The sequence below is a fragment of the Varanus komodoensis genome, unplaced genomic scaffold, assembly GCF_004798865.1.
Source record: "Varanus komodoensis strain SLA01 unplaced genomic scaffold, ASM479886v1 scaffold50, whole genome shotgun sequence".
Lineage (NCBI taxonomy): Eukaryota > Metazoa > Chordata > Lepidosauria > Squamata > Varanidae > Varanus > Varanus komodoensis.
The window spans coordinates 2,669,893-2,915,290 of NW_025336088.1; the positions used below are offsets into that span (position 1 = coordinate 2,669,893).

Here is a 245,398-nt window from a genome sequence, read left to right on the forward strand (position 1 = left end):
CTGTCTAAGCTTACATAAGAACACATCTAAAAGACATAAGATACTTTTTAGTGCTTCATTGATCACTTTTACTTCATTTTGCAGTACCAAATAAGCTTGCAAATAAAGTACTTGTAAGGCAGGATACTGTGCTGTAATTCTTACTTTACTGAACATATTCAACAGTATACTAAAGCACTGGAGCTTCTCAAATAATGTCCATCACGTAAGCCTTTCTCATTCTTAAAAGAAAACTGTAAGTTGTCCTATTTAAGAACGTCAATAAGGTGTACTCCACTAAATTTTGGGAGGGTTCCCATAATTTGCCACTCACTGGCCATATTCACACATCATGGCAACCACTCCTGGCAATAAGCAATTGTGGTATGGTTGTGAACAATCCTTGAGAGTAGACTGGCCTCACCAAAGATTGTTGGCTCTCTCCTCCCCATTCAGCTCTTCTTTTCCTCCACTGCATGCAGTCCCACACTGTGGATTATTTTCCTCTTACACCTTCTTTACCCAGAGACCATGAAAGCCAGCTGTCATCCTGACTTTCCTCATCCTAGTTCTGACAGCTATAAGCAGTCCCGTCAAAGTGTCACACAAAGTGTTATTTTATAATATTTTTGCTGTGAAGAGGCCTGTGATCTCTGCAGGCACAAATTCACAGTTTTGAGATCTGTAAAACCAGCATATGTGATAATATCTTCTAGTCAGAAAAACTTCCCAATAATCTTACAGAAACCTCTGGAAGAGCATGAGATTACAAATGAATTAATGGTATTCATTTACCAAAAAATTAAAACATTGCATGAATATACAACCTCATGTTACATAATTAAAAACTAATCCTTATTTACCTTTGGACTATAATGTATCTTAAATAGAAAATTATCTATAGAAAGATTTTTTTCCTCATAAAGCATTTGATTAAAAAACAAACTGAAATTTTAAAGAATCATTTAAATTTTTAAAAATCCAATTTATTATTATTTTATCTACCCTGAATAAAAGAAATAATTGCTCACAAGGACCCAGTAGGTGTCATTTACTCTCTCACACATTCAGGAGGTCAGCTTTCAGGTAAATTATGTAAATTAAAGTACAGCAATGTAAATTATTATTGTATCAATTTATATCCCACCTTCCTTCCTCTTGTGAAGAAATCAAGGTAGCAACGTGTGTTTTAAATCAAATCCACCCTGATACAAATTTCAAGAAAACAGAAGGGATAAAAAGGCAGGCGGAATCACACTATACATTAAAAACACTTATGGCTGAAATGAATTACAGGAGGAGAAGCTAAATAGTCAAATCAAGTACATCTGGGTCAAGTTATGAGAAGCAAAAAAAACTAGAGGTGCATAGTCACTAGCCTCTATTACTGTCCACCCTAGGAGAGGATGGGGACATTACTTTTGAAAAATAAATTGCCAGTGTTGCAAGGAAACATGATGTAGTCATTATGGGGGACTTCAAGTTCCCTGATATCTGCTGGGAGACATATTCAGCCAAACATGGGCCTTTCCTGCATCACTGATAACTTCCTCCAGCAGAAGGTGGAGGAAAGGATGAGAGGAACAGCTGCATTTGACTTAATACTTACCAACAGAGAAGTTCTAGTGAACAGAGTAGCAGCCACAGGTTCTCTGGGGGAAAGTGACAATGCCATTCTCAAATTCTCAATTATGAAGATGGCAAGTGTCAACTGTAGCCAAACATGTACCCTAGACTTCAACTTTAAGAAATTCAAATTAACGTTTAGTAAAATCCCCTGCCAACTCACTCTAAAGGGAAAATGAGCCCAAGAATGATGGGAAATCTTAAAAAAAGAAATTCTTAAAGCACAACAACAACTAATTCCAACAAAAAAGTGTAAAAGACAACAGAGAAAGCCCTCATGGCTACACAAAAAATTAAGAGACAACCTGAAAGCAAAAAAGGACATGTACAGGAAGTGGGAGGCTAGGCCACAAAAGAAGAGTATAAACAGACAGCAAAGCCTTGCAGGGACAGAGTCAGGAAAGCTAAAGTGGGGTATGATTTGAGGCTACTGAGGCTTGCTAAAAATAACAAAAATGCCTTCTTCACTTCTGTCCAAAACAAAAGACAAATGAAAGAGAGGGGAGTTCAACAATTAGCAAAAAGGTAACAGATGACAAGGAAAGGGCAGAGGTGCTTAATTCCTACTTTGGTTCAGTCTTCTTTCACAAGAGAAATTATGACCTACCCAAAAAGGAGGAAGTACAAAACAAAAGGGCAGGATGGCAGCCTAAGATCAACAGACAAATGGTCAAGGAGCACCTTGATGAACTTAATGTGTTCAAATTGCCAGGACCTGACAAGCTTCATCCTAGAGTCATAAAGGAAGTGGCAGAAGAACTCTGTGAACCCTATAATCTTCAAGAAATCTTGGAAAACAGATGACTGGAGAACAGTTGAAAAGGGAAAAAAGACTACCCGGGGAACTATAGACCAGTCAGTCTAACACCAATCTCTGGGAAAATACTGGAGCAAATTAGTAAAAAATCAGTCTGCACATAACTTGAAGAAAATGCAGTGATGATTGGAAGCCAACACAGATTTCCTAAGAATAAATTATACCAAACTAACCTTATCTCATTTTTTGACTAGGTAATCACCCAAATGGACAGCAGAAAGGCCATGAGAATTATCTACCCAGACTTTAGCAAAGCATTCAACCAAGTGCCCCATGACATCTTGATAAATTAGCAAAAGGTGGGTTTAACAGAACTATTAGGTGGATCCACAACTGGCTACAATATCAGTCTCAAAGAGTGCTCATCAATGGCACCTTCTCCACCTGGACAGAGGTAACAATTTGGGCGCCACAGAGCTCAGTCCTGGGACCAGTGTTCTTCAGCATCTTATTAATTATCTAAATGAGGAAGACTAGGGAATAATTAAATGTGCAAATGACACAAAACTGGGTGGAATAGCTAATACCCTAGAAGACAAAAATAAGATCAGGATGACCTAGACAAGCTAGAACACTGGGTGGAAACAACAGAATGAAATTCAACAGAGATAAATGCCAAGTTCTCTACCCTAGGGGGAAAAAACCCAAATGCATCAATACAAGATGGGGAATACTTGGCTCAACAACTCTGAAAAAGAAAGCGGTTGGAGTTATTGTAGACAACAAACTAAATATGAGCCAGCAATGCAATACAGCTGTGAGGACAAATGCTATTTTAGGATGTATAAATAGAAGCAGTGGTTCCCCTTTATTTTGCTCTAGTCAGAACTAATGTTCAGTTCTGGGTACCCAGATTTAAAAAGATGTAGAAAAACTGGAAAGGGTTAAGAAAAGGGCAACAAAGATGATCCAGGGTCTGGAAACTAAGCCCTATGATGAGCGGCTGAGGGAGCTGGGCATGTTTAGCTTGGAGAAGAGAAGACTACAAGAGGATATGATAGCACTCTACAAGTACCTCAAAAGTTATCACAAAGAGGAAGGAAAAGACCTCTTCTCACTCATTGCTCAGTGTAGGACATGGAACAATAAACTGCAGCACACCAGATTCAGGCTAGACATCAGGAAAAACTTCCCGTCAGGGCAATACAATAGTGGAACCAGTTGCCAAAAAAAGTTTATTGGGTTCTCCCATACTAGAGATATTCAAGGCAAAACTGGACAGTCACTTGAGTCTGATGTGACTTGGCATCCTGTGGGTTGGACCCAATGGCCTTCTTGCCTCTTCCAACATTACTATTCTATGAATCTCAGACAGAAGTAATAAATTTTAAAAAAATCTCTATTCTGGCAGGAAAAGGTACTCCAAGCACCCATCCATGGACATACAAAAATGGTCTCACACACTTTTGCACTATTATTTAGCCTCACATGGTTAAAGCGACTTGTAAATTTGTTTTAATATTCTACAGGACATAAGCATGAAACTATAAAATAGCCACCCCATTCTTATTTGTAATCATCTTCTACTAACATATTTCAAATAATAGGGGTTTTCCAAAAATACTTTAAATATGATTTTTTTCTGAGAACTTCTCCAACACATTCTGATGCTCTAAAGAGATAAGGAACTGATTTAGAATGCAATCCTATCAAGATGAGTGTGAACCTCTGAATTCCAAAGGCTCAATGCAGAGTAGGAGGAGCATCAACAGTGGTCCTCAACTTTCTACTCATCTTGCTACGCATTTCCACTAGTCACTCTCATTTCTAGGCATCTAGTAACCACATTTTGGAAGGCAAAGGAAAAGACTGAAATAGTCTCAAAATATTTCATATCCTGGCCTGGCTACTCCAGTTTCCTCCCCTGCTCCCAAAATGCTCTGTCTGACTCTTCTCCAAGTTGCTTTTCTGAGTTCAGACAGCAGCTGGCACAGTTGTTTCCATGCAGGCTGTAAGGGAAGGAGATCGGGACTCCAACTATTAGAGAATTAATTTTTCTGACCTTGCAGCTGGGATTCTGAATTATCTTACTGTTCCCCAGACAATGTCTAGGGTCACAGGATTGTTCCCTCCCACATTTAATAAACATCTAAATAAGTAAACTACATTGTTACATGATGCATAAATATAACTATTTTTCCAATAGTCAAATTAAACTGAAACATTGCAACCATTTCATGCAATTTATATGTTATAGTCAAACAAATAATCTTTATTGGAAAATGTCTCTATTAAGACATTTGTAAATATAACTCAACAGCATACACTTCTTTATAATGTTAAAGTATGAAGAAAACATCAAGGAACTGAAAAGTGTTACCATACCACTTTAAAAAAATAATAGCACATCCAATTTTCTAGGGGCAGACACTGAAAATGTTAATTACCACTTTGAACCTGCTCAATTTGGCTATTATTGTAACTACTTTTATTTCACAAAATGTTCTATTTCAATTGCTGCATACCTCCTCGATGGAGAAACAGCTCTGATAAGAATAGTTTGAAGAACAACCTGCCTGTATATGAATTGTGGAATTGTTCTCTTCAGAGGCTTTCAAGAAAAGCTGACAAACATCTCTATGGAACACTTCAAGTGTGAACACTTCTCCATAATAGCAAGGTTCACTGGGTGTACTTTTATTGTGCAAGACTACAGAGACTTACACAATAAAATCACAAACATTTTTATAAGGAAATGCTGACATTGCAGCAAAAATGTTGATGCTTACACAAGCTTGCTAACACTGGATAAAGCAGCACAAAAGAAGGAAGTCCAGCCTCCGCCATCCTTTCTATGTTCAAATTTGCTCTGTCCATTCCCAAAAATTAGGTTTCTTCCTTGCAGGGGCTATTTTAGTATTGTGTGTAACCAGAATGACTGATCCATGATACTTTGGTCAACTGGTCAATTACTGCTGATCAGCAGCCTGTTTGATTATGCTTAAATATTTCAAGATTGCCAGTATGGCAACTTACCTTCTTTCTCTATGGGGCTTTTAGGAAAGGCAAGAACAAGGAAAACTTGGCCCCTAATCAACTGCAAATCAGGCAACGTCTCAAAACTTAATCTTGTCTGCTTTAATTGCAGGCAGCTCCAAACAACAAATGGTCAATGGGAAAAAGCATTGCCCACTAGGTTGAATGTCAGACAGGGCTGTCATTAGGTGAACTTGGATCAGTCATACATCCTCAGGATAATTTAACTCAAGTTTTTCATGAAAATCAAACATGTACCTGGGAAAACTCTTTATGCTCCCTGAGCATCTTAGAAAAAGGACAGAGTAATATTTTTGTTTGTTTAAAAGCTAGTGACTAACTGAGGTCACATGACATGCTAGCATTTTGTCCAAATCAGCAATAGATTTGTCAGAGTGACTTAATTTCAGTTTATAAGCCACCCCGGCAACCTATGACTTACAGTTGGGTCTGTTTGACACAAGATGATGGTTTGGTGTGTTGTCTATACTCAGATGTCATGACCCATCATGGGTCAAACCATACTGCTACAGAGGGGCTTGACAAAAGTGGCAAAAAATCTTGCTTTCTGAAGCAACCCTGTACCACTTTGCAAAACCCCATTTTAAAGCACGTTTTTGAAAGATGCAAGTGCCTCAAACAGACCCTTTGCATCAGAATCTACAGGACGTTTGGGGGGTTTACCTGTGTCCATGGGCGACCCTCACTTTTACAAGCAAGGACAAACAATATACACATAAGTACCCTCTAAAAAAGTCAGAAGTTCCTGCACTGTGGTGTTTTGCGGCCACCGTCCAATTTCGCCTCCCTGTTCCAACAGCATCCTTAGAGGAGTTGTAATCCCCAGTTTTTCAACAGATTCTAAGGGGATAGAAAAATTGGGGGGATTGCCATTGACAAGAGTAAATGTGGTCTGATAGTTCACCTGAAATGTCAAGCTTCAAACCTCTGTTTCTGAAGTGGGATTTGTATGGTATTAGAAAGACCTGTTTTGAAAGGAAAGTGTACAAATATTCAGAGACCATGTACCTGCACACTGACCTGGCAAAACAAACAAAAAATTAAGGTCTTCCAAGTCCTATCAAACTCAAAGCAACTGCCAGGGAGAATCTCATTTAACTTAAAAACAGGACAGAACAAAACAGACAGAAATTTTTTATTCTGTATACTAAAGTATCAGTAGTCTTACATGAGATTTAAGTAAATCCATACCATGACTGCCTATCTACTTATGTACCCCTATATATTTTATGCACAGCAAGATATACTATTAAGATAGTTATGCACAGACTTCAACAAAGGCACCCAAAAATCCATATACTTATCCATTTGTAAATTACATCTAAAAACTTCTTTGAAAATCAGAAGTTTCAGTAAGTCCTTTACCCACTGTGTTACTGCAGGTGACAATTTACCTTCTAGTAAAGGGCATGGAAATCCATTTATGTTGGCCCTCTAGTCTTGCCCGATTCTGGCACCAGAAAGAGCACTAGGGAAACCTGATTCATTAAAAAAAATCAATCTAAGGGCCCTGTTGCAAAAGGGGAGAATGTATCACTTTTCGCAAATGAGGACCTCTTGGTATTTTGCATGTGCTGGGGGTGGGGGTGCTTACTTGCAGCCTAGGTGGGGATTGTACAGTGTAGGTACCTGTTGGATTTGGCCAGAACCACTCCAGGTTTCCCTGTGCTACCTGCCATTTGTGCCCATCTGGCACAGGTTAAAAAAAAGATGAATGCAATCATTTCTGCACATTATTGGGGTGACAAAAGGGTCATCATGGAGAGCCACTGCAAAGTATCACTGGGCACCTCAGAGAGACAGCTCATACCTGCCCAAATGGGGATTGCAATAGCGAAGAAAACAAATCTGAAAGATAAAGTCAAGCTGCTGTGTGCCTGAAATGGCCTGTGGTAGCAATGGGGAAGTATGTTATTCCTCCCACTGTGTCCCCTGGGATACTGAAGGGGAAAGGAGGAGGAAGTGGGCACCCCACCCACAATACAGCTGTTCATCTGTCAGGTATAGTTTGTGTAAGGTGGCTTGTTATGTTGTGCAAATCTTCCCAGTTTCACAACAGCTTGTTTTTGTAAATAAATGTATCAAATCACATTACAAATTCTATTGTTCTTATGTTATTTCAACTAACTAACATAATGCTGTATTAGCATCTATTTTGCAAGTTTTAATGGATGTTATGCCTTACCCTGCAAAAACTTCTGTTCCACATATATGGGATGCTATAACATCTCTGATAATGGCTTAAATCAGCTAATGACTGTAGACACAATGAACACTTCCTTCACCCAGATAATCTGGCAATGCTGAACAGCTTCCTCTTTCTGAGAAAAGGTTGTAATATGGGTAAGCACTGTACTGAAGAATCATTTAATATTTATATATTTTTACTTAACTCACTTCTTTGAATATAAAGCATTTAAAGAGAGCCAGTGTGGTGTAGTAATTAAGAGTGCAGGGCTGGGACGTGGGCGATCTAGGTTCAAGTCCCCACTCAGCCATGGAGCTCACTGGGTGACTCTGGGCCAGTCGTAGACTCTTAGCCTCTGGGTTGTTGTTGTGAAGATAAGACTGAGAGGATGAGAAATATGTAAGCCATGTTGAGTTCCTTGGAAGGAAAAAAAGGTGAGATATTAAATAGACAAATAAATCAATAAAGCTAGGTCAATGTGAATAGCTTTTCCATACCCTTACGGCAACAAGACAACTGCTATTATGGCACTGGAGGGGTAAATGGCCACCCTCAATAATCCTAAAGATCTTTTAACCTTTGAACAGGAGGTATTGAGACATCACCTACATAGGGATAAATAGAGATATTGCCTTGCCTCTGTTAAACTTATATTGACAATAATCTATTTCTTTACATATATGTACTACATAAGCATAAAGTTCCATATGTATTCATTGTAAATATAATTAAACTTTATGCAATGTAACTAGTTTTATTGCTTTCAAGTTTCAATTTTTGTGATTTTTTGAAAATAATAATAACATGTATAGAAAATGCATGCAATGTAAGGAAAGTGCATGCTGTTGACTTTCAACTTTTACAAGTATTTACAAGTATTTGAACAAAAATGTTTATATAATATTTAAAGCACACTACATTTTCTTCAAATATTTTGATCATATAATTGCTGAATTTTTGTCCCAATACATATGGGGAACCCAGTTTTAGTTTTGTTTACTAAACACAAATAGATCTAGAGTAGATCTCTCTAGGACATAATATTTTCTGATTCAAACAGAAAAAAAGGTCTAGGCTAGTTAACTTATTTTGGAATTGAAAATTTTCCAATTTGAAAATTTCCAGAAGATTCACATTATGCCTGACAACCTATTCTTTGGCTGCAACTTGCTTTCCCTATACTTTGATTACAATTATACAAGCATACAATACATTTTACTTCATAAATGAAATTGTAACAGTAAGCTTTTTCCCTACTCTCTTTAAAGCGTGAAGTATACAGAACTGTGTTAATCTAAGGATTGAATGTATTAATCAGACAACATGCATAACCATCCCTACAAATATTCAGTGCCAAAAATACCGTCAAAGTTCATTTTAAATAGCAATGTAATTTACTAGATTTTTTCACACTGAACAAAAAAACTGTAACCTTTGTTAATACCTGATAATTCTTTACACTGAATATTGCAACATTAATTTTAATTCATCATTGAGATGCAAAGTTAGAACAAAGTCTGAGATGAGCTGAAAACAGAGATGTAAAATTCTGAGAAATTTTGAAGTCATGAAAGAACATTTTTTTTCTGGCTGTTTAAATCATACATTTTAGGAATAATTGAAGTAGTAATATTGATTTAGCATTGTTTACAAATCCAAAGTAATTTTGTTGCTTTAAGTCAGCCTTCCTCTGATGCCCTCCACATATTTCAGACTTCAGCCTCAGACAGCATGGCCAATAGCCAGGAATGCTGGGCACTGTAGTTCAAAACATCCAGAGGATACCAGGCTCAAGAAGACTATCTTAGAAGCATAAAACAATTTTTATGTTCCTGAAGTTACACTGTGCACAAATTGGTTATTCATAACATTTTATTTTAAAACTTTTAAAATTTGTAATTACTGTCTGACAGAAGTATGTTTTTCAATTTAATATATCAAATGCAATAATAATATGAACAAAACAACTTATACAAAACATATTTTAGGTTTTGATTTTATGCACAATCATAGAGAATTTCAGCAAAAGATCTGACTTACCCTAGATGCCAGAAAAAGCAGAGTGAGCTAGAAGCAGTGGCAGCATCTATTCCCCTTTATAAGAAAGTTAAATTCCTGGATCTGTTCCAATTTGTGCAGTGGCGTTTAGGGAAGTTTAATTTGAAAGAAAATATATTCACCTGGGGAAGACTCAGCTTAGAAATAGTGAGCAAACTTAAGTACCTTTCAGTAATCTCAAACTCTTATTTGAAGAGTGATATTGTATTCACTTTTGTAAGTAATCTCAAACTCTTATTTGAAGAGTGATATTTTATTCACTTTTGTAAATAGTCTTCCTTAACATACGGTATATCACAGAAGTGAGTACACCACTCACATTTTGTAAATACTTTATTATATCTTTTCATGTGACAACCCTGAAGAAATGACACTCTGCTACAATGTAAAGTAGTGAGTATACAGCTTGTATAACCATGTAAATTTGTTGTCCCCTCAAAATAACTCAACACACAGTCATTAATGTCTAAACTGCTGGCAACAAAAGTGAGTACATCCCTAAGTGAAACTGTCCAAATTGGGCCCAAAGTGTCAATATTTTGTGTGGCCACCATTATTTTCCAGCACTGCCTTAACCCTCTTGGACATGGAGCTCACCAGAGCTTCACAGGTTGCCACTGGAGTCCTCTTCCACTCCTCCATGACGACATCACGGAGCTGGTGGATGTTAGAGACCTTGCGCTCCTCCACCTTCCGTTTCAGGATGCCCCACAGATGCTCGATAGGGTTTAGGTCTGGAGACATGCTTGGCCAGTCCATCACCTTTACCCTCAGCTTCTTTAGCAAGGCAGCGGTCGTCTTGGAGGTGTGTTTGGGGTCATTATCATGTTGGAATACTGCCCTGCGGCCCAGTCTCCGAAGGGAGGGGATCATGCTCTGCTTCAGTGTGTCACAGTACATGTTGGCATTCATGGTTCCCTCAATGAACTGTAGCTCCCCAGTGCTGCCCGCAGCACTCATACAGCCCCAGACCATGATACTCCCACCACCATGCTTGACTGTAGGCAAGACACACTCCTCACCTGGTTGTCGCCACACACGCTTGACACCATTTGAACCAAATAAGTTTATCTTGATCTCATCAGAACACAGGACATGGTTCCACTAATCCATGTCCTTAGTCTGCTTGTCTTCAGCAAACTGTTTGCGGGCTTTCTTGTGCATCATCTTTAGAAGAGGCTTCCTTTTGGGACAACAGCCTTGCAGACCAATTTGATGCAGTGTGCGGCATATGGTCTGAGCACTGACAGGCTGACCCACCACCCCTTTAACCCCTGCAGCAATACTGGCAGCACTCATATGTCTATTTCCCAAAGCCGGCCTCTGGATATGATGCTGAGCACGTGCACTCAACTTCTTTGGTCGACCATGGCAAGGCCTGTTCTGAGTGAAACCTGTCCCGTTAAACCACTGTATGGTCTTGGCCACCGTGCTGCAGCTCACTCTCAGGGTCTTGGCAATCTTCTTATAGCCTAGGCCATCTTTATGTAGAGCAACAATTCTTTTTTTCAGATCCTCAGAGAGTTCTTTGCCATGAGGTGCCATGTTGAACTTCCAGTGACCAGTACGAGAGAGTGAGAGTGATAACACCAAATTTAACACACCTGCTCTCCATTCACACCTGAGACCTGTAATACTAACAAGTCACATGACACTGGGGAGGAAAAATGGCTAATAATGCCCAATTTGGACAGTTTCACTTAGGGGTGTACTCACTTTTGTTGCCAGCGGTTTAGACAGTAATGGCTGTGTGTTGAGTTATTTTGAGGGGACAGCAAATTACACTGTTATACAAGCTGTATACTCACTACTTTACATTGTAACAAAGTGTCATTTCTTCAGGGTTGTCACATGAAAAGATTAAATATTTACAAAATGTGAGGGGTGTACTCACTTCTGTCTTTAGTGGTAGTATCAATCCCATGCATGTGCCCTAAGAACCTCTCTATTGGATGCAGGGGTTTTTTTCTAATAGCAGCAGTTTCAGAGTTTTATAGCTGAAGCAGCACTCTCTAATAATGAAGTTTAATTGAGAATTTTATGAAAAAGAGTAGCAATGAGTTTTATAGACCCAAGTCTCATTTTTTTAAAGAATCATAGGTGAGATAGCTCACATTCAGTTCCATTGGATCTGGTGACAATTGCAGCATAATTTACCACACTTTTTAATATGCGGGTTTCAGATTAGAACTATTTTGCTTACTGCAGCATCTAATCAAAACAAGCCCCCTAACACTGAACTTTGTAAAAGAAAACCCAAACAGTCAAGAATGCATGCTTTATAGTATAACATGGTGATTCTACTTGACAAGTTAGGAAACTGAGCATGACTGTTCTAACCCTAATGGAGTAACCCTAAATGCCTCAATAAAAGTTACACTAGACAAATAATTTTATTAAGAAATGGAAGAACAAACTACACCAAGGGGATTACAGAGAGGGTCAAAAACATTTCACCTGAATTCTTCATTGTTTCTGGACATTTTATATCTCTAAAGGTGCAGTCTTATGGATATTCAGACACAAAGACATCCTACAACTCCCAGTATTCCCTAGCCAGCATGGCAGGATGAAAAAAATTGGATGTTGTAGGACTTTTTCCTGTCTAAACATTTACATGATGCCCTTAGTCTTTCTGTAAAAGTCTTATTACAATGTTTTTAGATACAATCTCCAAAATGACATAATGATCTCAGTTTGAATCCAAGGCAAACCATTCAACATCACAGTAGTCCAGGTCTATGCCCCAACCACTGGTGCTGAAGAGGCTGAAGTTGACCAGTTCTATGAAGGCCTACAACACCTTCTAGAATTAACACCAAAAATGATGTCTTATCATCCTGGGGGATTGGAATGCTAAAGTAGGAAGCCAAAAGATAACCGGAATAACAGGCAAGTTTGGCCTTGGAGTACAAAATGAAGCGGGGCACAGGCTGGTAGAATTTTGTCAAGAGAATACGATGGTCATAGCAAACACTCTTTTCCAACAACCCAAGAGATGACTCTACACATGGACATCACCAGACAGTCAACACAGAAATCAGATTGACTATGTGCTCTGCAGCCAAAGATGGAGAAGCTCTATATAGGCAGTAAAAACTAGACCAGGAGCTGACTGTGGCTCAGATCATGAGCTTCTTGTTGCAAAATTTAGGCTTAAATTGAAGAAAGTAGGGAAAAGCACTAGGCTACTCAGGTATGACCTAAATCATATCCCTGATGAATACACAGTAGAGGTGACAAACAGATTTAAGGAATTAGATCTGATAGGCAGAGTGCCTGAAGAACTATGGACGGAGGTTCGCAACATTGTACAAGAGGTAGCAACTAAAACCATCCCAAAAAAGAAGAAGCAAAATGGCTGTCTGAGGAAGCTTTACAAATAGGTGAGGAAAGAAGGGAAGCAAAAGGCAAGGGAGAAAAGGAAAGATACACCCAATTGAATGCAGAATTCCAGAGAATAGCTAGAAGAGGTAAGAATGCCTTCTTAAATGAACAGTGCAAAGAAATAGAAGAAAACAATAGAATAGGGAGGACCAGAGATCTCTTCAAGAAAATTGGAGATATGAAGGGAACGTTTCATGCAAAGATGGGCATGATAAAGGACCAAAATGGCAGGGACCTCACAGAGGCAGAAGAGATTAAGAGGAGGTGGCAAGATTACGCAGAAGAACTAGACAAGAAAGAGCTTAACGTCCCTGATAACCATGATGGGGTGGTAACTGCCCTTGAGCCAGACATCCTGGAATGTGAAGTCAAATGGGCCTTAGGAAGTCTGAGCAACAACAAAGCTAGTGGAGGTGACCAGTATTTCAGCTGAGCAATTCAAAATCTTAAAAGACAATGCAGTAAAAGTGCTACACTCAATATGCCAGCAAATTTGGAAAACTCAACAGTGGCCACAGGATTGGAAAAGGTCAGTTTACATTCCGATCCCAAAGAAGGGCAATGCCAAAGAATGTTCAAACTACCACACCATTGCACTCATTTCACATGCTAGCAAAGTGATGCTCAAAATCCTACAAGCTAGGCTCCAGCAGTATGTGGATGAGAACTACCAGAAGTACAGGCAGAATTTCGAAGAGGGAGAGGAACTAGAGATCAAATTGCCAACATACGCTGGATTTATGATTGTAAGCCGCCCCGAGGCTCATGCGATGGGGCGGCATATAAGTTGAATAAATAAATAAATCATGGAGAAAGCTAGGGAGTTCCAGAAAAACATCTACTTCTGCTTCACTGACTATGCTAAAGCCTTTGATTGTGTGGATCACAACAAATCGTGGCAAGTTCTTAAAGGGATGGGAGTACCAGACCATCTTATTTGTCTCTTGAGAAACCTATATGCGGGTCAAGAAGCAACAGTGCAAACTGGACACGGAACCACTGATTGGTTCAAAATTGAGAAAGGAGTTCGGCAAGGCTGTATACCGTCTCCCTGCCTATTTAACTTATATGCAGAGCACATCATGAGAAAGGCGGGGCTAGATGAATCACCAGTTGGAATTAAGATTGCTGGGAGAAATATCAACAACCTCAGATATGCAGATGATACCACTCTCATGGCAGAAAGTGAAGAGGAACTAAAGAGCCTCTTGATGAAGGTGAAGGAGGAGAGTGCAAAAGTTGGCTTGAAACTCAACATTAAGAAAACTAAAATCATGGCATCCGGTCCTCTCACTTCCTGGCAAATAGATGGGGAAGAAATGGGGGTAGTGACAGATTTTATTTTCCTGGGCTCCAAGATCACTGCAGATGGGGACTGCAGCCAAGAAATTAAAAGACGCTTGCTCCTGGGGAGGAAAGCCATGGCAAATCTAGACAGCATACTAAAAAGCAGAGACGTCACCCTGCCAACAAAAGTGCATATAGTCAAGGCTATGGTTTTCCCAGTTGCAATGTCTGGCTGTGAAAGCTGGACCATAAGGAAGGCTGAGCGCCGAAGAATTGAGGCCTTTGAATTATGGTGCTGGAAGAGACTCCTGTGAGTCCCTTGGACCACAAGGCGATCAAACTGGTCAGTTCTAGAGGAGGTCACCCTGACTTCTCTTTAGAAGGCTATATACTGAAGATGAAACTCAAATACTTTGGCCACCTAATGAGAAGGAAGAGCCTGAAGCTGGGAACAACTGACGGCAAAAGGAGAAGGGGACGGCAGAGGATGAAGTGGCTAGATGGAGTCACTGAAGCAGTCGGTGTGAGCTTATGAGGACTCCGTGGGATGGTGGAGGAGAGGAAGGCCTGGAGGAATGTTGTTCATAGTGATGGGTTGGACATGACTTTGTGACTAACACCAACACCAACATCGTAATCACTAACCATGAAAAAAAATTATTTGATTTCATTAAGGTTTAAGTATCTGCATCAGTGTTTATATAATCAGTAAGGAATTTCTCTTCTCAGAGAATTTAGTGCAGTAACACAGCAAATCCATTATGCACTTCATAATAAAAAATAAATTTACCCCTGATATGCAGTAATAAATAGTGACAATGTTTAGATATTGAAGCAAGTATTCTCTTGAATTAGTGACAACATGTTTGATTCTCTTAGTTTGCTTGAAGAAATAAGTGAGATTCCTAATTCATGTCTGGAAGCCAACTATGCAGTCCCAAAGAAGAGCTGTACTTTTCCCATTAAAATGAGCTGTTTCACTCACTATGACACTTTGGTAATTCATTCAGCCAAGTATGGGTTGATTCCAGATCTACTTGGAATACACCTATTAAAATCAATGTCCTTTAAGTCAGTTATGATTGCAGTGGAACTACTCTAATAATGACATATTAGATCTAGATCCAAGTTAAAGTTAACTTTTTGCAACCTATAATTTCATTCATTTGTTTAGTTTTTTCATCAGTTATTATTTTACAAACAGAATGAATGGATTGGCTTTGGTTAATTTTCTCCATGTTTTGAAATGTGTCAGCAACTGTAGATTTTATTATTTCTATGTATGGAAGATAGGGAAGTTCTTACTTTGTTTTCAGGTTTGCCAAACTTAAAATCACTTTCATAAATGAACAAATAACTTTGACAAATAGAGTTATAAGAAGCCTGTTGCAATGAGCACTCAAACTAGTATGTGTCACTCCATTATCTATAATTGCCACTACTGAAACAGATGGCAACTACCATGCATCAAACGCTTAAATTGATAAGAAAATGATTTTTTAAATGGCAGACCTGAAAAAGTGATTTTCATTTAGATCAACTGGTTGGCACTGATCATGAATTGTTGTTGTTTTTTATTTTGCATGCTAAATATGATTTGCCAGTTGTGCCTGAACTGCTGATAATTCAGCAATTGTTAATATCTAAGTCTGGCCTTCCTGCTTTTATAGCATCAGCATCTCTCTCACTATTGGAAGCACTCACTGAGGTCAATCAAGCAAATCAGTCTAAGAGCCATCTCAATAAATATTTAGTCATGAATAAATATGATATACACAACCTTAGGAATCAGACAGGGAATAAGTCTTTCCCATTTTGCCTAATCATCACCTTGGTGTTGGTATTTGATGCATCCATGGATCTTAGGCTGCATCTTATTCAGCAAAAGCTTTTATTTTGTTTCCCTTGGACACTGCTTCTTATATGTTTGGCAATGCCCAACAGGAGCCATTTTTGGGGAGGTCAATATACTGATACATTGTGTACTGAAATACTCGTTAATATTTACTGATGTACATGCTGTTTTACATTATCTGTTTCCTTGGAAGTTAATGCAAAGTTTGCACAAATGGATTCTCCATGTACTTCTGACAGCTAAAAGATTGATACTACCACACTGTAAGGTTAAACACTTACCCCCAATACTTAACAATACTTTCAACATTAGAATGGGTGATGTAATGCCACCAGTGAAGGGGTACTTATTTGAATAATTGATCTACTTTTGTTGAAGTCTATGTATAGTTCTTTAAAACCTATATTTATATTCTCATATTCTCTCTCTCTCTCACACACACACTTCATAAATATCCACTGAAATCGATATATTTCAAATCTATATAGTGATATTTGCTCTTGTTGAAATTTTACAATAAATAAATGCAACTCTCCAAAGTAGCTAATTTTCTTCTTTTGCAGGTGTGTGGTTGTTATAAGCATAGTGTTTGAATATAATTGAATTGGCACTGAAATTCAGTATGCTCATATCCTAACTGCTGCCATCCCTGCTTGTGATGAAGCCATTCTCTCTCAGCCATTTTTCTAACACGTTCAGGGCTGCCATCCTTGTACTGAGCCCTGCAAACCTCACTATGAAGTATTCTGCATACTTCTCAAACTACTGCCATTGGATTTCTTGAGCAATAACATAGCGTGGTTGGTCAAATTTCAGAACTGATACTCAAAATTTTAATTCTATTTATATGCCATCTACTACCAAAGTCTCAAGGCAACTTACAATAGTGGGTTACAAGGCGACTTTTTTAACCTCATCCATTGACTGTTGGATCATTACCATGCAGCACATAGCCAGAGAGATACTGTGGCATAAAAAGCCCTTAACTGGAGTCAAGGAAATCATACCCCACTGTAAATCGAATACTGGATGTGGAATAAATTACTATGTTCAGTGACTGGATAATGTTCCTGCCATTAGCCTTACTAACACCAATAGAAGTCCCTAATAAATATTGTTGTGTATGATGTGATATTAGTTTGAGTGAATGAGACTGGCTCCAGGCTTACACTGCATATAAGATACATGCACGTACTCCAGATTAACTCCTTTAGAATAATTTCTACACTTTTCTTACAAATATTAATGAAGATCACAATCTCATCCTATATCCTTTCACCACTGCAGAAAGGTGAAGCTGAATTATGTACATAATTAATGATCAAAAAATTCCTTAGATTTATCCTCACTGGTTGTAAGCCTAAATTCAAGACTACCCTTGTTGTAATCCAATTATTCCTCCACTCCCTTGGGTCTCGGAGGTTTGGCTGTAGACAAAATCATCCCATGTGAAGTGTTCAAGCTTGTAATCCTATACACACCTATGTAAAGCCCTCATTGAACTCAATGGGATTATGAGGTGTATAGGATTGCACTGCAAGTTACCAACCAAAATCTAAAACCACACACAGTATAATTTTCTTAGCTACATTTCCAAGTATAGGAGTAACATTTGTATGTGCCAACAAAGTCCACACAATAGCCAAGTATGGCAACAGTGAAGACTATATTAGAAAATAAATAACACATACAAAGCAAATAACTTGAAAATATGTTGTGATTACCAGAAACTGGTATCATATCCTTTATCATTTGCATCTAATAATACTTAATTCACAGCCTGATCAGCCAACAAGCACACTTGCCCACAGGTACATGCCCCCCACATTTCTTGAAAGTATCCATTCTTCTGCTCCTATTATTATTATTATTATTATTATTATTATTATTATTATTATAACATTTCTATGCCGCCCCTTGCCGAAACCTCGGGGCGGCTTACAACATGATAAAATACATTGAAATACAATAGTACATAATAAATTACCATTAAATATAACAATACAAAAAATACATTGATTTACAAATACAAAATTAAAATTATCAGTATAAAATAAAAATATAGGAGGAGAAAGAGAAGGAAGAAGAAGTTGCCCAGGCCAGATCATATGTTTTAACAATTGAAATGATGTTTAAATAAAAAGGTCTTTACCTGGCGCCGAAAAACCAGTAACGACGGTGCCAGGCGGACCTCTTTGGGGAGTGAATTCCATAGGTTGGGCGCCACCGCAGAGAAAGCCCTCCTCCGGGTACTTACTCTCCTAATTTCTTTCATGGTGGGTTCCCGGAGAAGGGACTCTCCCGCAGATCTCAAAGGGCGGTCGGGCATATACGGACGTAAGCGCTCGTTCAGGTAGACAGGACCCAAGCCGTTTCTTGCTCACCACTGACTATATATGAGTTATAGGGTTAAGGAGTGCGTGGACATTTGTTCAAGTACAATATAGCTGCCCTCACTACTCCAGGGGTATAGAAACAATATGCCATGAATTAAATCTCAGACTGCAGTAAAATAAGCTCACTTGCCACATTGAAAAGAGAAAGAAGGTGGCCTAGTGAGCAATAATTTGCCTTGCTTACTTTTCTGAAGCCTACATTATTATTTTCTCCATAGGAACCACACCTTCAGGACAGACATTCTTAACATATGCTCTCATTCTGGTAAAGAGACCAACTAACTCATTCTTTAACAAAAGAGGGGGGTTGTAATTTCATTTTTACTATAATGACCTGACTTCCTGTTGTTTTTATATCTAGTTTTACATCAGCATGTTCAATATTATTACTAAAAATATAGTAGAGGCAAAATAAAAGGATGCCATTATAATTTTACAGAAATCAAACAGCTATTTCCTTCAGGTATTAATAGAAACAAAAAAGAAAATCTGGATGCATGTAAAAGGAGTTCAAGAAATGGCTGCAAACAAGTGAAACCTACAATTCAAAAAGAATCTTTAATCCTGCTGTACCTCAACAAAACTTTGATTCTTTTTTAATTGACCATCTTATGACTCCGTCCATAAGAGATCCCTTGGGCAAAACATGCGCACGCACACGGGGGGAGGGAGGGAGGGAGAGAGAGTTGGGGCACAGTCTTGATTTCATTGTCAAGGTTCCTATGAGAGGTGCAAATCTGAAAAACTTGGATATTTCTAGCAATAAGCTGACAGAATGCCAAGTGTTAACACTGCCTTAGGTACTTCAGAGGTCTCATAGCTAACTGGGCAGACAAACTCCTTATTCAAGAAGGGGAAAAGGAAATTATAAGGAATAAGCTGTATTCATTTATTATCTGGGAAAGTCATCCTTCCTGCCAAGAGTTCTATTCATACACTTAAGATACAATTCTTTCAAAGTAAGCATACATGTTACAGTCTTGGTTCACACAACCTGATACACCATAGTGGCATATAAACCATGGCTGTCTGAACCCAGCAATATGGTTTATTAACTACCCTGCCTGGGTTCAGACAACATGACAAGCCATCCCTACCATAGTCTATTGTGTTGCATGAACTCAGCCCTTGGATGCGTTAAGGCAACACTGTAAACTCAGGTTGGCTATATAGCCACCAGGGTTTAAAGATGCCAAGGGACAGAGCTGTACCCAGCTAATGACTGGGCACAGCAGGGGATCCTTAGGCATGGCTGCCACATTTTCCCTGTTCAGATCTCCAAATGATATCCTGAGGAGCACTGGGGCACTAAGGGAAACAGGATGATAGCTGTTGCAATGGCACTTTCAGCTGCTGCCACCAACTTCATGTTGGCAGCGCAGGATTGTTCAGGGCCTATATACTATCCCAAGGGAAGCAAGGGGGCTTACATAACATATTGAGCCATCACTTTGATCATACTAAGCATGTACCACTTTGATGGTTTAGCATGTCATGAAAAGCCAGTTATTTCAAATACTATGAAGTTCTTTCACATGCACATGTTGCTGTTAAATTCTGCCTCAAACACTTTGTATGCAAAGGAGAATCTCACAATCACACGTAGTCACACTATATCTTGTTAAGTTAAAATATTTATAAAATATATCAAACACACGATCCAGAAATAAAATACAATCTTGTCCATTATGTTGCTCATTTTGCAGCACTCCACACATGATCTATAGAAATTGTCACCACAGGTCTCCAAGTTCTGCTGCAATGACTAGTCTTTTATCTATTTCAGGGATCAGAAATATCTATTCCTGACCTTTCAAAGTTAATGCAAAGCAGACTGCAAGCAATCTTTCTATATAGCTTCTTTTATTCTCTCTCCTACATTTTGCAGAGATGTTTTCCTACTTTGAATGGGCATATTTGAGTGGAGTGTGGGTAAGTAAACCAATACCTTCAGCAAACACCAGTTTGTTAGAGTTACTGTTCTAGCAGACTGCTTGGTTTCAGAGTAAGCTCCAGCCCCACAAATACTGGCAATACCGAAACAGACTAGGATCATACAGCATGCTAAAGCCATGGAGGGGAGGCTTAGTGTGCCATCTTATTCCTTCCAGGCTTCAGAAGAAATGGCTTTTAATATACCCAAGGAGCCATGGCTTGTTTTAGGATTTAAAAAAAAAACCCTAAGTATCTTGACAGCAGCACCAGGAAGTGAGGCTAAGGGTGCAGGGGATCAGACAGCAACTTTGCCTTCCCTTTGCCAGCAGCACAATTGAGTGTGAGGGCTGGTGGAGGGATCACTTCCTCCAGCCACCTCCCAGGGAGACCAGGGAAAATTATCCACTTCCCCTCCACCAACCTTTGTCTCATTTTTTTTCCTCCTCGCTGGTCTCTAAGTTCATCCACAACACCTTCTTCTTCCCCTCTCAAGATGGCAGAGATCCCAATTTACACAGTCCGCACTCTGTGGTCTCTGAAGTACTCAATACTTTATGATCAGGTCACTATGAATTGCATTTAGTAAAAAAAGTCCTTCTAGGCAGGATATCATGTTTATTTTTGTGCATTATAAATACTGTAATCATTTATAATAGTCCATGGAAGTTAGCTTAATTTTTTTATTGAATTTAGTCTGGTTGAAATGTGATAGTAGCAGCCCATCCTCATGGAATACCATCATGGGATGTGCATGTGGCTCCCTTCCTGAGTTTTCAAATAGGCCTTAAAGACTTGACAGGTATCCTTTAAAACAAATGAATGCCCATTTGGATTTGACCTGGTTTTTACTGCTACTTTTATTTTAAATGTTTTATCTCGTTGCTTTAAGTTTATCTTGTAAACTACCTTGCAAAAGTCTTGCCTCAAAAGGTGGTATAAAATATCATACATAAATTCAAAGCTTCTGCATTAACATATTTGAAAACATTGTGAAGTATGGTAAGTTATTATACATTTCCATTACATTATGCAGGTTTTAAGAAACAAATTAAAGCCACACTGAAAACTGTTAATGTATCAGTTTCAGCATGCCTAAATAACTATACATATATATGTATTTTCCAGGGATAGTCACCTAAAAATGATAAATTAAAACTCTGATTTTAGATTTGACTAGTATTGTACATACCCATACTATGCTTATTCATTGTGTTACTAATTAATTTTATGATACAATGAATCATAAAAAGTGAAAAATTTCCAATGGAAGTAATATAGTTGTGAAAATCATTTCAGAATGTTTTCTTCCTCACATCACTGCGTCATTTATTTAGACAGCAAGAATTTGCATTACTATTACTACATAGCCTCCCTCTGCTTGGAAATTTACTGGCTTTCTTTTGTCTGATAATTAAAGGTACACATAACACATTAACAGAATTATTGAAACTGCCATAAACAGTTTTTATCTTCTTATAATATAAAGACACATTTTTCACAACTAGAATATGCATCTTTCCTCTTCCTCATGTATGCATAAGGAAAACACATACATGTTTGAATATACCAGATTCCCCATATACTTCAGGCACAACTTTTGGAAAAATACATTCAGTATTAAAGTTCACCAGCAGCAATTTTTTCAAATATATTCACCTTCTTATACAACTATAAAACTCATTTTTATCATTTGGTAGGAAACATTACTCAAAACAATTCAGATTTCCACTCAGATTTTTTTTCTTAATGACAGAGTAGAGAAGCAACCATGTCCAGAGGCATAGTTACTTCTGACGAAGGTGATTAGATTATCCTTCTCATTTCTAAGTTGCCCCTGGATCACAAAGCTTAGAAATTAACTTGGATAGTTTATTTCACTCTCACATGAAATCCCCACAAACAGAAGAGATGTTAACCATCTGATTGCTCTTATTTGTGTCATCCATATTGCCCCCCTGCTATCAATTCAGGAGAAGGGTATGACAGCTTTTACCACAAAGAATTAGAAGAAACCCTGGCTAGATAGGGTGTTTTTTTGTGGTTCCTGATCATGCTGACTATATGCCAAATTTTTTTTTGGAATACCTCACTGTTAAGGATAGGCTGAACATGCAGTTGGGTAGGCATGTCATAAGCGGAGCCGGGGGTCAGAGTAGATGGCCTGGGAAGCCCCTTCTGACTGGCTCTGTTTCCACGGTTCTATGTTTACCCTTTGCTTGCTTGTGCTTCTTCCAGTACCTCCATCCTACAGGCATCCTAGTGTTCAAAAATTTCCCCCCTTCCCAACTTCAGGATAAGAAGCAACAGCATCAGTGGACTATATCACTTGCATGTTCTGGAGGTAGGCACAATCACCAAAACATGGATCAGTTGTTCCCCTTATTTTTAAACACCTTGTTATGCATTCACCACACAATGAAGAGAAGTTCATTCTGTTCAAGCACGACAAGCCTGTAACACCCCTAACACACACTTACATTCGCTACTTTGAAATCAAAACTCCTAGATGTCGCTCACTCTGGAATCAATATATACACTTTATGACTTCATCTAGGACCCAAATACCAATGAGATTAATAAACAATTGGAATTAATACATACACAGAAGATGTGTGCCTTGGGCCTCTTTTCAAGAGGCAGGCTACCTATACTCATTGACACACAACTTCGTGAACTCTACATGCAACCTATACAACAGCACACCAACATTTAATCTATTTACAAACCTGAAGCTTTTGTGCTTTTCCTAGAACACAGAGAAACTATTCTTCTCGTTTCTATCAAAACATATATCCCACACAATGTTATTCTGTGCACATGTCATCTCTTTTTCTTCTTCTTCCCTAAACTGGGATGAACAGCTCCTACCAGATATTATACCCTTTCAACAGGAACTGTCAAGACACAGAGCCAATTCCATCAGTGAGTGGAGATACTTCATTGGTTACTGCATATCAGAAATGGGCAGATCTCAAGCTTTTGGGATCTAGTCGGTTTTTTTTTTTTTTAAATCAGAATCCTGAGTTCCACAAAGTAGGGGATGGTTTTAAAAATATTCACTTAGAATTAGTGAACTCTGAGCCCAAGAATTTGTTCTGAGTATCAGAACTGAGACGAGCTCACAGTACTTCCACACAAAAATTCACTCCTGGTTACCCCAAACTTTTTTTCATTTTATCAGTATGGAGGGGGATTTTTAATTTTGATTTAAAGAGAGTCAGAAACTCTTACTGATCTACTTCAAATCACCCAGAGACCTTCCATTTGCCCTCTCTTGCTCTAAACAGGTAGTAGTACCCAAAGCTCAGCCACAGCAGCAGCATTAAGATCAGGCCCACAAGACTCACACCGATAACCTAAGTATTTCCCCCTTTTTCAATGCATCACCCTTTTCCATTCACCTAATGTAATCTGCTAAGTCCTTCCCCCTCTTTCAAAAACAATTCAGGCATCAATGGGACATAGGTAACATGGGGAAAGTTTATCTCCCTTGTGTTTTATATTCAGAAGTCTCCACATTCCTATAATTTGTATTCCTCCCACCTCCAATCTAATCCCAACATGCTTCAGCAGCATCTCCTACAATGCCTTTTTCAATATTTCTACCACCATTCCAGTTACCTCCATAACTCAAGCCCTTCTGACTAGAACCTGTCCACACTGTTCATCTATCACCATCCTGTACACAATTCAGGAACAGTATTTTCAGATCAGGGTCACCCCTCCTCCATCTGCAATCTCCTCATACCATTCTGGTTAATTCCACCCCTTCATTTCTTCTCTCATTTTACCCTTTCCCTTCAAAATCTACACCCTGACCATAACTTAATAATGTAATATTTCTCCACTGGACGGAATTGTTCGGTGCAATCTAAGATATCCCCCATCCTGCGACTGCCACCAAACACACACTCATGATGCTCAGTCTCCTCTATTGGAAGTGACCCCTCACCTATCCAAAAACTGCCCCATCCTGGATCTTTCTCTCTCTCTTTCTCTCTCTCTGACATACACACACAGAGTCCTCAGTTCCTCATCATTTATGATCTATCCATCTCATTGCACCACCATCCTATTCCATTCCAGTTGAAAGTGCAGAGGGATAACATAACCCCCTCAACAACTTGATAACACTTCCTCGTATCTACTGCAGTCCTACTACGCGCGCACAAACATATAAAAGCCTCCTAATACGCTTCTCCTCTTCCGATTCACCTCCTCCCATCAAGAGAGAACCAAAACGAGATAACAAATCCCTGTCTCTACATAATCCTGCTACCTCGACCCACAACCAAAGCTAATTAATAATCATTTGCACACGCTCATACACACACACCACACGAGTCAAGTCTTTTCTCCATCAGCTACCTCAAAGGACTCACTATTCTAAAAGAATTGACATCTAGATACTGGTTTTGAGGGAAGGGAAGGGAAGGGAAGGGATCCCCTCCCATAATATGCTCCCGTATTCACCAGGGGAAAACAGACCCTCATACTTCCAGGTGTATGCGTGTGCCCCACTACAAAACAATTTCTTCTATCTACCCCCAACGATTTTGTAATTTAGAAAAACGTCTCCCTTCCCCCTCTCCCAACTCCTCCTCCTGGCAAGTTGTTTTCCTTAAGGGGGAGGGCAGAGAATTTCCTTCGACACTGTCTAGACATGCCCCATTTATAGTCCCCCCGCACAAAAACTCATTCAAGATCAAACGACAGCCCTTTCCCTTCAGATACTGGGGGCTGAGGTGGGGGGACAGAAGTCTCGTTCAGTTAAATCTAGCCCTCCCGTCTTTTGAAATTCATGGCGTCCACCCGCTCTCTCCACACACGCAACTCAATAAAGCATCTCCTTCTCCCCTCTCCATCCAAGCAAAACTTTAAGGAGGCGAAGTACAAACCGATGATTTGCTCACCTCAAACCGGCTCTTGGTGACCCCGTTCATTTCCCTCCTCATGGTGGAGGCCCGGCGGAGGGCGGCTAGGCTGAAACCAGGCCAAGCCAGGCCGAGCCGGGCCAGGCCGAAGCGGCCTGGCCCCCCACCTCCTTGGTGGTGCTGGCCGAGGCGGCGGCGGCGGCGGCTTCGGTCGGTCGCCTGCTTGGCCCGGCGTCTTCCCTTTCCACCGCGGGGGGGTACAGGGAGGAAGAGAGGTGAGGCACGAATGTGAGAACGGCGAGACGGTCTCCCTGTCCAGAATGCGATAAGCTGGAAAGGGGCTCTGTTTGTCGGTCAGCTGCAGCCCCCTCCCCGCACGCCAGACTCCGGAAGGGAGAAAAACGAGGAAAACCCGGCCTTCCTCAACTACAACTACTTCTTCAACCCAAAACAAAAACACTCCGCACCTGCCAGCAACAGCGCCGCTCATTGGACGACGGCCGCGCACACCGGAGGGGGGGCGAAAGAGCACAGGCGACGCGCGCCCCCGTAAGCACGGGCGCGCCTTCTTCGAGGACGAGGGAGAAGAGGCAAGAGGGTGCGGACGTGTTTTTTATTCTGGCCTTGGCAGCCGCAACCACAACCACAACCGCCTACCTTAATCCTAGGCAAGTTTCCGTGAAGGGCAGGGCAGAGGACTGTAGGCCGACTTTGTGCACATTTACTAGACAGTTCAGCCCCACTGAGTTCAATGGTGTTTGATGCAAACATACGGCACTTTACTCTGGTTTTGAAAAGCACACCACACTTTCCAGTAAAACTCCGCAGTGATGACGTGCAGCCAAGTGGACATAGGAATGTAGTTTTAAGTTTTCTCTTAGGGCACCATTAAACAAAGCTATTAATTCACCTAGAGCTGTTAGTTAACATACTGATGGATTTTAACCCTTCAACCATTGCTAAATTATTAAACAAAGATGTTTAAATTTCCCCTACCCTTATCCTGCCTTAGATATGAATCCCAGGGGTTTCCCTACCAGCAGGTTTACAAGGCCAGGTCCAATTACCTCCAACAGGCTCATCTCATACCATGTTTTCACACTATTCTTTAAGCTGGAAGATAACAAGCTTTCAAATTACACAGGATTATTCTTTAGATGTGACTGTTTTGTTTTATATACACAAATTATTTCAGTTTGTGTATATAAAGTTAAGTGTCTGCTTTACATCCCTGAACTCCAACTCTAGTCTACAACTAACCTGTTGACAGCTGTGAGCTACCATAGTGGCTAAGAGGGCTACATTCACTAGGATGGTTGTAGGAAAAGCACTATATATCAACAGAGCGTCCCCATCTGCCATACTCACCTTTCAAGGATTATCATATAGATTACTGATGTGGATGAACTGTACTAAATGCTTCAAGTGCACTGTATAAATGCCAAGTATTCTTATTGTTGTAAATTATTAAACAAAGCAATTTTGTTACTCTGCTACTAACTACTCAAAGCAAGGAATGTTTACAGTTTTTGCAGCAAAAAAGTTAATGCTTAAGTTTAATTAAGTTGGTATAAGAAATAGATTTTTTATACAAACATTTTCTCATCATCTTTGACTAATAGAAGCAAATTTTAACGTTGGCTTACAGCTCTAACTACTATCTGCTTTCAAAATAGCAGCACTTGGTGTAATATGGTGAAGTAACAAAATCCTCCAAATATGTAAGACAGTAATTTCAGTACTATTTCAACCACCAAATTTGCAGTTGAGAAATTAGGGCTTCTAAGCAAGTGGATAGATCTAGTTTTAGAAATAAAGCCCTAAATACTAAGCAAGTCAGTTGCCTTAATTTGAGGAAGAGAAACATTTCTCTCTTCCTGTAATTCCAACATGATCTCATATTCTCCATCCTATTCATTAAAGGACAACTAAGGCTGCAATTCTATATCCATTTCCCTGACAGCACGCTTCAGCACAGTTTATTTCTGAATAAATAGCTGCAGGGTTGTACCACAAGTTTTGCAGACATCTTGTGTTGAAGGGACAAAAGAGAGAGCGAGAGAGCGAGATCAGCCAAAACACCTTGGAATAGTGCGACAGCTTTTTAAGTTGTAAGAAAGCAGGTCTCAATGAAATTCTCATGACAGAGAAGTTCAAGTGACGATTCTGTCTGCATCGCCATAAAATCTATGGGCTCCAGAATGCCACTGTTTCATATTTCCATAGCGTGTAACAAACACGTAACCAAAAAAGAGGCGGAGAGAAAAGAGAGGCGGGCACAGCGAGCCATTCCACAAACTTAAAGCAGCGCTAACAAGGAACGGAGAACCATCCTATGGCCACGGTTTCAATCACACCAGGACCCCGAACGAACTCTACTCCTCTTCCCACCCTTTCCGGTAAAGGGACAACTGGAATCCCCCCTAGAATGCAAGCTTTTTCTTGTATGCTCGGATTTCCTATTCAGTTTCCGCTTGGAAAATCCTACGCCCAATCAACTTCCAACTCTCCGGAAGTACGGCTTGCGATGATGTTTAGGGCGGGGAATTTAAGCGTCAAGGGTATTTAAATTAAAGGAGCCCTACAAACCACGACTTCCTTTAAAAAGCCTTTACAAAGCCGTTGTGTGGTGGAAGGGTTTTTTTTGCCCCTTCAATTTTCTTTTCAAGATTTCTGTAATGCACAATGCCATGAACATATTTTTACTTCAACCTTATCTAGTCCACATGTTTTTTCTCTATGAGGACTTAAGTTGGTGTCATTTTCATCGCAAATCAAAGGCAGTATTTATCGCTTAGGTTTCTCTTTTGGAAAACACTTCTCTAGTACTCAAAATTGTAAGGTATTTACGGGGGAAAGGAACAAATGAAGCATGCGTCCTACAAGCAGTACCATTTAACTAAGGCATATAGATTTCATTAAGGACTTTATATTTCTAATACTAAATACTTCATGGCACCTTTTGTTTTTTCAAAGGTTTATCTCTACCTATTTATATAATCCAACATATCTTGGGGCTTCTAGGACTTAGAATATCGTGTCTTAACATATATTAGATCTTTTCTCACTCATCTCTCCACAGATTATCCGTAATTTCTCTGTTTTTGCTACATTCTGATTTTGTATGATTCACTTAACCCTGCATCTTCATTTTCCGGAAATAAAGTAGAACATTTCTTTGACTGTAGTAGGGGCACATACATATTTTTACCAAGGTCATTGTAAACATCTCTCTTTGAAGATGGATGACATCACCAGTGGTCAATATAAAATTTGACTTATTACAAATACAGAATCTGAGAACTCTAACACAAATGTAAACTTTTTTTTCATAAAGATTCATGAACAGTATCTGCATTAATATGGTTAACTAAGGAACTGGTGTAATTACCCATGGGAAATGATTGAAACAGCCCCCCTCAGTTATTCCTTTCAAAAGTTCACAGCGATTTGGCAAATGCAGGTGAATGGGTATGGGGCTAGATTTCACCTTCCAATTCGAGCATTGTGGGGAACCCAAGCATTGCCAAGGAAAATTCCGGGTTACGTATTCCGTTTAGGACTTCTCATGGATGTCAGGTCTCACTATTGCTCCAAATGAAGAGACTAAATCATAGAACTTACCCAATATTTCTCAGCAGTTGCATGTTGTAAGTTAACACAGAACTGGGCAAGTTGTCTTCCAAAGAACCCTATTACCCACTATTGCCTCCATGATACCCAGAAGTTTCGTATCAGTGATGGAAAAAGAGTATGAACTGTATTTGCATCATACTGTACTCGGGATTCTATTTCTTTTAACCACAAATAAGAGATTTCAAGAACACTGACGAAAAATGTAGCACTGAGAAAATCATGTAGCAGCTAAAGCAAAGACATGTAGTGATTAGGACACATCACATCTGCAGTAAGCCCTGGATTTTCACACAGGCACCCCCACAAATGGGGAAACTAGGAGTGTAATAAAAATTGAGCATACTACATTGATTGAAGTTGCAGATCAATAAACCTCCTGGAAATGCGACTGTGTAATTTTGTTATTAGTCAGCATCTACCAAAGTTAATACTAAATGAATATTCAACAGTTGTAGTGATAGGGTCAAACTTTCGGCCTTGTAATAGTTTTGAAATAAATATTTCAAAGGAGGATTCTCTTTCCTTCCTACAGAACTTTCTTCAGGCAGAAAATGGTTTAAGTGCAGTAACCGAGAAGAAGCAAAATTTTTTTACCAAACAGATTTATTGGCATGTAAAACCAACATGTGATTTGAAATACTTTCAAAAAATGCTAAGAACACATTACATTCCTCTGCTCACTCCACTGGTCACCAGAAGCAGCATTTCCACAGTTGTTCACAAAATAAGATTAAAGGACATACTATTTACATTAAGAGGAAAAAGCCAATCCTTTAATTATGAACAGCTCCAGCCAAAATTAAAAGGTTTGGTTGTTTCCCATTTCCCATTGTTTACTTTGTCTTTACAATACTGAAAGATGTAAAATATTGTGAACAATTAAATGCACTTTTAGAAATACACATGAGATCGTTTAACACAGAAGGGGATGGTGCGATACTGACATTTGTGTCCCAATTCTAACTGGTGAAACTTATTTTAATCGCTACCTTGCATCATTCCTGAGGGGATGGGGGACACCACTGCTCAGGGGAAATAATATTCATATTAAAAACAGTTTCTAAAACTTTACAACAGTCTGTTTAAATGACAGTTTTCAAAGTCATTTTTTCATTTCTTGGTATGACGGCAAGCTTTGGACCTGCATCAAACTCATTTGGCTCAATTCAAACTATATAAAAATTATCCAATAGGATACAATGTGTCCCATTCCCTCTTCCCCACCTTCCTCTGGGCACTCAATTACCTATAGGGAAGGAAGGGCATTTAATTCCTTCTAATTGTCTACCACAGAATTCCTTTGTACTGGGGTAGAACTGTTATGATCATTAGGGAACTCCTTCACAACTGGGTGCTGCTCATGTGCACTGTATTAAGTCTTTTTTAAGCCTGAAAAAGTGTTTTGCTTAACTCAGAAACCTGCTACTCAATCAAGTTGTCCATTTGTAAAGTATAACAGAAATAATTTTGCATGTTTGACTTTGGACCCCAAACCATTCAAAGGTCTAGTAGGATCATGGTGCAAGACCCAATATAATCCCTCATTTACTCTTTTAGAATATAAAATATAGAGTATCAGAGTGTAAGACCAACTGTATCCATGCTGTTCATAATCCTGCCAATACTTTCAACAATTCCATGCAAGTTGCAAAGGATAGCAACATTGATAAAAACTGTTTCATTATGAAAACACCATTCAGATGCTGCTAGGATACATCAAGGTTACGTAAGGCCTTGAACAGCCTTCCATTTTGAGAATTGCACACTGTTGTTTAGAACCCACATTCCCCAAACAAATACTATGGTAATTAAACAGATGACAAGCTGCTGAGGACTGGACCAATACAGAATTACATTCTATGATGTGGTTCCACTGTAAGGGGAGTCACAATTTAAAAAATACCTTGGTGTTTTATAGGCCCTGTGCACATTCCACAATCAGTCTCCTGCAATAAGAAAGACATGTCACTTGTTCTGAATTTATTTTTCATACCCTGGAAACATTTGAAGTGGGAATGTGAATCAGAGAAAGCCTGGACAGTTTTCTATGTTTCACCTCTCTTATATCTTCATTACTAAAGAGAATCCATGGTTGGACAAACCCAACATATACTAGCCTGTAAGGGTACTAACAATTAGGGATGCATGGTTAGCTACCAGATAGACTTAAAGCCAATGCTGTGCTTGTGGGTGACTGTATACTGTCTATGTCCAATCCAGACATTCTGATACACATACGAATCTCTATGTGATATGATGTCACCCTACTCTCTGGAATACTGGGTGATGTTTCATATAAAGATACATGAAAATGAGGCATCAGCTGTCAAACAGAGATCCATCTTTATACTGACTCAGGTCTATGATAAAGCAGAACAGGGTAAATGCTAAGGAGTAATTTTAATTCACTATGATAGCACTAGATACAGAAAGTATGTGGGTAAGTGAAAAGTTCTAGAATGTTTCCTTTAACCTGTAACAACATAGGAACTAGTGTGCACATTTTGCAAACAAAAACTTTAAAAAATGCATATACTCTAGGTTCTTCCTCAATTCAAGTGTAGCAGCTTCCCATATGATTCCAGTAATCTAGGAACCCTGAAGTCATGTGGGTAAATGAAGTAATCATCCCTCCTGGAAGCCAAACCAACATCATCCAAGAAAGCAGCTGCATTATGGGCTCCTCCTATGTGACTTTCAGAGCTTGTACATTTCTGGAGTGGTATGGAAAGAAGCTATCTTCTATCAAAGAGGGAATGGATGCTCACCCATAAGGCCAACATGCTGGACTGATTGAAGCAAAAGGGCCTAATTCCAACTTAAACTGCATTCTCTCCCAGGTAGGTTTTACCTAAATCCAAATTACAGGGGCTCAGAAATCCAAATTTTTACATGCAAGGGACACAAATCTTCCTCTCCTCTTCTCACCAAGATGAAGTCCTTTACTATCCAATTAAAACACAGAAGACATCCATGAAAGCCATCAGAGCTTTTGTGAGTATATTAAAAGAACTATTTTATAACATAAATATTAAGTCAAATGACTGTAAAGATATAACACATCTATACCAAAATACTATATCATCTGGATGAGGGACAAAAATGGCGTTATCTGTTGAACACACAGTTTCTCAGACTTTAGGAGATAGCAATCAGCACCTTAAGAAAGTGAAAGTTACCAGGCACTGATTTATTTCCATTAGCGATATTTTTAATGGAAATATTCTTCCTAACTATGAATAAAATCCAGCCAAGCTTTAATCTTAAATGCTAAAAATGTTAAAAAAATATGCACCAAAATGGAAAAGTTCCTAAAGACCACGGTGCAAGAGAAAAATCTGATTCTATTAAAACATGTAAAATGTTTAGCATATGCCTGAGTTTCAGTTCTATCTTACAAGAGAGTCTGGGGACAAATGGCAGGTCTACAACCTAGCAGTTTGGTACATCAATTCTTTGTGGTAAAGATTTGTATTAGATGGAAGCACCTATGTGTACTCATGTAAGCTTCCAAGAGCTTTAAAAATAAATTGCTTACTAAATTTCATCATGAGAGTTGTCCAAAATGAAAAGGTTTGGTTTTACTTGAACTCATTTTGGTGTTGTGAACATTCACAACTTTAAGAAAATTAAAAATGAAATATCTCTTGCGCCACAAATGTTCTCAATTTCTTATCAGGGCAACATCCATTAGATCATCATCTTCCCCCATCAGAAAATCAGGGCTGGGCCTGGCTGGCCTATCTGATGAAAGAATGGCACTGCTTGTCATAGACAGAGACTGTTCTGACGAGATGGGAGATTTAGACCAGCTTTCTGGCTTAATGCTGTGTGTTTTCTTTTTGTCCCTCTCTTTGTCACGATCCCTGTCCCGGTCTTTATCTTTCACTTTCTTCTTTTCCTTTTTGTGTTTCTTATGCTTTTCTGAGCTATATTCTGGAAGAGGCCTAATTCCATCATCGGAGCTAGGGCTGTTCTGATAGGATTTCTCTGCTATGGATGATCCTGATTCACTCTCACTGTCAATGTTTTGGGGGGTATATGCAGGAGACTTACTGTGGCTGGGAGAACAGCGCTCATGCTTTGGAGTGGATCCACTTATCAATGGTGAACCATAGCTTTTGGAAGACGTCATCTGAGGCCTTAAGCCATCCCCACCTCCTTCCCCAGGTTTTTGCAAGGTAACTTTGGCTTTAATGCTAGGAGAGCCACCGTCATGTTTGCTTATTATTATCTTAGCCACTCCAGTGCTTCCAACATTCTTTGAATCAGATGTCTTCTTGGAAGAGTCAGAGGAACCTCCTGAAACAGAAACTTTGGATTTCTCCTTATCAGTTCTTTCCCGTTTTCCCTGCAGTTCACCTCCAGACAAGTTATGTTTAGAAGACATGGAGTGACTCGAGGAACTGGAACTCTGAACCATCTGTCCGTCCATTGAGTCTTCTCCACCAGGACCACTGGTGACGACACCATGCTTGAGCTTGTCAATGACGGCAGTCAGAGATGGCTTTTTGTTGCGGCTTGGGGACTTGCCTTTGGAACTCCCGTGTTGATTTTGTGATGAAGACATGGAGGAGCTGCCTGAAGAAAAGGAAGATGAAGATCCCACTGAAGAATTTGAAGAAGTGGGTGGCTTCTGAGACATGGAACTGGAGGATCCCATCCCGGAAGAGGACTTCATGCTTGAGCTGGATCCTGTCCCAGACATGTGTGAGCCTCCAGAACCGGAACTAATAGGGGACTTTGCTTTAGACGACGGGGGAGTACCTGGAACGGGTTTCATCGGAGAGGCCAGCTTGTCAGAACCGCCCGAGGGTCTAGAATGAGAAGGAGAAATGTTTGGTTTACTCATGGAAGGGTTCATAAGCGATGAAGGCTTCCCTTGAGGTTTGATCTTGGTACCTCCAGAGCCGCTGCTGAGGCCGTGTTTTGTGATGGGGGAGGACCCAGGCTTGCCCACTGATTGGGTGGAGCTTTTGGACTGACCTGATCCAGAGCCGCCTTGGCCCGAGTAGAGGCTGCTGCTCATCTTGGAACCAGAAGACCCATCCGACTTGCTGCTCTTTATTTTGCTAGAGGTCGATGAGGAAGACGAAGAGGACGAGGATGATGATGACGATGATGAAGAAGAAGAGGAGGAATGACTGTGATGACCTTTGCTACTCAAAGAGGAGACTGAGCCGCTGCTTGTATACTGCCCATGAGAAGGTTTGCCAACAGTCACAGTTCCCTTGGGGATCTGGATGGTGATTTTGGGGATGGGAGGAGTAGCTACCCCTGGGGGTGTTTGAGACCTCCCTGAACTTCCAGGAGATTTTGAGCCACCTGTGCTTGCTGGTGGGGTGAAAGGCCTGGTGGATGAACTATGAGAGGGAGATTTGCCTTCTGGCTCCACCTTCCTTCTCTTCTGGACCTTTTCTTTACTCTTCCCATCACTGGATGGGGTGCGGCTGCGTTTTCCACCCTTGCCATCCAGCCCAGGACCTGTTAAAGAACTCCCGGATCCGTTACCCTCTTTGACCCGCTTCTGTGACTTCTCCTTCCCCATATCTCCTGTGCTCAGTAAAGGGCTCTGGCTTCCACTATGATGCTCCATAACATCAGAGGCTCCCAGAGCCTTGCTGGCAGCAGTGATAATACTAAAGTCAACTGTGTCCGCTTGGCTGCTTGCCTTGAACTTATTCTCCCCTCCATCTCCCCCCAGCACTTGCACGCCCAGAGTACTTATCGTTTGTGGTGTAAAGCCTTTGAAGTCATCCGCATCTCCACTTTGGCTGCTATCATCAAAATATTCTTCTCCAAAACCACTTTGACTCTGGCTGTTCAGGAGGTCAGGGTTGAAATCAACTCCATCGGGGAAAAACTGATTTGAAGAATCACTGTTTGGACTCACAGTGGCATCAGCAATCAGTTCAGCTGGATCTGTGTAAGGATTTTCACTGTTGTTTGACTGAAAGACATCAGGATCAAAGAGGGCGCTTTGGGAATGTCCTGAACTGGATGAGTCCCTTACTGGTGTTCCAATAGGAGGGCAATCTTCACTGGAGCTTGGCAGCTTGGACGCTTCCTCTGCTATGTCAGAAAGGATGTCTGTGACGTCAGGGCCAATGCTGTCTGAACTGGAGAGTCGGACCATCCTCTGAATACTGGGCTGGGCATGAGGTATAGACTGTGGATAGGTTGTAGGTGGAGTGCTGCATTGACTGGGAGCTGGAGTAATATGGGGAGTATCTAAAGTGTCAGCAGTCATATTGACATCAAAGATGGGATTCTGTGAATCAACGTCCATGGAGAACAGTTCTCTCTGGAAGTCATCTTCAGTTTGATGCTTGGGTTTGTCCACTAGGACACGTGATTTTTTCTTCTTTTGCTTGTTACCCCCTGGCCCCATTTCCATCCTTGGGGAGCCAGAAGATGAGTTCTGCCTTTCAAGTGGGCTGCTCCCATACAGAGTTGAGAAATCTTGAGCTGGATTATCCTTCAACAGGTTCATGAGCATGGGGTGGTTCTTGGTGTTGCTTGCGGGAGATGACACAGGAGGAGGTGTATGGTGTGGAGGAGTAGGACTAGAGCCAATGGTGGTCCCCACATTGCCTGTGATTTGTAGCAAGCTTGTAAGAATGGGGTTCTGAGACACTTTGCTGAAGTCCTCCCCATGGCCCACTGAATCATGCCGTTCTTTTAGGCCCATGCTCATAGTGAACAAGGTGGAAATGGGCCCCCCAGGAAAAGTGCTCGTTGGGGTGGTAGTGCCACTCATTGGGTTGTTGCCAGTGGTCATGCCATAACCTGGGCTGCTAGCGGGTGGGAGGTTCTTCTTTACCATGTCCTCAACTGTCTCAGCGATGAGGGACAAGGCCGGTGTGTCTGCTTGGATTGTCTCAGCCTTTCTCCGAATGGCTCTCATGGTCACAGGAATTGACATGCATCTATAAGACAATGTGCAGGAAAAGTTCATTTAGTGTCATCCTCACTGCCAGTAATTTTCCATAATTATGTTCAAAGTTCTGCTTATTATGAACAAATATAAACAGTGCTGATATCTATAAGTTTAGTCTATTTCTGTATCCCTCAACAGATTCTATGTAAATATGCTCTTGTGTTTCCTTCTAGAGAGAAGGATACAGGCATACTACTCTAGTAAAATTCCCCTGGTCTTTTTTTTTTCATGAGAATGTAATTCCTCAAGTTATAGAGTGAAAAAGTCTAGGATACATAGATGTAGGTGCTACTTGCCTTTTTAATATGACAATATGTATCCTCTAACAATGAAAAACAAATTCTAAACTCAGAATAGTTTCAAGCCATCTAGATACATTTGCATAAGCTATTCCTTTCACCTCTTTCTCCAGGCACAAAGAACAGAAAGCCTTTTTCAAGGCTACTATACAGACTGCATACTATTCTAGGGGATTGATTTCACCCTAGGTAAAGGTATGTATATACACCATTGCTGAAGAACATGTACACTTTAATGCATGGACAGGTATTGAGTGGTCATAACAAAATACAGTGAAATATAAATTGAAGCCATTATTCACCTAATATGGAGTACACACATTCTCTTTATGGAAGTGATCTGCAGAGCAGGCTTCTCCAACCTGGTGCCCTCCAGATATTTTGGACTAGAACTCCTGACCATTGGTCATGCTGACTTGGGCCAATAGGAGTTCATGTCTAAAACATCAGGAAGGTGTTAGGTTGGGGAAAGCTGTTAAAGAGGAAAAATCATGAATGAGTTGCCTTTGCATTGCTGGCTCGAATTCCCACTGTGTAAGGAAAGAAAGTTGTTTTTTTCTTTTCTTTTTATCTGTTTAAACAGCCCACAAAGGAAGAGGCTGAGCCTCTCTCTCCTTTGCTGAACAACAGCAAGCTGAGGAACAATGAATCATTTCCAAACATGCTGCCCTCAGACCTAATTCTTAGCCACAAGAAGCCTTTAAGAACAAGGCATACCTTCTAAGCAAGAACCGATAGGCAACCAGTATGTAGTTTCTCAAAGTGTGGCAACCTAACCCACTTTTAGAAGGACTGTTACTGGGAATAAGAAATGGGGAGAAAAACACAAATGGATGAACTTTCTGCAATACCACAAGTCTTGATTAGAATTATTGTTTTGGAAAGGTAACTGGAATTTAAAGATTTATTTCCGATTTCCATCCTGCCTTTTTCCTACAAAGGGCTCAAGGCAGCTTACATCTCCTCCTTCATCTTATCCCCACGACAACAACCCTGTGGGGTAGGTTGGGCTGAGAGTCTGTGACTGGCCCAAAGTCACCTAGTTGGCTCCATGGCCGAGCGGGGACTAGAACCCAGATCATCTGAGTCCCAGTCCCATGCTCTTAACCACTACAGCACACTGGATGGAAAGCAGAAACAGAGTTGATGCTGTCTGGAAGGAAAGATTCTACTGCAGTATGGAGTGATTAAGCCAAATTAAGGTTTCCACTGTTCCACAAAGACAGAGTAGAACTTCTAGGAGACACAGGTCCCTGTTACTAAGAAGAAGCGCTCTTTGTAGATCTTTACTGCTTTACTGTTCCTGCCAAGAAACATGGCATGAAAGTGGAAAAGGATAGGCTCATATGGTCATATATGGTAGGAGAAGCTAATCAGACTTTCCCCTGACCTTTTCCTCAGTACAACTTTCACTGAAGCACACTGCTCAATGATCAGGTTTATATTTAACCAGTCTCCAAAGATCAGTTTTTGTTCTGGCTTAAGAAGCACGACCTACCTTTGAACAACTTTAGCAATGAAATCATCTGTGCAGATGAGTGCATCAGAGAGCCCTTTATACAATTTGCAATTCACATGGGTAGAATCTTGCACATCCATTACCACTGAAAGACACAGAGGGTTTATTGGGAAGGTGATAAATTGAAAAATAAGGCCATTTTCATCACACACTTGTTTATGCACACATATTTCTGAAAACCCTTCTTGCAACTCACCACAAACTAAGGAGTCATTTACAGGATGCTGGAAGGACACACTGAAACAGGAGTCAGATAGGGGACAGACTTCAAATTGAAGGATTCCAGGAGAATCTGAAAAGACAAAAGAACTTGCTAATATAGAAGAGATATGCTTGCTATGGAAATCCATGCATCCAGAAATAATGTTCCTTCTGGACTGAAGGAAAAAAGTAATTCACACCTCAGGGGAATATATGAGAGACACAGAGAGAGACAGAGACATTCACAACATTCTTTGCAACTAAAATAGGATATCTGGAACATCTGGGATTAAAAGACAAAGCAGTTGGTTAGGGAATAGTTGGTATATTTCTGGGCTGTTGCTTACACAACCATAGGAATATTTATATTGCACTTTGAAAAAACTGGCCTTAATCAAAGCCAATTTGTAAACCGCCCCCCCCCCCCAACTGAATAGGAATCAGAGACTAGTGGATTTGGTTGCTTTAATGAATAGCCTACTTGAGTTGAGCTAGATAGAAATGCTGAAGAGCAAAACAGCAAACGCTAGGGCAGGGGTCGGCGACCCGCAGCTCCGGAGCCGCATGTGGCTCTTGAGCCCCTCTGCTGTGGCTCCGTCGCTCAAAACACATGCCGGCAGAGCCACTGATCTGCTCGAAGCTCCACTCAGGAACACAGAGCTAACTAGTTAAGTGAATCAGCTAGTTAAGTATATCGCTACATTCCTCTGCTAAACAAGCTTCCTGCAGGCTCTCATGTTACATGAAAGCTGCTGAATGAATTCTCTTTGTCCCAATGTAATAATCCGAAGAAAAGTTTCTGAAGAAAACTGAATGTTTAATGATACTGGGTAGATTCATTTGCTTTTACTGCTGACGAACTTATGGGGTTTGCTGTTTAATACATGCAGCCCTTTAGCACTGACTTTGACTCTTCAGGAAGCTGTTCTCCTATTCAAAATATATGAAAGGAGTCCTCCTACTAGTTTATAACGTAAGATTAAAAATAACAGTGTTTAGTGACTGAACAAGAGGTGCAGCTAAATCATAATGAAGATATACATAGCATTAAGGTAAAAAATGATATATGCAGTGTTATCTTCATTTTAGATGTCAAAAGGGTTTTGTGGTTCCCGGTGTTTTCTTTTGTATGTGAAATGTGTTCAAATGGCTCTTTGAGTGTTAAAGGTTGCCAACCCCTGCACTAGGGATACACTTCTAAGAACTATTTCATTGATTTCAATGGGACTGACTTCTCTTTGCAAGTTTTCTGGAAATGTTCTTTTCTTTGAGATTTTCAAATATGTCACAAGAACATGACCCTGCCTCCTCCCTAATCCAATGATCTTCCTGCCCTGCAGCATGGGACAAACTTGCACTCAGTTACCTGATTTATCTTGGTTGTCTTAATGACATGTATGTGTGTGTGCACAAACATTTTTTTTTCCTTTCACGCTTGTGAGGAACCAACATGAGATCAGAAATCTCTACCCAAGTTTGGTAATCTGGATTCCATCAGTTTTTGTTTTGTTTGCCTCTACTTGTCTGATCCAGCTCCCCTTGGACAAAATACAAAGAAACAATCTGCTCATGAAGACAAGGGTCCCCAGCCAGGACTTTGTTTGATCACAGCACCAGAACAGTTCCTGCTATTGAAAAGACCGACTTCATTTAAGTCAAATCTTTTCATACACTGAGAGGGGAATTGTCTGCAGGAACCCTGCAGTGTGGTTTAACCAAATCCCTGAACTTGATTTTACAGTCAATTAGAACAATAATATTCAGTCACGCACAAAATCAATCTGTAGTTCAGCAGCTAGTGTTGACTTCAGAAGTGGAAAACCCAAGTTCAAAATCATTAACTCAATTGACTTGGGCAAATTGTTCTATCTCAGTTAAGCCTACTACACAGTGTTGCTGCAAGGATAAAATGATAAACATCCATGTATGCCACTTAAGACTCCATGGAGGAAAAATGAGATAGAAATAATAAATGTGCATGCTTGACTGAAACATGGGTTTCTTTTATCATTCATTCATTCAACATATATTCCACATCACTTAGTCCAAGGACTCTTGAAGAGGATTACAAAGAAGTAACTAAGAATAATACACAATAAAAACATATATAGTAAGAATATACAACAACAATCTGTAATAAAATATGAATACAGCTGAGGAATCAGGTATGACTAGGTTAAAAAAGTATGTTTAAACAAAAGAACAATATACAACTATATACATTAAAACTGAGCAGTATAAAATCAATTATTAAAATGTCTGGAGAATAATTTTTGCCAGACACCAGAGAGATTATAATGAAGGTGCCATGCAAACTGCTCTTGGAAGGCCCTTCCACAGAAGGGGCATATCCACTGAGAAGGCCCCTCTTCAGAGGAGAGGAACTCGGAGAAGTTCACCTGGCACTGAGTTTATACTCTTTTTGGCGCCAGGTCAAAACCTTTTTATTTGTTATTTCAAAAACTAATATTTTAATGTTCAACAGTCGTTTTTTATTTAATGTAGTTAACTTATATTTCCTGGTTATTTGTTATTTATTATATTGATATGGTTGTTTTATTGAGTTTTTGTTTTAATGATTGTAAGCCGTCCTGAGATGCCATGCATAAGGGACGGCATATAAAAAGTTTTAAATAAATGAATAAATAAAATATGGGACTGGGCTGTATATGTTACAACAAGCACCTTAAATTGGACCCATAGCTCAACTGATAGCCAGTGCAAGTGACATAATATCAGGGTAATAAGGGAGCATGGACTTGCTCACACCAGCAGTCACACTACAAGGGTGGCCCCACATAGAATGCATTACAATAGTTGAGTTGATTGGTTACAACTGCATGTGTGACTGTGGCTAGGCTCTGCCTGTCCAGATAGGGTCACAGGTGGTAAATTAATTGTAGCTGAAAGAAGGCACTCCTAGTCATGGATCCTACCTGAGACTCAAGTGATAGTTTTGGGTCCAGGAATGCCCCCAAGCATCAGACATCGTCCTTCAGGGGGAGTGCCACTCCATCCAGGACAGGTTGAAAGCCCACCCTCTGGGCAAACAGAACATCCACCCACAACACCTCCCTCTTATCTGGATTAAGCATCAATTTATTGGTCCTCATTCAGTCTATTATCAAGCTCAGGCAATGATTCAGGACAGAAACCATCTCACCTGGGTTGGATGAAAACAAAATGTACAGCTGGGTGTACTGATGATGCCTCAGCCTGCACCTCTGAATGACATCTTCCAGAGGTTTAATGAAGCTATCACACAGTATGGGGGACAGTACTGAGCCCTGAGGACCCCTACTGCATAATAGCCATGGGGCAGAGCAACTGTCCCCCAGCACCACTTCCAGGGCATGGCAATGCAGGGCCCCCAACTCCAAGAAGGACACCCTGGTTGATGGTGTCGAAAGCTGCTGGCAGGAGAATCAACAGGGTCATAGTACCCCTGCCCCTTACCTGGCAAAGATCACCTCACAGGACTACCAAAGCAGTCTCCACCACAAACCCCAACCTAAAGCCTGACTAAAATGGATCAAGGGCTGATTTTATATGCTTTTATCTGATCTAGCACTTTTTTCTTAATTGGTCAACACATGTCACATCTACTAACTCAGATTTCCACGTTTCTCTAGAGTCAAACAATTTTACCATCCCTGTTCTACATGGATGGGTCTGAGAGAATACTGATTTGCTTAAGGCAAAAAGTGAATTAATGCTTAGAATTGCATTTAAACTGAGAACTTCCTGATTCATGGCATACACTTTTACTAGCTGTACTATAAAAACTATCCAGCATTTGATTGTGTGATACTGACCTAATTTTTCCAAGTTTATTTATGCTCGTAAAAGAAACTGCTTTGGTTTTCTCTAGAAGGGAACACAGTCTATTGATTTTTAATAAAATAAATATTACTTCTCTGGGTTGTGGACTTTGCCTTAGGGTTTGCCATCTTTTCCTTTATGTTTGCTTGTTTGGCTTCCTGAATACCAGTATGGGATCCTGGTAATTGGACATTTACAGGATATTTGAAATATGTTTGCTTATACTACCGTACACTTTGACAAAGTCAATAAAGATGCAGGCTGCAAGCCTTACCTATCTTACTGGATAACCATGCTAATTTCAGTAGGATTTATCTGGAATTAGCTTGAGGATTACAAATGAAGGCTCAACTGTATGCCTAGAATGGACAGTGTTACAAATTTACATGAGAGAATTCTTATTGCAGAGCTCCTCAAACTGTTATAATGAACCACCCCAAGTAAATACATCTGAGTCACTCTGCATTCAGCTAAGACAAAGCAAGCACTGGACCACATCCAGATTACAAAACCTTTGACTATAATGGCTTCTTCATGAGTAATAAAGCTAGTGTTTGGATCTGTATAGGTTTCATCAGGTAGATATGGAATGGCATATATCCATTAAAAGTTATTTTTGTAGTAGCATAACAGTTATTTCAAGAATTTGCTAATTTTCAGAAAGACAGGTGCACTAAGTGCAGCATGTTTGTAACTTTACTTTTGTAATCTCAGAAGAGTAACAAATATTTGAAGAAAGTATTCTGCCTGAATAATATATAAAAATAGATAGCTTTTTAAACTAATGACTATTTGGCCACATTAGACAGATCTGCAAATTAAAACCATTATCTACTTTTTGTCTTTTATGCTTTGTGATGATCATGTCAATAAATTGTTTGTAATGTCAAACTACAACACAGACCATTAGGACAAATATCTTCCAAAAACACTTCAGGAAATCTTCAGTGAACAGCACTCACCTTCTTTTAAGACTGTTCGCTTGACACAACTGCCTATCAGTGTATTGTAGGCTACCTGGTGCCGGATTATATTGAGGATGAGAGGTACTCGACTAGGGTGGTGAAAAGCAATTTTGCTAAGTAGAGCTCCTTGAAGGCTTCGTCCATCTGGCAAGGGGGCATCTTTGTTGAGGAAATAGCAGTGCTGCTGTCCTGGCAAAGCCTGACATGAAAAAAAACACACACAATCTTTATTACTAGTACAGCATGGATTATTACTACAAAAGAATGTGTAACAAGGAGATGCAAACTGCACCACTACTTAAAATATTCTGTATGCATTTGTCCATTGAAGGATGTGGGGCCCAGTAGTATGCTTTATGTTGCTTTGCAGATGCTTTGCATTATATTCTCCCCAGTTCCGGCAACTGGAGATGACAAGAGTTGTAGTCCAAAATATTTGCAAGACACTAGGCTAGAGAAAGTCTGCCTTAAGCTAAACTGCTCTGTTTGAAGCTCTGTTATATTACCTACTTAGTATAATGGCTAATTTCTTATACTGAGATTAAAAGAGAAAACTTTTTGCCATCTCATTTTTATTGGCACTTCTTTAAAAAATAGCTACTGTGGCATCTTAACCTGCCTCCTGAAAAGAGATACTAAGAAATATTAGTACATAAAGCCTCAAATCAAAAGTGTTCAAAAATAATATTTTGCTGTTCTGACCTATAGTTTTTTTTGCCAAGGGATCACCTCTTTCCATTGAAACCAAGGCCTTATCCAACCCTCATCTGGCAATGAAGAGAAATGGGATCATTACCCTCTGTGACAGAAAACTTTGAGTGTATAGTGCCTATTAGTTTGGAAGGGAAAATGAACCACCCTGACAGAGGGCAGCAGCTTCTGCATATTTACAGACTTTCTAACTAGCCAGAAGTAGACAAGTTTACAAACTGAAACCAAGATACATTTAAAAGAAGTGCAAATATGACCTCAAAGGGACTTGTGGAAATTCTATACTAAATGAGGTCAGTTGACAGGAGAAAGGAAACAGATTGAGGAGGATGGAACAGCAAGAAAGAAGAAGGGTTTGACGTATTCAAACCACTGCAACTTATTGTACATGTTCAGGGAGAAAAAAAAGATGTATGCCTTGAAATAAAAAAATATATATTTTTATATTAGTCAGGACAAAGGAAAGAAAAAAAATACACCTATTACCTTTTCTACCCTCCAAATAACTTTCCTTAAAAATGATAAGGTTCAGGGTTGGATGCAAACTTCAAACCTGAACTCTGTCACTATTTAACACAGCACAGAATAAGAAGTTGATTGGTATCAAAGAAGATGTCCTTTCCCTTTTTGATCCTCCTGTAACTCTTCTAGTCTGAGCAGTACTAAAAGGCTCCTATTCCAGTGTGGCTGAAGAGCACTCCTTTAAGCAGAGTTATTCCAAAATAAGGTAATGATTTCAACTTACTTGGAAGACATCCTAAGTACAAATTAAAATAAAAAGAATGGGCAGCTTTCAGTCCTGAACCAGTGAAGAAAAATGGGACGTGGGAATCTAACAGAACCAGAAGTCAGACAGCCTGTGTAAGGTGTACTTTCAAGCAAGCAGTCACAAGATTGCTGCCTAAAACTCTAGTTGAGAAAAAAGTGGGATATAAATCAAACAAATAAATAAAAGGGAAATGGTTTGCTAGCATGATTGTCTTCTCTAGTAAAAAGTGTAAGGATCCAAGGAAATGTGTATGATGAAGTTTTAAAAAAGCCCTCTTCTCCACACTATAGTAATATGGTGGTAGGGTTCTCAGGTTCAGGGCTAGAGCACAGCAGGAGCTAGGTATCTGAAAAATGGTAAGACAAAACAAGCAGGATTCTTAGAAAAACAACAAAACAATTCCAGGAAGGCTAGAGTCCTGAACAGAAGCATTCCTCTTAAGGGGTGGGAATATCTACAAGTGTCCCTAATTTCAGCCTATATATTTGGTCCATATTTTTCTGAAGTCTCAGTGATGGGTTTTTGTTCTAATTTATAGGTAATACAGGGAAATGGAAAATTTTCGATTGACATTCAATGCACGAATAAACACATTACAAAATACATTTTACGATGAAATGTATTGTACAGGATATGCAATTAATGATGGTAATCGATATTCATTTTATGTCTTGAAGAGAACATCATGAAGGTGCTGTCCATTTCTCTGTACACATTCTGACAGCCTGTTGTGGAAATTCTGTATTGCTCAATGTAACATGTCAAGAGGAATGTCAGCAATTTCCTCTTTAATCCTCCTTTTTAGTTCAGCAATGGTTGCAGGACGTGTGCAGTACCCTTGGCTTTTAAGATGTCCCCACAGAAAAAGAATCACAGACAGTGAGATCTGGGGAACTTGGAGGTCATGGAATGACTCCGTTCAACACTACTTGGGACTTTTTTAAGGCTGAACCCATTTCTTCAAAATTACACGCCCATGTTGTAATCGCATGAGCAGACAGGGCATGATCCTAACTGGTAATGATGCTGCAATTCCCTTTGCGCAAGTCACACTACCATCATTCTTATAAAAGGCTTTTACAGCAAACGCTCATTGCATACCACTCCACTGCTCCATTATAAATAATGGCAATGGGTTCTAAATGAGGTTGCACTGGTTCCAAATGTTCCAATTCCAATGTTGCCAATTCCTAGTTCCAAAATTTCCCGTTTCCCTGTGCCACCCAGCATAAGCCTAAGAAATTCTCTTAAAATAGGATTTCTACAGCTCGGTCCTACCATGTTTAATCAGCAATGATGGAGTAATATTTAGATGACACTGTCATATGATTTTCAATTAAATTATTGAATTAATTAGGATTTTAAAATTTTTAGCCGAGAATGCACCGGGGGTTTTTAAATGTCTTTTTAATTGTTATATTATTATTTATGTATGTTTTTATGTATTCTTTGTGAGCCGCCCTGAGGCTTTGTTGCGATGGGGGCGGCACAGAAATGTTTTAAATAAAAATAAATAAATAAATAAATAAATAAAATATGATTTTTCCAGCCTGCTGCAATTTGTGTTTTGATTTCCACTTGGTAACTTACCGCATAGAAGCGCATATTGTGATTCAATGGTCCAGGGACCTCCTCCTTGGATAGTTCAAACTGTGTGATGAGCTCATACAGGGGTACATATGCTGGAGGGGTATCAAACAATGGGATGCCTGAAGACAGAGAAATCATTATCACCCACCAGAGAAACTTGTTATTTTAAAAAAATATATAAAAAGTAACTATTAGCACACCCTTCATTTGGAACAGAGAGGGTTACAGTACTGGTTCCTATACAATACTGCAATCCTATAATTTCTCTGTGAGGAAGACGCTCACTGCACTTTGGAATTAGAAACTACTGATACTTAACAAACACATATTCCCATTTGGTAAGAGGATGCCAAAAATAAAGAAATTAATATAAAAGAACATTAAAATCACTCTGGTTCCATAGATCCCACACTGAACCGGTAAGACTTGGGACTCAAAAGCTGGATCACTCCTACATTTATGCTAGCAGGACTAGGTGAAATGCAAGCTTTTTCCTTTTTAAATTCTTCCCTGCTAGGCTTCCAGCCTATCAAACCAGCATAATACTGAAATAACCTAAGCAAAGCTTTGTGAGGCTGAAGTAAAAGAACCATAGTACTAAAGGTGATTAAGAAGGCTTGGGTAATCCAAGTTGTGTACCATGGAAAACCATATATTTCTCTATTCCCCAATTTGACATGCTATATACTTCCTGTACCTGCTTACTCTGCATAAAAAGGAAAGCCTGAAAAGAGTTGGGTTTTTTTTAACTCCAAAGGGAATTAAATAAGGCTTACAGAACAGAATCAACCAGGATTAATTTTAGGTGGTCAGAAGGGGCATGGAGAAAAAGGGAAAGGGACATACATTTGTTTGTTCATTCATTCTTTCAATTTGTAGGCCACTACAATAGCCTATATTTATGTCACCTCATTACAAAACTCTGCTCAAGCTTATTTTGATGTTTTACCCTTTTCCAGGCTGTATCATATATTTTCATGTGTATTCAGTAGTGAGGAGAATGAGATGCTTGCTTTGTTTTTAAAAAAACAGACAAAAAAGATTCTTGGGAACTAGTAGTATGGGGACACAGAAAACATCAACTGCTGTCCTATAGGTACGACACTAACATTCTCACCCGTGCCACCAAAACTCAAGCAGCCACTTATCTGACACCATGACTAACCTGTACAGTTCTGAAGTTTCTGAATGAAAGTCCGAGATACTGGAATAGGTCTTGGAAACTTTAAGAAAAAACAGGCTGGCAAATCAACACTGTTGGCACTAGTAACTGAAGAGAAAGAGGGTGTCCTGGAAGAGAAGGGATTGACAGCAGTATTATATCTGAGTTCACAAAATTCTTATATTTGGTATTCCAGAGTAGCCATTTTCACACTCTTTTTGGGGGATATCATTTGAGACACTAATTTTGAGCTGTAATACTGAACTACGGATTCAGAAATTTTGGAAAGTTCAATTTCCCATATGAAATGCTTACATACAGCAATCTTGCTCTGTGTGTCTAAACCAGATCTCAAGTTGATGGTCATATGAAGCAGGAATTTTGTAGAAGGACAATTAGAGAAATTCCTTGGGAAGGGTTGCTAGGCTCTGGATTAGCTAGCATCTAATGGTCAAGCACAGCAGGGATTCTCTGGCACTACCTATCCCTTCTCTTTGTTTAGTCCTTTCACCAGTATCTTGTGAACACGGCAAGCATTGATGAGACCTGCTGCAAACAGTACTTTCAGTGGCTGTCATCCACTTCCTTGCCCTGCAATCCTGCTGCAATCAGCAAAAGCTTGGTGGGGGAGGGAGAACCAGGAACAGGAGTGTATTAGTTGCCTTGTGCTGGGCTTCCAAGACCAATGTGAGGTGGTCCAGCCTACTGCTTGGCTGCGTTACTGCCTGACTAAGTGGTGCTGTGGCTGAGCAGTGGGAAAGCATCTCCTGCCACACAGAGCAACAGCAGGTAGAAATGCCCCCCACTATCCTATTTGGGTACTGCAAGAAGTGAGGGTGGTGCATTTCGTTAAGCCACCTCTGGAGGAACTTGAGCTCCACACACCCCTCCCCATGGCTGCAGGTATACTCAGCTAAGTCTCCCCACAAGGAAGCCTAACCAACCAGACCACCCTGCCCACAGCCACCACACTGAGAGTTCCCTTTCACAGGCACCATCCCACCTGGCAGCAGGAGGATGAGCCATTGTGTGCTAGACACCCCTTCTGAAGAGTTTGAGGGGTGGCACATGGCAGACCCCAAAGGCTTCTTCCTGCAATCCTGCTGATGCCAGTGGAGAGGGAAAGAAGAACTACTTGCAAGCAATCCTGTCCTCCCCTTGGCCCTGCAAAGAGCATGGAGGAAGACAATGTGCAATGTGCTGCTTGGACACTTTGCCAACAATCATGAGCTAGACCCCTTTTTCCTGCTCTGGCCAAGGGGCTCTCTAGCCTTTTGGCTTGCCCATGGCTTAACATTTTCTCTGGGTTTGTTCTGTCAGCATTTTGTTTGACAACGAGGTAAGCCATTGGGTTGGGGGGGGGTCTCTTAACCCCACCACAAGCAATGGGTTGTTGGGGTGGTCTAGGAGACATCCCTCAGGAAACAGGGGTGCTTCAGCTGACAAGCAAAGCTACACCCTTCCATTCCCACAAACCTTTGGTTGTATCTGACTGACTTATTCAGGTTGTTGATTTATTATTGTGAATTGCTGTAAGTGCTATGTGCTTGAGATAGGTAAGCTGCAAACTAATTACAAAGACTGCAGACAGTGAGTTGAAGGAAATTTTAACCCTGAAGCCCTGCCCAACTTCTGCAGTTTTACTGAACTCAGAAGCCTGTTGTTGCAAGCTGCAACAAAAAGCATAATTTGCATTTCAGCTTCACTGATTTCAGCTACATTGAAAAACACTGCTTTAACAAAGAATGGTGTATAGGAAGCTAAAGAAATCACGACAGAAAACTAAGTGTATTTTCAATCTCTGATATTAAGTATTAGTCTACTCCATTATTACAGACTTTCCCAATCCATTAGGCCCAGCCAGTAAGTCAGGAATCCTGAAAGCTGTAGTCCAAAATGTTGGAACAGTACTAGGAAGGGGAAGTTACCCTTTATTGTCCACAGGATGAGATCCCATAATCAAGGGGGCAATTGGAAGTTTGTTCATATTCAAGGTTCCTTCAATTGTAACACATACATTCATGCCCAGAGATCGAGGAACTGAAACAGGAAAGAGAGAGACAGAGTGTGAACATTTCAAAGAACGGTGGCTTCAACAAATCCACTTTAGAGCAATGAGTTATAAATTGTGTACTACACAGTTCATCAGCAGTGTTATTTACTGCCGTCCTAAAAATGGATGTATGAAGTATCTTCTTCAATGGAAGACAGTATCCTTGAATGAATTGTGCCTCTTACTTGCTCCAACAGACACAATACTATGCAAAGCAGACTCATCCACTTCATATCGTGTGGGAGAACATCCCCTTCACTCCACCATTCCAGTTCTGTCTGATGCCAAGGGAGCATGTATCAATAGAATTCTTTCAAAGTTAGCTCATATTTTTAGAGACTGAGGCTTCTTCCTTTCATACTTGGACTGGGCAAAGGCAAAAGCAGGCAGTATTGGGGGCCATTTTAACTCACCCTCTGACAAGCCACACTTACACTGGCTCCCTATGGAATTGCCCTTGGACCCTGGGGAGATGGCAAGTTGCAGTTTTTGACAAATACAAAGCCATTATTAGGTCAAATTTAACTTGTTCTCAAGCTAAATTTGACCTACTTACAGCTCCACAACTGTAAGCGACCGGCAGGGCATTTTTGCCACCAGTACAAATTTTGGTGCTGGTGGGTGCAAGGGTTATTGGTTCTGCACTGGTGGGGGCGGGGTGCAGGATGCAGCCCTGCATTACAGACAAGTGGGAAGTCAGAGTTTAGCAAGCGTAGGTGCTGTTCTCCCTTACAAAGTCCTGTTATATGATCTTAAAATTCAGCCACTTCTCTTTTGCTCATATTTTGTCTAGAATGTTGAGAGCAAGCTATGTGCAATGCACTTACATTCCATTTATGTAGCTTAAAGCAACTGCAGTTGTGGTGGAATCAACAGAAAGGGAATGAGTGCAGTGCAAAGGGGAGTGCTCAGAAAAAGGATAATACCTTGGTTCAATTTGCTACCTGGTTGTAAACCATTTAGTATTTGTTCCAAGGAACAGATAAATGTGCATGACTATTGTGAAGATATCTGCTGAAAGTCACCCCTTGCACATTCAGGCTAGAGGAGGGGTTCAAAAATGGATGTTATTTGGAAGACCAATTGCTGCACCTGTCCCACTTGATTGGGTAGTATCAGGGGCAGGGTTCTACCCTAAAACCCATTCCCTGACATTATCTATTTCTCTTTTCCCTGTGCTGAGAGACATAGGACCCTGTGCCTTTTCCACCACAGAGAAACAGATTTGGCTGGCATCTGTTGCTGTGGTTCCTAAAAGCACCATTCAGATTGGACACCCTCTTTCTTTATTGTGCCCATGAGCCATGCATGAAGGATCAGACTGACCGTGCACAGAAAAATGGTCCATCCATGCACTGGACAAATTCCCTTCTCTATGGTAAAAGGGAAGAATCCAGGTATCATGCAAAGTATCCTTTGGAGAATCATCAATGAAATACAAGATGGCACTGGGGATTCCATTGACAGGGTGGGTTGGAAGGGAGACTTCCCTGGGAACAATTTAGGTATCTAGTGAATTGAATTAGGCCCCACACACAGGAAATGTTACACACCTGGTCTAGATGAGCTTCAGGACAATTCAGACCCATGATACAGTAAACATGACTAATCAGGAAATTTGGGTGGGGTTAGAGAAAGTGTAAGGAGGGTGGGTTCTTACTCATTTTAGGTTTCTTTTCCATTTCTTTGTCTATTATTTGCACAGTAACCTGAATTCCACATACTTTGTGCCTATCGACTTTACTGCAATACAGCACATGTTCTGTAAAGAAACTCCTGCCTGAGACTCAAAAAGAAGCTTTGAAACAATCCAGGGTGTGTTTAAAGAACAGTTTTATAAGCACAAAAAGGGTTAGAAATAATTTGCAAGAAGAACATACCATTGTTCTCATTCAGAATGATGGGAGCTCCAGTACCTTCTTCAATCAAATCATAGGGTGAAACATAATACTTCAGATTCATCAAGTGACCTGGAAAAAGAAAATGTGTTAATGAAAAATGGTGCACAGTGTAGCTGGGAAGGGCAAAAATGGAAGGCTGTGCATTGGTTTAGATGCATTATTTGACTGATTGATTGACTGATTGATTGCATGTCTATACTGTTCAATAGCCAAAGCTCTCTGGACAGTTTACAACTCTTAAAACCATGAAGTATAACCTAAAATACATTATAAAAGTTTAAAAGTACAGTATAAATAGGAGTAAAAACCAAATCAAAGCCTAGCAAAAATACCAAGATTAAAATACAATAATGGCTTTAAAATGAAAACTGAAAGTTTTAAATGCCTGGGAAAACAGGAAAGTCTTCACCTAATATGAGAAAGAGCACAAAATAGCTACAAGGCAAACCTCTGTGGGAAGCACCTTCCACAACTGAAGCGCCACAACAGAAAAGGCCCTTTTCTTAGCAACCAACCACTTCACTTCCTTTGGATGCAAAGGTCTGCCAAGGACAAGCTCAGGGTCCAGGCAGGAACACATCGAATAAGGAAATCCTCCAAGTAACCTGGCCCCAAGCTGCTAAAGGCTCTGAATGCCAACACCCCAAGCTGAGCCCAAACATGCACTAGCAGCCAGTGCAGAGATACAAATACTGGTGTAATATTATCATGCTGGCCAGGCCCTATTAGCAATCCTATTGCCCTGTTCTACTAAGTCTCTGCATAGACTTCAAAAGTACATAATTGTGACACCTTTCATGAGAGAGTTCAGAGCTCTTGAGACACAGACTTGGATCACACTCACAACAGGCCACTCTGACTTAATTCACCCATTGCAGCTATTGTGCTAGGTACCTGCAGACATCATTTTTGTTTGTCACAATAATGTGAGCCTAGGCAGTAGGTGTTATTTGAGAGTTAAACAACCCTCCAAGAACCCAAGGCTTGTCTTAACTGCACACAACCTCTGCCACTTGGATTTGCATGACATGACAACCAGGCACCAAAATGGCATGCATGGGCAATGGCCCCAGCAGGTAAGCCATAGTCAGCTGCGGTATTCTGTAAACCAGGTCAAAAGAGTTCTTTGCACTCTGCCCTCCCCACAGTCTCCTTCTCATGACAATCCACACAGTTCCAAGTCTCCTTCCTCTGCTACTTGCAGAACAGAAACCCATCAGGTTTTACCCAATCAGTTAGCTGGCTTTCTGCCTTAAACTGTGTCCTGAGTGAATAATTCAATGTTATTTCAATTCAATAATTTAGAAGAGTAAGTGCTGTGAACCACATGCTTTTTCCTTATGGGGCTCTTCAAAATACATCACCATGGTATTATGACCTTTCTCTAAATAGCACATGTAGCATTCCTTTCACATTATTCTTACAGAAACCCAGGAGAAAATGACTTCCCTCATCAGTTCTAACATCCAAAGTTAACACATAAGCCAGAGTTCCATATTGGTTCTCAGTGAATAAGACCATCAATCAACTAGTACTAATTGATGGATGTCTGTTTTATCAGATGTGTCTTCAGAAAGTGATGTCTTGAACATGTCACCACAGTGGGGGCACACTGCTTTCTAGATGATTTGTTAGATTGGTATTTTTGTGTTCTTGTGATAGCCATATTTGTAGTTGCTTCTTTTTTCTTGCAGTTACATTACCTATAGCTGGGGTTCTTAATATGGTACCAACAGGCAGCAATTTGCCTGAGGACACTTCTCTTTGTACATGTCAGACTCCCTGATTCTTCTAGTTAAAAAAAAATTCTTTCTTTTCTTTAAAAACTGGGAAGCTAGCATGCTGCAAAACCAAGTGCTGGTTTCTAGTAATTTTCATTTCTAAAAATATCTTTGTGATCATTTCAGATATAAAAGTGGCGGATACTTGCAGTACAACATGTGTAAACTTACCATTTTTTCTGCAAGTTGGGTGTTGATGTGCAATATGGAGTATTACTTTAGGAGCGCTAGAGGGATGGGAAGAATAGAGGATGTTGTGTCTTTGCTAAGGGCATGTAACCTGGTGTGGGCATGTGAGGTCCTTTGCCAGTGTATGTTTCTCTGGGAATCACCAATATGCCTTCTGGGAAATGAGTATTTTGCTTTGCAGGATTAAATACATGACTAAGAATTTGGAGCACAGGTCCCATCCCTGCCATTTACTCAATTTCTTGGTCAAGTTAATTGTCTGTAGTTTCATCAATTTGCCTTCTAAGAAATAGGGATTGGAGCAGAAAACTGCAGGTTCAAAAGAGAGGTGTTTCTGGAGTTTGAGTTCAGATCCAATATAGTTTTGGAGTTCAGACTCAATTTTTGTCTTTTGCTTATATTAATGGACAAGGTACTTTTATTTTACTTATCAATTTATCTTCAAGTGAAGTAGGTGTTTTATGACTGGCCTTACTCCTGTGGCAGTCATTTTGTGAGAATGTCCACAGACACTCTAACAAAATTCAAAATGTACCCACCAATCCAAAAAGGTTAGGCAACCTTAGCCTATAAAAGAGATTCAGTTCTGTGTGTATTTTAAATCTTTCAGGAAAAAATGGATAATGCCATTACGTGGATAACTGCATTCAAGGATTTTCCCTTCATGCATACTCTTCTTCTTCAACAAGAGACCATTTCCTACCTCCACTTCTTGGGGTGAGATAACCCACAGTGCCATGCAGGATCTTATCCAAAGGGCTTGCATTGGTTGCTTGCCTACAAGCAGAAGGATTCGGAGACTTATAATAGCTGATGAAGAATTAAGATCAAAGAGTACTTCACTAGAAATCTTTTGGAGAGATTCTTAGGTTCAATTTGTCGCATAGCTAAATTTAAATCATTCATTTATAACATTAATAACACAATCTTATACATGTCTACTCATAAGTCAGTCCTATTAGGTTTAATGGGACCTACCCAAGCTAAGTGTGCATAGAACTGCAGTTGTAAATTTACCAAAGAGAAACCACTTTTTCTATTAAAATCTCACTTTTTAAAATCATTAAATCCATACTGATAGTGTGGATCATTAAATACAGACCTGTTCTTGGAATTTGGGAGACCTGGATTCTAGCCCTGTCTCTGCCCTCATCATAAATAAAATAAATAAATTCTCTCTGAATCTTTCCAAATACAAAGGATTTTTTCCCCTTTATAACCCAAATCCTTATATTTATCATTCATTTGTACATCTATTTAATAATCAAAATCCTTTATTTCTGTATAATATTTTAAGATGGAAGGGTGCAATATTTTCACCCTTCATTCTCATGAACACCTTAAAAGCTTGGTCAATAATTAATCACATTCACATTTCATTGTACTGGAGCCAAAATTGTATTACACCCTATCCAACAGTTTAGTGTTGTTATTTTGTATATATAACTTTGTGTTTTCAAGGTTATATACCACCTCAGCATTACCCAAAAACATCTAGCTGTACATACAAAACAAAATCACTGAACTGTTGAGTGGAGGGTAGTACAATAGATAAATACCACCATATGTGGCAGGAATGTGGACAAATACATAGCCTTTGGAGGGAAGCTTTTCAAGAGAAATACACATGAATCCATAAATGACATTACTGTCTATCATTAATGGAATGGCCCTAATGAACATTTAACAGGAACGGTGCAATTTATGGTATCTTGTCAACTATTAGCAAAGATGGATAGATCTGTCAATAGTTGTGTAGTTCCAATAGTCTTTGGAACAACTGTGTTATTTGTTCAGTTAACTTTTCAACTAAGATCTCAAAGATTTAACAAAAAGGAATCTGACATCTTCTATACAATTTTGTATGAATCTGTTAACAAACAAGGTTCATAGAGAAGATTAACAACATGTCATGGACAGATATGGAAAAATACATAGAGATAATAACTGAGTCTTAAATCCCTGCTGATCTTCTCTGGATAAATATGTTCTTAATATACTGAATCCCTTGTGATTTCTGCTAATTATAATTGGATGTTTAATATAATGCATGTCTTGCTAGCTAAAATGGTACACTCTTTTCAATATACTCATTGATTATAGTGAAAACATAGGAATGAAAACATCATCATACAATATTTCTGCTTACTACAACAGGAACATGTACGGCTCAATATGTCAAATTGTTCTTACCAGTACATTCCTGCCATCTTTGAAAGATCAAGTTCCAGTGATTGAAGCGCCAGGTACATTTTAGTTTTCAGTTTACTGAAGAGAGAGAGATTATCTGATATAAAAGAAAGATTTTATACGGAAAGATAAAAACTGCTACAGAAGGTAGCAATCCTACACATTTATCTGAAACAGGTTACTTCTGCGCAAACATACATAGGATTGCACTGTGAATCGACCTGATTGTCTAATTTGCATACTCTTCCAATATTTCAGTACAAGATCTTTACCAGCCTTATCATTCAACTGCTGACACACAAGGTATTTAATTTGAGATCCCTTATAATCTATGCAACTTTGTGACAAACAGATCCCCTTTCAAAAGGATGATGAAAATGCTCATAAGGCTGCTGGGCCTTTTTCACCAGGGTTAAGTCCTCCAGCCTCAATCCCATCTCCAGCTCAGAGGAAGGGAAGGTTTTGCTGCTCAGAGAATCATCATTCCCCAGGCCTCTTCAGACTAAAAGATGTGGCCTTGCCCAACTTGGAAGATCCACTTCTAGTGCAATTTTCACCACTCCAACAGTATGAGAGCCAATAGCAGCAAAACTGAGCAATGTCCCTTTAAGAACAGAGAGGTCTCAGAAAGATCAGACCTCAGCACTCTGCTGGAGCAACAGTATTTCTAATGCTCTAACTATGGATCTGCCTTGTTAACTACCTCTGCTGCTGACAGCTTCCCTTGAGCCTTAACAGGATAGGACAATGACTTACAAAACTGCACACTGGATCCAGTTATATCTGCAGAACTCAAAATCTCCAGTTGTATTTTTGTAAATAAAACTGATTTTAGCCTTGTGTGATCTTTCTAGTTTTGGTGACAGTTCTGGACTCATACCAAATTTGCCACTGCAGGTTTATCTTGGCTCCTCCTCCCAAAGCTGAGACATACCCAGGAACATTCCGTGATAATGGAAGAAAGGAAATGAGTGATGCAGGTAGCAAAGAGAGACGGGGCAGGTGAACATGCAGATTAATAGACTGTCAACCACTATACCCAAGGCTTTAACTCTTACACACTCCTTCTTTCCACATTCCAAAAAATTATATAACAGACTGCTTACTTGTCACCTGGCAGCTTATACAGATTGACAAGACCCTTAAGGTGCTTAGAAAATTCATTGAAGTTTCTCTCTCTAGGAAGGAAAAATATGCCAGTTTTAGATAATATGGAGCAATTACAGATGCAACGGACATTCACACTTTTATTAATCAAACAAAAGGGTGAGGGGAGTTTGGGTGTTACAAGATCTCAACTGGGGAGGAATATAAGCCTTGGCTACCTCTGTGATCATTGAATGGCTGGATGTTCTTCCTCAGAGCTTACTAACTTGGAAGGATCCCTTCCTACATGACTGTTACAGTTCCAAAACATGAATTTCTAATGCAAAAACCTTTCAGAAGAAAAACATTAACTGCAGAGTCTAGAAGGTTTGTTTGTTTGCTTGTTTATAGTTTCTATATCCTGCCCTTTACAGTGTCTCAGGGCAGTGTGTTGTGACACTCTATTCCTTTCACAGAAAGCAGGAATGGTGTATCAAGCATTGGTAACCCCCTACATGATTACAAAATGTTATACTCTGCTTTTTACTTTAGAGGCAGAAAAGTTAAATCTTCACTGCTTTTCTGCAGTAGATGAAAACAGTCAATTCATGCAATTTCATTGAAGTCTGAGATTTGAAAATATCCAGATGGGTCACAGTGACTTTCAGTAGGCCTTCAGTGACCAATGTTGCTGAACAGAGATTTGTACCTTGACCTGAAACAACAAATTCACAGCATCTAACCTATATGGGTCTATTAAAAAAGCATTAGAGATGATGGACACATACTAACATACTTAGATAGATAAATGGCAGAAAATAATGTAGTTGACTTTAAAGCTGGTGCGAGGAAGTGTTGAGAATGTGCCCTGGCTCAGTGGGGGACCCACAACATCTGAACCAAGCTCTACTTCAGCTTTTAGCAAGCATAATATAGTCTAATATAGCTGTAGGAAGTTGGCTGTCATGGGAATGTATAATTGCTCAACTTCTCAGCTAATTACAGGTGAAGGCAGAAGCAAGATCGCAAAGATTAAGTAGGAAACAAGTTATAGAGGTGATACAGGACTGTTTAAAGCATATTTCAGCTTGAAGCATCCACCCAAGGAGCCAGAACAGAAATGTTATTTTTCCAAATGCTGGCTGCTTATAGAAACATAGAGGGGAAAAGAAGCAAGTCAGAAGGGGCCTCCCAGGCCAACTAGTCTGACCCCTGGCTCCAGTCGGCTCCACTCATATCATCCCCAACATGGATCAGATTTGTTTGTTAATTACCACTCCCCTGTTTATAAGGTGAGACACCAGCATAAAAGCATTTGCTGGTAGCAATGTATTTAATTAACCAGAACTCTTCTTCCTTATTTACAATGGTCTTTGTTTACCAAATACTTTCTGCCTCAAGGCTTTAGTGCTTCCAGAGAATCTTGTAACCAAGAAACTGTCAACTTATGCTACACAAGGAATGTGTAACTTTGTCCAGTTCTCTACCAAGGTACAGACACTTTGATTTTACTGCCCATTACACTTTCCATCTGGACTTTCCATCAACTGGATTAATTAAGTGCCCAGGACTTATCATCCACTCAGGACTTTTATCTGTTGCCCTTGTAGCAGAATATAATGCTAGTATACTAAAAGACACTGACTTGTTTGTATGAACAAAGTATCTTCATTCTTCACTTCCATGAATGCATTCTGGTCTCGAATATTAGTGACATTTAAGACATATTAGTGACTTTAAGACACCAGTACAGTAGGTGTCAATGCAGTCTATGCTGCTGCCAGTATGCCTATATTTCCAGGTTTGTCTGATTTCAAGCCTATCTCCTGAACCAGAATTTGCTTGGGGTCCTTTTCAGTAGAAGCTCCAAGGGGTAAACCTCTCTGCTTCTCATAATTCAATTTTGTCTAGTTGATTCCTGAGTTCTGGAATTTGAAGCCCAGTGATACAAGTTCCTGAAATATGGAACACCTTCAATAAACTATGATTCTGCCTAGTCATGACTCATTCTTGCATCCTTAAACCCAAAACAAGCTTGGAGTTTTATGAAACTCTTTCTTTCTGGGCTGATTCCATCACCTAAGGCTCTTTGCCTACTTTATGCTTGTGTCCCTGCACTTACAATCCTGTTATGTAGCACTCCTTAAAAAGCAACTACTCCAAGAGCAGGGACTATGCCTGGCTATAACAATTTGTGACCCTGAGTTGTACTTGGACTTCTGTGCATGAGAACCTGCTTTGGGGAATGACTTTTTGCTTACAGCTCTAGCCATGATTCCTCATGAGCTGTGACCCTTAGCCAGTTTTTGAATCTTGTATTGTGGACCTGGCTCTCTAGATGTATTAATAAGCTAATAATGTGCTAGAATTTAAATCCCTAACTGTGATTATTTACTTTCTTCTGAAAAGCTCTTTAATCTAAACCAAGGGCCATTATCTCTCAAGCTTGCTGATTTATAACTAAGGTTAAGTGCTATGACTTCTAAAGTGTGATCGAATTCACCACTAAATAAAGCTAAATCATGAAACTATGTCTGCCCTACAGAGACTAACCTAGGCCCACTCAACAGTAAGCATGGAAGGGAGGGGGCAGAATGCAGCAGCTGAACTGAGGAAGTCTCAGGAGCAACGAGATCAATTTGTAAGAATCAATTAAAACCAAGTTTACTAACTGTAGCAATTACAACACTAAGCAAAAGATGTTAAAGCAGTTCAGGTCTGCTAGTAACAGTACTCCTTCTAGCTAATGGACAAATCAATTGAGTTAAGACAGTAGTACTGAAGAAATTACTGACCTGAGTAGGATCATGATATTTATATTGTTAAAATTATCTTTCTCTATCCCCAACATTCTGGGAGGCTTACAAAAATGTAACAATTTTTAATGTTTTCAAAGATCAACAGAACAACCCACACAATACTATATTAACATTCCAAGTTAGTAAGGCCCATTCTATAGCCACTCATGAACTCTGACAGAGCTTTTGCTGTGAAAGAGGAGGAAACAAGAGTCCTAGCTGGTAATGGTTTTCTGCCTGTCCAGGCTTGGCTTTTCCTCATCATTTTAACCATGAAGACAACTGACATAAATGAGAAAATATCATCTAAAGCAGAATAAACTCTTCATGAAACTGCTAAGCGGCCCATCAGTGGCTAGGATCACAGAATGTTCACCCTTACTGACTGGAGCTGCAGAGAAAGTACCCGGCAAGGTCTTACAAGAAACATATCCTGAACTTGCTCTAGGATTTGTTCTTAAATCATAATGATCAAATCTGTTCACATTCACAGGTAGGGAGGTCACTTGTTACAAGTGCATCTAAAAGTCTCTGCTCAGTTCTATTTCATTCCACCTTTGGCATCTTACCTACCTGTCAACAGTATTCTACTCTTCTTATCCCGTCTCACACAAAGTACACACACAAGGCATATGATCACTATTTCTAGACAAGGAAACTGCCACGATAATATGCATAAAAAATTTAGGAGGCCCATGTCAATGGCACACCTCCCACAGAACAGGGCAGCTCTCAGGTATTTATACCACAGCAAGAGAACTGCTTTGGCTGCGATTGTTATATACCATTATGAATAAGCCAGATCTGATTACGAGTAATTCATAAGAAATTAAGAAATGCAGAAAGAAGACAAACGCTTTTATTTCACCAAAAGCTTACTAGCTATGGAAAACCAGCCCAGTCTCTGAAATTCTCAGGATCAAAATGCTGTTAAGCAGTCCATTGAGCACAATGATTAAACTCATGTAATGTAAGGAATGTAAGGAAATGCAATGTGATAGAGAATATTTACTGTGTAGACATAGAGGTTTCAATGATCAGCTGTAATGCCAAGCCACGTTTTAGTGTTACCAAAAAAAAGAGCACTGTACCCAACTCATCCATGCCTTGTGTGCTTTGGTTCAATAAGTTAACTTAGTTTGCGCTCGCAATTAAACCAGCGAATAATGTTTTGTGTTTGATCTCAAAGGCAGGGTTGTAAACTCAAGCCTGGCTTACAATCCAGGTATTAAGGGCAAGTGCAAACTGCAGTTTGCCAATTCAGTTTTAATAAGGAACTGTCATTTGTACTACAAAGGAAGTAATTCATTGAAGTGGACTATATGATGAAAGGAGGCAGTTATTAAGGTAATTCATGTAGTACCGACAGGTGCAACCTATTAAAAATCATTTTTTTAGAAATGAAATGTGAAACAGCAAGCTTAAAGGACTACTTTTTACAGAGTGGCACAAGAACCCAGATAATATCTCCTGTTGAGAACAGGAAGAAGGAGGGAACAGAAGCTGAAACATCCTTGGACATCACCAACTTCTTCATTATTCTGGGTTTCAACCTATCATTAACAGCTCCTGAAAAGCACAACCATTGACAGCAAATCTACACTCCTGTTAAGTATAGCTTTTTTAGAGATCCCCAACCAGTTTGGCTCAGTGGGCACATCTGAGATTTGAAGCATATGCCATAGGCATATAGTTACAATATGGCCACCATGGGAGCTATCCATTCACAAAATGGCTGCCATGTCAGGCCAAACACTAATTTGACAGAAATGTCAAACTTGGGACAATAACTTTGTCCAAGTACTTGAACACAGGCAAAGACAGGGTCTGAACCCACTATAAACACACTTATTTGAACAGAGTGTTTTCTCTTTTAGAATTATACACCCTGAAACAAATCTACAGATTCTTTTATGGAAACTGTAAGCACACAAAGTCCACTCACATGCTATTCAGATCTCTTTTCTTTTTTGCAGGATCATTCCCAGCAACTCACTCACTCTCTCTCACACACATACCTACCTCTAATTTCTCTCCCCAACAGGGTCTTACTGAAAGTCCAGATCTTCCTCATCTTCTCCTCCCACCCACTGGGAACACCCCCAGCCCAGGACTGCCCAATTCCCCCTCACACTCTATTAGGCAACTCTCCCCAGCTTCCCTGCTGCCATCCACAAGTCTCCTACCATTCCAGGCAATGGTAATGGGGTCTGTCTCTCCCTTTTAGTAGGGGTGGCCTAGAACACTTTAAAACAAAGTACTCCAGCTACCCAACAGTGTTACTTCCCAAAAAAGTCTGTGTCCAAGCAAAGTGAGGGCAAGGCTAGTGCTTCACTTTAAAGTGTTCTTGGTTACCCAACCTTTTAAAAAAAATCATAGATATTTGTAGAACACCCCACGGTGCAGAGGTTTTCTCTGAGTGCTATGGTGACCGTGGGCCTATCCCTAGCATATATGATAGACTAGAAAGTCTAAACAAATCCAAACAATTGTATCTAAAATGCACAAGAGAGGTTATAGCAAACACAAGAATGGTTATCGATTGCTGGAAAACTATAGCCATGTAACAGAACTGTATGATAAAGGCAACATCAAAAAGCATTTATTACTTACCTTAGATGTTGCACCAGCTCTGGGCAACTCTAGAAGGGAACAAAAGAGAGATGTTTGTCTCAAATTCATTTGAAGCTGTTGAGATTATCAGGTACAACTGTGTGCAAGATATACTGCAAGTGGGGACAAGTTGTGGTTCTTCAGATGTTTTAGCATACAATGCCCCTGAGTCTTAACTAGCATAGCCAATGGTGAAGGAAGATAGAAGCTGTAGGCCAAAACATCTGAAGGGTCACAATTTGCCCACTTCTGCTGCAGCAGATGCTATCTTCATGCAGATATGAATAACTTCCTTCCCAAAACTTCCTCAATAGAATTCTTCAGGATATTTGGGCAATACAGCAGTTAGCTGACCACTTGTTTCCTTGTAACTAGAAAGATCAGCCAGGGACTGAACTATTAGACAACATGATGGAGTGATTCTGGAGATATCGAAAGCTAAATGCAAAGTGGGTAGATATATGGGCATGAAGGAAGGGGCAAGATCTGAGTAAACCCTTGGACACAGGGATCCATGACACATATTGCAACTGTCCTTGTACCCAGGGGTAGGGTGAACTATAAAAAAGCTTGTTTCTAGCCAAGGGAGATGGAAGGTTAGTGCAATTTACATACCACAGGGTTTTCTCCATGATGCGCCACCTTGACATCACACAGCTGTCCTGTAGGATCCAAGTGAACTTCCACATAGAACATGTCTGATGTTATGTAACATTCAGTACCATTTGCACTAAGGTGAGATCCAAGGCTTTTAAAAAGAGGGAAAGGATGCTCAGATTTGGAGGGAAAGAACAAAACTCAACCAGCAGCTCATTAATTCATCTGCATGTAGGTGTGGTGTGATGTGGTGCGGTGCGGTGGTTAGAGTGCTAGACTGGAGATCTGGGTTCTAGTTCCCACTCAGTCATGAAGCCATTGGAAGACTCTGGGCCAGTGATAAACTCTAAGCCTAACCTACTTCATAAGGTGGTTGTTATGGTAAAAGGGAGTGGAGAACTGTATAAGCTGCCTTGGGTTCCACATAAGAAGAAATAGGGCAGGATGTAAATGCAAAGTAACAGCATATCCTGGAGGCAAAAACTGGCAACAATGGGTTGGATTCAGAATAAGGTAGCACTTAGTTTCCACTGAAATCAGTAAAACTTAATTCATGACTAGCTGGTTCCACTGAAGTCAATGGAAACTAAATTAGTCTGGATTCAACTTGGTGTATTTATTACATGACCTCAGCCATTTTTCTCCTTTTCTTCATAAATACCATATACTATCACTGTTTGGCTTTTCCCTGCCCACCCAAGCTGTATCTACTCAAGCTGTGGAACTGATATAGAATCTAAGTTACTTAAATCCAAATCAAACATTTCATTTACTAGCATTGGCCATCATAATGCTTTAAAACAATTCAAAAAGTTTCAAAACAAGTAAAAACAATGTACAAAAGCATTCAAAAAAGGTGAGCTTATACTCCATAAGCTCTTACATTTAAGTTATAGGTCCGATGTGATGATCCAATTTATCCATGTTAGCTATGAGAACTGATATTAAGTAGGAAAACTACTTTCAGACTCACAGTTTCACACATATGTAACAGTTATACATCCATATATTTCAATAGGACTTGTTTTCCAAAGTAAACTTCCATTGTGTATACAAAATATCAATAATTTAATTAGCCCTTTGAGGGTTACATTGTCAGTCTGGTACCCATCAGAACTCCCAAGAGTTCATCTACTCTACCCCCAATCCAATATGCAGCGATGGAAGCCCCTTCACTGATCAATCAGTACAATCAGCACAACAAAACAAAGCAGCGCACGGCAGCTCCATCCCTGCCAATATGTTCCAAGAAGCCCAAGCAACTGAGTTAAACAAGATACTACACGGGAAGCAAGAGTGGCCACAAGACCACTAGAGAACCCTTAATACCTAGCTTAAACAACTTATTCCTTAGCGTCATGTCTGAAATTCAGTGCTTATATCCAGAGATTTGAGCACTTCCAACAGCAACTCAAACTGCCAGTGATATTAACATAATTCTTTCAAACTAAACAAATAGAAACATTTCTAATGGGACAAGAAAGACTCACCCATTTTGTCTAGCAATGGACTCCAAGCGATCTGTCATAGCAGGCAGAGATGTCACTAGAGGGAAGATCCAAGTTAATATGTAGCTTTATTTGGTGAGTTTAATGAAACTTTCTCTAAGGTATCTGTTCAGGCTGAGTTTGGTCTTAAAGGATTTACTTTACATTGATGCTTTATATTCAGTAACACTGGTGCTTACTATCTCTTTTATGGCTACTCACCCTGAAGCTTTAGGATAAGAAGGACTACACATGGAACTGCATCAGCCAATCTATGACTTCTTACTATTTCAGACTGAATGATTCTGCTGAGTGCTAGCAGCGGGTTTCTGTGTTTGAAAGTTGGTGGGTCCAATTACATAGAAGGCAGTACACAGCAGTGAGATCTGTTTTTAAACAGCAACAGGACTATGCAGGTGAATAATGGAAAATTTTTCTAATGGTCCATCTCTCACAGTTGTCTTAAGCCCTTCTCATCAGCCAAATTCTGCTGTTGTACCTGATAGCTGGCTATGTGAAAAACAGTTACAGAGGTGGAAAGTAGGAGAGTTTTGCATTCTTCAACTGTGTCTCTTGATAAAATTAGAAATTAAACCCTCCAGTTCCCAATACAGGGAACTGCCACAAAAGTACTCCTACATTTCCTGGTTTGTACAGATCATGTTTTCTCTTATAACTTCTTTTATATCTTTTATATTTTTATTTATTTTATATTGTTATTTTTGTATTGTATTTTATTGTGTTGTGAGCCGCCCCGAGGCTTCGGCAAGGGGCGGCATAGAAATGTTCTAATAATAATAATAATAATAATAATAATAATAATAATAATAATAATAAAAAAACAGTTTTCCTGGTTGGGTGGAGGAGAAGAGAGCACATGCAGCTCTTTCTGAGTCCCATAAACCAGTTGGTTACATCTGATCCAAGCCACTTTTTCATCAAAAAGCACCTGGAGCTAAAGTACCACTGTGCACTGAACCTCTTGGTCAAGAATTTAAAGGCTGGAAATAAGTTTCTATAGCTTCCTACGTGAGAGGGTTATAGGAAGATTCTTAACAGTAGTATTACTACTGCTCTCTTAAGAAGCACCACTTCCCACACATCACTAAAACCCAATCTGTTTAGCTTTCCCAAGTCAAAATGAATATGGTTCAACCAGGGATATTAAAAAATGAAGCATTCTGTTCACACCCTCAAGAGTGAACAAATGCAAACTAACACAATGAAAAAGAGATGGCTTTGGACGTCCTGATTAGAATAGTGATTTTTATTTGCTGAAGTTTTATCTGCCACCAGCCCACAACTCCTTGACATGTGGGAAAAGAAACTTAAGTGATACTGTGTCAACAATACAATATTTTTATTGTCTAATTTGTTATATTTGTATATTTTGTTCTTGTTGTGAGCCGCCCCGAGGCTCTGTTGCGATGGGGGCAGCATAAAAATGTTTTAAATAAATAAATACATAAATAAATAAAACTATGTACATGAACAGCTTACACCAGAATTCCAGAGTATGAATTTTCCGACTACAGCATAGTCAGGAAAACTAGCAAAATAACCTTTGAATAGGCTGGAAAATATCTATATCCATTAGCTTTCAAGAAGCAATGACTAACAGGCCCATCAACAGTTTGATAACTTGACTCATCCTACCCACTATGGCAAGGAGGCTGCCATGATCTGACAACGGATAGAAAATTTCTTCTAACACCAGTGCTGCTAAGCAGATGATCCCTGCCCATCTCAAACATGAGCAAAGGCCTTCCATTTGTTTCAGCTCTACAGATGCTATGGGGACACGCGTGGCGCAGCAAGTTATACTGTACAGCCACAGGGCTGTTGCTTGGAAGGTCGGCACTTCAAATCTGCACAATGGATGGGTGCCCACTGCTTTGTCCCAGCTCTTGCCTACCTAGCTATTTGAAAGCATACAAATGGGAGTAGATAAATAGGTACCACTTCAGTGGGAAAAGTAACAGTGTTCCATGCACCTCGGTGTTTAGTCATGCCGGCCACATGACCACAAAAGCATCTTCAGACCACGCTGCCTCTTCAGATTACAGAGATGAGCACTGCCCCAGAGTTGGGCATGGCTAGCACACATATGCAGAGAAACGTTTACCTTTACTTTACCTATGTATATGCTATACAGCTATACAGAAAAATCTTTGCCCTGCCTCCCTGTTTTCAAGCTGGAGAGGGAATAGTGTATTTATTTATTTGGAATTTTTGTATGCCGTCCCATTCGCATAAGCCTCAGGACGGCTTCCAACATCATAAATAAATACTCATACAAATAGATACATATAAAATCTGGATACATCCTGGCTGAATAATTTAAAACCAATACATAATGTCAACGATTATTAAAATATCGTTTAAATAAAAAGGTCTTGGCCTGGCACCGAAAAACAAATAACGACGGCACCAGGTGGACCTCTCTGGGGAACGCATTCGTTAAGTGGGGTGCCATAAGTGTAGGCATGGAAGTGTATCTCTGTACCTGCTAAGTGGCTGGAACTCTGATGGTAGCAGACACAGAAAACTAGCGTGCTTCTGCCACTCCTTCTGGGGGTAGGGGATGAGGAGGCACCTGTTTTTCCCTAGCCTTATGCTGTATTTCAAAGATGCAACACAAAATCCAGGACAAAATCCCACCTTTTCAGGAAAAGAACATCCTGGCATCACAAGATGTTGGTTGACTGCCAAGACAAAATTTATCATTCCCAACCCATCTCCCTCATGAGACTAGAGATGAAAATCTGCCCTTCACCTTCGCTCAGAAAGCGTGTGTGTTAAATGACCATATGATTCAATTTCTCCTAATGTCAAAGGTTGCAGAATTACCACCTCCCAGTCAAGATTGGCTGAAAGGTGGAAAAGGCCGGGACAGTGAACTACAGAGATGCAACAGGCAACCCCCCAAGTGAGAACACTGGTTCACTGGAAACCAGGGTGCCCAGTTTGAGAATTACTAGTTTGAATGTTGCATGTTTTAGGCAGCAGCTGAAAGAAGACCGTAAGTAATTTTCCCAAGCAGTCACTTAGTAGTTAAATGAGACATTACATGCATATAAGCAAACAATGTTCAGTGGATTGACTCAGTGGACCTTCTTTACATGGATCAAGGCCTGGCATCACATCTACTAATTGTGCCAGTACAATCATTTATAAAGGGAGAAAACTTCAGCAAACAGTCATACTTCTGAATAAACAGGCACAGAATTGCCCTTTAAGCCTGTTTCTAAATAAAGGCCTTTTGGGGTATCAGGAGCATCAATTCAATGTGCCCAATATATGCAAGTCATATTAATACAGTGATGACCCCAATACCAATTTCTGTTAGTTAGGGGTTGTTTTTAAAGTTCAACTTTTAGCTCCTATATTTATGAAGCAGCAACCAACCTTTTAAGGCTTTCTGCAAAGTTTCCAAGCAGCTGACAAGATTCTGATGACCTCCAGAGTTCATTACAACTCGTTTTTCCTGTGTTCAAAAGGGATGGGAGAGAAAAGGAAAAAAAAAATTTCATGCTGCATTTGACGATGTTGTAAGTGAAAAGGAATAGCTAAAAAAATTCCTAGAAGCTTCCACTTTGCTTTTCTTTCTCTGGAAAGCTAGGTACTATAAATATATTATCCTGTGCAGTATACAGATAGACCATGAGCATTGGTCATACCATTCAATTAATTTTAGAATTGTCCCAAGGAACAACAGCAAGTAATGGGAATAGTTCTTCGAATACAAGCATATTTTGACTACTGCTTTCTGTGTTTCTAGGATCTCTGAGGTTTCTTGAGAAAACAATTCATAATAGGTTCTGCTTTCCAGCAAGAGCTGTCTATTACTGCCAATGTTCAGTACATCTCCAAGGGAGTAACAAACATTCTCAATTCACTTGAGACAACAGCAAAACCAGGTGGGAGCAATAATCCTCTGCAAGTGCTCATTTCTTGGAAACAATGCACACAAAAAATGTTCCCTAAAGACAGAAAGTCTTAACCACCACCAGTTTAGAAGCAAGCTGTCAGAATGATTTTCTCAAATACTCCTGTCCAAAATCTACGGAATCCTTACCATAACTTGACGAACAAGCTTCATGGTTTCTGTCCAAGGTCTGCTGTTGGGATTAAATTTGACATGCAGTCTTTCCAGAAGGGAACTCATCTTATTCAGTTTCTCTGATTCTATGAAAGAAATATTAAATTAATACAACTGTGCAACAGCATTTTAAATCTAAGTTCAGAATAGCAAATTCATATTTCAGGTTTCTTACAAACTCCCCAAAGAACACTAGCTTGTATCAATGAGACACTCACTCCATTCATAGTGGTCCAACTAATTCTCTATTTTTTGCAAAAACTTCATACTTGGGTAGTCCGCATGTGGGTGCATTGTGACTACATTACAGCAGCTGAAACAATCCCCATATAATCACTAGGATCCTGTCATTTACAAGGTTGGAAAATATCCAGCTGTAGAAAAAAAAGTCATAGGTGCCAGCAGCAAATTTCAAGGTGGACAAACACCAACATATGTTCCTTTCCTTGTCATTTCTTTTAAAAAAAATTAGTACTGCCAAATTCATATCATTATATGAAGTTGCTTTATACTCATACTGTTGGCCCAACAAATCTAGTGCTGTCTACTAACAACTGCTTCCTATGAGCATGGGTACAGAAGTCTTTCACAGCTCTGCCAGAGACCTTTTTAATACAAAAGTTTCTATACTATGGTGGCCCTTCCCACCAGCAAACTTAAAAATTGCTCTTCACTATATACTCTGAAAAGGAACCAGTGACAGCTCTCTCTACCATACCTTGCACAAGCAACCCAGGGTAGTTGACTAGCCACTGCTGCGAGTCAGAATTAAGCACTAGAAGGACCTTCGAATTAATCCAGCAGCACAATTCTTACATTTTTCAGAAGCAATCTATAATTTCTCCCTCTAAGGTTTAAACACACATACAACCCTCCAAGCATTCTTCTTTCCATAAGTCTCATTCCCTCAGAGGATACAGAACTCTAAGACCACAATCCTAGATAAGTACAAGCTCTGTTGAGTACAATGAGACATTCTGCTGTGTAAACATACAAAGGGCAAAGATATGTAAACTGGTCCATGAAGTGGGGAGGGGAATGCAGAGTTTGTCAATACATTATTAGGATCAACCAAATGCCACAAAATAGTAAGCCAGCTTTTGAGTTTTCCAAAACTTTTAATAAGGCTGGATGTTAAGCAAAGCAGAAGGTTTGATGCTGAAATCAGAGAGCCTGCATCTAGTTCTAATCTTATGAAGGCACATAGAAGGAGTTAGCAGGCAATTTGATTAGGCTCTACTAAAGGACTATGCATGTTTCTGGAGTGCACCAACTAATTTCAAAAGAGCAGCAGTCTATGCATTATAGACTACAGTAAAGTCTTTAACTGTGGAGATCACAAGAAGCTATGGATGATCATGAAAGAAAGGGGTGTGTCTCAGCACTTGATTGTCCTGATGAGTAAACTGTATCCTGGACAAGAATATGGAAAAATAGAATGATTTTCTATAGACAAGAGCATCCAACAAGGGTGTATTTTATCTCCCCATTTGTTCAGTTATATGCTAAACAGAGCATAAATTAAAATGGATTAGGATCAGAAGAAGCAGAAGTGAAAATTGGTGGAATAATCAATAATTTAAGACATTCAGATGTGCCACATTACTGGCACAAACCACTAACAAACTGAAACAATTAATATATAAATAATAAAGTCCTGAAGAAGGTGAATGAAGAATATACAAAGGTCAACAATAAAGAAATTGAACTTGTGACAGATTTTTCATACCTTGGCTCAATCAACAATTCAAATGGAGACTATAGCCAATAAATATGAAGAGAATTGAGACTTGGATCGGCAGCAAGAGCCTCAAGAAAAGATAATCAAGTGCAAGGTCATTTCACCGGAGACCAAGAGAAAGATCATCCACCCTATTATATTCGTGATCATTGTATAGGCACAAAAGCTGGATAATAAGGAAAACTGGCAGAAAGAAAACTGTTGGATTTGAAACATGGTGCTGGAGAACTTTGTGAATACTCTGGACTGACAGAAAGACAAACAAGTGAGTCATGGATCAAATGAATTCAGAACTTTCCTTAAAAGCAAAAAATGACAAAACTGAAGCTACCATTATAAGTGGGCAAGGTTCACTGAAGAAGGCAATCATGCTACACTAAGTTGAAGGGAGAAAAACAAAATGAAGTCAAAATATGAGATGGATCAACTGGATAAAAGAAGCCACGGTCTTGAATCTACAAGCACTGAGCAAGGCAGTCAAGGCCAGGACATTTTGGATGGCATTCATTCATAGTGTTGCCAAAAGTTGGAGATGACTTGACAGCACATAACAGCAACCAAAAGAGTGGACACCTTCCCCATATAAATCTAGGGAAATGGATATGACTTAAGATTCCCACTGTAGTGCTTACCTCCCATTCTCATGCTCATTATTTGTAACTCCACACAATCTATCAGTCCCAGGTAAGAAGACGACACAATGATTCAGCAACACACCCTCCCAACTTTATTTGAGGGGGAGGCAATGGTCCACTCAAAAATTCCAAAAACTTTTCCAGAACCGTAATTACAAGGGACATAGCAAAATTCATAAATCTACAGACTCCCTGCCCGTAGCCTTCTAAAAATAGCAGACTAAGGAGATCTCACACACAAGCCGAGAGGACTGGGCACTGTAATACCGGCACTCATAGCATTGGCACCGTGAACGGGAAACCTTTCCAACCCCACCAACACTCAACTCACCCTCGGCGCCCCCCTGGGCCGCCTTCATCCCTGCAGAGGGCGGTAGGGTTGGAGAGGGCCCAGGCGGCCCCCTCCACTCTCCCTCATGAAGGAAGAATAACTGCCTCAGTCAGAGCCCTCTCTCGTTCTGAGGGAGCGGGACACAACCAACAAATATCCACAGCTTTTACTCCGCCACAACCGCCATCCCGCTCCCAACCGCACGAGACTTCCCCATTCTTCTCGCGGGATTCGAAAAATGTCAAGGGGCAAGGAGAATGAGAATCCCGTGAGGTAGCCAATCCAACAGCAGAAAAGTAGTACACTCTCGCGAGACTAGGATTCCCTTCCCTCTTAAAGGTGCCATGCTTTACGCTTCATAGGAACGGGAGGTTTATCACTTGTTTTAAATGTGGACGTCTTAACTTTTGTTTAAGGATAGAAATGGTAACAGTTTCCTCATGCTCACGTGGTGTTGCTATTGTTGTCAATAATGTGTTTATTAAGGGAAAAAAGGGGACAGCAGATTGTAAGTCTGCTTGTTCGTGTTATCAGTGGTTTTGTATGAATGACAAAGTGCTCAGAGCTGGTTTGTGACAAGCTTCAATAAAACGATGAAGAAGAAAAGCACAGAGATTTCCGGCCCTTTTTTATGATAGTAGCTTTCCCGTTCTGAAAATTTCCCAATAAAATTGGGGTTGTTCCTGTCTCTGTGTGGGCGTCCATCACAAAGTTTCGTTAAAGAGAAAGTCAGTTCCCGCGAGATTTTGAAGGCCACGATCTTGTGGACAAACTCGGAGAAAGAGAAATAAACCACCCCTTCTCTTCCCAGTCGCTTTCAGCGGCGGCGCCGCGAGACTTTGTCTATGTGTGAGCGCCTGCGCCTGCGCGCGAGGAATGGAGTGCGCGCGCACATGCGTGTTCTCGCGGTATTTGGAGAAACAGGAGCAGGTAGAGGAGTTGGGGTAAGGAAGCCCCGAGCGGTGGCAAAGGAAGCCACGGTGTCGGCGGACGGGAGGACGACGACGATCTTTTTTCATATTCTCGCGAGAGTTGGTCGCTAACCTTCTCCCCTCCTCACTTTTCTACCATCCTCTCCGTCGCCCCTCCCCCCCACCTGGAAGCGGCGCCGTTTCGCTCTGGGAAGTAGGTGGATAAGGATGGGGGTTCCGGTTGGGGGGCCCTGAAAAAGATTCAGGCTAGGGAAGGGACACCCTCCTCAGGAAGAACTCACTGGCCTTAGCCAAGGGCTCCTAAGGTTTTCGCACAGAGACAGGCCTTTGGGCGGGTGGAAGTGTTTACAGTTCCCCCCTCCTTCCTGAGGAACTTAAGAAGAGTTGGGGCAGTAAATTCAGTGCCCAGCTTTCTTATATAGAGACTAGGTCTTGGGTTAGTGGAACGGGCAGTCCTAATTCAAGGAAACCCCCTTTCTCAAATACGTGGGGGCTTTAGAAAGGAAGCGTTCATCTGTTTGAGAGAACCTTGCTTCAGAAAACGAAGTGAGTTGTGTCTCTTTCCAGAACCTTCTCCCCACCTTGGTGTGGGAAGTTCATTTACAAAACGGGGTAGAAATATATTGTTTCCTTAAACACTTAAATTGACACTCCTGCAGTGTTCATTTTTTGAAACTAGACATTAACTAAGGCCTAGAGTTAAAGAAAGGGTGGGTGGTTATTCAGAGGTGTAACAGCCTGCCTCTTTCATCCTACCCTTGAAGTCTGAAAGCAGGGGACATTCTGGCAAGAGTGACTCCCTTTTGAAAGGCTTGAGGTGGGCACTGTTCAGAGCCTGAGATCTGGCTCTGGTAATTTTTCTTGTAATATTCTAGACATCTTTATAGACAATTATAGAACAACGCCTTCATGCACATTTAAGAGAGAGGATTGGGTTGAATGTAGGAAAAAAGGCGAAAGGGAGAGCTGCCCTTCCATTGTGGGAAGAGGTGCCTTGAGGATTAGATTTTGGGGGTTTTGGAGAATTCCCCCCTCTTCTCAACCACAGTGGAGAAGGAATGCCAAACCCAGAGAGACATGGGGGCAAGAAGGATGTGGGAGGAGGGGGGTCCTTACATCAAGAAGCAATGTCCAGCAGTGGGAGCTCAAACAGCAAAGAGAGACACCGGCTTTCCAAGCATAAAAGACACAAGTCCAGGCATTCCAAAGACTCACCATTGGGGGTCCAAGAAGTAGGAGGTCCACTTGGCAGCATGATCAAGCCATTAGTGGAATATGATGACATCAGTTCTGATTCGGACACCTTCTCAGATGAAGCCATCCTCAAGCCAGAAAGGAGAGAAAATGATGAGAGAAAAGGGACATCAGAGAGGAGTGAACGGCTACATAGGCATCGTCATCATCAACACAAGCGAATCCGTGAGTTGATGAAAAGCAAGTTGCTGGACAAGGAGAAAAGAATGGACAGGAGCCAAGAGTCCTCAGGCAAATTAAGTTCCACTAAGGACAGGGTATCAGGGGCCTCCAAAAGGATGCATGAGGAAAATGATGACCATTCATCTAAGTCATTCAAGAGCAGTAATAAGGAGTCCCGGTCAGCCAAATTGCATAAGGACAAGTCCAGGAAAGAACGGGAGACAAAATCTGGCCACAAGGACCGCAGCAAAAGTCATCGGAAAAGGGATGCCCCCAAAAGCTACAAATCACTGGATAGTCCAAAGCGGAAATCTAGGAGTCCTCACCGCAAATGGTCAGATAGTCCTAAACAAGATGACAGCCCTTCAGGAGCATCCTATACTCAGGACTATGATATCAGCCCTCCACGCTCACACACATCCAGTAATTACGATTCCTACAAGAAAAGCCCTGGTGGGTCCTCACGAAGGCCATCAGTCAGCCCGCCATACAAGGAACCTGCTGCATACCAATCCAACATGCGTTCTCCTAGTCCTTATGGTAGAAGGCAGCGATCAGTCAGCCCATACAGTAGGAGGCGTTCATCCAGTTATGAGAGAGGAAGTGGATCGTACAGTGGAAGGTCCCCCAGCCCATTTAATCGAAGGCGTTCCAGCAGTCCTTTTATTTCTAAGCGATCGCTGAGTCGGAGTCCTGTATCCAGGTGCGTGGTCTTCATTAGTAAATCAGAAATATTTGATCTCAGTGGTACAGATTTTTTTTAATTAGATTTATATCCCACTGTCCTTCCTTTTCTTTTTTTTCCTTTAAAGAACTCTAAGTGACTTTGATCATTCACCACCTTCTGCTTAGTCTTATCCCCACAACAACAGTGCTCTGAAGCAGGTTGGGCTGAGAGTTTGTGAGTGGCCCAAAGTCAGTTGGCTCCATTGCTGAGCTGGGACTAGAACTCAGGTTGCCTGAGTCCCAGTTTGGTGCTCTTAACCAATATACCATACTGGCTCTCTAGATGTGACTAAAAGTGTTGATGTCCTAAAGTTGTCATTATCAGTGACCCTTCAGTTTAGATTAAAAATATTTAAGATACCTCATTTAGGATATAAAACCTCGCTTACTTTCATTGTAGTATTCCTTTGGCTTAGATCAATTCTATTCTTGCTTTATTGATTTAGGGATATTAGACTAAAATTCCAGTCATTCAGAGTCCATCATTGTAAGGTAGGCAGCCTGGTGCCCTCCAGATACTTTGGAATGCAACTTTCATAAGCATCAGCAAGTAGGTGTATGCCAAAAAATCTGGACGGCACTAGATTACTCACAACTGTGTTAAAATATAGTTTAGCATAGCAGAAACAAGGCACAGAATGCCTGGCTTGTGTGTTCTGCCATCTTCTGATATACCTGTAAAGAACAATTCAGAAGCTTTCATTTCTGGTGTTGATCAACTGCACTTGATCATATTGTCTGAAGCTGACACATTAGAAAAGTTTGCATGACTGAGAAAGGAAATTAAGCCACCTTTGCATTTTTCCCCAGCCTTCATCTGCTAGTTGCATATACAGGAATTACTGTAATTACTATATAGTTTGTTGTCTGAACCCAGTGAAGATGAGGGTCAGGCAGTTTTCAAGCCATCCCACAACCCTAGAACAAGCCATGGGTTCTATCTAGAGTAGCTTCTAAACTCACTCAACCCTCCCTCTTACCAGGTTGGGACAACACAGTAAATTGCATCCAGCAAAGGTAAGTATGGTAATTCAGTGGGATAGAAAAATAAGGCATAGTAGCTTATTTTCCTTCTCCAGTTATGTGAACCTGATCAGAAATTAAATCATTCTTAATTAACATTAACCATAATTTGTCAGGTTCAGATAACCACACTAATTTGATTAATTGAAATTGGAAGGAAATGCTTCAGAACTTCTCTTGATTATGCCAGAAAGGGAGTGGGGAACACAGGAGCCTAAGGTGGATCATTCCTGTCTTCCTAAACTATGCCTCCGTGCAACCATCCCTGACCTGGTGTTCTCCAGATGTTTTGGCAACTTAATACATACCTTTTATAAAACTACATTATATTGACTAAATAGGCAACCTTTATTTGTAGAGAAGTATTCCAACCTGATAGGAGTACTGAGCACAGTTCAGAGGAATGACACATTGAAATCAATAGCATTTAATATAAAATTAATATTGACGTCTCAGATTTTATTGTCCATAGTGCCTAATTCCATCAGGTTTGCATCTGTTACATGATTAACAAGTCACCTTGAATTGTGACTTTTATCAAAGTACCACTGGTTTCACTAGATAAAAATGAAATTCCTCTATATGTGTTACACACTGTGGTATCCCCATTATAACCTGAATATGAACTTGCGTGGGGAAATACTTTCGGCTGAGCAATGCAGGTCAGTGCCTCAGAAATCCCTTTTGATTACAGTTCATCATGTTTATGAACAATGTAAGTCAGGTATCCTAAATCTACTTAAATTTATCTTGTGGGCAGTGATTAATAATTATTGAGACTTAGGAGTTGAAAGAGGCCATAAATGTTGGTCATTCCTTGCTACTCCTTCATCAAAATGAATTGATGTGTTTTATCTTTCTCCTGTTCACCTTACTTAGAATGAGTTCTGACTTCATCAATAATTTGGCAACTGGTTATCAATTAATAATCTGAATGTGTGAAACAGCTGGTATTGGTCAGAGATCACTGTGGAGGCTAAGTTGACAAAAAGAAAAGACTGTTATCCATGACTGTTTTCCCACAGTTGCTGCTAGCATGTTGAATGTGCAAATTTGCCATTTGACTCTAATCTCTTTGTGTTCTGTTAAGTACCTACCACCCTGTGAATGCTAAACAAACATATAGTCATTATCTTGTCCCATGGCTGTTTGGGATATTTCCAGTACTCACATCTGCCTAGCCACAAACTCTGTGGATGGTTTTGGGCAAGTTTCTCTCTCTCTTTCAGCTGCCATTCCTATCTTTACAGTGGGAATATTGATAACTTTGGGAGAATGAATAAAATAATTAGTTTACAACATTTTGTGTCAAGGAACCATTTCAGAAATCATTATTACTGTCCAACATGCCTTTTACCTCGTCAAGTGTGACAGGGAAGAGTTGCCAGAGTTTCATGAGTTGAATTCATGGATCCTGTGATAAAGTGATATCAAGTTTGCATTTGCTGTGCTACCATGTGAAGTCTTCATCACTGAAAATTGCTTTTACAAATGAAGTAAACCAAATGCAGGACTGGTGATCCTTTAATGACTCACCAAGGAACAAGTGCTGACAGAAAACTCTATTTTGCATAGTGTCGTTTGCATTCTTCCAGTTGTTTTATCTTACAACTTCCCCTCAGCCATAGCATTGATAGTAGTGAAGGATGATGAGAAATGTAGGCCTGAACATCTGGAAGGCTGAAAGTTACCTATGATGGCATACAACATTTCTGAGTTTTAATGAAAAATAAACAGTAATATGAGCAGAATGCAAACATCACAGGGTATCTTAAGTGCTTTTAGGGAACTATGAACTACTGTGAAGATGACTGCTCAATTGAGCCATTGTAGTGAACTGGGTAGAGTTGGACAATAAGTGGACAATAAGAAGTATATATTCAAGTATATAAAGCTATGAAGGGGTATCCCATTCCTGTTTTTCATACTCTTGTTCACTTGGCTCTGCAAATAACTGCTGACTTTTTCTACCTCTTGAATTCCATTCATGATGCATGTGCTGTGTTCCACAGTTAAGGAAATCTTAACTTGATCCATTTCCCTGTCTTCTACTGAAATAGAATTTTAGTCCTCTTCTGTAAAAAGCAATTGGCCTTCTGCTTAAAAAATCCCCTGCAGTAGGGTTAAATAAGTACCATAAAGTGTATGGGAGCCAGTATCAAATGAGGTGTCTGTTTTGTAAAGTACTGATCCAATTATTAGGTGCCAGTGTCAGATTCCTAAGTAGGCAGATGTTGGTAAATTTCCCATTTTATGGCAGTTATATGAAGTTATATGGCAGTTACATGATTGTAGATAAGTACAAATCAAATGTGTTTCCCTGCGGGAGCATCCATCCACTGTGGAACCACAGCAAATGCAGGGGGATATATTAGACTACCTTCTTGGATTTCATGCAGTGTAAGTGAAGTCAGTTGTGCTTAGCCATCATCCCATCTGAAGTGTGCTCTGGAACATACCTATTACTGTGGCTGTGTCTTCCAGGGCATGATTGATAATATTAAACAGACTGTCTATTACCAGTCTATTCTGATAACTTTCTGTGGAACACAGTGTTAAAGATCACTGCTGGAGATGAAGTCTACATTTAGAAAATACAAATCAGATGCTATCTGTTGTCAAAAGTGCTTCTGCAAATAAAGAAAAAGATGTGGAGGCATTTAACTTTCAGTTCTTAATGTATGTTTTTGCTCAAACTACAAGGCAGGGACTTAAAGTGGTTTTGCAAACAGACTGAAAGAAATAACAAATCACCAGCTCTCTTATCTATCAAAGCTCCTATGCCTGGTTTGGCCAAAACTAACCTTACTCACCATGAACTACTGGGCAAGTGGTTTTTTCATATCTGACTTAGAACATCCTTGAGGGTGTCAGAAAATAAAGCCTTGGTGACTTACTATATTCATACAACATAACTCATTGTATGCTGTGAAGTGTGAGTTATTCATGGAATAACCCATAATACATCCAAGAGATAATCAGACTCATCATGGGTTCTTCCCTCTAAGTCCAGGATATTCCACAATAGAACCCTTGCATTCTCTCCTTGCTGTAATCACCACCATTAAATCTGCATTTGGCTGTGTCCAAAAAAATCAAACAAACCTTATTTGTCCTGTAAAAAATGTATTTTAAAAGGAAACCTGAGTTTTGACAGTTGTCCAAACTTAATGCTTCTGTAAATGGAGTATCTTGCAATTTTCCACTTTCCTGAGTACCTAGAGTTTCTGGAAAGAGTGGAAACGGTGGAGGACATTGAGAATAGTCAGGTAGAAACAAGCAAACAAAATCATGGGGGATCTTGCTGGGAAGGAGGTGATGCACATTGCTCCCATTTTGCCAACAAAAAAATCTCTTTGTGGCTTTGCTTGTGATTTGACCCCTTGCCATTTGACAACTGTCCAATGAGAAGTAAAGCGACAAATAATGTAGCATTCCTACAAGGCTGAGATAGTTCAAAGTTGCTTACCTGTGCACCTTCAAAGATCTGACAAAATTGAAAAAATGAGAACATTTGCACAAGTCTCAGGTACATGTTTTTTAAAATGTGGTGAAACAGACATAGATGCTCTAATGTGCCATTGCAGCACTTTGAAGGGGCTGTCACTTCAGAAATAATGAAAAACTATCTCCACAAAGGCTATGGAGATTACAAAAGTAGTTGAACTTGGTGTGGGAGAGACTGATTCAGTGACAGACCACTGGTGATGTGTCTGTCATTGGGAGAGTAGCTATCATTGGTGGTGGCCTGGACAAGCTCAGCAAAAGGGCTGTGCTGCTGCTATTGTATGACTTGTTTGTGTCTTCCCTGTACCCATGATAGAATCAGTCACCCACATTTGGACAGCAGAACTGTCCATCATGGATAAAACAACCCCAGAAACGAGCCATAAGCTGACAGGGGGGCTTGTTACCCTCAAAGAAACCATTCTGAAATAATTGATCTGGGTTTTCATGTTACAACAAACCGCTATGGCTAGTTACCCATGATGGGTTGCCATGTCCTGTGAACCTAGTTGTGATGTATAGGATGAATTGTTATTCCTGGGACTGCCAGTTATCAACACGGGATTGCATTCGGATTAGTGCCCCTGTCAAGGCACATTCAGAAAAGAGCCTGACCTTGCCCTGGCAACTGCCCATTTTTTTCTAAGAAAATCAGTCTTTATGTTTGCAGAATAAGAGCTGTAAGTAGTAACTCATCCTCAGAAACCCAACTAGCATTTCTGATGTCTGAAATAGTAGATATGCCTGTTATAGTTACTTATTGACAAATGAATCTGTACACAGATTAAATTTGGAGTGCCTGACCCAAAACTGAATTCAGTCCTGTTTACTAAACTGTATGATGTTTCTAAAACAGTGGCACACACTTGGTGGCTTCCTATAGTTTTCTTTTCTGCCTTTTGTTGTGTTTGCCCTCTTTCACAGCATTCTGATTCTTCTATAGCAGGGTGGATAAAAATGAATTTTTGTATCAAAAATTGATTTTTTATTTAAGTTGGAGTTTTAAAATTTAAATCAGATTTTTTGGTTTGGATTTTTTAAAAATAAAATGCTTTGAGAAAAATCTATGTAAAGATAGTTTTCTATTTATGATAAATTATAGTCCAGAAGTTATTCATCATGAAATAAGGATTAGTTTTTAATTATGCATCATAAGACATTCATGCAATGTTTTAATTTTTTGGTAAATGAATTCTATTAATCCATTCATAATCTCATGCTCTTCCAGAGGTTTCTGTAAGATTAATGGGCAGTTTTTCTATTTAGAAGGTATTATCACAGCTGCTTGATTTCACAAAATTCAAAACTGTGAATTTTTGTTTGCAGACATCACAGGCCTCTTCTTCACAGCAAAATGTTATAAAATAAACAGAGTTGAGGGAAAAAAATCCTTAATCCCATCGTTGCTTTGCAAATCTATGTACACAGAATCAAACCCTGTCCTCTTAAGTGCTTAATTTTAAAAAATCAATAGAAGATTTTTGGAAGTGGAATAGATCTGCACAAGAAGCTAAGTATGAAGAGGGAGGGGCAAGCAGTAAAAATGAAAATAAAACCTTTTGAGCTGAGTACTCTACAAGTCTTTGGATCTTTTTGTGTATAGCCTGAGATTTATCATAGTATTCTTTCCCTGGAAGAGAAAACCTATAAGGGCAGTAGGCTATAAAAGAAGACCCAGTTTGGGAATATTATAATGAAGTTCCTCTACCTACTGGTAAGATGGGCTTGTGTGCAAATTATGTATAAAACCATGATTTAAACCTCATCTTACTGACTAGTGATTTAAATCATGACTTGAATCAATTTAATTTAAATCAAATCCACCCTGTTATATAAGTTTGAGCTTAAAGTAAGTCAGCACTGCCCATCAGTTGATGATGATTATTTCATTTCTGTACCACCCCATAGCTGAAGCTCTTAATATAATAAATTCATTCTTAAACATTGAACAAACTAGGCATCTGCATTTGTGAGTCTCCGCAGCTATGCAGTCTTTCAGGAACAGATGCGGTGGTGGCAAAAAGTGTGCCTAACTTATCAAATTGTAAGTAATGAATCAAACAAAAGTTTTGCCAAAAGATTCAGGAGCTTACACTTCAAGCTACCTCTACTTCCCCTAACAACAACTTAGCCCTGGGAACTCAAACAGGAGAGCCTTCCTATGGATCTCCTATATACCAAGTCTTAGGTGAGTTATTAATGGCAGGTAATTCTATCACTCATTTGTAGCCTCTGAAAATATGTGACTGCATAATTATTTTCTGGACTTCGAATTTTGTGAGATTAACTTAATTTAGTTGATATTATTGCTAAACAATTATTTTGGATTGTAATGTTCCTGTTTTGGAATGATTGCATTGAAGTCAACTGACTTCTTGAGATCTGTCCCACATAAATGTTTTGCCTACTGGTGCTAGAACTGGGGTGGGCACCTGGCAACCAGTGGACATTACCTAGATGCAAAGCATGATTCATCTGACTCCATGGTACAGGGAAAGCTGAAGAGCAGCATGAGGCCCCTGGCTTGGATTTTGCCCATTCTCAAGGACCAGAAAATAACACAGACCATGCCTGGTGCAGCAGGTCTGAAAATCGCATGCCATTTAACAGCTAGGCAAGGAAACTTCTTGATGGTGAAAGAAGAGATACCTCAGAAACTTTTCTGTCATGATACAATGGCTGCAGGAACAGCTTAGGATAGGTGCCAGCTTAATTACAACAGGAAGCTGGGGAGCACTACTGATCCACTTATAGGTAGCTCTGCTCTTCAACTTCCCTCACAGCTATCCTTCTGATGTTCGTTTCAGAATTAATAGAAGGTCTCAGAATTAGCACAGAGGCCGCTGGTGCATACTCACCTTCAGTGCTGAGAGGATTTTTTTAGCCCAGGAAGATGCCTTGTTTCCAAAATGCAGGGTATAGGAATAAAATGATGACATGGCCTGGTACTTCTGGCCCCTAAGTAAATTGGTCAGAAGCCATTCACACCTTCAGCTGAAGAAGTTGGCCATCCTTGATTTAACAGATGGCTTAATGATGGTGTAATACTTTTCCAAAAAAAAGGCTTAGTATTACTGTGCATGGATAGAGGATGAGTGGGAGGTGTTCCAGGATATACACTCAGAAAATACTCACTTATTGAAGCAAATGAGGAAACCTGTTGTGAACTAACAGTATGTACTGCATATTTCTTCAGCTCTCAGAGCCAGAGTATTGCATTTTACATAAACATAACCAAAATCTTTTGGGATTTTGATTTTCTTGTTTTGTTTTGACAGAAAACCTGTGAAGTCACGAAGTAGAAGTCCTGCTTATTCAAGGCACTCATCTCATAACAAGAAGCAGAGATCTGGATCCCGCAGTCGCCATTCCAGTATCTCTCCTGCTCGCCTGCCACTGAACTCCAGCTTGGGAGCTGAACTGAGTAGGAAGAAAAAGGAGAGGGCAGCAGCTGCTGCTGCTGCTGCAGCAGCAAAGGTTGATGGGAAGGAAACCAAGGACTCGCCTAGCGTGTCATCAAAGAAAGAAAACAGCTTGCCTGACGTTAAAGAACCAGTGACAGAGGTCAAGAAGACGAAAATGGTTAAGCCTGAGAAGTGCCCTTCTGATGCTGAGACAGCAAATGTCCTACAGCACAATGCGGAGACAAAAAATGCTCCTGAGCCTGTAAAAACAAAGGCAGCAGAGAACTCTGAGAAGAAACTGCCTGTTTCAGTTAAAGACTCAAAAGCTATGGGAACAAAGGATATTAAACTTGTATCAAAGGAGGAAATTGTGACTCCAAAGGAAACAGAGACAGCTGAGCAAGAGGTCCCACCTCCTTTGCCCTCTGTTAAGTCACTACCTCCTCTGCCAACATCGTCACCACCTCCTCAGGCTCCTCCTCCTTTGCCTCCTTTGCCTCCTTCTCCAGTTGTACCCCCTCTGCCACCTACCCAGTCATCCACGATTCACTCCTCTGCTTTAGTTCCATCTTGTTTGCCATCCTCTGCCCACTCTAGGACATCTCTGACTACTCAGGCTAACTCTCAATCCACTGTGCAGTCATCCTTAAAGGTGCATGTTTCTGTGACAACCGCTGTTCATCATCTGAAAACTTCGACGTTGCCTCCACTTCCTTTTCCTCCCATTTTGCCTGGGGAAGATGATTTGGATAGGTAAGGGGCTATTTTACAAATGGCTGGAAATGTTATGGAGCAAGTTTGTTAAGAATCTGATGTACCTGCTTATTTTGCTGTTCCAATGCAAAATTTGGTATTTGCCATGTAATTTAGCATTTTGCAAACTCTAGAAGTAATTGAGAAAACCCCCACATATACTACAGTATAAATTAGGCCTCAGAGATGTGGAGTGCAGCTTTGAAATGTGTAGGGAGATTCCAAGGACATGAATCATGCAAGAAATGGGATGGACAGGATTGGCCATCCCTTGCATGAGATGTAGCTCCATGATAGAGGACCTTGAGCTGGAGAAAGCCTTAACCTAAAAGTATGACATCTGTTGTTGGTCAGGATAGTTGTGGATGTAAATGACATGGTGTGAGGCAACAGTAGTTTTCCTGTGCCTTGTACAGCTTGTTATACTTTGCACCAATAGAAAAACATCATGTTTTTGTGTTAACTTTGGTTCCTTGCTTATGGAACTTCATCTGTGTGGCTACCTCAATAGAAATGTCCAAAATTAGAAAGACATTTAAGAGGTGCACTGTTAAGTGTGCTGTTTAAGAAAATAGAGGTTTAAGAGTGCCTTGTGCTGCTGGGCTAATCTGTTTGTAACTCGTAGTTTGGCTCGTTTGCTTAAATCATCTGAATTGCTTTCTTAAGTTTTTTCTCCTTGGGCAGGCTATCATCCAGCATCTTGAACTGTAATTTGCTCCCAATTTGTTTTAACTAGCTATAATAGAATAAACCACAATTCACCAAGTTCAGTCATAATGGTAACATTCAGGGATGATTCTAAACAATAGCGTAGTGCTACATGAACAAGCTTCAGTCTTGCCCACTACCCTGTTTCCCCCATGACATGGCTGTAGAGGTCAGAAGCATCTGCGTTCAATTTCAGCTAATCATAGTGTCAAACACTGCTGTCTGAACAAGATCAGACTCTGTTAGTTAAAACCACAATTTATTCTGATCCATTTAAATAAACCAAAGTTTAACGGTAGTTCCCAGTTCAGACAAAACACTGTGGTTAGGTGAAAATTGAAAGAAATGCTTTTAGTCTTTTCCATATGCTGCATTGGAGGGGAGGGGGAGCAAAAGTGAAAGCAAGAAGCTTTCACACATATAAGCCCAGGGCTCAGAACAGCCTGATGATTTGTATGGGGTCAGAGCCTTTGCACTCATTCTCAAGATTTTAATCTTCATGTTTTTTCCCCTTTGCTCTCTTATTTTAGTCATTGTCAAAACATTCCTAAAGCTTTTCAAAGCATCTTGATATAAGTGAATCCAATTTAAGAATTGAATTAGCTCTGAACATAGAAATTGAGTTTCCTTTTGGTTCAGAAGCTGGATTTTTCTTTCTGTTTTGAGGACTGTGCACTGTGATGTCATGTGCATAGATGAGGTATAGCTTGCAGAGCACCCATTTTCTTCCCAGTCCAGCCACAAACCCTTGATAGAGTTGAAGAATTACTTGAAATAATGTATTACTAGATTCTATCCATATAGAGCACAAAGTAATTCTGCTCAGGGAAAATAGACCAATTTCTTCCAACTTGGAACAGTTTCAGTGCATGAGGTGGTAGGTAGTGGGGTGTGTGTGTGTTTTAATTTTTGGTAGGCTCTGTGGAAGAAAGATCAAGTCTTAGAAAAAAGGGAGGATAATGGGGTGAGGTTACTATACATGTTTAGTACTTGTGTGTAAGCAACTCTCCCACCTTTAGAGTTCTAGGTCTGGAACATAACAATGAAGTCAGCTACTTAAAACTTCTGTCCAAAAGAAGGGCCTTCTATCAACCTTATCAGCCTATGGAATTCACATCACCATTTTGATCAAACAGACTCTAGTGTATCACTGAAAGAGAGTCTGAAGGACAAATAGCTCTAGATGGTTCAGGCAAACAAGTCAAATTATAGACTACAAGGGAAGAAAATAACTTTAGAGTCTCTAGCCATTCTGGCTTCCAGAGAATTCCTGACCCCAAATATAGCAATTAGTTGGCCCAAAGTATGAGCAAGTAGGAGGTGCAGATCTGCAGTGTTAGTTTTCTGAACATGTGATACATGGAAATAGAGCAAGTCAGAAGGGGTCACCCAGGCCATCTTGTCGGACCCCCGTCTCTGCTCATGACATGCCTACCATGTGCATGTTGTTCATGCAAGATAATTCATAAATGCATGTGCATCCCACAGTGGCTGATAACTGAATATATGAAAAGCATTGTATAATTTGTCAGCTGAAAAATACAGAAAAAGGAGGAACTGTGGCAAAAGTAAGTGTACCAGAACTGAGGGAAGTGGGGAATAATATCTCACACTTGGTAATAAGATCCTCTTGATTTTAAGTGTTAAAACTAACATTTATTACTTTGTATACTGCCCAATATTCAAAGTCCTCTGGGTGCTTCACAACAATTTAAAACAAAAAGAATGCATAGGAATTCAGATAGCTAAAAGAACAGTATGTAAAAAACTAGAGTAAAATCTAGCAGCAGTACAGATATTTAAAATACAATAACAAATTTAAAACAATGTGAAACTAAAATTCCTGGAAGAGTTTCTGCAAAAATAAGGTCTTCACCTGGCACTCTTAGTAATGCAGTGTAAATGCTAGGCAAGCCTCCTGGGAAGATCATTCCATAGTCAGGTGCCACAACAGAAAAGACCCTCATCTGAGTAGCCACCCACCTGACTTCCTTTGGCAGGGTCTCCCACAGAAGGACCACTGAAAATAATCCTAGGGTCCAGGCAGATATATAAGGGAGGAGGTGATCCTTCAGATAACCTGATCCCAGGTTGGAATGTTAATACCAGCATGTTGAATCAGCTCCAGACATGAAATGGCAGCCAGTGTAGATTGTAAAGTACTGGTCTAATGTGATCACACCGGCCAGTCCCTAACTGCCTTGTTTTGGACCATTTCATGGACCATTTTCAAAAGCAGCCCCATGTATAACAGATCAGCTGATAGAAGGTTCTTTATGTCCACCAGTACTTCTACTGAAAGTCCAGGAGCACCTTCAGACTACAAACCTGATCCATAAGGTGGTGTGCAGCCTCCTCCAGAATTGGTTGGCTATCTCTTATCTGGGCAGGGAACCCATCTGCTAACAGTAACTCTGTCTTGTCACGATTGAGTCTCAGTTTATTGAATTATTTCAGTGTTCTCTAACCTTTTAACACTCCTTGAGTTTCCATCTACTCCAGAAGGGAGACAGTTTAAATTGCTTCATACACGCAATATTTCAGAACTCTTATTGATGTGATTACTGCATTTCCCTGGCAAAATCAATAGATTACTGGATATTTTATGTCCCAGGAATGTTCTTGTTTCCAGAAAGCAAATGGTAAGTGGCTGAAGCTTGGGAACATAATGCAGATGACAGAATACAATCATTTCAGGAGAGGACATTTGAGGTAGGGTCACTATCCCACACTACTTTTTGAGGGCTGACAAAGCTAGTAAATTGTCATTGCTCTGTTTGCAGGCTTTGAGATGCAAACAGTGGTCGATCACTCAAAATGATTCATTTTGCTGCTGTTTTTTCTGGTGCCTTAGTCCAAAAGAGATTATTCCTCCAAAACCTGTGAAGAAGGAGAAAGAGCAGAGACCACGACATTTGCTCACAGATCTTCCACTCCCTCCAGAACTTCCTGGTGGAGACCCTTCACCTCCAGAGTCTCCAGAACCAAAAGCGGCCACACCACCTCAGCAACCATTGAGAAAGAGACCAAAGTAAGTGTGGAATGCATCTGTTTGCATAGCAACAATTTCAGGATAAATTGTGGCCATTTGTGTTTGGCTAAGGTTGGAGGAGCTGAACGAAATCTGTCGTATAGCTGACCAAAGCTGAGTGACAGTAAAGTAGCCTGCCAGGTGAATGGCATTCAGTGGGAGGACATGAACGATAGTAAGAATTGTTCAAAGCACTTCACACTTATTCTGAGTCACTCTGCAGGGCTGTTGTTAAGGATAGCAATATAATTCTTATACTGTAGATGGAACTGACTGAGGCCAAGAATAACAATATAATATTTGGTGAATTCAGGGCAGGGACAAGATTTTAATAATGTGTCTATGCTAGTTATCTTGGGCTAACTGATAAATGCCTTTTAAAGCAGATAAACCTTTTTGTTTTAGCTAGTATTTGCAAGGCACTCTATAGTGGGTATGGATTTTTTTGAGTAATCTGAATTATAACATTAAATGTAATTGAAGCTCCTTCTTGATTTACTATCATCAGGACAAGACAATATATTCCTTCGGTACCACGCCTTTCATCCTCATAGGCTCATAAGGTGGTTTACAGTTACATACTGTCAAAAATACTGGAAAATAATAGAATGGAATAAAATCTTGGCATAGTATGCTAAACATCATAGTACCTTCATTGTATCTAAAAAGAACATAGAAACAGCATGAAGAGACAGAAATCAACTCATTGGAGACCTGGCAAAATTAAATAGTCTTACAGTAAAGCCAAAAGGGAGTTCATTCAGTGTAGCTTTCAAGAAAGAGCATTAAATAAGCAAAGTATCACTACTAAAAAGGCCTTGCTTTTAGTGGGGGCAGCCTCATTTTGGGATAAGGAGGGCACCTGTAGAAAGTCTCCACCAGATCCCTTAAGATGCAAAGGGAAACTGATACAGAAGGAGGAATCTCCTATCAACCTTCCCAGTTCGGTGCCCTCCAGCTGTTTTAGATCACAACTCTCAGCATTCCTAATCATTGGCCATGCTGGCTGAGGCTAATGGAAGTTGGAGTCTGGAGAAAACCAGGTTGTGGAAGCCTGCTGTATATAAATCATTGGGTATCCTGGACCTGACCAGGTAAGGCTTTAAAAGTTAAGCTTAATATGTTAAATTAAGCTTTAATTGATTAGATAGCAGCCAGTAAACATCTCACTAACTCTGGTTTCTCTGGTACCTGGTATCACGGATCATTGAAGGTGTGGGCATAGCTCAGTGGTAGAGCATCTTGTTTCTATGCAGACAGTCCCAGGATCTCTAGCTAGGGCTGGGGAAAAAACCCTGCCTGAAAACCTTGAGAGCCTCAGCCTGACTCTGTTGACAGTACTGAGTTAAATGGTCAATGGACTGATTCAGTGTAATGCATCTTCCTGTACTCTTCTGGCTGGTACTGGTAAATAACACTGTGCGTGAATTATAAATCTATAGTCGTGTTTAGATGGAAAAAAATGGGATATGAAAAAGGTTCACAAATGGGATCCGTTTCATAGCACAAGGTATCTTCAGGGGCCTTTTCTTCTTACATTGAAGATATATGAGCAGGAAAACTGCCCAGAGGAAGCAAATTGCACACATGAGGGCCCACTGTGGTGCAGATTGGTCAATCCACGTCAACATTTGGACTTTCTACAACTTTCACATTTCTCTTCCTAACTGTTCCCAGAATCTGTTGTCCTCGTTATGGTGAGAGGAGACAGACAGAAAGCGACTGGGGAAAGCGCTGTGTGGATAAATTTGACATCATTGGTATTATTGGTGAGGGGACTTATGGGCAAGTGTACAAAGCCAAGGACAAAGACACAGGTGGGTGTTCACTGTGCGTTATTATTCGTTTTTCTTCAGTAGCTTTTATCTTTAAGAAGCCCTACTATAAAATGTAGCAAATTGGCTTAGAAGAACTTCCAGAAATGTTGATTTGTATGGTTTTGTGCTAGGCATCTGTTCTCAAGTCTTTGTATTCTGTAAAATGTTCAAGATGATCCATGATACTCAACTTCAGGCTTTCTATTATAATAAGCTTTGTGAGGTATGTTACAACTGATACCCTAAAAATTTAAAAGGTACCTTATGGATCAGATCAAGGATGTATCCAGTCTAGTGCTCTGTTGCCAAGAGTGCCCATCAGATATTTCTGGGGAAATCTGAAAGTGGGGCCTTAAAGAAATTGCTGTGTCCTGTTTGTCCACAACATCTGTGCTATCTCTGTATATGGATGTTCCTTTTAGCTATTATGGCTGTTAACCATGGAAGGATCTCATCTCTTTTTAAAGCTGGTTATTTAATTTCTGCAGCAAATTAAATAAACTAGGCACTGGCTGTGTTTGTACAACATGAAGCCCCAGTGGCTTAGTCTGTTGTTTGAATTCAGGGCAATGCCCAGGTATTTTATAAACCACAGCTTATTTTAGGGTTTGCTTAAATACGGAGCCTAGACAGCACAACAAGCCAAGGTGAAATGAAAAGCCTACACAGCTGCTTGGCAAGAACAGCAGAAGGACTGGCCACTTTGGATAAGCAGCTAGTAGGCGACCACCAACCACCACAGAAGTGCTGTAGTACACAGTTAAGCAAAGGCTTTTCCCCTCCCTTCCCCACCATAATCATGAGCCTTTTTAGGCTTATCTTAACTTGACGACTTAAAAATACTGCTTTTGGTTTTGCTCCAGTAGTGTCTGTGGGATATATGGAGGAAGACCAAGGTAGGAAGTGGCTCCTGATGTGCTGGCCTTTGGGCAAAGTAGCTACTACATGAGGCTTATTAAGCCAGAAAGCTTAGTGTGTCACGCAAAGGCTCCCAGGTATAAAGAACCATTTCTTCTCCTCCTCCTCCTCCTCCTCCTCCTCCTCCTCCTTCTCCTTCTTCTTCTTTTTTGCTTTTTTCAGAATCTACCGTCAATCAGTGTCAATTAATGACCCCATATTTTGGGAAGGGTTTGTCCTTTTCCCAATGGCACACACTTTAGCCACTTGACTAATAGGGTAAATTTTGGCCAAGGGACAATGACATGTACCAAGTTATTCAGTGAATTTAGTGCTAAACAAAAATTTAAAACCAAGATAACAACATACTACTTTATCAGTTGTGCTGTACTAACTTTCAAAGCCTGTACAGTGGTCTGTGGTCATCCCTGGTTGGGTGGCATTGATCTAATCCCAGGCTATATACATACAATCCTATGAACAAACATGTTTGAGTTTCTTTTTTGTTTTCATTGAAGCCTAACGTGTATATAATTCAGGTGGCATGGCTTAACTTCTAAGGAGGTAATAGTTCTTGGGGTTATTTTACACTGTCAACAATCTTCTGGTTGCATTTGTTCATAAACATCTGTTACCATTGCCTTTCCCATTTCTCCCTCTCTCTATTATTCATCTCCTTTCTTCCTGCTCACTCAGTTGTTTGAATGTAGACTAAGTTTGCTTTTGCTTATGTTACATTATAGAGTTCCAAATGGGTGAGTTTGCATGACATGGCAGTTCACCTTGCAAAAAGCTCCACCATGTGGATTGTTCATGAAACAGCTGTCAGTACCTCCACCCCCTGCAAACACAACAACAACAACACCCCCCACACACACACACACGCACACACAAGGCAACTGGGTAGGAAAGAGTGGTTTGGTTCCCATTGGGGTCTCAAATCATATGTGATGCACTTGACACATCTTAGGATCTCTTGGCCTGATTGAGATTGCTGCGCAAGTATGAAAGCTACTTGATGAAGAGTTCTATTAAATGTGAAAAGTTCTGTGATCCAGAAAAAACTAATGTTGCTCTTATCAAATGTGCCACTGTACTGTACTGACCAAATATTCTGTGTGGTAATTTGGAGGAGGAGCATGCTTAAACAGACTGTTCTTTTCGTGGTTTCATTAAATTTCACATAGTTACTGGATTTTTAGGCGCTGTGATCTGTGTTTGATAGGTGAATTGGTGGCTCTTAAGAAAGTGCGACTAGACAATGAAAAGGAGGGTTTCCCCATCACAGCTATCCGTGAAATCAAGATCCTCCGGCAGTTGATTCACAGTAGTGTTGTCAACATGAAGGAAATTGTCACAGACAAGCAAGATGCACTGGATTTCAAAAAGGACAAAGGTACCCACTATCACAGAAGAATTTGCTCAGAAGTAAAATGTAAGGCCTGTGCTTCAGATCATGTAGCAGTGAACATTTTTTGCATACAAAAAGTTCCAGATAAAATATTGCTACCCAAAATAAATTATCTTAGCCAGGAGCACCAGAATGGCAGAGATTTATTTCTGCATGAAAACATGTTAGAAGTTTCCTCTGCATTTTGAGGGAGTGTCTCATGATATTTTGATATTTTTGTTTCATGCTGTTCTAGATCATCATCTACCAAGGTATCATAATCAACATGGTAAGATGAGAAATCCTGCTCTACTTAGAAAGGAAGAGCAGTTATTGGTTGGTTGGTTGGTTGGTTGGTTGATTTATCTATTGAATTTATAAACTACACTCAGTAGTCCCGTGCAGGACTCCCTGAGTGGTGTACAACCATGGTGGATGTGCTTCAGAACCTGGACAGCACTCCCATCTATTAAGGAGGTCAGAATGCTGAGGAATTCAGTATGATGATAATGATCTTGTGTAATTCCAAGAGAAGGGATAGGTTAGCACAGGGTCACAGTTCCCTCTGCCCCACTCACAACAATCTTGCTGGTGAATACTGGTCGGAAATAGGGAAAACAGGCTGAATTCTCCTTTTCCTTGGAGCAAAAGCTATAATACATTTCAATTTCCTACCTACGGCATGACCCATCTTGGAAATTAAATAGTGTTTAGACTGAAACATTTCCTCCTAGTGCTTGCTTGTTGAGCTCTTGTTGTTTTACACCCTCAAACATTTAACATTGTGTTTTTTCTCCTTCCAGGTGCCTTTTACCTTGTGTTTGAATATATGGACCATGACCTAATGGGATTGCTAGAATCTGGACTGGTGCATTTTTCAGAGGACCATATCAAATCTTTCATGAAGCAATTGATGGAGGGGCTGGAATACTGTCACAAAAAAAATTTTCTCCATAGAGATATCAAATGTTCCAACATCTTATTAAACAACAGGTAACTGCCTGAGTTTCTCTTACGCCATACCACTTTGACGTGTACTTTTGCATGGGAGACAAAAGTTTGATTTCTGTGAATTAAGGCCCATAACCTTAAGAAATGTCTCTTTTCTGCATTCTTCCCCATTTCCTGAAATCTGGGGGAGAAGCTCTGCTCTGTGTTCCACCCTTAAGCAAAACTGAAAGCAAGAACTGGAGCTAAACTGGATGTCCTTCAACAGGAACTTCATTTCCCTGATACTATTCCAAAAGCAAGAAAAATAGCTTTTTCTCCTCCCTTCCCTTTCCCTTTTTTCTGTTCTTTAATTGACCTATCTCAACTTTTTTGTTACAAATAGCACTGAAATGAATGAGTACAAATTCTCTTAGATAATTGACTGCTGGGCTTTTCTGCAAGGACAGTCTACAATTTGGCCCCCATAAATAGAGCCTGGTATTAAATACACAATGCAGGCTCATTACAAAATAAAGCTAGAGAAGAAGCAAAATAAGATCAGTGGCAGCAGTAGTAAACAAAGTACTCTGGTAAGTACATTGTTTCTCTAGCTTTATTTTGCTGATGGAGTAGCATTTAAGATTTCCCTGTTAAAGTCTGTGCAAACTAGTAATTTTAGTCTCTGATAAGGTTATTTGACATGTGTGTTCATCTTTTGATGAAATGATAGCATGTGTGCAACAGCAATTACAGGTAGGCAGATTCACATGACATTGACAACACAGCCTAGCAAACCAAAGTGGGTAGGTTGTTGTGTGAATAAGCAAAAGATCAGTCTCGCTGTAGGTTGCTTGCCCCCTCCCACCCCCCTTCTCCCTGTGGACATGTGGAAACGAGGCCAACTTGTCTCCTCCTCTATGCCACATTTAAAACTTGTTCTTATGAACATTCCAGTGCTAGGCTAAGGCTCATCTTTCTACCGAGATATTTGTGTGTGATTATTTGCCAGTGCAGCCAATTATTATTGCTGTTCATTGTATTGCTTTTAAGTTTGTTTGTTGTATTTTATTGTTTTAATATGATTAAGTGTCCTGGGAGGTTTCTGCATGAAGGGCAGGGTATAAACAGAACAAAATAAATGAACATGTCTCATAAATGAAAGCTTGTTCCCGTGTCTTGTAAAAGTTCTTAGGATTGGGACCAGATGCAGCAGCTACATCTCCACATCATTCTTCCTTAGGTTCCTTTACATGTTCTACTCTTTCAGCTGCTGTAGTGTTGTGTTTCCCCCTTACAGCAAAAACAAACAAAGAAAACAAGGATAGTGGGAAAAAGACATGGTGGTGGAATGGGGCAAGGGAGTATGACACTGCTCTGTTTCATTGACTGGGTGGGCACAGCATAACAATTCATCATGGGTGACAAGCCATGGTGCGTGTTGTTAGTACATCTCTTCCCCTGCCCCTTTTCCTTCTCCATATTTGGGCTAAATTGTAGAATCCCTGAACTTTACAAGTTACAAACAGCATTAAATCAAGGTAATGATCCCTTTGAGATAGAGGGATGGTGAAGTTGTGAAGGATTGAATCCAAACTGAAGCATCCCCTTCTTTCTCCCCTTTCAGAAAAGTTTTTACTCGCCCTCAGGATGGCTTCTGCTACCTAAGAGTAAGAGGGTGGGAATGTTGCACATGTCTTAATTGTGGGTCATTCGATTTTCATGTTGTCTCCTTCCAAGATCAAGGCACTCCCCTCAATCTTGTCTCTCCATGCTCTGAAATATCTTCTTCCTTTTCTCACTGGTTCTCCTTCTGGTTTTCATACCCTGAGTATCTTCACATTGTAACCTTGAAACTGCAAAGTCATTTGCCCACCTCTGCCCTCAGTCCATCTGGGGAGACTAACTTGAGAGAGCTGGACCCTCTCTGCAATGGGTTTTCACTGTTTTCTAGTGTGGAAGAAACTATTTCATATCTTAAGATCTGTACTTGAAATACTGGGAAAAACATTTCTGATTTAAATTTTGTTTTTTAAGTATTAGAGCCTATACCTGCAAGAGTTTAAATTGTAAGTGTGACTGTTTGCTACCTTTGTTAATTGCAATAACTTGTGTTCATTTATTGTTGCATATTTGTGCTTTTGTGAAAACCTTTCTTAATAAGAATTCACTGTCACTTTTTTGCAGTGGGCAGATCAAGTTGGCAGACTTTGGGCTTGCTCGACTCTACAGTTCAGAAGAAAGGTAAGATGTTTGGTGAGAAGAGGTTAGATGTGGATTTAGCTAAACTGCAGAGGGGCAGAACAAAGTGCCAGGAAGTAAAAATATAAAATTCTATTCCACATGTTTCATCCCTGTAGCATATATTTTGAGCCTTCTTGAGGGGCTGTAGAATACAATGCATTAGTTTTCATTTATCAACAAAGCATTTTGAAGTATCTTGTATGTGCTATTTCAGCTGTGCCTATATATTACATTTTAAGTGCAACCTCCAGAGAACTCTGAAAAACATTTATTTCAAAGATTCCTGGGGCTGGTGGCCTGATTAGCAAATTGTAGTTTATATACAGTCTCTTAGCTCTTCAAAGATGCAAGGGAACATCTTTATAATATTAGAAATGAAAAGAACAGGGCAGCCTCTTAGGCATTTTAGAATAAAATCACTCTAAGGTTTGGGGCATTACAGAAACACCACATGTATAACAAAATAACCTTGCTAAAAAGAGTTGATCTTAGGTATTAAAATTTTGATTCCTGTATATGATAGATATGTACACATTTCATGGTTGCACATATCTTTGTCAAAACCTCCTGTTATTTAGTCTTGCCAAATACCCTGTTTTAAAATAACTCCTTATGTTTGGCAGCTGTCAGAAGTAACTGCTCCTGTAAATGACACGAGCGTCACTTTTCCACTTTCCTTAGCACCTGGAAGGTGGAAAGGGCATAAAGAACTGTGACTCAGAGACCTTCTTGGAGCTTTGCTTTTCCCTGGCAATTTGCCATTTCACAGCTTATCATTGAAAGCAAAATAGTTTATTTGAAGACCTGCTTTGTCAATATCCCTAGATGATGCCTGCTTTGACAGCAGACACTCACCAGAGCATTGGTCAGGTGAGGCTTCACATTTCAGGTATTTGGAGTCATGCTCTTATGCAACTCCATATCATTGTCCAAAAAATTACTAAAAACATTTGCACACATTTCTCATGTAAAAATAAAGTTGACATACCAGTGACAGACACCCCAGTATGCTATTTGAACACTATGAAGGGGCTGTCTCTTCAGATACCAGCTAAAGGACTCTGTAAGAAAAAAAAGAGCAAGGAAAGCTGCAGTGAATGAAAAATGAGTTGCCAGTGGAATGAGGAAGAATGAGTCATTGATAGTCACTCCAAAATGCCATGGGCACTTGGTAAAGGAATTGTATTTGGTGGTACTTGGTCACTGCTTCTCATAATCCATGATAGGATTGATTATCCAGGTTAAAATGTCATTGCAATCTGGTTTGTGTTCAGCAATCCCTGAAACAAGTCATGTTAGGGAAAAACAAGCCATGCTATGGAAAGTATTGCAGGTTGGTGCAGCATGGCAGTTACCATGACTAGTTACCCACAATGGGTTGTCATGTTGTGTGAACCCAGTCAGAGGCATTTATGAGGCTGACTTCCAATACGCAAGTGTTCTTACCCACCTAAAGTGTTCTGAGATCTGTGTGTCATCTATCCCCTGCATAGCAGCTCACTCTTCAGTCTACATTAGATAGCTTTATCAACAGGGCGGATATTAGTGATATTTCAGGTATCAGGGTTGTTTCAGAATGATTTGATTTGGTAAAAATGCTGATTCTATTGAAATTATATTAAAATGCTTCTAACAGTGGTTTTCACAATATTATTGAATGTTGTTCCAGTAGCGATCATGTTTTTAATATTCTTAAATGTCACAAAGCAGGATGTTACTCAAAGAATAGCTAAGAGTCCTCATTCTTCTTATGAATGTGATCATTACCCCTACCCCTGGAAAGGAAGACTTGGGCAACTCTGGTTTTTAAAATAGTGATATTGTCCATCAGGGTGTGATTTTTGAAGGTCATATAGTGGACAGATTCAAGAATATGTTAATCTACAATATATTTTGAAATAAATGACTGACTGGAATCATATGAGGTTAACCCTAGAAGACTACTGGAATCTCCATGTAAGGGCCTAAGTTTCCCATAATTCACTGTGTTGCATATAACTCATAGTATTCTTTAAACGTTACATACTCCAGTATCCACATAAAGTGTTTTTTAAGCAGTATCAGAGACCAAATGGTATTCTCAGCATTGTTTGTGAAAGCAACTGTGACACAGTTTTGAATAAAATGTTAAGACTTTCCATTTTATAGATAGAGCATGTTTTATTATAGGGGAGAGATTTAAGGTATCCAATCCAAAACTACTACTCTCTTTTTCTCTAAGGCAGACACTGCCACCATGGGAAAATGGCTCTTGTAAAGTTCAGTTCTTATAGGCAGTCCCCAGGTTAGAAACAGATTACATTTCTGAGAAAACAAATCCACCTTAAGTTGAATTTGTATATAAGTTGGATCATGTTTAGTTGGCCCACCACATTTGTGGGAGCTAGGGGCACAGGACTCCTGTGAAAATGGAAAAAACACAACTATCGCTAGCCCTCTCCACCCAAACTCACAAGTGCCTTCTCTTTGCAGCAAGGAAATGCCAGAGAGATTTCCATCTCTGGATGTGTGGGGCAGAAAGACCTGCTTTGAAGGCCTCCTTCTCTACCCTCTTACTATTTCTCCCTGTGGTGATGCTTTGGAGGCCTTCCCTTGCTTCCTTTCACTCCCCCCCCCCTCTCTGTGCTGATGATGATTTCCAGCATTATTTTTTAAAAATTTAATAGGTTTTACGACAGTTAATTAGTAAGTATGGGTTGTTCATAATTTGGATGTTCACCGCTCGGGGACTGCTTGTATGCCTAAATTAAGGGAGCCTACTTAAATCCAAGATGGCAGGGTTTGGTGCTTTATCCTTGCATCAAAATTCATTTCATTTCACCATTGTGATTTCTGTATGTGTGTTCTTATTCTTCTCAGAAATGTCTGAAACCTAAGGTGCTACTTACATTGTTTTTTTTCCCTTAATTAGCCGTCCATATACTAATAAAGTCATTACATTATGGTATCGACCACCTGAATTGCTGCTAGGTGAAGAGCGTTACACACCAGCGATAGATGTCTGGAGCTGTGGGTGAGCCAGTACCTTCTATTCTTTCTGTCTTCTGATATGAGACTGTGGCTGCTAGCATCATGACTAAATGCTTCCCAGATGCTGTGCTTTTGAAGTAGCTCATGCCTTTGTGGGGGTTGTGTGCACTATCAACTAAAACCATTTTTTAAATATTTGGCCATATTATGATTGCTGAGTTGGCTCATGCATTTGGTGAAGATTAGATGACCATACTGTAAGCCAACTTGCACTGCAAGTGTGGCCACTAATTTGTGCAAGTCTCTGTATGTATAAAACTCCAAGTGGAGTGTTGGGTTTTTTTGCTATTTGATGTATCCTATTTTATTGTCCCTTTTAAAATTTGAGAGCCTGATCCCTTGTCACAGACATATTCTGTTCACTGTTTCCCTCTGCTGGAGCACTGAGGAATTCAGCTATACAGCTGTATGATCTTTATTTTCTGTCCTGCTCAGAGGTGGAAAATGCACCATACTTCTTTAGTAGGAATGAACTTCCTGGCTACTTCTCTTCACAGGCTATTAGGCTTTCTGAATATATTTATAATAGTCTCTTCCTTTGGGAGTGGTGAATTGTAACAGACTTAGCTATTCCACAAGTCAATCTCCCTTGGAAAAGGATGGAATTGTAGAATTTTTGCATGCAACTCTGGCTGGCCATCTCCCAGGGCATAGTTTTCTGTATCTTTAATGAGCCTCCCAAGCAACCAAAGAGAGTCCCCCCTGCTCCCCCACTGCTCAAATACTCCAATTTCTATGACTTGTTTAAATGTGTTTTTCCCCACTTTCCTTCCTAGCTGCATCCTTGGGGAATTATTTACAAAGAAGCCTATATTTCAAGCCAATCTTGAGTTGTCCCAGCTTGAATTAATAAGGTAAGTATTCTAAGTGTTATGGAGACAATGTGCAGAAAGCTGTTTGAGTGTTACTTGGCAATGCCAGAACTTGTTTTGAGGGGATGGAATTGCCCTAAAAGTTGGTGTGCAACTTTTTTGTGACTAAGACTTCAGGTAGTTCTGTGTCTGCATATCAGATCTTCGTAAGAACAGAAAATAGCTGCTGGTTACTCATTTTATTTATTTATTTAAAGCTTTTTAATACCGTCCCATCACAGATGTCTCAGGATGGTTTACAACAATATGGATGGTTGTTGTAAATGTCTCATAAAAGAAACATGAAAATATAAACAGAGGTGATCCTTTCAAACCAGTTGTCAAAAACAGAAGAAAAATCCTCCCTGGTTGCTCATTTAAATTGCCTCTAGATTAAAGATGGTAATTGCTGTGGGAAATGCCATCAGAGTAATTTAGGTCCCACAGATCCCTAGCTCAACATTTAGCATACTTTTTGAACTTGGGCCCCCAGTTTTTAAACCACTTGTAGTGACTTGGAAAATAGAGAGTTTGTGAACCTGGCTTCCCTATAATCTATCAGCTTTCTCTTCAAAACCCATGTGCACAGAATCCTTTCTACATAACCCATTCCTAGGTGCAAAAAGGAGCTATCGATTGGGGTAACAATCCAACACTGATACCATAGGACTAGAACATGGCAACTCATATTCCCTGTTAAAACCAAACAATCTGGGAAAGAGGCAGGAGTTTGAAACAGCTGTTGTTCAGTCTCTAGAGTTAGCATAGAAGTTTGTGCAGATGCAACACAAGGAATCTGCTGCCGGGAAGAAAGTCCTTCTGGCTTCGCTAATGGAAGGCTCTTCTTCCCTGGAACTTCATGAGGCCTGTGTGGGTTGGTGGAAGTTCTGCTGTGGCTTGAGAGCCCATTTGCTTTAGCCCTTTTGGATTCTTCATCTCTTGGTGTCTTCTGTTAGCTAATTTTAACTCTCAGAGAAATCAAGAGCAGAAGTTCATCACTGTTTGCTTGCAATGTGCACTGTGTTTGCAATTTACTGCAAGGGAAAGTATATCACTTCCATTTTGTACAGATGGGTGGGAATCCTCCCTGCTCTGAATGCCAAGAGGTAAGACGACCTCCCTCCTAGCAATGAAAGGCGTAACAGCCTTCTTTCTGTTGCAGTGCAAAGATACCTAATGGAAAGTTCACTTCTGTCAACTGAAATGGATTTTAATTCTGCTCTTTTTCACCCATGCCCTCACTGTTGCAGTTATTTATAAGAATGTTTGGGTTGTCTTAAAGTTCATTAAAGTAAATCTAGTATCACTCAAGAATGTTTAAATGCACTCTGAATGTTTTTTCTTTATGAGATGATGAATCCTTTTCTTAGCTCTGCTATATAACGCATCTTGGTTAAAAGTATGCAGTCATCATGGGAGTCCTTAAAATGTCAACGAAGCAGCCATTCTGTATGGTTAACTTAATCCGGTTTAGCAGTTGAGGGAATTTATACAAGCTGTTTCCTCTTGAAATACTTGATGTTTTGGCCTATTTTTATATAGATATGTCCTTCCTTGCTATGAGGCCCTGCCTGGTCAATCCAGGATTTCAGGCACCTTCACATAAATGATAGCATACAACCCATTCAACCTTACTATTTGGGAAGAGAATTGGAAGTGGCTTATCTTTGCTCAAACACCAGTCAGTGACTTCTAAGTCCATGTGGCTGGAAGACTAAATGTTTAAATTACATCATTTTAAAAGAAGTTTTATTTCATGTTGCAGTTTTTAACTTTTGTAAACTGCCAGTAACTCCTAGGAGATACAGTGATATAAAGATACTTTAAATAAATAATAATCTTCATACACTCTTTCTTTTGCTTCTCTTGCAGCCGTCTTTGTGGAAGCCCCTGTCCAGCTGTATGGCCAGATGTCATCAAATTACCTTACTTCAACACCATGAAACCGAAAAAGCAATACCGAAGACGCCTGCGGGAGGAGTTTTCCTTGTAAGTTTGTTTGAGCTATCTGGATGAAGGTTTAGCATGGTGTGCCTACCAATCCTTACATTTTGAAAATATCACAAAGCACAGGATCTAATCCTTAATCTCGTTACGCCAACCTTTTTGAGTGAGAAGAGACTGCAGGGCCCCAAGGAATGTTTGAGGAAGACAGCTGTCTCCACACACAAGAGGCCTCCCCCTTCCTCAAGTGTTATTACACAGAAGAGGTTTACAGGCTGTTTTCAATCACTGAAGACTGTAGGACTCAAAATAATGACTTAACAGGAAGCAAAATCTCCTAATGATCAGAGCAGTCAGACAATAGAATGAACTGCTTTGTGAGGTTGTGGACTCTTCATTGCTGGAATATTCAAGCAGAGGTTAGACAGTAATCTGTCAGGGTTACCTGCCCTGGGCAGGGAGTTGAACATGATGGCCTAAATGACCCCTTCCAACTCCTTGATTCTATGAGTCCTCTCAAGTCTGGGGATAGAAGCCAGCCTTAAACTATAAACTTGATACCAGTCTATATCCAGGAAGTTTTAGGAAGAATGGGCTCCAAATTTCCAGTTCGAAGTTAGCAGGAGCCCTGAACAGAAACATTCATTCAAAGTTAATACTGCATGTTTTTGTTATAGAGACTTTTGTGTCATTGCCAATGTTACTAGACTTACCATAATTTTCATTGACTTCTGCTGTGTCCTGAACTGAAAGGAAAGGCTACAATAAATGAAAGTGTTGGGTTCAAATAAGTACAAGTTTTGTCCAATTTTCCCAAACCTAATTCCTATATCAAATGCTAAGAATTTTGCTTCTTTTGTAATATGATAAAAGTGTGAGTGTGCATGTCATGATCATACCAACCCCTGAAAGTTAATGGAAGTCAGATCATCCAGAATGGCAGCAAGTTCAAAAGTCCAAGTACTATGAGTATACATGTGTTCTCCTTTCCCTTGTAAATAACTCTGGATGACAGGACATGCTTGGCTCAGCAAAGAAACAGGCAGGGCCATTCTGCTCTGCAGATGATTTATGGACGGCTTAATCCGGGAACTGTTTAGATCAGTGTTTCAAGGTTGGCTAATCCTGCCTTCAGTTAGGAGTGGTGCAGCTCAGATCATTGCTTATTATATGAATGTATGAAGATGGCATGAGTTAGACAACTGGTCTGCTCAGCCTAGAAATGTCTAACCTGACTGACAACAGCTCTACAGGCCCCTCACTTCTCTAGTGAACCTTTTAACCCTAAATGTTCAGGGTTAAATCCAGAGCAAAGGGATTCATTTTCTAGAAAGCATGCACAGGATTGTAGCCAGGTTTCCCCCATTCACATTTGTGCTTAGATATAAGAACACACTGGGTTGTGTTAGACAAGCCACTGTCTCAGTCTCATCCCCAATAGAAAAGTAATAATACTAGCCTACCATACAGAGTATGGTACAAGAGAATTATGATATAATTTATGCAAAATGCTTTCAGCATTTAGGAAAAGTACTGTGTAAAGTAACAGTGCTTCTTATCATAATCATAATGGGAACTGTGTGCATGTTTCATTTTCTCTCTTTCTTCCCAGCATTCCTTCTGCTGCTCTTGACCTGCTGGACCACATGCTGACCCTAGACCCCAGTAAACGATGCACAGCAGAGCAAGCCTTGCAGAGTGACTTCCTGAAAGATGTTGATGTTAGCAAAATGGACCCTCCAGAGTCAGTATCCCACTATTCTTCAAGAAAGGGAGCCTTGGGGACTAAAATGTAGTCTAGTCTTTTAAAGATGCCAGGATGGAGGGTTACTTGGATTTATAGCAAGAAAGCTCCAGGTACATAGGTTTATCTAATACAGACACTTGCATATCTTGAGTCAGGGAGGAAACATGGTAACATTAACAAATGATTCCAGAAGAATCAAACAAGTTAGATAAGCCACATATAACAGGGGAAGGCAACTCCATCCCAGGACTGGAAGCCAGTTTGAGGGAGGAAGTGAAGAACTGCATCTTTAATGCAGGTCAGCCCCATGAATGCTCCTTTTTTTTTTTTTTTTTTTGACATCTTCCCACAATACCTATAATGCAGAGGTAGGCAACTGCATAAGATCTGGGGGACATTTTTGCCCCCTGCTGGCATGGAAAACCACCTTTTCTAGTGTAACAAGCTAATTTGACCCTTTGGGCATTATGGAGTTGCTATGGACACTATAACACAAAATCCCTGTTTCTGGATTTTGCAGGTAGATTTTTCTTCACGCAGACTCTGTGCTGCCCACCCCTGCTTTAATGCAAGCAAGCTATACTAAGGCAGCCTTCCTCAACCTGGTGCTTTCCAGATGTTGGACCACAACTTCCAGTGCCCCTAACTGGGACTAATAGGAGTTATAGTCCAAAACACATGAGGACACTAGGATGTGGAATGTGGTACTTTAAGGATACTTGGTTCTTGTCTCTGCCTGCTCCATTTATGTGCAAAGAAAGCCAGTGAACACCAGTCTTTGCACACCTTAGCATACCTGTAATCGGCAATGCACCCAAGGTAATATAAGCCTTTGGCCCAGTTCACACAATACAAAAGTGGTTAATAAGTCATGGTAAGCCTAATCTTTGCATCAATCTTATTTGCAGGCATCCCCAAATTTTGTCTTAGCTTATTAGCCTGCTTATCCTGCTCCTCTTTTAAGCCCTCTGATATGCACAGAGGACTCATGGAATGGGTCTTTTTATCTTTTCTCTTGGGCTTTGGAGAAGGTAGAAGTAGCAGAGATCAGACTGCTTCTGCCTTTCTTTAAAAACCATCATTAAGTGTGAGAGCTACTTCAGCTCTGTTGACCATTGCTTTCAAATGGCTTTTACTCAGTATACTAAAAGACACTCCTTCACTCCCAGTTCTCTGTAGTTTTCTGGAAACTTAGGAAAGAGAGGGAATCTATGTGCTTGTCAACTGGGATGGGGATCACTGAATGGGAGGAACATCTCCATTAGCAGCTGATTTAAGAATTTGTGTTCTGACCTACTGCTATGACTTCATTACTCCATTCCCAGTAATGTCCATTTACTGTCTTTCCAGCCTCCCTCACTGGCAAGATTGCCATGAACTGTGGAGCAAGAAACGACGGAGGCAGCGGCAGAGTGGAATTGTGGTGGAAGAGCCTCCCTTGGCAAAGGTTTCTCGGAAGGAAACAGCCTCCATAACGAGCACAGATGCCATCAAGAATCACAGCAGCCCAATACAGCCACAGCCTGCCCAAATCAAAACACAAACTGGTACTGGAGACACATTTGGTCAGTGTATAATCTGGGATGATCTCTAAAGCTTTAGTTAGCTGAAACCTTATTACGTGGATTCTGTTTTGCTGGTTGTTCATTTTTATTGATTGTTTGGTTTTTGGGTAGGGGCTACTGAGTTAAGCTGTGTAAAGAAGAGATGATACAATACTCTAAAATGAAGTTCTCCAGAAAGAAACAGTGGCAAAAGGAGTGCAGCTGTTGCATCTTGGAATTAGAAAAACAGAAACTTGATGCAAGATCAGGATTGCAAGGAGTTGAAGCAGTGGCTAGAGGTGGATACAGTCACCTGCAGTGGTAGTAGGGCTGGTACCCAGTTAATCACTAATCTTTTTAATCAATCAGTTCAATCTATTTATTTAAATATATCTGCATATTACCAGAACCTCTATTTCAAAAAGCCAGCTGTGTCAAGGAGACTGTTTATTAAATTATAGACTACCATTCTTTAGAAAGAAAATCCATCTTTTAATATTTTCTCTTTCTATTCCCTATTACAGTGACACACTGGAAACAAAATAGCTATTAAAAATAAGCAGGTTTGCCTTGCTAGTTTAGTATTAGCCCTCATCAAATAATAAAATTTATATTGAAGAATCTGTTGAATAAAGCTTGAAGCTCTCTCTTAGAATTCAAACACTCTTAGTTCTTCAGCTATAAACAAACCATTGCTTCTCTGCCAAGACCTCATTACATTTGGGTACTGTGGGTAATCTGCCGTTTCCTTCATCTGTCTTGCAAGGCATATGCACATGACTCTCATCAAGTGCACTTTAGGTTTATTCAGGGAGGCAGGCCTGATTTCTGTACTGTTGCCCCATCTGTTGTTCTGGAAGGCTTCTATACTTGATCCTCTGCAGAGGAAATAGCTGATGGCATCTTGAGAAGTGATAAAGTTAGTCCTACCTGGGACCGCAACATTCTTTACAGATTCCCTCTTCACTTTAATTTTTTTCCCTCTTCATGCAGTTCAGAGGAAATGGTGCCACACCATGTTGGGTGTCAACTTCTAAGTAGGCAAAGCCTATGTACATACACGCTCAATTCCATAGAAGCTTACTGCTTTCCTTTCTCACATATCTACGTGGAAATCAGGAGGGCACCAGGGAAATAGCCCAGCCTCACTGCTTGTTAACCTTGTGGAACCCCCTTTCTGTATTTAACAGGGGATCTGTTTAGTTGTGTGTTTACTAAATGGAACTAAGCATGGCCTAGAGTTTGTGCAGCATAGCAAGAAAAGAAAGGCATCATCCAATTGCAGCTTTATTTATACAGCTTGTATACTAAACTACTAAAATCTCTGAATGGTAATGATGGTAAAGAAACAGTAAATATGGTAACAAAGAATAAATTTATTTATTTATTTATTTAAAACATTTCTATGCGGCCCCCATCGCAACAAAGCCTCGGGGCGGCTCACAACAAAATAAATAAAACAGTATGGCAAAGAGTGGGCAAATGTGTACATCATAAAAATCCATCTTGCCAATAACCTATACAGGATGAGCTGTTTGTGAAACAGCCCATGATGTATCTGACAGTTGATCAGCCTTCCAAGGGCAGTCTCCCCACTCCTTCCCTTTTGGTCTTCCTGTGGGTACCCTAGGGGACCCAGAGTCAAGGACCCATCTTGTCTGTCCTCCCAAGCATGATTGCAGACTTTTCTGTACTTTCTGCAGCTTTTTTCAACCCTTTTCTTTTTTCAAAGATTGCCTTTTGTGATCGCTAATTTGACAGCTAGTGACAGTCCTTTGAAAGTGCACAAGTGGCTCATTGAAGGGGCTACCACTGGCTTTTCACTCCTTTGAAAAAGATGCACCTCAAATGTGCACAATTAATTTTCTTGTACATGTTTGTACTTCTGCTGGCCCCAGATGGCATTTCTTGCCTGGGCAATGCGGTAGGGGATACATGCTGTCAAAGTGCACCAGGTGCTCCTATGGATATGCATCTAGATAGGATGTCAAGAGCTTTTGTATGACTTTGGTTCTTCTTGACAGCTGTCAGAAGAAACTAAAGCCTGGTGTGAGCTTTATTTGCAAAATGGGGATGACCAGTAGGTCACCTTCTTTACAGTGAGATCCTCAAGGGGGTTCTTTTTTTTAAAGATTAGATTAGGTTTTGGTTTTTTTTAATTAGAATAGTTCTTTTTTTCATCCAAGCCCTCTTTGCAGACCATCAGTCCAGGTTCACACAATATGACAACCACCCACTAATTCTGGACTCAGCTGTCCAAGTAGGAGTGGAATAATCAAAACAGAATTTTTGTTTTAACTGGCACTTTTGTAAGCTGTCCTGGGAACTTGTTAGAGTGGAGCATAGATCCCCAACATATAGTTTTTCCAAAAAGCTGTTCTACATATGGTTTTGCAAACCACTGAAGAGGTTCAGGAGACTCAACACGGTCACAATTCCACTAACTGTCTCCTGGTGTATTTATTTATTTCTACACCATCCGTCAGCCAAAAAGGCTGTCTGGACAGTTCATAACATTCGTGTGTCATCCATCAAGGTGACAAGGCAGAAGTAGCAAATGGTCTGAGGAACTCAGCCTACTAAAGTAACAGGTGGAAGCCGGAAATAGGCTCATCTTGTAGGCACTCAAAACTGGGTTGATTCTAGACAACCACTCTTCCTGTATCTGTACAGGAGCAAGGCCACTGCTCTGCACCTTTCTTTCTCATCTCCCCATGTAGATTCAAATCCATAAGGAAGGGTATCCAATGAGTTGCCAGGTTTTTGTGGTAATTTTCTCGTGTGTATTCTGAATACACATAGAAGGCTCACCCTGTTTCTATCCTTACATTGCCACGTCCCTAAGGAAAATTGTATTTGCTGATTTGAGAAATAATCTCTTTGTGGAAAAGGGAAACTTTTATCTGAAAGTATTTTGGGATGGGTGGGTACAGTTGCAAATGGACTGTCTTCTGCTATTTCATTCCTAAGGCCCTGTTACTGTTTTCTCTCCCTATTCCCCTGGTGGTCTTCTTTCTGCTTGCAGCAGGCCTTGGTGACATCACACAGCAGCTGAATCAAAGTGAGCTGGCTGTCCTGTTGAACTTGTTGCAGAGCCAGACAGACCTCAGTGTCCCACAAATGGCCCAGCTGCTCAACATCCATTCAAACCCTGAGATGCAGCAACAACTGGAGGCTCTCAACCAATCCATAAATGCACTCAGTGAAGCCACCACAACCACCACCACCACCACCACCACGCAACAGCCACAAGATTTTCAAAATGTGCCCAAAGAGGAGACAGCTGTTGAGGAGCCGCCACCGCCACCAGCAGCCCAGACATCTGAGGAGCAAGCCACGCCAGAAGCAGCCAGCACTCAGGGAGATATGCAGAACATACTGGCCGTTTTGCTGAGCCAGCTCATTAAAACCCAGGAACCTGCAACAAATGTGGAGGAGAACAATAGTGAGAAGAGCAGTGAGCTGCGTGGGGCACGGAAAACCCCCACTTTGCCTCAAGAGGAAACTTCAGGTAAATAATTGTGGCACACACCCCCTTGCTCCTAGGACTTAACGGGGGAAATGATGTGGGGCTTTCCGAGTGGTAAATAAAAAACACTTTGAATATTCTTTAACCAAGCCTGGTAGTCTTCTCTGAGTGTGTGTGAAATATAGCAAAAGCTATGAGTTCCTGAGAATGCTTGTTGTAAGTCCTTGAGCAAGTTGTGTACCTCATTTGTTAAAAGATAATAATCATAAATAATTCATGCAGTATTTTTCAGGATGTGCGATTATGAAGCCCTGTGCAAATTAAAATGGTTATCTAAATAAGAAGTAGTGGCAGGAAGTTGTACTAACAGTAGCAATAGAAATAAACATCATACAGAGTTGGTTCAAACATTCAGATAAACCCATGGTGCAGTCCTCCTTGGATTGTACTGCCTTAGAATGCGGATTGGGGATTGACTGTTGAAATGCTCTCCCTTGTCAAAACTTTCATGCACGTAGAAAGCTAGGCTAGAGCTGTTCTGGCCATGCTAACATTCATATATAGAGGGAATGCATTTTAAATAGGTTTCCCTACCACCATTCTGAAATACAGCTTTCATGGGATGATTGTAACATTTGTTTCTTCTGAATGTTTTAATCTGTTGTTTCTCATACCTCTGTGCTTGCCATACTGCATGCATTTTTAAAGTAGTACCTTACCTTCATTGTTTAAATGTTTTAAAATATGTTTTGCACATACAATGTAAAACTTACTTTGAGCTGATGATTAAGTTGGACAGAATGCATGGGCAGAGCTGCCTGGGGAACATGGGTTTAGAGGGAATCTACCCCACTGTGTGAGAACACAAGTTCTCCCACCAAAGTGTAGAGGCCTGTGCAAGAGGCACAACTGCCGCAATCCAGACTCAAGTGGAGTTGTATGGTTCCTACCCTAATAGTCAGGTGAAGGGAATCTCCTGTCTTTCTATTATTCATCTGTTATGGTGGCTTTGAATAAAAGCAGTTCTTTAAGATGAACAAGGGTTATAATCTCAAAACCTTACATGAATGGAAGTGAGCAACAAATGGCTTGGCCTCAGAACCATTCACATATCTCATTTTTATAATTCTGCCAGAAAGGCAGAGAACTTAATGAGGGATATGTATGTGAGTTTTGATTATGGGAAGGGCTCTGTGTATGTTCTGGATGGAAATTTCTATCTGGTACAGCATACCACATATAAGAATATTTACTTTCTTTTGTTTAAAGAGGAAATTTCTAGACTTTTCCTTTGCAAAAATAGGCTTGATAGTTCATTGGCAATGACTAGTGAAATCTCACATGCCAAAGGAGCGTCTCAGCAGTATTTGCAGTGGGTGGGGCTTCAGTACCCAAGCTATCTTTTTGCAACTCCCTATGACTAGCAGAAGTAGAATAGATTATACCAAAAAAAGCCTCTTTCATTTTCAGGTCACAGAATTTAGGCTACCTTGGTGCAGAATTTTTTGTTTTTGTTTATGTTTTTAAAAAGCTTGAGAGTACACACAGCCCTACTTATAATTCCTTACCTAGTAGCATTACTTTGGACCTTAGGAAGAGGTCCTTCAAGCCCTGCTATCTGAGATAATGTGGGACCTCTTCTATGTCCCCTGTTCATATGCCCGTGTTTGAAATGTTTTGATGTTTGTTCACATGTGCTTTTAAAATGGTGTTTAAAAGAAGTAACCATTCCACAGCCTGTCCTCACATTCTCCCACCAGAGAAGAGACCCCCTGAACCTCCCGGACCACCACCACCGCTGCCGCCACCACCACCCAATATGGCTGAGGAGAACATCTCCAACACAGCTCAGGAGTTGAACCCAGCTGTGACAGCCGCCCTCCTCCACCTTTTATCCCAGCAAGAGGCAGGGTCACTGAGCCACCCAAAGCATGAACCCCAAGTTGTGAGGCCCTCCTTGGATTACACCAGGTCACAAACCTCATCCAGGACTTATGGCACCGAGGGACCTGAAGGCTGCAGCTTTGATGTTGATGAACGGAATTCAAGCCAGACTTTAACGGAGACATCGCCCCAGGCCTTGGGGAAAAGTAGGACCTTTCTGGGCTCAACAAGTCACCTCGGGGAGTCAAGCAACTTCCAGGGCGCAGGATCAGTTCAATTCCCAGGGGACCAGGACCTCCGTTTCACCCGAGGCCCCTTGGGGATGCATTCTGCTGTTGAGCAATCCTTCATCAAAACCGAGGGAAGCAACAACACACTGGTACACTCAGAGGCCAAAATTCACAACTACAGTGAGGTGGGAGTGGCAAATGCTAGTTCTAGTGACACAGGAACAAGCCACACGTGGGGAAACACGGGCCAATCCACTGCTTATGGAAAAGCCTTTCGTGGGCAGAGTAGAGTACCTCCAAGAGGAGGAAGAGGAAGAGGGGTACCCTACTAAAATGACTGGAGAGAGGGGAATTGGTACTTTGTGGTGGTTTTTGCCTTCCTGTTTCCTTCTTGACCTTAGAGCAGCCAGTTTTCAGGGCAAACCACTGCCCATGTCCAACCATCACAAAAATGGTTTATTGTTGCTGTTTTCCCTCTTTCTGCTCACCAGACTGCTGCTGTCTCCCTCCCCCCGCAGTGGCTCTAGAATGAAGACCCTTAGCCTTCTCTTGACAGCTATCCATACCCAAAGATATGCTGATTTGGGTTTGATATGGCAAGTTTTCCTACACAGACATGGAGGGGAGGGGGAGAAGGAAAGAATCTTTAAACATAATAAATTGGAAATATAAATTGAATGTGTTTGCAAGCCTTGAGCCATTATTTCTGAGAGTGAGCCCACGGAAGATCTGGAAGAAGTGAATCAGTGCCCTGGTCTGTACATGCAGGAAAATGAGGAGGTATAATACTTCAGAGGGCAAATGAGGAGATCACTCATTTGGAATGTGTGCGCACACATATCCTGCAAGTAGAAAATACAGTATGTCCGGAGAGAGATTCAAGGCCAACACTCTCCCCAGTGTGCTAGTTTTCTCCTTGGAGGCAAGCTTTTACCCCTCTTTATAAAGAGGTAGCAATCAAAATGGGCAGCTGAGTTACCTGCAGTCTGGAGCAGAGAAGCTACTCTACCATCTCATTCTGCTGCATGTGTAGATCCAACCTCAGTATTGCGAAAGCATTAATGTTTTGTTTTTCTTTGCCTCCTTGAATTTCAAGATTTGTCAGATGGTGCCTACATGCCTTTTATACTGAATTAAGAGAACTTGGTTTGTGTTAAATAAGATTTGGAGTATTTTCCCCCTTCCCCTCCATAGCCACTATTTTCTTCACATGGAAAGATAGGATACTACATTCTTCCATGGGCCAACTGTCCTGTTTTACTGTGAAAGGCCATGCGCTGTCATACTCACCTTCCAAAAACCTTAGATGAACTGAGTTTCTGTAGTGTCCATCAGTCTGTTGGCTTTTGGATGGGTTTAGTTTTTTTTATTTTCTCTCTCAAGAATGGCGAGTGTCTCTTTTTTGTTGAAGTTCTTGAGGCCAAAGTTAATGGCGAAAATAAAATAAAAACCAAAAACTTTGTAATCCTTAAATTCTTGGGGGTAGAGGGTGTTTATGATTGACGCTGGGGAAACCCAAATAAGTTAGATTGTTTAACATTTCCAAAGGTTAACAAGTGATACTGTCTGTTGTGTGATTTCACTACTTTCAGTGTTAAAGATACTTTTTCAGCATTCCTTGCTGATTCTGCAATGAGGACCTTTTCACTTATTTTTGAATTGTATTAGCAGCTCACCCACACTGATTAATTTATATAATTTTATTTTTGTAAAAAGTAGATTTTTTACTAAGAGTAAGCCTGCTGGAGGCTGTAATTTGAACAGAGATGACAGAATACAGAAACTCAGAAGGGTGACTATAATTTCTCAGTAAAACATCATTACCACTTGCTTCTTTTAAAGTTGCTGTGTTTAAAGGGAGTAACATATCAGAAATTAGGGGGCAGAGGAAGTTCTAGTTCTGGCTTGAGGTCATTAAACATTTCTTGTTATTCTTACTGCTTTCATATTTATACAGAAGAAAAGCAACCTAGCTGGCAGCACGCTGTTGCTGAAGGCAGAAAATGGGCTATGCCTTAAAAGTTCAAGGCTTAAACACATTAGCAGGAAGCAGTTGAAGGAGGAGTTGTGTGGAGGTGGGGGTACTATTAGATATAACATGTACCACCTTGTATTTTTAAAAGGTATACACAACTTCTATTAAAAAAACAAGCCACTTCTATTCTGCAAAGTGTAGCAAGTTTGCAAAATTCCAAGTGTAAATTTTGTGTGTTGTTTTCTAAATTGATTCATCAGTTCATGCATAATATGCAAAAAATACTGTACATGCAGAGTATGGTAAATAAAAGGAGAGATTTTTCTAGGCATTTACTTAAACATTTCTTCTCCTCCCCCTGCCCCTTCTTCATTCTGCAGTCTTCTCAGCATCTTGGTTCTTGGCATTTTTAAGCTATCATGGTGTTGTGCTTGAACATACTTACTTTCCTCCACCCTCTCCATCTCCCTTTCTCTAAAGAAACAGAATTATTCTCATTCAGCCATGTGGCCATTAATTTTCTCTCTGCTGCTGTCATAAACCTGCTCACCTGAAGAAATCTGACCACCCCTCTTTATGCAGGGTCTTGCAGATTCTGACTAAAATCTCCTCCTCTTCCACAGTTTTTTCTACTGTCACTAGTCCCTATAGAATATTTTTCCTCCAAGGGAGGGCTTTCTTTTGGGGAACTTGCTTTAGGAGGATGCACTGAAGCATGAAGGTCTATTTCCTTCATCTCTGTTGTGGCATCTTTCCAACTTTTTCCCACCTATATGCACTCTTGTGCAAACCAGGTTTATGGAAAATATATTACACTTACTAGAATTTAACCAAAAAAAGATAACCTCTTGAAAAAAAGGAATCAAGGGTAGAGGGAGACTGTTCCTAACCCTTACCTTGGCTTCAGCATTCCCTGTAGCTGCATTACCAGTTTTCATACATGGTTGCTTTTTATTTTTTTTATTTTTAAGAACCATGTTGGTAGTTCTGAGTGGTGCTGCTCAATATTAAGCAACTAAAAATATTGAACAACTTCACCTTTCACACATTACTCCAGAGCCACAATTTCTGCATCTCATCTGCTCTTTTACTAGAAGATACTAGTTCACTTTCAACTGCTATACAACCTTTTAAGGTACTGCTGTGCCCATGGTTAGAGTCTTGATAGTCAAATGAGGCAAGAAGGGTCCTGAAAGGAACCAAAGGAGTGTAGAAGAGATGACAACCGTGTTTTTATCCAATCAACTACTGGAGGGAGTTAGAAACTTTACAATCCACATGTTATTGGACTGCCAGTTCCCATCAACCCCATATAGCATGGCCAATTATCAGGTTTTAGAAGTTGTAGTCCAGTAACATCTGGAGGTCTGCCATTTCCCTAGTCTGGGTCTAACCAGATGAAAAAATGAATACATAAATTATCTTGTGCCAAAGAAAGACAAATGGCAGATAGGTTGAGTAGCACAATTTTTTTGTTTCAGATCTTCAGAAGCATGAAGTGATGACTTGCATGTATAAAATATTATTTTAAGCAGCACAAATAAGACTTGAATTATTTGAATATTTTGCATGATTCTTTTCTTGGACTCAATCAGTGGACTCACAAACAAAAAGATTACTATGACAGACAACACAGGTAGATGTCATACATCAGGGATGAATCCTCATAGAATTTGTTTTTCCCAGTTTCTACTACCAGTTACCTGCTGATTTGGCAATGACGAACTGCAGGGTAAATTGCTACAAGTCTTTGCTTTCAGAGTCCTTCATTAAATGCTGGAAAATTCTGCTAATATACAGATACTAACCTTCAGATTATTTTAAAAGGATCATTTCTAGCCTCCATGAGTTAGAAAAATAAATCTGAAGCCTTCAGGCATTGTCTGAAGCAAAACATGGTACAGAAATGAAGGGGATGTTTGCTCTCCTATCCCAGAAGCTTTCAAGTTGCATTTTGGGAAGTGCCAAAGAAGCTTATTGGAGTTTTCTGAATGAGTTCAGTAACAGCAAATGAGTGTTCTCTTACTTGCCCATCACTTTCAGTCTTTGTGATTCAACACACAGTTTAAGTAGAATATTGGATTTGATCATGCAAAATAAGGGCAAAGCCCAACACACCTGGACAATACCCCACATTATTTTAAGTGTGCCTTGTAACATGCCTCAGACTTACCTGGAATATGCAGCAGGTTATTTATTATTTGTACTCTTGTGTTGCAAAGTATGCAATGGAAAAAAATCTCTGAAGATACAAACTCTGAAAGCCCTATGTCTCTCCCTTGTGAGATCCTGTTTTTATTGCTCTAATTATGTGCCTCTTTAACCCATAACTTACCTACACCATTTGTTCTACCATTACATTACTAGAAACACATTCAAAATTCTACAAAAGTATGGCTAGTAAAGCCAAGAGTAAAACATACAAACTGAGGCAGGGAGCAAGATGCAAAGGCTCTGATCTAGTTGAAATAATATGAGGAGTAGCCAGACAGTGCTGTAGCAGGAGTGTGTGAACTTGCTGTTAATATATTGTCCAGCATCCTGGTCACTCTTGAGCAGGACTGCATGTGTACTAAAATAGGAATTCTGCACCAAAGCAAGGTAAATTCAGATTGTTACAAATTAAACAGCTTGAACATATTTTGGCATAATTTATCCTGCAATAAATGTTTACAGTTGTACAGTTCTGATGCTAGTCATGGGGAAGGACAAGGCGATATGTAGGGCACTTGGTTCCTGTCAGCAACCATTAGAACATTTGTTCAGCAGCTTTTTGGGCTTCTGAAATGTTGCCAAGTATTGCCCTTTTCACACTTTAGTATAATTTTAAAAATTACAAAAGGAAGGTCAGGCAATTTTTTAAAAAATCCACAATGCCAGACAAGTAGTATATGCATTATTGTCTGAATTCCTATGTTCAGGAAGAATGCTGCATTTAAAGAAAGGCTGGTTGATTGTTTGCTGTATCTTAAATATGTATGTACTGTTAGCTCTGCCAGTGTCCAAGGCTTACAGGGTAATCCTATGCCTGTCTACCCAGAAGCCCCAAATGAGTTTAATAGAATTACAGCCTTGTAGTGCAATCCTATACATGTCTACTCAGAAGTAAGCCCCACTGAGTAAAATAGAGCTTACTTCCAGGTAAGTGAGTATAGGATTACAGCCTTAGTCAACTGTTTTTTTATTGCAGGAGGTTAGTGAGATTGTGATTAATACTTTAGCCACAGTTAATATCATGCAAACTAGCTCATGATATTCATTTCAGATTGTTCCATTTGAGTATCCAAGAATATTGAACAAATTAAAAATAATATAACCAATTGCATATATGATATTTCCCTAGAAGGTCTAGAAAATGTTATTTCATAAATGAAACCTGAGTTTCTCATGAAGCTGAATTCTGTGTCCAGGACCACATTTTGTGCTCTTGTGGAAGTTGTTCTTTGTTGGCTGGTGCCGCAGTTGTGGTGCAGCATTCTGTTGCCTCTATATTCAGGCATACTTCCTTAATGCAAATGAAGTACAAAGTGTGCTGTGTGTGCAAACACATACACTCACACATGCAAACACACACACCATAGCACATATGCTGTTTATATGTGAATGACCTCTGTATCGAAATGTTACATTTCTCCTTTTTTAAAACACAAGCTTATTCTGATTTTTAAAATTATTTTGTTTCATAAAAGCAAGCAGCATTTTAAGAAACAAAATAATCTTGTAAAATGTTGTAAACAATTAGCATATGTTTCATTCACTGAAGTTTTGGTACATAATCTTTTTTCTTGATGCAGAATTGAGAATGTGGCAGTAATGCATTACTTTTCCAAAGGTGTTCATGGCTCAATGTATCTTGGATATATAGATTTTAATTGTGTCATACTGCTCCTATAGGGAACCTCAGCTAAAAAACATGTTTGTAAAAACTGGCACTAAACAACAAAAAGTTCACATGTATTCCAAGTGGGTCTGTTTCTGATTCTTCAAAACAAAATTCAAATAGCTGAGAATTTTCTTCTTCCTTCATTTGGAGCATTTCATCCCTGCAAGAAGATTGTTCCTACATGATGCTGCTTCTCTGACTTTTCTGCATGGTTACTTGTGTGTGTGTAAAATATGTCTGTTCTCCTCCCACAGAACTGGAATGGTCTGCACCTCCATGATTGTAGACACTGATGGAAGTAGGAGCTGCTTTTGGGGCTAAATGGATATCTCTTGTATTCTGCACTATGCTACAGTGACATCTGGGGACACAATACATGCATTACACATTTTTAGAGCACCAGCCAAAGGGCAATGGGGAAAGCCATATGTTTTCATCCAGAGTGGAAGCCTTTTTAAAAACAACCTTCCCATTCAGCTCCCACACTCAGGTAACTAGCCACAAATGGATGGAAAGATATCTATGTCTCATTTTACATTTTTGTTAATAGTTTCCATAATGATAGTATTATTTTGAATACTCCCCAACTCTGTGTCTAGACTAGAATTTTAAAAGCACAGCATCCCCAACACCTGCCATCTCGCCTCTGAAAAGTGCATAAATCTTTCACCCACAGTAAGCTGTCCCACAAACCACACCTGATTTGTTCAATGGCAATGTCTTCCTTAGAGAACCTAAAGGAAAGACAAAAGATACACAACAGAGTACAAATTTGCAGGCTGGGCCTAAAGCATATTCTTTTTTTGCTCCATTTATAATTGCTATCTTTCTGATACAATTCTATTAACAATCCTATCCTCTGCCACTGTGCCTAAGACAGACCATGCAAAATAATTTGGCACTCACAGTAAAGTATGCATGTTAAACAGGTCTGCCATAACTTTTCTGGCCACTAAACTGGTTCGTACATGCATGCATAAGTTAGTGATGGCTGAATGTGAGTGAGCACTGACTGCATTGGCCAATATGAAAATTCTATCTGTGCTGTTTAGACTTGTTATTCATACATGAAAATCAATGGTCCAGCAGTCACCACATGATGGATTTCCCTGTGTGGATAAACTTAAGCTAAGTCAGTTTTCTTATTGTGAGTATTGAATTTTCAGGGATTTTGTTCATCCTCTGAAAATAGACTTCCATCACTGATATTTGAGGAGACGCATGTAATAATGATTTGAAAGTCTGACAACTTTCCAAGGTTCTAGAGAGGTTACAACTGATGCAATAAAAAGTGGTGTTAATTATTTTTATCTCTCTTTTTAATGTCTACTTTGCCATCATGGTTCCATAAAGCCCTCAGTATTTACCTAAGTGCTCAAAACAGTCAAGTGCTCTCAGTAAGCCTTATAAACCCCTCTGTAACTAAGGTAAGCCAGTGTTGTTATCCATGCACAGGTTTACCAGAAGATACGTTCGTGATCCGGAGACCTTAGAGCTAGAGGGTGGAAGTTAAGGGTGGTTTGGGTGCACTCAGTGGGCATGGGATGAAGCTAATGGCAAGTGCTTTTGAGACATACTGGAAAAAAATAGTCTGGTCCTTAGTTTTGGCAGCTTATGCTGTGATTTTATTTTTTTCCTTTGGAAACTTAGAAAAGAATGCTGAAATCCTAAAGCCACACCTCATGACCTGGCAATTCTATACCTCTGAGACAAATTTGGGATTTGAGGCTAGAAGTGTGATAAATGCCAGCAAGTTAGCTTTTGTTAAAATCAGAGCTGGAATCTGAACCAAGCTGATTGAATTGGTGGTGGGAATGGGGTGTGATTCAAACTCGTAGTCCATGTTTTGAAATGCTGCAGTACGTAAGCCTTCTACATATAGATTTTAAATGTGTGCTTTTTCTAATTGCAGATCAGCCCCTCTGATGTAGGCTCAGAGATACCTGATCTCAACATGTGACTCAGTGAGGATGCTATGTTCTACTCTTCAGCCAAAGAAAAACCAGGCTTGTAAGTAATTGACTTGGTATGTTGTACTGCAACATCTACAAGAAAGAGTGAGACGGGAAGGCCTCACATTTTATTGTTAATAGTGGCTATTGCCAGAAAATGAGGTTCGATTTTCATGTATATTGTCTACTCTTTCTGGCTTATTATTATTATTATGGTTGCTTACTGAAAGCTCATCTATCTGAGTCACTGTCCAAGCTGGGGAAAAACCTCCACTTGTCCCGCCTAGCTCAGTTTAACAGATCCACTGCCAACCTCCCCCACAAAAACCAAAGCCAGGGACTGCAGTACAAATAGCTTGAAATCACTCAAGCAGGTGAGGCAAGTCACACAAGGCATTTCCAATAAGATTAAACTGGTAAACAAGCCTCAGTTAGTGAAGGTAATAGAGCTGGTAATACACCCAGACTGCAAATCTCTGTTAGGATGAGCGCCACCTCCCTTAGCCCTCATCATGTCCTTCTTGGCATCAGGATGCAGTTTCATTTTATTGGCTCTTACCCAGTCCACTACAAATCCCAAGAATCTGGCAGAAGAAGGGGCTAAGCAGGACTATCAGTAAGCAGTAAGAGCCTGGACTTTCCTGCTGCTTCCAGAATCAGTAGCTTACTATGCAACTGGAATGTGTACCCCAGAACCTTTCTCTGACATTGCTATAGCTTTTGAGTGGCAATGCCACCATTTCCACATATGATAACAGAGAAACCTGAATGTGTACTGAGCTTATTCTCCCCAGCTAATGTAGCATAGTGACTAAGAACACAGTTCTAGGTGTCCTTAGCCCCCCACCAAAACAATAAGTCTGTGGGGAGTTCTGCAACCCCCAGCAGTCCTTACTCACCAATGAGGAAGTCCTTTGTACAGAACTTGTCACTGTCATAAACTTAGCCTTTGGCAGGCCATTATTCTCCTTACCTCACTATCAGTGTAAAAATATCTTGGAGAGCTAAGAACTAGCAGACTTTATCTATTTCAGAATGTTTATACTACCCTCTGATAAGCATTTTTAGGGCAGTTTACATCACTGTTGATGAAGAAAGCTATATAAATAAAGCAATAAAATACAGCAATCAGTAAAAAGCACAAAAATAACACTTTCAAAGATTTTTCATACATGTTGAAAGCTCAGTAAAAATTTTAAAGCCTGAAAAATAAAGAGATATTTTTTTTGCCTGGCACCAAAATGATATTGGAGAGGGCACTAGTGAGCATCCTTGAGAAGCAAATTCCATTGATGAAGTACCACAGTCAAGAAGGCTCCTCTCTCCCCAGTTTCCATTTGCCCTGCCCCAGATGATAGAAATACCTGGAGGATGGCCTCTGAAGATAATCTCAATGGTCAATTGGCAGAACAGACATTCCTTCAGATACCTGTTTCCTCAGTCATATGGAGCTCGAAAGGTAAGCACTCTGAATTGACTTTAAAAACAGATTGGAAGTTAGTGAAATGCTGTAACCATAAATGAAATGGGTTCCAATAACCAGTCCCAATTATTATTTTGTTTTATATAATATTTATACTACCCTCTGATCAGCATTTTCAAGGCAGTTTACATCAATGTTGACAAAGAAAGCTATATCAATAAAGCAATAAAATATTGCTGCCAAGTTACTAGCTGCAATTTTCAAGCAGTCTTTGAAAGCAACTACACCTAAAATGCGTAAGATATCCTAATCTGATAGCTACTAAAGGTCTGAATAGGGCTGTCCAGGAGGACTTGCAAGTAGTGAACAAACTTCAGCTAGTGAAGGTACATCAGGTCACTAATGTCTTCAGTGATCAGGCTGGATCTATGAGTATTCCCAGACTGCAAATCTGCTCCTCCGAGGAGAGTACAACACCATACAGGACAAGTTAGTAGCATCTCCCTTGATAAATGAACTGTGGAAAAGAAAAGCCCCTCAGTTAAATATGATCTGCTCTTGTTCCTCTCTGATTGCCTGGGCAGATGTTTTATCTTTGCCCTCTGACTGTTCAGTAATGGCTCATCCCCAGCTCTGAGATGCATTCTAGAAGACTCCTATTGTTCAGATACCTGGATTGTTTATTTTTTAGTAAATTGGCTAAGTGGTATTGCCTTGCCTACAGATGACCTCATCCAGGCCTTATGCATTGCACTATCAGGGTCCTGTGACCTAGCTGTTGGCTTAGGCAGAGATCTGCAGTTGATTGTGAAAGGGAGGCTTCTGTCTCTTGCACCTGAGTATGGTGGATTCAGTATAGTTTGGCTGAGGGCGCTCCTGCAGGGCAACCATAACATAAGTTTCCATACAACATATCCATGTTATCTTCAAAATTAGGCTTCAGTGTATTCATTATGAATTCATTCTGTGGTTTCATGTAAATGTTAAGAAGCACCTGGGACCACATGAAACAAATGTCATGGGGACAGTCAGTGTAATAATCCCTTAGTACTGCTTTGTGGGTGGTGGCATTACTTCTGTCCTAGTAGAACAGGAATACTGTGCAGCCAATTCCTAAACCAGATAATCTGTCTAGAAGGCTATTATGGTCCTGTTGTACCAAAAGCTTCCAAGAGGTCCAGAAAATTTTACAGGATTGTAGTTTTCCTGTCCTGCTTACATTGGTAATTCATCAAGGTGACAAAAGTAGTTTCAATGCCTGAAAACATACTGAAAGCATTCCAAATTAACTGGTCTCATTCAAGAGTGCCTGGAATTGTATGGCAACCATATGGTCAAGCACCTTGACCAAGAAAGGGTCATTTGCAACCAGCTGGTTGTCATAATCTTCTGAGACCAGGCTGGCCTTTTTTCCCAAGAGGTTTTTTTTTAATCCCTCTTAAGGGCCACCTGAACCCCCCCTTCTTGTAAAGAGACATTCCTAGCCTTCAGGGCCTTGCTGACCAGTCTCCTTATACTAGATGTGATAAGTTGAGACAGACAAGGGTCAAGCAAATGTGGCAATTTGCAATTTTTGCTTACAAATTGCTCCTTAAAACATAGGAGGGCAGGGAACTTTTCCTAAGTTTTGAAGACTCCACTTATATCTAACATCCCTCCCTCCCCCCACCCCAACCCTCACACACACACACACACACACACACACACACACCTCTGTCTGAAATTTGACTGACTTCATTCCTTCAGAAGGGGCAAATTTGTGCCCACAAATTTCATCAATTTCTGTCAAGAAATTAAAACATTATGGCATTCCCTTTAAAAAGAAAAAAAATCTTCAAGTTGTAAATCTGTTTAGCACCTGTGTGTGATTATTTTCCAGGTTTAATTCATCAGAAGAGGCTATTATACTGAAAAACTTCATGAGGTTCTGTCAGAATATAAAATCATTGTAGCCATTTGTTCATTGGCTCAGCTTAGACAGTGGGACAATATGCACTCTTCCACAGTGAATCCCTGCTTCAGACTTTGAGACAAAGTGGGTCTTGCCTGAAGTGGACCAAAGCAAAGCAACCTGTTTACCTGCAAGTGGGACCTGAGCTGCATCTTGTTTTTGGAGCATGCCTCTAAGTGAGAACCTTAAGCCTAGACTCTGAAATCCTCAAACTGTGCTACTGAGTGTCCTTGAAGTACTAAGTCACTCCTAACAAAGAAAGCATCCATTGTATGGAGGTTCAGGTCTCAGAGGACAGGAGCCTGGGCTTCTCAACAGCAATTCTGAGACCCAGATCATTGTAAAGATATCAACACTGAATTACAAAATTTGTAATTACTTAGGAGATGGTCAATACTTCAGTTTTCTTGGAAAGACAGTTTGAAAAAAAGTTAACATAAGAAGAGTCATGTTGGACCAAGCCAGGAAGCAGTGTGGTGGGCACCAATCCTGGCAACATTATTCCTCACAATTAATTTAATGGAATACTGCCAGATCGTTGGATGTCCAGCATGGTAGTGCCAACTATTAAGAAATGCGATCAAACAAGACCCCCAGAATTATTGCCGAATAAGCTTGCCTGATATCCCTGCCAAAATATATGGACAATTATATATTGTCAGACAGATTAGAACAATGGATAGGAAAAGAGCAGATTCTATCTCTAATGCAGGCTGGTTGTCCCAAGGAGCATAGCATGCTTTGTCTTATTTAAAAATATATAAATAGATCGCCTAAAAAGCTCTGTACTGCAATTTATAGATTTATCATCTGCTTTTGATTTCATCGACTGTCAGCATCCATGGAAAAATATCCTATAGGCAAGCTCAATAGGCAAGCAATAGGCTTATTCCTCATACAATGGCTTTATTTCAATATTGATATTAGAATCTGAATGGAGTCTAAGAGGAATCCAGCAGGTTTCCTCTTGGACTTCATACCTACAGCAAGGGGAGTCAAGGATGGTTACATTTTGGCACCTCTTTTATTTAATCTTTATATAAATGATATAACTTGGGGTTTTTCTTCCTCCTCACTCTCCCCCACTGCTGTTAGGGAACAGAAGATGTCAGTCCTGCTTTATCTAGATGAAATGGCTCTTGACTCCCCGACTCAAGCAGGTATGAGAAGACTGCTTACTAAATTTGGAACTTCTTGTAAGTAAGAAGGTTTCGCTATCAGTTACAGTAAGACTAAAGTGGTCATCTTTGTAAGAGGCAGAAACATCGTAAATGGACATTGGATGGGCACACTACAGAACAGCATTACTCATTTAAATACCTGGGGTTACACTTTTCTGAAAATGCTCTATGGCACACTCACCTGGTGGTAATTACATCATCAGTAGTTCATTCATTGGAACCCATAAAGAAGCTCTATTATACTGAAGGCTACCATCTAGTTGAACCAATGCTAAAAGTCTTTTTTACTGTACCTCCTGTATGGTAAAGCAATTTGAGAAAGTTCATACACATAAATCTATAACTGGAAAAAGCTGTCAGGGATGCCAGATCACTGTTTAGCAAATGAATGTTTTCTAGACCCACAGCAGGTAAGGTGGGTTGCAAACATGTAGAGGTTTGATCCTGAGTTATTCATTATCCCCAGCAATGACTGTACAGGATATATCTGTTTGGAAGATTCAGGATGTTATTTTTGCTGAAGATTTAGAAAGAGAACTCTGAATATATAAAGAACTGTAAGTCTGCTATTTGGGATGCTAAAATTAAATTAGATCATGAACAGGGTACTTATTGGGTGTTTTCACACAGCACAGTTTTCTTCTGATGCCCAAGAATATTTAGCTAGCAGATTCCTCAAAATGTCGGCAAAAGACTGCTTTTGTGTATGTGGACTGGGTAAAACTGAAGATGTGGTACATTGTATTTTATATTGCCTATTACATATATCACCTAGAGTTAAGTTTATGACCCCAACCTGGACTGTGTTAGAAGGTCTGTCTGATTACTTTAATATCAGATGGCTGCTAGCAGATACAAATATATTTTCACCTAAATTTTCACCTATTGCACTAGCAGTAATGAAAATTAGTGTAGCCTAAATGAATAACAACAGTGATAAAAATTAAGGGGAGTCTTGCTTGTCTGGCTCAATATTATATAAATATATACATTTTATTATTTATTTCACGGTTCATGCCTTGTATCTATAAATATGTTTTTATTTATCTGTTTATCTATCTATCTATCTATTTATTTATTTAGAGTATTTGTATGCTGTCCCATCGCATAGCCTCAGGACGGCTTACACAAATAAGAGAAATAAAATAAAACATAATACAAATGAAATCCAGATCCACCCTGGCTGCAGATTAAAACCTATATAGCTGATGTTAAATCTTTTAAAAATATTGTTGAAATAAAAAGGTCTTAGCCTGGCGCCGAAAAACAAATAACGACTGTGCCAGGCGGACCTCTCTGTCCATTGCCTACAAACAATAAATGGAAGAAAGGGTCCAACCAGTCTGTCACAAGCTACATTTCCCCCTGCACACTTCCAACAACAGTCCATTTTTTGGCAAAATCTCTTTATCTTCCAATGCACTTCCAATAAGCAGAACCAACAAAGAACGCCTCTCTGAGCATTCACAGGGCAGTTTGTTGCACTCATGTCGAAGCATCCTCCTATTGAGTACCCCAGGACCACTCCCTGTGGGATGGCCCTTTTGCAGACAGGCAAGCCTCCTTTCTGTCTGTTGTCTCTCTAGTTGGTTGGCCTGTCTCTCCTGACATCTGGGTCAAGAGTTGAACCAGGCTCAGCTGGCTGCAGGAGTTCTTCTCCCAGTCCCACTCTCACTCCATGCAGTTGGAAATCCTGACTATTCTCAGTGTCTGTCTGAACCCCTGTGAAGGGTGCCCTTGAGATAAACCCCTCTGCTTCTTGCAGCATCTGAGAATTCTGGTTCCCAGGCCTCGCCTCATTTGATGAGTCAAATCTTGGAACATGTGCCAAGAATAACTGTCCCTTTCATTCCCAACATAGTTCAGCATTCTGTTCATACAGTGGCCAGCTTCTCCAGCAATTGCTGAACACAGATATAATACCTCTGATGCTGGAGGTAGCATATAGCCATACGTGCTATGGACTAATAACCACTGATAGCTTTATCCTCCATGAATTTCTCCAATTCCCCTTTGAAAACTGTCCATATTGGTGGCCATCACAACATCTTGTGGAAGCAAATTTCATCTTTTTACTATATGCTGTGTGAAGTCTTTCCTGTTATCTGTACTGAATCTCCTACCAATGAGGTGCAATATGATCTCTAGTGCCTCTTCCTGTTCAGAATCCAGCTTGCATGTCTAGCAATTCATGCTGTATATAGTTTAATATTCTTGCAACACTCTGAGCATCATTTTGCTTGTATGGGAGATTAATACAATAGTTCAATGGTTGCTGCAGTCTTCTGCATCTCCTATCATGGAAATTGGAATGTTTTCTGTTTGTGAACCATTATTTTATTTTCTATATTGTTCCATACTGTTCCATACTTGCTTATATGCAACCATATTTGCCATTTTGAGGCCCATTCTCCTGGTTTGAAGAGATCGTTCTTGTACTCTTCCAATTAACTCCCTTTTTGTTTTAACTGCCGTATTTTAGCGTATTTATTTATTTTAAAATTTATATACCACCGCATTCCCATAGACTCTGGGCAGTTAGTTTGGTGTCATAAGCAAACTTCGCCACTTCATTGCTCACTCCTAAATCCAGATCATTTATGAATATATTGAATAGCTTTTGCCTCTATACAGATCCCAGTGGGATTCTGCTGTTACATCCCTCCACTGGGAGAACTTACTATTTATTTTTGCTTTCTGATCTTTAACAAGTTACTGGTCCATAAGAGGACCTCCCCTCTTATTTCTTGACTGCTCAGAAGTCTTTGGTGATGAACATCATCCAAAAGCTTATGGAAGTCCAAGGAAACAATGTCTAGCAGATCACCCCCGTCCACTTGTTTATTAAGAAGCTGAAAGAACTCTTTAGTGAGTCAGGACTTACCTTACAGAAGCCATGTTGATCCTTTTCAGCAATTCTTGTCCTATATTCTTACTAGTTTTAGCTTTAATAACACTTTCAATCAATTTACCTAAATTAGACCTTACACTAATCAGCCAGTAATTCCCCATATTTCTCCTAGATTCCTTTTTAAAAATTGGTGTTACATTGGCCATGCTACAGTCCTCTGGTACATGTTACATTTTTTTCTAAGAAGATAAGCAAGTTCATATTTGAGTTCTTTAAGATCTCTAGCATGGATACCTTGTAGGCCCAATGATTTATTAACTTTCACTTCTTCAGTAAGTTGAGAATTTCGTCTATTGTCACCACTATTTGCTTAGCTGCTTAGACTCTTCTTAAATATATCAGTTCAGGCACAGGTATCTTCCTGCATTTTCTGCAGAGAAGACAAATGAAAAGAATTCATTCAGTTTCTTGGCAATCTCCTTATCATCCCTTAGTATTCCTTCAACTCCGTTATTATCTAATGGTCCAAGTGACTTTCTAGTTGATTTCCTGCTTATAATATGTTTAAAAATTATTTATTATTGTCTTGATGTTAACAATATGCTCCTCCATTTATTTAGTCTCTCATTGTTTGTCCTTCCCTTGTGCAAGCTTGTGCTCCCCCCCACCCAAAAAAAAATTTGGACAAGACTTCCATTTTCTGAAGGAAGCCTTATTTCTCTTAATAATTTCCTTGACATGAATCCTTAACCATGCTGGTGACCTCTTGGTGCTACTTTTCCTAACCTGTGCTATACATACTACCAGAGTTTAGATTACTGTGATTTTGAATAATCTTCAAGCATTTTGAAGGGATTTAGGCCTCTTGACTCCCAACTTTTTCATTCCCTTTCTGCCAGTTCCCTCACTTTAGAAAAGTTTCCTCTTTTGAATTCAAGTGTGAGTATGTTGGATCTCTTTGGCAATCTTCCATCATATGTAATCTGTTAGAACTGTGCTTACTGTTTCTAACTGGTTGAACAACATTTATATCTCGTACCAGGTCCTGGGCAATTCCACCTAGAATTAAATCCGGGATGGCCTCCCCTACGGTTGGTTCCCTGATCAACTGTTCTAGAACACTGTCATTTAGGACACTGAGAAATTATTTTTTCTGTCAGAACTAGAAAATTCCATTATCCAATCAATGTGGGGTGGTTGAAGACCACATGTTAATACAACATGTTCTCATTTGGATGTTTCTGTTTTGCTGTTCAAGATCACCTGGAGTATTCTGTTGAGGACAACAACAAGTTCCTAGCACTAGATTAGTTTCATTGTCATCCCCAGTATTTCTGTGGAGGACTCAGCATCTTTTAGGTTTTCAGGTCTGATGGACTCTATGACCTCTTTGATATACAGAGCAACATCTCCTCCAGTATGCACTTCCTAGTCATTCCTATAGAGTTTATATCCACAGTTGACTATATCAGGGTTTCTCTTTTGAAACCAGGCAGTCTCACTCTCCTATTTTGGCTTGAAGGCGCCCAGATAAAAACAGCTATACAGATGTTTCTACTATGTGCAACTTCTGTTTTGTCAGCTAGGCTTCTTGGACTGTCTCATGGCTTATTGCTCATGGTGATTTCTACCCCATCTACATTTGAGCAATCAGAAACTTTTTCTTCTTTCTCCACTAGGGATATTTAACTTGAACAAGATGCTTCCCAGCTTTTGTTGGCATTCCCCAGGGTTTGCTGTAAAAGTTGCTCTAACACTTTCAGATGGTCATATATGTAGCACTCAGTGCAATACACTAGGTAGCCCCCATGCCCCTGCTTGACTATCCAGTTAGCTGTTAAATGATTAGTATCAGCCATCCCTCTGTCACTCATGATAAATTGTTTAAATTAGTTTTAAAACACCTGTTTGACCAAGGGAACAGTGTGAACAAACCCAATACAAAACTAAACTAACCCAACATCCCCCAAATGCCTTTCTTCTCCAACTTTGATATTAATGGAGGACAGTTAGACAGCCACCAGATGGCACTCTAACCAAAGTAGATTCGATCTCTGCCCACCCCCTCCCCTTGGCTGCCTCATTGCTTTAAAAACGGTGTGCACACACATGTATGTGTGCATGTCATATGCATGTGCAAGAGAGGAAGCAAGGGAGGGAGGAGGATGCACAATACTGAACTTGCTTGATCAGTAGTCTGATTCAGTAGAAGATATCTCTCTGTGAGTGACCTTAAGCCAGCCATTATCTCTCAGGCTCACTTCCCCATCGGTAGTATCTTGGACCAGCGTAACATGAAAGACAGACTTCTCCCTTATGCACATGTTCAATCTCTTACATTGGGAAGGGGAACTGCCTTTTTAGTTGGTATTGGACTCCCAACTCTCATTAGATGATGGTCAAGGATGGTGGTTGTTGTAGTACAACAGCATTTAGAGGCCCAGATATTTTCCACTCCTGAATTATTGATCACCCTGATGTGGCTATTGCTATAATGAAGAGAGAACTTTTTCTACAGTGATATCATGTTTGGATACCCTTTAATGGGTATCTACAGTGTTTTCTTTCCAGTGCTGTGTGAAGAAGAGGGTGGTTTTTTGGTGATGTTTTTGTCATGCTGCTATATTCATGTACTGTGAAATGGTTTTTATGATTTTTAAAGAATAATGACCACTGGTTTGGGCATTATTATCAGAAAAACAAAATATAAATATTTGAAATAAAATAGATACATGCAGATGACTGTCATATCTTACAGGGTTGTTGTAAAAATGATCACAATAATGCACTCTGAGCACTCCGAGCATGGTTGTGCAGTGAAAAGCAGGCCTTTGGATTTGGCCAGATGGTTGATCTGCTCTTGATGGAAATCACAACATTTCTTTTAGACACAAGGGGGCAGCACATGCCAATAAACCTTTGCATCATTTCAACAGGGATGACTGTTCTGGCATCTCTCTTTTGGGTCATCATGGCCTGTTAACCCCATCTCAGCTCTGTTTTGGTTTCATTTCCTTTTACCAGTTGCTGAAGAGACCTCTGCAGCCAAAGTAGTCAGCTGTATTAACACAAAGGAGGTTCTTGGGGCCTCAGTGCAGCAAAATGCACCATTCTTTGCTGAGTAGCTGAACATAATCCTGTAATAAAACCCAAAGCTGGTGCTAATGCTAATACATGCCATATACAAATAAAAAAATCCTCCCAATTTCACATCAAAGAAAATTAAAACCAACCACTAAAGCAACTTGCATTCTGTTCTCAGAAGTAAAGAACATTGTGATTTATGCAGATTGGCTACTAATTTACAGAATGTCATCCATGTACTTGGCACTGTATGAAGTTTCTTAAGCAATACAACAAAACAAAATAAAGTTGGTGCTGCCGAGGAGTTTGCAATGTACAACTAGCAGTGTGGGAGACAATGATGAGAGGGGAGGGAGAAAGCTAACAAGGGACGGATGTGAAGAAATTCGTTTAGATGTAAGTTGGGGACAAACTTTAAGGGATAGGACAAAGACATCATAGAAAAGACAGTCTTTGAGGAGGGATTTGAAAAAGAGAAAGAGTTGGTACCATATACCTGTCCAGGGAGGGCTCAACTTAAGAGCTCTGGTTTGCTTGATTAAGAAAAGGGCCAAGACAATCCTATACATGCCTACATTGAAGTAAGCCTTACAGAATTCAGTAGGACTTGTTCCTGGGTAAATGTGTAGGATTGCAGCCTAATCAGATATATAGTTAGGACAATTGAGTAGGAAGTAATGATTTTACCTCCTCTTGTAATACCAGAACTTGGGGATGATTGAGATATTGGCTGTAGGCTCAAGAGGGAGAAAAGAAAATATTTTTGCATATGGAATTTGCCACCACAAAGTGTGGCAATGATAGTAAATTAGCCATGTTTACTACTTTCCAGAGGACAGTTCTCTCTGTAAAGGCCTGTCAGTGGACTCTCCCCTATTTGAAGGCATCCTCTGCACAGCCCTCAGTCCATTTTGGAAGGTAAATAACCATAGGAAGTGCAGTCAGGGGCCTTAAAATTGCCTGTCAGCAAGTAGCATCTGTACAACAGAGCAGGAAGACCCATCATCTGATCATGCACCAGTGGGAAAGCTGCAGTATATATAAGCCCTAATACTGTCTTTTTTTCTGGGTCTTGCCGGACTTGGCTGTTCAAGCTTGCCTTGTCTCACCTACCCCAGGTCTGTCTGTCTTTTGATTTAACACCAAGCCCTCACCATCCTCATCCTCTTAAGTTCCCCCTTCTCTTCCCCAATTTCACCATCCCACCTTCCCTGCCAAGATGGCTTGATTAAAAAGCCGCTGCTTCTGGAATAGCTGCACAGCTGGTGATCCTGTCAGCACCCCTGAGCAGAAAGTCGCTGAAGATTAAAATCTCCAATTAGTTGGAATGTGAAGTCGGCAAGAAATGTGGCAGATTCCAAAACTGGGAACACCTTTGTGGAGCTCCTTCCACACAAGATTGGGAATAAATACACTTGCTGGGCAACAGCAAGACTTTCTGCTTTTGCATGCTATTTTGCTTCATACTTCCCTTTTTGATATCACTTTGCCCTGTGATTATTGTTAAATTTTGTTATCAAGTTTATCTCACATGCATAGCTTAACTTTCAGCCCGGGAATCTGCTTCGAATGCCAGAACATCAAAATGTTATTCATACAAATCATGCATTTGATTAAAACTTGACCATTAATTGTTTTTTGTTTTGTTATTTTTGCTACTTATCATATTCCATTAAAAACAGTTAAATTTACAAGCCTATGACTAACATTCAATTTCTTTGAGTTAAATCCAAAGTTAGTTCTACTTTGAATAATTGAAACAAATGGGATTTAAGAATGACTAACTTATGTCCCATTCATTTCAGTGAGTCAATTGAAAGTAGAACTAATGTTGGTTTCAATCCAATTTTCAATGCACAGTAATCTACAAGGACCAATAACACACATGGGGAGTCCTGTGTGGGACTTCTGAGTGTGGTTTCTAAACCCAATAAACAAACTATCAAGGACACAGACAAAATTTCATGGAATCAATGGGCTCGTATTTTCAAGGTATACATCCTATTGTTTTCAGTGTGGCTTGCAAAGAGGAAACCTGAAATATTATGAATAGGGCAGCTTTACCGAACCCTGTTCAGCCAAGGGCAGGACTAAAGGGCAGGACTAAGACATTTTGTCTGAGGCAAAGGGCAAGAACCCTACCCCCTTTTCACATACAGTGGCTGACAGGACTGGCAGCTGACTCAAACTTTAACACTGCAAGCAGGACAGTGTCTTTTGCTGCACCTGAGGGCAGCAAGCTTGCTTCCAAGGTGGCAGGCTACGTGGCAAACAGCACTCTTTCCTCCAACACTTTGCCCCCTCAGCATCTGCAGCCTGAGGCAACTAGTTCCTCCTGGCTTATCAGCCCCGGCTCCATCCGCTCCATCTAGGATTTAGCATGGATATGACCCCATGAATTCTATAAATGTCTGGCTACAACCTCGATAGTTGTTGTGGCTCTTCTGGATCACAGTAGAATATGGGGAATTGATTTAGACAAACCATGGTGAAACGGAATGTTATCCACATTAATGTTTCCCCCTTTACATCACAGTTGCCAAAGGATTGGGCTCTCTTAGATTGATGCCAGTAACAATGTCTCATGTAATGTCAACATGGTGAAATTCTGTTGATTATGTGTATTCGGCGAGTGTATCACAACAGAAAATGGATGTTGGTTGAGTAGTTCAGCTTCCAGTAATCCTGCATTGCGCCTTTCTACCCATCCAGCTATCAGTACGTTGGGGAAGTTTTTTAAGTTGGAGGAACAGCATGTGAAGAAAGGGTTAAGGCTCCCCTCCCTCAGCACCACAGCTGTTTTTAATGAATGAAAAGATCTTCTCAGGACCCATCATTGATGTCTTGTGCCAGGTCTCTGTTGGCCACTGAGGCTTGGGAGTCCAGGGGATTGAAGTAAAGCACGCAAAGTAGGTGGCGAATAGAAAGGCAGTAACAAAAGGGCACAGGCTAGCGTGCTTTAGAGACTGGGAGCAAAGAGAAATGGGAGTTCACTTCTTCATTTGAAATGAATAGCCAGATCTTTGCTTTCTTGGAAGTCTTCCCAATAGCCTTATTTAAATGGATCTGTTGTTCACTCAGCAAACTGTTTCTCTACTAGAGAATTGCCCCCCCCCCCCCCTTTTCAGGCTTACTACTTGGGAGAAGGAGAATATAAAAATGGGGCAGGCCGCAGCTGACGAAATATAATAATGCCAACCACCAGCTATGGAAATCAGTCTGCCATGTCTCTTGTGCATACACACACGCACACACACTACACCACCCGAACAGGCTGGCATGGTCTATGTTGGCACAGGTTCAGAGAACCCTCCTGTAGCCTCTCTCTGTGTCTCGTTCAAATCAAAGCACAGATGAGCCAATCGTAGCAGGACGAGGAGGGAGCTTGTGTGGCACGTCCTCACCTGCCATTTAATTGGATGTATTTTTAATTAATAGCACCTTGGGGACCAACGCGAGACACCGTCGGTCTTTGAATAGGGACTGGGGAGGAATTGGGGAACGTGCAAGGATTGGACCGCAGGGTGCGCTTAGCGGGCAAACACTGCCATCAATCAAGGGCCACTTTGGGCTGTTTGGATGGAACACAGCATGAAGGAAAATGGGTAGAGTGTGTGTGTGATGTGTGTGTAGGACAGGAAAGGAATCAAAGAGAATAATTTGCCCTTCCTGCTTCTAAAGACAAGCCCTGGCCAACTGGGAGAGACCTCTCGGGGCAAGGCATGAGTTCAAGATGTATGTTAGCAGCTTCTTTTTACTTTCAGCTGCAGTCAGATGGGAATCTTGTTTATTAGTAGTGAAGCTCCAGCACTTATTCTTTGAGAACTTGAGACGTGCAGGTAGCTGTACCTTCTCAGGTGAAGAATGTGTGTGGCACTAGAGAGGCTATGGTTGCTTTGCTCAATGGGTGGGTTGGGGGGATGGACATCCTATGCAGAGTTGTTCTGTTGCAAAAAAGTACCCTTTTAGTTGGGGGTGGAGACACACCAGGCATGATTCTTAGCAAAGTGTGAAGGCCCGCCATTGGAAATACTCAAGATTAAACGATAACAGTATATGTGAAGAGTGTTGTGTCTATAGCTACCCGTAAGTGTCTGAAGGCATATGATGCAACCCCATTACTGAAGCTAAGAAGAGTTGGGGCTGGTTAGTTCTTTGATGGGAAGTTTCCTGGGAATCCTATATTTTGCCTTGATTTTCATGATGGAAGAAAGTAAAACCATAATGTGAACCATCACCCTTTTGTAATAAATAAATAAATAAATGTCATTTGTTACACATAAGCCCTTATGGTTGTGTGTAGCAACTGTCACTCAATTTGTGGAATCAATAACTCACCCAGGAAGTTAGGAGCGGACAATCATTTGAGTGCCCACTGAGGTGCCTAAAATACCAACATTTCAAAGCAAAGGGAGGTCCTCTGGATGCCTTCATCTTGTTTTCTCATGAATTCCTCTGGGTCACATGTGTGGTTCAGTCATGTCCTTAGGAAATGAAGAGGGTAGGTGACAGCAGCCTGATGCTTTGCACTGCAGCATACACACTTTGTATGGTGCCCAGGATAGTTCTGCAACCTGCCAAATATGTCCACTACTCTAAGTCCTCTGTAAAAGATCAATGAAGGCCTCCAGCGAGACTGATGCAACTCCCTAGGAGCTCCCTAGCAGGGAAGAAAAAGAAGAGAGAAGCAAGTAGCAGAAAAAAAGAGTTTGGACCAGGCCCCATCCACCACCTTGCTCCCCACGTATTTCCCCCAAGGGAATGCAGCCCTAGACAACAACCACCCATCCTCCTATAGTGGCTCTTGAGAAATAATCACATTGCCAGCAACATGAGAGACAGTGGCCCTCTTCTCAATGGTATTCCTGCATCATAAATTCGCTCTTTAAACCCTTATATTGAAAACAGGGTTCACAGATGAAGTCATACATTCCAGTACTTGATTGTGTTGGTAATGTGATTGCAGGGGTGAATTAAATATCAGAGCTTGATATTTATCTGAAATCCAGTATGTATTTTTCCCTTAGCCTCATGCTGCTGGGAATGATTGAAGGCAAAAGGAGAAGGGGATGGCAGAGGTTGAGGTGGCTGGATGGGGTCACTGGAGAGGTGGGTGTGGGTTTGGGTGTACTCCAGGGGATGGAGGAGGACAGGAAAACTTGGAGGAATGTTGTCCATAGAGTCAGGCACAATTTTGTAGCTGATCAAAAGTGCTTTATAATTTGGCTAATGAAGAACAACATGATTCTGGTTTGTTCTGAAATGTCAGAATTCAAATTAGTGTTTCATTACTAAAATGTGGATTGGCATAACTAAAATCTACCTTAAAATCAGTCCCATTTCTTTTTTGCTCATCTCACACTGCCAGATGCTGAATATTATACATTGGTGAAGGACATACACTCTGCACAATCTCAGAGGTGCTATTTTCATCTGCTTCATAAGTAAAGCACTGCAACAAGTGATCATGTCTGGGTTCCCCACATTTCTTAGCTGCAAACTCAATGGGTCAGTCATGGACAAGACTTTCATCTTATGCTACTCTCAGGAAAATGGGAGTATTTGTACTTATCCATGAAAACAAGCTGAATATTGGAAAACAATCCACTTATCGTAAAGTTCACTTATACCATACATAGTACATAGCTGCATTATATTTTGTTACAGTAGTTTAACAGAATTTGCTTTAAGAGAATACCTGGTTCTCTTTAATTGTACGTGCTTATTTTTTGTTGCACCCTACTGCCAAGGTGAGACTTCATGAATAGTCTGACACCTATATGAAAAGCAAACCAGTTTGAAACTGCTTTAGCTGCCCTGACTCCTTTCAGACATCCCTCAGAATTGTCACTTTTGAGAGGTTGCTGGGAACTGAGTTAGTGATGCCTTTACAGGCCTGGGATTTCCCTAGCTGGGAATCATGATTAAATAGGCTTGAAAGTGGTTTGAATTGGTTTAACAGACATATCCTAAAATCTAGCCAACATTTGCCAAAGGTCTATGCAAGGTTCTGCTTCCTTGGGAGGATTGTGGCTGGCTGCTTAGCCCATCAGCAGCACTAGCCCAGAATGCTGCATCGGATGCACTGTCCCTTCAACTTCCAATTAAAAGAAAATGTTCCTGGCCTTTAGGAATGTGAAGATATGCATGTTCTAAAATCTTAGAAAACAGGATTTGCCAGGGACAGAGCTTCAGGGCAGAATTTAGGTTTTGTTGATGTAGAATCTGGATAGTGTGGATGCAGAATCTAAATTTAAAAGAAATGCAAAGGGAGCTAGTGCTGGGAACCCAAGAAAGACTCTCTTGCTTGGCTCCTCCTGATCTTGCTTTGTGGGACAGCAGTTCTTCAAAGAAAGTCTAATGAACACATACATGTACATGCATTTCTGCCACCCCCTATTTTTAATTCATAAATTCTTTGCTAGCCTTTGCTGTCGCTGCCTCCTCAGAAAAGGGAGGAAAAGCAAGGCCAGGCTCGAAGAAAAACCTCTGGAAATGAATGCACAGCTGGTGCTGTTCTCCTCCTGCTCAGCTGTACCAGCCCCCCTTTGCCTTCTGGCAAGTCCCCAGTTGGCGGTGGCAGGGAGGGGGAAGAAAGGAAGGAAAGGGAGGGAGGGCAGGTTCCTGCTGGTAAAGAAGATGGTCTCCGTGGTGATGCGTGAGGGCAGCTGCCCTACAGAAGGAGAGGGGTGGGAGCTGGAGAGCGGGGAGAGTCAGGTGCTTGTGGTTTTTAATGTAGGCCACTCATTAATATTTAGTGTCATTGGAGGACTGCAGGGAAAGTGTGAATGTGTTGCAGGGAGGTTTCGCCTCGCTTAGGGTGGCCTGCGCTCGGCCTCCTCTGCATTGGAATGTGTTTGCCCAGGCAAGGATTTTGCGGTGCCAGATGCTAGGCCTGAAGAAGCCTCTGGAGTATTCTTTGGCCTGGAGACTGTTGCACTGAGGGGAAAAAGTTGCCATAGCTACTCCCTAAGACTATTTTACCCCAACGCTGGGTGGCTATATGCCAGACCGTGCTTTCTAACGAGTGACATCCTGCCAAGCACAGACATCTTGTTGACAACTGACTAGGGGGGAAGGCTGAAACTGTTCCGGTGATTTATCATCCATTTTATCTGCAGACATGGCTCCAGGCTTTTGAGGGCCTTCGAGCCATTTGCCCTCACTGGGCCTCTTTCCCTCAGTGAGCCTATCGTCCAACCACCATATCAGCAGCTGCTACTGCTGCTCATTGTCTTTCTCATCCTCACTGCCACTTGCTTGCCTGACGGGGAGAGAAACGGTGAATATCCAGGCAGTGGCTCCGACTCTTCCCCACCACCATTGTCTGGGCTACAGTGAGAGATGGGGCCCAGTGATGGAGGGGAGAAGCAAGTCAAGAGGGCCCTTGTCCTTGACAGGTGCCCAACTCTCCATAACCTTGATGTTAACCCTGGGGAGAAATGTTACCACCTACTCATGTCATGGCAAGTCTGCAGATCAAGATGCTGTTAAAGACCAATGTGGAGAAAAGTTGTCAACTTCAAAGAACCAATCCAGAGCATGTTGTCTCCTGAAGAACATGGGTGCTCATAACCAGTTGAGGTGGCCAATGCTGAAGGCCAGCCAAGGTAGTTAAGCATCTGAGGGAGAAATTTCCACAAGCTCCTTGCCTGCTCTAGCACGTAAAAAAACAATAAACCCTGTAGCTCCTGGTTTTATATAGATAGGATGTTCCTAGATTTCTGTACAGCACCTGACATGCTCACTCCATTGATAGAGGCTATAAAAGACCACCAGCTCCCCACATGCATATGCACACTTACTATTGCTAAAGCATGACTGGGTTTAGATGACATGCCATGACTCAGTGTGGGTTATTTATCCAAAAATTAGAATTAGTATTAATACACCACATTTATATTCCACCTTTCTTCCTCTTGTGAAGAACCAAAGCAGCTTATATAGTCCTCTCCCTCTCCATTTTGTCTGCGTAACAACAAACCTGTGAGATGGGTCAAGCTGAGAGTGCATGGCCCAAAGTCACCCAGTGACCTTCATGGCTGAATGGGAACGAGAACCCAGATCTCCCAGCTCCTCAATCCAGCACTCTAACCTCTGCACCATACTGGCAATTTTATTTGTTTATTCATTTCATTTCAATCGTGTGCCACCCCATAACCTGAAGGTTCTCTTGCATATGCAGCAACTGCTGAGGGGTTGTTACATTGTGCAAACCCAGAGATTATGGGTTACTGAAGAGTTAAATGGCACGTGGAAAATATGAAGATCATTTAAGATTATATGACTGAGAGCTGCACATGACACAATAACCCCAAGCAGAGGGGGCACATTCAAAATCACTGCTGCACATATCTCACACAGTGAGGTGAGTTAAATAGCCCACAGTAGGTTGCCATGTGATGCAAACAGCCACGTAGTGTTAGCCAGGATATTTTAACTACCCATTCCTGGAATCAATCCTCAATGTCATAGATGAGAGGATGTGGAATTACACCAAAGGACAGGGACCTTGGACATTTGTAGAGAATATCACTTTCACTATTAATGTGTGCTTCATGTATTCAGAAAATGTAGGAATATGGTATATGGCATGAGGAAAGTATGCAACTGAACATAGCATAAAACTATATATGAATTTAGCATCCTTGCCTAATGTGTATGATAATATGGCCAATCCTACAATCCTTTCAACCCTTTTCTGAGATGGAAAGGTTATGGAGATCAGTTAACAGCTGTGTACTCCACCATGCATACAGTATTCCTAATTCTGATGTACTTGCCTAATTTATTGAAAATATTTTCATGGCACCCTTCACTACCACATCGCAAGGCAGCATATAAAGTCATTAAAACAACAGTTAAAATATAAAGATTAGACAGAAAAAAATCTTCTAAGCGTTAATCTTAAAATCAGCAAATGTCTGGGTTAAACCGATGAGTTTTTAACAGGTGCTGAGACACCATGAAGGATAGTGTACGTTGCACGCTGCAGTGGGAAGAAAATTGCAAAGACGAGGTGCCACAACAGAATAACTCCCTCCCCCATATTTGCCATCCAGTGTACATGTGCAGATGATGGGACAACCAAGAGGCCCCAATACATCTCTGTTAATAGTTAGCTGCTATGGGAGAAGACCCTTCCTCATGTACCCAGGTGATTTAGGGCCTTATATGTCAAGAACATCACCTTGAACCTGGCCTGATAATACATTAGCAGCCATTACAGGTCTTTCAAACAACTGTAACAAGTTCATGGTAGGCTGCCCCACTTAGCAGCCTAACTTCTGAAACCTGTGCTAGATGCAATTTCTGAACCACTCCCAAGGAAAGCTCCACATAGATAGCATTGTCATAGTCCAGAAATCAAGCCACCTCCAATGACAAACATGGTTCAAGGAGTACTCCTCAACCCAATTCTTCAGGTTTATAAACTAACCTGTCATGGGAGCTGCCCATCTGTCTCCTCAGCATTCAGTCTCAGCTTATTGTCTTTCATCCACTCCCACCAATTCTTCCAGCCATTGAGTTAACCAAACAGCCAGTGTGGCATAGTGGTCAGTGCTGGACTCAGGAGATCCGGGTTTTAGTCTCTGCTCAAGCCATGAAGTTCACTGGGTTATTTGGGCTGTTCACAGACTCTCAGCCTAATGCCACCTCACAGGGTTGTTGTGGTTGTTGTGAGGATAAAATGGAGATGAGGGTAAGCTATTTTGTGTTCCTTCCAAGGGGAAGAAAAGCAGAACAGTAGTGTAATGTAATCATCATAATAATGACCTCTCCCAACAGCTTCATATAGCATTAGGAATAAGATAGTACCTTTTAGCAGTGCACAATGCAAATACCAGGGGCATGAGTTGCTCAGTGCAATTCTTTGACATCAGCCCTGCAGGTCTGCATGGAACCATTGCTGTGTAGTGTCTCCTACTTCCATCTTGCAGAACTAGCCCATGAGGATATCATGGGTGATGGTATCATATTCATATTAGCTTGTCAACAAGGGGCAATCTCGGTTTATCCCCACACTTGTGGGATTTGGAGTCAAAGCCCTGCAACTGGGAAGTGCAGCTTCTAGTTACAATGAAAACACCTCTCCTTTAAAAGTTAAGCTACCAGGTTTAGAAGTTGCAGTTCAAAACAGGGAATAATATCTGTCCTAATCAGAAGGTCTGGAATATATATTAGGGGTGCATGACTGGTGGGGGTTAGGGTGGTAAAAGCTCAGAGATTGACAAGCAAGTAAAGAAGAAGAGGGGCAAAGCAGAATATGCTGGGCCACAGGGCATATGCAATAAACTGAATCAAGTGAAGAAGACCCGTGACTTGGCTCATTTGTGGAAGGTAACTCTAATTGGTACCCTTGACCAAGAAAGCTGCTCCTTTCCATTTTTGGGGGTGGGGGTGGGGGTGGGGGAAGTTTCAACTTTGGTACTTCAATGATCTCTGGATTATTTGTGGCCACAAGACAAAATACATACTTGAATGCAAGTATGCGATTATGCGCTGGCAAGTATGTGCTTATGATCCATAAGCAGGACAATCCATCCCTTGAGACTAGGGTGATGAGACAGGAAAGATTTCACTGGAAAAGGCAAATCTTGAAGAGGAATTTGAAGAAAATGGAAAGAATGATCAGGACCATGTTTAAGATACAAGACATCCAACCCCAGATACAGAAGACAAGAGTGAAACGAGGTATCAGTTAAGTACAAGGTACTGCTGGACTTGTGTGGGGCAAAGGAATGTAAAAATGGTACCTACAGAGATGACAGAGGCCTTGTACACATCTATCCCTAACTTTAACTCTTACCCTTACCTTAAACATCTATATATTGATCCATCTATCAATCAGTCATGATTTTTATCTGTGTTTCTATCTGTGCAATATAGAAACTGATACAAATAGACAGACAGACAGATACCAGAAAGCCTGGGATAAACCCAGACTATCTGGGTCAAACAGTGACAGCTGGCAGGGAGGCTGCCAAAGGGAAGGGCAGCTGCCATCCATCCGTGACCTGCAGTGTGTGTGTGTTGTGTATGGGAGGGAGAAAGAGAGAGATGGAGGTCTTCTGTTAGGAATACATTGCCACACTGGTAATGATTCCCACCAAATATTTATTTGTTCATCTCATATTCATCTATTGTGTTCAAGAATATTTCTCCCACACTAGCTTTTCTTGTAGTTACACTTGCTGCTTTACCCATTGCCTTTCTCCATTCTGTATGTAGTAAGCACCGGTTAAAAAATGCAGGCACATTTTGACAACACTTTTCTTATTACTGCTTAATATTTTTATATTATTTCTTAATTTTCACACTACTGTCAGTGCAAATGGTACTTTATGGAGTGTCAATAAATAAATAAATAAATAAATGAAGAATCCCTGCTCTCAAAGAACCCGCTATCTATATATTGGCAATGGGAAAGACAGTAGAAAGCAGGGAAAGGGGGGAAAAGAAGATAAGGAGAGGAATAAAGTTGGGCAATTACGGTTACCTTTACTTGGGCTTTGTTGTTAGGGGGTGATTAATCCTGCTGGAGGAAGGTCATTATCAGCTACAATTTTCAATCTCTTTTTGCCTTTCCCTGCAAATATTTGTGAAAAAGCTGTGAGTCAAAGGGCAAGAGCAACAGGCTCCTAGCCTGTAGCCTTGTGACTGTGACATCAGTGTGGTGAGCAGGCTGGGCAAATGGAATATGGCTGGTGAAGAGGAGTTGTTGATTTTTGCCTGTGGTACCTTGTCTGCCTGCTTTAGGAAAGACACAGATACCAACAGAGGTGAGCACTTTATAACTGTTTTATTCTTATCCCAGGAACCACCAGCAGTAAAGGGCATCAGCTTGGGGAATGGACGAGCAATTGTGGATTTCACTTGCTCCTTGTTGGCTGTTGCACTAGGGTTGATGCTCTCTGTTTTATAACGTTTTAACATAGACCTGGGAAACTCACTGAATAATCTACTGGCAGGAAGGGGGTCCACTATTGATATGGTCACAAGCAAGGGAAGGTGTGGCACTGGGTGATTAACAAGCCAGCTGAGGAGAAGAGAGGCTGGACACCTTATCCCGTTTTAATTTTTCCCCCAACCTGATGCTTCCTGGCTGCCTTACTAGCCCTCAGATCTGTTGCTGTTCCTGTTGAATGCCAGGTCAGTCTAAAGCAAAATCTCCTTCCAAGATTTAATTGTGGATTAGAGCGCTGACTTGGTGTGTGTTACTAAAACCTGGATGGGAAAAGTGGGAGGGGTTAGTCTCTCCTAGCTGTGCCCTCTTGGGTACTCAAGGCAACATCAACATTGACTTTAGGTGGGAAGCAGTTGCTGTGGTCCCTGCTCCATCTTGCATGTTTGAAGTGCCCATCTTGAAAGTTTGCACCTTGTGTTGGTAGAGAAAGATTAGGGATTCTGCTGTTGTATTACCCAGTACCTTTCAGGCTCCCTGTCCGAGCTGAAGGATATGGGCTTAGATTTAGTGTTGAAGACCCCTTAGAATGATGGTTCTAAGGGATTTCAACTTCCATGCTGAGGCTGTTAGATTCATGGTCACATAACAACCATGGGAATGGTTCATGAGGACTTCATGGTCACATAACAACCACAGGACTGTCACAGCATGCTATTGACCCAATACGTGTAAAAAGACACATACTTGGTTTGGCTTTCTTGATTGAACAGGATAATAGTTATCTAAAAGTGGAGGAATTAACATATATTCGATTGTCATGGTCAGATCACTTCCTATTGAGGTTTAGACTCTCTGTGACCTCTCCCTTCTGCAAGGGTGAGGGGCCTTAATAGTCTTTACTTTTAATAAATGGTCTACTTGTGAAGGCTCTGGGAGACTTTTTGATTAACTGGCTGATGTTCCTGTTGAAGAGCAGTTCCCTCTGTGCAATGCAACGAGGTCTTGGGCAGTAGACACAATTGTGCTCAAGTGCCCCCTCCATCTGAAGCAGAGTCTGGCCAGTGCCTTGCTATGCACCTGACTTGTGTGCAATGAGACAAGAAGGAAGATAACTGGAACACAAGTGTGGGAAAATCTGTGCCAAATCTGACCAAACACAAGCTGAAGTTCTGTGATGGTGAAGTTGGCCGAAAGGCCCACCACTATTGCATCTTCTCAGTGCGGATGTTTTCTGAGTGGTTCATGACCTGTTCCAATGTGGGTCAAGGGGAGAAATGGTGGAACCCTTGGTAGCATGCTGTGACAAGTTTTTGCGGCATTTTGAAGATAAAGTTGTCCAGCTCCATCATAAATTGGGCACCATGATTAATGCATTTCTCATAGTAGCATTGCCCAGAGCACCATCTGGTACAATTTCATTGAATGAGTTTCAGTTGTGGAGGCCTGAGGATACAGACAAGTGCTTGGCCAAGCCAGTTGACCACCTGTTTGCCTGACCCTTGCCCTTCATGGTTTATTACCTCTAGATAGGGACAGGCTGGGTCATAAACCCCTCTTTGAGAGAGGGAGTAGCAGCAGTCTCTTTAAAGGAGACATTATTTAGGCCATTTCTTAAAAAGCCTAGCCTGGACCCAGATGATGATAACAACTATAGGCCAACAGCCAATATTTCCTTCCGGGGAAAGGTGCTTAAGCAAGTGGTTGCTGCTCAAATCCAGGCTCTCTTGAAGGAAATTGATTATCTAGTTCCATTTCATTTTGAGCTTCAAGGCTGTTTTGAAATGGAAACTGCCTTGGTCACCCTGTTGGATCACCTCTGCTAGGGGAGGGACAGGAGGAGTGGAACCATATTGATTCTATTGGACCTCTCAGCAGCTTTCATTACCATTGACCATGGTACCCTTCTGATAGGATGTCTGGCTTGGGAGTTGGAGGAACTGCATTGCAGTGGTTCTGTTCCAATGTAGAAAAAGCTGGTGCCGGCAGCTCTGCCTTTGGGTTCCACAGAACTCAGTTTTATGCCCCAGGTTGTTCAACATCCACATGAAATTGCTGGGGAAGGTTATCTGGAGGTGTCAGCTGAAGCAGCATCAATATGCAGATGACACCCAGCTTTATTCCTCCTTTTCAACAAATACAGATGAGGGCATGGCTGTTCTGAATCAGTGCCTGGGCCAGGGATGAGGGCCAAGAAATTGAGATTCAATCCAGCCAAGATGGAAGTGCTGTTAGAAAGTGGTTCCTCTGGCCAGATGACTGATCAATCTGTTTTGGAGGGAATTACACTCCCCTGAAAGGAAGTGTTTTTGGTAGACTTGGTGAGATGGAAACTTTGGGATGATATACCAGCCACATCCTTATCTGGACAGAGATAGACTATAATTATTCATGTTCAGGTAACCTCTTGGCTGGATTACTACTGCAGTGTTTGCTATATGTGGGGCTGCCTTTGAAAATGGCCCAGAAACTTCAGTTAATTCACACTAGGGCAGCAAGGTTGCTAATAGGGACTGGCCAACATAAGCATATTAAGTCAGTACTTAATTAAGTCAGTACTACAACCTGCACAGGCTGCTAGTCCATGTTGGGGTTTGATTGAAACTTAATTTACAAAAACCATAAAGAGCTTGGGGCCAGGTTGCCTGGAGGATTATCTTGTCTCATATACACCTGTCCTCAGCAGTCCTTCTCAAAGAGCCCCTAATAAAGGAAATGAGATGGCTGGATACTAGGAAGAGGGCATTTGCTCTTGTGACACAATGGTTGCAAAATGGATTTCCCTGAGAGGTTTGCCTAGTACTTAAGTTATCCTGTTTCTGGTGCCAGGTGAAGGAATTTCAGTCTTTCAGACTCTTTCGTCTTAAATTCTTAATGTATTTTAAATCTTTGTATTGCTGCTAGGTTTCACTGTGGCTTTTACTTGTAGTTTACACTGAAGTTCTAATCTTTTATCATATTGGAGTCTGTAATTTTTGTGAACTACCCAGAGAACTTTGGCTTGTTGGACAATTTATAATGGAAATAAATAAATAAAGGTATCATAAAGAAGGTTCCTTTGGAGGAGGGCGAGGTATGAAGGAACTATGAGCTATGTCACCATATGTATGCATGCTCAGGGAGGGAGCTCTGGGCAGTGGGGACAGCAAAGAGAGAAAGGGCAGAGTTAAGACAGCAGGAGACCTTTGGACATTTGAAGATGGGTTGCAGGAACCAGAGGCTTCCTCATTATCACTGCAACCATTCTAATGAAGCTGGATAAGAGGCACCCAGAGGTGAGCTTTGTGCGCTAAGCTAGGAATGAAAGGGGCTGGTGAGGTAAGTATAGTCCCAGTGCTGGTGCCTTCTGCATCCTTGCATGGCCACCTTGAGAGCCATTTTTGGTGGAAAGGCAGGATCTAAAAGCAGTCAGTCAATAAAGAGCCACTGCTACACTGGCTGTGTATCCCTTGGTGCTCCCATGGTTGTCACTGTTTTTAAGTGGGAAAGGAAGGAGGCAGGTTTAGGTCATCTCAATATGCAGGCAGCACTGTTATGAATGGGTAGATGTACATATACATATAACCATCATCTGGGCACACACCCTTATCTGTGCATTTATTTTGGTCTAGTTTTCACCTATATTTAAACAAAGTGATGAGGCAGCTGACAAATTACTAGACTGGCACAATAGAACCATTTTAAGATATATGTATTTACTTGGTTACCTTTCGAAACCATAAAATGCAACATGGTAAAACACAATATAAAAGTTTAAAACTACAGTATGAATCCAAACTGAAAAAATAAAAACCAAAAGAAAACATAGCAGTGGTACAAGGGTAAAAACAAATTGTAAGATAAAAATGCCTGGTAAAATGTCTTCACTTGGCACCAACACACAAATCAGATACACAGCAAGCCTCTCTGAAGAGCTTAACAACCAGCATGCCATCATAGAAATGGCCCTCTTCTTAGTAACCACCCAAATCATGTGGTAGGAGCTCATAGAGAAGGCCCTCTGAAGATGATCTTAGGGTTTCCTTGAGTAATCTGCCCCCAAGTCCTTTAGAGCTTTTTAAGCATAGTTAAGCATAGAACTGGGGCAAGAAACTGACCAGAAGCAGGTCCAGATGGAAAAGTGCTGGCATAATACAATCATTGGCCAGTCCTGCTAACAATCTTGGTGCCTTATTTTGGACTAGCAGAATTTTTCAGGCCATTTTCAAAGGCAACTGCATATGTAACATATTGCAGTATTCTAGACAAAAGATTATCAGAACACAGATAACTACAGGTAGACTAGCTTTGTACAGATAGAATAACAGTTTATATACCAGTCTATGCTGGTAAAAGTACCTTGTGCCTCTGAGGTCACCTGTGCCTCTAGTGGCAATTCTAGACCTAAGAACATCCCCAAACCACAATCCTTACGAGTAGGTGCAACCTTCTAGAAAAGGTTGAGTAATTTTAGTGCTTTAGCAAATTAGCCAGTTATAGCAATCAATTAAAACACTTTGACCAATGAAAAGGTATCCCGAATTAATCAGTCAAGTTTCAAATTTCAAGTTTATATGGTTTAATACCTATAGGCCATGCAACACAATTTAAGAATTTAAAAACACATTTTGACAAAAATTTGCCACATCTACAATACAGTATTTACAAAAACTGCTCAGAAGTAATTAATCAGTCAAATTTTAAAAGAATTTCACATACTTTTTAACATGAGTGCATGCATTATTTTTAAAAAGCCAAATTCTACCTTCTCAGAAGTGCACATATGCATTGTTTTAAACAAATACTACTTTTTGAGAAGCTGTATCATGCAAATTTAACTGACACAGATAACCCACTCAAAGTTCAATCTATTTGTGTCTACTCAGAAGTAAATCACTTTTAATTAAATGAGGCTTCCTTATGGGTAATTTGGTGTAGGATTGCAGCCTAAAATGTATTTGAGGGGGAGAAAGTTCTGATTAAAACAACTCCTATATAGACATTTTATATACTTATCGAGAACCTCTTAAGTGTACTTTTTTCATAGAGATTCAAAGTGTAACTCCTCAGACCTGGCTTGGTGGTCAGCTCCAGCTGACTGGGGGCTCCAGTCCACCCCTCTGTGCTCCCTAATATGGCCCCACACCCTTTCTTCTAACCTCCAATAATTTGGTGATTTCCCAGCTTTGGTGCATTTTCTTCCACATTCAGTAACTTTGATTGTCTCTCCTAAGGCATTTAGTTATTGGCAGTAAGAGCTCTATCCCATATATTCTGGAATTTTTGGCTCCACCAGTTTTGCTGCTGGAATGTGATCCTCCAAAACATTCTTTGAAATGGAATTTGGCCCTTGATTTGAAAAAGTTTCTGTTTCCCATGATAAACAATGTGTTATAATTCAAATTAAGGGAATGATCCTATGGCCCCAGGACAGAATCTGGGGGGTGCATAACATAGCCCAGGTGCTGAGCTCGAACAACATCAAAGACAGCACTCCAGTTCTGGAGCTGGGAATCATGGCTGCACACCTCCATCTTTGCCCCTTGGCAACTGACACAGAAAGATCCCTGCCAGCTCTTTGTGGCCAGAAGAGTGGCATCAGAGAGGGCCAAAGGGAGTTGGGAAAGCCAGTTGCTGTTGGTGCACATTCTCAAGGGGGCCTGGCTGGACTTCAGAGGAGGAGGAAGAACAGGAGGAGGGCTCAGAATGTGGGCCATTTCCAGACATTGAGCTGAAAGAAATGGAGATGCTTCTCTCAAGGCCAAGCTCCCCAGATGGGCAGGCAGCTTCTGAGAATAAACAAGATGTACAGTTAGTGGGAGGGGGCTTGCAACTGGGGAGTTTCTCAGAGACAGGCAAGGTGGGTATGGCTCTCGACCCCATGATGCAATGTCAGCAGCAGAGGGGGCCCAATTAGAAAATTGCCGTACAGAGAGAGAGCGTGCTTATTTTTAGAGGGCCCCTCCCAAAAGGATCAGGCCCAGGCATGCTCATAAGGAAAGTTCTTGGAGACAAAGACTAGACTGGGTTCAGTGAACCACTCTGTGCATGCTCCAGAGATTCATTATGGGTGTTTTTGCTTCTGGAAAATGCTTTGGTCAATACAAGACATTTTGCAAGAATGTGCGAAGGGAGGAACCCCAGCTTACGATAATAGGGGCACTTCAGGGACAGGGAGTAGAGAAGACTGAGATGGTAAGGATATGAGGCATCCTGTAGCCACTCCAGCTTCCTTCCCTCTTCCTTCCCTCTTTGCCCACTCCAGCAAAAATCCAGAGTGGGAGGAACGGGCAGGCAAAGATTGTCTCTGCTGCTGTTCTCCTGCTGCTTAGTAAGTGTGAGCCTCAGCTCCAGCACTTCTCAATTGGACTATGCCCTAAACATTTTTCCTCTAAATACATAACCAGAGATTCATCACAGTCTTCTACTCACCTTCAGTTCCTTAGGCCTTATGCATTTTCTTCATTTAGTGAGTATACTGCATTTTCCCTTATCAAGATGTCCAAAAGAGACAAGAGCTGCTCAGATTTAGCACAGTAGAAATGTAGATAAGGACAGAAATCCTGAGTTACCCACATGCTGTTACCACTTGTGGCCCAAGAGTAGCTGTTCCCAGCACCCAAACAAAATCATTGTCAGTGTGAGGCTCAGATGGGTTTCCACAGGCAACTGGCTCCATCCAGAGTGCTGGTGTAACCTCCATGAAGGCTCCATTTCACAGGCCCATCAATCTAACCTTCTTCATGTAGGTCAACTGGAAACAGTGCTCACCCCTGCTGCAGATCATGAAGCAGCTCCCGTACTGTTTCTCCCTGAGCTTTGCGGACAACCCATGGACAGATTGTTTTCCTCCAGTGGGTTCCCTCCTCTATCAGTGGGCACTGTAAAGGAGTTACCTGGCTGTGGTGACAGCTGTCCATGGGGTGGCTAGGTCTAGCCACGCTTTTAATTCCTCCAAAGACCCCAGGAAATCTTTTTCAGTAGACTGGTATGCTGTGTGGCCCAAGCTATAGTGTATCAGTCCCTGATTACAGACTATTTCTCTCCTTCACTCCTCTTCGCCCTTAAGTAAAAGTAGGTAATGCCTGGATGTGGGGTTAGTTCAGCCTGGCCTCACAATCAATGTCTGTGTGCATGTGTGTGTTTGTGCTTGCCAATTTATTAGCGTTATTCCAACATTGTGATGCAGGAGGAGTAAGGGAAGCAGATGCTCCTTGGTTGTAGTCTTTATTGTTACCTAGAGACAAGCTACTGGCGTTTTCCCAGCCAACCCCCCCCCCCCCGATTCCCCTAACTCAGTTCCTTCTGCATTCTGCAAAAGGAAATTTATGGTATGCCCACACCATGTGTTTTAACTCCTTCCTTCTCAGATGGCAGAGAAGCAACAACCTCAGTATAATGTGTGTTGTGCCAGGGCTCCCTAGTGCTCAGCCTCGGAATCTATCTTTAATACCAGTGCTCTGAGATGAACATAGGCCTAGGAGCATGCACCAAGTGCCTTTCTCCTCATCTCTTAGAGACTGAAAGGAGCTGAGCATTCCACAGTTCCTGTTTTGGCCTTCAACCAGCCACTCTTTCTCAACCAGAGTCCTCCAATTTGCAGTTTGGGGATATAATTAGCCAGGAGGGGGAAAGCTAGCATTCCATGGCATGACAGCTGTTTTGCATGTAGAAAGGTCCAGGTTCAATCCTTAGCATCTTTAGCTAACAGATCTAAAATAGATCTGAGAGGAAGACCCTCTGCATGAGACCCTGAGCAGCTGTTGCCCTTTAAAGGGGCAGTGCTGGGTTAGATGGAGCAATGTCCCTGGAAAAGGCAGCAAGTTCTTGTGATTCTGGAATCTAGGGAGGAAGACTTCCATGTAAATATAAACCAGTCAATGGGAATGCAGTTGCAACACCAACCTGCATCACAATAGAAAGCAGTTCTTTCACTGGGGGGAAGAGAAAGTTCTGCTACTGAAATACCCCGCCTCTTTTGCAATAGCAACCTACACTGCAGTCCGAAAAGCAATGAGGGGGAATTAAGCAATCGCAACCTACACTGCACTAAAAGAAATGTTCTGATTAAAGGTTGCTCCCTTTCCGGCCAGCTTGATAATTTTAATAAGACAAAAGTGTGCTCTCCTTCCTTAAATAACTAATAGAATACTCTGCAAGCAGAAAGTATGGATGAACAATGAGTTGTAAACAGAATGCCCCTGTGCTTTGACATTTCAGAAAAACTGTATTCTAAACACAGTGGTGCAGTTTAGGCACTGGATTTATAGTATGGGGTCTGCCCACTCTTTAGATGGTAACCCTTTACTTAAAGCATAATTACTGAAAGCATAATAAGTTAACCCTGCTAATCTGGAGGATTTCTTCCGCATTCTGTTGAGTGGGGCCTTGGACATCTGCCCCCAAATCCTGTCCTTACTGACCTAAGGACAGCCACAGATGCATTACAGCCATGTCATAGCCACATTGATATGGTTTATGGCTCCCCAGCTTTCCTCTGGGGACCAGATGTCAATCTCTAAGGCTGTTCTTTTCAGCATGCCCCAAGTGACCTGGAAGCACCTGTGGACAGAGAGTGGGAGGAAGCAGATTTTCCTGATTTAACCAGGAAAAATGAGAAAGAGTATTTGGAGAGAGTGTGGGCAGCCAGCTAGAATGACTGCAGTTCAAGGAGTCAGCCAGTCCTGCCAGGGTCATACTGCTTCCCAGCTGGTGGACTCCTTGTGGAAATTGAGACACTGTGCAAGAATACTCTGGAACTTTGGCTTGGGTGGTGGTGGTGGTGATGGCCAGTACATCAGAAACAGCATGCAAAGATAAGCATGTGTGTGTCCTTTGAGCATGACTAGCTCTCCCAAGCAAATAGAGTGAGCCACAGAATCTGTTGTGGTTTCCACCGGGTTGTGGGGTGCACACTCAGTTTGCATAGGATATTTCCATCCTGGATATATTTCCTTTGACTACTTGGGATTTGTTTGTGCTGGCTTGGATTTTAAGGGTCTTGGGACATATCATGAATGCTGCTAGGGATGTATCACTGCCTATATGCTCGCTTAATGCATCCATGCAATACATTGTCTACTTGTATATAAGGAGTGACCAATTTGTGGTTCTCCTGGGCCCCATCCCTTGCTATTGCTATGCTAGCTTGGGCTGGTGGGAGTTGCACATAAAAATATTTGTAGGGCCACATGTTGCCCACCCTGCTTCTATACTTTAACATTGTGGCATAATAGAATGCAACATCTACTCCTTCAGCACTTCGGCCAACAGAGCTGATGTGCTTTTGCTTAAGATCTAGTAGACCCACAGATTTCCATCCACCCCATTTGCACAGATTGCATATGTACACATGCTATTTCCACCAGCCTTCCCCAGCTTGGAATCCCCTAGATATGCTGACAATGCTGTATGTTGAATATGGAGTTGTACCTCTGGAGGGCACCAGTCTGGGAAGGCTGCTTTGCACATTGTGTATAACGTGCCACAAGCAGGCAAGGTATCCTATCCTGGAAGTTTTTTACTTTGTGCAAACCCAACTGAATGTTTTTTTTAATTATTTAAATGAAATATTTAAAAACTCACTGATATTTCTCCAGTATAGCATACTAAAATCAGTAATTTCACATTATAGTTAAAACATGCTGAGATTCAAAGCCTTGGACACTTGTCTTTTTTCCTGGAGACTATATCCTAGCTGAATGGAGACATTGGTTGACAAGTTATTCAAGGGGAGAAATTAGTTCCCCCATCATATAATACCAAGGGACTTTCAGCCCAAGAGGCAAATTCCATATCGGAGAAGCTTTTGGGGGCTACATTCCAACAGTGGATGAGCTAAATTGCAAAAGAGCCCAAACACTAAGAATACTAGTGTATTTTAGCTCAACTCTGTTATTGGCAGCCTTAGAAGAAGCACTAGAACCCTTTAGAATCAGGCAGGGGACTGCCCAAAGCCTGGAAACCACCAAATGATCAGTGACAGGAGGAAAAGCATGGGACTGGAGGAGGGGTGGTGGTGGTGGTGGTGGTGGTGGTGATGATGATGATGTATTACTTTTCTGTACTTCCCGTAGCAGAAGCTCTCTGAGTAGTCCTCAACAGGATATAAAATATAATACATAAAACAGAATTTAGAACATTTTAAAAAATAATTAAAATACAATAAAAAGACCCAAGCAAGAAGAAAGGGAAAAGGCACCTCGATAAACCCATCAAGCTTCTGGATGACCAGAGAGACCTTTAAAGGCTGTCTTAACCTGGTGCTGAAAAGCTGGCAAATTTGGCGCCAGGTGGACCACAGCAGGGAGGTTGTTCCAGAGATGTGGGGCCACTGCAGAAGGTTCTGTGCCCCTCACATCCATACACACCATTTTAAAAATTCTGTTCATTTCAAAATGCAGCAGGATGCATGGATGACCATTTTGGACAAGATGCTGTAAGTATGCTTGCAATCAAAGGCAGGAGTAATACAGTTTCTTTTAGACTCTGCCCTGTGATCTCTCAAGCAAGTCTGTCAGTTGCTCCAGAGCTCCACTCCTAGGTGGATCATGGACTAGGCTGCACCAGTATTTGCCTTACTACTCCTGCCCCTCTTGATTCTGGAATCCCGATCACCAGAACGTAGCTGTTTGGAGTACTCTGTGCACCATTGCTTTATGTTATCAATGCACCAGCATTATCAGTTATCCCCCCCCCCATTTTCTTTCTTTCTTCCTCTCTTCTTCCCCCACCCTCTCTCAGCAAGTTTTTATGTGATTACAAGCACTGCATGGTAATTAGTGCTAAACTCATTTGCACAACTACAGTTAATTGGCTACAACAATTAATTAATGTGTTGGAAATTTGGCACCAGAATAAAAAAAAAGTTTTTTTTCATCAAACAAAAGACAGAAGTTAAAGAAGAGACAGACAGAAGGAAAGGCAAATTGAGTGCGCTTGGATCGCCCACACTGCCCCCCTAGAACAAAAAAGCAAGAATATCATAGTGTTGTTTGCAAACTACAGAGTCCTGCAAACTTTTGTTTGGTATTTGTCACCCTAAATTCTTTCTCTTTTATACCTTATCTTTTATTCCCCCACCCTTTTTAATTCCTTCATTTATTTTGTGTTTCCTTTTTTAAAAGATTTTTTTTACAACTTAAGCAAACTCATTTCACTGATAAAATATAGCATGACTAATGACTGGAGCATGTAGAAATCATTGGGAGAATGTCCTTGGAAGACGAATGCATTTTCAGCAGAATAATTAACTTAATTAACAAATTCACATGCATATTCATCAGGCTATTAATGTCTTCTCAGCTCAGCTTGATGAACATTGCGGTAATAACAATCTCATTTGCATACTGCATTCTACTGCTATCCAAAAAAAAAAAAAAAGTAACATACACAAACACACAGAAAGGAACATGCTTTCACCACCTTTCCCTCTCACCACCTTCCCATTGCAACATACACTGTATGTTTAGAATGAAGTTGGCCCATTTCAACATGGTTTGTGAAGATGGAACATGCATAACTAGCCAACCTATCTCATGTGTGTGAGTCGTGCGTGTGTGTGTGAACTTTCCTATGCCTGTCTCTCTCTATCTTTCCTATCTCTCCCCAGGGAAGCCTTGGCACGGGTTCCAACTTTTTCTTCACTCTTCCCCCTGCTGCCAAGCGGCGTCAACACAAAATTGCCATTTTCCCCAGCTCTCTACGGAGCAATCTTGAAAAGCAGTAAGGTGTGACGCCAAAGGACTGCCAACTCGGCAGCAGTGCCTGCGGAAAAACCGCAGAATGGAGGCAGAGAAATAGGATGGTGGTGGGTGCTGGGTTTTTTTCCTACTGGCGTGTGGAGGGCTTGGGAGGAGGGGTGGCGGGGGGGTTGAAAGAGAGAGAGGGAAAAAATAACGTAGCAGCTGTCGGCCTAATTCCACTAACACTCTGCTTGTGGTCATATTAGAAAAACAGATTATACTCCTTTGTGGCACTCATTTATTCCTGACATACGTTAACATTCTATATCTTAATTCTGCCCGCCTTTGGTCAGACCAGTGGACTTTGGGGCTGGTTTTCCATGAAGTGTATTGAACAGGCCAGGGAAGCAAAACAGAATATAGATTTTTCTTCCTCTGTCATAATACCAGAACTCAGGGTCACTCAATTACATTGATTGGCAATAGGGCCAGAAGAGACAAAGAGAAGTACTATATCACACAAAATGCAGTTCACATACAGAATACACTTTCACACGAGGTGGCGATGGCCTCTAGCTTAGATGGTTTTTTAAAAGGGTGAAAAATATATTAGCCAGGATAGCCAAGTGGCATCCCCACGTTTGGCTGCTGTGTGCCCCTGAATACCAGTTTCTGGGGGGCAAACAGCATGGGGGAAATACTGCCCTTCTGCCCTGCCTGTGGGCTTCCTGAAAGCACCTGTGTGGCCACTTTGGAAACAGGACGCTGAAATGATTCATCAGGACTTTCATTATGACCTTAACATAGGACGACAGTGTTTGCAAAATGTCGGTTTTGTACTTGTGCCTTTAAGAATGCAAGCTACCCGCTGCATCCCCTCCCCAATTTATGGTCCTAGGGCATGTTCTGTTATGCAGCCACCTTGCTGAAGCCAAACAGGTCTAGTTATGTGGAGTGCTTAGATGGAAGGCTATCCCACATCCTACATATGCAGCTCTGTATACCACTGTGGAAGGAAGGTGGCATATGCTGCACATATTATACGTGCCATGCCTACATGACTTAGGATGGATGCAGACCAAAAACTGCGTTCGCACAGAACATTTGGAAGTAAGCACAAATGCTTCAGTGGGGCTAGCAACTTCTGTGCTCAAATATTAGGGCATCTTGAGCAGAGTGCCTCTGAACATTTGCAGAATGCCATTGCCGCAAGGAAATAACGACTCTTATTCTCTCCCAAGGAAGGACCGCCATTCAAAGTGCCTTGTACGTGTTGAGCATGCTTCCCTTTTTGAGTGGAAGCAAATAAAGATATCAATAAAAGGACAAAGAGTTTTGTCCTGTGCAGAGGTCTGCCTACCACCCCCACTGCCTGCCTTCAAAAGGCAGGTCCTTTTTGTTTTTAAAAGAATAAATATAAACAAAGTATATAGTATAAGAAATTAAAAAGTACAAGGGATAACAATTAAGTGTCTAAACACGATCACCCCAAATTCATACACACACATCTGCCCCGCTGTTTGGCAGATGACCAAGACAGTGCAATTCAGGCAGGCTGGCAGCTCTACAGAATGCATGCCCATGCTTAATGAATTGAATACGCCGTAACATCCACTTTGTGCAATTGGTTGTCTTGGGGTAACAACCCCTGCACAGGCTTCCATCTATTTTTCTTTCTTTTTCCATTAAAGCATGGTTCATAATCAGAGATTGAAAGTGAGCTGAAACAAAGCTATTATGGGCACTTCCTTTGCCAGGTCTGGCTCATTTGGCCTCTCAATGGATGAGCCAGCTCTAAAGCAATCACCTCAGCCTTGATCTCCCACCCTCCAGGTTCCCCTGCTTCACTCTCTTCCTGACTGCTTTATCCATCCCCTGGGGCAGGTCTTCATCTTCCTTCTCCCTGTCGCTTCCTAAAGCATCTGAGGATGGTTCCTCTTGGCTCTGAACCAAGAGTCACTCCAAATTGAACCAGATGTTCCCTCTACCTCCTTTACAGCAACTCTCACTTCCCCTTCAGTGCACACTGCCTCCGCAGCCCCCTCCCTCTCCTGTCCTCCACCCTGCTGCATTTCTCATTCTGGGGTTGCAAACAAAATGGAAAAGAGAAATTCACAGATGCAACCAGACCACACGAGAATCTTGAGCCATATTGGACTTCTACCTTATTTTGCATGAGCTTCGGTTTCAACTGCATACAACATTTGCATAAGAAACATTCAGCAAGGCTACATTCTGCATGTATTCCTGTACATTTCCTTGTGCCTCTAAGCACAAAACATGACATGACAACAGCAATTCTAATATAATAACAATAACAACAACGACAATAATAATAGTAGTGTCACGAGTGCATGTGGCATTTCACAGAGGGCAAGAGGACAGGTTCCTGCTGCAAGGAGTTTACAATCAAAAATTTGACCCAAGAGACAAAGGAAGATGCAGTGGGGTAAACAGGGATGAAATATGGTATTGTTTCAGCTGCACATGCTTAGGCTGAGTTTCAGGAATTATAGCAGGGTATGAGAACTAAGGAATTGTTCCAAAGCCTTAATGGAAAAGGTGGCCTTTTAAGGAGAGATCTGAAGGAACAGAGAAGTGGCATCACACAGGTGTTCTGTAAGGCAAGGTCAACCCTACATGGCACCAAGGGAGAGGGGGTCTTTTGTGGAGCAGGAGAACTTCAGGTGGTGAGAGTGGGAGAGCTGGAGAAGTAGAGATCCTGGGCTGGTATGTGTCTGGATGTGGAGGCTTGAGGAAGGCAAGGGCATGGAGAACTTGGACAGAAAGGACCCAGAGCTTGTGCTGGGTCTGCAAGTGGACAGGAAGCCACGGTGGGAATTTCAGGAGGGGCTTCACATGATCAGAGTGAGGAAACAGTGAATGATGTTAGCAGCAGCATGCTGGAGAGACAGAAGGGAAGCATGATGAGACAGTGGGTAGGTTTGCATGGCATGATAAACCACCTTATCCTTGACATGCCCAGTGTAGGGTTGGTCTGGGTAGTGGGCCCATCAATCCTCCCACAGGGATGCCAGGAGACACTGAAGGAGCACTCAAGTGTCCCCATCCCCCTCCACCTTAGCTCCTTTCTCTCCTTAAAGTATATTTTCCTTTCTTCTTTGTTTTTGAAGATTGCAGAAGGCTGCTTTTGTAATACCTATTTTGGCAGCTATGAGCCATCCCTCTAAGATGCCCCAGTGCAATTTGCTTCAGTATGTGGGTAAAGTTGAGGAATGGGGAGGGGGTGTTGCCATGGTCTATTAAAATGTTGTCCCTCTAACTCTCCAGACTGTGTCCATCTGATTGGTAGTCTGGAGTGTCTCCATCTTGTGTTAACTCAGTAAGACAGATTGGGGATTTTTGGTATCCTGCCCCTAACCCTGTGCGGCAGGTCTCCATGTCTGAGCAAACAGAGGTTGTTTCAGAGATGAGGTGGTTTCAGGCCCACTGAAAGAGTTGGCAGCAAGGTTACTGCTAAAAACATGCACATCCCTGAGCTTATCTGGGACGGTGAAAATCTTAACAACTAGGCCAGAAGCAAATGTTCTTTTCATGAGCCAAGTCTTTGAACAAATGGTTGCAAACCAATTTAATGCTCTTAGATTATCTGGATCCATTTCGCTCAGGATTCAGATGAATTTTTGGCATGGAAACAACCTTGGTCCCCACCAGCTTGATACCACTAGCCCTCTCCTGCTGAGTAAGGACACAGAAAAGACTCATCTAGGAAGACTGTGACACATTTGCACAACATGACAAGTTACCCTGCCTGCTTATTATGGTTCCTGTTTGTGTTTTTTACCATGATCTACTTAAGGGACAATCAAGTTGTTTCTACTTTATCGTGGTTTCCATCTTCACTGCTCCTTGCTCCCATGGTTGGCAAGTATCCCATTAGCCTCTGTGCCTGGAATTCAGTCTCTGATTGCACCACTGCTTGTCTATGTTGCCTGCCTCTTACACACCAGTCCACACGTAGAGGCTGGATGGCTGAAGCGGCTTCTGCAGTTGCCACTCTTTCCATAGGACTCTGGGAGTTGATACCAGGACTGCAGAAACCATGATCTTTGGTTTAGACAAGCCAACAAGACATGCTGGTACAGAGAAGCTGTAGACTCCTACACTAATAAGCCGCTATTATTTCTCATAGTGGTTTCTAAAGACCAAATTTACTGTGATGAATTACCATGGCCAGGTTCACACATTACAGGCCACAGTGGTTTCTGTCACTGGATGGTTTGTCATGTTGTCTGAACCTTGTTGTGGACCCATTGCATGGTACTTTTAGTTTCCATGAAACCATGGAAAGAAACAAGGATCTTTTGTACAGTTTCTGCACTTCACCTTGGTTTTATCCAATCATCTGAACCCAGAAATGCAGTTGGGACAACAACTAGAGCCAAGGTTGAAAGCCTGTGATAAGCCCGATCAAAAATGGCATAGGTCTCCTCTGAAAGCTTATTCTGTAGGAATGAGGGCAGGGAAGAAATTGTACTTCTCAGTAATCACTGTGTGTGCCCTGTTGACTAATGGAGCTTTTTTTGGGTGCGCGGAGGCCTGTTACACTTTGGCTTGCAAAAAGAAGAGCTAGATCACTTAGTAGTCCACTGTGGTCAGTTTGTGCAACACTTTGCAGATTAAATTGATTGTATTTCTTCTGACTTGGATGCCATAGTTGATGCAGGTCTGGTGGATGTAGTGGTGGCTCTTGGTTGTCTAATTATAATGGGTATTTTTCCATGTGTACAGCCCAAGCAAGTGGGCAGGATCCTTGGAGAAGTGAGGCCTACCACTTGTGTGTTGAACCCTTGCCATTATTGGCTTAGAATGGCAGCCAAACAGGACTAGCAGGGCAGGTAAAGGTAGTGATACAGCAGGTCCTTTACAGCAGGTTATGGTTCTGTCTCACCTTAAAGGAGGCAATGGTAAGGCTTTTGTTAAAAAACAAACAAACAAACCCAAATTCTCCCTAAACCACATCATACTGGGAAATTTCCAGTTGGTTTCCAATATGTCTTTCTTGGGCATGGTGCTGCAGTGTGTGGTGGCTTCTCACCTTCAAGGATACCTGGTTGGGACAAATGATCTAGACTGGCTTCAGGTTATGGACTGAGGAGACTGCTTTGGTTGTCTTGGAGGATGCTCTACACTTGGATCAGAGAGGGGCACATGTCTCTATTAGTTTACTAGACCTTTGGGTGGCTTTCAGTACTGTTCTTTTGAGACATATGCCTGAGGTGGGACTGAGAGGCACTGTTACACAACGAGGGTGATCTCACTGTGTAATATCCCAGAAAGTTCAAGGGGAGTCAAAACGGTCACATTCCCCTGTCTCTCTTCTGATGTAGCTCATCATATGGAGAGACCACTGTATCTATTTGTTGCTTTATTTTATTTTGCCCCACCTTTCTCCCCAAAATGGAATTTGAGGCAGGTTATAGAATTAATTAAAATTGGTTAAAACAATACAATAAAATACAATACATTCGTGACTGTTGCAAGAGAACATTATTATTATTAATAACACTAACCCCCTTGCCCCAGTTACCGGCTAAGGCCTTCTTAAATGAAGCAATCCTTGTGGGCCCTCAGAAGGACAACAAAGCTGGAGCAAACTTAGCTTCCCTTGGAAGGGAGTTCCACAGTCTGGGAAGGGACACCTAAAAGGCCTTCTTGGGTTGCTGCCAAGCAGTCCTCTGGAGGTGGCCATCTCAAAATTAGGGCCTCTCCTGAAGATCTTAACACTCATGCAGGCTTGTATGGGAGAAGATGGTCTTTCAGGTAGCCTGGTCTCAAGCCATATAGGGCTTTATAAGTTAGAGCCAATACTTTGAATTCTTCCCAGAAACAGATTGGTAGCCAGTGGAGCTGCTGTAACAGTGGAGTCATGTGTTCCCTGTAACCAATTCTGGTCAACAGTCTGGCCACAGCTAAAGCTTCTGGGTCATTTTTTGAAGGTTGCTCCATATTCAGGGAATTACAGTAGGCCAAACCGGATATAACTAAGGCATGTGTGACCGGCCAGATCAGCTGTCTCTAGGCATGGGCACAGTAGGCACACTAGCCTCAGCTATGTCAACATACTTTTTACCACTGCCAAGACCTGGGCAGCCAGCTTCAGGGCCAAGACCAAGAGTACACCCAAACTGCAAAACCAGAGTCTTCAGAGGAGTGTAACCTCATCCAGCATAGGTTAAATCCCTATTACTTGATGAGCTTTTCAACTAAACCCCTGATTTATCTAGATTAAGCTTGTTTGTTTGCCCTTATCCAGTCCATTACCCTCATGAGGCACCACTTTGGAACCAGAACAGCTTTCTTGGATTTAGAGGGAAAAGAGAAAGGAAGTTCATTGTCAGCAGCATACTGGTGGCACCAGAATCCAAAACGCCGGACAATTTCTCAGAACAGTTTCATGTACATGTTAGATAGCAGCAAGTATAAGATGGAACCCTGAGAGGTATCACAAGCCAGCGACCACAGCATTAAATATGGCTGTTGATTCTCTTTGCTGTCTTGGCAGCTTGCAGTGCTATCTACCATTCCATCTTTCTGAGTAGACATACAGTGGGGGAGGCTGCACTGAGTGGCCTTGCTCTTATTTGGATGTTTGGCTCAAGAAACTATTGCTTGCTCAGCTCCATGGATTCTCCAATATGAGACTCCACTGAGACTGGCTTTGTCCCCCATGCAAATTAATGTCTACATGAAATGGCTGAGTGGGGGCATCAGGAGCTTTGGAGTTCATCATCATATTTCTCCTTTTTATCTCTACCAGGTCAGGCTGTGGATGTGCTAAATTGATGCCTGGGTGCAACAATGGACTGGATGAGGGCTGAAACGCCACTGAGTCAAGACAGAGATGGAATCCTATTATGTGCACCTTCATTACAAGAACTTCAATATGTAGCAATTCTGGTAGGTTGTAATTTTTTGTTGTTATTTATTTCATTTCTATATCACCCAGGAGAAAATGTTATCTTGGTGGTTTATGACAGTTCATGAAAACAAAACAGTAAAACAAGTCAGCCTTCTCCTCTCCAGACACAGCTAAATGATAAGAATATTATGCAAATCCCATAATCAAACTACATCATATGAACTCTGGACTACAGTGGCCACTTGAGGTGATTAAGAGCTGCCAAGGTGCCTAAAAGTTGAGGGGATGAACAGCAGCCTGGCCTCAGCCCTGCTTCAATCAACGTCAGCTCCATCACCTAAAAAATGACATTTTTGGGATGTTTTTTGCTCTGCTTTCAAATAATGCAGGCCTTCAAAGAGGCAATGTTTGCTATTTCTGGGGGGGAAATATCACTGGGTACTCTTTTTATATTTACTTAGCTTCCTAGAGAACTTTGTGTTATTGGAAAGCATTCAAATGCCATTAACACCCAATGAATACACATGGAAATATATATGAAGACACTCAACCACAGGTGTCTATATCACCTCTGACCTTATATTAATTGAATGATCTCAGGTTTGAATTTATAAGCTAGGACTGCTGTATCTTAATGCACTGGAAAAGGAGAATCACTGTATTTATTTGGTGAAGAAGTAACAACTATCACGTCTTTTTGGAAACCAAAATGGTACTTACTCAGTGGGCAACCCCTGTAGGAGTTTCTGGTTTTCATTTTCAGTGTGCCCACCAGAATCAAGCTGATTTTCTGGCACACTGGTTTGAGCTTATCAGTTGTTAGTTCGTCTGAAGCCTTGAAAATGTGTGTTACATTATCAAGCAATGTCTGGGCTTGATTCTGAGCTGCTGGGGCATCCTTATGTATGTTAGTATCAGAAACATATCATGTTTTGAATTGCAACTGAGTCACGATTTTATGCCTTACTTTTCAGGTTTCAATGCTGCCTTATTGACCACCAATTTGTATATCATATAAAGTACTGCAAGACAGAATGTCATACTATCTACCTTGCTAAAATGCCAGGATTTAATCATTAATATATTAGTAGCTGTCAGAATTGTACTGGACTGATACTGGGAAAATGGCAGGACTCCCATACCTACAGAATGGTTATTTCAACCTTTGTAAAATGTTCAAAAAATTCAAAAATAAGGTGAGCAAAGATATTCTTGTATTTTTGTGTTCTGTTTTTTGTCAGTGGGAAATGGCAAATGCTTATTGCTTTTTCAAACAATTGTATTGAATGCCTGATAATTATGTATTTAGTTTCTGAAATTATAATGAATAAAAGAAATTGAGATAAAAAAGAGATAGCCCTAGTTTTATGCTTCTTTGCCTTTGTTGTTTCTGAAATTCCTATGAGCAGCATGGCTGACCGACTGTTCTGCCTTTCAAAGCTCCTCTGCCTTTGTTTCATGATTGCATCATGTAATGTATTTACAAACTGCTAAACTGCACAGCCTTGCCAACTGGTATGTCTTTTAAGCTGCTGCATCATGCATTTTTTTTGAAACAAAGCTGCTTTGTTGCATGGCCTTGCCTGCTTTTATGCCTTTCAGTGCTCCTCTGCCTTTACAGAGTGTAGGTGTAGTTGACTTTGACCACAGTGGCCCATTGGCTCTGCCTCTGCCAGTAGCCCACTGTCTGCCCCACCAGCCACAGCAGGCACCAGCTGCCACGACTGTGAAAGAGTCTTGTAGCTAGGGCCAACATTTTTATACAGGCCAGATGAGAAAATCTGCAAAATGACAGCTAAAATGACAGTCTTGCCACGTCATAAAGAAAAGTCTAATGGGTTTTTAAGAAAATAAAATAATTTTTAAAAACTCTATGATTGTTAAGAGGTTTTGTAAATCTGTGGCCTACTATGGACCCGATAGCGGTCTGTAGTGGTATTTAGGAAAATGGGAGTTTTTTCACCCTCTAGGCTTCTTTCTTACACACAATGGGCCAAGTGGGTTTTGGCCCAAACATTCATAGACATGTTGAGTAAACAGTGCTTTTTAAATAGCATTTTATGGGGTCACTTTGACACCTACAGGCAGAATGGATCACAAGCTTGGTAAGAGAAAAGCATTTCTCCCCCACTAAACTGAGAAGGGGCTGAATACCACATGAGAATTTGTCATAGTTCAGCAGTACCCAGAGGTTTTATTATTTGTTTTCAATTATTTCAGGGTATCCCTGACCCCATCTGTTGACATAGGGTTAAAGTGGTGGGGCACTTTAATATAACTTTTACAAACAGTTTTGATGTATTTTATTTGCTTTCTGTTATTGCTGTTTAAGGGCAAAATCACAGGACTTTTTTTGCCTAAACCTGTCCAGGATTGAGCCTTAAGTCACTTTAAGAACCGACCAGTCCAGGCTTCTTCTCACACAGTGGCCAGTCGGCTGCCCATGGGAAATCCACAGGTGCAGCCTCTCCCTCCTCCTCAGCTGGGGTCCATAGGTACACCTCTGATGCTGCAGGCAGCTTATAGGACTAATCACCATGGATAGCCTTCTCCTCCATGAATTTGTCCAATCCTTTCTCAAAGCCATCCAAATTGTTGCCCATCACTACATCTTGTTGAAAATCCATATTTCAGCACATTTTATATTGGAAAGAACCATGTTCTTTTATTTGTCTGGAATCACCTATCAATCAGCTTCATGGGATGATCCCACTAGGTTCCACTCTTATGGGAGAGGAAGAGAATGTCTCGCTCTCCACTTTCTCCACACTGTATGAATTGTAAATCTCTGTCATGTCTCCCCTTACTTCTTTCTAAGCTAAGCAATCTCAGCTCTTGAAACCTTTCTGCATAGAGGAGATGCTCCTAGTCCCTTGATTATTTTAGTTGACCTTTTCTACACATTTTCTGGCATCCCTTTTAGCTACAGAGACCAGAATTGCAGACAATATTCTAGGTGTTGTTGCACCAGAGATTTGTATAAAGGCAGTACAATATTGGCAGTTTTATTTTCAGTTCCTTTCTTAATTATGCCTAAAATGGAGCCTGCCCTTTTCACAGTGGCCATGCTCTGGATGGACATTTCCATTGACCTGTCCATGCCAACCCCAAGATCTCTTTCTTGGTCAGTCACTGTTAGCTCAGATCCCATCCATTTATACTTGAAAGTGGAATTTATTTTTCATTTTTTACTTTTGGCCCTGATTATGTTAAGGAAAGACATCTGATAAATATATAGCTAATAAATAAAAAACAAGCTCCTACATAATACCCTAAATTTGACTTCCAGGACCTTTTAACTACACTTCCTGCCATCACTGATTGTGAGACCTGTCCTATGCATTGGCTCTTATCTGCTGCACTCTCTAACTATCAACTGATATCAAGATGGTTCTTAAATGTCTCCAACTGCAAGTATGCAGGCAAACCGCCACGCAGTCCATGTGCCTAGCAGAAAAACCAAGCAGAAAGGCCTGGCCAGTCCCTTCCCAAATCTGTTCCATGCAGGTGTGATGTTACACTGCCATCTTCCAAGTGTAACACATGGGGCTGCTGCACTAAGGCAAACAAATCTATTTGGGGCATGCCTTACATCATTATGTGGAAAGGCCCAGAAAGACCTCTGTGGGCAGCTTTGAGGGCGACATTCAATTGCGGGCAACTTTTCCAAGTGCATTTCCCATCGGGTCGCCAGCATTCCGCGTTCTCTGATTGTCCTGTGCTGAGACCTGTTGCTTAGCAACAATCAGTACATTCATCCTTAATAAATTGCTGGCACCGCTATGGCCAAGACTGCAGGGAAGGGAGGAGGATCTGATTTTGGAGCTTTTTTTACGGGAACACCATGTGGTTTGCAAAAAGCAGAAAGAAAGAAAAAAGATGCAATCTGTTGATGCAGCCTGGCCTAGGCTGAGTCAGCCCACAGCCTAGACTAGATCACCTCTTCACCAGCTTTGCTCAAGCAACTGGTTGTGTGATTCACAGAGGCTTGTGTGTGTGAAAGGCAAACCCAGCTACCACTTCTTCTGCAGTTTGTTCCAGGCAGTATGTGGAACTTCTGTGTAAAAGATGGGCCAAGCTGCTTTTAAGTATGATTATTTCAAATTATATACAATCAGCAATTTATTTTCAATACTTTCATAGACTGAGCAGCAAGTGATAGGAAATCACAACAGCATTACAAGCCTCTGCTAAGTCTCTGAACTGGAAACTCTGGCCACTGGTACCAGGTGTTGTACCCTTTTAGCCATCATGATCATTTGCCAGCCAAGGCTGCTGGCCTTCTTTAATCCACTCAGATTAAAGAAGACCAAGAAGAATATTAAATTACATTGATTCAATATTGTTATGTGAAATTATTGGCTGTGGCTAATTCTCCAAGTTCTTCCAAATAGCTCCCTAGTTTTGTACATATGGTAGAATTGCAGTTTGCTTTGCAGTGGAGGTGTGGAACATTTTTCAGTCTGAGGGCTGAAATCAATTTTGGGAAAGCTCTCAGGGTAATGTTCCAGTGGGGAGTGGGGCAGAATACAAAAGATGTGGGGCCAGGGGTAAAGGGCAGGTAAAATGAGAGCCAGTGTGATATAGTGGTTAAGTGTGCAGGGTTGGGACTCAGGAGATCTGGGTTATAGTCCCCACTCTGCCATGGAGCTCACTGGGTAATTTTGGGCCAGTCACAGACTCTTAGCCCAACCTACCTCACAGGGTTGTTGTTTGATTAGAAGCTTGAGAGGAGGAGTATTATGTAAGCTGCCTTGAGTTCCTTGAACATAAATTATTAATAATAATAATAATATCTAAACATAATATAATACTTGACTTAAAGCTCATACTGTAGGGAACTAAGCTTTAGGAGAGCCACTGCATCCTTTTGGAATATAGAGGATGGAATGAAAAAGCCAGGAACAGGAGGGGTAGTGGGGAGGGGAAAGGGTATGAGCCTCTGAAGGCTGGATTTGGCCTACCAGCCTGAGATTTTGCACTGTTCTAAGATAAAGGCAGAAGTTTTTGTTTTCTTCCACTTCCACACAAAGAACAGCATCCAAGCTCAGTACTCAACCCAGCTTGTTTCTAACTGTCACCCTAAACCATGGTTTGGGTTAGAGATGAGCAGCCTTTTTAAAGTAGCTGGAGAACCTTTCAGAGGCAGACCTGGCATGCGTGCTCATCTGAACTGGACCTCTATATTTGTAATTAGATCTCCCTTATTATGTTTGGATCTGTTCTGTCTGTAGACTCTTGTGTACTCTTTATTCTAGACAGTCTATTTCATTACAAAACAGATTTCCACTAAGCATTATAGTCCAGAGACCTCACAAAGGTCAAGAGACCTTATGTTGAAATCTCTTTTGTATCTTTTCACTCTCCTCATCTTTCTGTGAAATGGATGCAGTGGTCCAAATACTATTCAAGGGTAATGGTGTTTTGAATTTGTGCCCCAGTGGTGCTGTCAAAGCCCACTATGCAGAATGAGCAGGACGGTCTCCAGTCAGAGCAGGGTCGGCTTTACCACATTTTGAACCATTAAGTCCAGAGCCTAAGACTACCTTACTGTACCAGTGAGTACACCAACTGGCATTTTGATCCATGTATTCAGGGAACTTTCACACTTCCACATCACAGTATATTTTGCATGTTCCTCCCTGTTTAGAAAAACTGGCATGGGGAACAAGCTACTATTCACACTTGAAGCATGTCCTGTGTGGGTGTACCAGTGTTTGTTCCAGTATCTGAATCTGATGCCATTAATATGCAGGTAACACTCAATGCTGCCTTTCCTGACCACTGTTGATTATATCTGGTTGGTCATCTCTTTGGTCTGTTTCTTACGTCACAGTTTTCATCTGCTATTCTGATCATTGTTTTTAATTTGTTATTTTAGCCACATTAAGCGGTTCCATTGAATGATAAAGGTGGGTTATATACAAGTGTTCTTAAATACATAAACAATCAACAGAGTTAGCATAGCTACAAACAAAAGCCCCCTGGGAAATGAAAAACCAAAAGGCCCACATCCCAGCAGGGGCCCATTGACAAGAATTTGCAGAAGATCCTCCTGCTCCTCACCTTTCCCACCAGCTTGCTCACCTGCCTCTTGCTTTGGCTCAGGCAACGGTGGCGATGAAAAGAAGTACTGCCTACTGGCTCTCTGCTGGACAAGGAAGCAGGCAGTAGCAATGATGGGGAAGAATTCAGGAACAGAGGTGGAGCTACGGTGTGGCCCAGATCTTTCATTCAGAGCCCTGAATTTCTGGGAAGCCACCTGTCCCACCAACCTGTTGTTCATGAGCACTTGCTGAAATAAAGATCCCAGGGCTGTGATGATCCATGTTGCATCTGATCCCCCTGGGATAGCGGTCTTTTGGCTTACATGTGCTTCATGTCCTGCCACCTCCCACTCCACCTTGTAGCTTTCTGCCTGACAGTTTTTTTCTGAAATCATCCATACATCCCTTTTTACAAATGGGGTGTCCGAAGAGGCAGAGCCCTTTAAACACACACAGAGACTTTAGGGCACACATGGAAAAGGACAGGGAAATTTGTGCTTTTTCTTTTTTTGTCCTGTTGGACTGTGCCCTGGATCTTTTCAAAACCCAGCACCACCCTACTGAGAAGCAACAGCAGTTGGTGTCAGTGGTGGTGAACAGGCAGATTTGCCTGGGGTATGTGGATGGGAATCCGCAAAATTCTGTCTGAAATTATTTCCAAAAATTCAATACGGATCTTCTACTATTCTTCTAACTAGAACTGTGCCAGCCCTCCATACACATACGCACATGAAGATTTATGTAGGTGGGGATGTATTGATTTTTTTAAAAAATCAGCTTTAAAAGTCTACACACACACACAAAATTAGGTAACGATGGGCATAATATAAGAGCAGAGCTCACAACACAACTCATAACTTTCCTAGAAGTTTGCAAATGAAACCATTGCTGAGTACTGCTCTCCTCTCATCAAACCCCAGCTTTGCTGGCAAGATCCTGCCTTCCCCTTATGTAAGAATTCCCCATTACATTGGAACTGGGGATCTCCGGGTATATATTGACTGAGAAACCATCTAGCATCAGATGGTCCTTCCTGTCCGTGACTGAGGCAGCTGCCTGACCGTATTGCATTAACTTACATATACACTTAGTCATACATTCATCATCTCATATCAAAAAAGAAAACTTTAAACTAGTGTGGTACTATTCCTGGAATTAGGGGAGGGATGACCTCCCAAGAAGTTCCAGTCAATCAGTTCCATCAACTGCTAATGTCTGCTAAAATTTGAAAAGCCATCCCCTAACCCCTTCCTATTCAGAACAAAAAGTTATCTTTGCACTGAGTGTTTCCAAATGGGCCCCACTGCTTTAAAAACATTTATTTTAAGATTTCCGCAAAATTTTGCTTCTACTGTAGATGGTAGCTAGTTGTCAAGGGAATCTCATACCTTTAGACTTGGCATTCTAAAATTATTACTACAAAGTGTTAGTGATTTTTTATTTCTATTTTGGATTTGTTGTTCTAGCTTATGAATATACAATCCACCAAAAACTGTGCAGTAAGAGACTTTCATACGTGTGCCACAGTGGTGTCCTAGCTCACATATGGCATGGCTCAGATGAGTAAAGGCAGTCCTGGCCTCACCATTTGGCAGAGTAATATAGCTGCTTCATGCTGCAAAGCTGGGTTGCCACGAAAGGGCAGAAATTACAGGCATTTTGCTCCCTCCCTCATAATACTGGCACCCTTGAAGTGGATGGGTCAGAGATTTAGGAGAGATAAAAGGAAGGATTCTTCGCACTATGGATTACATTAAACTGCGGAATTCACGTCCAGAAGATGTGGTGGTGACCACCAGGCTGGTGGCTTCACAAGGGGACTGAGCTGTTTCATGGCAAGGTTAACAATGGCTGATGGCCACCTGCCACCTCTGGGGTCAGAGGCACTCTGCCTCTGCGCAGCAGTTGAGGAGTAGCTTGGGTAGGAAGATGCTGCTGCATCTGCGTCCTCCAAACGGGTTCCCCGCATGCAGCTGGCTGGATGCTCTGGGAACAGAAAGCGAGCCTACTTGGAGCCTCTTGGCCTTATCCAGCATGCCCTTATGTTCTTGGGGAGGGAGAAGTTGAAGAGGTTGTGGGATTTTCTTCCTCAGGTACCCAAAATAGCTTGGCTGGACTCCATGGACTCCGTGCACCTTGACTTGGGGTGGGGTTGGCTGCTGTCTTGGGCTGGTCTGGTGCGTGCACATTTGAGTGGGGGCTGCAAGGAAGAAGCAGCCATTTGCAATGTGTGAAGGCTTTTTGTGCATGAGAGGCAGGCAGGCAGGCAGGAAGAGGCCAGCCTCCGCCATTTTAGAATGTAGGACAAAAAAAAAATCAAACAACTATTTCCCCTTCCCATTAATTAACATGGGTCACAATCCAGTGGGAATTTCTCCTGTAGGAGCAAAATTAAATTGTGAGGGTCTTCTGCAATGAAGACTCCCCCCATGTCCCCCCAACTGCCTCACCCCGGCTCTTGGCCAAGCTCCCTCTGCAGAGCCCCGTGAACATGGAGCACAACCTGAAGGAAAGAAAAACAGGGAGGCGCGTGTTCCATGTATGCGAATGAGCAAAGAAGAGGCACACGAGGAATGGCCATGTGTGCATTCACTCATGCATGCGCACGTGTGAGTGAGAGATGAGAAGGAGAACGTGAGGGGATATATGGGAGTCTTGGATAGATAAAAATCTAAGTATGTTTCTCTGAGCTATTTACAAAGATGGTGGGGAAAAGGCGGAGGCACCCAGCTCTCAGCTTCAGAAGGTTTGCCTCAGGAAGTTTGCTGGGGGAAAGCATGCGTCTGAGCATGTTTACAGGGCTTTTCCTTCATCATGCACCAACGGTAGTGACACACACATACACTGTCCCCATGCCATGTTCCTATGCACAGGTGCACACTCTCCAGCCTCCATACATTTGTTACTATAAGTTATAAATTGAACTTGCTAGCACTGCTCCTACAATGAATATATTCACATACTGTCCATCCATCATACCGATGATTATTTATTTTGATGAGTGGCCTTATTTTAATGCTTTGATGGAACCTACCTTGGAAGGGTATTTGCCCTAAGAGACAGCCTGTAAATATTTTAAATGAACAAATCCATAAAATGGCATGCTTCCATGAAAGAGCAGGCCGCCACAGTTCTAGCTCTATGGAGAAAACTCTCATCTCACCTCAGAACCAAAATCAAAGATGCGTTCAGATCATGTAGAGAATGTGACTGTGTGCGTTTTTTAACTGCACAAGGGGGCATGTAGGTGAGAAAGGAAGGACATGCCCGCTCTCCCCTGTGTCTTACCTTCCTGTCATAGGCCTCCCTTTCCTCATACAACTTCCCTCCTTAACCAAACTCGAATACTGGAATATATTCCAGGGCGGCAGGGAGCCTAACACTTGCAAGGAGAGGGCAGAATCCCAGTTTTCATCCTACAAACTAAAAGAGCACTAGCGGAGCTCTACCCAGTTTTCTGGTACACATCTATTTGCACAATTGATTACACAGGCATGATGTACAATGACTTGCACAAGCTTAATATACAGCAGGTTGCACAACTGCAGCTGCATAACTGTCATTGTAGTCGGAGTCTCCTGTGGTCCATGGCTTGGAATCTCATTCCAAAGCCAGATACTGCCGAGAGCTTGCAGAAAGATAAGATGCAAGCCAGAGGAGGGTTGTGCCCGCTTCACCCACGTGCCCTTCATGCCCGTTCAAGCTGACCGCTTCCCCGTGAAACACACAAATCTGGCCCCATGATCTCTAGCTTAGCGCTTAGAAGATGCTTTAATCGTTGCTTCAGTTCACAGATACAGCTGCTGGAAATGGAGTGCACAAACACTGTGCCGACACGGCATATATGAACTGGCAGTTTCATAGCCCGGGTATGAAACTGCCATATATGAAGGGCAAGCATGTCAGTGATGGTCAAAAAAGTAAAGCAGAGGGGGAATCATGGCATTTTTGTGCCACTTCCTCCCATAGCATGAAGCTAATGCCCCCAGTCTTTTGGGTGGCTACGGGGTTTGTTGTGGTTGTTCAAAGAAGAGAGAGAAGCACTCCACACATGTTCAGAAAAGTCTCTTTACTTCAGCTAACATATAAACTTCGGCACTGAAAAGCTATTTGGCAGTGGAGGAGGTAGACTAGCTTAAATCTAGCCCTGAAGAATATGCTCAGCCAGCAGTACCTCTGAACATGCTGACTGCATTTGCTTCCCCATATCCCTGAAAAAAGGACACAGAAGTATCAACCCTAAGAAGGCTGAGTGTGGTAAATTCTTGCCACGTTCCTTGCCTGGGAGAGGAAAGAGGAGGTGTAACATGGGGGGGGGGGGGGCGGGGGGAAAGATACGATATTGTTGTTAGCATTTGACTGGGTCCCTTCTGTGCTTTGCAGTTCATTTAAAATTCCGATTTAAAAACCAAAAGAGGCTCTTTAAAATTTTCACATTAGCATGCCGTTTGTATGTTAGGCCAAGATGCTCGGGGATGCTTTTTGGCAGAAGTCGCCCTCTGACAGCTTTTGCCAGCAATAAAACAACACATGAATAAAAGAAAGTCAGGAGCTTTTTTAACAATTTCTTTCCCTCCCCAATATGCAGTAACAAGGGGGTGTGGGCTTGAGACTTGTGGATGGACTGAGGCCTGGCTGGAACTCTGCCTTGTGTGTGTGTATTGGGGGGGGGCAGGATGTGATCTCTTGTGCTGCTATGGAATGTCAGGGTTTTTTAATTGCAATTTTTGCAAGGGGGTAGTTGTTATTGAAGAGAGAATACTTTCCTCCTCTGCCTCCCCCGGCCTTCCCCCCTTCCTTTCCTCTCCCCCTTGGGGGATCTCTTCCTTCTTCATAAGGACAGATGTCTCTTTTGATGAGGACACGAGGATTTGGCTGGCTTCCTGGGCCAGCCCAACTTCATTAATGGGCTTTTGCGCAGCTCGGGAACAGGTGGGGTCGGAGAGTGAGCGTTCTCCAAAGGATGTCGCACCACATAAAATACGATGGTGCTGGCGGGTGGGTGGGAAGAGACTGGCAGACAGCGGGATAAAAATGAGATCCTGGGGGTGGGTGTTGGAGAAAGGTGTATCTCTCATTCTGACGCACATATAGGACCATTGTGCACAATCATTTTGCACAACCAATGCACACTACAATATGCATGACATCCCTCAGTGGCATGCTACGGGATTTTCCAGTTCGGTATTTTGTGCCTTGGAAAGGGAACAGGACTGAGTGTACTCTCTGCAACTTCCCCTTCACAATTCTGAGCCAAGGTAACACAAATTCTCTGACAAGAATACTGTATGAGTTATACAAATTTCCATAATACTGTATGATACATTCTGCACATTTAAATGATCTCACAATTAATTCTTGTGTCTCCTGATCATGGCAAAGGGTTCTAAAACCCCACCCTTCATGCATGGAAAAGAACCTTTCCTCTGGGTTCTGGAATTCTGCTAACCATCACCTATACAATTTCAAGCTTATATTTGCAACCACAATGATGGGGAAAGTTGCTTTTTGGAAGAGCAGAAAATTGCCTTGACTCGTGCCACGCACACAGCCATTCAGTGCCTCTGTATGCTGTGGCTATGAAATGCAATACGGTTGGTTGTCTTAACACTTTGAAAACCTGCTCTGTAGTATCTGTTAATGGCACAACCTTTGCAGTTGATGGCACAATCTTTCTCCCCAGTCTTGCACCTTTCTGTAAGCCTTTCCCAAACCTGAGTTCCCAGATGATGGTGGTTCCCAGAACCACCATCATGGAAGCTGTATCACAAGAATTCCTCAGCAGCCAAGGATGGGAAAGATCGCTGTACACCAGCTCCATTAACAAGCAAGATGGCACCACCGATACATTTGCCATTTTGTAATGCCATTGAATAAGAGGCATTGGAATGGATTTTGGTGCCACACTCTGAGCACTAAACTATCTATATTTCACATTTCAATATCAGCTCAGCCACTGTGCCTCTGGACCCTGTAAAGCACATGGCAATCTTGTCTGATGATTTAGACCTCAGAATGACACATCTTATGTACATCACAAAACTATGCTGCATATAAGCTTTGAAAACCAGCTCAACTCTCTCACCCACCTCCAAATGGGGAGGAGATACAGAACAGATTGCAATGATGAATCATCTGAAATAGGCTCCAAGGCGCTTCCCAGCTCTCTCACTCATGGACAAGACTACATAGACAACCCAAACTCTGTGCCAAGAGAGCTTGCATTCTGTGAGCTGTGTAAATTACACAAACTGAGTGCAGCCTGTCATTTTGTGTGCACTGTTATGCAAATCTTTCTTGATGTTACTTATTTATGTAAGCCTTTATTTAGTGCATTTATGTCCTACCTTTCTTCTATCATGGAACTCAAGGCAACATGAGCAGCTTTCCCAGGTCTCCCATCCTGGTTACTAACCAGACCTGCTTAGTTTGGCCAGACAGGTGCCACCAAAGTGCGTTGAAAAGATATGCATGGCACTGAATGCATTTCTAAAACTACTAGAAATCTTACTGAGCCACTGCTTTGGGGCCTGGGGTCAATGCACTTACTGAGCATTTATTCAGGGACTTCCATCATATCCAATGTAACTTTCTGAACATGTTCTTCAATCTTCTAATGTACACATAACTCTAGTTAAAATCAAATTAAAGCACAATGCATGAACTGATCCCACCGTTCTGCCATATGACCCTGTCTTTCCAATCTAGATCTCAGCCCAAATTAGGCTTTGCCAACTCCAGACTCTATGGCACTGGCCTGAGACTTTTTGCAGCTTGAGGCAGAACACAACCAGCATTCCTTTACTCAAAGCAAGATGCATCATACCAACCGCTGCTACCGGAGGCAGAAAATTCCACAAATGCCTCTTCCCTCCCCCGGCAGTAAAAATTCGTTAGCTAATTTAAGTGTACAATCCAGTGAACTCAGAGGATTAGGGGCTCCCATGCCCTGCAAAGCAGTAGATGGCCGAGTTTGGCCCTCTAACTGTAGTGCTCTGGAGTGGGAGGGATGGAGGCTGTGGCACTGCCAGGATGGATCCAGTCTTGGCAGTTGTCTCCTCCCCTCCCTGCCAGGTGGAAGGCCCCCTTAGCCCCTTCCCAGGGTCATTCATAGCAGCAGCTGGCACAGTCCTTTCTGGACTGGCCCTGAGGGAGGGTGCTCTGAGCACGGATCCCCAGCCCCCAGCTTGTGGCCTCTAGAGGCTGTCTTGGGGATGCAAGGTCCTTCTGCCCAATGCTGCCCTTTCAGGAAACCCCTAATCAAGCAGCTGCCTCTGTTTGCCTAATGCTGGGGCTGGCTTACCATTTGAGTAACCTGAAAGATTTGTAGCTGTGGGAAGTGTATCACTAAGAAGGGAGGACCTAAACACCCCCCACCACCCACCCACCCACACACACTCTGCTTTGTGTAACATTTGCATATGATAATTTATACACAGAGATGCAAATTCATGTCATTCATTCATTACATTTCTGTACAGCTCAATATCCAAAGCCCTCCAGGTGGTTTACCAAGCTTAAAATTTTAAAAAATACATATTTCCATAGGCAATGTACACAAAGACACACATCTAGCTAAACAATTTTGAACAATCAGAAAGAGAAATACAATACATCTCACCACACTATGGAAAACTGTCCAGGTGACCCGTGCACCTGCTTCTTTTTTTTCTGTTTGCATCCTGTCAATAGGCAACAGTTCCAATCTTTAAATTGAAGCTGGATGCAACAGTGTTTCATCTAGAGGACATTTTCAAGCAGAGGACAGCCCTGGAATCAGAAGGCTGCCCTCTAGAAAAGAAGCTTCCAGACTCCCTTATAAGGGTGGAAAAACTGCCTCTGAATCAAGAAAAGATGAGCTGTGCTCTCCTCCAAAGGGATGGCACTCTGCTGCAAACAAAGTGTGGAATTGTCGCCAGGATGCATGCACAAACTAATGCTCTGCAAGTGCAATGGGGTATCACCACATGGGACTGCCAGGATTTGGGCCTATGGTCCCGGTCCCATGCAGCTCTCCTGGGCATATGCCCTATTGCAGTTGCTTTCCAGTAAACATGCACACAGTGGAAGGATGATTGTCCAAAAGTGCTTCACATACCTTAGCATCTCTTCCTCAAGGTAGTAAGCAGTTTTTCCTCACATTTTACAGATGAAGGATAATAGTTAAGTTCAACCAGCTAGTCCGTGGCTGAAATTGGATACAGATAATGGCATTCCCAACGCACTTTGTGAACACTGCTTCTGGACAGGATGAGCACAATAACCACATGCATAAATGCTCCAGAAATATTGGCTTCATGACTTGCTGTATTTGAGTTCAAGCGACCTGTAGCAAAGATGCTTTCCAGGAGATGGCAATACCTGTCACGGCTTTCACAAGAATGTGGACTATTTCTGAGGACTGGATTGCTATGGAAGGCCCTGGAATCTAGGTTAGTGCCAGCAAGTTTATTTCTTTATTTCCATACTGCCCAACAGCCAAAGCTCTCCGAGTGATTCATAGTAATTGAATAAACTGAAATGCAATGCAACATACATTGTCCCAATACACCACATTTTAAAACAAGTTAACGGCTAAAGCAATTTCAAATCAAAGTAGACTAGTGAACAGCTGACGTACATGTCCCATTGAGCGATTCAATGCATGCAATAGAGGGCAGTCTTAAGTCAGCGCTGAAAAGATGATAAGGTTGGCTCCAGGTGGGCCTCTGTGGGGAGCTTATTCCAGAATTGAGGAGAGGGGTAGCACAGAGAAGGTGCATTCCCTTGTTGCCACCCTTCAAGCTTTCCCTGGATGGGACACTTGGAAGAAAGTTTCATAGTGTCCAGGTAGATCCAGTTCTGTTTTGATTACAATTATGATTATTCATTACATTTTATACTGTCCAATGACCTACCCTTTGGGAGCAGTTTACAAAAAGATTAAAGCCTTACAAATACAATATAAAATATTATTAAAGTCATTTACAAAATAATTTCAAACACTAAAGAATAAAAATCCTAGGACTGGTTAAAATCTTATCACGTGCTGTCAAATAACTGGAAATAGAGGAAAGTTTTAATCTGGCACTGAAAGGACGACAGTGTTGCTACTGGGCAAACCTCAGTGTAGAGTGTTCCACAACTGGGGTGGGAGGGGCACCAATGAGAAGAGATTCAGGCTCTAGTTCTTACACAGTTCACTGATTCATTCTAGGCCAGTCACTGGCTCTCACACTGACCTACCTTACAGAACTGTTGTGCGAAGAACATGGAAAGGAGGAGGAGGAGGATGGCTCTGTAAGTTGCCTTGTGCTTCTTGCAGGAAAAAAGGCAGACTTTTGAACAAAATGAAGTTGGCAGTGAGGATCTGCTTCAGAGAAGGCTGTACCCTCTGAGCCAGGCTTAAGGGTATGACCCATCCCTCTTACACACTCAGTGCGCCTCACATGAGGTGCTCCTGTAACCCTGTTGAGGATTCCTTTGGTGGAGACTCTCTCCTCTCATGTTCACCTTGTTAATGGCCTATGCATATCTCCTCAATGGTCACCTAGTGCTCCTGACTGGGCCACTCCTTGTCTGGTTTCATAGCTGAATCCATGTCCTTAAAGCACCTGCCAACTGAACTCCAGTGTCACCCAGGTGCAGTTGCCATGGTGCAAATACAGTTATTCATGTTCCACCAGCCTCCTCCTCCTCCTCCTCTTCATGCAAGCTTCAGGCCTAGCATCTCTGAGCCGTCTGGAAATGTTGGCACCAATTCCACTCCTCGCACTCCTGCAGGGAGCCGGCATGCATGGCAAGCCGCTGCTTCATTATGATGATTGATTCCTTCAGCCGCTCACACAGTGGGGCCCCAGCTACCAATGAAAATGGGGACACAGGAAAAAAGAGCAATCTCTGCAAAAGCTCCTTCTTGGTACCTTTGTGGATGTGCTTTCCGCAAGAGGGACTTGATTCGGCTTGGCTAAAGAGGTGGAATTTAAAGGACAGTATAGAAATCCAGAACTGGAGTCTGAGTTTTTCCCTTCCTCTTTTAGCCTCCGGTAAATCTGGGAACTTTCCTGACAACCCAGGTCAAGAAGGTCAAGGCCCCTGTTTGAATGGAATGAGCTAGAGCTCAGTAGAACACACTGATAATGTTCAGACTTGTCACCTCTGGGAAAACTTTTGCTATCAATATATCCACTGAGGAGCCGTCAGCCATCTGCCACAGAAATCCTAGAGGATTCTGGATGCACAGTTTGCGTGAAGCATGGTTCAGGCCTACTAACCTATTTCAAGGATAGGATGGCCATTTATGCATCTCCAGAAAAGAAGCCAAATAATGGACTGAAATTGCATAACATTTGTATATGCTAATTTGTATAAATAGATGAAGATTCAGAAAAAAGACTATTATTTAAATAGAAACACAGTAAATCTCATTATAGCAAGCAAGATTGATTGGATGATCTGTTCAGTCAGGTATCTAGCTGGTAACTACCGATAAGCAACTTTGGGGTTCCCACTTTTCCTTCTTAGGTTTCTTCAGAGCAAGCAGCCAATGCTCTCCTTCAAAATGAAATTGCTGGGGAAAACTGATAGTGGAGGGCAAGTTGTTTTCTGTGGAAGCTTGTTCACCATTGCTCATCTTCTTGTCCAGGAACCCCCAACGTTCTCTAGAATACAGTTTGAAAACACTGCAGCAGATGGCTGGAAAAAGGAAATAGAGTGAAATTATTTAAATGTAGCCCTGTGTACATGGAGTGGAAAAATGGATGACTATATAACCATTTTGTTGACCAAATGACTGAGTAAAATGGGAAAGGGAATGTATGAAGAGGGTGACAGATGGAATGAAGGGTGGATGAATAAACTGAGTAAGAAAGTTCTCTAATGGAGCTGCTGGCTCAGGACCTTATCCACAGAATGAAAGTGTCAGAAAGGAAGAAGACAACTCCAAATTATGTAGGATTTCACATGACTTCTAAGGATTGTAGTTCTGCAGTTACATGCAGGCTTCCCTCCCCAGCTGAAATGTAAACTTGTCTCAAGGCTTGTAGGAATAAGATTATACAATTATAATTATGAAACTACTAAAAAATCCATCCACAAGCGTCTTGAAGAAAATGCAGTGATTAATAAAAGCCAGAATGGATTTCTCAATAATAAATCCTGGCAGACTAATTTCATCTCACTTTTTGACTGGGTAACCTCCCAAATGGACTGAGAAAACACTCTATCATGACCTTAGCAAAGGTTTCAGCAAAGTGTCCTAGTGGAGCCTGATAAACAAACTAGCAAAAAGTGGACTAGATAGAACAACTATTAGATGGATCCAAAATTGGCTACAAAAATGGACTCAAAGAGTGCTCATCAACGGCACCTTCTCAGTCTGGAGGAAGGTAACAAGAGGGATGCCGCAAGGTAGTGTCCTGGGCCCAATGCTCCTCAACATCTTTATTAATGATCTAGATAAGGAAGTACAAGAAACAATACTCAGATCTGTAGACAATAAAAAACCGGGTGGAATAGCTAACACCCTGGAAGACAGAAAGAAGATCCAGGGTGATCTAAAGAAGCTTGAACGCTGGACTGAAAGCAATAGAATGAAATTCAGTAGGGATAAATGCTAAGTCCTCCACCTAGGAAAAAGAAACCGAATGCATTGATACAAGATGGGAATGCTTGGCTCAATTGTACTGCGAATGAGAAAGGCCTTGGAGTCATTGTAGACAGCAAGCTAAATATGAGCCAATAATGCAACATAGCTGCAAAAAGGGCAAATGCTATTTTGGGATGCATTAATAAAAGTATCACTTCTAAATCACAAGAAATACTATTCCCCCTGTAGTCAGACCTCATCTAGAATGCTGTGTCCAGTTCTGGGCACCAAAATTTAGGAAGGAGGCAGAAAAATTGAAAAGAATTCAGAGGAGGGCAACAAAAATGATCCAGGGTCTGGAAACAAAGCCCTATGAAGAGAGACTGAAAGAACGGTGTATGTTCAGCCTGGAGTAGAGAAGACTGAGGGGTGATATGATCTACAAGTACTTGAAAGGCTGTCATAAAGAGGAAGGACAAAATCTCTTGTTCATCCCAGAGTATAGGACATGAAATAACAAACTCAAGTTGCAGCAAACCAGATTCAGGTTAGATATATGGAAAAATTTCCTAAATAACTTTATCTAGCCTGTTCCTCTCCAAACGTTCTGAGCCCCCAGCATTCCTGAACGTTGGCCATGCTGGCTGGGGATTGATGAAAGCTGAAGAAAGCTGGAAGAGGGTTGGAGAAGGTTGCAGCACGCAAATGGAGATTATAGTCACAGACAGCAGATGCTGAGGTATGCAGAGCTGCAGTGAATTGCTGGAGGACAGTGGTGGGTACTGCTCAAACCGCCTGCTGCCCTCAGGTGTGATGGAGGATACGGTCCTGTTGCTTGAAGTCAGATGCAGGTGCCAATCTGAGTGGCTTCTGGGGGGTTGCCACCTTGCCCTTGCCTTAAGGTGTTAGTCCAGCCTAGAAAGAAAAGGAATAAGAAACAGCCGGAGGGATGAAATGCACCAAGCAATACATGATAAGTGAGGTTGTTATTTTAGAATGACTGTTCCTAGGTCAATGTGCTGTTACAGAATACAATCACGGCTAATGTGAAGCAATGGCAAAGTTCAATGAGCTTGACTGATGCCCTGTGTAAACTGAGGGGGCACCCAAACCTCTTCCCCCAGTCCTCCAATCTTCACACGGGGTTCCCCATTGGACAAAAGCAGTGAACGAGTTCTGTGTGGCTATGAATTTTGAAACCTCTGATCTAGAGAATGGGAGGTTGTGCTGAAAACAAATGCGGGATAGAGCCTAGCTGGACTGATGGACAGATGCAACATAATGAATGGATGGGATGTAGCTAGACCATGCAGGTGAGCAGGCATGTAGCCAAAGGGAATTAAAGCCTGTGCAGAAGGCAGAAATTTCACTTCTAGCAAATAAAATCCCTTCTCCCTGCTCATGTACCAACTTCTGTCTTTGCAGCAGATATCCAAGCCTTTTCCCTATCACCATGAGGACTAACAACATGGGTAGGCAGTTTTAAAGAAATATAAAACAAGTGCTGAGATAGAGGCTGGTGCTTTAGATTTGATGCAATAGGTTCGGTGCAATTTATTTCCAAACACGATTCAAAGTGGTGGCTTTAACTGATAAAACCCTGAACAGCTTGAGATAAAGGTACCTCAAGGGCACTTTACTCCTACAGGAAAATTAAGAACAGCCTCAGAGGTCCTGCTCCATGCCCTTCAACATCTTAAATTTGTTGGGTTGTAATGGTAAACCAGGACTGCAGATGGCGCAGTGGTTTAAACCTCTGTACTGCTGGGCTGGTTGACTGAAAGGTCGCCGGTTCGAATCTGCACAACGGGGTGAGCTCCCGTACTCTGTCCCAGCTCCTGCCAACCTTGCAGTTCGAAAGCATGCAAATGCAAGTAGATACAAAGGTACCACTTCGGTGGGCGGGTAACAGCATTCCATGCACTTCGGTGTTTAGTCATGCCGGCCACATAACCACGGAGACTGTCTATGGACAAACACTGGCTCCCTTGACTAGGAAAGGGAGATGAGCACCACCTCCTAGAGTCAGGCATGACTGGACTTAATGTCAAGGGGAAACCTTTACCTTTACCTTTAATGGTAAACCATAAAGCTGTGGCACTTTAACTGCGGAACTTCTTAGACAGATACCTGGTCTAAGATACCTGGATTGAATATCTTCATTCAGTTTTCAGCACCAGGCAACCCCCCCCCCCTTTTATTGTGCCCATGTCTTTCAAGTGTTGTTCTTTTCCCCCTTTTCCATTTCTTTCACTCTTCCTCTCCCATGAGATCTGATGTGGCAAGAGATTGGCTACCTGTTAGGGTATTTAAACGCTGGATCTACTGGTAGCTCATCTCTGGTTGATGTTACTGTTAAACAACAGAGAAGTCAGATCAGCAAAAATTTCTGACTCTCCTGTTGTTTAACAGTATTACTAGCAAAATGATACTTTACCCTACAACTTATACAGCTGAAATGAATAAAGTTTGGGGTAAAGATGGTTGGATTTGTGTTTATATTCAGTTGCAATACTAAAGATAGGATAGATTTCTGGGTTCATAATTTTTAAATGCTAAGTCTAGGTCTTTTACACCAGGGTCCAGTTAGTAGAAACTGGGGCTCTGGAAGGAAGGAAGGGAGGAAGGAAGGAAGGCCAGCCAGCCACAAGCTTGAAATTCTGCCCAACTCCATTTTAAGCTGTGTGCTTCCTGTGTCTGTTCATCTTGAATACTGGTAAATAAACTTAAGTGTCACAAAATTCCAATATGTCTCCTTACAAGAAAACCAAACTTGAATAATTATGCAATGTCATATCACTCAGAGACATGGGGTGAGCATAACAATAATTCTCTTTCATGCCGCTGGAGTCAAGGCTGAAGAGTGGCTAATAAAGCCTTTATTTTTAAAAAAATATATCCCAGTCTAGCCTACCACTAATTATTCTGTGAATGAAGTTCTTCTCTAGTCATGGCACTCACTGTAGGGCTTCTTATGTTTCATTACAGGCACCTTGACTGGTTTTTGGATCACAAGCCAGCAATAAATCTGTCCCTCACTATGGTTGGCATCTTCCTCCTTCCCCCAAATTGCATTACCTTGGTAGTTCCCCGCACATTCATAGCCTTCAAATCCTTCCTTGGTGTGCATGGAGGAATTGAAGGTTGCAAACACCCTCAGCAATTTCACCCATCTGGCCCTGTGCCCTACTCTGTCGCTGTGCTGCTTGCAGCCTGGCACAATCTATCTTTAAAAAGGAACAAAGCACTGGAACCCACGATCCACCAATCTCTTTGAAAGCTAGTCAGGGTTTCTTAATAAGTAAGGCAGAACTTTCATGATCTCAAGGTTATGTTTGTCCTTCAAAATATCATACTAGAGCAGGGGTCCCCAACCTGTTAGGGACCAGGCCGCACAGCAGGAGGCGAGCAGCGGGCGAGCAAGCAAAGTTTAATCTGTATTTGCAGCCATTTCCCAGCATTAGCATTGCCGCTGGGGAGTGGCTGCAAATACAGATGATCACTGGGGCCTTTTGGGTCTTGGGCCTTGAAGGAGTGGCAGCAGCTGCAGGGCCAGGTGGCAAACCGGGGAGGCACATGCCAGCAGCAAGGGAACCAGGAAGCAGGTAAGAGCTGGGCTCCAGCTCAGGGGGAGGCAGAGCAAGCGAGGTGCAAGGACACGGAGGCCCCGCGCCACCACTGCAAGGCCCTTTTGGGTCTTGGGCCTCTAGCATTGTGGCGAGTTGTATAATTATTTCACAATACATTACAATGTGGTAAAAGTAGAAATAAAGTGCACAATCAGTGTAATGTGCTTGCATCATCCGGACCCCCCCCCCCCCTCCCGTCTGTGGAAAAATTGTCTTCCACGTAACCAGTCCCTGGTGGTTGGGGATCGCTGCACTAGAGGCCTCCACATCTAGGACTGCACCCCAGAAGCCCCTCCAAGACCCCCATCAGCCACTTGGTGGTCGCTGGGAATGGCACAGTCCCTTAGTAGCCTGCAGTCTTCCTTCTGCACACCTGTCCCCTTTCCAGCTAATGGCAGGGCCCTGCATTTGCTGCTCTTGTACAGGCTCCCTTGAAGCTGCTGCATCCAAAATTTGGGTGTTACAAGCAGGGAACCTCGGGCTTCCACTGGAACCTGGACAAGCACATTCCCAAGGCCTGAGGCTACCCAGACCCACGAGCAAGCCCACTTCAGGCCCGGAAGAAAGCAGAGCTTCTGTGCTATATTGAGCTCTGTGATTGGCTGCCAGTATGGTGCCTCTCCATTGGCCAGGGCTCCTGTGATATGCTAGGGTATTTCCATCCTTGTTTGGTGAATGGACCAACATGCTCTGCCTGCTATAGTTCCAGTCTGGGGTCCCTGTTTCTGTCATGGCCAGCAGCAGGTGTCCTGGATTGGAAATATCCTTTCCATGCCTGGTTTCAAGTACAGCTGCCTTTGCCAAGGGTTTTGACCATCTCAATTCTTTCTTATATTTTGGGCATAGCAACTGCAACTTGCATATATATCTAGACATCTGTATCTGTGGATAGATACAGATATTGTGCATCAACATTATTTGGGGCTTTTTTTGGCCAGGGGAGGTAATTCCTCCTATTCTCTCCTCCCTCCATTTTGTCCCCTTCTTCTTGACAACAGTACATCTAAAAAAGCAACAACTACAGGTCAATTCCCTCTTTCTGACACAGACATTTGAAAAATCTTCAACATTATGTCAACAACGAAGTGTGCAGCTGCGGCTCAAGGCTGGCTGTCTCCAGTCCCAGCTCGGCTCAGGGAGCCGTAGCTCGCCAGCACAAGGGTTTCTCGCCCTGCCAGACTGAGTAATTAAAGCCTCTATCACAAGTCTATAAAGATGTGTTCTAGCAACAAGGCAGGGAAGAGGCAAACACTGAGGATGATCAGACACTGTTTTCTCATTTGGGGTTAAATTCTCAAGGTTAGGGCAAAGCAGCCTCAGTTTTGAATCTAAAACCCACACGTTAAAAAATATAGTTTAAAAATCACCCATGCCATAAAATAGGACTTGTCTTGTAGGACCAGTTTTGTTTTTTACTAGAACCGGGAAATTCTGGATCCAAGCCTGATGCCAAAGGCTTACACACAGCATTAATGAATTTGGAGCCCAGAAATGGTGCCTTGAGTACCAGAACAGCCTTTCCACACAAAATTCCATCCTTATCTACCCCAAGCTTTCTAAATTTTAGCAGTATAATGGGAGAGAATGGAGACATTTTATTTCATTAATTGCTGAGGTATTGGGAGTCAGAAATCCTCTCTGATCGATCACAAATCATCTAGAGATATACTCGTTGATCAACTTGCTGCCCTCATGGTCCATAAAACACTCATGAGGGCAGCAAGTAGAGGAAGAGAGTCTAGGAACTTCTCTAAAGCATGCCAGGGGTTTTAAGGGTGCACTTCCAGCTATTGTTTCAGCCAATGGTAGTTTAATCCCACATTTCAACAGTAAAGTAACTGCTTTCCTAGAAGCATTCTCCAATTGGGAACTCTCCAGATGTTTTAACTTACAGCTCCCACCATCCTTAACCCTTGACAACTGGTTGTGCCAGCTGGGGCTGATAGTATAGGGAAACATCTGGCATCCAGGTTAGGAAAGGAAGCTATGAGGCTTTGACTGTTGCTTCACGATGGAACAACCAACTGCTTCAGTTCTCTTCTTTGCCATTATGATGAGATGAGAAGGAATGCAATCACGAATGGCATAGGAAGGATTTTGCTTTCAAAAAAAGGTCACTCTACCCAACTATTTCTGTGCAGGAAGAACCTGAATGAATTGCATAGGTCCTTCAAATATTCCAGTGAAGCATCAGGAAACCTGTATGCTGCCTGAGAACTTTTTGTTAAAGGGCAGCATACCACTGATAAATAATCTTTCCAGTGGTAATGCTGAACGTTGGGCTGGTTGCAGACTTAAGGTGGAATCCTGTGCAAGTTTAGACAGGAAAAAGGCCTACAACTCCCATTATGTCCTAGCTAGGAGTTATAGGCCTCTTCCCCCAGAAACTTGCAGAGATAGTACCCTTCCTGGGAAAGAAAAGTGGAATTTCTTTCCTTTTCTTTGCATTATTATATGCTGCCCTGGCATGGAAACAGACAGACATGTTTTCCAAATACTAGTTTATGCATCCAGCAGATGCACAACTTCAGGCTGCGGGTGAGGATTTGACATATCACTGCAAAATCTAGCCAAGCTTTTCTTCCTTTTTTGCATGTGTATGGATTTTTAGATGAGGAAACATGCGAACATGGTATTCCCCCATCTACAGAATAGGCCCCAAACAGGAATGTGCTTGGAACTAGATTTTGCCAAATGGATCAAATAGATCTCTGGTTAATGAGTTATCTGTAAGGTGCTCATTCTCTGGAGGACAAATTTGTTCAGCTGAAAGCTTTTGAGCATTTTAACTTTTAATCTGTCAATTTAGATACATCATATCTCACTATTATATACCTGTGGAACAGAATTCATAAGTGTAGACATAAAACAGTGAAGAACTGTGTTATACAACCCTGGTGTTATCCAGTGGTGCTGTGAAAAGGGGAGGAGGAAGTTGCTTTTTATAATGGTTTTATTATGTTGATCTGAAGCTTGTGTTTTATTAGCACATTCCTGTAAAAAAGTGAAACTCCTTTTCAACTTATATCAAATGATATTTGCAGTGAGCTGTAATAGCTGGCTTGTCTCTTCTAGAATAATATTAAATCCTCAGGGTCCTTTAAAAAAATATATTAGAATCCCCCTAGTGGCCAATGAACCCAAGTGCAGGCACGTTTTGTCACGATCACAGGTACCGCCTTTCCCAAGTTACAGTAATCAGTTTTTTGAGTCTTTGCTCCACTGCCTTCAATAGCATCTTGTTCCATAAAAACAATAAAGCTAAAACACTGAGCAAACGAAGCTTCTTTTGGCAAGAGGATAACGGAGAGTGGGGAAATATTTACCTGCCTACATAGTTTGCTCTTGGCAAGCTATTATTAAAGAACAAGGAAATCATCCCCAGTAAAAAGTTGGGGATGATTTTAAACCAGAGTTGTCAGCTTCCTAAATGTTAGATGTCTTCTTAGATTGTCAGCCTGTGGGACAGGGACTGTCTTACCTTGTAATATCTGTTCAGGGTTTAAAATATTTCAGATTTTTGCAGGTGAACAACAAAACCCCACTACACCTTTAAAAGCAACTTGAGCTGCAAACATTAATCCTCTAGGGAGAGTTCTCTCTAAGGCATGAAGAGATTCACCTGTTGGTTTAACAGCTACACTTGCTGTTTAAAAGAGTAGCAGTAAGCAAGGGATTTCTTTTTCAGGCCAGTCAGCAACCTTTTTCCAGACTGATCTCTCTGGCACACAGAATCCGGGGAAGAGGTAGTTCTGGGGTGTGTATCTGAAAATAAGATATCCTGCCCTTTAGTTATACACAGGATGGCATGATCTTTATTTGAACTGAAGCCTCAGGCTCATCTTTTGGGTGTACCGGCCCTTAACCTGAATGGCCAGGTTTTGGTGCTGGCCACAGGTGCGTTTGTACAGTTGAGGCTGGTGCATTAATTGTATCCATTCCTAGAAATGTCTGATTTGGCCAGGGTCACAGCTGCCCTCTTCAGACACCTGTAATTCACTGTGTGGGGCTGCTCTCAAAAACGGGTCAGAAGCTTTGGTTGCAGCCAGACCCCTGACCAGGTCCAGTCACAAAAAGCATGTGACTCCCTTGTCACAACAGCTATACTGGCTACCAGCAGAATTCAAAGTACTGGTTATGACCTATAAGGCCTTAAGCAGTTTGTGACCAGACTTACCCAAAAGATTGCGTTTTCTCATATAAGCCTGCCCAGACCTTAAGGATACCCTAAAGAAGGGGCGGGGGTGGAGGTAGGGTGAAGAGGAATGCCTGATTTTGACTTGTAGTTGCGCAGTAACAGTGATCATAATATTTAAAATGAAATTAAGTTCCCAAGGAATGAGCAGGTCTTATTCCCAGTGCAGTGTGTTTGGAAATACTATGGTGTATCTTCATTACAATAGGTTCAATAACTTGCAATGGATCTAAGGTACTACAATGAGTTCTGTTTTGATCTTTCCGCACTTTTTCCAGACCAGTTGTTCTGGCATACAAAATCCAGCGGGGGAGAGGGTAGTTCTGAGGTGTGTATTTTAAAATAAAATATCCTACCCTTATATTATACACAGGATGGCTAAAACTTGTCCTGAACTCATAGCTAATTTTATTCATTGGCTACTCCAAGTTCTAATATTATGGGAAAGGGAGAAAAGGGCTTCTCTGTCCCCTGTGTTTAATTTTGTAAACCTCTATCACGCCTCTGTCATCTCCTCCCCCACCACAAAATAAAACCAAAAAACCCTAAAATGCCCCAAACCATTTAAACCTTTCTTGTGGAAAACTGCTACAGCCCCCTGTTAGGTTTAGGGTACAATCCCATTTTAGAGAACAAAAAGGTTCTGCTCCCACCATGGCATTTTAGGATAATCTCCTACTTTGGAATAATCGTCAATCACCAACTGGGCTGGATCCTGGTTTTTAACAAGAGCAAACTACAGTGAATGCTAGATCATTTTAAGCACTGGACTTGATGGTTTTACTGGGGTGAGGGTGCTCTTTAGTATTACTGCACTCACTTCACAAGGTGACAAGCCAGCCCTGTGCAACCGGGACCTTCCTGCTCATGCAGCTGAATGGGACCCTGGTTATCTGCTCCAAAGTCCTGCCCTGATAGCGCCACTCCCAGTCGCTGGAACCCCTGCCCAGCTTCCCCCTCCTTTGCAGCTTCTTTGCTTGCTATTGCCAGGATGCTCCAGTCTGTGCCCCACACGGAGCCTCTCCCCCTGTATGGTTGCAGTTATGGACTCTACTCAGCCCTGACCATGGAAGTTGGGCTGGGAAGTTGGTGGCAGATTCCTTCCAAAAACAGCTATGAGTGTGCACGAGCTTGAATGGCTTATGGCTGAAACAAAAAGCAGGTGGTTATAAATAAACAGGAGGGAGAGGGGCTATATGTGGAGTCTGTATTTTTAACATCCTAGTTGCAAAAGCAAACAGGTGCGCTTCAGGATTACCTGAGGGCCCTCCCCGCTGGCAGATCCCTGGGAGAATTCAGTGGACCGCTGTCGGTGCCCACACCCGAGGAATTAATGAATGGTTTCTGAGTCTGTGTAGAAAAGCAGCAGTGTGACCAGGGAACCACAACTATCCTAAAGGCTCTTGTGCCTCTGACAGCTGTGGGATGGGACGCAGTTAAATATGTGCTGAGGGGCTTTCCAGCTCAGAGATGCAGTGAGGGGCAAAGCTGCATCTGTTGGATTTCTTCCATATGTTCTGCTGCTGAGCCTCTAGCAGGAAGCAAGGTAGTGATCCCAGAGGTGGGTTTGAGGCAGGACTCTGGGGCAGAGGGCAGGACCGGCTCAGCAGAAGGAGCAGGAGTGTGCCCAAACGCGGAGAGGATGGCTGATCACATTCTGAAGTAATAGAAGTGGTACACATTGCCATTTGGGGGGCGGGGCATGCAAGACCATAAGGCCATTAAATCCGGAGCCAAAAATGTCCTAACTGCACCACTGAGCACTCTTGCCACTACCAGTGTGGAAAGGTGTGATGAAGAATAAAGAGGCTCATAAAATGGAAGTGAATATAAATAGATGGATGATTAGACAGGAAGGCAGTCCTTCAGGGTGCCTCTAAAAGCATGGGGGGGGGGGGCTGCCAGGGAAACAGAGGCCTGGAAACCCTGCACCTGTCAGCTGAGATAGGTGTGAGGAAGGCAGGGGGGCAAATCACAGGCAGTGCTATGGGGCAAAACTAGTCAGATGTCCCCATCCCCCTCAAGCAAGACTGCCTGCCTAACCTCTGTGTGGACTAGAAATCCAGAATGTAAACAAATAAAGACTAGTTTGTTCTTGCATGTGAGACAAAACTCTGCCCCCACCCCCAGTCATTCATGCATCTTTGCCCAGCCTGTGGTTTTTGTCTGGAGCTGCTGCTATGGCAGGTGCATCTCCTAATGGCCCTTTGCTGATCATATGTAGCAAGTCAGTCCCTGCCCCCCCCCCATTCTGTAGCCTATCAACTAATTAGGGTGGAGATTGGGCGGGGGGGGGGGAGAACTATAGGTTGCCAACAGCTGGCAGGTTTAGTAAATCAGGTAATCAGAATTGAGCCCTAAAATGCTAATAAATATTACATTCTTCCAGAGGGGTGTCCACATTAATCTAAGCATGGTGGGGTGAGAGGCAGGGGACAATGGAAAATCTTAAAGCCCTCCAGAAATTTTTGGACTGTATTTACCATCAAATCTATCCAGCATTGCCCGTGGTGAAGGATAATGGGGGTTGAGCAATAACAGCATCTGGGGTGGGGGGGGGGCACAAGTTGCTGCTCTCCTCTTTAAAGTCTAACATGAATTGTCGCAGTACACCTACCACAGTGGCATGCACTCACGTGGCACCATAGCTACCTTCTGTAGGGCCAAAACACTTTGTGGTTTTTGCTAGGTCCCCCTATACAAACCACCATCTGTAATTTTCCACATTCTGGCCTGACTCTGCCCCTGACCTGCCAGTTCCTGCAACCCTGAATAAAAGGGTGGTCCTTGAAAAAGTAGATGTGCTTTCCCCTTCCCTCCCCATTGGTCATTTCTATATACGGACCTCATCAACAAAGGAGTGAGGGGTGAGCTGGGACAAGCTCAACAATATCCTGCCTCTTGGCAAGTCCAGCGGCCAGCGGCAACTGCCTCCTTCTCTGTGCCACAGTCCACCTCAGGGCTAGCAAGTGGGGAAGGGGGCAGGCCGTAGTCTTCAGGGGGCCAGAAGTCCTCCCTGGGCCACTGACCCGTAGTATACAAAAGCAGGATCCCTGGTGATGAAGCTAAAAGGCCCAGCTTAGCGGGGGAAAGCCAGACTTCCCCCAGCGCATCCTGAGCCTTCCTGACATATGGTTCTAGCTGCCCCTCTTCAGTCATTTAGATTTCTTCTTCTCAGAGTTGCTGTTGCATTAACATTTGCCTTTAGGCGCCTCAGAGTTCAGATCAGCGGGCACCATAAGGCCTGCCTTTATTTATTTATTTTGCCACCCCAGACGCCCCCTCCTCAAGAAAAGGGGGAGGGGAAGGATGGCAAGGGAAAGGGAAACCGAGTGGGAGAGAGTTGTGTGCGTGTGTTTTGGTTGAGAACAAGGCACTTAAGCAGCAATCCGGTGTTGTGTTTAGACAGATAAAAGGCGCATCACTCCCAGCAGCGGTAGGCCTTTTTTCTGTCTAAACATGCATAGGATTGTGCCCTTCGCCTCAGAAGGGAGCTGAAGTGGGTGTGGAATACATGTTTAAGGACTGCAATACATCCTGCTCCCCATCTGTCAAAGATTCTTCTGCATAGTTCAGAAGGCACAGAGATACAGGATGAACTGGTCCCTTTGGAGGTAGAACGGCTGTGCCTTTTGTAGCCATTTCTGATTCCCCCTCCCCGCCACTGACTAGTTCTATTTTCATATGGTTTCACACATGCTACTTCACTGAGTAACAAAAAGGCTTTTTGGGGGACGGTAGCGTTTTGCACGGTCAGTTTCCTTTTGGGAAGAGCATGCTCAGATTTAATAGCATTTGCACAATGTCAGTTTGTTCACAAATCTGCACGCCCATAAGGAAGCATGTGAGCACCCAGACATACCCTGCTAATCTTCCAGTACAATCTGTTTCTCCAAAAGCAAACACCATGCTCTCAGAGTAACGGTTCCTTCTTGTCAGTCAGCTGCAACGGCACCCCATCCCTGACTTTAGTTTCCGTTGCTGATTGCATTTCAGCTGCCGGGTCTGTTTCTCTCGGCACTCACCTTACAGGCATAACTAGTAGCCATCGGCCACCAATACTCATGCAGCGCATGTCACTCATTTCCAAAATGAACTATATAAAAACCTTGTGGGTGGGGAAATCATTTTTACAAAGGAAGATGCTTGTAACAATTTGCTTACTGTTTGTGATGGGAAGGAAATGGTGGAGCTGCCTTTTAGGATCCAAATCCTTTGAAGGGGAGAAAGCAGCCGAGACTAGAGGGCCAAAGAAGGGGATCCAACCTTGTAAGCCTTCTAAGTGAGGGTACCAAAGGGCCTGCAGCAAGTGCTCCTCCAGTGTTAGAGAAGGGGAAGAGGGAACATGCTAGGCTACTGATGTGTCAGGAAAAGGCCTTCCTGTTCCCATGGCATACCTTGGAAAACCATACTGGAGTTGGAACTGGTGCTGGTGTCATTTATTTCCCACCAGCTGAAATCAGTGAAAGGGGAGCGGGTGGTTGGCTGCTTGCTTTAAAATGTTCCAGAAAAAAGGGAAAGGAAAAAGAAAATCACCCAAGGTCTTCCAAAAGTGGTTCTTCTGCCTCCAGTCCTTGCTTTCCTGCCCCATAGAACTGTGCTTGTTTATTTAGTGCACTTTCCTTCCATCATGGAATTGAAGGCAGTTTACATGGACATCCCAGGAAGTCTTCCATCCAGTCACTCACTAGACCCGCTTAGCTTCAGGAAAGTGACTGAATCATGACTGCAGATTATGTACTAGAACTTTGTGGTGGAACGAATAATGATTACAAGGGCAGCTTCCAGCAAAGGGCCACAAATTGTTAATGACTTAGTTTCTCCTATACTTTTCTCTGCATTGCAAGATGATATTTGAATGTTACATTTTAGAATATATTGAGCCATCTCTCGATGTCCTTCTCCTTATTACACCCCCCAGCAACTGCCCTCACTGCATTGCCAACTTTTAAAAAAGAAAGGTGATAAAAAGTTATTACCTTCTTTTTATTCATTGGAGGTTGTACTCTTCCCCTCTCCTATTCTGCTAGCCTTTAATCAGATTATTTTAAAGGACAGGAGAAACCGCAGCAAGATTATTTCCCATGGAATAAGGTGAAGCCCTTCCCATAATCTATTGATCTGAGCAAACAGGGATTTTCATGGTAATTGCCCTCTAACTTTCCTATTGGTGTCTGCAATAGTTTAGAATATAGCCCAACCCTGCATTGATTTAGAATATACATGGCTAATCTGATTCCCTAAGCTTATTTATCCATCCCTTCAGAGAATTCAACCGACTACCATAGCAAGGTAGGGTGTTTATATCTAGTCATTATGCATTGTTGGAGAGGACGTCATGCCCCTTTTGAAATAATGTTATTTCTTCCTATTTTTGCATTTCATTAATAAAGGTTGCCTCTTGACTCACAAACTTGCACTGAAAGGTGAGGCAGCAGTAGGAGGGAGAGGTCTTTGACAGCAAGGAGAAGAGGTTGCTTAAAGGATAGCTGGCATTGCTAGGTGATCTTGAGTTCCCACCTTATATTAATGCAATGTAATAAGAATAAGAATAATAGGAAACCTAAGAGGAAACACAGATTATTTGGAAATAGAGGTAAGTACCTCAAACATTGCAGAATTTGGTATTTGATGGTCCTGGACCTCAAGGAAGAAAAACCAGAATCCTATGCAAGGATGAAACAACCCATTTCTCAATTGTTTCTCCTTGTATAAGAGAGTGGAGGGCACAAGGTCAAGTAAAGGTCACAGGGACGCATTGATGAAGAGGCAAAGAGAAGTTAAAATGTGCATTTAAAAGGGTGGAGTGGGGGGAAATGGATGATAACGCAACATCACAATCTGTCAGCAAATGAGGAATGAAAATAATGCTGCGGAACGAACACACACAGCACATGGCACATACCATTTTTAAAGCCCTTTTGATGGGTGAAAAACACCAGCAGTAAAGTAGTTAAATTGAGACGCGCGGTGCACGCACGCACACACACGCACACACAAAGAGAGATGGAGAAAATGCAGAATGAGGTGGGGGAAGAAAGTTGGTCCCAATCCAAAGAGTTAATGTTGCGCACCATGATCGATTAGATGTCAGATGTGATTTCGAACCAATACAAGATGAATAGCATAATTTTCCTGCGCCCATTTTCCGACAGAATTAAGAATCCATTAGCTAACACAATTTTTTTGGCAACTTTAATAAAAAAGCGCCAATAGACATTTGCAGCAAATGCTCCCTGAGGTACCTTTGAAAGATGTGAATAACCTTTTATTCTCTGCCCCCACACACTCTTCCCCCCTCCTCCATCTTTCCTATTTGTAGCTGCTTTCTCAAAGAAATTGCCTGGTAGGGTTCTTCTCCCCCCGCCCCCGCCCCCAGTAGTGTATATCTGAATAATGCAGAGAGGGGAAGAGAACTGACCATCAAGACAATTGTCTTTGTTGTACAATCCTAAAATAGGGCAGAGGTGGCAAGAAGGGGTTTGCATTGTCCAGAGGGGTGGGAGGGAAAGACTCAGCAAAAAGAGGACTCCAAGCTGCCTGCAAGAGGAAGCTCCCTACACAGGAAATCTCCGAGGGTGATGCAGGGACAGCAGCTGAGTCCTCCTAGGCTTTCGGACAATTCCCACAACCTCCCAGGCTACTTAGCAATTTGCCCTCAAGGAGTATGAGTGGAAAGTGGCCCACTGGTGAAATTGGGCTCCTCAGGTTAGTGCCTTTGTTATGAGTCGATTTCTTTTCTTCCCTCTGCAGGTCTGCTGGAGAGCATCGGCTGCCTGGGATGCAGCGGTGACCTGGTGCTCCTGCACACCAGCCGCCCTCTCCCACCTCACTGGGGATGTGTGTGTGTGTGGCTTGAGAACCTCTCAGGGGGTTCCTTCAGCCTGGAAGAGGCAGCTTGTCTGGGCACAAGCACTCCCAATCTGCCTGCACGCTCACCGCTCACCGCAAAACAAGAATGACGTTACTGTCCCGGTAGGCAGGAGGGGATGCTGCAGTCCAGGCAGCTTTGCCTCTCAGTGTAGCCAGCCTTTGCTTGCCACTGTGGCAGGATTTTACCTGAGCCAAGGCTGGAAGATAGGGCCCCTAAGCATGCGCAGAGTACATTTCCTGCATAGCTAATACTCTGTGAGGAAGAAGGGCTCCTGGGCAAGAGGGAATGACCTTGAGATGGGCACACAGCCTGGCACTGAAAAGAGCTTCTGGGTTCGAACCAGTGGCCTGTGGCTGCATTTGGAAAAGGAGACACTTCTGCACAGGAAGATCAAAATGTTATTAGGAACTCAGGAACAGGTCTATTCAAGGGCCTTTTTGTATGAGGGAATTTATTAGCCAACTATCTGCTTGGCACAGGGGAGGGAATAGAACTTAGAATTATAAGGAGCAATGTGGTTTGTAAATAAGGCTCTGGGATTTTTTTCAATCAGTTGTGGCTGGTCTTAAACTGCAGGATAGATATGATGGAGCTGAATTTGGGGGGGGGGGTGGATTTCAAGCAAATTCTTCCAGCTTATTTTCCTAATTTCTCTCCTTTTTTGGCCTTCTCTCTCTCTCTCTCTCTCTTTTTTTAAATCCTACGGTAAGCTGCCAGTGCCACACAACAGCGGCAGCTGTGCGACAGCTAATGGTGTGTGCAAAGAACTCTGCATTCACAGCGTTTAGCACACCGCTGCCGACGAGCCAGGCTTTCCTGGCTTCCTTCAGGGGCATGTTCAAATGCAGTACACATCCGGTTCTGAGGACACTCTAGCGCAAGAGCACATTGCGACGGCAACGCACAGGAAGTGACTGCCATGGTTGGGACGGTTGTGAGCATGGCCTAGGATGAGCTAATTGTAGCAGGACCTTGCATGAAGCACGTGGCAGCTGAAGCACCGATTCTTTCCTCCCCTGATGCCAGGATCTAGAAGAAGGAGCTCTAGAGTTAGGACAGGCACGCATCCCTGAATCTCGGATCCTCCAAGAAGAACTGAGTGATCCCAAAGTCAGTCCAGTGCTGCTCAGCCTACTCACAAGCATCACGAGCTGCTGTATCCCTGCCACTGACTGCTTTGCCTGCCCACACTTCTACCTCCCCATCCCCCCCCCCCCCGCCACCCCCCTTGGCAATCCTTTCTACATTGCTCTCTCCAGCGGGTGCGGAACTGTTCTGGCATTTGATGCTGGCTGCCAGAGGACAATTGAAGCTCGACATGGATGGCAAGGTGATGCCAACCCAAAAGGATGTTGACTCTGCCCCCCCACCCACCCACTCACCTGAATCACTTTAAACCTTCTAATGATATGGCCCAAAGTAAAGCATGCAGCGTTTTAAGTAAACCATCCAAAGGTTCTTCCATTGTACTGACTGGCAGACGTTTCTTTTGAATGAGAATTTATGTTTGCGGATACAAACAAGGAGTATGTTACAAATCTGATGTTTCTTGTCTTTTCAAACCGTTTCTGATATCACTTCATTTTAGGGAGGCGATGACAAAGCTGGTAATGGCATGGAGGGCACTAAAATTGAGTTTAGATTGAGTGGAGGGCCACTAAATTTAGATTTAGAGCACCTTCCTGACAAAGACAGGCCAGAGTACTTGAGGCTTTTTAATTCAATAAGAAAGCGCAAACAGGAGCATATCTTAAATCACAGAGGTTTCACAGATGACACTTTGTATGGAGAGGAAAAGCCCTTTACTCCTGGCAAAAGGAAGATCTTTTTTTTCTTATTTGCGGCAGGCCTGCCATATGATGTTATGTGACTTAACAAAAATACAATTAGACAAAGTCTTGAAAGTTAACAGCAAGGCCACTCCTGAGTTCTTTTGTGGCTGTGTGTATGTGACCCTGGCGATGGCTTGTCCCTGTGGTACCTGACCCCTGTTTTCACAGGGGTAGCATTAGTCCTCGTAAATCCATAAGCCACCTAAGAGACAGCTGATTCCTGCTTTCCCTGGGCCTTTCCGTGACATCCATCCCCAGGGCTGGTGTGTTCAGGAGTATAGCTCTAGATTTCTGCCACAAAAAAGGATGAGAATTAGGATTATTTTCACAGATGCTTGGGGCAAAAAATGTGATTAGTTTGGCAGAAATTCATTTCCTTTTCTGGGGTGGGGGGAGGCAGCAGGATCATATTGTGTCCTGGACAAATCTGACCAGTTCTGATTTTAAATAGGCTTAATTGTTGTAATAATTAAGGGGGAAGCCAGGTTAATATAATTATTCAAAAGTTGTATGTGCCTCTCCTCTCTCTCAATTACTTTACAATTGGTGTGAGGGGCAGTTAAGAGAGCTGGCTGAAAGATTTATAGTCAAATAGAGTTTAATTAGGAGCGTGCAAAAGGACTGACTCCCCACTCACTTTCTCCCAGGGTAAATGCTACTCTCTTAGGTCTTGGCTTAGTGTCTATGACCTAGTTCTCACACAAGTGGTCAACCTGTGTTTGGGCTGTACTACATCAGTGGGCAGGTTGCAATTCACATGACTCAGGGTTCTTCCTTAAGAAGAATAAATTCATAAGCAGTAGGAAACAGGTAAAAATTATTTATCTAAATAAAATTAGATGTGCAGGAAGAGGTGCTGACCTCACTTCCTTGGCTGGCTTGTTTTTATTTTATTTTATTTTATTTTATTTATTTTATTTTATTTTATTTTATTATTTGTATGGAGGAGCATTCCATCAGATGAGCCTGAGGTCTGAAGCAATAAGAGCCCAGGTACTTTGCTGTGCAGTGAGTAGCAGCCAGGGCTGTACATGATGCAAAGGGTCCTTTAAAAAAAATAAACTTGCAAACAAGAGCAAAAGGCTTTGGGTTTGAGAGGAGCAGCAGTATTCGGGGAGAGGCTGGCGGTATGACTCCGCGCATGTGTGCTCACTCTCACACAGACACTCATGCTATTTCCCGTAATCAGAACTGCCTCGCCTCCTGCTCAAAATACCGTTTCTAGTCTTGTGGGAAGTGGGGCAGGTTGGACAAGAATGCTGTAGGTACAAGTTTTTCTTCTGCTGTGGATCTAGTACTGTGGGTCTAGTTTTTCTTCTGCTGTGGATCTAGTTCAAGTGAGTGAGTGAGCGGGTGAGTATGTGTGAGCATGAGAGAGACTGAGAGGGTCCACAAATGGCTGTGCACACTCTCTCCTAGCGAATTTGTGCCTGCCTTGGAGTGCATTGAAAACAAAACAGATCTCTCACCTCTCGTGCCTGTTCATTGCCAAGTTGCATATTGAGACAGTGCGAATTTAATTAAGGCGGGACTGAGTTGAAGTGTGGAATGGTCCTCTTCAAGATATGCCTGTCGGGGCTCGGGGAGAGCAAAAGCTTTGCACTGATGTGGTGCAGGTTGAGGCCGCTATCCCTGACCCTCCGGTTAAAGGATTGTTGTTTGCCTTCGCTATTGGTGCTGTTGTGGAATGGCATCACCACGCAGCCACCCTTCCCAGATCAGGCCTGCCGCTCCAGAATAGCGCCTGGCTTGTTTCTTTCTCCCAAGCTCAGCTTCAGGGCCGAATTACATCTTACTTGATCTGCATAGATTCCCTGGGCGTTCCCTGCTTCCCTACCACCACCTTTTAAACCAGCAGCCATGATGGTGTGGCAGGAGATCATTACAGGGATCGTGGGGCATAGACAGCGGGTTCACCCTTTCTTCCTGTGTTGTAGTCTTGTTGAGGTTGATCCCTCCCCCTGATGTCATTTGGCACACCTCATCGTGTTTTGAAAGAATCATCACCCCTGGGCTAGTTGCGGCCTTCTCCAGGCCTGAATCCATAGAAGTTGTTAGACTCTGCAGTCCCATCATCCCCACCCAGCATAGTCAGAGAGCATGCTGTACACTAAGAACCAAGCTAAGGAGAGGTGGCCTCCCAGTCAGCATCCACATTCCCTTGCCCATCCTCCTCGGCTGATACTATCTTCCTCTTTCCACACCAGATCCCATGGGGATGCCATCTCCTGCTGTGAGAGGAGGGCTGTTGTCATTGTCTTCTTCTTGCTTTGGCTTTGGGGATGCCCCCAATAAAGTCTACGTGATACCTTATAGGGTTTCAAAAACAAAAAACTAGATAGGTTCATGCCATCCAGCAAACTAAAATGAACAATGAATGAAAGTCAGGGAGGCAAGAAAGAAACAAGGACAGCATTAGGCTGGTTGACTCTTGCTGTTAAGATTTTTTGAGATGTGGGGAGGGCTTGGTTGCAAAGCCTGAAATCCGCTTCAGGGTAGAGGTGGAATGCAAAAGTTTGCGGCAGAGGCCAGCATTCTGGCCGTGCTGGGTAAGAAGCCTGCAGAGCTCCAGCACAAAAGCTTTATGTTCACAAAAACGCAAAACTAGAACAAACAAGCCGAACCTTCTGCCAGCTTCTGTTTCCTGGACAAGGCCTTTCTCTTATGCAGATATTGCCTCCTTGCTCTATTAAGATTATATCTGAGATCCATCTCCCCTCCACAGGGGGAATACAGCAGCAATGACAATAATTAATAAGTAATTAGTAAGTATTAAATGTTCAGGGTTGGGGTTGAAAGCTGAGCACTTGTGGCATCACAAGGAGTATCTGATGGGCAGGAGCCCATGACATTCCCACACCACCACATTCTGCCCCAACATTACACAAAAGATGCTCTTTGAAGGAATTCTCACATTCTGTCAGGTCTTCTGCTGGCTCTTTCTCTCTGAACTGTTGCTCAGCAGCTGTTCCAGCAGACTGTATGGAAAGAGACGAAAGAAAGCCCATTCTGTCATCCCTACTGAAAGACTACTGATTTTTCCCCCTTTTCTGTCCCGTCTCTTTTTCCTTGTGTGTTGTGTCTCTTTAGCTCTTAAGCTTGTGAGTAGGGACTATCCTGTTTTACTGATGCCATGTAAGGCATTCCGGGGATCTTTTGGGCTGAGGAGCAGATAAAAGTACATTATATAAATATATAAACAAACAAACAAACAAACAAACTGCTGGGAACTTGAGAGAAGTGCATGAGAAAAGAGAAGCAAGAGCATTTCCTTTACAAAATAAAATAATAAAAATGCAACACCAAAAACCCGTTAAAGCATATGGTCAGGCTGTGTGTTTGCTCAGTGGTCATTCTGTCCCATAGGATGAAAACTGGTTCTCTAGAGAGAATGAAAAAGTTCTATGAAAACTGGTTCTCCAGATAGTCAGAGTGATATAGTGGTTAAGAGAGTCTCTCAGCCCAACCTACCTCACAGGGTTGTTGTTGTGAGGATAAGATTAAGAACAGCAGGAGGAGAATGATGTAATCCACCTTGAGTTCTTTGACAGAAAAAAGGCAGGCTATAAAAATAATAAATAAGTAAGACTCTTTTCTGATGTCTTTTTCCTACAGTGTTTGTGTGATCAGACATACTGTAAGGAAAAGAAGTTGGGGAGCTATCAAATTTCACCCTGTTTTATTATAACCCCTGTCCTTCACCTCTGCTGCTCACTGTATCAGTGCGAGAATAATGCATGCAACTCCATTTTGATAGGACTTTTTATTGATTAATTAAAACCTGATCTGAGGTTCAAGCCAATCTTGCATTATTAGGGATTAGAACAGATGAGACCTTCATAAAGTCAGAGTGGCGACCAGCATCTGCCATACTAAGGCAAATCTGGTGTCTTTTGTGAACATCTGGCACACAGCTGGCCATTGCTTTATACGATGGGTGATACTTATTTAAATAGACCATGGACCAGAGCTGGTTCAGCTGACCTTTCTGGGCTGGATTGGAGGAAGTGAGCTGAATTTGCCTGGTTTGTTACCCCTTCACAGCTTATGTTCATGTCGCTTCTCCGTGGAGAAGCCGTTACCTGAGTCCTTTGCCTTGACCAAAGGCCCCGTAAATTTAAAATGGCAAGGATGAAGTGACCTAAGGGAGAGTGCCAGTCCTGTATTCCATGCACTCCGCAAGCGCTGGCTCACCCATCTGGGCCTGCCGGGCTTACTCCACTGTCGGTGCCCAGGACCTGAATGTGGAAAGCACCACATTCAAGTGACCACTGAGTGTGGACAGGAAACCTCTTGGAATCTGTGACATCTCATTTACACAGGCCTGTCATTGTACGATGTTGCTGCCCATCCGCTGAGGTACAGCCATGCTTGGACCAGCCAGAATTCAATCTGTGACGCTGTATTTGAGGTGAGTCGTGAGGAGGGGACGTAGTTTCCCTTCTCCCAGTGACCTGTCACAATGTGGAAGGGAAATTTGTTCTGCCTCTTCTTGCAGCGTGGCTAATGGATGAGCATCGTCGGTCTTGTACTGAGTTCATGGCAGCAAGACCTCTGACATGGGCTTAGCCGTTTTCTAAGGTGAAAGCGGAAATTTTCACTCTCCTCCTCCTCTTCTGTGTAAAAGAGAAATGAGGGCAGGGAACATCACAAGCCCAAGGATCACTAAAGTTCATTCCCAGTCATCTAAACCAGCTTCCTCCAAAGTGTTTCCTCCGAGATAGGTTGGACTACAACCCCCAGCATCCCCAGCCAGTAATTTTTTTCTGAATTACTTGTCCAGAATTACTTCCCCAATTCAGCTCTCTATGAACTTTAGGAAAGCCTTCATCTTCTCAGTATAAGACTGATGTTTTAACTACTATGACATATTAAAAGAAATCTTTCATATTTATCACAAATAAATATTGAACCATCAATATTGGCAAATACTTGAATATTGAGGGAACACTTACAGAATATTCAGTGTCAGATTTAACAGAGGAGAAAAGTTGTGTGGAGCTAATCTGTTTCACCTGCGTCTTTCAGGAAACTGGGCATAGCGTTATACTTCACCCATCCCATGAGGTCTAGAAACTTTAAATGAAAGTCAAAAGAGCCTGACTTGCAGGATAGCTTTCGCAGTTTATTGGCACATCTTCTGTGGAACTGTAGGCCTCCATGAATTCATTCAGAAGATTACCTGTGCAACCAAACCAATGAGAAAGTAGAAGTAAACATAAAGAGGGGTGCGGGGTGGGGACACTGAACCTGGTAAAACTGGCTCAGTCTGCCTGTGCGCAAGGGTGTGTATCCAGCGCACTCACATGGTTTTATTTTTCTGTGCTCTCAGTGCTTGATGAGATTGTTGCCGTATTAATGGGATTAAAGCTGAAATAACAGATGTTAACTCTGCAATGGAAGCTCCAGAGATACTCAGGGAGCTTAGAACAGGAAAGAGGTTTAGTCACCTCCTGGGCTTCAAGATGCACACACAAATGCACATGTGTGTACACACATGGGGGAGGGGGTGGGGAGAAGGGAGGGGAAATAAGCTCTTGATAGCAATCTGTGTCCCTTTGTAATTGAGGAAGGACGGGATGGGTGAGAAGTTGGAGATGGCTGGAGAAATCAGAAGGGATTGGAGGACCCAGCTCTTCAGGGACCAGCCATGCGTGGAAGGGCACATTTCACTTATTTCCTTAAAATATGTCATTCAAGTGGACACTGGTTACTTTTCTCTATGCATTCATAAAGTGACATGGTCCTAAACAGTCTACCTGCTCAGAGCAGGTGAAAGGTAGACCGAGGACAGCCTTGTGAGCTCTGTGAGGAACGCCACAGGGCTGGTAGGTTGTTTGCCAGGCAAATTTATTTATTTATTTGTTTATTCATTCAAAGCTTTTATGTCCTGCCTTTCACAGTGTCTCAGGGCGGTAATACAATAAAATAAATAAATAAGATACAGCATCCAGATAACAATATATAAAATCAATCTTAAAACAGTACTAACATTTAAAATAAAGGGAAAATAAAAAGGGTTTGGCTGGGCACAGAAATGAAAAAAAAGTTGGTGCCAGGCACACCTCTCTGAAGAGCCTATTCCATAGCCAGGGCACCACCACAGAGAAGGCCCTTCTCCAGGTCGCCACTCTTCCGATCTCTTTCAAAGAGGGCTCCCAAAGAAGGACCTCTACTCCAGATCTTAGAGGCTGGGCAGGTATATATGGAAGGAGGCACTCCTTCAAATATCCAGGTCCTAAGCCATTTAGGAATGCATAAGTCATCACTAGCACCTGAAATTGCTAGTGGACTTCAATTGGAAGCCACTGCAGATGGTACAGGACCAGTCATTATGTGTGTATATCTGCCGGCCCCTGCTAGCAACCTGACTGCTCTGTTCTGAACCAACTGAAGTATCCAGACCATCTTCAAGGGCAGCCCCAGGTAGAGCATTTTACAATAGTCCAATCTGGCAGAAGGCTGAGCAGGTGGGACGGGGGGCAGGATGGAAAGTGGGAGGAGGAGGAGGCCAAGATGCAGAGCAGGCAGTGGGGCTGGGCAGTGCAGCTGAGTTGCTAGGGAAGGAGGGACAGGAAGCTTGGTGGGGGGCAGCAGGGATGCAGAGGGGCGCAGTGCTTGTGCCATTCGGGCTGAGGAAGGCCCGGGCAGAGGCATCATGAGCACTGATTAACGAATGCCAGGGCAGGGGCCTAAGCTCATGCTTGGCATGCAGAAGGGTGCAGGTGATGCAGAAGGCCTCTTCTTAGCTGAGACCCTGCCCTGGACAAGTTGCATGGCCAACACAAAGCTGCACAGTACCGATGAAAAGTCTCCACTTGTGACAAGTGTATGGAGAGCAGGGCCACCTGCTGCAGGATCCCTGCCTGCAAGTATGCCTGTGGGCAAGCTGGATCTCTGCGTGCTCTGAAGCCACCTGGCGTGTTGCTCCCCCCCCATGGGTCTCTGCCCCCATCTGGGCTGGTTTTATTCGTGCTGCAACATTGCTCCAGAACAGACCGCTTCGTGTGTCCCACAGGAAGGAATGGCACCCGTGGATTTACATGGGAGAACCTAATCAGGCAGGGTGCCTAAACTGCCACCTGCCTCTGGTGACTCCAAGCTTTCAAGCTTTGTCTCCTCTTTGCTGTATCACAGGTTGCGGTGCTTTTATTTGGTCCCATAGAACTGAATGGGAGCCATTGTGATCTGGCTTGGTGTGCCACCTGTACAGCTTTGTCACTTCACCTGCTGTGTAGCCTCAGGACTTTATTTCCTGACAGGATACAAACATGCGATGGAACCGTGATGACTGGCTGTGAGTCCTCCCTCTCTTTCTCTTAAAGCCAGTATATTAGTAGGGTGCCTGTGGTGTTTTCCTTTCTACATGGTCCCCCTTTGTAGAATTCTTGTTGGGGAACTGAGGCCAGTTAGCATCAAGGACAGAGATAACCCTGAGCCCTTCCTTGGGGTCTCAGCTGCTGAGACCCAAGCCAGCCCCCATCTCTATAGAAGCATCCCAGGTTCTGACTCCTGGTTACCCTCAAGTGTGATGGAATGTCAGAACCGCATCCATGTATGTATTTTGGGTGTTAGCACGGAGGAATCTTCCAAAGCTTCTGAACTATAAGAGCGCATTAACTTTGATCCAGAACATTGCAAAGAACTGGGCCCATCAGTTCCCTCCAAGACCCATGCCAGGTTTTTCAGCTCTGTGTGTATGTTGCATTGGCCATGGTGTGGGTGTTTGAGTGGAAGGAAGTATGGATGAGTCAAACACTGCTTGATCTTTCATGACTGAGCCATTTAACATTCTTCTCTCTACTTCCCCCCTCTCCTGGTGCGCTTCCAAATGTCATTGGCCCCCATTGGGCACAAGCAGCCAAACCCCTTCCCACTCGAGGCTCTGAGTGCTGGCATGGAACCCCTTGGCTTTGCTCATCAAGTGAATTATTGGGAGTGGAAGGAAGGAGATGGCGAGCAAAGGAACACCGACTGAGTTGCATCCAGTTCGACTCACTGTAACTGCAATGGCTGCCTTCTGTTTCCAGAGCTGCTCTTTTACCCTTTGAAACATTTTAAAGTTTGCTTTCAAATAGCTATCATTGTTTTCCGGATCCACAACCAAAACGGGAGATGCTCCATGGATGTTTTATAGTACAATACGTGGTTTTGACACATGGTGGGTACAGGCAGGACTGGTCCTTGGTCTGCAGCCCAGGGGACCCTCAAATGACCATCCGGAGAGGAGGCAGGAGATGGCCAAGCAGGGAGCCAGACCAGTGCCCGCACTCATGCTGCTATGGGATGCCAGGGCCCACTGGAGCTTATGCTGCTTGCCAAGTATCCTTTCTTTCTTCTTATTTTTTAAAAACCGTGTAATTGCCAGGGAATGACTGGCTAGGCATATACATGCTTACAGAGGCCCATTTTCTTATCTTTGCTTTAAAAATATATTCTTATTTTCTACAAGTGAATAGTGCTTATTCCCATATAAATGTGTTTTGCATCAGAGCAATGGAGGTAATTTCTGGTTTATTCCCATAGCCATGATGACGCTATGATTTAAGTGAGTTTAGAATGCAACCCTGCACACACTCAGAGTATTTATTTATGCATCTATTTATTATCAAACTGCCTTGTGTTTTTTTCCTCCATGTTTCAGGGATGTGCAAGAGAAATGCACTGTAGCAGGGAGGCAATTATAGTGCAACACTTCTGGAGGGCACCAGTTTGGGAAAGGCTGGGATAAGGCAGCTCCATCTACAATGGTAAGCCTGGATTAAGCTGGCCACACCACAGAATCCAAGGCATTGTCTGCTGAACAGGGGTCATATATGGGATGGGTCTCCCATGCTTTAAAGCAAGGAAAGATCTAGGTCTAGAGGTAAATGGGAACAAAGGATTGCAGAGGGTTAAAAAGCAGAGGTGGCTGCACTGATGAACAAATCATTCAATTCCTTTTGGAATTAGACCCATCTGTTGAAACCCGTTGGGATCAGGAAGGCTTCCCCTCCTAGACACAGGGACTTGGTTGTTTCTATTAAATAGCAAATGGTAATATTTGCTAAGAAAATGTCTCTCATTCTGAGGACTGCAATGGGAGTGAGCTCTTATAAGAGCCCTAAAAGGAATTCCCTTTCTAAAGTGATCTGGGAGATGCCATCTTTGATTCTGTGTTAGAATCTGAGAATCTCATAGAAAAGGATACCTATCTGTCTGTTGTAGCCTTCCCCAAGCCTCCTGCATTGATCAGATTGTCTGGGAATGATGGGAGTTGCAGTTCAATGCATCTGGGAAGGGAGGGAGGAAGAGTGAGGGAGAATCCTAGTGCTTAAGGTGAAAGCAGTCTGATAATGCTGTCACTCTCCTTCATACAACTGCACATTTTCTCTCTCTCCTGTGTCACGTTCTGAAAAATAATGTCTCTGCAGATCTTCAACTTGGTTCACTTTTAACTAGGACAAAGCTGCTAATTGGCTAACACCCATGTCATTGCTAACACATCTTCACCCCTCAATTCCCTCCAAGTAGTTCTGAAAACTGTTCTTCATTGTTTGCATATAAGCAGATACATACACACAGAAAGAGACAGACACACAATATAGTAAAGGAGTAAGGTATATATACACAAACACACATGTGCCATTAGAAAAAGAAAAAGAAAGCCTACCTCAGTTTGCCAAAGTTTTCAGACCGCTGGACACATTTGGGAATTCGAGAACAGTTGCAGCACAAAATGCAATCAGAAGATTGCTGCTTTCACATGTTCCTGTCACATCTATGGAGAGCAGGCCGTGCCTCCTTTAGGAAACACTTTTGTCTCTTGTCTATTGGACTCCACAACATCCCTTTAAAAAGCGCTTGTCTAATTTGGTGAACTGTTGACAATGCAATACAAATATACATTTTTTGAATGTATGTTTTGGCAATGTGCAACAGTTGCTTCTCTTTTGCAAGGAAGGTATTATTGCACAGATAAATTGTATACTGGAATAATTTTTAAATATTCACTCATGTAGGTGCTCTTAAATTATTTACCTGCTTCATGGAAAATAACAAACGGTCATTCACTCTTTGCACCCTTTTGATAGCTAAACTTAAAAAACTAATACTACAGTGCTGGAAAGATAAATTCTCACCTCCTATAATGCATTGGAGTGAGGATCTTATAATGCCTCCACCATATGAACAAGCAGCATATAGACATCAACTTCAAATGGGTATATATTTGGATATTTGATCAGTTGTTGTTGTTGTTGTTGTTGTTGTTGTTGTTATTATTATTATTATTATTATTATTATTATTATTATTATTATTAGATTATGCTTCTATACCACCTGTAGCTGAAGCTCTCTGGGCAGTTCGCAACATTTAAGTCACTCACCCAGATTTTATCCAGACCTGACCCTGCTATGCTTCCATGCATCCCATACACAGCCACGTATGTGGGTTTTTTGTTCGCTTTAATGGGGAAATGCTGGGTGTTATCTGAGACGCCTGTTTGAGACCCGGAGCCTTCCTGAGCCTTGTCAGTGAGGGCTCATATGCCCCTTTGGTATGCTAAGCAATTTGCCAACCCAGAGGGCAAGTTGCTGACGTGTCTCCTGTTACACAAATCACAAAACTGCACTCACGGGCACCGTGACGGCTCTGTCTGCCTTCACACTTACAGAGCAACAAAGGAACAAAAAAGGGGTCCCTGCCCCATGAGCTTACAATTTAGATGGCTTGAGTCCCTTGCGGCTATTAGATCTCTAGTCGCTTTTTTAACTGCGCATTTGCACTTGCTTACTGCCTCTCTCGCCTACCACCTCCTTCTGACACACTCTAATTTGAACTCTGTAGGCTCTGCTTTGAACCCAGGTAAGACTAAGCAGTCTAGAACTGGGTTTATTCTAAGCACTGTTTTCAACTGCACAAGAATCCCCAAGGTATGAGCACCTCCCAGAATCGTTTCAAAGAAAAACACTTAAAAAGATGAACATTTGTATTCTTAACTGTATAAAAACTTAATTTCCGCCACACAGTTTTTCTTTACACTGGCATAAAATGTGTCCAGCAGCGCATTAGAATAAACCCTGCACTAGAGAAACTGGGGTTCATTCTAGATAATTAATGTTTTGATGACAATGGCAACTGCAACAAAATGCTACAGTGTATCCTCCTTTCTAAAAAGAGTCTTCCTGTTTAGAAGTCGAGCCAGCCATTCTCTCATTTTGTGTGCCACTGCCATTAACTGTTTTTCTACTTTGCTTTTTTCAAATGAAATGTGGAAAAGTTTGTGGCTACTGAGAATCCTTGGACTTTTTTGGTTATTTGTGGGGGGGGGGGGTTCTCCATGGTTGGTTTGTTTTTTGTACCTCTTTTTGCTCTTCAGGATTCCCCTCAAGCATATTTCTCATCTATCTCTGGCCGGCCTCACCAACTGAGTTCACTATTAGAGAAAGGCATGCCTTTCTAATTTTCAAGAGTTCGGAATTAATATTGAATTTGAGTCAGTGTCACTTTCTGTGGTCCCTGTGGGCATTTCAGCAGCAGCTTTGGATTCTGTTCCTCACTTCCTCCCTCCACTGTTATTATGCTGGGTTGCCCTGTTAAACATGTGCAATTGTGACCCCAAAGCTGAGCACAACTCGCAAATTCTTTATTGTGCCGTCGCCCTGCTTCTGCAGTCTCAGATAACAGCCCCATCATGCAGACCTTAAACTGACGCTGTTCTCTGAGCTCCCAGTATGAGCTTCAGCTTCAGCTTCCTTCTGCAGGAGTTCCAGAATTTAAAATACCAGTGATGCTGCAGATACAATACCTAGCTCAGGTGTGCACAAACATGCCCACCTTTTGCCACCAGCATAGAAAGGTGCCTTCTGGCTCTAAGGCTCTTTTGATCCCTTGGCTCACAGAGCTTCGGCCTACTGCTAAAGTTCACTACTGGTGCCCTAATCCTGACAGTCTTCCTTTTCCTGTGGACCAGGTATATTTAAAGGGACCTTTCCATTTTTAAGAGGATATAGATGTCCACTGTGGACCACCTTTGGTCCAGGTCCAGGTATAGGTGCAGGTACAGGTACAGGTACATATAGTGGATGTCAGGGAGGCAAGGTGGCTGAGGCCAACATACCTGTTGTCACAGTGGCATATGTGCAGGATAGGTGACAAACCCCTCTCACTAGCAACAGGTAAGAATGTGGATGGGCCAACCCCACAAAAAGGGACAACATCTCTAAATTGTTTCAGGCAGCTCAGGCTGCAAAGGAAAAGATCCAGTGTGGAGCAGTGGTGCTGGACTAGGACCTGGGAGAACCTGCTTCTACTCCCTACTTGGCTGTGAAACTCACCAGGTGATTTGGGCCAGTCACCGACTCTCAGCCTAACCTACCTCACAGGGCCGTTGTGAGGATCAAATGCAGAGGAGGTCCAGGTAGGCTGCCTTTGCTTCCTCCCAAGAAGGAAAACAGCAGACTGCACACAATAAATAATAACAATGGGAGGAAGCTACTGAGGTGGGAAAGGCAATTATATTTTTGGGAATGATTCCCTCCCCACGACATTCACACACATTGCCCTTTGCCCCTGACAGTTTCAGCTGATTCTGCCCATAGTGAAACTCTCCCGCATCCTCTTCCTGCCGCAGCCAGCGCGAGCACAAGGAGGATGCGTCAAGCAGCGAACCTGTCTCATCAATGTCAGCGTTCAATCAAAGCAGATGGGTTGCAGCTGTGAGTACCAGCATGACGACCAGCCTGCTTATAGTCGCTTGGGAGGGAGGGAGCGAGCGAGCGCAAGTATATGAGGGAGGGGCTGGGGGGAAGCTGTAGGAATGCAACGCTCCGAAAATCGGGGGAACTGTTGGCAACCCCAGGCCTGGACCGAACCTGCGCAAAGCTGCGAGTGGCTGTTGAGACGGATGGTGTCTTGGGATAAATGTGGGCTGGTGACAAGGGCTGGTAAGTCAGCGTTGGAAAAATGGAAACAAAACGGGCCTTTTCCACATGAAGTGCACAGAGCCCCACAAGGAACGGTGTGTGTGCCTCCCCCACAAAAGAGGCGGCTTTCTGAAGTGCAGAACACACCCAGGCCTTGGCGTGCTTGGGGATCTCCTTCCCTGTCTGCAGCCTGCCAAGGCTAGGGACAGAATCTGCAGATGCAGTTCCCCCCTGGGCAAAGGGCAGCCCTCCTTTTCTCCTCCTCCGTGGCCCACTTATGTTCTCAGACTATTTTCAGTCAGATCCTATGCAGGTCTGCTCAGAAATCAGCTCCTCTTCATTCAGAGGGGCTGCTCTTAAACAAACCTATGTAGGGCCGCTATCCTGCTGTCTCACACACTCTTGTGACAGCCCCCAGAAAGCGAGATGGTTTCTGTTGTCTTCCTCTTTTGATTTCCCACTGGCTGGGGGCAGTGGTTTGCCCAATGCCAGCTGCTGAAGGCTGCTCCCACCTTCCACAATAAACCTGGGTTTACTACTGGGTGTAACTAGAACCTGCTAACCGAGGCTCTCCGCTGAACATCCGTGTGGACTGCACATCCTTTCAAATACGGCTTTACTGTGTTCCAATTTATATTGTTATTCCGTATTCACTTATATGGTGCCATCTATGTGCAGGTCACTTGACCCATAAGAGGAATGACCAGAGGTGGTGTTAGGGTGAAGCCCACTAAGACTGGAGCCCCTGATCTCTGGGAGGCCCCCTGCCCACCCATGGGCACTTCCTGAAATAAAGGTAAAGCACCCTTGATGTTTTCTGCTGCACCTGATCCCCTTGAATTCGCTGGCTTTTTGCCCACATGCGCCTCACCGCCTGCTGCCCCCACTTGAATCTTTCTGCCTGAGGTTGCTCCCAGCCCTGCCCAGATCAAACGCCACCGCCTTCCCCATTTCTACGTCCCTTTGACAAATGGGGTGTCCTTAGGAGGCCGGGTGCTTTAAACACACACGCATCCATTTCTTTTGTCCTGGGGGCCTGAGCTCTGAATCTTTCTGGTACTTAGCACCAGCCCTGGGCATGACAGGTTCTACTGCAATGGGTTTGCAATGTAATATAGACACACAGAAACAAAAGAGGAGTAGGAGAAATGGAGACACAGCCAAGCAGGCAAAGAATATGCGAATATGTTTTAATTACATGTCCTTTGGTTTAGTAATGGTTAAGGCGATGCATAGCTAGTTGGAACTCTCAAGAAATCACAGCCAAGCCTGTGGGTGTGATTTGCCATTTTGAAGGTACATGTACAAAACATGCTTGGTAGCATATATTAGGGAATGGGGCAGGAAGGATTTCCTCAAAGGTTTTCAGCGACTCTCCCCTGGGGTTGCTAAGGGACCTTAGAAGAGCTGCAGGGGTAGCAGCGGCTCCACTGTCAACACCCCGGGCTGTGCGAAGGGTATTTTCCCTGCTCCTGTCCCCAGAGCCTCCAGAAACCACCAGTGCTTTTCCAGAAGGGTCCGGCTTTATTCTGTAGGAATGCTCATTTCTTGTCAGCCTCCTTGGACGTCCCTTGTCAGAAAGAAAGGCAGAACAGAAATGTGTCTGGTAACTGCATAAACAGAGTCTGAAGCATTTGGGGTCCACAGCTGAGCTGCAGTTGCATCTTCCAAGACCTCCTTGGTCCCAGACCAGCTCTCTCGTCAGCAGACCAAATATTCAAAGGACAGAGGTAATCTGTGGACCGTCTTCCTTATACAGGGCTCTTAGCCTGCCTGGCAATAGGAGGAGATCCCCTAAATATTTTGGTAGGGAAGAAAAAGACCTGTGTCACACCTCACCCCAAATGTCTAAAGAAGAATGGTAACTTGCTCTGAGCCACTGGATCTGAAAGGACGGAGGAGCTGACATTCACAATTGTTTGTTTATTCAAAGTAATTATAAGCTCCTTTTTCGGTCCAAGCCCTCAGAAGAAGCATGTTAGAAGATGCAATTAAAATTAGTAAGTTTTATGCTTACTAATAGGGAAAGTGGTGTCGATGGCACAAGTCATTCTCATTCTTGGGGAAAGGCTATAGTGAAGAGCTTCGTTTTCAAGTTTAGTTTTTTTGTTTTTTGTATTTTTAAGGCATGTATGAAAGTGACTAAGTATAAATCAACTGAAAGGGAGGTGAGTAGGAGTTAATTACATAATTATGGGGCCACTACAGAGAAGACTCTCTCTCTGATGTGTGCCTGACTTACCAATTTTATTGATGGGCCTCCAAAGCAAATCTGGCTGTATGGGCAGGAAGGTGGTACACCTGGTAATGCATCTGCACCAGGCATTAAGGGATAAGAACAAGACATTCCTTTGTCCACATTCCTCAGTGGTTCTGACAACAGCACTTTTTCCACTTCTTAAGTTTTCCCACACTGGAAGGCAGGCTAATGCCTTTTCTATATGGGGAAATATAGACCTCCTTTCAAATTTCCTTCAAATTCTTCAGTAAGTAGGTGAGTGTGGTTGTCAATCGGTCCAGTGTGTGGATAATGACACCCTTCACACTAAGCAAGATAAATAAATGAATTCCAGTTTTCATATGAATATATTTATGAAAGAACTAATCAGAGGGAAAGTAAGAAAAAAATGGTTAGCTGCTTTAAAATAAAAGCGATCATACTAAGACTTCCTTGCTGATAGCTGAAGAATAACTCTCCAAAGCTGCTTAACAGGTGAATGAAAGGAATATGATATACCTGAGTTTAGTCTGCCTTCTTCACCAGCTATTTGGAGACAAAAAAAAAAAAAAAGATTTTGCAGCTCACACATTTCTCAGGGGTTTGGTCAATTCCCAGAGAAGGAACTTCAAAGTGACTAGTCAATAATGTGGAAGGACCTGGCAATCCATCCTTCAGGTGATTTTTACAATCCCTTTCTTATATAAAGGGATTTTTTGGGGGGGGGGGGGAGATAGGAAGTAGGAGAATCAACCTGAGATGTGTAGAGATGTGAATCTGAGTATCTATATTGGCCGTGTTCTTTGTTCAGAGATATTTCCAGAAAGGTGGGGGCGGAGGAAGACTGGATTTGTTACACACCAACACTCCAAATTGGGTCCAGAAATGTACTGTTAGCAAATGCGACTGGTACAAAAATGGTGCTGCATGTTCTGAGTTTCTGGGCAACCACATGTTGTACCATCTGACATTTCTGAACTGTCTTCAAAGGCAGACCCGAAATTGCACACACGACGATTTCCCAGTCTCTCCCTTATGGCACACGGACCTTGGTGGTGTGGTAGGACATTCTGAAATGCAAGTGCTCATCATGGCAGTCCCCATAGCCAAGCGCCCAGGCAGAGTCAAAGAGTGTGGAGGGGAAGCGATCCACTGTGTTGATCTATAGCAACAAAGCAAATTAGTTTGCTTCTCAGCCAGAAGCAGGCCTTTTGTAAAGCTAATGAGTCTTAATTGCCTGTTCAAGGCCAAGCCAGCCCCATATACACTGCATCACAGCAGGGATATTCTGTTCATGGAAAACTTCAGCCACTGTCAACACAAAAAGCTGAGGTGGGTGGAAGATGACATCATTGTTTTTTTTATGCAAAAGGTCTGCCTGTTTTGAACCTGAGAGTTCTGGCAAGGGTTGAGTATGAGTTGTCCATGAAACTGCAAGTTGTTCTTGAAATGCAGGTTATTGTTTTGTCTGAACCCGGCCAAGATGACAAACCATGGTGAACAATCAACAGTTCACAACCTAGCAATCATCCGTGGACTCTCTTCATGGGTTGTTTGTGGTTAACTAGCCAGGGCTTGCTAGCACAGCTGGGTTGAGACAGCAGATTAATGCACAGCTTCGTAACAACCCATGGCTCAAGGAGAAGTCACACCCAGCCTCTGAGTGTGGGTAGCCATGTTGTCTTAATCCAGTCACTGATTGACCTATAAGATATGCTGAGTTCCTGCCCTGCTGCTCAGATGACAAACAAGGCAGTAACTGCAGAAGCCAAGTTCTGAACTAAAAACGATGCAACCAAAATAGATTATGTAAACATGACTCCATTTGTTTTGTGCTGTGCTGTTCTCTTGTTCACAAAATCCAGATTTTCATGATTGGCTTTGCTTTTTAGAAAAAGGTGGGTAGCATGGATAGAAAGAGGGAAGGAAAGAAAGGAGGGGGAACAGCTTTTGTGCAGAGACAGAGGCAGGAACAGTTTCAGATCTAGGCTTTGGAGTCTTAAAGAGGTTTAGAGGAAGGACACCTTCCAACCAGGTTCTGTTCCTCACACATCCCCCCTCACAGGTTTGGACATTTATCTCCCAGCCTCCTGATGGTCACATGGGGTCCTGTATATTACAGCCACAGTGCCTGGCAAAATGAAGCAGGGCCCATCCAATACCACCTGGCCCTGACTTACCAGGAGACGACCACCCCACCTGCCTCTTCATCCCACAGGCCTGTTTTGGATTTCACCTCTCTGAGCGTGTGACAAAGCAGGCATCCCAAGGATTGGCTACTGGCATTTCTGATGTATTAACCTATGCATTTTAACGTGTAGCCAACCATCACTTTGACAAGCCACGGATGGGCATGGAAACCCAAAAAGAAATGGTTCCATTCTAAATAGATGGTCTGTGCTGCCACATCACTCTGCTGTAGCACACAGCTACCAGACGCTAACCCCCTTCAAGTCTCTCTGCGCTCTCCAACTGCGCTCAGGCACGCTCACCTCCCTGTGCCTTGCGCGTGCAAAGCAGCCATCCAGAATCCAGCACTGCAGCCAGAGCCCTGGTGCGATTCAGCACTGTCTAAACTGCAGGGCTTCTTAGCTGCGCAGTTCGCATAGCTGGCTACAGGCAAGGCGCTAAAGGGTGAGATCAAACAGGATCTGCATGCACGTGTGACTCGGCCCTTGCGCTCCAGCAAGTATTCTGAGTGATGGAGATCCATGATCTGGGGTCGTTATGGCTAACCCTGTTTCGTGTCTAACCCTAAAACTTGTACTTCCATTAAGGTTTGAGTTTGAATAGTTTTCACTGTTTATGCTGTGGGTTTTTTTTTTATATATATTGTTTTGGTTTGTGAGCCACCCAAAATGGAACATTTGGCGGTCTTGACATCCAGCCAGAAGTTTCTGGAAGCCCATAAACAGGACATGCTGGGAGGCAGTGAGCAGCTACAGTTCACAGATACTCTTCCTTGGAATAGGGAGGTTCAATTTGTAGCAATAGCTGCCCGGTGGCCATGCCAGCTCTCGAGGCAATGAACTCTGCATGTTAAAAGCCATCCTCTCCTGCCAGCAGAGGGACGCATGGAGAGCAGGACCAGTCCTCTGGCTCTGAACAGGAGCCAGCTACACCAGGCTTCTCATTTCCTTGAAAGGAGCGTTTCCATCCACCTAGTCATTATCAGAACTATTATCTAAGCATAAAGCTGATGCCTGATTTTGCTTCCTCCCAACTCCCTTTTTTCCCTCTTTTGTATCACATCTTTTGGATGGTAAGACTGAGTGCAAGGACTACCTTATTTTATTGATCCAGTATCACTCTTTGGCTGAGAAGAAGGGTAAAAATGACTTGAACGAATAGATAATACATGCTGGAAAAAGAGACACCTCCCCTGGATTTCTGTGTGCCATCAGCCTCACGACTCTAGTTTTGTTTCCCCCCAGCCTTCTTGTTCTCTGCAGTCCTCTCTCTTTTATGACCCTCTGCTGTTGTCTTTCCGCCACCACCACAATGCCAGTTACTGTGTGCTTTTAAAGAAACAACAATAAAGGCCGTCCTCAGAATTGCTACTTTGTGGGGAGTGTTTTCAAACCCCACCGATCATTTCAGCGACTCCTGTGGGTCCTCTGCTGCCAGGCCAGGCATGCTTGTTTGAAGATTAGCCTGGCCTGGGGAGTAATCCGAATGGATCTTCCTGGGTTTAAACACCCCCAAAAGCAGCCTAGGAAGGGTTTGGGGTCTCTGTTTTAAGAACTGATGTTTCACCAGAGTCATGCGCACTTAGCAGAACAAGGAACAGGAAGGTTCTCTACTGCTGGTTTCCCAAATCTTGTAGTAACCAATGTAACACACCCAGGGTGGGATCCAGGATCAGACTGGATCAATCATGGGCTCAGCTCACAGAATGTGCTTCCTTCTGAGGTGGCTTCATCACAGCTCGCCCCACTTGGCTGGCTCTCCAACCCTTCCCCTTTTTCGAGGTGTGTGTGTGGGGGGAAGCTGGAAGGGTTGCCAGGTTCAGGAGCCTACTTCCATGAGCCCATTGGGTTCCTTGGATCCATCCCACTGCTAATTCAAAAAGGGAGAGCTGGTAAGAGCATTAAATTCAGAATTAACAAACTGCTGAACTGCACCTTTCTGTCCTCACCAGCGATGCACTGAGTGAATTCACAGCTGGGAGACATCTGAAGATGCAGCAGCAAAGGACCACCCCTATCAACACCCGTGAGACTGAGGGGCCCAGGCTGGCCTTCCTTTAGGATTTGCTCTTCCCATCCAGGTGTGTGCCGGAGTTCATCTTAGCAGCAGAAGCAGCAGCAAGCACAAAACCCACCAACACCACGCAGATGAACAGAAGGAGACAGCTTCTCCCCCCAGCCCCGCCTCCGCGGCTGCCTCCCCCCACCCCGAGCTGGGAGGGGCCTCCCTTCCAGAGCAGCTTCGAGAGAGCGGCTCAGGTGGGAGCCACCTGGCTCCCCGAAACACGCCTCCGCGAGTCTGGGAGGGCGCATCATGCCGTAGGTTTCGGTCCTCGGGCTTCCAAAGTGGCTAGATCTGTGTGTGTATTTGCGGGTTCAGATAAGCAGAGGAGTAGGGTTCCCAAGGAATTTCTTCCATAATCCAGGGAAGGTTTTGTCAGTCCTAGAGCAAGAGAAGTGCTTGTTACTCTGGAAGGCCGGGGAAGTGTCATGGAGCGAAGGGAAGGGAAGCAAAGCAAAGCAAAGCGAGGAGGACGGAGGCGGGGAGAAAGGATCCACCCGTTTCTGCCTTGATCTGAGCGCAGGGAGAAAGGTGCGGCAGAGCCACTGCTTATTGCAAATGGTGCTTTTGCTAGCGCTCCCCTTCGACCCGGCCCACCCAGTCAAAGATTGTTCTCAGGGCTAGTGACGTTGGAAGGAAGGAAGGAAGGAAGGAAGGTCTTCGCGGCGGCGTTCCAGCCTGTTCTGTCCGTCTGAAACGTGCTTCAGGCAGTAAAGAAATGAACTAGCGGGGAAGGCAGAGAGATACGTGTGCCCCGTCCCCACGACCTTCGCCATCCGCACGTACACAGCTTTTTTCCTGTGTCGATGCCCCTTCCCCATCTTTCCCCGTCGATGCCCACTCCCCACGTTCTTCTCCAATTCCCCTACGCAAAGCCTCTTTGTGGGAACTGCCTTCCACGCTTCCAGACGTGTCTGTCCCGGTGACACCCGAGAGCATTTCTGCTTTGGAAGGGAGAAACGATCTCATTGCCACGCCTTTCTCCACACAGTCTCTCTGGCACTGGGAAAGAAATCGCCCGGTTTTCTTGCTTAGTTTTCGGCTTAGCCAAAGAGAGACTTCTTAAAAAGTGGCTTTTCTTTAGCCCTAGACTTTGTTGTCATTCTGCTGGGCTTTAAGGTGAAAGAAGAAAAGCGAGAGAGGATGCTGAGTGAAAGATGAACTAGAAAAGGGGGGGAATGGAATGAAAAGAAGGAATTATGAATTGAAGTTAACGGCGGGGAATAAAATAAAAGGGTAAGAAAGAAGAGGAAATAGGAGAATAAGGGAGGGAGAAAGAAGGAAGTGAGCGTTGGAGAGAGAAAAGGGATTAATAGAAGGGGAAGGAAGGAAGGAGGAAGGAGAGCGAGAGAAAGGAAAGAACAAACTGTGGGCAGAGCGCAAGAGTGTCGCTTAATCGCTTTTGTTCCTTTCCGCTTCGGTGGCCTCGGGCGGACTTTCCCGTCTAACTCCCGCAGCCTCGGCTGGCAGGGCGAAGTGGCCCTCCCCGGCCAGGAAGTTTGGGCAGGAGCCTCTTGCGCCCCCGCGCTCCTCTTCCCCACCCCTGCGACCTTCGCGGCGCCTCCATCCCCAACGCGGGCGCCGCCGCCGGGCGCTTTCCACCCCCGGCTGCCTTTCCCGAGGCTGCAAAGCAACAGTCAGTAGATTTGGGGTGGGCGCGTGTGTGTTTAAGCCTTTATCCAAATTAAACTGGTAATAACAGGGGCACGGAGTAATTGATTCTGGCTTCCACCGCCAGGCTTGTCCTCTAACCTTTGCGCGACAGCCTGCCAAAATTGTTGCTCTGCCAGCTCGCGGGAAAACACGGATCTGCATCCTTAACTAGATCGCATTTACAAGTGGGGGGGGGGATCCAGGTCCCCCGGCACACACGCACAAAAGGGCTCGGGGATGAGCGGACGGGCGCGTTTCGAGATCGATCCGTTTGGACTGTGAATTGCCAGCGCAAATTCCGAAGCGGGCATTCACTACCTGGGTTTGTTCGCGAGCACTGGAAACTATCCCCCCTCCGAAACGCCCCCCCCTTCTTTCCCAGGGATGTTGACGAGGGAGGGATGTCGGCTTGTACAGTTCCAGGGTCTTTTTACCAAGAGCGCGATCTTATAGAGCGAACAGATGTCCTGGAATTTCAGATGCGCCCCCCCCCGCAGCCCTCCCCTCCCCCCTCCCCCCAGCTGGCACCGGGCACCGAATGGCACCAAGATCCCCCTGGAGCGAAGCTTCATATTCTTGGCTTTTAAAAAGACGGGGGGAAAAGAGGCTGGGGGAGAAGCGCGGAGGTGGGGAGGAAGCAACCTGCGATTTTGGCTGGCAAAAAGCGAGCGTGGCAAGCGGCAGATCCTCGCCTCTGCCCGGTCCCGCGCTACTTTGGGAAGGGGGAGACGGCCGGGGCGAGGGAGAAGCGGGCGGGAAAGGCGGCCCCGGCAGACGGGCGAAGGACGCGACTGTTGCGCAAATGACGCACCTCCGTTTCCTGGAGTTTTCCTACACACGAATGTACCTATGTGGCCAAAGAGCAAATCGTAAAGAATGCAGATAGCCGTGTGAGGGAATGTAAGCCCCCGTCCCCTCTCTCCATCTCCCCGTCTGTCCGTCTGCTGTCCCTGATTTCCGAGTGGGGAAGCGCCGGGCTGAAACCAGCATCGCGATGGCTACCTCTGCCTCGTTCCCCGCAGAAGCCGCCCGAGAGGACAGAGGGGCTGGGGCCGACGGGCTTCGTAAAGCATTCTGCACATGCCCGCAGACGCTCTCTCCTGCCGTGCTAGCCCTAGGGCCTCACACTGAAATGAGGGTTCGGGCCTGAGCCCTGGATGTCTCGGCGCCAAACTGAAATATGTACACGTGCGTGGATCCCGCTCTCGGGGGCGAAGTTCTCTTGCGCAAGCCTCGTCCTGGTCAGTTGGGTGGGTCCTGCGCAGCAGAACAACGTCCCGGCGTATTCTGCCGTCTCTGTCTCGCTATATATATAGATGGGGATATATATGGGGATTTTCTCTCTCTGATTCTGCGTGGTTAGATCCCTGGACGTTTTGTATGCGACCTTCTGCATGTCCACTCAGAAGTAAGTCCACGGAAGCTTAGTCTCAGGGGAGCGGGTACAGAATCGCAGCAGCCTATGTTTTTATTTCATTTCATTTCATTTTTATTGTGTTGTATTAATCGTCACTGCGGGTTTTACTGTTGCTGTCTAAAGAGCCCTCCAAGGGCTCCGATTCCCCGTCGAAGGAGGGTGCAGCCGCCTCCCTTCTCCTGCGGGCGAGCGCTCTTCCCCGGAGGTCCCGCCGGCCAGGTGGGGACCGAGCCCGCGGCGCCCTGTCCCCGAAGCGCGGAGAAGTTGGGGAGCGAAGCAGAGGGGTGGGGAAGGGCTGGCGGCGGCGACGCGCAGGCGGGCCAGGCCCCCGGCTCGCGCGCGCCTGTGTGAACACAAAGCCTGCCAAGCAGCTCGGCATTCCGAAGTACCCAGCATTTGTGCTCGGTGTATGCCAACCCTCCTTGGCAGGTTCAGATATTCCCCGCAACCCGCAGGCACAGATGTCCCTCCGTTAGCTCTTTGGATGGCGACTGTCCGGCTGGGGTGCGTGTGAGCCTGCGTGATATAATAAATGCCACCTCCTCCACGGAATCCTAGAGGAGCTTGGCCGGGGGTAAATCCCGCGGAAGTCAGCTGGGCGACCTTCCGAGCAGGACCGGGGGAAGCCCGCCACCCACGCCCGGCCTCCAGGCGCAGCCTGCGCCGCTGTCCTCCCAGATGCCCAACTGGGCATGGGGAGGTTTCCGCCCAGGTGACCGCCCGCGGTCGTGCGTGTTTTTGCAGCCTTCCGAAGGTCCCTGCCTCCCCTCGCCTGCCCTTTTCTGAGTCAGACGCCACAGCGAGACTCCACATAATTCGTACAGCGAGGCCCTCCTAGCTCAGCTGCTTCTCTTTCCTTTCAGTTTGCAATTTCCAGCAGCACAGCTCAAGTGGGCACCGATGTGGGGGCGTGTGTCCATTTGTAATTCCTGCCTCGGGCACCAAAACTCTTGGGCTTTCTTCACGTGCAAGAAGCAGAGCAAATGTGAATTTTTCATATTGGGACCCAATCCTGGAATGGGGAGGAGGACGCATTTCTCTTCAGAACAACCCTATGAGGTAGGCTGGGTTGAAATGTTGGCCCAAAGTCAGCCAGTGAGCTTCGTGGACAGCAGGAACTGGAACCCAGGTCCTTTCCCCGCCCCATGTTGGCTGGAGCGCATCCATTTCAGGAGGCCTTCTTGTCCATTTCAGGCGGTGGCTTTCTCCTTTGTCGGCCGGGAGGAGGGTAGGGAGAGGGAAGACGGTGGATGGAAAGCGAAAGGATCGATGGAAAAGATGCGTGGAATAGATCAGGCACAACAGAGGAGGAATAACCAGGTGAAGGAAAGAACAGAAAAAGTGGACTCTATAAGCAGCGGCTAGAGCCACCGTGAGTGAATCGGTGGGCAGACAAGTTGATGGAAGGCGGGAGGTGAACGATGGAATGAATGCTCCGACCGCGTTCATGTGAGCAAGACTGATGGGATCATGGATAGGTAAAGCAGGAAGAACTAATCGGTAGAATCAATTTACTATATATATATATATATATATATATATATATATATATATACACACACACACACACCCCTCCACTCCCATATATGTATATATATCCGTACATCCAGGGTGTGTGTTTCTGCCAAATAACACGTGCTGTGCACACGCACGCACACTCTGGATCTGGTGCATGGCAACATCCAGGCACATATACACGTGCTTGAATGGCTGCACACACTTTGCTCAAACTCTAGAAATGGTAAGAAGGGCTGCTACAGGATTAGTTTTATATTGCATCTTTTATTCCTCTCAGTACCCACCTCCAAAACAAATCAGTAAAAACGAGCAACTACGATTTGAATCCTATTTTCTTTTTCCTTCTTTCCTTCTCCTCCTCTTCCTCTCTTTCTCTCTCATTCTCTCTCTCTCTCTCTCTCTCTCCACCCCCCTCTCTTTTTAAACTGATATCTGCAGTTCTGGCAGAAATCTGTCTTTAATTTAGCTGTCCATATAAAAATCTACACTGTATAATAATGAACAGATGCCACGAAATTTAAACTGAGGCAAGGTCTCCTCCTCCTCTCCACACTCCCTCCCCCCACCCTTCTGCTTAGCCTGGCATTCGCTTGGCCACTGGGCAGGGGGGGGGGGCAAGGGGCCGTTTGGCAGGGACGTTTATGTTTTTAGCCTTTCTCTCTCCCCCTCCCCGCCTTTTCTCTGGTTCTGGAAAGGAAACAATCATAAATACAATGAAAAGGGGGAAATAGAAAAACAGCCCTTAGTTGTGGGGGTGCAGCTGTGTGCCATACAGGCGTCTTCTCACCTTCCTATAAACTTTCCGAGGCAACTCTTTTCAGGCGCAGATTTTATGTGCAATAAAGCAACGTGCGTGCAAAATCGAGAAGTCTGGGCAGGACTGGGTGCAGGAGGGAGGCGTCTGCTTGGCACAGTGACTGGCTTTATTAAAAAATTAGATTTCCTGGTTTGTAATTTGGCCTTCTTTCAAGACATTAGGGAAAGAGGTGGAAGGGAAGAAGGTATGATAGCCTCCCCGTCTCTCACCTTCCAGCTTGCTTTTGCAAACATGGAGAAGGGCGCAGCGCCTGTGGCACTCTGCTCAGAGCGAGCTTTTCCCCCTTTTCCCATTTCCTTTCCAGCCTAAGAAACCTGGGCGGAATTACCATACTTTATCTAATCAATATACCATGGTTTACATCTCACAGGAATGTCTCGCTCTCTGTATCCATAGATGCATTATTTTGAAATATAAAAAGGGTTCCATATAATGCTAATTCGAGCGTTCCTCTCTCCATTATTGATCTGCGCATAACACGTTCCTTCCTTTTTCTCGCCTGACACTTTGGACACATGAGCATTTGCTCTGGAAGTTTATCTGCCCCGCATGGCTCCTTGGCGAGGGGTGATGTCAACCAAAGTACAAGAGATCCACTGGGACGGGGCTATTGTCGGAGTTGTACTAGGAGTTGAGAACCATTGGAATCCTATTTGGAGTTGCTGCTTTCTTTTGTTTCCCAGCTTCCCCTTTTACCTTTAAAAATCCACTCCAAGAGAATGCAAATTATGGGGTGGCTGATGCCTTCTGAACGCGTGGAAAGGCACTTTAAACGGACTTGAAAGAAAAGTGCGATGTATAAACCCTTCTAAATATATTTTGGGGAATCACAGCCATCCCTCTCCAGAAGTGTCTTCATGTTGTGCTTTTGGCTCCCTAGAAGAGATCTCTGCACTTGGTGGCTGCAGTATATTTTTCTCAGGTCCAGGTGATATTTCTGTGTGTGCATGTGTTTTACTACTGTCTCTCTCTCTCTCTCTCTGTATGTGTGTGTGTTTGCCTTCCTTTAATATTGGGGGCCTTCCCCTTTAAAACTGCTCTAGAGTGAACAGATGTCCGACACTCAGTTGTAGCAAGCTAACCACTTCCCTTCAGTGGCCCTTGGCTGGCAGTTGGCACAGGCAACAGCCTGGCATCTAACTCCCCACAGAGAGCCTCTCTTTTACTACTGCGGAAATCAGGAAGCTGGCACTGCCAACCAGAAATATGCCAGCTAAGCTAGCTTTCTATATCGATAGAGCAGCTCTCCCCTTCTCCCCACATCTCCAAGTGTGTGCGCGTGCATGCGTGCAAATGCCAAGAGGAAATCCGGAAATTGTACCCTCATTTAGAGGGGCCGAAAAAGTGGCAGAGGAAAAATAAAGCAACGCTTCTGTAATGTGATTACACTGCAATGTGCTTTAAAAATAAAAGCACAGAAAATCTACCTATTTATCTGCAGTCCGTGCCTTTTTTCGGTCCTCTCCCGCCACGCAGCAGAAAACTTTCTCAGGTGAGTTTTGTTAGTACTGCAATTTGAATACCTTTTCTTTATAAGAAGCTCCCCTTCTCATAACAGTCGGGCTGAACTTACATTTCTTTTCAGATTTTTTTTAAAAATGAAAAATACTTAAAAACAAAGAAACTTAGGCAAATATGTTCCCTAGTCTTAGTGTAGTCCCAACTGCATCGGTAAACAACCTTGACTCTTGCAAGTGTGAAAGCCACTGAGGGATATTTTGACCATATATGTTCCGTTTTCTTTGCAAATACCATTTCTGCTGTGGAAGGTGATCCCTCCTCCCACCTTTCTGTTTTCAAAGGATACCACAGCCTTGTTTCAGGGCACAATAAATGATGTTCTATTGGTCGTATTTGTCTGAGAAGGAAACATCCTGAAGGGGGAAAGAAGACTGAAGAGTGAAGGTGAATAAATGGGACATGGGAATAAATGGAATAACATACCTAGAAGGATTGCTTTTAATATCTACATCAGAAAGAAGTGTGGTAGCCCAGTGGACCCGTGATTGGGGAAGGCGTGTACTACAGACCTTCAGAATTAAGGAAAATAAAAACTGATAATCAGGTTAGAGAAACTAGATCACCCACCTCGTGATGTGATGTGATTGCGATTTTAAGTCACCAGCTGTCTAGAATTGACCAGAGGGTTAGTCTCTTAACTGGCTGGCAAAATGATCAAACTCTTGATTTTTGCTGCACAAATGCATACAGGAACAAGCACATGCCTGTTCAAGGCAAAACTCTTCCAAAGTGTTCGCACTTAAAAGAAACAAATGAAAAAAGTTTATTGCATGTACTGCTAAGAGTCTCTTACCACGCATCATAATTTAATTCTTTATAGCTGCGAACCTGTGCATGCTTACCTCAGCATAAATCCCATTGAACTCAATGGGGCTTACTTCTGAGTAGAGAAGCCTAGGCTTGTCCTGTACACCTGAAATTGTGTTTCGTATCTGTAACTCCCTTCTCTCAAGAGCACATTTGGGGTGTTTGCCTCACTTCCTCCCAGATAAATAGGGGGAGGGAGATGGGAGTGGCGTAAGATATATGATCACAGGTGTGCAGATTGTTCCTCTCAATTTATTTGTGCTGGTCTGCTTGCAGAATGATGAAGAACTAACTTGCCCCTTTGAATTTCTTCATCCAGCGTTGTCCCGGTCAGTTATGGCTCCCTTCACATGCTCCGAAGGTGTGTCTTGCTTGTTGCGCTGCTGCTGCTGCTGAGATCATTTCTATCTTGCCTTTCTTCCGTAGGGGAACACAAGGTCCTGTGTAAAGACTTGGGCTGTCCAGCAAGGCACTGATTAGGCCAAGGACTACTTCTCTTCAGCTCCTGCAAAGAGGCACATTTGCCAGTCGCTGATCTCTTCCACCACCATCAGCAGCCTCCCCTCTCATACAGATCTCAAAGTCTCAGGGCACCAACCCAATATTTGGCTATGCTATATCTGCTTACTCATGGGTTCTTTTGCCAGTAGGAGATGTGGCTGTTTCTCCTACAGATGCTCTACACTTCGAGCAGGGGGTTGGTGCTTCGTGGCCTGCGGCAAGAACATGCTCGTGCTCACATGTCTGTCACTGGTTGCAAGAGCATCAGGAGATGACACTGGCCTTGGAAGAAGCCATCAGAGAGCAATGTCCAGACACAGGGTCCTCAGGACTGCCGGGGCCTCCTCAGTTCAACCGAGAGTCATCAGTTCTTGAGCAATTTGGGGGTAATTCACATATATCATCATCACTGCAGCAAAAATATGAACTTGTCTCTGTGTGTGGATCATCATAGATCTAACATCAGAGACACTTTAAAATCAATGCCTATCAGTGGAGGCAGTTCAGAGATTCCTGCAGAGCACTGAAGTGGTATATAAGCATGTGTGAATCAGCCCCATGTGATGAGGGTTGAACTAACGTTCACGTATATGAGAGCATTAACTGAATGGCTTTTGTCATATATACACATGGAGTGAGAAGTCTATTCAGTGGCTGGGTGTATATTTTCTCATGTCTGTATGTGTCTATCATGAGCATATGAACAACACGAACACATTTTTCTATTTGTGTGTATTCCCATGTCCATAAACACACCATCACTATATGCTTCTGAAACAAAACATTAATATGTTACAATACTGCAATCTCACACTAGAGAAATTGAAAGAACCCTACATACTTGAGATTGTATATGTGGCTGTGAGTCTTTATGGATGCAACATTTGAGTATCTAAATGGAATTTGCTTCTGAACAAACATAGTAAGGCTTGGACCTTTCCTCTGCCCACAGGTGTATGAGAAAGTGCATATGCCCTGCCATAGCTTTACATGTGAAAATCAGGCACGTGTCTCTTTTGGGAAGGTTGGGAATACCAGAATCTCTGATCACACTGCATGGTGGAGATGTCCACTCTACCCCATCTGTGTACCCAGCCTGTAAAGGGACAGTGGGCATGTGTGAAAATGGGCTATGGACGTGCTAAACCGGTGTCTGGCTACGACAATGGACTTGATCAGGTCTAACAAACTGAAATGCAATCCAGACAAGACCGAGATGCTGTTGGTGAATGATTCCTTTGACTGGATGGGTGGGGGGACGAGGTTGCACACCCCCTGAAGAAGTAGGTTCATAGCTTGGGGGTGCTCCTTGCCCCATCTTTGCCATTTGAGGCTCAGGTGGTATCAGTGGATTGTGGTGCTTTCTACTTGCTTTTGCTGGTGGCCCAGCTGGCCTCTACCTGGACAGGAATAGCCTGTTTTCTCTAGATTACTTCAATGGATTCTACATGGGGCTGCCCCTGAAGAAGGTTCAGAAGCTGCAGCTGGTGCAGAAGATGGCAGCCAGAATAATAACTGGGACCCAGAAGTCTGAACAAATAAGACCAGCTCTGGCCTGCCTGCACTGGGCTGCTGGTATGCTTCTGGTCCCAATTCAAGGGGCTGGTCTTAAACTATAAAGACCTATATGGCTTGGGACCGCAATACCTGTTGGAGCACCTCTCTGAACCCTGATCTACTCCGACATTATGCTCAGCCTCTGGGGCCTTCCTCTGGGCACCAACCCCTCCAGAGGCTGGGAGGGTGGCGCCTAGGGAAAGGACATTCTCTGTGGTGGCCCCCATCTTTGGAACAAGCTTCCTGCTGTGGCCTGGATGGTGCCAAATTTGCTATCTTATTGGCACACAGTTAACACAGTCCTATTTTCACAGGCCTTTAAAGACCTCCCAGGTCATTCAGTGGCCTGACACAATTATCCAGGTGCCTTTCTTTAACTCTTTTATTGTATTTTATTGTTTTTTAAATGTTTTATGCTATTTTGAATTAAATTCTTGTTAATGATTTTATCTGCTGTATTTTATTGTTTTTATACTTTGTTGTAAACCTCCTAGAGAGCTTTGGCTATGGGCAGGACAGAAATGAAATTAGTAATAGTAATAATAATAGTAATAAGTCCACAATGTAAAGCATATACTTTTTGGAATTTTCAAAGACAGCTGTTGATCTCTGCTTTTACAGGACTTTGGTTTTATTTTTAATGTGTGGCCAACTTTCCACTGTTTCCAGTGCAGATGGGAATAGATGAAATGGTGAGCCCTTGGGGTCTTTTTAAAGTAATAATTTTGATAACGGCACAGGTCTCGCCTCCCTTCTTCCTCACAAACAGAAGTGTGGGGATTTAGAGATTTGTGCGGTGAATCCACCCCCTGCAGACATAGCTGCTATCCAGTATTTTGCTGCCTGCATAAAAACCTTTGGAACTGTAAGAAAAGAAAGAAAAGCAAACAAACAAATACAGGTTATGTCTGTGCAAGTGCTCTCCCCAAATTTAGTGGGTTAATCAGAACTGTTCAGAAGAGGGGCACCAAGAAGAACTGGCTGGAAGAATCCAAATTACTTGCATCCTTTGAAACAGTGAATTGAGCACTTCAGAAACCTGGGGGTACTTCACTATTGCGTCTTCCTCTGAGTAGATGCGGTTAAAGCTAATGTTTTAGTGTGTGCATTGTATGTGTAGTCTTCTTGAAGAGATGTCTAAACTACAGAAAAATGCAAAGGTGGTTTAGATATACCTTATGTTAGATGTGTATAACCAACAAGGAAAGGCTCAGGAATCATTTACAGGCTTACACCCGGGTGAAACCAGTTCTAATGATTAAACTCCTACATAAGTATTATATTCTCAAAGGAAGCTATAGGAGGGGTACTCTGTATAGGATGCAAAGATCAGGCAGAGGTGCCATTTAAGATGGTCTGTATAAGAACAACGTGGTTTGGAGCCAGCTTAGTCCCTAAATGAGCTCAAAAGGAAATGGTGTCTTTGAACTGAATTGTGGCTTTGCAGATACCATTGGCTTCAATGGGAGTCCAGACCAACTTCTCTCACCTAATTGAGAGAAACACTGACCTTGTGGGACAAAAACGGGCTTCTATTTGCATCTTGCTCACATAGGTAAGTTGAGGCATCAGGAAAGGAGAGGAGCCTATGGAATATTCTCAGTTGTTCTGGATCATGGTCCATTCTAAAGAAAGACAGCTAGAAAAATGTGGGAATGGATCTGGTGGAAGAGAAAGAGCAAGAGAAGGGGTGTTTGTATTTGCTAACAGCAGGACTGAAATTGGGGTATATTGCAGAAGTTAGTGGATATTCGGGTTGAGGGACGAACCTGGGGAACCCACCTAATACACAATTACACCATCTTGTCAAGTAAAGGAAAGAAAGAAGGAAGGAATGGGAAGAGATGGAAATGGGGGTCATGTGGGGTGGAAAGAGAGCGAAGAAGGAAGGGAAGAAAATGTAACCGTCTGCAAACAAGTTACTCAAAAGTTACACAGTACTGGTTTCTAGTCTACACTAAAGTGTGTGTGTGTGTGTGTGAGGGAGAGAGGGAGAGGGAGAGGGAGAGGGAGAGAGACTGTTTAAAAGAAAGAGAGAGAACGAGAGAAAGACCAGAGAAGACCACAGAGAAACTACACATGGAATCTACTACTTGAAAGTTACAATTTTCTTAGAGTGAAACTTTAAAAGATCAGGCAACTACGTCAACACCATCAGCAAGTGTTGGTAAGAAAAAAGACTCCTGTGGAAGTCAATGACATTTGCTTTTGTGTGCGCAGAGTGTCAGAAGTTGAAGCACAAAGCTGACCTGATACTGAACCTCCTTCCTAAGTCATCTTGAGTTCCTTTACGAGACAGTTTTGCTGATAATAGCAAGCGGAGAAAACCATGCAATTCTCAGAGATCAATGGGCAGTCAGGCAGGAAAATAACTCTGTTTTTCTCTTTTGTACATTCAGAACTGTACCTGCCCATAGCGATGTTGTAAACTGTTAGCAATTTAAACAAAGTGCAGCCAAAAACAGAATATATTTGTAAAATGGCACGGTTGCAAAAATGTTGTATCGCTATGAAGCAAGATGTTCTTTGCATAGGTAAAACAATTCCTGAGAGTGTTGGAAGTTTGGGATTAATCTAATCCTCCCACCACCTGGAACTGCCAAATCTACAGTGACACTCTCACCCACTCACAGCACAATAGAACTTCTTAGGTTTTTTTGTTCTGACAGTACCGGGCCCTGTCTGTCTAACTTTTCACTTTGGATCGCAGGGAAATAGACCTACTTCTTCTTAGAGTGCCTTGCAAGTGTCCTATACAAATGCCAACCAATTCCGAGAAACTTCCAGTGGGAAGAGGGCGATTAGGGACCAGTGACTGGTTCTTCCGGGGTTCAGCACCACAGCTTGGACAGCTCCCAATGTCTCTTTTTTTGGTCTATGTTCTGACTCTCGGTGAAACGAAGGCACACAGTTGGGGGGGGGGGGGGACCTAATTCACAAAAAGACACCCTCCCGATGGCTGTTTATTCATTAGCTATACACTAGATTTGATCTGATTCCTCGAACAGCAGAGAAGATCATTGCCCTTAACATATAGTTGGAGAACCTTTTGTTTTTAATCTTGTTTATGTGACCTGAAGCAAAATGTGTGCGTGTGCCTGAGAGAGAGAAAGAGAAAGAGAAAGAGAAAGAGGCAGGCAGAGATGGTGTGAGGAGAGTGAGTGTGCGATGAAAATGCCATCTGTGCAAAACAAGAAAACCACATTAGTCTTTATAAAATGAGAAGTGGGTCTCCCCCCCACCCCTCCCCCCAAAAAGTGTGTGGGAGAGAAAGAAATCTAATATATTTTTAAGTAGGCCTTCCAAAGACTTACTGTCAAGCTAAAGATGCTTTGAAGCCATCTTAGTCTGTTTGGGGCTTCACCCCCACCCCCTCTCTTTGAAACGTGTCTGGCCAAAATGAAAGAATGGGGTCTCGCAGATATATCTTTAGTACAACTTGTTTGAAGTAAACTAGTAAACCTGAGGGAGTCAACATCTAATATTTATTAATTGTCGTCTTAGGATACGCCTTCATTACACGTTTGAATAAAATCAGAGCTGACTTGCAGCTCTCAGCCCGTCAAAAAGTGTTCCAATGCATTTCACAAAAAGATCTCTAAATGAATGCTTAAAACATACCATTGAATACCAGAGTTTTACACTCCCTTCCCTGTCTGTTTCTAACCAATGCATGCATTTTAGAAAAAACAAAACAAAACACTGAAGTTTCCGAGCAAACCTTCCCTTGGTGTTCCTAATTTTCAAATGCAGATGGTAGGGTGCCAAGGGGAGGGGGGAGGAGTTCCATACCTAGACAGTCATTCATAGAATGTCTTCATCTTTTGATCTTTATGTTTAAATTATTTTTAAGTAAAAGGGAGATTTAAGAAAAAGACCTTGGAAATGGCATTCCATCTTGCAAAGCTTTCTTTGAGCTGCAGGATATCTTGGTGTGTAAACCAAACATGGCAGGGTGGTAAAGAGTGAACAAATACATAAATAAAATAGAGAAAATAGCTGTCCTTATTTAAAACAAGACTTGGAGAAATCTTTTTTCTTTAGCGTATCATTTGACATAAATATTTATTAATCTTAAGGAAACTGAACAGAAACACACGAAAAGCACTTCTGGTGTCCAATAGACATTTCATATTGGCTACAACTTTTCTTTTTTTGTAAAATGTTATCAATTTTTTCTGTTTATTTTTGTTCTAAAAACATTGATCAGAAATGTATGCTCCTTGCCTTTGAATTTTAAAAATGCTGGTATGTCTAAAGGTGATGCAGGCCATATTAAAAGAAGGAGGGGGGATTCTGAGATAATATTTGCACATCCTGCAAAAAAAAAGTTATCAAAGAAATGAAAAATGAAATATTACTCTGTTGGGGGAAAATATACCAGTTTGAGTCTTAAGAAGATGTTGTTGGTTTTTATATAGAGATTTATATACTGGTGTATTGTTACATAAACGTATGTCTTCCCCCACCCCCAAAACCCATTACAGAAAGAAATAACTTAGAATTACTATCAACCTGGGGGGGAAACTAGCCAACATAAGTATTAAGCATAATAATCAGTGTTTTCTTCACATCACCTTTAAAATTTGCATATTTGCATTTTCCCCCTCCTATCCATGCATAACAAAACATTTTTGCCATTTCATAAAAATCTTTTTTTCCACTTTTTTCATTAATGTTTTTAAAACAGGTAAAAAACAGCATGACACACAAATTTTGGAAAATAAGTTACTTGGGGTTACAAGGGGTGGTTCAAAAAGTCAGTGATTGTTAAATACCAGGGAAATATACCACAGTCCATTTCCCCCAAATCAAAAAAGTGCACAAATTGCAACCTCAGCGAGTTTGTTGGTCCATATTTCTAATATTTCATATGGATTATTTTTGTTGTTTTTTCTCTTTTCCTCTTTTCCTTCCTTTTAAAAACCTTTTTTTCCTAGTTTCAGTACCTACTTGCATAGATAAAGATAGAATATATTTATCATCTGTTTGCCCCCTTTATTGCTTTTTAAAGTTCTCACTGCATTGAAAGTCTGACTTAAAGTTTGTGAACATTTTTAAAACATACTTAAATAGATTAAATTTTCAGAGAATTCTTGATTTAATTGCTGGAAGGATGGAAAGGCCCCAATCCATCCCTCACTAATTATTTTACTCTAAAACCATTTTGCTTTTTAAGGAAGTAAAAGATTAAATACCTATAAGGCATTGCTGAATATAGGCAATTTATTGGGATGGGGCAAATCTCCCCCCTCCCCATACATTTGAACAATATTGTTTCCCCCTCCTTGACAATCCTTCCAATTTGGATTAAAAACCCTCTTTCCAGGCAGTCAAGACCTCAGCTACACCTCTAGCTAGTTTACCAGCTATATAGTTTCTTTTAAAATATAAAATTGCATTAGAGTATATATTGCACCAGATTTCTCTTAGTAATACTTAGTGGGGGCAGGGAAGCAGGCGAGGTCACAGGTTTACAGCCAGACTCCCCGTCAAGTTTGGAGTCCCATGGAAACCAGCACGACTTATCAACTCCATCGGCCTCCCATTTAGAGCAAAGTAATTGACCTCAAACTGAAACCGAATCAATCCTCTCGAATTTGACGGGCTTCAAAGTGATCCAGGCCCGTTGTTTCGGCCCGAATGGCTTGTGGATCGGGCTGCGCCCTCCAACTTCCAACCAAGAACGTCCGGCTCAACTAGTTTACTGATTGCAAAGGTTATTCTTCTCTCTCTAACTCTGTGGGGGAAAGTGGCTCACAGTTGAATTAAAAGTTGCAGCTCTCGGGAGGAGGCGAGGGGGAAGGGGGAATCAGAGAAGGCCGAGGATTTTGTTTTGTTTTGTCTTTCAATCAGGTCACCCCCCCCGCCCCCCGCCACCGCCTTCCCCAATCCAATCCACTGGAAATCTACAGGTGGTCATAGTTACGCGTGAAACCAGAAGGGGAAGGGGAACACAGCGCCAAAGGCTGAGGGTGGGGACAAGGGGAAGGCGTTAATTATGGAAAAAAGCATTGAGCTCCTCATACATGGGACCTCTGTCGTGGTGGAGGTGCATCTCATAAGGCAAAACGTTCTCCGAGTGGACGCCGCTGCGCATTCCAGAAGACCCGAACACCAAATTGTGCCCGGACGGGCGGGAACTTGGGAGGGCGGAGTAGTGCATAGAATAGTGGTAATTTTTCTCGTGGTCTGGGGAAGAGTCTTGCTTGAGGGAAAAATTCCCGTTAACGCACAAAGGAGGGCTCAGCGGCCCGTCGTATTCCGAACTATTGTAGTCTGGCGAGGCGTTCCCATAGAGGGACTCGTAGGTGGCGCAGTAGGCGTGCGTCCTCAAGGCGTGGGAGCTAGCCATGGTACTGGAAGCGCACTGCGCGCCCGAGATCCGCGAGCACTGGTAGGTGTAGGGGTGCATGGCAAAGGTGGAGTTGGGCCCGTGGTACCTCCCGGCCTCCTGGCCTTGCTCGGTAAGGAAATTCCTCGAGTTGAGCTGCAGGCAGCCGGCCACCAAGTTGGTGGTGGGCTGAGACAAGCCTTTGCACAAAGTCTGCACGTAGGAGACCAGGTCCGGCCTCTTGCCCGAGCGTAAGATCTCCGACAGGGCCCAGATGTAGTTCTTAGCCAACCTCAGCGTCTCGATCTTGGACAGCTTCTGAGTCTTGGAGTAGCAGGGAACCACCTTGCGCAGGTTGTCCAAGGCCGCGTTGAGGTCGTGCATGCGGTTTCTCTCCCTGGCGTTGGCCTTCTGGCGCCTCAGCTTGGAGCGCTCCAGGCGGGCCTTGGTCATTTTCCTCTTTTTGGGGCCCCGTTTCTTAGGCCGATCTCCTTCCGCTTCCTCGGCCCCTTCCTCCTCCTCCTCTTCCTCCTCTTCATCGCCCCCTAAGTCGTTTTCCTCTTTCACCTCCGTGTCGTTCTGCTCATCCTGGAGGGGACAGCTCTTGCCCTTGCCCTCCTCTTTGTCGCTTGACTCATCGTCTTCGCAATCGTCTGCCCAGCTGGAGAACTTCTGAACTTCTGGGATCAAGCTGGGCTCGCTGAAGAGTCGCGTCAACATGGTGGCTGGAGAGGTGACATGGGGGCGGGGAGGGAGGAGGGAGGGGAGGGGAGGGGAGGGGAGGGGCACACACACACAGGCAGAGCGGGCGGGGGGACAGAAGAATGGAAACAAGAAATAATCACACCGGTTTGTTTCAGAAAGCACCAGCACCCTGCCCAAAGAGCCGTCCCGCTCGATCAGGCCACTGTTCTGAGCAATTTGCCAACCACTCCGATAGCTACCCGTTCTTCACGCCGTCCAGTCTTGCGTGGGTTTTCAGCTTCCGAGCAGGAAGCGACTCTTCGGATCTGTGCTAGGCACTGCTGGGGTGGCCCATCTCATCCAAAAATGGAGAGCTTTGCACCTATCACTGGCGCGCACAAAGTAGCTTTTCCAAGTGGGAAGGGGGAGGGAAGAGGGAGAAAGGCATTCTTTCAGCTCCCGCCCCTTCCAAAAGTCTCTATTCGTTCTCGATCAAGGAGCAGCTTTCCTTACGGGTACCTCGCTTTTCATACTAGGACCAAATGGATCTCTTCTCTCGTGTCTTACACGGGGGCTCGTTGCTCTGGCATCCCGCGACTCCCAGAGCATCCCACAGCGTCCCCTGGCCTCTCCTTACCCTCGCCAGTCCCTCCCTAACCTCTCCGCAATTTCACCCTACCTTCCCAACCTCCCACTTCATTTCTAAAGCCTGACTTAACCACTTTATCGTATATTTCCCTCTCCTTCGAACGATTTGCATCGAAGAACAGAGCACAACTCCTATCGAAATTACTCTCTTCACCTTACTGCCGACAACTGCCAAAAGCTCCTGCTCTTTCTCCATTTCCATCCACCCCACAGTTTTCGTGGGATATCGCATACATATATATACATACATCAGAGCATTTGTAGGAGCTGGTGGGGAGGAAAGATTTGCCTAGAACTGGCTTGACATAGCTCTCTCCTCCCTCCATAAAAGCAATTGACTCGTTTAAAAGTGTGATTAAAATTAATTGGTGTCTCTATTGCTTTCCTACTGAATCCGTGCAAAGCTGAGTTTAATATTTCCGGCAGATGGATCCCTCCCTTTTCGTTGTTGTTGCTGTTGAAACGCTATGAATATTTTCCCGGTTGTGGTTAATACTGTTATCAATATCGCTGTATTTTAGTTTTGTTTGCTAACGTTCTTTTCGATATTATCCGCTTGAACGGCATTTAAACCGCTGCTTTTGATCTTATCAACACGGCATCTCATAGATAGGTCGATCGATCGATCACCTCTACCCAGCCCAGCTGGGGTATTTCTCGGGAGAGCTTTGTGACTCCGAGCTCAAGAATGCTAAGCAATATTTCCCCCAAACTTTTCTCTCCGATTCGCATTTCTTCCCTCCCGCTTAAAAAGCGGACCTTCCCTTCGGCTGGGTTGCTTCGAATAAGCGCGATCGAAACTAGCGGGGCATTTCGGCGCTCGGGACCTCGCATGCCTCGCGTCCCGCTGCGCCCCGCGCCCGCCGCGACCCTCCGTCCCCGCGTCGCAGCCTCGCAACTTCTCTCGCCGCCGCCGCCGCCGCCGCCGCCTTCTGCCCCGCTCGCCGGCTTGCGCGGTCCCGCTCCCGGTCCGTCCAAGGAAGGAGAGAGGATCCGGCCCCCGCGCCGCCCCGGTCTGGCCGTGCCGCTGAGCCTGGCGAAGGGAGCCAGCCGCCTTCCCCGCGAGCGACCCCGGCGCGGCCGCCGCCGCCGCCGCCTTCCCCCGCGCCCGGTCCCCGGTCCCCGGTCCCCGGCTCCGCGGCTCCTGCGCCTCACCCGCAGCCCCGCCAAGACCATCTTCCTGCGGGAACCTCGAGCGGCCGCGGAGCGCTGGAGCGCAGGCCGGTTCGGTGCGCGGCTGCTCGCGGTCCTTGCCTTTTGCCTCGGGAGCGGGAAGGCGCCGGGAGTGTCACAAGCAGGAGAACAAGGACGGCCTCCCCGCACAACAACCCACCATCAAACACCTCCGAAAAAACCCCCTCGGGCGAAAAGGAACGGCTTGTTAGATGGGATTAGGCTGATCGGGCGCCTTTTACTGGGATAAGTGCAATCGATCCGCTCTCTGATATCAAGATGCTTTTTTGTCGGGGATGGCAGCTTTTCAATATTATCATCTGCTGTCGCTTTTAAAGAAAAGACTCGGGGAAGAGTATATTACCAAATCGTCTGCTTAGATCTCCAAAAAAAATAATGTCGTGGTGGTGGGTTGTTGTTGTTTTTTAAAAGGACTCTTTTAAATGTGCCAGGCATGCATGGACGGCTGAGATCTCTGTTTTGAGAAAGGGCGATAACATGGTACGAAACCGGGATGTGCTACATAAGCGATTTTGGATCTATAAAAATCTTGCGTAGAAAGAGCCTAACCCCCCCCCCCCGATTCCTCCTGCGCGCCCCATCCGTTCTTCCTTAAAGATACGAACAAATTATGTGTGCTAAAGAGGGGTGGAGGGGAGAGAGATAATTCTGTGGAGGGGGGGGGCAAGAAGGTGGCCGGGTGGGGGAGGCAAGTTCCGACCCAGTGTTTAAGTTTCTGCCCCGCTCTTTCCTTACATAACTTACCTCCGAAGCTGAGCGGAGGAATCCTCAAGTCCTCGTACCCCGCATCTTTTGGGAGTAAGGAGGGGAAGAATAGGGGGGGGGGAGGGGGAGAGACTCCTTGAGGTCCACCCCGTCTCCTTCAGTGTCTTATCCAAAAGGAGGAGGGAAGTGGCACGCTTCGAGCAGGCAGGCAGAGGGGTACCAACTCTGATGCCAGACCATATGGCTGGCACGTCATCCGCAGGAGTTATCACATGAGCTGCGCTGATTGACAGGCGCTCGCGTGTAGGGAGATCTCGCTCTCTGGGGAAAGCGGCCCACCATCTGTCACTCCCCACTCTTAAGAAAGAAAGAGGGGAAGAAAGAAAGAGAGGAAGAAAGACGGGGAGAGATGGAGAGAGAGCGAGAGAGAGCGAGAGAGCCAGCCAGCCCGCCAGCCCAACCACACAGACTCCAAATCGGGGGATTCTGCCTGACAAGATGAAGGCAGATAGGAAAAGGGCTTGGAAACAATGGAAGAGGGGCGGGGGCGGGGGGAGCGAGAGTGGGGAGTTGGGATGTACCTTGATGTGGCTGGTTGCGAAATCAGCCCGAGAGGAAGGGACGTTAGAGACCTCCGGGGAAAAGGATCTCTCGCCCCCCTCGCGGCCGCCCCCTCGCCAGCAGCCGCGAAAGAGGGGTCCCTCTGCTACATCGAGGGAAGCAGTCGTCCCCTGGGGCCTTTCCCCTCTCCCCACAGCGAGTTTTCTTCTCTATCTATCTCGCTATCTATCTATCTCTATCCCTCTCTGCGGAAGGAGGATCTGGGGACGGGGTGGGGGGGCTTGGGTGTTGCAGACTTGCGCCCCTCCCTCGCTGGCATCCGGGGGCAAAGGTGGCAGATCCAGATGTCCCCTCCCACGAATGCGCACGGAGCTGCGTCCCTGGGGAAGTGCTCTTGCGCGAGGCCAGCGCAGCCCGGCCGTGCTCGCGCGCAGCTGCCTTCCTTCCAGCGGGCCTTGCGCAGGAGCGCTTCCCGCGGGCTGCGCCCCGCGGATCCGCGCTGCCGCGACCGCCCCCCCCCGCCGCCCCGCACGCGTCTCGCCCATTCTGCCAGGCCAGATCTCCCACCAGGGACAGGGGCAGCTCCTGCCCTTCCTCAAAGGCGAGGGCTGGCGAGGCATCAGCCCCTTCAGCTCTGGTTCACCCTGGGGAGAAGGGAGCGTGCCCCCCCCCCGGGGGTCTGGCCTGGCCTGGCCTGGCCTAGCCATTGCCCGCACTGCTGCTGATCACGCTCATAATGCAGAGGCAAAGGGTGTCCAGTTTAAAAGGTCTACGCTCAGTGGATCCTGGGGTTACACTCCTCATTCCCCCTGCCCTAAGTGGTGCAGCCTTGATTTTCCTGGGAGAGAAATAGCCTTTATTATTGGAAGCATTGTTTATTCCCTTGAGCTGGAAAAGGCCCTGGGAGTCAGCTAGGGAGATCAGCAATAACTCAGTCCTGCTCCTCGGACTTACCAGCTAAAGGGACATAGCACAAAAGGCAGAGGGATTGGGAGGGAGGAGGAAAAAAGGAACCTCGGGTGATATTTCTATGTTGGGGTGAATGGTTTCTTCTCCCCCATTCGTCTAGGTACCCATGTCTCATGTGGCAGCTGCATTTGCAACAAGGATATTGTGGGGCTGGAACAAGTGTAGAGAAGGACAATCAAAATAGTGAAAGTGTTGGAGCATCTTCCTTATATGGAAATGCTAAAGAATTTGGGGGAGAGGTAAGTGAAAAGGGGGGGGGAACCCCAGTAGCTAAGGGGAAGCATGACAGAAGTTTGTAAAAGTATGTATGGGGCTGAGAAGATGGATAGAATTTCCTCCCTTCTGCCAAAAGACTAGAATTTGTGTGGGGGCCACCCAGTGAAATGAACAGGCCATACATCCCGGAAAGAGCAACAAGGTACTTCTGCACATTATAAACTTATGGAATTCCCTCCATATGATGTGGCTCTTGCCAGGATGATCCATACCTATCCGCTGTGCTAGCTCAGTGGAGCCCCAGTGTTATACCATCTATTTAAGTCTTGGATCTGGATTTATCTTAGAGCAAATACACTGCACTCTATGGGACCCATATTAAGTTGACACTATTGCATGTCCCATTGATTTCAGTGAGAATGCGCCATACTTGTCTAAGTGTGAAGTCACTCAATGCTTGTATCGGTTTGTATGCATGTAGTTAGTTGAGGAATGTCTCAATTCCACTTTCTGCCCTGTTGTGCATGTTGTGTGTACAAATGGAGAAAGAGGAGCCCAAGGCACTTTTTGGACATTTTTCCTGCTCGGCTCTGAATGTCCTTTCAGCTTTCTTCATGGGAAGAACTGGCCTTCTTCACAAAAATGTCCTTTTAGGGGCTTCTGGTTTGCACTTAACTGCCATGCAAAGACCCAGCATCTGGATGTCCAGTGTTCTGTGGCTGGAGCACATGCTTAGAAAGCAGAACGTTTTGGGCTCTTCCACTGGTTACACCGTTTTCATGGCGCTGGTCTAGAAAGAGCCTTAGTTTGAGGGCCTGGAGCGCTTCTGTCCCCTCTTTGAGTTGACAGTCCTGGGCTTGAATTTGGTGCCTGGGGCAACTCATATATCCATGCATACTCAGAGGACTCCAGATCATCAAGTGGGTGTGCAGGGTGCAATTCTTGAGGAACACTGTGGATCCATCTCATTCTGAAGTGCTAGCCATAAAGCAAAGAGAATCCAGTTCCCAGCCCTGTCAATCTTCCAGCCCTAGTGTCCTTCCAAGCATCTTTCCAGATCAGTAACCTGGATACTAATGACCTTATAATGCATTTGCACTGTATATTTAAGAGGCTGCTTGAAGGTACAGGGTTCGGGCAACATGAGAACCCACATTCAAGAGCTGAGTATGGCTTCTTGTTGAAATGTGGGTTGCTGTTGAAACATAGGTTATTGTGTTGTCTGAACCCAGCTGCACTAAAAAGCCATGGTTAACAAACCAAGTTAACAAACAACCCATGAAGAGAACCTGTAGTTTGATGTTGGGTTGCAAACTATGGATGGTTTTTTTTTAAATCTTGATTGGGTTCAGACAATAAAATAACCCAACAACAGCAGGGTTCACTTTCAACAAAAACCCATGGTACGATGACAACTCACCCTCAACCTGTACCCATTCTTTGAGGGTTGGTTATTTTGATGTCTGCACCCAGTTCATGAGAGCTGGAGACTTGGCCAAGGATTTATGGCCTGGCTTTCATCTATCCAAGAATTCAGAAGGAATCCGGCCTCCGCTAGTACAACAGCACAATGATTCTGGCCTCTCTGTTCCTGTCCTGATGGATGAATCTCTGTACCATTCCTGCCCTATCTGTAGCTCTGGCGAGCTCTTTCTTGCCTTTGTGACCCAACCTTGTTCGCCAGGGTTCCCGAGATGGCCATGCTCCTTCCCCTTCTCCAGCTCCAAGTCACTTTACAGCTCCCCAGCTCTTGCACGCTTGACCATCCCAAAAGACCGCAGTGCCCCTCCTATGGCTTCTACCGACGGTTAGAGCCTTGTGGGAAAAGGTACTGGTATTTGGGGTAGTGTGGGCCCCACCTGTTTTGCCTTTGCCTCCACCTAGTACTGGAATGGAGCCTCCCAAGAGCTTCTCTTGGGATTAGGCCATCCAAGGATTTGGCCATCCAAGAGGCTCTGCACTCCAAAAGGTGACACTGAGCCGTGTCTGTCATGCCTTATTTGATCAGGCAAATAGGACAATGTGCAACTTCTAGATCATTCTGGTAGACAGCCATATCTCAAAGTAAAAAATGGTAAATCCCCACATTGCACATTGCCGTATACTCCAGGGTGGGACCCTGGCAATGAAAGGACAAGGCAGTTCAGGGGAAAGGATGTTTTATTCCCAGTGACAGGGGTCCTCTGAAGATCGGAGCCAGTGGCACCCCACTGGTGTCTTTAGGCGTACCCCTTTACTTTCTCCCATATAAACAGGCATTCACAGACACACACCACCAACACCACACATAATAAAGACAGTCCTCATATTCGCAAAGTTCTGCCTCATTCTAGTGCAACCAAGAAACAGAATCTATGATGGAGCAATGCGAATAGGTGGGAATTGGTGCCGAGAGCAGATCCCCAAGTTCCACTCCTTTCTGTTGTCCCATATAAAAATGGAATTCAAAGCAAAGCATGGCGCTTGGGAGACAGGTCCTCCCCAGGGCACTCGGAAGCAGGCGAGCCCTCCCATCCCTCCTTTACTGCTTGTTATAATAATGGTGATTTTCCTAATTACATATTTACATTAAAATGGATCACAAATGAAGATGCAGTGATATGTGTCAGCCTGAGTTCTTGGAGGAACGGCAGGATTAAAAAGTAATAAGCAAATCCATACACAAAGGTGTCACTTTCACTCAGATTTGGCATGTTGGGTTGTTTGGGGGTTAAAACGCACCAACCTTTTGGGCAGCTGGTTGGCCACTGTGTGAACAGAGTGTTGGGCTAGATGGACCCTCAGTCTGATCCAACACAGCTCTTCTGATGTTCTGATGTTCGGCTGTTTTTCCAAGGCATGAGACATTCGCATGCACCAACACACCTTCATTCCTGCTTCTCCCAGTCCAGGTCGCTTTGCTTACAAGCTACTGAACCTTAGACAGACTCTGATCTATTTTGCCAGCAAGGAAGAAGGAAGTCTGCAGGGATCAATTTCGGCTGCGTTTGGAAACACACAATGGATAATAGCAGGGTGAGTAAATGCCGAGGTGTACAGAACATAATAGGGTGTCATTAGCACATGTCTCCATACATCTTTATTTCTTTTCATTTGAAAAGATCCCATTAATCAAAGATTCCACGGGTAGTCTATTTTCTCTTGGCACCTTTTAACAAAAGTGACCCATTAATAAGCAGTTGCAAATCCTCAGCCCTTGCCCTGGTCCTTGAGGCTCCCTGCCTGCCAGGAATGCACAAATTCAGTGAAGTCAAAAGAACCTGGTGCCTTGGCTATGAAGTTATTTTGTGGGGTGGTTTTGACAATATGTTTGTGCAATTGGGCTTGTCAACAAAGGGCATCATCTAGGCAAATTTGAGCACCGGATGTGTAGTCCCATGCACTTCAGTGTGTGTGAGAGAGAGAAAGAGGGAGAGAGAGAGATCTGAAATAAATGAATCTCTAAAATGAGGAATGAGGAACACAAAGAGGAATTTTGGTGGAATACTGACATTCAAATCATATAGAACTCCACTCTGAAATTCTGCAGGCCATGCTGGTTCTGCCCTGATTTTGGCAACTCTGTGATATGGCCCCTGAGAAGATGATATTCCTGGTGCACCTGTTCCAGTGCCTATTTATTTATTCAGACAATTGGTACTTGCCTTTCCATAACGTGGTGCTCAAGGTGCCTAACAATCACGGGAACTTTAGAAAAAATAGATAAAACCTTGATTTAAAAAGAACAAACACAACAGAGACAGAAATAATTGAAGGAGCATCATGAGTAACCTTGTAGTTTGTTGAGAGTTTTAGTAAATAGAGGGCCTGAGGTGATCCGGTAGCCATTGCTTATTTGAACTTCCAAAGGCTTTTGATAAATACTGCTAAGCAAACTTAGCAGTCACAGAATGAGAGGGGAGTTCCTCTTATGGATCAGTAATTGGTTAAAGAACAGAAAGCAGAGAGTGGGGATCAATGCTAAATTCTTTCAATGGAGGGATGCAACCAGTGAAGTCCCACAGGAATTCATACTGAGATAAATGATTTTCAATGTATTCATAAATGATCTGGAATTAGGAGTGCACCGTGAAGTGGGCAAATTTGCCAATTACACCCAGCTATTTGGGATAGTTAAAAGAAAAAGGGATTGAGAAGAATTCCAAACAGATCTCCCCAATCTAGAAGACTGCGCATCAAAAATGGCAAATGCAGTTCAAGTGTAAAGTAATGCAGAGTGAGGCCAAAAAAATAAAAAATTCCCAACATCAAGTATGGACTGACAAGATCTGAGCTACCAGTGACTGACCAAGAAAGAGCTCCTGGGGTTGTGGTGGACAGCTCAGTGAAAATGTTGACCCAGTGGTAGCTGCTATGAAAAAGACAAACTCCATGTAAGACATTGCTAATACCATACAGCCCTTTTTACAAATCTATGGTACAGCCACACTTAGTCCACTGTGTATGGTTCTTGTCACTGCCCATAAAAAATAGAGTTGCAGAGTTGTAGCATTGGGAAAAAGCCCAGAAAAGAGCAACTAAAACAAGCAAGGGTGTGGAGCACCCCTCCTGTGCAGAAAGCGGATTGTGTAACATGGAAGAAAAAGGTGGATGACGGGAGACATGGCAGAAGTGTACAGAATTACGTATGTTGCAGAGGAAGTGGATAGGGAGACCTCTCTCTCTCTCTCTCTCTCTCTCTCTCTCTCTCTCTCTCTCTCTCATAATCCTAGAACCGAGGGTCATCCCAAGAAGCTACTTGGTAGGAGACCGAAGAGAGGTGAAAGGAAAGCCTTCTTCAGATTGCACATGGTCAAACTGTGGAATTTGCTTCCACAAGACATAGTGAGTAATGGCTGCCACTTAGGACAGTTTTAAAAGGGGACTAGAGAAGCTCATGGAGGCAAAGGCTGCCAGTGGCCACTGGCGATGACCATATGCTAACTCTGGTGTATAGGGTTGCGTTGGGGTCCATGCGTTCATCGCATGCGTCTTGTGCTCCTCTTCTGAGCTGCACCTTCTGGCCCCTGACCTGACTGCCACTGCTTGCCTCTGGCACATCTCCTGCTTGTTCCTGTCTCAAGCTCTCAGACTTTTGCCCTCCTCAGACTATGCCCTCACTGGACGGTCCCATCTTCTTTCCTCCATCCTGACTTCAGAACCCTGGTCCATCCTTTGCTCATTTAGGATCCTGACCTCCAGCAAACCTCAGCACAGCCTTCGGGATGCCAAAAGCTGTGACATCCCTCACTCAAAAAACTCCCGAGATGTTAAAAAAGTCATATGGCATGAGACAAGGTTCTCCCGGATTTGCAATTTGTTCTATGTGAAGGAAAGCATTTTTGTTTTTATTTGGGGGAGAGGGTATTAAAACTGATTTGCAGCCAAAAGTAGTAGTTCGAATTTAATGCATGTGCAAATAATGAATAAAGTAATATGTAAAATGGTGTGAGCACTCTGGAAAAGTACAATGGAGATGTTATAATTATTCCACTATGTAGATTTTAACACAAGCCGCATTTTTCAGCAACTAGCTTGGGAAGGCAAGAGGTCCGGGGTTTTTTCCCCATTACCCCATTCCAAGGGCATGTCTGGTAGAGGAGGGGGCAGATCCAAAGGAGCTGGAAGATCCAAAGAGTCCCCTGATCGGTCCCTGGCACAGAGACATGACACAAAGTTATGTTGCTGTTCTGGAAGAGTCCGTGCAGGGAGATCTTCCTCTGTCTTGTAGAATGGAATGGTTCTCAATGTCCTTTGTCCCCTGGAATGCCCTCTTAAGGACTGCAGGACTCCATATCGTCATCGTCATCGTGGAAGCCACTTCCATAGCTTCTGGCAGAAAGCCTGCCTATACATACAGGAATCCTGTTTTATGCTGACTCATTAGATTTGTTTTAAAAGCAAACTGTGTGGTCTCTTCTATTCTTGCTCCATTATCTGCTTTGTCACGATCTCTGAATTCTGATCTACTGCCTTGGGGAATTTTTTAAAAAGGTAGGATAGGATTGAATTGAACAAACACACTTGCACTGTGCAAACAGCTTAGGACACAATGAGGCATGGCACGAATTCAGAAGCTGATTGTGTCCATTGGAATTGGGAGCAGTAAACTGCAACGGACTTATTTGGTTCAGATTTTGCATGGATGGAAAAAGATTTATAAGCTCATGGATGGTGATTACTATTTGCCTTTTTGAGGTACACGTGCAAAATTGCTCAGTAGCAGATCTTGGTAGTGGGTGGGGAGGAACTCCACAAAGCCTCCATGGTGACTCTCCTCTGCAATCATGAAGACCTCTGAAAAGGTGCCATGGGAACAGCAACCACACCATCATCCTCCCTGAGTCAGGGAAACAGCACTTTCCCAGAGCCTCCAGAAACCACCACTGCTTTTCCAGAAGGCTCTGGCTTTATTCTGTAGGAATGCTCACCTCTTGCCAGCCTCCTGGGATGGCCCTTGTCAGAAAGAAAGGCAGGGCAGAAATTGGAGTCACAGTGGAGCTGCAGCTGAATGCAGGCCTGGAATCCTCCAAGCTGTCTCAGCAGCAAGGAGTATATTCCAAAGGACAGGGGTAATCTGTGGACCTTCTTCCTTATATAAGGCTCCTTGGCGTGCCTGGCAATAGGAGGAGATCCCCTGAACATTTATGTGAGGAAGGAGAAGGCCCTTGCAGGGCACTGTGTCTCCCCTAATCTCACACCTCTAAAGTTTGCTTGTCTTGAGTTATCTGTTAGTATCCGTCAATCGACTCTTGTCATTTGGGTACACCTCTGGCTGATGCAACTGCCATTAGAATGTTGCATTAATGCTAAGAGAAATGCCCACCTTTCACTCCTTTCATGAGAAGCACTTTTCCTTGCCAGGACCAGCTTTAGTGAGGGGCAAAAGGGAAATTTGCCCCAGGCAATTGTCCTGGAGGAATATGCAGAAGCAGCTGCTGGTAGCTACAGCTGTGGCTCAGGCTTTCCTCTGCTCGCCTCTTCTGGATCCAGGAAACTGGCTGCCATGGAGGATATGGTTGAGCAATGAAGTCATCCTCCTCCAGAGATCTTGGGGATGCATCCTTACGGAGTGCGCTGAGATTTCAGGCATCGACACACATGGAGCTGATGCTGTTAGGCCACGTAAGGAAATGCCCTGGATCTGCACTCTTGTCGAATGCCGTCCCCCTGATCTGGATGAGCCCTGGCACAGCTCCTTTTCAAGGAACCCCAGCCACCTTCGCTGAGCTCAGTCATGTGCCCTTCTTCATTCTCACTCCCTTCCTAGCCCTTCTCAAAATCCGTCTTTTTATGAAGCCTTCCTTCCAGCTAAAACCAAGCTGAGAGCATCTCAGAATGGCAATGCTATAACTAGGGCTGTGCTCTTTTCATGTAGCCCTGTATGGCAACACTACTGCCGTTAATTAATCTGGATTTGAACACAGAGAAGGGCCATGCCAATAGTTTCACAAACTGGAAGCAAGAACCAAGGTGGCTTAGACTGCAGTCCCAAATGCTTATCTGGGAGTAAAACCTGCTGAGTACAGCGAGGTAGATTAGAGTAGATTACACTTATACAAGGCTTCAGCTGTGCTCCTATTCCTGAAAATAAATCTCAAACCCTTTTAAATGTTCTAAATGCTATATATTTTGATGTTTTATAACTTATTGTGAACTGACCAGAGAGCTTCAGCTCCCAGTGGTATAGAAATGTAATTAACCACAACCACAACCACGACCACAACCACAACTGTGCCTGCCTGGCTGTATAGCCGTTCCCTGAGCTAGTATGTTGAGTCACCTTTGCTAAGCTGGAAAGTGTGGGCCTGCTGCTGAATGGGTGACCACATGTGGTGCTGGAACAGGAGGGTTGTATAAGCCCCTTTCGACACTTCTATTCTATTCTATTCTATTCTATTCTATTCTGGCTTCCTTCTTAGGAGACACTCTCACATTGTACTGTTGGTCTATGCTCACTCACTTGAATTCAGTCTCGATAGGACTGCATTTAGACTACCATCCTATCCATGTAGTTTCAGAACTGAGTCCCACTGAGATCAGTGGTTTATACCTCCAGGGAAGTGATTATAGGACTGCAGCCTAAACATGCTTAAAAGCACCTTCCATGAGCAGAAAGCAGATCCTGGATCAAACCTAGAATGCTTCTTCTAGGATGGGATTTGATGATATAAATGTTTCATTATAACAGGTTTAGATGCTTTTCTTTAGAATCATCCTTTTGTCAATGGCGTGAGTGTTCCTATGGCCCCTGGACAGCATCTAAAGGGCCATAGGATTTTTCAGGGTTCAAAGATCATGCTCAGACCCCACAGTTGGGAACTGGTGTGTCAGCCTGCTCCCACACCCACGTCCCTTCACAGCCGGCACAGAAAGAACAGCAGTAGCTTCTCCTGGATGCTGGGAGAGAAACCTCAGAGGGGAGTTGCGGGGGGTTGTGGGGGAGTTTGTGGGACAGGGAGGGGAGGAAACTTGGGAGGCCAGAATGCATTGTATCCTGAAGCCACTCCAGCCTTCGTTTTGAGGCACTCCTGCTAAATAAACAAAGATGCAAAATAGAAAGACAAGGAGGTGAAGGTTTATTATTATTTATTATGTACTTACTTAAAGTTTTATATACCATTCTTTAGCAGATGCTCTCAAAATGGTGTACAATAGATTGATCACTTCTGCCATTCTGCACTGGATGCCCATGTGCCTCCATATTTGAACCTTTTGGACGTCCTGATATGATGGTACTCCAAAACTCATACAATGAGCTGAGTAAGTTAAAAAAAATGATAGCCACAAAGAATATCTGACCTGTCATGAAATTCATAAAACGGCTGCTTACCTAAATTCCCACTGGAAACATTTTTGTTAAACCTATAATGGAATGGCTTAATATTGCCCCACTAAAAACAACTTTATGATATTAAGCAACTTTTGGATCATCTTGATACACAGAACAAGGAATGGAAAGCCTACGACACACGTATTTGTATGAATTTTAAGAGTCAGAAATGTAAGCAACAAAACAACTTATGTAGTGCTAATGGCAAGTAATTTACAGAAATCAGAGGGGAAAATACCATTGCTAACGCAGCGGCAGAACAGAGCAAACTTGGCTGTTGACTCCAAATCTAGCAGTTGACTCATAATCAGCGCTGTAGTGATGAACAGAGATGAGGGGCTGGAGCCCCGAATCTTCCACTTGGAGCCCCAGAACGCCGAGAGGCCAGCTGCCCCAGCTCCATGCTGCCTATGGGTGCGTTTTGAAATGAAGGCAGAGGGGCCATGATGATGGCCTCTGATCCATCCCATCCACCCGGGTGAGCTGGCTTTTTGCTACAATGTGCTTCACCTCACTGGCACTTTCTGCCAGTGGCCCCTTCCCTCCCCGCCGTGAAATCAAGTGTGCTTCGCTACCTGGTCCAAACCCTCTATTACAAGTAGGGATGACCTTAGGAGATGGAGCGCTTTAAAAACAGAGAGAGGGAGACTGTAGAGCATATGAAAATCAGAATAGGTAAATTCGTGTTGGCGTGGGGAGTTGTCCTGAGGTGCTCAGTCCTGGATCCTTTCAATACCTACCATTAGCCCTGCTGGTAAATTTGGAACAGCTGGAGTGACGACTGAAGGTGCGCATGTGCACACAGAACATGAACATACACAAACGGCAGCATGTTAGCATAATACACCGTTCCTTAAGATCAGTGTAACTGCACTCCTGTGCACACTTAGCTGGGAGTGAGCGCCACTGCTTATGTCTGATGGTTCCACATGTAAATTGTGAGTAGTTAGTTCACATGGGCAAAGAGCTCATCACCACGGTGAGCTGCGGTGCAGTTTTCCCAACCTGGTGGCCTTCCAAGGTATTTGGACCACGTCTCCCAGAATTCCCATCCAGCAGGGCCATTGACTGGGAATTCTGGGTGCTGCAGTCCAAACATGTCTGGAAGGCACAATGCTGGGGAAGGCCGCTCCGGAGCATGCCAGCAGGCATTTGGAATTGTCTGTGCACAGACAGTTTGCCGCGCTGTGCAAACCGGGGACCGTGGGCCTTGCAAGGGTTCAACACCGCAGGCTGTTTGGTTGTACAGATCCTGAGCAAGTTGAAATGCCATTTTTAGCTTTTAGTATTACCACGTCAACCCCTAGTGTGCTGTAGGATCCCTAGCCAAGAAAAAGAAAGTAGTATATGGATTGTTTTTCTCATGCCCTGACTTCCTATGTGCTGCTCTGTCACAAAGAATAGTACAAACATGATTGTCAGCATCACTTGCCAGGGTCTGCCAGTTGGCCTGGCATTTTATCTCTGGGGCCTGGTCCAGCCAAGGCACCTCACTTTGGATTTGAGGATCATCAGAATGAAACCACCTGCGTTGAAAATGATATACAGTCTATTGAATGCAATGCTGAAATATGGATGCAGAATATAAGCAAGCAAAAGAAAGCTTGGGCTCCTCTTCTCTGTGGCCTGTTGCTTCCCTGAAGAGGCCAAGAAACGCAAAGGCAGTCCTTACCTGCAGAATGACTGGGGAAGGCAGCTTCAAGGCAATTATCTCTGATGCTCTTCTGAACAAGCTGGAGGCCAGAAGGCCTTGGCGTGCCTTTGAGAAACTATTCTGGCGTTTGGACACGGGTAAGGTTCACTACACTGCCTGATGAACCTTAATGACCCCTTTGCCATTCCTCTGGTGGAGCGGCTCTCCCCCCACCCCCATTGCTCCCCGCCCCAGCGTGGCAACAGGTGACGTCATTGCGCCTGTTCTGAGAAAGTCAAAGACCTGTGCTCTTCTGCCTTGTCTCCACTGCACCGTTGCTTATAACGGAGTTGCACGTCCCACTTCTGTTAGAGGAGTTAGAAGCAATTGCAGTAATGATACAGAAATCCGTAACAATAACAGTGTGTCTGCCTATCTGCCGGTCCACCTGCCAGTATCATAGCTCCAAGGCTGTGAAACCGAGATACCTGAAGCTTGGCGTGCACTCTAGGGGAACCCTGAGCGCTGCATCTCAGGCTTCTTTTGTTGGGAAATAATTTAAAGTATTTTAAGAGTCTGAGTAGCCAATGTGGTTGAAGCTTGCAGTACATCTTCTGCCACTAGGGGTGCACTTCCCTAACCAGCTCACAGCTTTGTGGACCATACAGCTTGAAGCCAGGGGAGATTAGCGGGCTGGGGGACGGTCCCATGCCTTTCCTCTCCACCCTGCTGTGGGGCAGCCTCCCCTCGGGGGGATGGAGTGGACAGAGCCCTCAAGGAAGCACCTGACGAAGGTGCTCCTAGGTGACAGCAGGCATAGCTTTGCCGAGAAGGGCAGGAACAACGCGCCCACCTTCCAGATGGCTCCATGGGTTTGCTTGAAGGCTTTGCGGGATCAAACTGAGGGCTGCTTGCAGGATATGGGACAGACGCTTCCTCTCCCCTGCTGCAGGGCAGTCCCCATTTAGGAGAAGGGGGTGGGAAGACCTCTTCCCCAAGGGGCTATAGGGGTGCACCATGCCAGGGGCCATGCCTCAGGGTGCCCACAGCCGTGGCTTCATTCAGAGGCAAGCTATCAAGGAACTAGCCCTGACAGCAGCAAACACTTGCATTCTGCTCTATCCATGAAAGGGCTATTCCCACCTGTGTCAAGACAGTCCCATCCATAACAGAAGAAGAGGTCAGCACATCTGTTCCGAAGACAGACAATGGAGAGGTTTCTGGAAGGCATAAGAAATAGAATAATGGGTGGTTTATATTTTTAAAGACACATACAAATCTTGCGGTATCCTTCAGGCACCTCCTTTTGGATCCAAAAGAGTTTATGGACTTCTCTGTGCCATGATCTATCTATGTTCTAGTGGTTTAGGAGTCCGTGTAAACTGAGTAACGATTGTGTGTTTATTAGTTTACCAAATTCCAGTGCTGACCCAAGACATTTCAGTTCTGGAAGAGGACCTTCAAATCTCACCCACTGGCCTTCTGTGGACACCATTTCCTGCCCACATCTAACTGCTACTTCCATTCTTGCCAGAGTGTGCCTTCAAAGGAAACACATTTATTGTGGCAAGTTTTTTGTGAGCTTACAGTAGATTCATCATATAAAGGGAGACATCTGACCACAGAAGTTTATGCCATAATGCATTTGTGAGGCTTTAAGGTGCTACAAGACTCGTTGCTTCATACACAAAATGCAAAGTTGTCCATAGAACAAACCATCACTTGAGTGCCAAAAATATAATTACAGGAAAACAGAAGGGATGTACAGAGGAAACATATGGCTGTAAAGAACAACTTACTCTGGGTAAAGTGAGAAAATGCAATCTCTCGGTAGCATTTATGGATTACTGGAAGGTCTTAGGATCTGGCTGTTTCAAGTATTTAGACTTTTAGAACCCAGCTAGTACAGAGTTTCTAGAAACTGCAATGGCAAAATTGTACTCTAATATAAAACTGGATAACTTGTAATATGGATAATATTAAGCTGGGGAGGCATTTGTGGAGGGCAGGGAGATGCTCCTTGAGCCCAGCATTCCTTGGGGGAGTCTAGTACCACTCTCAGATTTATGCTGGCTACTGACCTTAGAAAAACAGAAAATGCTAGATTCAGAAACTTGCTATGACATAAAATTAGTTGCTGACCCTCCATCTAGACCTGACAATCTTATAACAGGAAAAAAAAACATCGTCAGCAAAGAATTAAATGTGGTCTGGACTTGAAAAACATGCAATGTTCCCCAAAATTGAACAGAAAAGTGAAACTCCTGTGCAACGGGAACACATGGTAAGCATGAAGATGTGGCCTATATTTGATAACAATTCCATGAATGAATATCTGGAAATCTGGAATATTTGCTAATATTCAAGAACATAAATATTGTGCTAGATGTTTTACTTTTTGCTGTATAGAAAATAATTTTAATGAACAGGAATGCTTGGAAATATCTGTGTATTTACATACAAAACTCAATTTTGAGGGGGATAAAAGATCAGAATACTGACATTGCCAGAAAATGCAGAGACAAATCAGAAACAATAGAACAGATAGCCTCTGGCTGTCCTGTCTTAGTGCAGAATATCTTACCAGAAGTAAGCAGGTTGCAAAACATACTTCTCAACCTGATGACTATGCAGTAAACCAACCAATCAGTTCAGAACCACAGTAAACCAACATTTATTACACTTTGCACTAGTATAAGTGTGCAGGAAAAACAGCCATTATAGGAGGCCAAACATGTTTCTGTAGAACATAGAAACATAGAAACATAGAAAACAGAGCGAGTCAGAAGGGGCCTCCTGGGCCATCCAGTCTGACCTCTGGCACCAGCCGGCTCCGCTCACAACATGCCCACCATGTGGACGTCCAGCCTATCCTTGAACACCCGCACCGATGGGGCCTCAACGACCTCTCGTGGAAGACCATTCCACACCCTCGGGGTCCTGACCGTCAGGAAGTGCTTCCTGGCATCCAAACGAAACCTTGGCTCCCTGAGCTTTGCTCCGTTGGAGCGCATTCTGCCTTCCTCTGCAAGGGAGAACAGGTCTCTACCCATCTCCATGTGACATCCCCTCACATACCTGTATGTCGCCAACATATCCCCTCTGAGTCTCCTCTTCTCCAGGCTGAAGAGACCCAGTTCCCTCAGTCTGGCCTCATACGGCATCCCCTGCAAACTGGCCACCAACCTTGTGGCCCTACGCTGCACTGACTCCAACCTGACTATATCCTTTCTGTAATGAGGGGCCCAAAAATGAGGGGCACAATACTCCAGTTGTGGGCGCACTAGAGTCATGTAGAGTGGTAGTAATACCTCTCTTGATCTAGAAGCCACACTTCTTGCTATGCAACCAAGGGTGGCGTTCACCCTCTTGACCACCGCATCACACTGTTGACTCATGTTTAGCCTGCAGTCAACCAGCACCCCGAGGTCCCTTTCACAAGTGCTGCTCTCCAGCCACTTATCACCTAACCTGTACTTATGACAGCTATTCCTATGCCCCAAGTGCAAGACCTTGCACTTATCCACATTGAACGCTATCCTGTTGTCTCCTGCCCACTTCCATAGTCTGTCCAGATCCAAAAGGATCTGG

At 42.9% G+C, this 245,398-nt stretch overlaps 4 protein-coding genes across 20 annotated transcripts in view; 1 reads left to right on the forward strand and 3 right to left on the reverse strand.

Annotated features, from left to right (window-relative positions):
• Positions 1-25,855, reverse strand: part of FBXL20 (F-box and leucine rich repeat protein 20) — an 89,822-nt gene extending 63,967 nt beyond the window's left edge. The window contains exon 1 of one of the 2 annotated variants that reach the window (XM_044446915.1): positions 25,439-25,855. In XM_044446915.1, the coding sequence (XP_044302850.1) occupies positions 25,439-25,480 (42 nt within the window). In that variant the 5' untranslated portion in view covers positions 25,481-25,855. Of the gene's footprint in view, positions 1-7,816; positions 7,921-25,438 lie in introns of those variants that run through there. The other variant, XM_044446914.1, reaches the window with a different exon arrangement.
• Positions 25,856-29,620: 3,765 nt separating this feature from the next.
• MED1 (mediator complex subunit 1) lies at positions 29,621-70,735 on the reverse strand. 5 transcript variants are annotated; one of them, XM_044447048.1, is made up of 19 exons: positions 70,518-70,735; positions 67,787-67,896; positions 67,117-67,195; positions 63,712-63,766; positions 62,240-62,372; positions 61,625-61,653; positions 56,234-56,305; positions 55,131-55,205; positions 53,641-53,747; positions 50,947-51,036; positions 48,942-49,053; positions 47,017-47,141; positions 45,852-45,970; positions 42,779-42,980; positions 37,990-38,085; positions 37,773-37,878; positions 34,022-35,964; positions 33,803-33,852; positions 33,476-33,616 (listed from the first exon to the last, which is right to left on the reverse strand). In XM_044447048.1, the coding sequence occupies exons 1-18, from the start codon at positions 70,543-70,545 to the stop codon at positions 33,815-33,817; spliced, it is 3,519 nt and encodes a 1,172-aa protein (XP_044302983.1). In that variant the 5' UTR covers positions 70,546-70,735; the 3' UTR covers positions 33,476-33,616; positions 33,803-33,814. The 5 variants fall into 5 exon arrangements, with proteins under 5 accessions (XP_044302978.1, XP_044302979.1, XP_044302980.1 ...); XM_044447047.1 differs by lacking the exon at positions 33,476-33,616 and having other exon boundaries at positions 33,672-33,852; XM_044447043.1 differs by having other exon boundaries at positions 29,621-35,964; positions 53,641-53,714.
• A 677-nt stretch (positions 70,736-71,412) lies between these two features.
• On the forward strand, positions 71,413-158,047 carry CDK12 (cyclin dependent kinase 12). Of its 12 annotated transcripts, none has more exons than XM_044446941.1 (20): positions 71,414-73,568; positions 81,400-82,278; positions 85,841-86,017; positions 87,695-87,834; positions 89,957-90,127; positions 90,925-91,114; positions 93,236-93,292; positions 96,204-96,305; positions 97,099-97,176; positions 99,046-99,162; positions 100,730-100,861; positions 102,215-102,429; positions 105,434-105,919; positions 107,614-108,140; positions 114,104-114,339; positions 115,762-115,859; positions 117,132-117,260; positions 119,104-120,335; positions 156,641-156,780; positions 157,717-158,047. In XM_044446941.1, the coding sequence occupies exons 1-15, from the start codon at positions 72,508-72,510 to the stop codon at positions 114,140-114,142; spliced, it is 4,371 nt and encodes a 1,456-aa protein (XP_044302876.1). In that variant the 5' UTR covers positions 71,414-72,507; the 3' UTR covers positions 114,143-114,339; positions 115,762-115,859; positions 117,132-117,260; positions 119,104-120,335; positions 156,641-156,780; positions 157,717-158,047. The 12 variants fall into 12 exon arrangements, with proteins under 12 accessions (XP_044302870.1, XP_044302875.1, XP_044302872.1 ...); XM_044446942.1 differs by having other exon boundaries at positions 120,271-120,335; positions 157,717-158,045; XM_044446943.1 differs by lacking the exons at positions 119,104-120,335; positions 156,641-156,780; positions 157,717-158,047 and having other exon boundaries at positions 117,055-117,402.
• Positions 158,048-226,046: 67,999 nt separating this feature from the next.
• Positions 226,047-227,105, reverse strand: NEUROD2 (neuronal differentiation 2). The gene has a single exon (XM_044447115.1). The coding sequence runs from the start codon at positions 227,103-227,105 to the stop codon at positions 226,047-226,049; it is 1,059 nt and encodes a 352-aa protein (XP_044303050.1).
• Positions 227,106-245,398: the final 18,293 nt, after the last annotated feature.

Bases quoted from the DNA above. Each gene is read 5' to 3' on its own strand.
- CDK12 (XM_044446934.1), top strand. From the start codon at position 72,508: ATGCCAAACCCAGAGAGACATGGGGGCAAGAAGGATGTGGGAGGAGGG. The intron at 82,279-85,840 runs GTAAGGGGCTAT...CTGGTGCCTTAG, and splicing joins GGGGAAGATGATTTGGATAG to TCCAAAAGAGATTATTCCTC. The intron at 99,163-100,729 runs GTAAGTTTGTTT...CTTTCTTCCCAG, and splicing joins CTGCGGGAGGAGTTTTCCTT to CATTCCTTCTGCTGCTCTTG.
- NEUROD2 (XM_044447115.1), bottom strand. From the start codon at position 227,105: ATGTTGACGCGACTCTTCAGCGAGCCCAGCTTGATCCCAGAAGTTCAG.
- MED1 (XM_044447043.1), bottom strand. From the start codon at position 70,545: ATGAAGGCGGCCCAGGGGGGCGCCGAGG. The intron at 42,981-45,851 runs GTAAGTTACCAA...TTTTCATGTCAG, and splicing joins ACAATATGCGCTTCTATGCG to GCTTTGCCAGGACAGCAGCA. The intron at 38,086-42,778 runs GTGAGTGCTGTT...TTGTCTTTTCAG, and splicing joins GCGAACAGTCTTAAAAGAAG to ATTCTCCTGGAATCCTTCAA.